The sequence below is a fragment of the Saimiri boliviensis genome, chromosome X (genome assembly GCF_048565385.1).
Source record: "Saimiri boliviensis isolate mSaiBol1 chromosome X, mSaiBol1.pri, whole genome shotgun sequence".
Lineage (NCBI taxonomy): Eukaryota > Metazoa > Chordata > Mammalia > Primates > Cebidae > Saimiri > Saimiri boliviensis.
The window spans coordinates 43445183-43669006 of NC_133470.1; the positions used below are offsets into that span (position 1 = coordinate 43445183).

Below are 223824 nucleotides of genomic sequence, written 5' to 3' on the forward strand. Positions count from 1 at the left end.
CTGAATAGGAAAAAACAAGTGCAAGATGCTGTTAAGATTTACTGCAGTTTTCCTATTGATTGATGTGCTTTCATTTGTCAGATGTATGTTGGTCTGTTAGGTGAATCTTACTTTTTTTTCTTTTTTTTTGAGATGGAGTCTTGCTCTGTCACCCAGGCTGGAGTACAGTGGCACAATCTTGGCTCACTGCAACCTCTGCCTTCCAGGTTCAAGCAGTTCTTCTGCCTTAGCCTCCCAAGTAGCTGGGACTACAGGCGCGAACCACCATGCCCAGCTGATTTTTGTATTTATAGTAGAGATGGGGTTTCATTATGTTGGCCAGGCTGGTCTCGAACTCCTGACCTTGTGATCTGCCTGCCTTGGTCTCCCAAAATGCTGGTATTACAGGTGTGAGCCACCACGCCCGGCCTTATTTTATTTTATTTTTGAGATTAAGTTTTTGCTCTGTTGCCCAGGCTGGAGTGCGATGGCACAATCTTGGCTCACTGCAACCTCCGCTTCCTGGGTTCAAGCAATTCTCCTGCTTCAGCCTTCCAAGTAGCTGAGATTACAGGCACTCACCACCAAACCCAACTAATTTTTGTAATTTTTGTAGACATGAGGCTTCCCCATGTTGGCCAGGCTGGCCCCGAACTCTTGCTCTCAGGTGATCCACCTGCCTGGGCCTCCCAAAGTGCTAGGATTACAGGCGGGAGCCACTGCACCAAGCCTAGAACCTTTTATACTATTTCACCCTAACTTCTAAACAGATCTTATATTAAATATTTTAACATTTGTCTCACAGTAATCTGGTTTTAGGATCATGTAGGATCTGGACATTTTTAATTCCTCATTTTACTGATGAGAAAGAAAATCAAGGCCAGGTGCAGTGGCTCACTCCTGTAATCCCAGCACTTTGGGAGACCAAGGTGGGTGGATCACCTGAGGAGTTCAAGACCAGCCTGGCCAACATGGTGAAACCTCGTCTCTAACAAAAATACAAAAGATGGCCAGGTGTGGTGGCGCGTGCCTGTAATCCCAGCTACTTGGGAGGCTGAGGCAGGAGAATCGCTTGAACCTGGAAGGTGGAAGTTGCAGTGAGCTGAGATAGCACCATTGCACTCCAGCCTGGGCGACAGAGCAAGACCATCTCAAAAATAAAATAAAATAGGCCGGGCGCGGTGGCTCAAGCCTGTAATCCCAGCACTTTGGGAGGCCGAGGTGGGTGGATCACGAGGTCGAGAGATCGAGACCATCCTGGTCAACATGGTGAAACCCCGTCTCTACTAAAAATACAAAAAACTAGCTGGGCGTGGTGGCGCGTGCCTGTAATCCCAGCTACTCAGGAGGCTGAGGCAGGAGAATCACTTGACCTTGGGAGGCAGAGGTAGTGCTGAGCTGAGATCGTGCCACTGCACTCCAGCCTGGGCAATAGAGTGAGACTCCATCTCAAAAAAAAAAAAAGAAAGAAAGAAAGAAAAGAGAAAATTGAGGGCTAGAAAGTTTAGATGGCCTGTCCAACTCACACCACAGTCACTGAATTATAATGTAGACCTCTTGACTTTCCTCCCATGATTACCAGAAGACTCAGCTCATCCTTCCCCTCCTGTATGAAGCCTTTTCTAACACTTTCAGGTAGAAAGGCCCACCATGGTGCTCACATAGTACTCTGTATAACAGATTTCCAAGTACCTGCAACACTTCACTCTATTTCTTTATCCATGTGTCTCTTGCTCCTCGAAGTGTAGTCTGTGGGCCAGCAGCATCAGTATCACCTAGGAATTTGTTAGAATTTCAGGCCCCACTCCAGATCTCTTGAATAAGACTCTTTTTTTTTTTTTTTTTTTTTTTCTGACACTCTGTCACCCAGGCTGGAGTGCAGTGATGTGATCTCAGTTCACTGCAACCTCCACCTCCTGGGGTCAAGCAATTCTGGTGCCTCAGCCTCCAGAGTAGCTGGGGTTACTGGTGTATGCCACTACACTCAGCTAATTTTTTTTTTTTTTTTTTTTTTTTTTTTTGCAATTTTTGTAGAGACAGGGTTTCGCTATGTTGGCCAGACTGGTCTTGAACTCCTCAGGTGATCCATCCACCTTGGTCTCCCAAAGTGCTGGGATTACAGGAGTGAGCCACCGCACCTGGCCTCGATTTTCTTTCTCACTTGGCCTCCAGCAATCTGCCCACCTCAGCCTTCCAAAGTGCTGGAATTACAGGCGTGAGCCATTGCGCCCAGCCAAGCCTCTACTTTTTAACAAGATTTTCAGGGGATTCATATGCACATTTAAGTTTAAGAAGACTTGGCCTAGACTGTTGGCTCTAGAATCAAGGCTTAGAAATCTTTGTGTTCCTAGAGAGTAGCTTAGAGTCCAGTAATGTGATCTATGTTTAACCTTTTTTTTACCGAATATTCACAATCCAGTGCTTCATTCTGCTCTATCAGACTTTAGTCTCTTCTGTAATTCCTCTTTTCAGGTACTCTCCTTGATTGGCTTTGGAGTAAAAATCCTTCTACAGTCTCTACTTTTTCTGTTTTGTACTGAAATAGTAACTATGGTTTCTGCCCATTGAGGCTCCTAGGAAGCTTTAAGAACATCAGTGGTATTCATTGGAAACAGGTAAGAGCACAGCAGTGTCTGACTTAAATTTCTCTGACTTAAATTTTCTTTGGATATGTTTTCATATTCAGGCTTATTTTATTCAGTTAGGAAACAAGTTACATAAAGCCAGAGTGGTGATTTGTTGATGCTGGGGCAGAGGTAAAATGAAAAAGCAGTCAACTACTTGCTTTGAGCTTGCAGAGGAAAGTTAGTCACTTGGTCCCTCTCAGATCTGTCATCCTCTGTCTTTATCTCTTGATGTCTTCCCACTTCCCCCAGTGTTCAGGGATAAGCTTGGGCATCATCAATAAAACATGTGGAAGACTATTGAGGAAAGTGTTCAGTGTTGCTCTAACTTTTGTGGGGGAATATGGTGGTAACAGTGGCTTTTCTTTCTTTCCTAGAATAAAGGCTTAGTTGTAAATCTAAATTTTGGAAGAAAAGTAAAATTCTAAATGCACATCCTACCTTTATTTACTTTGATTTTTTTTCTGTTTCTTTAATATAAATACATTGATGCCTTCATATGAGTCTTAATTGTAATTTCTTATTTAGAAAGTATTTTTTTGTGGCCAGGCACAGGGCTCATGTCTGTAATCCCAGCACTTTTAGAGGCTGAGATGGGAAGATAGCTTGAGGCCAGGAATTTGAAACTAGCCTGGGTGACATAGCGAGATCCCATCTCTACTAAAATGTTTTTGAAACGAAAGTATTGTTTTGCATTTATTTAAAGGTAGCAGTAGACCAGGATTCAGGTGGCAGATGATTATCCTCTTCTAATTACTGTTTTAAAGGTAGCATAACACACAAAAAATGGAAAACAGGGGCATACATGTGGTGCTTAGACTTGAAGAGTCAGATGTTTCTGATTTGAGCCAGGGCTCAGCTGCTTGAAATGAAAACAAATGCTGATCATGGGCAACATGGTGAAACCCTGTCTCTACTAAAAATACAAAAATTAGCTGGGCATGGTGGTGGGCGCCTGTAATCCCAGCTACTCAGGAAGCTGAGGCAGGAGACTCGCTTGAACCTGGGAGGCAGAGGTTGCAGTGAGCCGAGATAGTGCCACTGCACTCCAGCCTGGGTGACAGAGCAAGACTTGGTCTCAAAAAACAAACAAAAAAACCCAAGAAAGAACCACTGAAAGGATAAATAAGAAACAAATACAAGTTACCTCTAGAAGGTAAGGGGGAACAAGGACAATGAGGTCAGAAGTGAGAATTAGACTCTTTTTGTTGTAGAGACAGGGTCTCACTATGTTGCCTAGGCTGGTCATGAACTCCCGGGCTCAAGCAGGAGGCTCTGCCTCCTGCCTCGGCCTCACAAAATGCTGAGATTATAGGTGTGAGCCAATGTGCCTAGCCAAATAAATGAGACTTTTAAATGTATACCTTTTACAGTTTTGATTTTTGAACTTCATAAATATGTTATCTGTTTTAAAATAATAGTTGAGGGTAAAAAAAAAACACATAAAGAAGGTGGTAGAGAGTAAAGGAGAAAATAATAAGTAGAAAAAAATCACAAGAATACCTTTCCAAAGATTATTTGGGTGGTCTTTTTTTTTTTTTTTTTACTTCCGATGGAATGCAGGGAAAGCAAAAAAATTAGTGCTCAGAGATGGCTGGAAAGAGAGAGCTTTTGGTTATCATAGACTGGACCTGGAGCCCAGAATAAAAGATGATTCCTCAGTGACTAGAGGAGCTGATGAAGAACTCCAACTTGATTAAAGGAGAGGAGCCAGGCAGCCATCAAGTCAGTTGGCACAACATTTATTGCTGTTCATGTGTATTACTCCTTTTTACCCCCTAAGAATGCTATCAGGCCAGATGCAGTGGCTCATGCCTGTAATCCCAGCACTTTGGGAGGCTGAGGCAGGAAGATCACTTGAGCCCAGAAGTTCTAGATCAGCCTGCATAACATAGTAGGGCCTTGTCTCTGGAAAAAAAAAATAAAATCTTGTCTTGGCATGTGGCTATAATCCCAGCTACTTGGGAGGCCAACGTAAGAGGATTGCTTGAGCCCAGAAGTTCAAGACCAGCCTGGTCAACATGGCAAGAGCCTATCTCTACAAAAAAATTAAGCTGGGCATGGTGGTGTGTGTCTGTAGTCCCAGCTACTCGGGATGCTGAGGCGGGAGGATCGCTTGAGCCCAGGAGGTCAAGGCTGTAGTGAGCCATGATCGTGCCATTGCAATCCAGCCTGGGTAACAGAGCAAGACCTTGTCTCAAAAAAAAAAAAAAAAAAAAAAAAAAATTGCTATCAGTGTCAATACCACTTACACTCCAGAAGAGTGCCTCTAAATCTTGTCAGGACCCATAGGTGTGTTTTTAAAATCACACTTTGTTCCCTATAGCTTTTTTTTTTCTTTGAGATGGAGTCTCACTCTGTCACCCAGGCTGGAGTGCAGCAGCGAGACCTTGGCTCACTCCACCTCCTGGGTTCAAGCGATTCTCCTGCCTTAGCCTCCCAAGTAGCTGGGACTACCAGCACCCGCCACCATGCCTGGCTAATTTATGTATTTTTAGTAGAGACGGGGTTTCAACATGATGGCCAGGATGGTTTCAAACTCCTGACCTCTAGTAATCCACCTGCCTTGGCCTCCCAAGATGCTGGGATTACATGAGTGAGCTATCGCACCCGGTCCCTGTAGCATTTTTTACATCAGTGAAAATCACTCCCTTTTTCTTCAAAATTTCCTCCTGTTTTGGTTCCTGGGATATTGAATGCAGTTGTCCCCCATCTATGAATTCACTGAGCACTGCTTCTTGGGCCAGGAACTGTGCCAGACTCAGTGTTTTCTACTTCTCTGAGACTTAGTCTTTTTGGCTAGCTCCTCATTTCTTTTTTTCCTCTACCCTCCTCCACCTCAGCTGTCATCACAGTACAAGACTCAGTCTTGATTCCTCTGCTTTTATCCTTATGTTCTTTTTTTGCTTCTAAATATTAATTTTAATTACTTTGAAGCAACCTAACTTAGTAGCAAATGTTTAACTATTATAATTGTTAAACTGGAAAATCAGCATTATTTGTATCTGACCTATTATATAAAACTCATCAATTTTTCTTTTGATGAAAAATACAGGTTGAGTATCCTTTATCTGAAATGCTTAGAACCATAAGTGTTTTGGATTTTTTATTTTTTCAGACTGGAATATTTGTATTATACTTCCCAGCTGGGCATCCCTAATCCAAAAAGCTGAAATCCAAAATACTTCAATGAGCATTTCCTTTAAGCATGAACTTTGAGTGTCACATCAGCACTCAAGTTTCAGATCTTGGAAGATTTTAGATTTTAGATTTTTGGAGCAGGGATATTTAACCTATAGTAGAAATCCTGAAGAGTAAGGGAGAGCCTACTAATTAAAGGTCATGTTTACTAATCTAGCACCATAATTCCAGTCTTAGAACCTCCCAAGCAGCTGAAAGGAGGATGGGAAGAGGCAAAGATGTTGGAAAGTAAGGATAGTTCTTAGCTCCATTTTTGTTCTAAGGCAATGCAGGGTCTAGCAAAGAAGAAAAATCATTAGGATGAAGACAAAGCAAAAGCTTTTGGTTCAGACAGTAAAGAAGGCCTGAAGAGCAGTGGAATCATTGTATCCAGAAGGCAGTGCTGGAGTCGACCTCATGAACCAGTGGATATCTTCTTGGCATCTGATTCCTTTTTAATTTCTTCAATTGTTTTAGCTAGATTTGGTATGTCATAGTTTTGAGCCACATACATTCCAACCACATTGCCAAAAGTAAATGCAAGCAGGAACTGGAATGTGATGTCGACAACGAGGGCACGGAGGACAAAGGATTCAATGGGCCGCTGCAGCCCTATATTCTTTCCTTTAGGTACATGAACGTTCACACCACAGCTTCAACTGTCACTACTGAGCACAGCCATTCATCTGACTGCCATTCCTCAAGCTGCCAACTCTCTGCCAAATATGTTCACTTGAATAGTTAAATAATTGTTTTCCTTGTCTCACCATGTACTAAACTCAACTCATCATATTTCTCTTTCCCAGATGGTCTCCCTGTCCTGGCATCTCCATTTCCATTGATGACATACAGTTATCTTAGTTATACCACTGACATTTTGGGGTCATTTTAGCTTGTTCTTTTTTCCACTCTGCTAGGCAGCTGTTAACTAGCCCTGTTGTTGAAATGTTTTTCTTCTCCATCCTCTCCTTTTCACACCCATCATCATCAACCTACTGACCCCATGGTGACTTACAGAGCCTCCTGATTAGGGTCCTCACTTGGGATCGTTTCATCCTGTACATCCTATACACTGCAGGGTAAAAGAGCATGGTAGTTAAGAGCATAGCCTCTGGGGCTGTTATCACCAGTCTTATATCATCTTGTGACACTTTCTATTTTGGAACTCTTAAATAATTTAAAAATCTCCCTAGCTAGATTGTCAGCTTTCTGAGTAATCCAAATGATGAGTACCTTCACTTTGAGAAAGGAGAGCACTTTTTTTTTTTTTTTTTTTTGAGACGGAGTTTGACTCTTGTTGCCCAGGCTAGAGTTCATTGGCACGATCTCGGCTCACTGCAACCGCCATATCCCACCCCAGCCCCCCCAGGTCAAGTGATTCTCTTGTCTCAGCCTCCCAAATAGCTGGGATTACCGGCACCCACCTCCATGCCTGGCTAATTTTTTGTATCTTTAATAGAGATGGGGTTTCATTATGTTGGCCAGGCTGGTCTCGAACTCCAGACCTCAGGTGATCCACCCGCTTCAGCCTCCCAAGGTGCTGGGATTACAGGCATGAGCCACCACACCCGGCCAGCACTTGTTTAAAGTACAAAAAAAGTGATCAGGTACAGTGGTTCACAGCTGTACTTGTAATCCCAGCACTTTGGGAGGCCAAGGTGAGAGGATCGCTTGAGCCCAGGAGTTCGAGACCAGCCTGAGCAACATGGCAAGATCCTGTCTCTGCATCATGGTACTGCAATCCAGCCTCGGTGACAGAGTGAGGCTCTGTCTCAAAAACAAACAAACAAAAAAACTAAGCAGCACCTACATGCCAGGTACTTCACAAAATTAACCTTGGCGTATCCCACAGTGGCTATCACAGGATATCACAGAAGATAAGTCAACAGATACTACGTGGTTAAAGAACCAACTCCTCTGCTTTACTCATTTCATCTCCAGCTGGTCTTTGCTTATGTTCCTTTCCATCTCTGTAATCCCTTTTTCTACTCCCACCTCAAAGCTTCAAATTTTGCCCATCCTTCAGGACTGGCCCAAGTTCTATGTCCTCCAGGAAGCCACGGACCCCTGATCATTTGGGCTAGTTGTGTCAGAGTTGCAAAGAACAAGTGTGGATTTGAGAACTATCAGACCTGAGTTTGACTTATATTCTGCTACATAACTTTCTGTTTAGATCTTCATCAGCTATGTAATGTCTTTAGTTTCCTCCTCTGCAAAATGAGAATGATGCATGCTTTGCAATTATTTTGAGCATTCTATAAATTAAGTACAAGTACCAGTCCTAGTGTTAGTTCCCCTTCCCCTTAATCCTATAAAACACTGAATTATTATTTCTGTTACGTCTTATTTTTTCCAAATGACAGAAAACCCTCTGTGGACAACACCAAGACTTCTATATCTGCTCCATCTTGGCCTTAGGCAGCCAAATACTGCCTGAGGCAGAAGCTGGTTGGATAAATGCAAATATGAACCTGTTTGAGGGGGTTCTAGTACATTAATGCCATTAAATCAGTAACTCTTACTGAAATGAGCCGAATACTGTAGGATGAGGGTAGGAGGGTGAAAAGAACTGTTAGTGGTTACCAAAAAAAGAGTAACATGCTGGTTCTCATGCAACAAACTCTTGAGGGAGACAACCCACAGTGGGTTAGAAAGTGGGTTAGTGGGATAGAAAGGTCTTGGGCTCTTTTTTCTTGGCCATCCTAACCGTCTAGTTTTTTCTATATTCTGGTAAGATAGTTCTCATACCTCATAAGTACTGTGACTGCATTCTAGGCAGAAGAATGGAGAAAGTGAGTGGCAAAAGGGCAGCTAAGTCTGTCCCCTTTCATCGGGAAAACAACTTTTCCAGAAGCCTCATGCAGTAGACTTCTGCTAGATCCCATTTGCCACAGTTGGGGGATTCTCTATGTTCTCCCTAGTAAGCCTGTCCCTCAAGTCTTATAAGGCTGGCAGCCACACTAATAGAATCCCATATGTCCATCCTGGCTTCAAGGGAGTCTGAGGAAGTATTTTTATTAGGCACATTGTCTCGCTGAAAAATTGGGGTTCTGACAGCAAAGGTGAAAAGAGTGGATACTGGGAAAGCAACTATCAGTATTTGCCACGCGAAGCTTGCAATCTGTTTAGTTTAAAATACACCATAGGGTCCTTTCTGCTCTCTATAGAGAAAGCTGTTTCTCTTTCTCTTTTCTGCCTATTAAACCTCCACTCCTAAACACCTCGTGTGTGTCCATGTCCTGAATTTTCCTGGTTCATGACAATGAACCCCAGGGCATATACCCCAGACAATATAGTCGCTTCATAGTCATAATGGGGACCTTGTCCGAGATACCAAGGCACAACATTCATTGAAACAATGAATAGAGAAGTGGACTCCAACTCTGTCCTTTCATTTCAAGGCTCTTGGCTTCCATTTTAGAACCAAATCAAACCAAATACTGGGCCCCTTTCAGCCATTTAAAAACAATTAGTGTGGCTGCCAGCCTTACAAGACTTGAGGGACAGGCTTACTAGGGAGAACATAGAGAATCCCCTAGCACCCACAGGTTGCTGGGCATATTGACCATGTTTGAACCAGCTTCCTTCCACGGAGGACTTAGCGGTCAGGTGGGGCTGGAAGAAGTCCTGAGGCAACTGAGGATTTCTGACCAGGGCTAGCTCCCAGTGCTATCCAGAGGCTTCTGGACTGACCCCAGCCTCTGGCTGCCCTGATGAGGGGTCGGCAACAGAATCTCCAACCTTCCTATTGTAATTTCCTCCTTTCCTGTCTGTGACCACCATATCTTTTATCCTCTCTGTATGCATTGTGCAGGAAGCCTTACAGTTCAGGGAAGCAATCTTGTTTGATAAGATCAGGGAATGTCATAGTCTATGTAAACATCTTACCTGATCAAACAAATCTGTGAGCCCTATGTAAATCAGACACCGCCTCCTCAAACCTGACTATAAAATCCGGTGCATCGCTGGTTTTTTCTGCTCAGAGACCACTCTCTGTATATAGAGAGAGCTGTTTGTCTTCTCTCTGCTCAAAAAAAATAAAATAAAATACACCATAGATAGGTGGGAGGAACTCTTCACCTGGCTCAGACTCCAATGTCCCAGGCTGGGGAGCATCCTCCTCCACCACCACCACTTGTGGATACTACTTTAACCTGTTTGAGCTTTGATGCCCATACAAGGTGACTTCAGGAGGATTCGCTCTAAACATTCTTTGGTCTCTGACACCCCATACCTGGCTATCTCCACTGGACAAAATAGGTTCTTGAGTTAAGCACTAAGTAAGGAATATGAAGATTTCATAATTTGTGTACAGTTTCAGATAAATTCTTTCCAAAGTTAGGAGAGAAAATAAAATATGGAATTAGAATCAGTTGCTACCTAAAAATGTCTTTTTTTAAACCTCACCATGGTACCTGGGGTTAGAAGCATTGCTTTGTTTACTGTTTTAAAAAAGCAATAGAATGGGAATATTGCAGCAAATCTCTGGGGGAATTCCTGTCTTCACACCAAAAATAGTTGTTATTCTCTTGGTTTGTTTTTATCTCATAAACATTTTGAAGTGTATAATTTTCTTTTTTTTTCCTTCTAATTGCTAAATAACTTTTGGCCATATAAATTTTACGGACAACTATTCATTTTTAATCTCTGTTTCCTTTTTTCTTTTTACTTTCTCCTTTTGTCTCCTACTACTCTTTTTTTCTTTCCCTTCTTTACTTTCTCTTTCTCCCTACCAACTTTAGTTTTGATCTTTCTGCTGTATTTAATTGCACCATCATAGGCCACATTAAATCATTTCTGAAAGATCAGTTTTAAATCAATAAATGAATTAAAAAATAACAGTTTAAAAAGGGAGAGAAAAGATTTAAGAACATTTCTAAAAGTAACCCCCAAATTTCTTCAGAGGGATAAAGAGTGGAATGATTCGAGAGGTCAAGGTGAGAGAATTAGCTGAGACAAGGAGTTTGAGACCAGCTTGGACAAGACAGCGAAATCCTGTCTCTACAAAAAAATATTTTTTTTAATTAGCTGGGCGTGGTGGCATGTGCCTATAGTCCTAGCAACTTGGGAGGCTGAGGCAGGAAGGTCACTTGAGCCCAGGGGTTCAAGGTTACAGTTAACTATGATCACACCACTGCACTCTAGCCTGGGCCACCCTGTCTCAAAAACAAAAACAAAATAAAACAGTAGAATGAAATCATCTGGGTAATGTCTCCCAGAGAAGTAAAGTATTCCCAAGAAATTTCTGAAGGATTTAAAGAAAAATATTATTGACGCTGTGATTTTTAAAAAAACAAAACTGGTTCTAGTACAGAATAATAGACATTGGCAATTCAGAAGGGTGGGAGGATGGTGAGGGATGAGGAATTACTTAATGGATAGAACGTATATTATTCAGGCGATGGTTATGCTAAAAGCCTGGATATTACAACTATGCAACTTATCCACGTAACAAAACTGCACTTTTGCCCCTTAAATGTGTACAGTTTTTTTTAAACTGGTTCTTGCATCTCAACAGACACGTAGGATTTATTAATGGACTTGGATAGAGCACTAAAGAAGGCCCGGAGCAGTTTTCATGGGCTTTTGTTTCCTATGGCCCTGGTGCTTCTATCTTCAGGAAGCTAAATACAGAGACTTCTGAGAACTATAATCCCAGCACTTTGTGAGGCTGAGGTGGGCGGATCACTTGAGGCCAGGAGTTGGAGACCAGCCTGGCCTCAAGGCTGGTGAAACCCTGTCTCTACTAATAATACAAAAATTAGCCAGATGTGGTATTGGTTCCCTGTAATCTCAGCTACTCGGAAGGCTGAGGCAGGAGGATCACTTGTACCCAGGAGGTGGAGGTTGCAGTAAGCCAAGATCATGCTACTATACTCTAGCCTAGGTGAAAACATAAGACTCTGTCTCAAAAAACAAACAAACAAACCCAAAAAACAAACAAAAACAAACAAACAAACAAAACAAAACTGACCATTACCATGATGTTTGGTGTTTCATTTTGTTTTTAACTTCCATCAGTGAACATTTCATTCTTTGTGAAAATAAATCACAAGCTAAGACAGGCTTCTATGGAGAAAGTGTCAATATTACTGATCCATGGCATCAGTTTTGACACATACTTGGTCTATGAAGGTCATTAACCATCTGGTGAAAGGAAGCTTTCACCTGATTATAACTCATACTGATTATAACTCACCCATTGGGTATATGCTATTGCCTAATTCCACTAAACTGTTTTCAGTTCATTAATAAAAAAAAGTAGTTATTCAACTCAATTGAAATTAATACCTAAGAAGGAAGGATTTCAAAGAACAGGTGTGTATTTCATTTGTAGAAATCATTTTCTCATGCCACAAATGTTTAATGAATCCACTCACCCTTGGGTTAGAAATGGTAGGTGCTTTGGAATACTTGAACCTGCATAAGAGCAGAAAGCATTTTATTTTGAAGTGTACTACTGTCCACTAATGATGTTGGACAACTTATTTTCTCTTGAGCCTTAGTTTGCTTATCTGTAAAATGGGAATAATGATTACTATCTTGAGAACTTGGGAAGGATTAGATGAGCAAATACAAGTTAGACACTTGAAACACAGTAAACACTCCACAAATGCTGATTTTTTTGCTGCCTTCTATGAACACAGCCTTCATAAATGAAGTCCTGTGAGTTAAAAGTCCTCTTCAATTTTTTTCCAGATTCTATCTAGTAGCACTGTTTTGGATTTCACTGTATAGCAAAGAATCAAGTGAGCTTTCCAGTGCTCATTAATTTATCAAATTGATTATAAAGACTCTCACTGTAGGTGGCTTTGTATTTATGTGCATAGGAAGACCATTTTTACATGTTACCACTTCAACAATGAGTGCAGATAAAGTTGTTGGAGTTTACAATTGCTTTTTATTTGAAAAATCAGCAATTTTCCTAATTTTATCTGAAAATGTTCTTGAGAGTCATCGTGGTAAAATTTTCAACAAATGTTAGGTGTCACCAGGTTTCAAGAGTATGAAATAATTTTTGACTGAGAAAATAGATAGTATATCTTAAATTCCGTTCAATATCAGACTCACGTGGCTTGGCAGATGCATACATTGTTTTTGTTTCATTATTGTTAATTATACAAATAATGCAGGGTTTTTTTCACATGAAAAAAATTGGAGATAAATCTAAAATCTCCAGTCTCCACTCCCATTGGGAACTACCATTATCAGTTTGGTCTGTATCCTTCCAGAGCATTTGTGTATGAATTTGCATAGGTATTACTATGCACAGACAAAGCGACTCATGTGGAAAGTAGGTATTTTACCTGTCTAAGGAAAATTAGGCTAGTTATTGATTTTTATTATCTGAAATTTGGTGTGATAGGCAAGAAAGAAATTGGAGAGAAAGGAGAAAAAGGTAGGGAGGTCTTGCAAGAATGATGATTTACTTTTTTTTTTTTTTTTTTTTTTTTTTTTTGAGATGGAGTCTTGCTCTGTCGCCCAGGCTGCAGTGCAGTGGCGTTAACTTGGCTTACTGCAACCTCCTGCCTCAGCCTCCTGAGTAGCTGGGACTACAGGCACCTGCTACCACGCCTGGCTAGTGTGTGTGCGTGTGTGTGTGTGTGTGCACGCGCGTGTGTGTGTGTAGCCTCGGCCTCCCAAAGTGCTGGGATTACAGGCATGAGCCACCATGCCCAGCCAATCATTTACTTCTTTATATTTCTCTGGCCTTTTCTCTTTTGGTTCCTTGAGCCCATTTTAAATGAGTTACACTACCAGAGTGTTTTCACAATAGCACAGTAGTTTAAAGCTCTTCCATCCAGGTTCATCAACCAGTAGCTCAACAAATACAGATAAACAATCCCCTAAACTTTCTGAAAGTATCTTTCCACCAAAGTCCAAGCATTATCAGTTTCATTTTATGAATGAAAAAAAAAAGAGGTCAGGTGCAGTGGCTCATGCCCATAATCTCAGCAATTTGGGAGGCCGAGGCAGGTGGATCACTTGAGCTCAAAAGTTTGAGAGCAGCCTGATCAACATGGTGAAACTCCATCTCTACTAAAAATACAAAAATTAGCCAGGCATCATGATGCACATCTGTAATTCCAGCTACTCAGGAGGCTGAGGTATGAGAATTGCTTGAGCCTAGGAGGTGGAGGCTGCAGTGAGCCAAGATCACACCGCTGCACTCCAGCCTGGGGGACAGAGAAAAGCCCTGTCTCAAAAGAAAAGAAAAGAGAAGGGAATGGAAGGGAGGGTAGGGTAGGGTAGGGTAGGGTATGGAAGGGAGAGAGGAAGAGGGAGAGGGAGAGGGAGAGGAGAGAAAAGGCAACAAATAGTTTTGGCTTTAAAGCACAAACTAAAGTCATGACCCTCAATGTCAAATTCTTTGTGTTTTCCAACTGAAACTGAAAAATTTGTTAATAATTTCATTAATTTCTCTCTTTCCCCGTCTCTCTCTCTCTCTCTCTCTCTCTCTCTCTCTCTCTCTCTCTTTCAGACAGAGGTTTGCTCTGTCGCCTAGGCTGGAGTGCAATGGCATGATCTTGGCTCACTGCAATCTCTGCCTCCTGGGTTCAAGTGATTCTTTTACCTCAGTCTCCTGAGTAGCTGGGAATACAGATGTGCACAACCACACCTGGCTAATTTTTGTATTTTTAGTATAGATGGGGTTTTGCCATGTTGGCCAGGCTTGTCTCGAACTCCTGACCTCAAGTGATCCGCCTGCCTCAGCCTCCCAAAGTGCTGGGATTACAGGCGTGAGCCACCGTGCCCAGCCATCATTAATTTATTTTAAAATGTAAGGTAACCAAGTTTCAAACAAGATGGCATAGACCCATTTATCCTTGCTTTTCCATGCTAAGTACAATTAAAATTCCTAAAAGTAATATAAAAGTCCATCATAAGGGGACTCCGGCATGTGGAAAGAGGAAAGTGGACTGGCTAGAGACTTCAGGACTTGAGGAATGACACTGGGATGGGCTCCCTGGCTTTTCTTTTTATCTCGTGTATGTTCCAGACTGGGTGCTAGAGAAGCCTGCAACCTAGAATCTCCAATCACAGCAGACAAACAAAACAAAACAAAACAAAACAAAACAAAACAAAACAAAAACCTGTTCTTTGTGGCCAAAGGACTGGGAAAGGAGAAAAACTCAGCTCAGTGTAAGTAAAACCTTTTGGACAGCACCAGCTCTACCCAAGCTGAACCTGTGGTGTCAGTTGAGTGAGACTGAGTAGGGACTAGAAGAGGTTCATCCCCCATTCAGTAGCCTCAGGTGGCTGGGGGAAAAGCCACCTTCTTCCCTCAGGGGAGCACCAGGCAGGATTGAGTGGGAGTCCCAGCATTACCGGGGAAGCACTTTCCTCCCATGCTGGGCAACAGCCAAGAGCTAGGGGGAGCCCCAGTCACACCAGGCACCAGGAGGAGGCGCGTTGAGCCCTGCTGGCAGCATCCGTGTATATCCAGCACGGAGTCCAGACGGCTGTTCCCTACCCAGCACCCGCAGATAGGCAGGATTAGCACTTTCAACCCCCACAGGCCTGGCATCTCCCAACCCCTCACCCAGTGGCACCAGACAGCCCAGGGAGGCACTTTCCATCACTGGCACCATGACGGGGACCAAGTGTGGAGTCTCCGGAGCCCCAACGAGTGGCAGGCAGCTGGGAAGTCACTTTCCTTTCTTGCCAGTGGCGTCAGCAGAGAACTAGTGGGGAATCTGGACATCTGCTGCCTGACTCCCAGCAGGCATCAGCAGAGGATGCAGACAGGTGCTCCCCTCCCCACTGTTGCCATAACAGTGGAGACTGAGTAAGGAGTCTGGACTTTCACCCTTGTCTGCCAGTAGCAGCTGGTGTCCCTCACCCTTCCAATTAAAGAAAGGGATCTCAGAGAGGAAGGAGCGCTGTGGAAAGGACTTCTTTACATCTGGATAGGAAGTCCTGGAAAGACACCTGTCTGACCCAAGCGTGAAACTAACTAAATCACCAGGCCTGCAGGTCTGACAACTGAGCTACCATGTGGCATACCACTCAGGTTTTCAAGGTGGCTTGGGAGTAGCACACAAACGAAGCAGACCAGAATAGTGCTGCAAGGGTTCTAAAAACTAAACTGTCATTGGAACCACACAGTCCACAAAAGTAGGCCAGGGAAACCCAAAAATATCCACACCAAGACACATCATAAGTAACTTTTGAAAACTAAAGATAGAGAAAAAAATCTTGAAAGCAGCTAGAGAGAAAAACACACATTACCTATAGGGGAACACTGATTTAAATGATAGTGGATTTCTCATCTGAAACCATAAAGCTCGGAAGGAAGTGGTACATTTTTCAAGTGATGAAAGAAAAGAACTGTCAACTTGGAATTTCATGTTCAGTGAAAATATCCTTCAGGAATAAAGGGGAAATAAAGACATTCTCAGATGACAGAAAATTCATAAAATTTTCACTAGCAGACTTACTATTAACAAATAGCAAAAGGAAGTTCTCCAAATGAAAAGGAAATGATAGCAGGAGGAGGCCTGAAACTTCAGAAAAGAAGGAAAACATGAAATGTGTAAAAAAATAAGGATGAATTAAAAAATAAGGATAAATATAAATAGACTATCATTTTCCTAATGAATTTCTTTCAATTATGTTGAATTGTTGAAGCAAAAATTATAACACTATCTGATGTTGGGTTCAATGTATGTACAAGAAATAGAAATTATATTTTTAAAGTGGGAGGGTAGACTGGGCATGGTGGCTCATGCCTATAATCTCAGCACTTTGGGAGGCTAAGGTGGGCAGATCACTTGAGGTCAGGAGTTTAAGAGCAGCCTGGCCAACATAGAGAAACCTCAACTCTATTAAAAATACAAAAATTAGCCAGGTGTGGTGGTGCATGTCTGTAATCCCAGCTACTTGGGAGGCTGAGGCATGAGAATCATTTGAACCCGGGAGGCAGAGGTTGCAGTGAGCTGAGATTGCACCACTGCACTCCAGCCTGGGTGAAAGAGTGAGACTCCATCTGAAAAACAACAAACAAAAAAACCACAAAAAAAGGGAAGGCAAAGGATAAAAAGGATAAAGGAACCTAAATGAAAATAAAGTTTCTACCCTTTACTAAAAGTGGTAAAATGTTGATACTGATACTCTATGATAAAGTATATGTGTATATTTTAACACCTAAAAAACAATAAGAAAACTATACACATTGATATACTAAAAAACATTGTAATTAAGTCAAATGGAGTTCTAAAACATATTCAAGTAACCCACAGTAAGGCCAGAAAAAGCACACTGAGAAATGAGAAACAGAGGGAACAGACAAAAAGCAAATAATAAAACATTAGACTCAAGCCCTAAGATACCAATAATTATGTTCTATTTAAATGGTCTAAATACATGAATTAAAAGGCAGAGAATCACAAAATGGATTTTGAAAAAATAACCCTCTATATGCTGTCTATATGAAACTACTCCAAATATGATAACATAGGTAGGTAGAAAGTAAAGAGATAGAAAACGATACACTGCACAGACATTAATTTGTAAAAGCAGATGTGGCTATATATTAATATCAGAAAAGTAGACTTTGGAGCAAATAAAATTACCAAGGACAAAGAGATATTACATAATGATAAATTAGTCAATCCACCAAGAAGACAAAGAAATCCTAAACATGTATACACCAATAAATAGGGAATCAAAATACATGAAGTAAAATCTGATAAAACTGAAAGAGAAACACGTTAATCCATGATTATAGTTGGAGACTTCAAGAGGACTACCCTCCTCTCAGCAATAGAAATACTAGACGGAAAATCAGCAGGATTATAGAACTCAACAATACCATAAAGCAACAGGACCTAAATTATAGGACATTCTACCCAATAGCATAACTCACATTCTTTTCAAATACCCATGAAACATTCACTAAGATAACCCGTATTCTGCGTCACAGAAAATTTTAACAAATATAAAAGAATTGAAACCATGCAGAGTATGTTCTCTTGAACTCCTTGCTTCAAGCAATCCTCCTGCCTCAGCCTCCCAAACTGCTGAGATTACAGGCACAAACTGCTGTGTCATGTTCTCTGATCATAATGGAGTCAAACCAGAAATCAATAACAAAGTCAACAGGGAAGTCTCCAAATATTTGAAAACTAGACAACACACTTCTCATGAATACGTAGGTCAAAAAGGAAGTCTCGAGGGAAATTTTTAAAAAATACAATGAAGTGAATGAAAATTAAAATATATCAAAATTTGTGGAATGGAACTAAAGCAGTGCTGACAAGAGAATTTATAGCACTAAATCCTTACTTTAGAAAAGAGGCTGCCTGTCACTTGCCACTAAAAGAAAAATTTGTAATATATTTTTTTAATTTTTTTTTAAAAAGAAGAGAAAAATGTCTTAATCAGGTAAGTTCCCACCTCAAGAGACTATAAAAAGAAGAGCAAAATTAAAAATTCAAAGCAAGCAGAAGGAAAGAGACAACAGCAGAAATCAATGAAATTGAAAATAGGAACACAATAGATAAAATCAATGAAGCAAAAAGCTGTTCTGCTGAAAAGATCGGTACAGTTGATAAACCCATAGCAAGACTGACTAAGATAAAAAGAGAGAAGGCATAAGTCACTATAATAACAAATGAGACAGGGGATCTTACTACTAATCCTGCAGCTATTGAAAGGAAAATAAAGAAATTCTATCAAGAACCCTACATACATACAATCAACAATTTAGATGAAACGGACCAATTCCTTGAAAACTACAAACTACCAAAATTCAACCAATCTGAAATTTATCATCTGAATAGTCTAATAACGATTTAAAAGTTGGATTTATAATGTAAAAGTTATTGAAAAAAGAAGGCTCCAGGTCCACATGGTTTCACTGGGAATTTTTAGCCAACATTTAAAGAACTAACACCAATTTTACACAATAGATTCTAGAATAGCAAAGAAGAGAGAACACTTCTGTACTAGGGGCCCCGAAACCATTCCCAGGCTTGACGATTCACTATGAGGATTCAGAATGCAGCAGATAGTCACATTCTTGGCGAGAGCACACAGAACAAAATCTTCAAAGGCAAAAGGCACAAGGAATTACAGAAGAAACTGGGTACGAGCTTCTAAGAATCCTCTCCCAGTGGAGTTAACAGCAGGAAGTACTAATTCCTTCAGCAACAAGTTGTGACAACACGTGTGAAATGTTGTCTATCAGGGAAGTTCATCGGAAACTCAGCTCCCAGGACATTTATTGGGGGCTCACCATGTAGGCACCCTCCGCCTACCACTTACCAAAATTCCAGACTCCTAGAAGGAAAGTGAATGTTCAACATAAACCATATTGTTTATACAAACAGTTTAGGCACAGTGAACAGTCTCATCAGTCCTGGGAATGGTGAGAGCCCTCTTCAAGTTCCAACTGCCAAGGGCCAACATTGCATGCAGGCCTTTCATGTTAACTCTTTTCTTCACAGCTTGAGAATTAGGAGACTTGAGTTCTGGTCCCAGCACAAACAACATTTGTACAAACAGCTTAGATATAGTTAGCCATTCTTATCAGTTCTGGGAACTATGAGAGCTCTCCTGAAGTTCACAGATGCCTGCCAAGGGCATGTTATGTTAACTTTTCTGTACAACTTCCCTAACTCATTTTATAAGGCCAGTGTTATCCTAATACCAAAAAGAGACAAAGACTGTAGCAAAAATCTCCCCCAAACTACAGACTTTTTCTCTCTTATGGGCTTTAACACAAAAATCTGCAATAAAACATTAGCAATATAGAATCCAGCAAGGTATAAAAATAATTATATTATGGCCAAATGGGGTTTATTCCAGCTATGCAAGGTTGGTTCAAAAATCGATATTCAATCAATGTAATCTACCATATCCACAGGCTAAAGAAGAAAAATCACATGATCGTATCACTTGATGCAGAAAAGGCATTTGACAAAATTCAGCATTCATGCATAATAAAAACTCTCAGCAAACTGTGAATAGAGGGATACTTTCTCAACCCCATAAAGAGCATCTACGAAAAACCTGCAACTAACATCATATTTAATGATGAAAGACAGAATGTTTCCCCTTAAGATAAGGAACCAGGGAAGTCTATCCACTCTCTCCACTCTTTCTTAACATAGTACTGAATGTTCTAACTAGAACAAGACGGCAAGAAAAGCAAATAAAAGGCACACAGATTGGAAAGGAAGAAATAAAACTGTCCCTATTCACAGATAATATGATTGTCTACATAGAAAATCCCAAAGAATTCTGCTGAAAAATTCCTAGGACTAGTAAGTGAGTTTAGTAAGGTCAGAAGAAACAAGATCAACACATAAAAATTAATTGCATTTCTATAGACTGACAATGACCAATGAATGTGAAGACAAAAACATAATACCACTTACAATCATGACAAATAAAATGAAATATTTAGGTACCTATTTAACAAAACAGCATAGGTTCTGCGTGCTGGAAATTCAAAAGTGCTAATGAAAGAAGTCAAGGAAGATCTAAATAAATGGAGAGATGGGCATATCGTGTTCATGGATTGGAAGACTCAATACACAGTAGTAAATAGGTCAATTCTCCCTAAACTGATCTACAGGCTTAACACAATTCCTTTCAAAATCCCAGCAAGGTTTTTGTAGATACAGAATACTCATGCTGTATCACATTCCAAAATTTATACGGAAAGGCAAATAACCTCGAATGGCTAAAACAATTCTGAAAAAGAACGATAAAGTAGGAGGAAGTGCTCTACCCAATGTTAAGCCTTATTACATAGCTATAGTAACCAAGACTGGTATTCACAGAGGTATAGGCACATAGATCAATAGAACAGAATAGAGAAGCCAGAAATAGCCCCACACAAATATGCCCAACCGATTTTTTAAAAGGGGCAAAAGCAATTCATGGAGGAAAAATAGTCCTTTCATTTGAGCCACCAGACAACCATAGGCAAAAATATGAACCTCAACCTTAGGTTCAGAGCCTATATAAAAGTAAGTGAACCATGGACTTAAATTTAAAATATAAAACTATAACACTTATAGAAGGAAAGGTAAGAGAAAATCTTCAGGATCTGGAGCTAGATGAAGATTTCTTAGACATGAAACAAAAAACATGATACATACATGCAAAAATTGAGAAATTGGACATCATCAAAATTTAAAATTTGATCTGAAAAATCTCTTAATTAAGAGGATGAAAAGACCAGCTACAGACAGGGAAAAATATTTGCAGATCACATATCTGGCAGAGGAACTGTATCTAGAATATAGTATACAGAAAAAGATCGTGATAATACCAAATGCTGACAAAGATGTGGGGAAACTAGATCTCTCATACATTGCTGGTGGTAATATAAAATGCTATAGTCTAGAAAAGTTTGGCATTTTCTTATAACACTAAATATACACTTATCATCTGACCCAGCAATTGCACTCCTGGGCATTTGTCACAGAGAAATGAAAACTTATGTTTACCCAAAAACTTCTACATTAATGCTCATAGCAGTTCTATTCTTAATAGGCAAACATTGGAAACAACTCAAATGACTTTCAATGCATGAATAAACAAACTGTGGTACATCCATACTATAGAATACTACTCAGTAATAAAAAGCAATGAATTATTGAGACATGCAACAAACGGATACATCTCAAAAAAATTATGCTGAGTGAAGAAAAGCTGATTTCAAAAGGTATGATTTCATTTATGTAATATTCTTGAAATGACAAAACTATAGAGATGGAGAACATGTTAGGGGTTGCCAGAAGTTATAGTAGGAGAAGCGGTGACTGTGACAACAAAGTGTAGCCGGAGGAATCTTTGTGGTGGAGAAAAAGTAGATTGTGGTGATTACACAAATTTAAATGTGTTAAAATTGCACAGAACTATATATACAGACTCAGAAATCAGTGCATGTAAAACTGATGAAATCTGGATAAGGTCTGTGGATTGTATTAGTGTCAATATCTTGGTTTTGATATTATATTCTAGTTATCTATTACCATTGGGAAAAATTGGGTGAAGCGTATATGGAACCACTCTGTAAATTTATTTTTTTTACAACTTCTGGTGAATCTGTAATTATTTTTAAATGAGTATAATACAATGAGATAAGCCTGAACGACTACGAATATTTTAGAACTCGCACATTTCCATATTACAGAATATAACTACATCTTTAATATGGAAAACAGACAAAATACACAAGAGCCTACATTATTGTTCATCATAGAAATGTAAATAAAAATAGGCCAGCACGGTAGCTCACGCCTGTAATCCCAGCATTTTGGGAGGCCCAGGTAGGCAGATAGCTTGAGCTTAAGAGTTCAAGACCAGCCTGAGCAAGATGGTGAAGCCCTGTCTCTACCATAAATAAATAAATAAATAAGCCGGGCCATAGTGGCATGTGCCTGTAGTCTCAGCTACTTGGGAGGCAGAGGTGGGAGAATCACTTAAGCCCAGAATGCAGAAGTTGCCAGGGAGCTAAGAGGTTGCAATGAGCGGAGATCGAGCCACTGCATTCAGACCTGGCAATAGAAGGAGACCTTGACAAGAAAGAAAGAAAAGAAAAGAAAAGAAAGAAAGAAAGAAAGAAAACAGAAAAAGAAAAAAAGAGAATGACTATGAGTTCATCATAGCTGCAGATAGTACATTTCCAAACGCAGAGAGGTAAACCAAAAAGGTTTGTTGCTTAAGCATCTATATTAGGATTCAACCAAAGGGTCAGAACCAGTAGGAAATTATAAACATACACACACACACACATACACACACACACACACACACACACACACACACACACACACATTCTCTGTTCATTCATTCCTTCGAAGCTATTGTCTTAGACGATTGTGGTGGTGGCTAAGTAAATCCAAAAACTGTAGGGCAGGCAGTCAGGAAGGGAAGATCAGGAGCAGGCTGGAACCAATGCACATAGGCCAAAGGTGTCATCCATCCATAGGGGAAATTCTCTTTCTCTGAGGTACTCAGCGCCCTCAGTCCTGATTGAAAGGCTTTCCAACTGATTCCATCAGGCCCACGTAGATTATCCAGGATTATCTCAATAACTTTAAGTCAACTGATTAGGAGCTTTAATTACACCAGCAAAATACCTCTAGAGCAACACCTAGATTGGCATTCGATTGAATAACTGTGGGCTATAGCCTAACCAGTGGACAACATTACAAACCACCTATGATGGCAAGTGAATAAATGAATTCTGTTAATAGCCACCTTGGCTTTTTATTATTACAGGTAATTTAAGCACAAGCGACATAAATCAATAGCGGCCGCGAGTTGATGTATGAGAGTCCCACTTTGGAACTTCAGAGTTGGAAGGGGCCATGAAAAGCTTAATCTGTATTTCAGTACAGCCGAGGCATCTGCATCTCGTCCACTCTAGCGCTCGGCGGGGCTGGGGCGTTTCGGCAGTGGCGCGCCCAGCTGGACGGGAGGGGAGCCCACCTGGAACGCTGCGCCGCGAGTGCGGGAGCGGCGAGTGGGCGGGGCATCGAGGCGGCGGGTGGCGACGGCGCTCAGCCCGCCAGAAGAACGCGCGGCGGGCAGACGGCTGGAAGCCGCTCCGGTAGGGCGAGCGCGGCCGGCGGTGGGTGGGAGGAGAGGTTGGGGGAGGAAGGAAAGGGAAGAGGCGGAGCGTGGGAGCGCACAGTGTCAGGAATACAATAGTGCTCCGCGCCGCCTCAGCCGCCGCCGCCGCCCAACCGCCTGCCCGGCGCTGAGGCCTGACGGGCCGGGCGGACCAGGGCCGAGGGCGGGAGCTGAGGCGTGGGGGGCGGCCCCGGCGGGGGGCGGGGGCGAGGAGGGGATTAAGGGGCAGGTGCGAGGGAGGGAAGAGAAGAAAGCGAGCGGTTAGGGGGGCGGTTACCACTCTGACTGGACTCGCCCGGCACGTTGCCGGGCCGCGGCGTGGAGCCGTGCAGGAGCCGCGAGCCAGCTGCACTGAGGTAGGCGCCGCGGAGGCCGGACGCGGCGCGGGCGAGGTTGGGGGCGTCGCGCCGGGTGGGCGGCGGGAGCGGCGGCCTCCAGGAGTGGAAGCGGGCGGCGCGGAGCGCACAGTCCCGGCCCGGCCTCGCCGCGCTCCGGGTCGCTCTGGTTCCACATCGTGGTCGCCTCCGGCGTCCCCGGCGCCTTGGGACCGAGAGCGTGTGTGGGCTGAGGTAAAGTGCTTGGTGGCCCCTCTGCTGGCCCGGGCAGTGCCTGGTGGCCCGGGCGGGGGGCGGGGGCGGACGCTCGAGCTCGGCTGCAGCTCCCGGCTACACCGGGCAGGAATTGAGCGCCATAACTGTTGCGGCTCTTTCCTCCGGTGCCCCCTCCTGGCGCCCCCTCCTCGGTCCCTGCCCTTTGCCTGGGTTCGGGGCTGACGGGGCCAGACCCGAGGCGGGAGGACCTGCTCTGTCTGCCGCCAGGGGTCGGATGCTCCAGGGAGCGAGGGCGCGCCCTGGCTGTTTCAGATGTTGGGGGGCGGAAAGAACCGAATGCCTGGAAGGGGAGGACGAACGGTGCTGGGAGCGGCGAGGTAACCCGGGGAGCCCGGGGTGCTCACCCGGCAGGAGCGGGAGCGCGGGCGCCCCGCGGGTCGGCGAACTTTCCCTCCCGCTGGCGTCATTGTTCTAACTGCAGGTCCGTGGCCGCGGAGCGCCGGGCGGTCCCGGGGTGGGAAAAACGTGAGGGCTTTGCTAGTTTTTCGGGAAATTTTCCCACTGTTGGGCACGGCGAAGTTAACTTTTCTCCAGCTCTCGAGTTCGTTTTATTCCCTCTGCCCCGGGGGCCGTAGTTTTTTTTTTTTTCTTTTTTTTTTTTCTTTTCTTTCTTTTTTTTTTTTTTTTTTTTTTTTTTTTTTGATAGCCTTCAGTCTTTTCTCCCGCTTTTCAGAGCAGAGCCAGTGGTTCGGTGGAGTCTGGCTTTAAATTGCACAGGGCAGCTTGAGTTTATTATTTGTGGGGAGGGAGTGGCGGGATCTCGAGTGAGTGGCCACAATGGTGGTATGTGGAGGCATGTTTCAAAGTTTTTATCGCTGTGCAGCCCTGGGACATATGTAGCTACTAGGGGATTTGGCAAGAAAGTTGTTTGGCCGCTTCTCCGACTTTGAGTTGCAAGGAAATCCTTGGCCTCAGATGTGCGCGAGTTGTTTGTGTGTGTGTGCGTGCGCGCGCCGTGAGATGCGTTTATCTATGAAGCTTGAGGATGAGATTCCCCCCTCCCGCCGTCTGATTGTGTAAGAAGTCAAAACCGTGTGGAAGGTGATTCCAGTGGTAGCCTGGAGGGAAAGGCGACCTCATTCCCTGTGTTCAGTCTGATAAAGTGAACTGCCGCTCTCTAAACTTAGGAAGTAATGAAAAGTAATTTAGGTAAAAACTGGTTGCACAACATCTTTGCTTAGTTTAAGCAACCCAGAATCCACTTTCCCAGACCAGTTCGCCTCTTTAATACTTTACCTGCAGCCACTTCTTGTCAGTCTAGGCTGGGAGGGGGTAAGAGTAGGGCTGAGAGAGGAGTCGGCCTGAACAAAGCATTGTGCTTTTATTTAGTTTAATACTTCCAAAACATCTGTAGACAATGGGAATGTGGATTCCGGCTTCTGTACCCTCTGAGTGATGTGGTTCTCATGCTTTTGTAGCATCATGTGATTACTCTTCGGATAAGTGAAAATCGTTTTTTTTTTTTCTTTTTCGTTTAACCTAGGAGTATTCTACCTTCATAACATCATTTTCTCTTTCATTTAAAGTGAGCTCTGAGCTTAAATACTTAAACTGTAAAAGGATAATACCCTCTCTTCAAGGATTACCTGAGATCTCTGAGAAGTGCTTCAGTGCCCAGCAGGTATTCAACTCTCAATCGATGTTAGCCACCATCATTGCCACCTTTTCTCCAGTTGTGCTTTTCTTTCCGCTTTTGCTTGCTAGAGAATAGCTTTTAACCCAATATTGTTGCCTTGCATTTTCTGTTCAGTCAATTCTGGAATACTCAGGGGGTACAAGTCTGGCTCTAGAATTCACACTTTCTCTCTCTCCTCTGAGTCATATTGCTTGCCCTCGGCAATGTGATGTGAATCTGGTCACAGGTAGAAAAAAGTAGAAAAAGGCCTCCCACTCCTCCCTGAAGTGTTTGTGACCCACCTTTAGGTCCATAGGAGAGATTCCCAGGAGCAAGACAGGTGATGGTGCAGGGCTGGCATCATAGCTGAGAAGTGTGGGTTGGTGAAAGTTAAAATAAAGAAGAAAGGGTGTTGAATTGTAGGTTTAGTATGGTCTTCTCCTTTAATAATGCTTGTCTTTTCCCTCTCTTGTGTTCCACCAACTATAGCAACTATTTTTTCCCCTAACCTACACAAAGCATCTTCTTTCTGCCCACAACTTTGAGGTCTGGCTGGAACTAGGCAAGTATTTTGGAGGAGGTGGGGGAGGTAGGAGGCATCAGGTGTTGGTAAAGACATGGCATTATGGAAGGCTCTTACAAACCTTGATCAGAGACAGAGACAGTCCAAAAATGAAGTTGAACAGTATCATGGGACATAATGCACCAACCTCCTCATGGAGCTTACACAAAAGGAGCCGAGAAGATAGAGGTAATATGCTGTCTCACATTAAGAATATCTCTCATTGAGGTATAAATTACTATGATCTTGACTTGCTCCACAATATAGGTGAGGAGTGTTGGGTGACACCCATCTGGCACTATCCTAACATGGGGACACTTAAATGGCTCACACGTTTCTGTTGTTCCAGTTATAGTGGCTGGGAAAGCTGAAGCATTCTGGTCTGCGTGGTGGGGAGGATCTAGGATGAATGCGTAGAAGTGATGAAAGAATAAACGGGTACTAGCAAGTAAGTGGTCATTACAGGCCAAATAACTACCACTTTGAGTTTTCTGTTTTCTGGAATCTTTGTGACTCCCCCATGGTTATTTTTGCCTTCTTCCTGTAGGTCTTTCCATTGACAATAGCAGCAAAGCTCTTACCATCAGAACTGCCTCTTGTGCTTTTCTTGGGAGAAAGTAAGAAAAAAAAGGTCCCAGGAAAAACTTGCCTGATTTCATAGCGAGGCTTGGGAAAAGGAAGGTAAGAACTTAGAAGGCAGCTGACTGAAGAAAGTAAAGGTCCTGGTGTGGGGAAATAGTACTGGGGCTTTGACCAATAGGAGACACCTCTGAGCTCATCAGTACTTTACAAGCAGCAAGTATTTAATCTTTGCCACAACCCAGGAACCATGGCTGTTCCTTGCTACCCAAGGAGTTACTTTTCCCTTGGCATTGGCTGATGGTCAAGGAAACCCGAGCCTAGAATGTGTTTTTTTTTGAGACAGCTGACAAGAAAATATGATACCAGCATGGCCAATACACTAGACTTTGTGTGTTGGAATCTTCTGAGACACATTCTTTTCTAGATTTTAAAAACTTATTTTGATAATTATGAAATGTTGCAAGAATAGTACAAAGAACTCACTATATTCCCAATTGTTAATAGTTTGCTCTCATTTGCTTTATCACTTGTTCTTTTTCTTTTTCCAAACCATTTGTTAGTAATCACTGAGATGTATTATTTGTTCATTCTTTCAAAGCATTTGTTAGTAATCACTGAGAGATTGCTACTTATCAAGGGCATTCTGTCCAGAACAGTGGCTCGGGTGCAGCCACTGGGTATAGCAGAACAGTGGTGGTGAGACAGGGCCCCAGAGGTAGAGCAAAGTATACCTATAGCTGTGAAGCACACATTTGTAAACTGTTTAAAATCTCTAGTACTAGATTTAGAAATCATTGTCAATTGTAAAAGTGGTTAAGATAAACCCCACTATTCTCACGATTCTTGTAAAGTTTGTTCTTGCTATGCCAAACTTTAATATTGTTAATGAAAATTCACTCCACTCACCAACATTGCAGCAATAATATATTCTCCAACATTTTCATTTAATTCATTCAGCAAACACGCATTGAACACCTTCTGTTTGCTAGGGGTATAAGAGGTGAAAGATAATCATCCCCTTTACAGCTCAACTTCTGTAAAGGAATTAAGTCATCTTCTCACAGTCAGGGGGAAGAGGACTCTGCTGAAGGCATTCACAGGGAGTGAGGGGAGCACCATCCTGGTTAAGGGTCTGAGGAGTAGATCTCTGGGAGTCATTTGGGATGGATGTAACTATGAAGATCTATCTTCTCTGAGGCCTACTCTTAAATGACAAGGTTCATGAGTTAGGGAAGCCTTTGGTATTATATGAGGTCAGGCCAACTTGGATTCAGTCCTAGCTCTACTACTTGCTCTTGGCCAGTTACTTCTCTGTGCCTCAATTTCTTTGACAAACCATATCTCTGAGGTTAGTAGTGAGAATTAATTGATGCTCTGTAAACATTCATTTCATCGTACTCTACAAAAATGCAATATATGGGGAAATTGTATGAAAAGTAATCGGTATTAAGGTGGGATCCAAGAGAGGGTGTTTCTGTTTTTTCAACAAATAAATATCTAATTGCAGTAAGAGCTATGATGGAGATTACCATATAGGATAATAACAATAGCAGCAATGATTTCTTAAACATTTCCTGTGTGCCAAGTACAGTGCTAAGTGCTTAACTGAGGATCTCTCTCTCCGAGGTGTGAAGGTGAAGCACAGGTAACTTGCCCAAGCTCACACAGCAAGTATGAGGTAGAATGCCCCTGTGAGGGAGACCAGCATGGTGCCCTGAGCCTTGAGAATGAGCAGGAATAAGCAAAGTATAGGTTAGAGAGAAGGGATTGCCGGGCAAGGGTAGCAGCAGGTGGTGTTAGGGCACTGGATGGGAGAGAGATGTGGAAAGGATCCACAGAGGTTCGGCTAGGACCTGGGGAAAGAGAGAAGAGGTAGGCAGGGGAAGATTGACAGGGCCTTACGGGACCTCATTAAGGAGCTTGTGTTTTATTCCAAGTACAATAGGAGGTTACTGGAAGGTGTTCTCTCTCTCTCTCTCTCTCTCTCTCTCTCTCTCTCTCTCTCTCTCTCTCTGTCTGTCTTTCTCTGTCTCTGTTTCTGTCTCTGTCTCTCTCTCTCTGTCTTTCTCTCTCTCTCTCTGTGTGTGTGTGTGTGTATGTGTGTGTGTGTGTGTTTAATTCAGAAAAGCATATAGTGAGTCCTAAACAAAAATGGTTTAAGAAAGTCATTTCCCCTTTAGTGTCCCACCTTGCGATCCAATAGAGGCAATATCTCTGGACCAAATGTGTAGGTCTTAAACAGTTTTTATTGACTACCATTAACATGGCTAAAAAGAGTTGCTATGATGCTGGAAGAAGCTGTTCCTTCAGAATGCTTCTAGAAGGAGGTTTAATTAGGCTCTTATAGCTGATGCTTTTTAGGCTGCATTAAGGGAGCTCTTTCAGCTTTCACTGATCCCTGTCACATGAGGAAAAAGTAGAATTGAGAGAAAATGTAATTCCTGGAAACCTGAGTTGTTGTTCAGTGTTAGAAATGGAACTGTCGAGTATAAGACTTTGGTTTAAATATATCATGATAAAGATACTTCAGTGACTAAATGGAAATTTTTTATGTTTTTTGTTTTTTGCATGTGTGTGCCATCTGTGATGGCAGACAGCACATTTGTTAGAATCTGGGAAGACTTAAGTATTTTTTCAATACTTATATATTTATTTATTCTCATACAGGTACTGGAAGTTTTTCTGTTTGAAACTATTTCTTATCTACAGAGTAAACTTCACAGGAGGAAAACCAGTGTTCTATTCCCCTTCCCATAAGTACTAGGCCACAAACGTATTTACTTTTAAGTAGCCTGTGTCAATTAGCTTTTTGGGGGAGGGTGGTTAGCTGGTGGCTAGATGATCTGGGATAGCCTTGCTTACACATCTGGTGGTTGGCAGGCTGGTTGGTCTAGGAGCCCCTAAGCTGGGATGGTTTCTCTCCACTCCATGTGGTCTGCCCTCCAGCTGGCTAGCCTGGACTTATTAACATGGTGGTCTCAAAGTCATGAAGAGTAGCAAGTGAGAGCAAGCACCAGTGCACAAGCACTTTTCAAATGTTTGCTGTGTCACATTTGTTACTGTCCCATAAGCTAAAGCAGGCATACCCAAACTACGGCCCCGCAGGCCGCATGCGGCCCCCTGCGGCCATTTATCCGGCCCCCCGCCGCACTTCAGGAAGGGGCACCTCTTTCATTGGTGGTCAGTGAGAGGAGCACAGTATGTGGTGGCCCTCCAGCGGTCTGAGGGACAGTGAACTGGCCCCCTGTGTAAAAAGTTTGGGGATGCCTGAGCTAACGTGTGGAAGTGCTTCTGTGACCAAGTCCAGGGTCATTGTGGGAAGTGACCATTCAAAGGTGTAGATACAGAGAGATGTTTAAAAATTTGGGGCCATTACTGCAATAACTCATAATAATTAGTAATGAATGTAAGCTCTTAACTTTTGGTAAATCTTTGTTAAACACCCATTTCTGAATGTAGTGTATTCTAGAGACTAAGTAATGTGATCATGCCATTAGTAACACCTCTTCCACCAACTGTGGAATGGAATGATGGTTCTTCTAGGAAGAAGCCAAAGGGAGACTGTGTGGTTTTGGACATAGATATTCTTGTGAGTGGCTTAACTGCTTTCTGATCTTGTGTGGCTATTATCAAAGTAGTCCCTAGATTTCCTCAACCTTCCAGGCAAGCATTATCACGAAAACCCTAGCATATTAGACTGTACTGTGTTTTGTGGTCAAGCAAAAAGACTGTTATTTGGGAACCACTACCATCTAAGAGATGAAAGAAACATTTGCGGTCTTTCCTTGGAACCTTTATGTGATTTATAATTTGTACCTAGGAGAGGAAATCCTTACTTGAGCATTGGTAATAAGGACAAGGGATTCTCTATAGATATGTTTTATTTGGTCAAGATTTAAAAATCTTCCTGTGGTTGCAGTGAAAAATCCAGCATTGTATTGTGAAGTGAGTGGCCGGGAATTACCAATCTGGGGCATCAGCCTTTGACCTTTGCTTGTGAAGATCTCAGAAGTAACGCTTTCCACGTAACTGAAATAGGCTTTACAACAGCTTGTGGCCTGAAATATGTTACATGAAAATGCAACTGGACCCTAGGAAGTATGTGTGGGAAACTATACAAGGCTCATTTTGTATGTCTTAGAGATGTACATTCCTCCAGAAAATTGCCTGGTGATAGAATCTTAGCTTTTCTTCTTTTCTCCTAGGATAAAAATTGAAAATCTCTGACATTTTAAAAGTCAATGACTTGAAAGAGCAATCAAAATTTATAAACACACACATCATTAGACCCCAAAAACACTTCCAGGAATTTATTCAACAAATATTTGCATATTAATTGGAGTATTGCTTTTAGTAACAAAAGATTGGTAATATCCTAAGGGTCAGTCAAGGATATTGAAGACACTGATAGTTTGGAGCATGCATGACCAAGCAGGTAGAGGATGAGAGGGAGACTTTTCACTACATAAATTCTTATATATGCCTTTTGAATTTTAAGCAATGTTAATAGATTTTCTTAGTTTAAAAGTTAAATACATTTTTTAAAGAGGTGATATATAGTAATGTGAATCCTATCCAAGTTGACCTGATGAGAGCTATCCCCTGTTAAAAAAGAAAAATCTATCCAATTTCCCCCCCCCAGAAATGCCTTACAATAGTGTACTTCTGAATTTTTAACTATAGTTCTGCCTTTTCCAGAATGTCACATGAGTGGAATCATACAATATGTAGCCTTTTTTGGTCTGTCTTTTAGTGGATTCATCCATATTATGTGAACTAATAGTCTGTTCCTTTTCATTAAATGAATATCCATTGTATGGATGTACCACAGTTTGTTCATTCACCTGTTGAAGGGTGACTTAGTTGTTACCAGTTTTTTGGTGGTTATGAATAGAGCTGTGGTAAACATTAGTGTACAGATCTCTGTGTGGACATTAGTTTGCACTTTATTTGGGTAAATACATAGGAATGGGATTAGTGGATTTTTCTCTGACAGAAATTACCAAACTATCTTCCAAAGTGGTTCCACCACTTTATATTCTCTCCTTCCATGAATGTGAAATATGTATTGAGGTTCATCTTCCGTGTATGGATGTCTAGTTGTCCCAGTGCCACTTGTTGAAAAGACTGTCCTTTCTCCATTGAATTGCCTTTGCATATGTGTCAAAAATCAGTTGACTATGCTTCTGTGGATCTATTTCTGGGCTCTCTGTTGCATTGGTGTATGTATCTATCATTTCTCCATTAACACACAGTCTTGATTACTATAACTTTATAAGTAGTCTTGAAACCAGGTAATATGAGTACTCTGGCTTTTTTAAAAGTTTTCTCTCAGGGTATCCTTAATTAAAAATGATTTTTTAAATAGAAATGGGATCTCACTGTATTGGCCAGGCTGGTCTCAAACTCCTGGCCTTAAGCAGTCCTCCCACCTTGGCCTCCCAAAGTGCTGGGGTTACAGGCATGAGCCACTACCTCTGGCCTTTTTTGCTTTTTAAGAAACAGGGTCTTGCTCTGTCACTTAGGCTACAGTGCAGTGGCCCCATCATAGCTCAATGCAGCCTTGAACTCCCAGGCTCAAGTGATCCTACTGTCTCAATCTCCTGAATACTGGGGCTATGGGCACATGCCACCATGCCCAGCTATTTAAAAATATTTTTTTGTGTGGAAATAAGGTCTCACTATGTTCCCCAGGCTGGTCTCGAACTCCTGCCTCAAGTGATCCTCCTGCTTTGGCCTCCCAAAGAGTTGGAATTATAGGCGTGAGCCACTGCACCTGACCTGGCTCTTTTCTACTTTTTCAGAATTGTAGTGATAAGAGAGGACATTCTTAACTTGTTCCAATCTTGGAAAGCATTCCATCTCTCACCATCAAGTATGATGTTAGTTGTGGGACATTTTTTCTATATATATACTCTGTTGTGCAGAAAAGAGTTAACATAGCAGGCCTGAGGCTGCTCTCTTTAGAAGGCCAACATGCACAATTGGCCCTTAGCTGGTGTTTGGGAAACTGGCTTTTCAAGTGTTTAAACAGAAAAGATTATATTCTACCTTCATTTATTTCTTTTCCAATGTTCTTCATTTCTTTATAGTAATCCAGTTTCCTACCTTGATCAGTTTTCTGCCTGAAGAATTCCCTTTAGCCTGTCTTTTGAGGGCAGATATGCTGGCAGTAAATTCTCTGTTTTTGGTTGTCTTAGAATGTTTTTATTTTCCTTCACTTTTGAAAGGACACTTCTGTGAGTTGACAGTTTTTTTCCCTCTTTCAACATAGTACTCCACCATTGCCTTGCTTACATGGTTTCTGACGAGAAGGCTGCTGTAATTCTTTTTTTTTGTTTGTTTGTTTTTTGTTTTTTGTTTTTAATGCCTTAAGTTCTGGGATACATGTGCAGAACGTGCAGGTCTGCCACATAGGTATACATTGCCATGGTGGCCCGCTGTACCCATCAACCCATCACCCACATTAGGGACCTCTTCCAATGCTATCCCTCTCCCTGTCCCCCATGCCCTGACAGGCCCTGGTGTGTGATGTTCCTCTCCCTGCATCCATGTGTTCCCAGTGTTCAACTCCCACCTGTGAGTGAGAACATGCGGTGTTTGGCTCTCTGTTCCCACATTAGTTTGAGGCTGCTGTAATTCTTATCCTTGTTCCTCCATAGTTAATGTCTTTTTTCCTCTGACTACTTTGAAGATATTCTTTTTGTCTTTGGTTTTCCACAGCTTGAATATGATATGCCTAAATGTGGCTTTTAAAATCTTTTCATATTTAAACTGCTTTGTGTTCTCTAATTTATGGTTTGTTGTCTGTCACTAATTTTGGAAAGTTCTCAGCCATTATTTCTTCAGATTATTCTTCTATCCTGTTCTTGTTTTTCTCTTTCTGGGATTCCAGTTATAAGTGTGTTATACTGTGTGTTATTGCCCCACAGTTCTTGAATACTCTTCAGTATTTTCCCTCATTTGTCTCTTTTTAATTTTTGTTGACTGACCAATAAGCTTGATCTTCAGGCTCACTGATTCTTCCCTTCACTGTGTCAAGTCTACTATTGAGCCCACTGTTTTACTGTGTGTGTTTAATTTCTAGCATTTCTCTTAGATTCATTCTTTTTTGTTTGTTTAATTGACATATCCATCACCTTCAACATTTATAATTTCTTTGTAGTGCTAACATTTCCAATCATCTTTTCTAAGCAAACTTGAAATATACAATACATTGTTATTAGCTATAATCATACTACTGTGTAGTAGAGCACTAGAACTTATTGTTCCTATCTAACTGACCAACCTCTTCCCATCTTCCCTCTGCCCTCCCCATCTTCTGATAGCCACTATTTTATTCTCTACTTCTATGAGATTGGCGTTTTTGTATTCTACATAAAAGTAAGATCATGTGGTATTTGTCTTCCTGCACCTAGCTTATTTCACTTATCACAGTGTCTTCCAGATTCATCCATGCTACTGCAAATGACAGGATTTTATTCTCTTTTTATAGTTTCTGTCTCTTTGCTGAAATTATCTGTCTGGTCTTGCATATTGTCTACTTTTTACATTAGAGTCTTTAAGATATTAATCATAGTTCTTTTAAATTTTGTTTCTGATAGTCTCAACATCTGCATTTATTGAGTCTGGATTAATGATTCTTTTGTCACTTGGAGTGTTTTCTTACCTTTTGTTATGCCTCCTAACTCTGCTGAAAGCTGAACGTGGGCAGGAGACACTTAGGTAAATATTTGATATGTTTGGAGAAGAACATGTTTATGGGGATTTGTGTTAATCTGGTCAGGAGTTGGCTTGTGTTTTCTTGTTTTTGTGTTTTTGTTTTTGAGACAGGGTCTCGCTCTGTCACCCAGGCTGGAGTGCAGTGGTATGATCACGGCTCACTGCAGCCTCAAACTCCTGGGCTCAAGTGATCCTCCCATCTCAGCCTCCCAAGTAGCTGGGACTGTAAGTGTGCTTCACCATGTCCAGCTGATTTTTAATACCTTTTGTAGAGATGGGGTTTCACCATGTTGCCCAGACTAGGTTTCAAACTCCTGGGTTCAAGTGATCAGTCTGCCCTGACCTCCCAGAGTGATGGGATTACGGGTGTGAGCCAGCATGCCCAGCAAGAGTTGACCTGTTTGATGTTGGTTTTGTTTTGTTTTGCTATGGTTATAGAGATTGACTGACTTTCTTTCTTTTTCCTTCCTTCCTTCCTTCCTTCCTTCCTTCCTTCCTTCCTTCCTTCCTTCCCTCCCTCCCTCCCTCCCTTCCTTTCCTTTCCTTCCTTTCCTTTCTTTCCTTCCTTTCCTTTTTTTTGAGACAGGGTCTTGCTCTGTCACCCAAGCTGGAGTACAGTGACACAATCATGGCTCACTGCAGCCTCAACCTCTCAACCTTCTGGGCTCAAGCAATCCTCCAACCTCAGCCTCCTGAGTATCTGGGACCACAGGTGCATGCTGCCATGCCCAGCCAATTTTTAAAAGTTTTTTGTAGAGATGAGGTTTCCCTATGTTGCCTAGTCTGGTCTTGAATTTCTAGGTTCAAGCAATCCTCCTGTCTTGGCCTCCCAAAGTGCTGAGATTACAAGCATGAGCTACTGTGCTCAACCAGGCACCAGAGATTTCTGAATTCTCTAGTGATACATTCATTTAAACTCTTGTTTCACTTTGGGTTTTTACTTTGTGCTGCTTCCCAAGAGCTATCTTTAACAGCTCTCCCAGTTGTATTCTATTTTTATTAACCATGGAGCTGGTTTGCCAAGTGGTAGTTGGTGGCGGAGGAGTGAGTTCTCTGATGATCTGATTAAACCTTACTTAGACAGGTAGGTACTGGAACGTGGGTCTTGAGTGTGACCTTGGCAAGATTTCCTTTTCCTCCTCCTGGACTGGAGCTTTTATTTTTCTCATGTTCCTTTACCCTAGCTACAGTGGGTATCCACCAGTGTTCTCCAACCATGGGTTTCAAGTCCTTCCCCCTAAGACTAAGAGTTTTTGTTCTGTGTTGCAGTTTGATACAAGGTTGCTAGCTGTGCAACCTTGAGTGATAAAGGGTACTGTTTTCTTCAGCCAGCCAGCCAGCACTATGGTGGGAGCTTTCTCTGAGATTTTTCCCTTATCTTCCCTGTAAGAGCCTGGTGGAATTCCTGTAGGAGAAGCTTGCAAGAGTGTAGGAACCTCTTACAGGCTTCACACTCTCATGTCTGCTCATACTTGAGTAATTTGTCGGAACTTCTAGTTCGGTCTTCCTACAAGTTTGTATGCTCGGATCCTGTATCTTCCTGTGGGTATATGTCTTTCCATATATTGGGATTGTGGGAGAGTGGTTTGTCCTAGGACCTCAATTCTGTCATATGTTGAAGAAAAGTAGTTGCTTTTCAGTTTATCTAGCATTTTTCTTGTTGTGAGAGTGGAGATGATAACTTACCAGTGCTTTGTATGCCCAAGCTGAAACCTGAAAGTTTTAATCTATATAAATGTCTAATGCAGTGCAAGGCACATAGAAACTTAGTACAGGTTAGTTTTCCTTTATTTTTATTTTTCTTACTGTCTTGAATTGTATGGTTTTATGGCTAGGGAGCCAGAATAATTGATTCTACTTTGGTTTCTGTTTTAAGCTTAAAATACCTCTACACAACTTACGTTATATGTTTGTCTTGCTCACTTAATTCAGTGTATACCTTTGTAGTTTTTGAATATGTCATTAGCACTCAGTAATTTGCATCACTCAAAATTAGAGCATAATTTTATCTATTTAGATTATAGATTATAGATTTTGTTAGTGACCATGTTTTTGTCATTTTTGTTCTCCATATTGCCAGGTGCCGTTCGCTTCAGCAGACATTTGTTGAGTGCTCACTGTGCTATGAGTGAGGCACTAGGTATTGAGTAGAATACAAACCTGACTTGGTAAGTGGAATAACCAAGGGGTCCCCAAGGGCAGTGGAAACCCCATGGAGGGAAGGATATTACAACTTGCAAAATATCTCCATTTCAATCTAGAAGGATTATTTATTCTTTCAAGAATTTTATTTTTATACTAATGATACATGAGTACATCCTAGCAAAAACTGAAAAATCATAGAAAAAGCCATGGTTGTTCTTGATATTCTCATCCTATCAGTGTTCTTGACATTCTCCTTCCCAGGGTTAATTTTGATTACTGTTTCTGTTTGTAAAAATTGTGATGTGAAATGTTATGCCATCTAATAATTTAGTAAAATACTTTTATTTTTAAGGGAATAAGCTCTCAGATTTAACTTTTAAGGAATGCTTAAAGAGATGACTGTTATTCAGTGGGGATGTATGGCCTGATAATGGTTCTTTGTTTCACCTTATAGTATAGCTATCTTAATTTTTAAATCCTATTATTAGTGGTTAGTGGAAATGTTGTAGTAAATGGGAAACACAGAAATTAGTACTGACCAAAAAAATGACCTATTGACTTTTTTTTTTTTTTTTTTTTGAGAGTCAGGGTCTCACTCCCATCACCCAGGCTGGAGTACACTGGCACTATCATAGCTAACTGCGGCCTCAAACTCCTGGGCTCAAGTGTTCCTCCCACCTCAGCCTACTGAGTAGCTAGGACTACAGGTGTGAACCATTATGCCAAGCTAATTTTTAAAGGTTTTTTTAAAGAGATAGGACCTTACTGTGTTTCCCAGGCTGGTTTTGGACTCCTGGGCTCAAGCAGTCCTCCTGCCTCAGCCTCCCAAAGTGCTTGGATTATAGGCCTGAGCCACTGCACCTGGCCTATTGACTTAAAAAAAGTGGTACAGTAGGGTGGACCCTTTTGGGGTTATGTATGGTTCTGTGGATTTTTTTTTAAGACAAGGTGTCACTTTGTTGTCCAAGGTGGAGTGTGACAGTTGTGGCACACTGTAGCCTTGAACTCCTGGGCTCAAGAAATCCGCCCACCTCAGCCTCCTGAATAGCTAGGTCTACAGGCATACATCACCACACCCAGCTAATTTTTTAGTTTTTTTGTAGAGATGAGGTCTCACTGTGTTGCCTAGGCTGGTCTCAAACTCCTGGGCTCTAGTGATCCTCCCACGTTGGCCTCCCAAAGTGCTGGGATTACAAGCATGAGCCACCATGCCTGACCCGGTTCTGTGGATTTTTAATACATATATAGATCAGTTCAACCACCACCACAATCCACCACAGTCAAGGTGCAGAACAGCCATTGCCCCAAAAAATTCCTTTGCGCTGACTCTTTAATCATACTCTCATTCCACCCTAACCTCTGGTAGCTACTAATCTGTGTTCTATCACTACAGTTTTGTCATTTTGAGAATATCACATAAATGGAGTCAAACCGTATGTAATCTTTTCAGTCTTGTTTTTTCTTTCAGGATAATGCTTTTGAGATTCATTCAAGTTGTGTATATCAATGGTTTGTTCCTTTTTATTGCTGAGTAGTATTCCATTGTCCAAATATACAGCTTGTTTAATCATTCACCAATGGAGGGCATTTGAGTTGTTTCCAGTTTTTGGTGATTGAGTATAGCTGTTATAAAAATTCATATACATGTGTTTGTGTGCATATAAGGTTGCATTTCTCTAGGGTAAATACCTGGGAGTAAGATTGTGAGAATTATACTACCATTCATGGTAAAAACTAGTTAGCTAGAGTTTGAATGCTAGAATGGATAGAGTAGCAGAGACCCAAGTTTGAATCCCGCTTTTTCTTTTTACTAGCCGTACAACTTTGAGTGAGTTTAATTCTTTGTGTCTCAGTTTCCTCATTTGTAAAATGAAGTTAACCACTGGTACTGTTGTGTGGAATAAATGACATATTAAGGACAAAATGCTGAGCAATATATGACATATTAAATATTATCTCATGTTTAATAGAACCTTTTTTTGTGAGAAACATTCATCTTTGATGAATTAACGTGGAGAAATTAATCTATAAGTGTGGTGTGTGTGGTAGGCAAGCCTTCAAAATGTGCTGTCTGTGGGGAAAATTTTAGAAGTCCTCAGTGGTGAAAAGGTTTAGGAACATAGATGGATGAGAGTCTTGTATGATGTCCAAAGGTTGGACCGGATGCCCAATTTTGGTGATTTGACTTGCCCTCTCAACATAGAAGAATCATATTCACCAAAAATTGAGTGCATTGCTATATTGCATGTAAGAAGCTGCAAAAAGTAGCTCAGAAACAGTGAACACTTATTGAATGCTTGCTATATTATATAATAAGTCTTAACCTAGGCACTCTTCAATTGTGTAAACCTGAGTACCTCCCCACAAAACAGATACTTCGTATAATCACCAAACTTTATTTTTATACTTTTTTTTTTTTAAAGCTAACTGTTGAGGATGCTGATAAGGCCTGGTTTCTTGGAGTTTCCATGATATTAGCCATCTGTGATTTCTCAAATTTTATCTTAAAATACATCTTTTTACAGGAAATCCCTCTTTTTTTTTTTCTTTTCTTTGAGACAGGGTCTCACTCTGTTGCCCATGCTGGAGTGCAGTGGCATGATCTTGGCTCGCCTCCGCCTCCCAGGCTCAAGCCATTCTCCTACCTCAGTCTCCCAAGTAGTAGAGACTACAGGCATGCACCACTACACCCAGCTTATTTTTGTATTTTTGTATTTTTTTTTTGTAAAGATGGGGTTTCACCATATTACCCAGGCTGGTCTCAAACTCCTGAGCTCAGGAGATCCACCTGCCTTAGCCTCCCAAAGTGCTGGGATTACAGGTGGAAGCCACCGCACCTGGCTGAATTTCCCCAATTTTGAGGAACCCATTGAGGTCAGAATTACAGAAAAACTCAGCATGCTCTCACTCAAGTCTTGCCCTAGAGCACTATATCATTAGAAAATGCAATGAAGACCCTTTCTTGCATTAACTGCCACATGGTATGGTCTGGCTCAGTCTGAGTGGGCACCAAGGGCAGAGAGGTTACGTTTTCCTCTGGAAAATTTTCCCCTATCCTATGATGTATGCACAGAAAACTACCCATTCACTCACCAGGCAGTAGATGAAATTCAGTATGTGCAATAAGGAGCCTAAATGTTCTTTTATTTTCTGTTCATCATTTTGTAATGTTTTCACATGGCACAGTACATCAACTATGGCATTTCTTTACCTGGGATTTCAGGAGAACTGAGTGGAATAAGAAGTCTCGAGCACATAATCTTAGAGATGTCATCTCTGGACTGTTTCTGCACTGCCTGCCTTCCCTGGCACCATCAGCAATCCAACACTCATATTTACCTGGAACCTTTCCTCACAGCAGGAACATCCTTCCCTCTTTGCCCTGCCAATCCTGCCTGGGCCAGTTCTTCCAAATTCCTGTAAATTCTGTCTCAGCGAGAGATTTCCCACTACCCTCAACTCTACTCTTTTGGATGCCATCCTTTTCTACATATTTCCTCATTAAGTCCTGTCTTTTCTATTCACTTTGGCACCTAATGCCATACTTCCTACTCTGTGACCTATTTGTATACACATGACTTGCAGGTATACAGCTAGACAGTGATAGAAAACCCTCAAGTTCTCTGCATCTTATCTCCCACAAATACCTGAAGGAGACTTGCTGCCTACTATTCAATTAACAAACCAAATGTTGATTATCATTTTGTGTAAAAAAATTATATATAGCATGTTCTTATTTGTGTTTTTGGTTTTTTTCTTTAAAGACAGGATTTCACTCTGTCACCCAGGCGGGGGTACAGTGGTGCTCTCATAGCTTGCTGTAACCTCGAACTTCTGGGCTCAAGCAATCGTTATACCTCAGCCTCCTGAGTAGCTAGGACTACAGATGCACACCACCCTGCCTAGCTAATTAAATGTTTTTGTTTTGTTTTGTTTTGTTTTTGTTTTTGTAGAGTGAGGGTCTCACTCCCATCACGCAGGCTGGAGTACACTGGCACTATCATAGCTAACTGCGGCCTCAAACTCCTGGGCTCAAGTGTTCCTTTTGCCTCAGCCTCCCAAAGTGCTGAGATTACAAGTGTGAGCCACTGTGCCCAGCTGCATGTATCATGGTCTAATGGCCATATACTTCCTGTGGAAAACGATAGTTTAGAAAAGAAATATACATTTTTCAGATTGTCAAAAGAAAACTGCTGCTTTGCCATGCTACCATTGTGAAAAATGTGGCTATACATTCTGCCTGGGTAAAGTGTGGCCTCAGTGTATAGATTGCAGACAGCTTTTCCCTGGCTCCATTTTGGTTTCTAGCCTTGCCCATGATTCCTTGCCCACTTACAGTGTTAACACCAGCAATTTTGTCTTTTCAAATGTAGACAAAACTTTTGACTATAAACAGCTGTATCCTATTTGTTTCACATGAAACTTAATGCAGGAGAGAGGTGTTTGTGTATGTGTGTGTTGAGCTTAAATTGAGCTCTCTCTAGGATAACTAATATAAATCTAGAAGAAACTGTTTTTCTTTCTTTATGGATTGGAAAAGTTAAGATGCAAGAAGAAACTTTTTAAGACTTCTAAATAAACTTACTTGAAAGAGTTCCAATTATGCCCTTTAGCCTCTTAAGGAGACTCCATGTAGACAGTTGCCTTTAGGGTAACAGTCTCTAGGCTGCTTTCTTCCCATAATCTCTGTGCCACCATATTCCAAGTCCAACTCAACTTCTGGACTGCTGTCCATAAAGATGCAGACTTGAAAGGCTTCTTCACTCTACCCTTGTTCCCCACCCTTACCACTAGGCTACCATTGACCTCTGGCTCTGCACTGCACTCCACAGTAAGTAGTGTATGTACTCCCTAGAACCTGACATTCAAAGTACCCCACACCCAATCATAATCTTTCCCACTATCCTTGACTCCTCTCAAATACTTTTCTCTAGCCACTCTATCCAAGCACGTATTCACTAGGGTCTAAACATACCATGAGTCATTCTGACTGCCTCTGCCTCAGTGTTCTCCACATTGCCCTGGGTTTGTTTCATCCTGTGTGTTCTTCAGGACCCAGGGAAAAGCTCGTCTTTTCACCACAGTGATTTCTTCCACCTCTGAAGCCCTATAGGACTAAATGTGCTCAACACTCATTTACCAAGATGGGATGGTGTGGTAGAGTACTTAATGGCTACAATGTCCTTTCATCTCTGGATATACACTTAGATGTGACTTTGCAGATCCTCCGAACAAGAGGCGGAGTGTGTTTCTCTACTTCTTGAATCTGGGCTATCCTTGTGACTTGCTTTGGCCAGTAAAATATGGCACAAGTAACTCCAGATGACTTCTGAGCCTAGGTCTTAAGAAGTCTTGTAGCTTCCTTCTTGTTCTCTGTTCTGAGGCAGCCACATGAGGAAACCCCAGCTAACCTCCTGGAGGAAGAGAGATGGTGTGGAGAGGGAGAGATCTATCCAGTCATCACTCGGCCATCAGATATGTGAGTGAAGCTGTCTTAGAACATTCAGCCCTAGTCACATTGCCAGATGACTGTAACCATATGAGGGACCCCAGAAAAGACCAGCAGAACAATGATCTAACTGATCCTAGCCCAAATTGCTAACCCACAGTATTGTGAGCTAATAACATTTTATTATTTTGAGATGGAGCCTCACTCTGTCACCCCGGCTAGAGCACAGTGGCGCAATCTTGGCTCATTGCAACCTCTGCCTCCCAGGTTCAAGCAGTTCTCTGCCTCAGCCTCCTGAGTAGCTGGGATTACAGGCGTCTGCCACCATGCCCGGCTAGTTTGTGTGTGTGTGTGTGTGTGTGTGTGTGTGTGTGTGTGTGTGTGTAGTAGAGACAGGGTTTCACCATCTTGGCCAGGCTGATCTTGAACTCCTGACCTCGTGATCCACCTGCCTCGGCCTCCCAAAGTGCTGGGATTACAGCATGAGCCACCACACCCAGCCAAATGGTTATTATTTTAAGCTACTAAATTTTGGGGTGAATTACATAGCAATAAATAACTGGACCAGGCACAGTGGCTCACATCTGCAATTCCAGCACTTTGGGAGGCTGAGGCGGGAGGATCACAAGTTCAGGAGTTTGAGACCAGCCTGGCCAAGATGGTGAAACCCCATCTCTGCTAAAAATACAAAAATTAGCCTGGTGGTGCGCACCTGTAGTCCCAGCTACTCGGGAGGCTAAGGCAGGAGAATTGCTTGAACCCAGGAGGTGGATGTTGCAGTGAGCCAAGATTGCACCATTGCACTCCAGTCTGGGCAATAGAGCAAGACTCTGTCAAAAAAAAAAAAAAAAAAAAAACACACCAGAAAGAGCAGGGTTTGTACTGCTATATACCCAGGGCCTAGAGGGCATGACCATGGCAGGTTTTCAGTAAAAGACTGTTGTGGATTACTGTCATTGTGGTGTCACTCCTCTCTTTGCTTAATAAACAAGTGAACTTCCCAGTCCTCTTGGCTCTCACAAAAGTTCAAAGCTTGACCTCAACACATTCTTCCAGAATAAGACTGCAGTTATTCTTTGCTCCACTAGACCAGCATCCATTCATTTGCTCCCATCACAGCCCTATGACAGACAGTTCATTACACCCCACCTCAGCTCCATGTTGGATGCCTCCTACTTACCCTCATTCTGTAACCCTGTGGGGTCAACCCACTGACCACCTCAGTGCCATAAAGCTCTTCCCAACTTCCCAGCCTTCTAGCCATACTCTGAACCCTCACTATCTGAATCATACGTGCTTATAATTAGGAGGAACCTTAGAGATTGAGACACCCCTTCTAGTCATGAATGAGGAAAGGAAGGCCCAAATGAATAAATAATAAATGGTGTATTCAAAGTCACATGTAGCAGTGTCAAGACTATAGCCCACATCTCATACAGATGGTTACCTAGTGGATTGCCTGTGTTTTCTTACATCTTGTGCTTGGTTCATGTATGTGAAACCATGCCTTTACTGATTAAACTATGGGAATTCTTTGGAAGCAGGCATAATACCTTTTACTTCTGCCGTTTCTCACTCCCTGGCATATCTCCACTTAAAGACTAGCCAGTGACTACCAGACACATCAGTCAATAAATACCTGTAGTTTAATTGACATTTTAAAAACAGTTATGCATGGAACTTTTAAATATATTGTTTGTGGTAGTAATTACAATAGTATACAATATTTGTCAAAACTTTAACTGTACATTAAAAAGGATAAATTACATATACATTTTAAAAAGTGTAATCAAAGCAGTTATGCTAAAGAAATTCACTTACTTGATAAATGTGGCTAAATATATAGGTTACATGTTACTATGTGAAAATAAATTTGGCCCTTTGAAAATAAACTTGCACGTAATAGGCACTCAGTGTTAGTTTCCTTCTTCCTTGTATACAATTGCTTCGTGATAACCAGTCAGGGCTGCTAAAGAAAGCATTCTTGTACTAGGAGAGCTGGATCTGAGCTGACTTCTAAGATTCTATGATTGGTCTAAAAGGTAAATGAATGACTGTCTTGGAATCCCTATGTAAAGTAAAAATACATAAGCACTACCACACTGTTCTAAAAGATGGCTCCCTAGGACCTTAACTTTACTTTTAAAGACTTAGATACAAAATAAACCATTAGCCTCCTGTTAATAGAAATTACTTAAAACTTAAAGCAAAGGGATGTCTGAATATCCTTTCAGTGTCATACTGGAGCATTGGCTGACAGGCCCACCCAAGAATTATTTAGTTCTCTAGGGGATTGCATCTTTCTTTGGCTCACTGTTCACTAGTGGTTAGTCAAGACCTTTTCAAGCAACATGTTAACTTACAGATTTTTGTCTGGTAGAGATGTAAAGTTTTCTGTTTGATAGAAGAAAGTATACTAAAGGCTACAGATTAACTTGCCTATAGGGCATAACCACTTTTCTACCTAATTTAGCAATTTTATTCGAGCATTCTTTCAGTGCCTGTAGATACCAAGTCTCTCAAATATTCTTTGAATAAGCTTTAAATCCTGTTAGTTCCCTAATAAGTTAAATGTCTTTGACATATGTTCAGTCTGTATTTGTATGAGTCATGTTTTTAATTTTGAAAATTATATTTTGACACCCAAACATTCTATAACATTGCCTGTGGGTCATGACCCATCCTGTACACAGTGCCTGAAATCCATTACTGACTGATGGTTTTGATGCTGTACCAGCACGTTGAAATAACTTTGTGATCATGCTAGTACCTGAAGAGGTCTTCATAGGAATAATTTTGGATACCTCTGCAGGTACTCAAGAATACTAGAGAAAGACTTTCTGGGACTTCTGTCACAAAGTGAGAAACTGATGTTCCTTCCTATCATGTTACTGTGCTGTGTCTGTAAGCTGAGAGGATGACATTGTTTTAGGAGGTCCACAGCAAACAGACTGACACAGGTCTTTTCTTGTTAAACACTATTTCTATTATCTGCCTTTTTTAATAATGGCCATAAAATACATTGTAGCAATAAAAATTGATAAACTATCAGCTGCCTCAAGAATCTAATAGCTTTGGCAAAATATACTGTAGCTCATGTATAGCCTTTTTTTCTCTAACAGATTTTAATACTTTTCATACTACTGAACATCATAATCAAATCAACAAATACAGCTAATGGCCATTGTGTTGTGGGTACTGTGCTTGGCCCTGCGCATCCCCATGTTCCTCCTCTCCTTTATAAAAACTGGCTCCACTGGTTCTTAATGTCAATCACTTACTTGCAGTTGTCCAGAATAAAAATTGAGAGCAGAGCCCAAATGAAGGGTTGCAGTCTGCCTTGTCAGTACCCAAAGAACTAAAAATGGAGTCATGCAAAAGAGTGGAACTCTTTCACATTAACAAAAGCTTAGTTATATACGGTATATGACCACTGAATATTAAATATACACAAATTTGAAATATGCAGAGAAACAAGAACAAGTTAAAACATGGTTCACAAATTCTGGTATTTATTCTGAGTCAGCTTGACAGATTTATTGAAAGAAGCATGAAACATCTTACAATAAAAATTCAAACTCAGAAATAATCCAGGTATGATTCCCATTCATACAAAAGGATCAAAATACCAACTTCCTGTTCAGTATAGGGAATCCCCTGCAGAGGAAGTCTGAACCACAGTTTTAAAATACCAGGGAGGTTGGGGTGGAGTGGGTTGAGAACATGGAACAGGAGTGGAAGAAAAAATTTCAACCCACTTTTCCTGGTGATTATTTAAAAACAAAAAACCCACTCTTTAATGTTTCACAATAAAATGTTTTAGAAAAATAATTAGCTTGGCCAGCTTCTTCCCCAGGATGTAGAAAGCTGGAAGCAGTGTTGTTCCCATCCTTAAAATTAAAAAAAAAAAAATGCTGGACTAATTACAAATTTGTGACTTTTATCAAACCCATCAGGGAGAAAAGTATTTTGCTCCAGTTTTTGTTCAGAGAAGTGTTTGTTCAAGTATTCTGCTTATTTAAGTTGGGTTCTTACTGTTGTTTTTGAGGTTTTTTTCCCTAATAGTCTGGGTAAAAATCCTTTGGTTATTAGATGTATCAGCAAATATGTTCTGTATGTAGCTTGGCTTTTCATTGTCTTAATGGTGTCATTCACTAAGCAAGATTTTAATTTTTTTTTTTTTTTTTTTGAGACGGAGTCTCGCTCTGTCGCCCAGGCTGGAGTGCAGTGGTGCAATCTTGGCTTACTGCAACCTCTGCCTCCCAGATTAAAGCGATTCTCATGCCTCAGCCTCCCAAGTAGCTGGGACTACAGGTGCACACCACCACGCCTGGCTAACCTCAAGCGATCCACTCACCTTGGCTTCCCAAAGTCCTGGGATTACAGGCATGATCCACCGTGCCCGGCCTCCTTCTATGTTTTATTATAAAAACTTGCTTATAAAAGTTTTATAACTTTATATTTACATTTATGTCTATTTTGAGTTAATCTTTGTAAATGGAGTGAGGTTCAGTTGAAGGTCTATTTTTGTGTATATGGATGTCTTTAATTTACTTTTTCATCTTTGTTGAAAATCAGTTGCCTATATTTATGTGGGTCAGTTTCTGGACTCTCTTTTGTTCTGTGTATTGTTTGTTTTTTTTTTTTAGACAGAGTCTCACTCTGGCGCCCAGGCTGGAGTGTGCAGTGGTGCAATTTCATCTCACTGCAGCCTCTACCTCCCAGGTTCAAATGATTCTCGTGCCTCAGCCTCCTGAGTAGCTGGGATTACAGTAGCCTGCCACCATGCCCAGCTATGTTGTATTTTTAGTAGAGAAGGATTTTGCCATGTTGGCCAGGCTGGTCTCGAACTCCTGACCTGAAGTCCGCCTCGACCTCCCAAAGTGCTGGGATTACAGGCATGAGCCACCATGCCCAGCTTGTTGGTCTGTTTTTAAGCACTTTGCCAATACCACTATCTTGATCACTATAGCTTTATAGTAAGTCTTAAATTCAATTAGTATGATTCCTCCAATATTATTATTCTTTTTTTTTTTTTTTTTTTTTTTGAGATGGAGTTTCGCTCTTGTTACCCAGGCTGGAGTGCAATGGCGCAATCTCGGCTCACTGCAACCTCCGCCTCCTGGGTTCAGGCAATTCTCCTGCCTCAGCCTCCTGAGTAGCTGGGATTATAGGCATGCGCCACCATGCCCAGCTAATTTTTTGTATTTTTAGTAGAGACGGGGTTTCACCATGTTGACCAGGTTGGTCTCGATCTCTCGACCTTGTGATCCACTTGCCTCGGCCTCCCAAAGTGCTGGGATTACAGGCTTGAGCCACCGTGCCCGGCTATTCTTCTTTTTAAAAAGTGTTTTTAGCTACTCTAGTTCTTTTGCTGTTCTTTATAAATTTTAGAATCTGCTTGTCTCTATCTACAAAAAATGGTCTGTGGACTCTTACCGGTCTGTGGCCTGTTAGGAACCAGGCCACACAGGAAGAGGTGAACAGTGGGCAAGCAAGCATTGCTGCCTGAGCTCCACCTCCTATCAGATCAGCGGTTGCATTAGATTCTCATAGGAGCACAAACCCTGTTATGAACTGCTCATGTGAAGGATCTAGGTTGCACATTCCTTATGAGAATCTAATGCCTAATGATCTGAGGTGGAATTAACAGTTTCATCTGGAAACCATCCTCCCTTCCCCCATCCGTGAAAAATTGAAACCTGTCCCTGGTGCCAAAAAGATTGGGGACCACTGCCTTGTTATACAGGCTGATACTTCCAGTATGATGTTGAATAGGAGTCATGAGAAGGGAGCATCTTTTTCTTGTTCTCCTTTAAGTCTTTTGCCTTTTTTGTTTTTTTTGTTTGTTTGTTTTTGAGACAGGGTTTCCCTCCATCACCCAGTGCAGTGGCATGAACACGGCTCACTGCAGCCTTGACTTCCTGGGCTAAAGCCTTGACCTCCTGACATTACAGATGTGAGCCACCATGCCTGGCTGTTTTTCTTTTGTTAGACTTAATGTGGTTGAAAACATTTTTGGGGGGGTGGGGTGGAGATGGAGTCTCACTCTGTTGCCCAGGCTGGAGTGCAGTGGCATGATCTTGGCTCACTGCAACCTCCACTTCCTAGGTTCAAGCAATTCTCCTGCCTCAGCCTCCTGAGTAGCTGAGATTACAGGTGTGTGCCACCATGCCTGGCTAATTTTTGTATTTTTAATAGAGATGGGTTTTACCATGTTGGCCAGGCTGGTCTTGAACTCCTGACCTCAGGTGATCTGCCCACCTTGGCCTCCCAAGAATACATTGGGTTTTGGACACTGAACCCAACGTGCCTTACATTTTTAGGATAAATCCCAGTTAATTGAAGGATGTTATTTTTACATATTGCTGTTAGATTTGCTAATATTTTGTTGGAGGTGTTTGTTTCTGTGTTATGAGGGATATTGGTCTGTAGTTTTCTCTTTTTGTACTCTATCGTCTGTGTTTAGGATCAAGGCTTCATAAGATGAGTTGGGAAAGCTTCCCTCCTTCCTTTCCCATATTCTGGAAGAATCCTGTAGAATTTTTTTTTTGTAATGTTTGTTGGAATTTGCCAGTAAAATAATCTGGGTCTGGGCATTTCTTTTTTAAAAGGTTTTAAACTTTGAATTCAGTTTTCTTAGTAGTTAGGGAGTATTCAGGTTATTTATTTCATTTTCAATGAGTTTTAGTAGTTTGTGGTTTTCAGGGGATTGCTCCATTTTATTTAAGTTGTCTAATTTATGTGTGTAGAGTTGTTCATAGTATCCATTTATTATTTTAATATCTGCACAATCTGTAGTGATATCCCCTCTTTCATTCTTGATATTAGTAATTTGAGTGTTCTTTTTTTCTTTTCAGTTGTTCTAGAGGTTTGTCAATTTTGTTGATCTTTTCAAAGAACCAGCTGTTGGCTTCATTGATTTTTCTGTTGTTTTTCTATTTAGTCCTTTATCTTGACTATTTCCTAATCATCTTGCTTTGGATTTATTTTGCTCTTCTTTTTATAGTTCCCTGAGGTAGAAGTGTAGATTGTTTTTTGAGACCCTTTTTCCTCCTAAAGGAGAATTTAATCCTATAAATTTCCCTCTAAGCACTGTTACAGCTGTAGTCCACAAAATGGGTTATGTTATATTTTTGGTTTTCTTGAATTCAAAATATTTTCTAATTTCTCTTGAAAGTTTCTGTTTGATTCATGGATTATTTAATATATGCTGTCTAACATCCAAGTGTTTGGAGATCTTCCTCTTATGTCTCTGTTGTTGATTCTTACTTTAATTCTTTTATGATCAGGGAACATGCTTTTTACAATTTCAATTATTTTGTATTTTGGAAGGTTTGTTTTATGACCTGGGATATGGTCTATCTTGTTGAAAGAACATGTATTCTGCTATTTTGGAGTGAATTGTTCTGTATATGTCAGGTAACAACACTTGGTTTATGATGGTGTTCAGTTTTTGTATATTTTTGCTGATTTTCTGTCTACTAGTTCTATATATTAATTAGTGTTGAAACATCCAAGTGTCATTGGATTTTTTAATTATTATTTTAGATCTTACAGTTTTTGCTTCACATATTTTGAAACAGTAAGTGTTTACACATTTAGGATTGTTAAGTCTTTTGGATGTGTTAATCCTTTTAACATTATGTCATGTCCCTCTGCATCCATCTTTATCTTTGTAATTTTCTTTGTTCTAAATTGTTCCTTTTGGCCAGGCGTGGTGGCTCAATTCCAGCACTTTGGGAGGCCAAGGTGGGCGGATCACGTGAGGTCAGGAGTTCGAGACCAGTCTGGCCAACATGGTAACACCACATCTCTATTAAAAAATACAAAAAGTAGCTGAGTGTGGTAGTGGACTCCTGTAATTCCAGCTACTTGGGAGCTGAGACAGGAGAATCATTTAAACCCGGGAGGCAGAGGTTGCAGAGAGCTGAGATCACACCACTGCACTCCAGCCTGGGTGATGAGCAAAACTGCATCTCAAATAAATAAATAAATAATAAAAAGAAATTGTTCCTTTTGATCAGTGTTTGTATCACATATCTTTTTCTATTCTTTTGCTTTTCACCTACTTATATCATTATATTTGAAGTGATTTTCTTACAGATTGTGCATAGTTGAGTCATGTTTTAAAACTCTGACAATTTGTCTTTAAATTGTAATGTTTAGACCATTACATTTAATGTAATTTTTGATATGGTTGTTTTATGTCTATCAGTTTATCTTTTATTTTTGATATCTCTGTTTTGATTTCCTCTTTTTTTCCCATTTTCCTGCCTTCTTTTAGTTATATGAACATTTTTAGTGTTACTACATTTTTATGTACTGTGATTTTTTTTTTAGTTATCTCTTTTTTTGTGTGTGTGGTTATTCTAGGCATTATAATATACATAGTTTTACACAGTCTACTTAGAGTCAATACTACTTCAAGAGGAATTAAGAAGCCTTACCACCCTATAGGTCCCTTTACCCTCCTTTCTTTATGTCATAGTTATCTTATATACAACCATACCTATTGAAAATTCCTTCACACATTGTTATTATTTTTGCTGTCAGCCACCAAACATTTTAAAGAACTCAAAAGGAGGATAGTCTATTGCATTTATCCAGATAGTCACCATTTATGTTGTTTTTCTTTCATTCCTAATGTTCTAAGTTTCATTCTGGTATCATTTACCAATTACCTGAAGAACATCCCCTAGCAGTTCGTTTAGAGCAGGTCTGCTGGCTATAAATTCTCATTTCTGAAGGACATTTTTTGCTGAGTATAGAATTCTGTGTTGACATTTTTTCCCCAGCACTTCAAACGTGTTGTGCCACTTCCTTCTGACCTCCATGGTTTCTTTTTTGAGATGTAATCTTGCTCTGTCACCCAGGCCAGAGTGCAGTGGCACCATCTCAGCTCACCGAAACCTCTGCCTCCCAGGTTCAAGTGATTCCCCTGCCTCAGCCTCCTAACTGGGACTACAGGTGTGTGCCACCATGCCGAGCTAATTTTTTGTGTTTTTGGTAGAGATGAGGTTTCACCGTGTTTGCCAGGCTGCTCTCAAACTCCTGACCTCAAGTGATCCACTCACCTTGGCCTCCCAAAGTACTGGGGTTACAGGTGTGAGCCACTGCACCCAGCCTGACCTCCATGGTTTCTAATTAAAAATACACTGTCATTCTACATATTGTACCCTCATAAGGTAAGTCCTAGCTGCTGCTTTCAAGATTTTTTTTCTTTGTATTTTCAGCAGTTTGATTTAAGTATGCCTGGACATGGGTTAATTTGTTTTGTTTTGTTTTTTCTGTTGGGATTTTTCACTGTTCAGGCTATTGAAAGTGTAAGTCAGCTCTAGATTCTATAACAGACTGGAATAATAGTGATAAAAGACTTCTTTTGAAAGTGGCTTTGCATCATAGGGAATTGCACAGTAAAATACATAAGTATTTGCTATACATCCTAGACAGAATTTAACATTAGTACATTCTAGTTGTAACTCTTGCTCCTTTTCAATGATGTGGAAGATAGTTAGAAATGGACTAGAATGGAAGGAATTGAGCCCCAGAAAGAATAAGTGAGTTTTGTAGCTTTACATACCAAGTAAGTTGCAGGTCTTATTTTCAGGTACTGTTTCCACTATAATGTATTGCTGTGTACTTACAGAACTTCCACCTACCTCAAGCTGAAACTTTAATGTAAGTTTAAGGTGAGATACTGGTTGGAAATATCTACTTTTTATCAGGGAAAGTCTGAAATTTTCAATTTCTTCAGCAAGGCATCAAATCTTAGGTAAGAGCACGATTAGGACCCAGTGGCTTGCCAGCCAAATCTGGTCTGTTACCTGTTTCTGTACAGTCTGTAATTTAAGAATGAGTTTTTCCTTTTTAAATGGTTGGGGAAAATCAAAAGAATATTTCATGACATGTAAAAATTATATGAAATTCAAATTTCAGTGTCCGTAAGTGAAATTTTGTTGGAACCCAACCACACCTGTTGGTTTACATATTGCCCATGGTTTCTTTTACACTACAATGGCAGAATCGATTAGGACACAGACCAAATAGCCTGCAAAGCAAAAAGTATTTACTGTTTAGCCCTTTACAGAAAAAGTTTGCTAACTCCTCGTTTATAATAATTTTGAGTGAATTGGGTTAGAGTGTCAGTGATCTGAACTGTTTGAAAAGGATAGCTAGGATTCAAACTTTACTCTTTGAATAAGTATCTTAGATGTGAGAAAATTAGAAGATAAGAGTTAATTGATTATAATCCTAGTCTATTAACATGTATTAAACATTCTCAGTCCTACAGCAATATTTCACGTTAAAATTAGCCCATTAAATCAGGAGAGATTGATAGGCAGTAAAGTCAGAGCTGTTTCTACCTAGGTATTTGAAGATTGTTGGAGGCATTGAGGCCCATGCCTGAGATACTTAGGAAGGCTTTATTGACTGGAGAAAAGAAAGGCTCTTGTTTAAAATTCTATGTTTTCCTGGTTATATTTCTATGTTTTCCTAGGGTTGTGCTTTTTATGGGTCTAGTTACCTAGTTGCCTTCTGTAGGCTTCTTTTGTTAGGGTGTTTCTCTGTGGCTAGTGGGAGGAAATGGCTGGTCATTTTCAAATGAAGAGGACAGCCCAACTCTTACCAGGATCCCAGCCTGACATTGTCCCTTACCCCTACAGAAGCCTTTCTTCTAAACCTGTAGACCCACCACCTTGCCAGTTGACATCAGAAGTCTATTGAGATGTCCATAGCCTGCTGTTACCAGCTGCTTCCCTTCTTTCCCCCTTTATCTCAAAGACCAAATGAACTACATCTATACTGTATATACATTTAAGGATTTTTTTTAGGCACAAATCATCTTGTTATCCACTGAAATTTAAGCTTAGGTGAGTCACCTAAGAAAAAACCTAGAAACTACCAATTTTATTTTTTCATTTTAAAAATATAATTTCAGCTTTTATTTTAGATTGAGAGGGTATATGAACAGGTTTGTCACATGGGCATGTTGCATGACATCAAAGTTTAGGGAACAAATGGGCCTGTTACCCAGGCAGTGAACATAATACCTGATAGGTAGTGTTTCAGCCCTTCCCCTTCCCTCTCCCCATCTAGTAGTTCTCAGTGTTTAGTGTTCCTGTCTTTATGTCTGTGTGTACCCAGTGTTTAGCTCCTGCTTATAGATGAGAACATGCAGTATTTGGCTTTCTGTTTCTGCATTAATTTGCTTAGGATAATTGCCTCCAGCTTTATCCATGTTGCTGCAAAGAACATGATTTCATTCTTTGTCATGGCTACATAGTATTCCATGGTATATATGTACCATATTTTCTTCAGTCCACCTAGGTTGATACCATGTCTTTGCTATTGTGACTAGTGCTGTGATGAACATATGAGTGCACTTGTCTTTATGGTAGAATGATTTATTTCCCTTTGGGTGTATACCCAGTAGTGGAATTGCTGGGTGGAATAGTAGTTTGGTTTCACATTCTTTAAGAACTCTCCAAACCACTTTCCACAGTTGCGGAACTAATTTACATTGCCACCAATGGTATATAAGTTCCTTTTTCTCTGCAGCTTCGCCAGCATCTGTTATTTATTTATTTATTTATTTTTACTTAATAGCCATTCTGACTGGAGTGAGATGATAACTCATTGTGGTTTTGGTTTGCATTTCCCTGATTTGATTTGATTTGTTGAACATTTTTTTATATGTCTGTTGGCCACTTGTTTATGACTTCTTTAAAGAAGTGTCCATGTCCTTTGTCCGCTTTTTTTTTTTTTTTCGGTACTGCATCTCACTCTGTTGCCCAGGCTTGAGTGCAGTTGCACAGTCTCAGCTCACTGCAGCCTCAAGCTCCGAGGCTGCCTCAGCCCCTCGAGTAGCTGGGATTACAGGCAGGTGCCACCATGCCTGGCTAATTTTTGTTTTTGTTTTTGTTTTTTGTAGAGGTAGGGTTTCACCATGTTACCCAGGCTAGTCTTGAACTGGTCTCAAGCAATCTGCCCACTTCAACCTCCCAAAAGTGCTGGGATTACAAGCGTGAGCCATTATGCCTGGCCTTTTGCCCACCTTTTAATGGTTTTTTTTTTGTTTGTTTGTTTGTTTGTTTTTTTGGCTTGTTGAATTAAGTTCCTTATAGATTCTAGATATTAGACCTTTGTTGGATGCACAGTTTATGAATATTTTGTCCAATTCTTTAGGGTGTCTGTTTACCCTGTTGATGGTTTCTTTTGCCGTGCAGAAGCTCTATTAGGTCCCACTTGTCAATTTTTAGTTTTGTTGCAGTTGCTTTTGAGAACTTAGTCATAAATTCTTTGCCAAGGCTGATGTCCAGAAGGTATTTCCTAGATTTTCTTCTAGTATATTTATACTTTGAGGTCTTATATTTAAATCTTTAATCCAGCTTAATTTTTGTATATGGTGAAAGGTAAGGGTCCACTTTCTTCAGCATATGACTAGCTCATTATCTCAGCATCATTTATTGAATATGGAGTCCTTACCCTATTGCTTATTTTTGTCAACTTTGTCAAAGATCAGACAGTTGTGGGTGTGTGTCTTTATTTCTGGGTTCTCTGTTTTATTCCATTGGTCTGTTTGTCTTTTCGTACCAATACCATGCTGTTTTGGTTATTGTAGCCTTATAGTTCGAAGTTGGGTAATGTGATGTCTCCAGCTTTGTTCTTTTTGATTAGGATTGCTTTGGTTATTTGGGCCCCTTTTTCTGTTCCCTATGAATTTTATAACATTTTTTTCTAATTCTGTGAAAAGTGATGTTGGCAGTTTGATAGCAACAGTGTTGAATCTATAAATTGCTTTGGGCAGTATGGCCATTTTAACAATACTGATTCTTCCAATCCATGAGCATGGTGTGTTTTTCCATTTGTTTATGTAATCTGTGATTTCTTTCAGCAGTGTTTTCTAGGTTTCCTTGTAAAGATCTTTAACCTCCTTGGTGAGATGTGTTCCTAGGTATTTAATTTTTGTATGTGTGGCTATTGTAAATGGAATTGCATTCTTGATTTGTTTCTCAGTTTGAACGTTATTGATGTTACTGATTTCATATATTGAAATGATGAAATGCTACTGATTTTCATACGTTGATTATCCTGAAACTTTACTGAATTCATTTATAGAATCTAGGAGTCTTTTGGAAAATTCTTTAGGGTTTTCTAGGCATAAGCTCATATCATCAGAAAACAGATAATTTGGCTGCTTCTTTTTCAATTTGGATGCCTTTTATTTTTTTCTCTTGCCCAATTGCTCTGGCTAAGACTCCTAGTACTATGTTGAATAAGAGTGGTGAGAATGGGCATCCTTGTCTTGTTCGTGTTCTTAAGGGGAATGCTTCCGGCTTTTGCCAATTGAGTATGATGTTGGCTGTGGGTTTGTCATGGATGGCTCTTATTATTTTGAGGTATGTTCCTTTGATCCCTAGTTTATTGAGAGTTTTATCATGAAGAGATGTTGGATTTTATCAAAAGCATTTGCTCCATCTATTTAGATGATCATATGGTTTTTGTTTTTAATTGTTTTTGTGGTGAATCACATTTATTGAGTCACATATGTTGAACTAACCTTGCATCCAAGGAATAAAGCCTACTTAATGGTGGTGAATTAACTTTTTGATGTCTTGCTGGATTTGGTTTGCTAGTATTTTGTTGAGGCCTATGGTTTTCTTTTGTTTCACCTTTGCCTGATTTGTTTATCAGGATGATGTTGGCTTCATAAGAATGCATTAGGGAGGAGTCCCTCCTCCTCGATTTTTTTGGAATAGTTCCGGTAGGATTGGTACTAGTTCTTCTTTGTACATCTGGTGGAATTGGGCTATGAATCCATCTGTTCCAGAGCTTTTTTTGGTTGTTAGATTTTTTTAAATTATTGATTAAGTTTTAGAACTTGATACTGATTTGTTTGGGATTTAAATTTCTTCCTGATTAATCCTGGGAGGTTGTGTTTTTCCAGGAATTCATTCATTTCCTGTAGATTTTCTAGTTTGTGTGCATAGAGGTGTTTGTAATAGTCTCTGAGGATCTTTTGTATTTCTGTGGGGTCAGTGTAATGTTGCCCCTGTCATTTCTGATTGTGCTTATTTGGATCTTCTCTTTTTTGTTAATCTGGTAGACAGTCTATGAATCTTATTTATCCTTTCAAATAACCAACTTTTTGTTAATCCTGTGTATGGATTTCAGGCCTCAGTTTCGTTTTGTTCTGCTCTGATTTTAGTTATTTTCTTCTGCTATCTTTGGGGTTAGTTCTTATTCTAGTTCCTCTAGGTGGGCTCTTAGATCATTGAATTGAGATCTTTCTCACTTCTTGATATAGGCATTTAGTACTGTAAACTTTCCTGTTTACACTGCCTTTGTTGCATCCCAGAGATTTTGGTATATTGTGTCTCTGGAAACCACCAATTTTAAATGTTCTATATACCTTAACTTTTAGGGTAATAAAAATGTTACTCTCTTGATTTGGAAAGTTATCCTTTAGGTGACAGAAAAACAAATGTACTCTGCATGCATATGTATTTTCAATACATATGTATGTTCTTTTTGTTTAAGATAGGGTCTCACTCTGTCAGCCAGGCTGGAGTGCGGTGGCAAAATTACGGCTCAGTGCAGCCTTGACTTCCTAGGCTCAAGCAGTCCTCCCACTTCAGCCTCCCAAGTAGCTGAGATTATGCCTGGCTAATTTTTTTTTTGTAATTTTTGTAGAGATGAGGTTTCACCATGTTGCCCAGGGTAGTCTCAAACTCCTAGGCTCAAGCAATCCTCCTGCCTTGGCCTCCCAAAGTGCTGGGAGGTGCCCAGCCCATATGTGTATTATGTAACTATTCATTCTTGAATCTGTTACTACCATGAAATACAGCTGTCCTAAATGCCTCAGGCCACATCATCCCGGAGGGTGAAACCAGAGTCTGGATGATAGTCACTCATAGACTTTAACTAGCTATTCTAGTTCTCCGGCTTCCAGAGCAGTCTATAGCTATACCCATTTTGCCCTGGAGGTATCTGCTGTGTTTTCCTGAATAGGTACTTTATAGCACCTAATCTCCTTTCTCTCTTCTTTGCTCTTAGGGACTGCTATTGATTTCAACCTCTGGAAGCTTCTCTTCTATTAATATGTTTGCACAGCCCCCAGTGCTGCTGCTATCACTGACTTGTCTGACTGCCCATTTGGCTGACCCACTCATGCAGTACTCAACTAAGGGTACTAGTGTCTGTGCTAAGGCTCTTGGCTCACTCATCTTTCTTCTGTAGCTGGGACTCCTAGAGCTATGGGAGTGGCATGTCACCTTGTTTAGGTTTCTGTGAAGAGCCTCTCTCTTACTAGGATTCTGAACTGAATCCTTGCAAGCTAGCTGAGCTAAAGAATGAACCTGAGTAACACACTCACACAATTTTATGAATTACTATTCCCTCACACCTTGGAATATTGCCACTGGATTCAGTTGGTGAGCTATCGTTTTCTCTTGGGGCCCCTTCTTTAACAGGAGATTCCTATTCCCTCAAAAATACATACTTCTGGTAGGATAGTCCATTCCTAGGCACAGCCTAACAAGTGAGAATCCCTTGGTGTGTTCATCTCCTTATGCTCAAGTGGGTCATATGTAAGGGTTTTTGTATGTATTGATAGTATATTCCTTATAGTACATATATTCCTGTTGGGAAGCAAGACTTCAAAGTAGCAGGTAAAGAATTATGATTACTAACCTTGCAAAAGAGAAGATCAAGAGGGTGCCCTTTCGGTATTTGGAACATTTTATATGAAAATAGGTAGTAGCTAGTTATAATTATGGGTATTGAGAACAATATAAAGACTTTCTTGCTATGATGGGTTTAAGAAAAGTAGGAAATATTTCTGACAACTGTTGAAATATTGAAATGGGTCCCAAAGGAATATAGTAGAATTTCCTGGCTAGGCCTGAGGAAAAAAAAATTCTCATATCCTCCCTTTTGGAGGTTAAGGTAAATGTAGAGGACTTAAGAGGCAGTGGGCAGGATGGGAGTGGGGATGTGTTCTTACATCATCACCCAGCCCTGCTGTGGAGGTAGCGTAATGTAGTATCAAGATCTGTCTTTGGGAACCAGTCCATGGGTTCAGATCTCAGCTCCCTGAAGCTGTTCTGTATAAGTAGATACTATCATGTGGCATGTATGATTAAATGAGTTAAAATAGTGGCTCCATGAATATATCTTCCTGTACTTGAGGTTACCCAGCTCTTGAGATAGACTTGAGGTCACCTAGCTCTTGAGATCTGATCTGTATAAGCCAATATGGCAGTTTACTTATGTATAGTGAAGATTCAACTGTGATTGCATTTTCGTATGAAGGTACTACCTCACACCAGATAGCAAGAGCCAATTTGTGTGTATGGCTTTCAAGCTCCATGATGAGTGACATCATCTTAGTAGCTTGAAATTGACCATCGTGGGAGTATCTATATCACAGGAATCAGTAAACTAAAAATCAGGGCTTTTCTCTCTCTTGAAGAGCCTGATGGTAAACATCAGCATATCACTGATATCTCTCTCTCTTTGAGTTGTGTGGTAGGCCAAGCCATCTTCACAAGAATACATCACAAGTATGGACTTGGACCAGGGACTTTAGTGATGTGAGTCTCACATCTGATGCCATCCTCATGAGAGTTGCTTTTGGTCCTTTCCTTTCCTCTTTCTTTTCCTCTTTCCTCTTTTCTTTTTCCTCTTTCCTCTTCCCTCTTCTCTTTCCTCTTCCCTCTTCTCTTCCCTCTTCTCTTCCTTCTTCTCTCTCTCTCTCTTCTGTCTTCCCTTCTCACAGAGTCTTGCTCTGTCACCAAGGCTGGAGGGCAGTGGCATGATCTCAGTTCACTGCAACCTCCCCCTCCCTGGTTCAAGTGATAGTCATGTCTCAGCCTCCTGAGGAGCTGGGATTACAGGTGCATGCCACCATGCCCTGCTAATTTTTGTGTTTTTTTTGTAGAGATGGGGTTTCACCATGTTGGCCAGGCTAGTCTTGAACTCCTGGCCTCAACTGGTTCACCCACCATGGCCTCCTAAAGTGCTGGGATTACAGGCATGAGCCACCGTGCCTGGCCTTTTGGTCTGTTTCTGAAACTACAGTGTTCTTGCCCTTGAGCCCAGAGCGGGTAGGTACTTGAAAATGGACTGTATCTCTGGATCATGCTTAGATAGGAACTTCCAGCTGTGTAACTTTCATTTTTGTATTCCTTCAGACTGATCCCCCTTTTATTTTTAGTCTTTTTCCATCCTAAGTGGGTTTTCAATTTTAAAAATAGTTCTTGTTTAGGTTTTGTATATTCTGTATATTCTGTATTTTTTCCTAGTTCTATTTATTATCAAGAGTGGAACACTAAACTCTGTTCCTGTCGAATTGTCTGTGTCTTCAGTTCTTTGTCTTTTCAGTTTTCTGCAGTTCGATCATGATGTGCCTAGGCATAGATTTCTTTGTATTATTTTGTTTGGTGTTCTTAGTGTCTTGACAGTTAAACTATTTTTAATTTAATTTTTTTATTTTTATTTTTGATACAGAATCTCTCTCTGTTGCCCAGGCTGGAGTGCAGTGGCACAATTTCGGCTCACTGCAACCTCTGCCTCCCAGGTTCAAGTGATTTCCGACTAACTTTTGTGTTTTTAGTAGAGACAGAGTTTCACCATGTTGGCCAGGCTGGTCTCGAACTCCTGACCTCACCGCTCCCCTCAGCCTTCAAAAATGCTAGGATTATAGGCATGAGCCACTGCACCTGGTCAAACTATTTTTTAAAAATATTTTTCATCGGCCGGGCGCGGTGGCTCAGCCTGTAATCCCAGCACTTTGGGAGGCCGAGGCGGGTGGATCACAAGGTCGAGAGATCGAGACCATCCTGGTCAACATAGTGAAACCCTGTCTCTACTAAAAATACAAAAAACTAGCTGGGCGTGGTGGCGCGTGCCTGTAATCCCAGCTACTCAGGAGGCTGAGGCAGGAGAATTGCCTGAACCCAGGAGGCGGAGGTTGCGGTGAGCCGAGATTGCGCCATTGCACTCCAGTCTGGGTAACGAGAGCGAAACTCCGTCTCAAAAAAAAAAAAAAAAAAAAAAAAATATTTTTCATCTTCACACTTTTCTTCTCTGTGTTAGATTCTAATTATGTAAATGTTAGATCCTTTATTGTTATCCCACAGGTCTCTGGGGCTTTGTTATTTCTTTTTCTAATCTTTTTTCTGTTTAGATTGGCCAATTTATCTGTCTTCAGATTGTCTGCCTCCTCCATTCTGCTGTTGTGTTCTTAACAGTTAATTTTTATTTTGGTTGTTTTTCAGTTCTAGAGTTTCCATTTGGTTATCATTATATCTTCTCTTTACTGATACTTTATGTTTTAACATTCTTTCAAGAGTGTTCAGGTTTGGTGATTGCTTGTTTGAATGTGTGATTGTGGTTGTTGTTTTAGAAGCAAGGTCTTGTTAAATTGCCCAGGCCGGACCCAAACTTCTGGGCTCATGTGATATGCCCACCTCAGCCTCCTTAGTAGCTGAAACTATAGGTGTGGGCCACCATGCCTGGCAATCTGAGCATTTTTAGAATAGCTGCTTTAAAGTCCTCATTAGATAATTTCAACACTTGTGTCATCCCATTGTTGACATCTGTTGTCTTTTCTCATATGAGCTGGCATTTTCATGGTCCTTTGTATATCGCATAAATTTGGATTTTATCCTGCACATTTTGAATATTATGTTATGAGGCTCTGGATCTTAACATAATACTGAACCAACTCAATGGAGAATGTCGATGTATTTGTTTTAGCAGCAGTTGGCCTGGTTAGGTTCAAACTGCAAGTTTCAACTCACTTTCTGTGGGATGTAGTTCAAATATCAGTTCAGTATTTAATGGCTTTGCAGTGCTTTTCACCTCTGTCGTATGTGTGCCATCCACTGGTCAGTCAGAGACCTAAGTGTATGTGAATTCATTTCTCAAAGTCTTTGATATGCTAAGTAAAATCAAATCCACCTGTGAGGAAGTAGAGGCAATCCCAGTAGTTCCTAAGCAGCTTTTTGTGAGTTTGTTTTCCTGAGCTCTTCCTTCCTTGTTATTTCTCTGGTACTTTCTAGTTTTCCAGGGCTTTCCTTTTTAATCCGCCAGTGAGAAACTATACTCTTTCACAACACACTGCCTCTAGGGCACAAGGAGCAGACACACAGAAAGTACGAAAAAGCAATGGGAGGCCCGGTGTGGTGGCTCATGCCTGTAATCCCAGCATTTTGAGAGGCCAACGTGGGCGGATCACTTGAGGTCAGGAGTTTGAAACCAGCCTGATCAACATGGTGAAACCCTGTCTCTACTAAAAATACAAAAATTAGCCAGGCGTGGTAGGGCATGCCTGTAATCCCAACTACTCGGGAGGCTGAGGTAGGAGAATCTCTTGAGCCCAGGAGGCAGAGGTTGCAGTGAGCTGAGATCACGCCACTGCACTCCAGCCTGGGTGAAGGATCAAAACTCTGTCTCAAAAAAAAAAAAGCAATGGGTTTTGGCTTTGCCCTTTTGGAGCCATAGTTCCACCAGATGGACAGAAGCTTCCTTTCTCTCCTTCAGAGTTTTAGCTCCTGTAGTCTCCCTATGCCAGTTACTTTTTGTTGCTGCTGCCACAGCGTCTACCATGGGATTTTCTAGATGTTAAGAGAGGGGAGAAAAGGGAGAGAAAAACCCAGGGGATTTCCCTCCCCTGCCCCCCCCACCACCTCACCACTCCAGTTTCTCTGAGCATTATTAGTTCCCTTTTCCAAAAAAGCACCTTGAACCAGAACATGTGCTCTAACCACAGTGCTCACTTTCAGATTTCATTGTGTTGAGTTCAGGCCAGTGAATACTTGAAGAAAAAAAGTGGTAAAGTTACTGCCAGTTCAATTGTACTCTGCATTCTGGCATCTTTCCTGATTGCCTGCTGTTATAGACTTTTAAGAGTTCTCTAATAGTTGCCCATATTTTCTTTACAGATTTTATAGTTGCATTTGGTGAACAGAAAGGTTAGGTGTGTGTTTATACCATCTTACTTGGAACCAGAAGTCTTCACTGATATTTTAATGGATGTTTGGGGTTGCTTTCCCTTCCCACTAAAGTATTTATATCTCTGAAATAATAGTTTCAGATACATAGTGTTTGGTGCAGTTAGGTGGACAAAAGTTGCTAAGAGTAAGCAGAGGAGTTGCACTATTGGCTGAATACATAATGACCCCCTGAAAAACAGAGCCACTTCTCTAAAAGTATATGTGGTAATCTCATCTGGAAGCACAGTTCTTTCTCTTTGTGTATCATATCATTGACCTTGTTGTTTTCCTTGGCCCTGCCTCTCTGTCGTAGTCTCTTGCTTCTGTCCTGCTGTTTTCCAATAACCTTTGCCCCCTAGAACCTCATCCCTCAACTCCTTTCTCCTCCTCCCTCTCCTGTTTGTCTCTGGCTTTCCCCACACTCTGTCCTTCCTAACATTACAGTCTTGCATTTTATCACCAAACTCTATCTCCCAAGGATAAATACACTGCTTCGTGACATTTTAGGATGGTAAGTGCTTGCATTTGAAGGATGGGGAAACCTGGAAGGGGGTGGGAATCAGGTTTTACTCATAGATTAGGGCCAGAACATTTTCTCTATAAGGGATTGTAGTGGTCTAGGCAGCTGCTTTTCCAGCATATTGGTGCTTTTTGCCTCACATGGTATTTCTGGTGGGTAATGGAGGACAGGCCACATGAGGCTCCAGCGCAGTCAGGAATGTGGGTCTAGAAAGAAGGTATATTTAAGCCATACTAACCTCATTAACTTGGGAATATTTAAGAGTTTTGTGGGCTGTTTTGGAGATTTGTTTGGTTTGGTTTTAGTTTTAAAAGTTAGTAGAAGAAACTACTAAATAACAGTATTTCCTATTGTTAGTTATGTGTACAGAATCACTGAAGAAAGGAAATCCTAAATAGGCAAAAACACATGGGCAGAGCACATGTTTTTATGTTGCAGCATGCTTTCAGTATTTTTGTGGTAGAAACATGCATTCTTTATTTATTTTTATTTTTATTTTTTGAGATGGAGTCTCACTTTGTTGTCCAGGCTGCAGCGCAGTGGTGCAATCTTGACTCACTGCAGCCTCTGCCTCCCAGGTTCAAGCTATTCTCCTGCCTCAGTCTCCTCAGTAGCTGGAATTACAGGTGCACGCCACCACACCCTGCTAATTTTTGTATTTTTAGTAGAGATAAAATTTCACATGTTGGCCAGGCTGGTCTCGAACTCCTGACCTCAAGTGATCTGCCCGCCTTGGCCTCTCAAAGTGCTAGGATTACAGGTGTGAGCCACTGTGCCCAGCGAGAAATATGCATTCTTTAAAAGCCACAGTGGGCTTCCCAGGTGTCTGTTGAGATCTATCAGGTTCCAGGCATACAAAGGCTGCTCAACTTACAGCCTTCTAGGCATATATTAACTATGTACAGAAAAGAACCTTACTGGTTTAAAAGGTATAGTACCTTTTGGAAAGAAAATCTTCAGGTATAGCATGTTGTTTCATTTACTCCTATTGAAACCCATTATCTTCTTGGCTGGGAGCAGGGTAGCAGTAGAGAGCTGCTTGAGTTCTTACCTGACTATCTTTATGCCAGACTGGCCCTCCTCATAGGACAGGTCAGTGATACTTGTTTTCCATTGCTAAGACTTTTTTCTTTTGTTGGCAGCTAGAGCCACTAGTTTAAAAGAAAATACGTTCATTATTCTTACTCTTCCATTTTATAAAGGAATGTTCATTTCAGCGGGATGTTTCTGTGGAGATCTTGTTAGCTGTGGGAGCAATTTGACTTTGGTACTTGGAGAACAAAAACAAGTCACAGAAACAGTAATTAAACAGGCAATAGTTCTCCAAATAATACTGATTTAATTATGTACATAAGGTTGATCAGGGTGTGAGAATTAAAGCTAGCTTTATTCAAGGCCAGTATAATTCTTGTGACTCCCTGACTATAGTAATTTTTAGGCCCAATTAAGTGATTTATTTCTTATTGATTGTGAAATATTCCCAGGTAACACAGTTCAGATCTATACTGAGTTCAGATTGTTATATTATCTTTTAAAATTTTCCCTGGGATAACCATGGGACATTTCCCAAAGCCTGTGAACTAGAATTTAGAAGATGAGAGGTTCTAGTCCAAGGTTGATGGAAACTGAGAATTGGAGGGACCTTGGAGATTACCAAATCCAAATTCCTTCCCAATGCAGGAATCCTTGCCACATTGTCTGTCAGACAGGTGGTTGTCTGACTCTTGACCATTTTTTTAAACCTCAAAAAATACATATTTTTCCTCCATACAGTTTTGAGACTACTAGGAGACCAAAAACCTTATTAGGTTGGTGGTTCTTTGTTCCCAAGCCAAAATCTGCCTTTCAGGAACTCTCACCATCACTCCTGGCTCTCCCCTCCATAGTCACACAGAGCAAATTTCCTTTGTCCAAAATATTTAAAACTATATATCTTCCTACTTGCCATTCCTCTTTCTCCCACCCGTGGCCTTGTTTGTTTTGTTTTGTTTGAAACAGACAAGAGTTTGCTCTGTCGCCCAGGCTGGAGTACAGTGGTGCAGTCTTGGCTCACTGAAACCTCCGCCTCACGGGTTCAAGTGATTCTCCTGCCTCAGCCTCCCAAGTACCTGGGATTACAGGTGCACACCACTACACCCAGCTAATTTTTGTATTTTTAGTAGAGACAGGGTTTCACCATGTTGACCAGGCTGGCTTCAAACTCCTGACCTCAAGTGATTTACCTGCCTTGGCCTCCCAAAGCACTGGGATTACAAGCTGAGCCACCATGCCTGGCCCCTGTGGCCTTTTAAGCTAAAACATTCCTGATTCATTTAACCACTTCTTATTTCAAGGATTTTAATATAATGGAAAAAATTCAAAGAATAATATAATAAACACTCATATTCACCAACCAGAATTATCAACAATTAATATTTTGTCAGATCTTTTCTCTTTTTTTCCTGCTTATTTATTTTGGAGACAGGATTTTGCTCTGTTGCCCAGGATGGAGTGCAGTGGCACAGTCATGACTCAGTGCAGCCTTGAACTCCTGGGCCCAAGCAATCCTCCCACATCAGACTCCCAAGTAACTGGTAATGCGCTTGTGTGTCACTATGCCCAGCTACTTTCTTTCTTTCTTTCTTTCTTTTTTTTAAGACACGGTCTTACTCTGTTGGCCCAGGCTGGAGTGCAGCAGCATGATCTGGGTTCACTGAAACCTCCGCCTCCCAGGCTCAAGTCAGCCTCCTACCTCAGCCTCCTGAGTAGCTGCGATCACAGACGCATGCCACCACATCCAGCTAATTTTTTTGTGTTTTTAGTAGAGATGATGTGTCTCTATGTTGCCCAGCCTGGTCTCAAACCCCTGCACTCAAGCAGTCCACCTGCCTCAACCTCCCAAAGCACTGGGATTATAGGCGTGAGCCACCGTGCATAGCCTTAATTTCTTTTTTGGAGACAAGGTCTTGCTATGTGCCCAAGCTGATCTCGAACTCCTGGGCTCAAGTGATCCTCCGGCCTTGGCATCCCAAAATGTTGGGATTACAGGCATGAGCCACCATGCCCAGCCTTTTTTTTTTTTTTTTTTCTTTTCTTAAATGAACTAAAACGTTACAGAAATGCTTATTTCTCCTTTGGTCGCCTCTTTTTTTTTTGAGATGGAGTTTTGCTCTTGTTGCCCAGGCTGGAGTGCAATGGCATGATCTTGGCTCACCACAACCTCTGCCTTCCAGGTTCAAGCAATTCTGCCTCAGCCTCCCAAGTAGTTAGGATTACAGGCATACGCTACCATGCCCAGCTAATTTTCTATTTTTAGTAGAGACAGGGTTTCTCCATGTTGGTCAGGCTGGTCTCGAACTCCCGACCTCAGGTGATCTTCCTGCCTCAGCCTCCCAAATGGTTGCCTCTTCTAATGTCATCCTCCTCCTTCCTCAGTTTTAGATAGATAGATGTAAACACTATATAGATTTGTTGTGGATCTATGTTTTAATTTACATAGTGGTATTGTGAATGTGTCTGTGTTTTTTCCACACAGCAAAATGTCTTAGATCTTTTCATATGTTTTCTATTAATCTTTCCATAGTATATATTATATTATTATATGTCACATAATGTTTTTGGCTGTCTGCCATTTGGGCATATGGTTGGATTGTAGTTTCTATCCCTTCTGAGGTTAGGTGTGGCCCCATGACTTGCTTTGGTCATTGAAATGTCAGTAAAAATAATGAGTGCACTTCCAAATGGAAATTTCAAGAGCTAATATGAGATTTGCTACATTCCATTCCCCTGGCAGGTAGAGATGGAGCTTCTGACAGCTTGGGTCAAGAATAACTACAATAAGCTCTCTTACCAACTCACTTTAAACATGTAACATAAGGAATAAACAGACTTTGGTTGTGTTAAGCCACTCAGATTTTAGGTTCCTTTTGTTACCTTGGCAAACTTAGTCCATCCTGATTGATTATAGACCTACTTCATTGTTTTTAACTGCTGCAAAGTATTCCAGAGTATGAACGAACCTTATTCTGCCTAGCCATTCTCCTATTGATGGAAGCCTAAGTACTTTCTGAATTTTGGTTTTATAAACACTTCTGTATTGATCATTGTGCAAATTTATGAGAGTTTCTCCAGATATGTGTCTAGAAATAGGATTGCTGGGTTACAGGGTATGGTTATTTTCAGTTTTACAGGATTCTGTCTTTGCTTTCCCAGGTGGCTATACCAACTCTCATCCCTTCAGTGGTCATTTATGTGACATGATCCCCAAACTTTTTCTAGTCTTGATTCCCCTCTCTGGATGCACTTTTGTTGGTCACCGTTTATGGTACTCAGATTGGAACATGGTTGTCCAGTTGTCCAACTGAGGTAGACTACGTTTCTGAATTCAGCCCAAGTTTAGTAGCTGCATCACTAAACTGTGGTATCTACTGACATCAAAAACTGAACTGCTATCATCCTATATTTGGGAAACAATTTTTTAATTGCAGTGACTTTACATACGTTCTAGTTAAATTTCATCCTGTTTCTGCTTATAATATTAGCTTTTGAATTCTTTCTTTTAACGAGTGTTATCCCTCTTAGGTTCAATGACCTTAGATTAATCTATGTTGCTGATCAAAGTTTTGATCAAGATAGGGCCAAGGACATAGCTCTGTGTCCCACCAGAAGACACCTACCTTCAGGATTACCTGCCTGCAGCCTCCGTTCTTTACCTTAGCAACAGAAAAATCCTGCCAGCTACTTCCACATATTACTGTGCCTATAAATAATTTTCTCAATAAATAAGTGACTGGGATAGAAAGGAGTCTGGAGTAAGTTGGGTATGTCATGTTCTTAGAGAGCCTGTGCTGGCTGCTAGTGACTATTTTCTTTTTCAAGTGCTTATCCAGCCAATGCTTTATTAATGTGGTTTAGAATTTAGTTCGAAGTGATATTCAGGCTTTTCATTTGCAATAATTATATCTACCCCCTTTGAAAATAAGGGAGATTTTCCTCTCTCTCTAGCCTATTGGGAGATCTGGTTTCTTTGAGTTTCCACGAATAAAGTAGTTTTGTAGATAATGACCAGCCAGGATGCTTGTGCTCTACTTCCCAGCCAGGGCATCTTTTCTCCCTGTATGGTAACCAACCCTTTTCATAATTTAAGGAATTGTGACTCGCTAGGCCAGTAGGTTGGGGCATCACAAGTTAGGCTTACTGGTAGTCTTTCTCTTGTTCTCTAGGAGAAATAACCACATGCCTAATTTCAGTTACTATTTTTCTATAAGGATTCTTAATTATACATCTCAGAATCTCAACTTAAATTAGCCTAAGTAACAGAAAGAGGGTTCACTGGTAAATGAAGTCCACAGGCTGCTGCCTTAGGAATGGCAACATCCACGCTGTTATTGCAGCCCCACGTCTGCTTTTCTCACCTGTGCGTTCCTGTGATTTAGTTTCACTCTAAGGCAAACTGCACCTGTAGAGATGCAGTGCCTCTTTCCCAATAACTTCTGTCAAAATACTTGGCTGACTTGTTGAGCTAGTCTAGGTCATGTGCCTTAGACACAGGAGGTGTGTAGTGTTGGGGAAGGGGAGTTGAGCCCTCATTCATTCCTCATTCATATGTTTGATGAGTGCCCAGTATGTACCAGGCACTGTGTTAGGCTCTGAGGCTATCACAGTGAACAACACAGGCATGGTCTCTGCCCTCTTGAAGTGTAGATGTGTAAGGAAATGTACTTTAATGTGTTCATAGTGATAAAGGAGAAGTTACTTGGTGCTGGAAAGCAAATGACATGGGTCCTGACATACTCTGGGGTAGGGGAGAGCAGGCTATCCTGAGGAAACGTTTGGATTGAAATCTGACATCATTCAATAGCCATGTGAAGTAGGATAGGGTGATGATGAGCAGTCTAGAGTAGTGGGTAGGTTAGTATTGAAGGTAGAAAGGAACATACTCCAGGCACTGAAAAGAATACAGGATGTTGGAACCACAGAGACTGAAGGAGCATAGTATCACAGGTAGGACTGGAAAAGTAGGTTGGCACCACCTCTGACAGAGCTGCATGGTTTGCAGGAGATTTAGAAGCCATACAAAGTTTAAAGCAGGGAATCAAAGTGATTTATAGCCCTGGTCCATATGGGTAACCCACTTCCTGAGATACAGCTTACCCAACTGGTTGGGATTTAAATCTGTGCACACTACAATATCTATCGTGTTCAAACTGGGCTCAGGCATTGCCTCTCCCAGGAAGCAGTCCTCATTGCCCCTTCCTTCTTGTTGTTACTGGAAAAGGATGGATGTTCCTCTATTCCTGTTCCGTTAGTCCCCTGCTCAGATTACTGTCACAGTTTTGTTTACCTATCCAGGTCTGGGCAGAATATGTAGGTGCCCAGCCAAGTTAATGATTTGGCATCTATACTAAAAAAAAAAAAAAAAAAGTGTTATCATGGCAGACCTGACTTTGAAAAGGCCTTCTTACAAGGTTGACTCTGGGCTGGCAAATGGGAATTTTATTTTTGGGAGGGTTCTTGACCTTCCCAGAACTGATATGGGTGGCTCATTGTGCCAGAACTGTTTATACAAGCAATATGGTTTATGCTGAATACCTGCTTGCTTTATTGAAGTCTGAAATTTTGGTCTGTACCAGTCAGAGGGTGCCTATGTGACCAGTCCCCAATAAAAGCCCTGGGCACTAAGTCTCTAGTGGGCTTCCCTAGTAGACAACATTTCACATGTATTGTCACAGCTTGTTGCTAGGGAAGTTCTGTTCTGTGTATACACTGGGAGAGGACTCTTAGAAGCTTGTGTCTTGTCTCCCCTACACTGCATCCCATGAGCCTTTTCCCTTTGCTAATTTTGCTTTGTATCCTTTCAGTGTAATAAACCATAGCCATGAGAGTATGATTGTATGCTGAATCCTGTGAGTCTTCCTTGTGAATTACTGAACCTAGGGGTGATCTTGGGGACCCCTTACACAGCACCCTTGCAAAAACCATTATTTGTTCAATGTATATTTAAAGGAGAGAGTGAGCCTGGTAAGGAACCAGGGCAGAGAGAGAGGTTCTCTGATGATGGAAGTGACTCTCCTGTTGAGCAGTCAGATTTCATCTTAAAGTTGCACTCTCCACTCTACTAAACCACAATCCTGCAGGGGCCTAAAAGATGGAGTCTGTGAGCACTGAGAAGCAATGGAAGGGTTTTACACCAAGTATCATGATCAGGTTTGCATTTTGGGAAGAATAAATGCCCCAGAGGCAGGAAAATTTGTGAGGGGAGTTTGCTTTGTGAAATTAAAGCTTATTACAAAGCCATTATAATAAAAATAATATGGTAATGGACTAGAAATTTGGTGTATTATCCACATTTTCCAAATTGCAGACTAAGTTCCTTCATCAAATCTTTATTGAGTTATTTGATGGGCCCTGTGAGAGTGAACAGGTGAGACTCAGTTCCTCCTTGGCTGTACTTCTGAGACAGGTCATGCAAAAACAAGCATCATTTATGCGGTCCACAATGGAACTCTCTGAACTTGTTTTTAAGTGGTTGTGATACTATCAGTTGTTAAAGTATGGAGTGTGGGGTTCTGAATTCAGAACTTGATAAAAACAGTAAATGAACAAAGAACTTTTTACCAGTCTCCTGTGAATTGCTGATATTTTAGATCATTGCATATTAATAGCTTAGGGGTAGTTTTAAGTTTTATAGTTTTTCAGTTGGTAAAAATGAAATATTCTTGTTTGCACAATCTGCCACCATTGTTTTGTCTTCCTTTCTGTGTCAGGAGTGGTGTTTCCTAAGGGAAAACTTAATTAGACTGTGCAATAATTTTCTTTGGGAAATAGAGAAAGCTGGTTATGTAAAAGACACTGGACGAAAGATCTTATTAAAAAAACCTTTGAAGGAGGAAAACATCCTGTACTGAGGGAACTGAGGTGGGATGATGGAGTTTTGCTGTCCCTGTTTTGCATTTCTAACAGTAAGCTTGAAAGCACAGGATCTTCTGACCATTGAAGCTGAAATTATGTATGCAGTGTTTCTCATGAAATAACATTTACCATAAAAAAGACTGCATTTATACTTGGGTAATTCTAAAAATTTCTAGGCAGAAAATTCTAAAACTGTTAATGCAAAAAATTCACGAGCTCAAGACCCACATGAGCACACAAAAGCATTACATTGATTACATGTCTGTATATTGGCCAATCTCTGAGATGGTGTCTCAGAAGGATTAAAATTGAGCCTCTGTTCTGAGCATGTGGTGTCGGCTGTGGCCTGGGAGAGTGCCAGTTATTCGAAGCACCTGCGCCTCCTCACAGGGTCTTGTTGTGGCTGCCCAGGAAGATAGAGGAAAACTGCCTCACCACTCCAGTCACACATGCAGGGGTAGGAATCCTGCTTCTTAGGCTTCTCCTGCTCTGACTGACAACAGATCCAGAGATGATAGTCTAGCCATCTGGTTGCAACTCTGGGGCAGAAAAAGCAGAAGAAACTAGAATAAAACCAAATATATCCTCCCTCACCATCACCAAGCCCACACTGATAGTAATGATCAGCATACTTTTTTGTCAACAACCTCCTCTTGCATTAAATAAAGTTCTGGAATCCTGGTTTGCAGTGTACAAATGGCACTTGAAAAGAGGGTGCTCATATCTGATCTAGAAATTTGAGATGTAGGTAGAGAGACCTAATACCCTTCTGGGGACCCACAGGCCAATTACCGTAAGTCTGGTAAGTGGAATACAACTCCTAAAGGAAACTAGATGTTTTGAATTTTAAAAAGATGTATTTATAAGCAAGGCTTTACATATTTCTTCATATATGTCCTTAAAAGTTCATAGGAATTAAACTTCTCTAGAGTATGTGAAGGCTTTGGAGACTAAGAGAAGCAAAGGAAGGAAGCTTTTCTTTTTGCTTATTTTTGTTCATGAGCCAAATCCTGCAGTGTTAGATTGAACCATATGAAATTGCTGATATGCAAACATTTTGACTTGCAACAATGGCAATTTCATATGGTTCAACCTAATATAAACTTTATTTATTTATTTAGAGACGGAGTCTTGGTATCACCCAGCTGGAGTGCAGTGGCGTGATCCTGGCTCACTGCAACCTCCGCCTCCTGGGTTCAAACGATTCTCCTGCCTCAGCCTCCTGAGTACCTGGGATTATAGGAGCCCCACTGTCCCAGCTAATTTTTGTATTTTTAGTAGAGACGGGGTTTCACCATTTTGGTCAGGCTGGTCTCAAACTCCTGACCTTGTGATCCGCCTGCCTTGGCCTCCCAAAGTACTGGGATTACAGGAGTGCTCTGATGTGTTACTCTGACATTCCAGTTATATAGTTAACTGCTGATTGCAGGTGCCACACTTATCTGTGGACAGGGGAGGTACCTTATGGCTGCCTTGGCATCAGACAGGATTAGAAACTTCCAGGTAGAGTGACATTTGCTACTTGTATAGACGTCTTTTGGATCAAGTGCTTGACCCATCTGTGATCTTGGCATTAGCTATAGTGCCTTCTTCTGTGGATCCCAGCAGTAGTGCCTCCTTTGGAAAATTAGTACCCAGAGTGATTTAGTGCAGTAGTACTGAGGTATGTGATGAAATTTCCACTCTACAGTTAATCATTAAAAACTGTTTCAAATTCTGTCAGTTAACTGTTGCTATATAACTACCACTTCAAAAGTTAGTGGCTTAAAAAAGTAATTACTTAGTTCATTCTGTGGGTCAGTCATTTGGGCTGTGTTCAGCTGGGCAGTTCTCCTGTTCTCAGCTGGTCTCCGTTTATGCCTATGGTCAACTACAGGTCAGCAGGCAGCTCTGCTTCTGAAGTCCAGTCGATGGCTGTCAACTGGGGCAGTGGTAGGAGGTAGGAGCACAGAGCTATGCATCTCATCCTGCAGCAGGCTAGCCCGGGCTTGTTCCCATGGTAGTTGGTCAGGTTTCTAAGAATGAATAGAAGCGGCAAGGCTGCTTGAGGCCTAGACTCTGAACTGGCACACCATCACCTCTTACTGTACTCTGTTGCCTTAAGCAAGCCACAAAGCCAGTCCAGATTCAAGGGGCATCCATAAGGAAAGGGCATGGATAAAGAATTGGGGCCATTTTTGCTATCACACAGATACAAATTACTCCTTGTTAAGGCACCAGTTTACTCTTATAACATTTAAAAACGCATGTGTCCTATGTGTTTGGAGTTAAAGACTGACCAGAAACAAATAGGGAAGTATTAAAATTGTTCACATGTTAGGACCCTGATGACGGTCCTCTTGTGAAGGTAAATTGTTTTGAAGCTTGGATGCTCTCAGGCTTGGATGTGTATCACATTTTAAATCAGTCATTAATCCTGGATCCTTGCTACAAAATGATATGAAACCCATAAATGGAGGTTTAAAACACAGCTGCAATTTTTCTTTATATTCTTCGCGTCAGGAGATGAGATCTGTGTCTCCCTCCACTTAAATCTGAGTGAGCTTGTGACTACTTCAGTACAACAGAGTATGAGACTTCTGAGGCTAAATCATAAAAGGCAATTCAGATTTTGCTTTATTCATTGGAACACTCATACTAGGACTCCTGAGCTGCCGTGTAAGAAGTGTGATTATTGAGAAGCCACCTATGCCAGAGGCCTTATGTAGGCACTCTGGAGACAGTCTTTGCTAAGCCCAGCCATCCCAGTCAAAGATGCCAGATGAGTGAAGATGCTGCCAGATGATCCAGCTGTTTGAATCTTCCCAACTGAGGTCCCAACGGTGGCTCAAGCCTGTAATCCCAGCACTTTGGGAGGCCGAGGCAGGCGGATCACGAGGTCAAGAGATCGAGACCATCCCGGCCAACATGGTGAAACCCCGTCTCTACTAAAAATACAAAAAAATTAGCTGGGCGTGGTGGCGTGTGCCTGTAGTCCGAGCTACTCGGGAGGCTGAGGCAGGAGAATTGCCTGAACCCGGGAGGCGGAGGTTGCGGTGAGCCGAGATTGTGCCACTGCACTCCAGCCTGGCGCCTGGTGACAGAGTGAGACTCTGTCTCAAAAAAAAAAAAGAGGATAAAATTAAAAATTAGACATATCTATGGTCCAGAAAGTATAAATCTCTGGACCAGAAACAGATCAGACAATAAGTGGGGATTATCAGTTATGGGCCTATAGTTATGTACATTCCAGACTCCTAGGTCCAGAAAAAGGTAGAGATGATTGGGAATTGTATTTCTGTATATAATGGGATTAAAACATTCAGTGAATGGAGGAAATGATCCCTGACTGTGAAATCAGGAATTGCCCATGAACAGAGACAGTAAAAAGCTATTGCTTCTGTTCAAAGTAGTAGACAGGAGAACAGAGAGAGACTTAGACCAGGGACAAATGTATTATTGACTCACTATCTAAATCTGGAAGATTTTCAGAGAGATAAAGGAAGAATAACATCCATTAGAAAATTTTTAAAAATCCAGTCCATACCTGGTAGGGACTCATTCTCATTGGAGATTTGATAATATTAGTGGTTAAAAATACTTTAAGTTAGTGATGGTACTGTACACAGGCCACTTTGACAGCATACTGTTGTTGGGATTGTCAAAGTGTGGGTGAGTCAAACAAGGGGAGGCATCCTAGAAGAGATTTACTGCACCTTATAAGGATAAGGCTCATGTTTGCTGAGCCTTATAAGAATTAGTTGATATGTTTTAAAAGTGAGGAAGCAAGAAGAGGGTCCTACTGGGAGAAGGGATGGTATGAATATATAAAGCCTAAAGGTAGGAACTACAGAGGTTCCACATTGTTTGAGCATAAAACTGGGGCAGAGTATGATGAGTGATAAAGCTGCAGAAGTAGAGATGGCTTGATTGTGGAGGGCTGTGTTGGCCTTGATGAGGACCTTAATAAAGATCCCAGGCAGCCATTGAAATCTCTCAACAGTGGAGGGACATGATCCAATTTGTGTTTTAGATAGGTCTCTGGCAGTTGGAGGGCAAGTTTGGGAACAACATGATCAAGACTTAAGGCCAGTAAGGAAACTGCTCTTTCATTCTAGATTTGAGGAAATCAGTAGGTTCTAAACTAAGAAAATGACAGCTAAGATGGGAAAGGAACATTGATTTATAAGATTATTTTAGAGGTTAACTGACAGGGTTTAATAATTGATTAGATGTTTCAGGGTGAGATATAGGAAAGAGTTTAGGGATTTTTTTCTAGATTTTGTGATGGCATAGAGGAAGGTGCCAACTGAGACCAGTTAGAACGGAGGAAGAACTAATGGAAAAGAGAACATAGTCTCCTCAGTGTTGATCATCTTCCAGGTTGATGTGTCTGGTTGGCAGGACTTTTTTCTTTTTGTTGCTGTATCTTATCTATTCTTTCTTCCTTCCTTCTTTGCTTTGCTTTTCCCTCCTGCCTTCTTGTCTCCTTTGTCTTTTCTTTTTTTTCTCCAGCTCTGGACTGGAGGACCTTGTTTTGGGAGCTGTAAGCATGTGGGCAGGGCACTTGAGGGAACCACCATCACCTACAAGATGATTAGAGGAAGAAAAAAAATATGTTAGAGAGCAACACAGGGAACTTGAAAAAAGCTTCTGGAAGCCAAAGGAGTAGTTTCAAGAAGGACAGAGTGATCGGTGTATCAAATACAGCATACAGATACTTAAAGATGAGGGTTGGGAAGTATGCACTTTTCCAAGAATCCTGTGTGATAGAAGCCAATTAAGGAGAGATTGAGAGTAAGGAAAGGGTTACAGACTGTAGACTACTTTTTGAAGAGTTTGCAAGAGAAAAGGAAGAAGGAAGGAAGGAAGGAAGGAGAGAGGGGAAAGAAGGAAAGGAAGGAAGGAAGGAAAGAAAAGGATATTAGCTAGAGAAAAATGAAGTGTAGGGTCAAGAGACGGTTTGGGAATAAAGGTAGAAATATTGGAACCTGTTAAAGAAATTCAGTATAAAGGCAGAATTTGGAAGTTACAAGGCAGATTTTTTTCTGTTCGTAGAAAATCATCCATATGTTTAGAGCTGTCTAGACATTAGAATGAATTGCTTTGTTAGATAGTGAGCTCCTGGTCACTGGAGTAGTCAAACAGAGCTTAGCTGTTTTCTGGTCAACTGTGTAGAAAGATACATTGGTGAGTATCTTCAGGAGTTTTAGCCTGTGTTCAATTCCTAACAGTTTTCCTAAAGTTGCTTTAAGCATTATAAGTTAATGAGTTATTCTGTGGATCTGCCTTGCCTGCAGCTCTCCAGAGATTTGTAGAATCACTGGACCAAGTAAATTTATTTGCCTTTGATCTTAAAGGATGAAATTAAACTGCAGATTCTCAGATAACAAAATATTAAGGCTTAGGAAAATTTTATCACATTAAACAGTCATGCCATAGGCTCACAGGTATTTTTTTGACAAGGTAGTCACTTTCCACACACAACAAAGAGTCTTTGTTTCAAATTTTTGAGTTTAATTTTTTTATTTGTCCATTTTTGTAAAACAGTGTTAACTCAGAATAATTAAAATAGGGCTAAGATGATAGGAGAAATGAGTAGAAAGGAAAAACCTGCTTTCTTCTGTATTTCATATTCCTATTTGGATGTTTTTGGTTTTCTAGGGCCAAGGGGAGGTATTCTATCCATGACTTAGATCTTATAGTGATCTCTTTCATTAGCATTTAAAACAATTCAGGGGTAACTTGTTGATTTATCTCAAATGACTCAGGTACTATCTGTATCCAAATCTGGCTTCCTGGGGCAGTTACTGGAGCATGAACAGCATAAATGACTAAACTCAACTAATTCTCAGAAAGCCACATTTTAGTCAGTACTTTCCAGATTTCTCACTCATCATTGCTTTTACAGAACTAACAAGTGTTGTAACTAATTGATTAGCGTTTTATTTCTTCTTAAGGTACACATTTTAAATTCTGTTAACCTTTCGGAATGCTAACAAGTAGCGAAATGACTAAAATCCCGGCAGGGAGAATACAAAATGCAAGGACTGGGAAAACAGCTCCCCTTTCCCAAAGCAAAATCAGGAACACCAGGTGCGGTGAATATTTATCTTTTGAGGAAAAATAGATACATCCTTATTACAAAGTGATTTGCTTTCTTCTGGGCCCACAGATAGGGGGTCAGTCTCCCAATTACCCCCAGGCTTGTACATTTTACCTGTTTCTTAAGCCTGTTTGTTTCCTTGCTCTGGAAGAGTATAGTAAGTGAAAATCTCACAAGATGATAGGTTGATTCTCTCTGTTTCTCAAATTAATACTTTCCGGATACGTTAGGAACATTAATAAATTGCCCTTTTTATCATATACTTGCTTTCTTAATAGTTAATTTTTTAAATTTTAAGTTAAGTTTTTATTTCGAGTTAAGAGATTTTGAGATAATTTAGACAGGGTTGGAAAAACAGTGCAGAGAGTAAACTTCCCATTCCAGAGAGGATGGAGTAGACACATTATACTCTCTTCCAATTAAAAGTGATGATAGTGAGTTTAAAGGTAAATGGAAAATTAACCAGGCATGATAGTGCACACCTATAGTTCTAGCTACCTGGGTGGCTGAGGCAGGAGGATTGCTTGAGCCTAGGAATTGGAGGTTATGGTGAGCTATGACTGTGCCGCTGCACTCCAGCCTGGGTGACAGAGCGAGACCATATCTAAAAAAAAAGTAAATGGATGGAAAAAATTATCATGCAGACACCAATCAAAAGAAAACTGGAGTGGCTATACTAATATCAGATAATTAGATATCACAGCAAAGAAAATTACCAGGGACCAAAAGAAACATTACAGAATGATACAAAGGGTCAATCCACCAAGAAGGCATAGCAATTTTAAATGTGTATGCACCAAATAACAGAGCTTTGGAGAACACACAGCAAAACCCAACACAACTGAATTGAGAAATAGACAAACCCAAACCCCCAATTACAACTGAGAATGTCAGTACTACCCCCCTTCAGTAATCGATAGAACCAGTAGACAGAAAATCAGCAAAGATATAGAAGAAGTAACACCACACCACCGATCAACCAGATTTAATTGACATTTACAGAATGCTCCACCCAACAACAGTGTAACATACTTTCTTTTCAAGTGCACATGTAACAGTCAGCAAGATTGACTACATCCCAGGTCATAAAACGAACCTCAACAAATGTAAAAGAATTGAAATCATATAGAGTATATTCTTAGAATAGAATCAAAGTAGAAATCAAAAACAGAAAGACAGCTGGATGTGGTAATTCATGCCTGTAATCCTAGCACTTTGGGAGGCCAAAGTGTATGGATCACTTGAGGTCAGGAGTTCGAGACCAGCCTGGCCAATATGGTGAAACCCCATCTCTACTAAAAATACAAAAATCGGCTGGGCATGATGGCACATACCTGTAATCCCAGCTGTTCGGGAGGCCGAGGCACGAGAATCACTTGAACCCGGAAGGCAGAGGTTGCAGTGAGCTTGAGATCATGCCACTGCACTCCAGCCTGGGTGACAGATAGAGACTCTGTCAAAAAAAAAAAAAAAAAAAAACCCACAAAGACTACAAGAAGTTCGCTAAACACTTGGAAACTAAGCATTACACTTCCCATCAATACAGTGACTTGAGTGCCTGAATGTAGATGAAAATATAACATATCAAAACTTGTGGCCAGCCACAGTGGCTCACACCTGTAGTCCCAGCACTTTGGGAGGCCAAGATGGGCAGATCACCTGAGGTCAGGAGTTCGAGACCAGCCTGGCCAACGTAGTGAAACCCCGTCTCTACTTAAAATACAAAAATTCGGCAGGTGTGGTGGCAGGCACCTGTAATTCCAACTACTTGGGAGGCTAAGGGACAAGAATTGCTTGAACCCGGGAGGTGGAGGTTGCAGTGAGCTGAGGTCACGCCATTGTGCTCCAGCCTGTCACACTCTGGTGACAAGAGTGAAACTCTGTTTCAAAAAAAAAAGAAAAACTTGTGGAGTGTAACTTAAATTGGTGCTAAGAAGGAAATTTAGAGCACTGAATGCTTACATGAGAAAAAGATGAAAGGCTTCAAATGAATAAGCTCCCACTTTAAGTAACTAGAAAAGGACAAGCAAAATAAACCTAAAGTAAGTGAAGGAAGGAAATAATAAAAGAGCAAAAGTCACTATAATCAAAAACAGAAAAACAGGAAAAGCAATCATCTAAAAACTGGTTCTTCCAGGAGAGATTCTGACTTAATTGGTAATGGGTGCAGTTTGGACATTGGGATTTTTGTGAGTTCCCCATATGATTCCCATGTGTAATGGTGGTTGAGAAACCTCTGCTGGGGTGGCCGAATACCTTTTCTTGGGATTTAACATGTATTGCCATTTATCTACCAGACCCTTTGATTTCTCCCCAGAGAAATTTGTTGCCATTTCATTTTCCCTCATTTTTTGTTGCCTTCAAAGTCAGTACTGACTTACATGTTAACTTCCTTGTCTGACTGCTCTTTTGCTATGGGCATTGATCTGATCAGAGGTGAGGGTTTAACAACAACCTTCTTTCACTTCATACCCACACCCTATTTGATTAATATTGGTTACCAGTTTTAGGCTGTGATCACCCAAGCCGTAGTGACTGTGTGTTTGGTGCACCTCGTCCTGTGACCCTGGCTCTGTAGGAGCCAAAGGACTTGGTTTCTCAGTTTTTTCCTTGTCTGTCCTCTTTCTGGTGGCCAGTGCAGTGCCGGCCCTCTCTTAGCACAGTACTAACAGTTGGTGTGCAGTGGATTTGAGCTTGCTTAGTAAGTTTGGGGTCATTTCTGTGTGTTTAACCTTATATGTCAGGGTTACATGCCTGTCATTGTTACAAAAACCTGGGATAAAGGTTGTTTTTCCTTCTAATAAATTGGGATGGTTACTTTATATCACACAGATGTTATTGTAAATGTATTATGGGTACATGTGGGTAAAAATTTCAGTCTGGAAACAACACACAGCAGCAGGTAAAACAATGGAAATCATTGTTTTTTAAAAATTGTTTGCGTTTCTATCTGGAGAAAGAATCACATATTTCATAGTAAAAGCATCTCTTATTGATTTACTTTACTCTTAAGAGGTCTTATCTGCAAATGGTATTTTATCTTAAAGGAACTTATGTTTTATATGTGTATGTATCTTTTTATTCTTAAGATAGCAAATTGACTTATCTGGGTAACTGAATTTTTTTTTCTTTTGTTTTGTTTTTTTGTTTTTTGTTTTTCTTGAGACAGAGTTTCACTATCGTCACCCAGGCTGGAGTACAATGGCTTGATCTTGGCTAACTGCAACCTCCACCTCCTGGGTTCAAACGATTCTCCAGCCTCAGCCTCCCGAGTAGCTGGGATTACAGGCAGCCACCACCATACCCAGCTAATTTTTATATTTTTAGTAGAGACAGGGTTTCACCATGTTGGCCAGGCTGATCTGAAACTTCTGACCTCAAGTGATCTGCCCTCCTCAACCTCCCAAAGTACTGGGATTACAGGTGTGAGCTGCCATGCCTGGTAGAAATTTTTAAATATATGTACATAAATTAAGAAAATGTACTGCTAACTTTTTAAAAGTTATTAGAACTGGGGGCTTTTTCCTTAAAAGGCATAAAGTAGATTTTAGTTTAGAAAGGGCTAACACTATTAAAATCTGTCAAGATAACATTATAGAATTGACCACCCATTGAGGTCTATATCAGCCAAACAGTGAGCTGAGAAATTAGGAGTTGGGATGGGGAGTGTTAGGAGAGTGATAATCGAATTGTATTCTTCAAATTTTCTATATTATTTATTTCAGTAAAGCTTTCTTGTAGTTTAGACCAGAGGTTGACAAATCAGCCTGTGAACTAAATCTAGCTTGTCACTTGTTTTGATATGGCCTACCAGCCATACAGAATGGTTTTTACATTTTTAAATGGTTGAAAAATAATGTAAGGAAGAATGATATTTCATAACACATGAAAATTGTATGAAATTCAAATGGTATAATGAAGTTTTTTGTTTTGAGATGGAATCTCACTCTGTCACCCAGGCTGAAGTGCAGTGGCACAATCTTGGCTCACTGCAGCCTCCACCTCCCGGGTTCAAGCAATTCTCATTCCTCAGCCTCCTGAGTAGCTGGGATTACAGGCATGCGCCACCATGCCTGGCTAATTTTTGTAGTTTAAGTAGAGGCGTGGTTTTGCCATGTTGTCCATGCTGGTCCCAAACTCCTGACCTCAGGTGATCTGCCTGCCTCAGCCTCCCAAAGTGCTGGGATTACAGGCGTGAACTACTGCTCCCCGCCACAAGTTTTGATATGCTATATTTTCATCTACATTCAGCCATTCAAGTCACTGTATTCATGAGAAGTGTGATGTTTAGTTTCTAAGTGTTTGGAGAACTTGTTGTAGTCTTTCTGGTTTTTTTTTTTTATTTTTTATTTATTTTTTTTTTTTTTTGAGACATCGTCTCCTTCTGTCACCCAGGCTAGAGTGCAGTGGCACAATCTCAGCTCACTGCAACCTCTGCCTCCCAGGTTCAAGCAGTTCTCACATCTTAGCCTACCAAGTAGCTGGAATTACAGGCATACAACACCAAGCCCAGCTACTTTTTGTATTTTTTAGTAGAGACAGGGGTTTCACCATATTGGCCAGGCTGGTCTCGAACCCCTGATCTCAGGTAATCTGCCTGCCTCAGCTTCCCAAAGTGCTAGGATTATAGGCGTGAGCCCCCACACCCAGCCGGAATAAAGTTTTATTGGAAGAGAGTTGTGTTCATTTGTTTATGTACTGTCTATGGCTGCTTTCATGCTACAATAGCAGATTTGAGAAGTTGTGATGGAGACCATGTGGCCCTCAAAGTCAAAAATACTTCCTATCTGGTCCTTTATAGAAAAAGTTGGCTGACCCCAGTTTAGACACACTTCCCAACCTGACCTTCTACTCACAGAGTTTGAAATTCCCAAATAATTTGCTAACAAGTCTGTCTGTATATTAAAGAGGGTAAGCCTGCTTCCTGGTGACAGAGATAACTGTGGTTGACAAGGAAATATTTGTATGTGGCAGGAATCTGCCTAGGTAAATCTGTATGTTCTTTTATTTTTCCTTGGATGTTTTTTGAGGGCTTTGGAAGAGTTGACCTCCAGACTCCTCATCTGGTCACGGGATTCATGAGTCATATGATACATCTGAATTTTTAAAAATAAGCTTTGAAATGCTGATATAAAGGCTTCATTTAGAAAAGTTCATTATCCCAACTTCTGCTGTCTCTTTCAAAGATTTGTTAGGGGTGAGGAGAAGTAGTGACATATGTAGAATGTGTTACTTTTTTATTTTTTGTTTACCCAATCTCAAGATAGATGTTTATGGCTTTAATTACTAGACTACTGAGAAGTGGTAGAAATGAAAGATATGCAGGATGAACAGAATTGAAGGATAGAGTTTTGTTTCCATGACATTGAAGCAGGGATAGAATTGTTTTGTAGAGAAGGGTGAATTCTGAATTAAAGCACAGGCACTTAAACTGTCTCACTGTAGAGGAGGTTAGTATTGTTTGCCCCAAAGCAGAGGATAATCAGCTCAGGAAACACATTTATAGCATTCATGACTTCTATTTAAGAAATAGTTTGGGCTGGGTGCAGTGGTTCATGCCTATAATCCTAACACTTTGGGAGGCTGAGGCGGGTGGATCATTTGAGGTCAGGAGTTTGAGACCAGCCTGACCAACATGGTGAAACCCCGTCTCTACTAAAAATACAAAAAAATTAGCCGGGCATGGTGGTGCATGCCTGTAGTCCCATTCCTTGGGAGGCGGAGACAGGAGAATCTCCTGAACCTGGGAGGCGGAGGTTGCAGTGAGCTGAAATCGTGCCGCTGCACTCCAGCTTGTGCAACAGAGTGAGACACCATCTCAAAAAAAAAAAAAGTAAGAAATAGTTTGGGAGATTCTTTGCCCACATGGGCAGGAATTCACCCTTCGGGATACATAAGAAACATGCTTCTCTGGTCTGACCAGTGGCTTAACTCAAATGTCTGTCTCTGATAATGGCTCTGAATGATATTTTCCTTGAAAGCCTAAGGGAGCTAGACTTTCAGATGTTTCTTTCCTTAAGGATTACTTCCAAATACCATCATGGCTTTATTCTCTCTGATTTTTATCTCAGTCCTTCTTGAACTTGTTTACATTTCCATTTTGTTCCACTTCTTGAACTGATGAGTTCTCTTAAGTTAGTTCCCTAAGCATGGCTGAAAGTCCTGTTTTCCTTTTGATAAAATTGCCTTTAGGTTTCAGGGAATACCCTTTTGTTACTTAATTCTATAATTGGATGAATAAAATCAAGTTGATCATTTCTCCCCTCTTCTTAATAGCTCATTGATTTCTGTTTCATCCCTTTAGAGCAAGATTGCTCAACCTTGGCACTGTTGACATTTTGAGCCAAATACATCCATACATTGTAAGAACTATTCCTGTGCCTTGTAGGATGTTTAATGGCATCCCTCCTGATCTCTATCCCTAGAAGCCAGTAACTTCAATTATTGTGATAACCGATAAATGTCTCCAGATATTGCCAAATGTCCCCTGGGGAGGCAAAATTACCTTCAGTTGAGAATCACTGCATAGATCTTTGGCTTTTCCAAAATGCAAAGTTTGTGCGACTGTCTTTATGACACAGATGTCTTGATCCAATTGATTATATTGCACTTTTCTGGATTTCTTTCAGCTCCGGTTAATGTCTATCTTGAATAACAGTGATGGCCACTTTTATCGTTTCAGTGTTTCAGGTCAACTGAATCATTTGAGAATGGCATGGGAACAGATATCTTGAAATCTTAGAAGAATATTTTTTCCGATTGTAAACATCTTATATGTTTACTGTAAAAATGTGGAGAATGGAAACATTTGGAAAGAATGTTTTCATCAACCAGAAATCTGTCACTTCAGTGCAACTAATGTTAGTAAATTTATTTATGGCCATTATTTTCTATATATTATATTTCATATATGTATAGTAATTTCACTATAAAACTGATTTTTATACATTTTAAAACATCTTAGCATAAATGTTTCCCTGCATACCATGTTTATATGATTGGATGAAATACCATAATATTAATGTACCTTAATTATTCCTCTTTCGTGTGATAGATAGGTTTTATTATTTTTATTATGAAGTTTTAATGGACATTTTGCTTTATAAATCATTTTCTGTGTTTTGGACTTTGTTTCTCTCTCTCTTTCTCTCCTTTCTCTCTTTCTCTTTCTCTCTTTTTCCGTCTCTTTCTCTCTTTCTCTCTCCTTCTCTTTTATTTTGTTTTGTTTTGTTTTCTTTCTTCCAAGATAGAGTCTCACTCTGTCACCCAGGCTGGCATGCAGTGGCATGATTTCAGCTCACTGCAGCCTCTGCCTCCCAGGTTCAAGCAATTCTCATGCCTCAGCCTCCTGAGTGGCTGGAATTACAGGCCCCTGCTACCACACCCAGCTAATTTTTGTATTTTTAGTAGAGATGGGGTTTCACCATGTTGGCCAGGCTGGTCTCGATCTCCTGACCTCAAGTGATCCACCTGCCTTGGCCTTCCAAAGTGCTGAGATTACAGGTGTGAGCCACTGCACCTAGCCTGTATTATTTTTCAAGGACAAATGTTAGAAGTAGAATTCCTAGGTCAAAAGGTGTGAATTTGTTTAAAGTAGAGCATTAAATTATTTTTTAAACTGCTACATGTCCCTGCAGAGGGCAGTGAATAGGGACCCCTTGCACTGACAATGCATTTCAGAAGTATGTCTCATGGGTATATAGTAGGAAAGGAAAGGGCTGTGTTTGAGCTAATCCCTTTTTCTTTCCTTTGCCTGCATGTTCTTCCATGGGAATATTAATGGGGAGTCAAGTAGCCACCAAACCACAGGCTTAGGTTCTAGTCCCAAATAATCCCAGTTGGGTTGACTTCCAGACAGTGCTCCTTTAAAAGAGTATTTTACCCAAGGAAGATGTTTACTCCAGACGTTTGTATTTTGCCTGGTTTTCAGTCACTTTTAAAATAAATCACTGAGGCCGGGTGGGGTGGCTCATGCCTGTAATCCCAGCACTTTGGGAGGCCGAGGCAGGTGGATCACGAGGTCAAGAGATCGAGACCATCCCGGTCAACATGGTGAAACCCCATCTCTACTAAAAATACAAAAAATTAGCTGGGCATGGTGGCGCATGCCTGTAATCCCAGCTACTCAGAAGGCTGAGGCAGGAGAATTGCCTGAACCCAGGAGGCAGAGGTTGCGGTGAGCCGAGATCATGCCATTGCACTCCAGCCTGGGTAACAAGAACGAAACTCCTTCTCAAAACAAAACAAAACAAAAATAATAAAAATTTTAAAAAAATAAAATAAATCACTGTAATGTTAATCATTGTACTTGAGATCATAGTAGGAACAAGATCTGAAAACTGCCATCAAATTACTGTTCCCAATGGTGCAAGGTGAGGTCTGTAATACATTTCATTTCTGCCAAAACGAAGGTAAGGAAGAAAAGAATGCCTTTATAAAGTTGTGCTCTGATCAGAGGACTAGAAAATAAACAGCTGAGTAATATACCCAAGTGTAAGATATTGAGACACATTGCACAGTTACTCCAGGATTACACTATACTGATTTATGGTTTCGCTTAACAAAACATTTTATTCTAAGGTAATTTTTTTTCATGGTACAAATAAATTTACTTAACCTGTTTCCTTCTATGTTCCTTATTCCTCTTTTCTTCCAAGAAGTTACTTTGACAATCACAGATTTTATTGGGCCTCTTTCCCTTCCAATTCTTAAATGAATATTTGTGACAGGGACATGACAGAAAACAATTGTGTTTGCCAGCGGCAAAATATGCTTTCGGGTGTTATCAAGCGTGATGCTCAGCCACTGGGCTGCTGTGACTTTGATGTCTGCCTAGTCAACTAGAGAGAGCTAGTCCTTCTATGGGGCTTTTCTTTCTTAAATTTTTTTTTTGACATACAAATAGCTGTACATAGTTAATATATACAACTAGATGAGTTTGGCTGAGTGCGGTGGCTCAGACCTGTACTTCCAGCACTTTGGGAGGCCAAGGCTGGTGAATCACTTGAGATCAGGAGTTTGAGACCAGCCTGGCCAACATGGTGAAACCCCGTCTCTACTAAAAATACAAAAACTAGCCAGATGTGGTAGAGCATGCCTGTAATTCCAGCTACTCAAGGGCTGAGGCATGAGAATTGCTTGAATCTCAGAGGCAGAGGTTACAGTGAGCTGAGATTGCACCACTACACTCTAGCCTGGGTGACTCTGTCTCAAAAACAACAACTAAATGAGTTTGGAGATAAGTATATACCTGTGAAACTATGATCACAATCTATGCCATAAACCTATCCATCACCTTCAAAAGTTTCCCTTTTCTCTGTTACTCTCTCAAGGTCAGAACACAACATAAAGGCCGATCCTCTTAGCAAACTTTTAAGTATACAATCAATGTAGTATTGTTAATTATATGCTGTACAATAGATGTCTAGGACTTAAGTGGTACATTCTTAAAATTACCACTTAATAAGGATTCACATGTTAAGTAGGGGTGCCTAGAAGCAGAACCTGAGGTGGTATTCAGATGTACATTATTTATTGAGGAGTGTTCTCAGGAAAAACCTGTAAGGGGAAGAGGGTAACCAGGTAAGGAAGAAGGAGCCAGTTAGGGTCTTAAGAAAATCTAGCCATAGCCTATTCGAGGTGGTAGCAGAACAATTATTGACTGGAAGAGTGTAATCCCCAGTTCTTGGGAAGAGAGGGGTCACTGTGAGCCATTAGCAGCCAACAGGAAGTAGCTGAAAAATGGGTACAGTATACTAGCTAAGTAAACAGGATTGGGTGGGGGCAGCACAGTGTATTATTCCTTTGCCTGTTTACTTTGTGCAGGATACTGTGCTAAGAACTAGGGGTAAAAAATGAATGTGACACAGTCCCTGCTTTCAAGATGTTTATGGTCTAGTAACAACAGCTGGCCATGTTAAGCAGCAGTGTCCGATCTTTTGGCTTCCCTGGGCCACATTAGAAGAATAGTTCTCTTGGGCCACACATTAAATACACTAACAATAGCTGATGAGCTTTAAAGAATCACAAACAAATCTCATAATGTTTTAAGAAAGTTTACGAATTTCTGTTGGGCAGCATTCACAGCCATCCTGTGCCGCATGCAGGCCACCAGTTGGACAAGCTTGATGTAAAGAATACTGACGGTATAAGGAAAGAGGTTTTTGCATGTACTTGGATAGAAAGCAAAGGAGTGAATAATTATAGGGGAGGGACATCTGGGGAGTTTCATTGAATAGATCCAATGAATGAATAGAACCAGGGTTGGGGAAAATGGGCTGGTCAAGGAAAACATGGGGAGGAATTGTAGGCAGAAGGAAGAGCCCTGTGCAGAGGCTAGCAAGCAAGTATGAAACAAGATGAATGTGTTCATGGAATCACATAGGGCATAGTATATGCAGAACAAATGGAGTACGATTGGGGGAACAGCAACTGATGAGGCCTGAGGCAGTGCCAGAACACTGGGCCTCACAAAACATGCTGAGGAGGTTGGTCTTAAAAAGGAAAGCATTCCCGCTGTCAGCCCTCCAGCCTGTCCTTTGGCTTCTGGATCAACTTGGAGTGCCCATTGTCAATGTACCTGACAGCTCTGCCCCCTGGTGGCCATTGTTGCTCCAAGCATGTTGCTTTAATGCTTCTGAGCCCCAATTTCCTCATCTGTAAAATGGCTGCTGATATGTGTAGTATTGTTGTGCTTAGAAATAATAAATAAAGACAGATATAAAGATTTACCGTCATGGAATCATTCTGATGATATTGATTGCTTTTTGTTATTTTCCTACAATAATTAAAACAGGCAGTACATCACAGAAATTGACAAATCACTGGACTTTAAACAGCCCAGACCCAGAAATTAGCTTGCTTTGTTTTCTTTTCTAAAAGTCATTGATGACTAATTTTCTTATTTCCCAGGACTGAAGTTACTCGTATTAGATAAACTGTTTCCTAGGCTTTTTACTGATAATACAAGATTTTTTGTTTCCATCTATAATAAAAAATAGTTGTTACGGTAATTGTTTTACAGATGCCAGATTTTGCCTATTCTTTAAAATCTCCCTCTGTCATGAACAGTTTGATAACTCTTTCACTTAAAGAACAGAGTATTGTGGAAAATAAAGAAACTGTTTTATCCAAAGTACATATACCTAGAACTTCAGATGAGAGGAGTATCCATCTCACAAGAAGTCTTAGGTCTTATCAAAACTCTCAGGGAGGTGAGGAGAGAGGCTCCATGGTCAGTTGGCTTTCTTCACTGAGATTTTTAGAGAATAAAAATATTTCTTTTATGATATTTGTTGCCCTTGATCCCATCACAAGTCATCCATATGAAGGTTATATTCAGTATATTCATTGGGAACATAAACTTTCATTTCTCTGGGATAAATGCATAGGAGTGCAATTGCTGAGTCATAGTTGCATATTTAATTTTAAAGAAATGACCAAAATATTTTCTAGAAGAGTTTTACTATTTTACATTCCCACAAGCAATGTATGAATGATAGTTTCTCTATACTTTCTCTAGCATTTGATATTTTCACTATTTTTTTATTTTAGCTATTGTAGTAATAAGTATGTAATAATATCTTGTTGTGGTTTTAATTTACATTTCCCCAATGGCTGGTAATATTGAATATCTTTTCACAGGCTTATTTGCCATTTGCGTTCCTCTTTGTTAAAATATCTGTTGATTTTTTTTTCTTTGAGACAGAGTATTGCTCTATCACCCAGGCTGGAGTACAGTGGTCTAGGCTCACTGCAACCTCCGCCTCCCAGGTTCAAGCAACTCTCGTGCCTCAACCTCCCAAGTAGCTCAGATTACAGATGCGTGCCACCATACCCAGCTAATTTTTGTATTTTTAGTAAAGACAGGGTTTCACCATGTTGGCCAGGCTGGTCTCGAACTCCTGACCTCAAATGATCCACCCACCTTAGCCTCCCAAAGTGCTGGGATTACAGGTACAAGCCACCATGTCCAGCTCATCTGTTGATTTTTAATTGGGTCATTTATTTCCTTATTGTTGAGTTTTGAGAGTTCCTTACATGCTTTGGGTATCAAGTCTAAGAACTCTTTGCTTAGCCCTAGATCCTGAAGACTTTCTCTTATGCTTTTTGTAAATATTTTATAGTTTTACATTTTTCATTTAAGTCTGTGATCCATTTTAAGTTACATTTTGTGTATTAGGTTGTGGTAGGCAGAGATGTCCATGTCCTAATCTCTACGACCTATGAATATGTTAAGGTTGCTATTTAGCTGACTATAAAATGGGGACATTATCCTGGATTATCTGAGTGGGTCCAGTGTAATTACATGGGTCCTTAAAAGTGGAAGAAGGAAGCAGAACAGAAGGGTCAGAGAATGAGATGTGATGACAGAAGCAGGATTAGAGAGATGCAGCGTTGCTTGCCTTGAAGATGGGAGAAGACAGCCAAGATCAAGGGAGTATGATTATCCTCTAAGTAGATCTGTGTATTCAGTGGGTAATAGAAAATATTACTTTTATTTCTGCTTAAATTTGTACATTCATTGTGACTTTAAATTCCCCACTACTTTTTAATAGGAAGTGTTTTGTTGTTACTGTTGGTTTTGTTTGCATTTCAGAAGAGTGTTTGAATGAAATTTTGACAGAGAGTCAAATGTAGCCCCAAAAATTTATGTGATGGGAGGCTAACATCATTCTCTTTTTTAAAAAATATTCAGTTGACTTTGACTGTAGGATGAACAGAACCTTTGTGAATGGTCTTGATACTTGTACTAATTTTATTAGTTTTTAAAATGACAGCTTTGAGATATAATTCATATACCATAGAGCTTACCCACTTAAAGTATGCAATTCTGTTATTTTAATATATTCACAGATATGTGCAGCCAATCAGCAAAAGACAATATGTTTTCACACTGTCTTCTTATTTTCATTGTTTCTGAGAAGTTAGCTGTTAATCTTATTGGGGTTCTCTTGTAAAGTGATGAGTTGTCTTTTCTCGGTGCTTTCAAGATTTTCTCCTTGTCTTTTTGGCTTTTAGCAATTTTTCTATGAGAAATCTATTTCTGGATCTCTTTGCATTTATCCTACTTGGAGTTCATTGAGTTTCCTGAATATGTAAATTAATGTTTTTCAGTAAATTTGGGAAGTTTTTCTAATATTTGTTATGCTCCTTTCTTGTTCACTTTTCCTTCTGGTACTCCCATTATGTGTATGTTGGTGAACTTAATGATATCCTACATTTCTCTGAGACTGTTTATTCTTCTTTTTTCCATCTGTTCTTCAACTTGCCTAATCTCTGTTGACCTACTTCACATTCATTAATTCTTTTTTCTGCTTGTTCAAATCTACTGTTGAGGCCCTTCAGTGAATTTGTCATTTCAGTTGTACTTTCAACACCAGAATTTCCATTTGGTTATTTTTTATACTTTCTATTTTTTTATTGATAATCTCTGTTTTATAAAATACTGTCGTGATTTACTTCCTTTACTTCTTTAATCATGGTTTTCTTTAGTTCTTTGAACATTTTTTTTGTGCCAAGCTCACTTTACTTTTTTTTTTAATACTTAAAAATCAAATTATATTACTCCCTTTCTTTGAACAATTTGAAGGCTTTGCCTATTAAATTTGACATGTGGTTGTATGGGTCATACTGTCCTGTTTCTTTGCATATCTCATAAGTTTTTGTTGGAAACTGGGCATTTTAGGTAACATATTGTAGCAATTGTGGGTACTACTCCCTCCACCAGGGTTCTTTATTATTATTTGCTTGTTTACTTTTTTGGTAACTGGCTGGATTATTTTATTGAAGTCCATTTCCTCAACCCCCATTCTCACCTTACAGTATGAATCCTCTGATGTTGCTCTTCAGGGTTACAAGCTTGGATATCCCCACAGTCACCCTGGGATGACAATGGTTTTGAGACTCTCCTTGGCTGTCTCTTTCCTTGACCACATCAAGCTGTTATGGTCTACTAATTGTTGACTGGTTGCTCTGTTGTTTTAATCATGTCCTGGAACATAAGTTGCTCCACAAACTGATCCAATCAAATTAGGGCTCCTTTGAAGATAGTTCCTGAGATTTCTTCTGACCCCAAGAGGCCATCTCTTTCCCTGCTGTCTCTTTCCCCGGTTCTCTCTGGCATATTAGGCAGCCTAGGCTTGAACTGCTGTACACTCAGTTGCAAATGAAGTCAGTTTCATTGCAGGAGAATTGAAGCCCCCTATTCTATGCCATGCCTCCCTCCCTGGGAAAAATCTTTGAGCCACAGCTCTGGTGCAGGGGATGGAGACAAATGGTGAGCTTCCCTCTGAGTTTCAGCCCCAGGTCTCCCAGGTTTACTTTTTCTGGTATAGAATCCCACCCACAAGGTAGTACCAGGGCAGTCAAGGCCCTGGTATTCTTGGTGGCACAACACCCAAGGAATAGCCTCCATCACATGAGTTGGGGGCTAGGTGGAAGAAGGGAGCCCTTACCTCTCAGCCACATTCTTCTGGAATGTAGCCTCAGCAAAAGTGGCTGGGAACAGGATAAATGATGGTGACATCCTGTTCTTCCCAGGAAGAAAGGAGCTGAGAGCTGGGGGAGAAGGAACACTTGGCTACTCTACTCTGGCATGAGATCTGTGCTAGGAGGGAAGATGCAGGAAGTGGTTCTAGATCCAAATACTGCAGACTTTGACTCTACATTCTGAATTTTAGTAGATTTTCTTGAATAAGTACTTATCATTTGCTGTATGCCCTTAGGACCATTTCCAGAGACTTTAAATGGTTTTTTTTTAATTAATTGAAATAACTTTCACCAGTTTCACTGGGAGAGGGTCGTCCATGGAGCTGCTCACACTGTTATGCCAGAAATGGAACTCTATAAGCTTTTTAACATACAATTTTGTTGCTGCTACTCATAATCACTCAAAGTGACCTTGTACATGGATTTCTACTTCCTCAGTAGATTGTAAATAGCTTGAAGGCAGTAGCCCTGACCTTTATTCATTATGGAATCATGATAGCCCCTGGTAGCACTTTGTATGTTGTGGCACATAAAAGAATGTTGGTCACTGACTGTATCGCTCTTTTCAAGTTTACATTTTCAGCACTTCCTTTGTGACTTAAAGTGCTTAACTGTGCCTTAACTTTTTTTTTCCACTCCAGTGCTAGTGTGTTCCCAGAGGGTGATGCTTCTTTTTAATCTGTCATTGGCCACACTCAGGGAAGTACACTTGAACCATTAGGCGTTTTAGTACAAAGCATTTTGATTTACTCTTCGCAACATAGGAGCTTTCTTTAACATTCTTTGTAGTGTATGTATAATTATGACTTTAGATTAGGCTACTTATGTGGGATATAAGTACAGAAAGAGAGGGATAAAGGGCAGGCAGAAAATCAGTGTGGTCATGTTCTTAAAGGTGGATGTGCCTCATTTGTTCTTTCTTCAGCCAACTATGTCCATGCTGTTCAACCTTGGCTCTTGATGGCCCTGCCCTCATGACTGATTTTTCCTTTTCTGTTCCTCTCTTATTGGGGATCACTGGCTAATTATGGCCCCATGGCTGCCCCACCCTTTGTTTTGGTGGACAGTGGCCATGTGGGCCACATCTGAGGCTCCAGTTAGTGCTGTACCACTCATCTTCTGTGGCTTGGGCTTCCTCCTAAGGCTAACGTGTAGCCTTTCTTAGTCTTTGAGATGCTTTGTATTAAAAGATTTGGTAGTACTTTTCTTCCAGTATTCAAAGTCATTTGAGAGTATTCTTGACAAAAATCATTCAATTTGTGTGATTTGCTTGCTGCTACTTCGGGGAGCTGTGGGACAGTGTTGACTGCCCTCTGGGATGGGTGTGTGTGAACTGTTTTATTCAGTGTTGTTCTTTTTCCCAGGATGCTCCAGGATGAAACGCCATAGGCCTCTCAGCAGCAGTGACAGTTCAGACGAAAGTGAGGAGAACCGGCTGGCAGCTGGTAACCTTTCTGTCTATATCCCTTGGGGATTTTTCCTTTGACTTGAAATCTACTGAGGATAAGCCATTTCATGCTTTTTTTCAATGGTTAAATGTTTCTGAGAAGGAAAATTCAGGGCACCATTTTCTTACTGAAATTTCATTAGAGATAGATAAATTAGAATAATTGGTTGTGTGTGGCATGTAACTGTTTTCACTTTTCATTTACCTAAACAACAAAAGCCAAATCTAGTAATGCGTTAACACAGCTTCTCTAGAAAGGAAGAAAAGTACAAGAGCATAAATTGTAGTTTAGGTACCAAGTGTTTGACTGTGAGTCAGTCATCATTTGTAAAAGGCAATAACATTATTAGCAATAGCCTTTGGGGAAGTGCTGAAGGATACAGATTACTTGCTCTACATTTTTAGTTCTTCCAGTTGTTTTTGGAGATACTTTTCCTCCAAGTGGAACACAAATTGTGTTATTCCAAAACATTATGAGGTGTGATTATACCAAATCAGATAATCTCATCCTTAGCATTGTTGAAGCTTTTGCAGTGTAGCAGATCATCCATAAATGTCACTAAACTCCATCATGAGGCAATCTTCAGTGCAGTTTGACTGTTTTCTTCGGTGGTATGAGCTCTCTAGTTTCTCCATCATATCTTTCATATTCTCTTGGATGACATTTAGTTTTACGACATTTAGTTATTTTAGTAGGTAATGCATCTCAGTATTTTTTTCTAATTATCTTTTCCAGGTCCTTCCACTTCCTTTACTTCTGGCTCAATGTATAGGATCAAGTCAAAAATTCCAAATGAACACAAGAAGCCTGCTGAGGTGAGATCATATTTTCAATTTTTAGACTTAAGTTATGGTTCGGATGCTTGTCCCCCAAAACCTCATGTTGAAATTATATCCCAATGTCAGAGGTCCAGGCCTAATGGGAGATGTTTGGATCATGGGAATGTATCCCTTATAAATAGATTAATGCTTTCCCAGTGCAGGGGGATAAGTGAGTTCTCACTCTGTTAGTTCCCTTGAGGGCTGATTATTAAGGAGTCTGGCACCTCCTCCCATTCTCTCTTGCTGCTTCTCTCGCCATGTGATCTCCACATATGTTAGCTCCCCTTTGCCTTCCACCATGAGTGGAAGCACCCTGAGGCCCTTACCAGCTGCCCAATCTTGAATCTTCCAGCCAGCAGAACCGTGAGCTAAATAAACTTCTATTCTTTATAAATACTCAGCCTCAGGTATTCCTTTATAGCAATACTAAATAAACTAAGACAACTTTTAAAAAGATAGATGGCTGCCTCCTGCCTATATATATATCAACAATACCCAAAATCTGAAGATGTGAGGAATAAAGAATGTGTCAGTGGGTAGGCTTGTTTTCTGATGAACTTATTTTTTCCCAAGAAATATTCCATTTTCTATCTCCTTTAGGAGAACAATAATCTTCACACTGTGATTTCATTTTGGTGATGACACATAGTGCCTGGCTTTAGAATATTCCTCCCCTAACCAGGAAGTCAAAGAGAGCCAGACTAGGGGAATTGGGAAGAATCTAGAGATCTCCTGCCCTATGATTGGAAAAAGCTAAGTTAGCAGGTGAGGAGAGATAGTACAGAAAGGGACAGGTGAGTAGGTTGTGGGTGGACTACATTAAAAATCATCTGGGCCATGGGCTGTGATGGGTCCTTACAGCCTTTCTGGTGGGCCAGAAAGAATAGGTCAGTTCTTAGGAGGCTAGTTATCTTCTGCACAAAGGGCAGCAAAGTGCTAGGGTTCCCCTTAGACTTGATAATGGTTTAGTGGATCCTACAGACTTTCCCTCTGTGATAATTAAATGGTGATAAAATGGCCTTGTATATCTTCATTTCTGCTATGAATAGACTTCCTTAGCTGTAAAGGAACATTGAATATATTAGTTATGTATTGCTACATTACAAATTATCACAAAATTTGTGTTTTAAAGCAGCACACACTTATATCTCTGTTTCTGTGGGTCAGTAATCTGGGCATGATGTGACTAGATTCTCTGTTCAGAGTCTTTAAATGCTGAAATGACTGTAGAAAATGGGATGTGTTCTCATCTGGAGGCTTGCCTAGGGAAGAATTTGTCACCAAGTTCATTCATGTTGTAGGCAGAATTTGTCTCCTTGGAGCTGAAGGACTGAGATTTCTGTTTTCTTGCTTGCTTTTGATAGAGAGAGCTCTCAGTTTCTAAAGGCCACTTACAGTTCCTTGCCACATGGCTTTTTCCATAGATCCTCTCACAACATGGCAGCATACTTTTTCAGAGCCAGCAAGGAGAGTCTTTCCTTCCAGTCAACTAAGATGGAATGTTATATAACATAATATAATCGTGAGAGTGGCATCCCCATCACATTTGCTTTATAATGTTACTTAAAGGAACAACATCCCATCATGTTTGCCATATTCTGTTGTTTAAAAGCAAGTCACAGGTCCCACCACCTTCATGGAAAGGGAGTGACTCTTTGTGGGGATACTTTCGGGTGTGCACCAGAGGGCATTTCTCTTTTCCTTGGAGGTCACTTTTCATTTCTTTCTTTTGCCAGGGATTTTTCTGGGCACAATAGAATGTCAGAGTTTATATATGTCCATGTCATACAGAAAAACTTAGGGAATATAACATACATAAACAGGAGTGGAAGAAATGTCCCATCTGTCCAGAGGATACTTTGTCTACAGGATGGTGAGAAAGAAACTTTGCTACCTACCCCTTTAGGAGGACAGGAAAGCTGGTCTTAGGACATAAGGCAATTCAAGGTCTTTGGGTTTTGAGGCCTACTGCCTCCCAGTCAGTGGTAATAGTAGTCTTTTTGTTGCAAGGGATAGGGGACCTGGGCTGCCGAAAGCAAATTGTTTTCATTTATAATTTCATATTCTGTTATAAAAAGGAAAACCTGGTAATGTTATAGGACAAAACTAGCCTTTGCATTAGAAGAGCTTGATCCTGTGTGCTGCTTTGCTGGCTTATTTCATCTCTCTGAAATAATTTGTCAACATAACATGGACATTATCATACCTACCTCTCATAGCTGCCATTTATTGAAATTTTATGTGCCAAAAGCTTTACATTAATTTGTTTCCCAAATTTAAACAATTATGAGACTCTCCTTGGATGCCTTTTTAAAATAATGATTCTAGACTCACCCTACCCTGTGATACTACTGAATTAGTATTTCCAAGAAAAGTGCCTGGAATCTGGATTTTAAAAAGTGACTCAGGTGATTTTTATAATCAAGCACATCAGGGAAGTAATATCCTCTTGTTCTATTCCTCTAATAACACCATAAAGTAGGTACTTTCCAGTTTTTTGTTTGTTTGTTTTGCAGGTGATGAGGCTCAGAGAAGTTAAATTACTTGCCCAGGGTCATTAAAAAAAAGCAGAACTGAAATTCAGGTTTTTATTCATACTGAATCCTGTTTTCTTAACCAGTATGCATTGGGCATATTATGTAGGGTACAATAATTAATAATTGTATAGTAAACATTTGTTGAAACTTTGGCAGCTAAGAAATATGGGACACCACCAGTGTTTTCTCATAAGTAGTTATAATCAAAGTTTCCATAATGAAGTGAGAGCAAAACTCAAGAATAGAGAGAACAAACCTGGAATTGAACAGGGGCTGGGAACTCAGGCAGCAAGGAGAATATGGGAGGAACCTGTAAAAGAAGAGAAGTAAAAGTAAGTGGGACTTGGCAGAGGTGACAAGCACACACTACTCACAGGTGAGTTTGAAGGTGGCCTTTGAGGAATCAGATGGAACCACTGTGAATTCTTTTTTCCTATTTAGCTCCTGAAACTGAAGCAATATTGCCATTGGCTCTTTTTTTTTTTGAGACAGAGTTTTGCTCTGTTGCCCAGGCTAGCGTGCAGTGGCACAATCTCGGCCCACTGCAGTCTCTGCCTCCCAGGTTCAAGCGATTCTCCTGCCTCAGTCTTCCAAGTAGCTGGGATTATAGGCACCCAGCCAATTTTTGCATTTTTAGTAGAAATGGGGTTTCACCACCTTGGCCAGGCTGGTCTCGAACTCCTGACCTTGTGATCCACCTACCTCGGCCTCCCAAAGTGCTGGGATTACAGGCATGAGCCACTGCACCCGGCCACCATTGGCTGCTTTTTTCAAAGTGTCATTTTTATATCCTATTTCTAATAACAGAGTATCACTTTTCTCTCAGTTTCCGATTTTCCTGGCCTTACTTGCTGCCCCTGTTTGCTTCAAACAATTGTTTTAAGGTTCACTTAAGAAATATGACATATTTATACTCTTCTTTATTTCTGATGTTCCCATTTTTCTTTCTTGTTCATTTGTTTCTGTTTGAAGAACTTCCTTTAGCTATTCTTTTAGGATAGGTCTGCTGGTGATAAATCTGCTTAGTTTTCCTTCATCTGAGAATGTCTTGATTTTGCCTTCATTCCTGAAGGATATTTTTACTTGATACAGAATTCTGGTTTGACAGTACTTTTCTTTCAGCACTTGAAAAATGTGCTCCTTCCCTTGGTTTCTGATGAGAAATCTGCCTGCATTCAAGTAGGTTGTTCTTGAAGTAGTCATTTCTTTCCCAGTTGTTTTTGAGATTTTTTCCTTGTCTTTAATTTTTAAAAGTTAGATTACAATGTACCTGGGCATGGATTTCTTTTTGCTTATCCTCTTTGGGCTTTAGTCAGCTTCTTGAATCTGTAGATTTATATCTTCCACTAAGTTTAGGAAATTTTCAGCCCTCTACCTTCTTTTTCCCCTCCTTTTGAGACTTCAATTGCATGAATGTTAGATCTTTTGTTATTTTCCCAAAGATACCTCAGGCTCTTCTCATTTTTTTTCAGTGTATATTCTGTTGATCAGATTGAATTATTTCTGTTGTTCATTGGTTCTGTCTTCTGTTCCTTAATTCCATTCATTTGTTGAGCTTCTTATGAGTTTGTTATTTCAGTAATTGTATTATTCTATCTTAAAATTTCCATTTGGTTATTCTTTATATATTCCATTTCTTCACTGAGACTTTCTGTTTTTTGTTTCAAAAGTGTTTGCAATTTCTTGTTGAAACATTTTTATCCTGGATGTCTTAAAATCCTTATTAGATAATTCTAACATTTGTGTGATCTCAGTGTTGATGCCTGTTGACTGTCTCTTCTCGTTCCCAGATCTAGTATGATGAGTGATTTTCTGTTGTAGCCTATTTTTTAGTATTATGTCATTAGACACTGAGTCATATTTAAATTTTCTGTTTTAGCAGTCCTCTGCTATAACCATGTCAGTGGGGAAGATGGGTGCTGATTCTTTACTACCTGTTATAGAATTCCTAAGCTCCCCATCCTAGCTCTTTCTCTGGGGAGCAGGGCTGAGGAATCTTTAATACTTCATAGAGGTAGAAATTTCTACCACCTTGTTGCCCCCACTGATGATGGGGGCTGTGGTAGTAGTGAAGGTACCACCTTACTGATGGGTGGTGGTAATAGCCCAGGCTCCCTACCCAGTCTGCCAACATCATATTGAGGAGAGGTGCCTCATTATTGCTGGGAGGGAGTAAACGTCAAGACCTCTCAGGTGCTATACATTGACACTCCAATAATCACCCTTTTTAAAAAGGCGTTTTTTGACATCTTTTCTTGAAATATAATTCTCATAGCATACAATTCACCTTTTTTTTTTTTTTGAGTTGGAGGCTGGCATGCAGTGGCATGATCTTGGCTCACTGCAACCTCCACCTCCCAGGTTCAAGTGATTCTCCTGCCTCAGCCTCCCGAGTAGCTGGGACTACAGGCATGCACCACCAGGCCCAGCAAATTTTTGTGTTTTTAGTAGAGGGAATTTCACCAGGATGTTGGCCAGGATGGTCTCGATCTCCTGACCTTGTGATCCTCCCACCTCGACCTCCTAAAGTGCTGGGATTACAGACGTGAGCCACTGTGCCCAGCCTACAATTCACCCATTTTAAGTGTATAATTCAGTTGGTTTAGTGTGTTCAGAGTTGTGTAACCATTACTGCAATCATAATTTAGAACATTTTCATCACTCCAGAAAGAAACCCCTTACCCCTTAGCGGTTACTCTCTAATCTCCCTACCTGTAACCCCCTGGCAACCACTAATTTACCTTCCTTCTCGATGGGTTTGCCTATTCTAGACAGTTCATATAAATGAAATCATACAATATGCACCCTTTGTGTCTGGCTTCTTTCACTGAACATAATGTTTTCACCTTTCATGTTGTAGCATGTATCACTATTTCATTTCTTTTTATGACTGAATGATACTACATTTTATCAGTATATCACATTTTGTTTATCTGTTCGTCATTTGATTGACATTTGAGTTGTTTCCACTTTTGGAGTATTATGAGTAATTCTGCTATGAACGTTCAGGTACAAGTTTTTATGTTGATGTATGTTTTCAGTTGTCTAGACTATACACATAGGAGTGGAATTGTTGGGTCATATAGTAACTCTGCTTAACCATTAACTATTTAAAGAACTACGAGGCTGTTTTCCAAAGAGGCTCATCATTTTTCAGTCACACCAGCAATATATGAGAGTGTTTGAAATTTGTTATTGCTGTGAGCACCAGAGACTTCATATTCTTCTAGTGACCTTGTTTTTGTCCCTCCTCTTGGCTTAAGGTCTCTTTGTGCTTGTCCTCATAGGAATTTTGTCTCTTGCAGCTCTCTCAAGCTGTTAGCCAATTAGTTATTATCCCTGAAGTCTTTTTTTTTTTTTTTTTTTTTTTTGAGACGGGGTTTCGCTCTTGTTACCCAGGCTGGAGTGCAAAGGCGCAATCTCAGCTCACCGCAACCTCCGCCTCCTGGGTTCAAGCAATTCTCCTGCCTCAGCCTCCCTAGTAGCTGGGACTACAGGCATGCACCACCATGCCCAGCTAATTTTTGTATTTTTAGTAGAGACGGGGTTTCACCATGTTGACCAGGATGGTCTCGATCTCTTGACCTCGTGATCCACCCACCTCGGCCTCCCAAAGTGCTGGGATTACAGGCTTGAGCCACCGCACCCGGCCATCCCTGAAGTCTTTAGAGGGCATGGGGGAGGAGCAGCATTCTCTAATCTTCTCATTAATTCTTAGCCTTTAGGGTCCATAGTGGTCCGGTTTCTGGGGGTGGAGGTGGTGGTGGGGAACATAGTCTTCACAGGTAGAGCTTTTTTGCTCCTGCCCCCATTCCCTTATTGGCGTGTAGTAGGTATTTTCTGATGTTCTCAGCCTTTGTCCTTGAGGTTCTCTCTCCTGTAGATTAAGGCTTTTTGCCCCTTAGGTAACACAGGGAGGCTGAGGCTGGATGCTTTTCCTTTTCCCAGCAGTAGTGAAATTATAACATGACCCTCACTTGATACCTTTCTCCTGTAGATGAAGCATTTTTTTGGTAAGGGAACAAGGACACTAAGCACCGAGTACCCAGGCAGCACTACTCTGGTGCTTTCTCCAGGTACCGCCCTCCTGGTCCCACCCCATCTTCCCTGTGTGAGCCTAATTGAGTTCCTGAAGAAAAAGCTTGCAAGCAGCTGGGGCCCCCCAGTAACTACAGCCCCCCGGAACTTCGTATTCTTGTATCAGTCCCCATGCAGCATCCAGCGAATCAAAATTTCTAGTTTAATGTTCCTGCTGTGGCTTCTGCCACAGGTAAGCAAATGCTCTGCCCTGTGTCTCCCTGCAGGCACTTGTCTCTCTGAATTGGCTATTTATGCTATGATTCATTTCTCTGATGGATTCATGAAAATTTGTTAATTTGCTGCCCATCCTGCCATTTGCTTATTAAAAGATGGGAGGCTTTTTGTTTTGTTTTCCGACTCCAGGTCTGAGATAAAACCAGAATTCTTGAGCCTTATGATTTTACTAGGAATTAGTCACTGAAGTACAATATAAATTATCCTTTTTGCAGGAGATTAATTGGCTGCATTAAAATATACATATTTTCTTTACTATTTAGTGTATCAGTGAGATTCTTATGCATGCCTCCCTCTGATTTAACTTGTAGAGAAGAGTATCTAAGGATATGTGAATCCCCTGTATGGTTCAGGGGCTTTGTGTACCTTCCAGAAATTGTATACAGATTTTTAAGGCTATGTTTTTGTTCATTTTTTTTCTGAGATAGTAGCCTTCATCTGATTCTTAAAAGGGCCCATACTCATAAAGGTTTTTGTTTTGTTTTGTTTTGTTTTTTTAATCCCTAGAAAAAGTACATAGTAATTGGCTGGGCGCTGTGGCTCATGCCTATAATCCCAGCACATTGGGAGGCTATTAAAAAGTCTTCCATTCTTTATCAAAAGCCAGTATATTTTCGCCTACTAGTCTGGCGTGTAAAACATATCAAACTTCCTTAAAACATTGACTCCGGCTGGGTGCGGTGGCTTATGCCTGTAATCCTAGCACTTTGGGAGGCCAAGGTGGGCAGATCACGAGGTCAGGAGTTCGAGACCAGCCTGACCAACATGGTAAAACCCCGTCTCTAATGAAAATACAAAAATTAGCTGGGTGTGGTGGCATGTACCTGTAATCCCAGCTACTCAGGAAGCTAAGGGAGGAGAATTGCTTGAACCTGGGAGGCGGTGGTTGCAGTGAGCAGAGATTGCGCCATTGCACTCCAGCCTGGGTAACAGAGCAAGACTCCATCTCAAAAAAAAAAAAAAAAAAAAAAAAAAACAAAAAAACCACACATTGACTGCATATCATCTGTAGGCCTGGAGTCTGATTATGCAAGACTTTCATAGCAACAGAATGAAAGCTCGTATATTTTAATTCAATGGAGAGCACTACATACTCTCTAGTAAGTTCTGTTTACATCATTGTACCTATATTTCTAACAAGCTTAAATATTTGGTTTTCTGACCTACAGAAGATAAAAAGCATTAAACTGCAATCACATACTTGTTACACAAAAAGGAACACTGAGGAAAGGGAGACTAATTTGTAAAGCAGCCTTCAAATGTCATTTCTTGTGCAAAAATTGCTCAGATCTCTAAATCAGACTTTGTTGCTCCCTTCTCCGTTACACCTCTGTTTGATATGGGGGAAAGGGAATAATCCAACTTAAGCAACCCAAAGGTACATTGCTTTATAGTAATTGATATTGCAGTTGGTGTTAGCCCATAGCCATCAAAATGTTCTATTTATTCTTTATAAGAAACCTGAGAATTATTTTAAATTATTTGAAAAATATTTCCATGTGCTTTAAAGTTTTAAATTTAGAAGTTGAATAAGCTTTTTGATGCATTGAAAAAAATCAACGTGGGATGCAGCATCTTGACAATACTATGTACCTTTGGTAATAAGAATAGTTTTTTTTTAATTGCATTTTAGGTTTTGGGGTATATTTGAAGAACATGCAAGATAGTTGCATGGGTACACACATGGCAGTGTGATTTGCTGCCTTCTTCCCATCACCTATATCTGGCATTTCTCCCCATGCTATCTCTCCCCAACTCCCCACCCTCCACTGTCTCTCCCCTATTTCCCCCCAACAGACCCCAGTGTGTAGTGCTCCCCTCCCTGTGTGCATGTGTTCTCACTGTTCAATACCCGCCTATGAGTGAGAACATGCGGTGTTTGATACTCTGAACAACAGAGTTTTTAAGGCTTTAGGCACAGTGTTCTTTGCTAAGTTTTCTCTGTCATTCTTCTGGATAATCTGACAACTTCTTTGCCTACGATTGTATAATTATAATTAATTCCTTTTGCTTAAATATAATTACCAGTTGGTGGCTGTTTTATGCTTTTGGGGTGACATGTCAGTTTGTGGTCAGTTATATATAGTTTTAGATTTCAGTGACTGAATCAAAATCGATCAATCTCTCTGCTTTATTCACGTGGGCCAGACAGCGTTTCTCTTTGTGTCATACAGGAAGTTAATGTTTTGACTTTTCCTATGAAAAATGTCGCACAAATGTTCAGACTAGCTGTGCTTTTAAAAACTGCCAACTGAGAGTTGTTAATGAGAGCAATAAAAGCCAGAGTTGTCTGCAAAGGGCATTTTCATTTTGTGGTTCTGGCAGGTTAAGCATTGATGTTCTAATTGAATTCATAGTGAGGCCTCCTTTGTTTCTGCAAGCATCTGACAGGCCAGATGTGCACACAGTGTTGGGCTTGGCATAGCTTCTGGACTGTATGTTAGCCAGTGAATCCCCTCTTTGACCATAAATGAACAGTTATCTGAAAAGTACAAAGCCTTTTTGTTTCAGGAACTTTTGGGAAAACTACCAGTGCATGTAAAATAGACACACTATTAAGAACTTGTAAAACTTCTCAACTTCATTACCTAGAAAGGTCAGGGTCAGCATCTAGATCCCTTCTTCATTATCTTTAATTTAGCAACAAATGGCTGTGTTTTATTTTGTGAAGTTTCTATATTACCCTGTGGCCTTTGGAATGTTAGTTAAAGTTCCTGATGGAGCTCTTGCTTGGGAACCCTGTCTTTGGGAGCCAAACCATGCACATTTTAACTGGGCTATGAACTCATATCTCTCTTACTCCATCAACAATTACTTTATGGACTACACAGAAGAACTCAGTTATATACTTCTTTCCAATTTTAGAAGGAATGCTACGATGATGATAGTAAAATAGCAGGATCTAGCATTTATTTAGAAATTACTATGAGTTCCATACCATGCTTAGTTCTTAATGCAACTTCAACCATTTAATCTTTGCAACAACCCCTATGAGGTGAGTGTTATTATCCCCATTTTATAGACAAGTTGAGATGTAGAATTTGGACAACTTGCTGAAAGCTCCTCAGTAGTGAAACCAGTATACCAATCCAGGTGTCCTGTCCCAGACTCATATTCCTTTAAGATTTTTTAATTATATAAATTATTTCCCTGCTTCAAACTTCAAACTGTAAAACAAAATATATGGAGAGATCCAGCTAGATTCAGCTCAACTATTTTTGGTAACTTTTCTATAAGTCTCTCTCCCTTCCCTGTTTTCTTCTCACTCTGCAGTTAACCCTTTTTGTTGTTTTTGGTTTATTCTTTTATTGTTTCATTATGAAAATATATACAAATATGTATGCCTGTGCCACTATCTGTATATAAAACTCTCCTCACTAATCAGGATATACTATAGTTATTTTGTTTTCAGTTTATAAACTTTAAAAATGCGTTTTCTTATCAGAAGCAAGTTAATGAGACCAGTCTGATAAATATATTTTATATCACTTTGCAGATATCTTCTACCTGAGTACTGAACTGACATTCCCATCCACTCAACATTTTATGTTCTGCCTCATGCTTGAGATGTTTGAGTTCTATAGCAAGATAAAGCAGCCTCTCACACTCTGCCTTAAGTAAAAATGCTTCTCTAGAAAACTTAGATCTCATGCTCTTTAATCTGGCTAGCTTGTAAATTTGAAATTGGGCTTATCATATGCCTGCTGTTTTTCTCTAAAGGGGAAGGGAAAATTATAATAGTCATTGGATTTAATTTTTATTTGCTTAAGAAAAACAGGTGTGTATTGGTTGGTGTTTCCCAGACTTTACCTTCATGGAGGTTTGGGTATTTCTGAAGCCATAGACAAAGACCAGATTTCATTGACCTCTGCTTTTGTATATCTTTGTCTAGAGTCTTCAAGTTACTCTTCTGTTTGGTAAGCGTGTGTATAGTTTTATAGGGCTATAATAGCAAATTAACACAAACAACGTAGCTTAAAACAACAGGAATTTATTATTTCACAGTATGAAGGCCAAAAGTAAATCAGCCAGTCATGCTCCCTCCGTAGGTTTTAAGAGAGATTCATTCTTTGCTTCTTCAAGCTTTTGGTGGATATCAGTATTCATTGATTTGTGGATCAATGAATCACTCTAATCTCTGCCTCCATGATCACACTGTCTCCTCCTCTTCCATTTCAAATCTCCCTCCACCTTTCTTTTATAAGGACTAAGAGCCCACTTGGATATTCTAGAATGGTATCTTCATCTGAAGATTCTTAACTTAATTATATCTGGAAAGACCCTTTTCCCAAATAAGGTAATATCCATAGTTTCTGGGAACTGGGATGTGGACATATCTTTTTGGAGACCACCATTCAGTCCACTGCAGTATGTTTTTAGGCTAGGAAACTATATAGAGCAGATTTCATAAGCAGTTGTGTCAAGTTTGAAGATATGCCTTATGCTTTGTAATTAGATCATTTGGCATTATTCATTATTAATCAAGCCCAAAGCTTAATTGTGTAATCAATTGATGTATTTTGTAAAGACCATCACTTGGAAAATGATGAAATATTTTAGGATATTGACAATCACTTTCCAGATCTAAGGAAGGACTTTCCACAACACCATCTTTCCGAAAGATAGTAGTTTAGCAAATTGGAAATTTACCACCACTACTTAACCACTGACTCATTAAAGGCACTCTAAGGCCAGGCACTGTGCCTCACGCCTATAATCCTAGCACTTTGGGAGGCCAAGGCAGGCAGATTGCTTGAGCTCAGGAGTTTGAGACTAGCCTGGGCAACCTGTTGAAACCCTGTCTCTACAAAAATTACAAAAAAATTTTGCAAAAATCAGCTGGGCGTGGTGGTAAGTGCCTGTATTCCCAGCTACTCAGGAGGCTGAAGTGGGAGGATCGCTTGAGCCTAGGAGGCGGAGGGTGCAGTGAGCCAAAATCATGCCGTGTACTTCAGCCTGGGTAACATAGTGAGACTCTGTCTCAAAAACAAAAAAAATGAAATTCTGGAACAGAAAGATATTAGGTAGAAAACTAGTGAAAATCTGAATGAAGTCTATAGTTAATATTATTATAGCAGTGCTACTTTCTTGGTTTAGGTAATTGAACTCTGGTTATATAAAGTGTAAACAGGGAGGCTGAGGCAGGCAGATCACAAGGTCAGAAGTTCGAGACCAGTCTGACCAACATGGTGAAACCCTGTCTCTACTAAAAATACAAAACTTAGCTGGGCGTGGTGGCGTGCACCTGTAATCCCAGCTACCCAGGAGGCTGAGACAAGAGAATCGCTTGAATCCAGGAAGCAGAGGTGGCGGTGAGCCAAGATTGGGTCACTGCACTCCAGCCTGGGTGACAGAGTAAGACTCTGTCTCAAAAAAAAAAAAAAAAAAAAAAAAAAAAAAAAAAAAAAAAAAAAAAAAAAAAAAAGTATAAACAATTAGAGGAAACTAAGTGAAGGATATATGGAAACTCTGTACTATTTTCGTAACTTTTCTCTAGATCTAAAATTCGGTGGATACTTGTTGCTTAATTTAAGAGAGTTGAGGATTGTTTGCACAAACTGTTTTGAGTAACCTGTATTGTTGGTTTAAATTTAGAGAGCCGAAGAAAATAATTCAGGAAGGACTCCATTACCCTTTCTTAAATACCAAATAAGCTGGCTTCCTTGTCAGTACTTCACACCTTTCCAAACAGAAGTTGATCTGGCCATTTAGGAAGTTAGAGATGTTTCTCTTGTTGGAAGTAGAGTGGATGGGGATGGCCTTTTTAAAAGAACATTGAATAGTATCAGTTACATAGTGATGGTCTTCTCAAGATATGCCTAATATCTTTCCAGGTGTTCCGGAAGGACCTCATCAGTGCCATGAAAATTCCAGATTCTCACCACATTAATCCTGATAGCTATTACCTCTTTGCTGATACATGGAAGGAAGAATGGGAAAAGGGAGTCCAGGTACCAGCCAGTCCAGACACTGTTCCACAGCCTTCTCTCAGGTATTTGCATGCATGCACCTTTGACTTAGGGAATGAATGCTCTCATGGTTATCTGTGTGCTGTGTGGAGAGAAACTTAGAGTTGCTGATCATACATTTAGAGTACAAAGTCATACCATGTTCACCAAAGTCATACCATGTTCAGACCAGTGGCATATTTTACCAGGCTGTAATATGTCAATAGTTAAAGTCAGACTTATGTATTTAGGGACATAGTATGTGCCCATTCATAGGATAAAACCATTTGAAGTCCAATCTGAAATTATGATAAACTTTTGAAGACAAGGATTTCCAACCAAGTCAGACTCAACAGTCAGTAGCACTTACTAGTCTTCTCAGAGAAACAGAATTAATTACATAATGACTGTCTTAGTCTGTTTACCATTGTTATAACAATACCTGAGACTGTATAGTTTATAAAGAAATATTTGGCTAACAGTTCTAGAGACTGGGAAGTCTAAGGACATGACAGCAGCTTCTGACAGGGACTTTTATACTGTGTCATAATGTGTCAGAAAAGAGGAAGGACAAGTGAATATGTGTTTAAGAGCTCACAAGAGTGAGCCAAGCTCACTTTTATGACCCAATCTTGTGAGAGTTAATTCACTCCTGTAGGATCTCATTCCCACAAGAACTAACTGCTGCTATAACAGCATTAGTCAATTCATGAGAGCTCCACCCTCAGTACCCAATTATCTCTTAAAGACCCTACCTCCTAACACCGCCATGTTGGGAATTAAGGTTCCAATTCACAGACTTTTGGGGACACATTCGAACTATAAAAACACCTGTGGGAAGTTACAATATAATAGGGCCGTAAAGTAATGGTATGTATAAATAGAGGGCCAAAAACAGAGTTTGTAAAATGCATGAACCCAAATAAAAGGGGATAACTAAAATAATTGAGTTGACTATAAGCACATGGCCTTCATTTACATTAGACCTGAGAAGAAAATTGAAGTAGGAGAGGGTTTTGGTTTTGTAGAAAGAGGAGAGAAGGACTTTTCTGCCAGAAGAAGTAATAAGTTCGGCTCAAGTGTAGTGACTGGTTATGGAAGCCATTTTGTCTTTCTGGTCTTTGTGTTTCCAGTACTTTACACAAAGGTTGGCATTAAATAAAATGTTCAGTAAAAGTTTGAGTGAATGAATAGAATAGAATGTAGAATGCCAAATGAAGGGGCTAGTGGGACCTGCTGGTTACTGTAAGAAATTGTAGCTCTCATTGTACATCCATCTATTTCTATTACATGTTAGATTTTTTTTTTAAGAGCAGAGATAACATCCTTGAATTCTCTGCTCCTAGTATTAGGTTCTTAATACCTAGTCATGCTCCAGAAATGCTTGTTGGAATCATTTTGAGAAGCCCAAGCTGTCCTACCCACAGAGAGGCTGTCCATACTCTGTTAAGGAAAGCTCCACAGCCTTGCTCAGCAAATGTCCCAAAACTCACTAGCTCATCTTCAGTACCATCTCCTGCCTCCTAAAAATCAGAATATCATCATGAATTAACATAGGAGTTGAGCATTTTCATGTCCTTGTTGTCAGTATTTTTATACAACAATAGCAGCTTTAGTGCTAAGTTGACCATCACCATTCATTGATACTCCAAGCATTATGGAGAGTGACTAACATCTTGACTTTGGTCTTGTTCATAAGTCAGTATCAATTGTCTACTCATTGGAGGTGATTTTAATCTTTTAGGCTAAGTGGAAAATGTCCAGCGTACCACTTTAAAAATGTTATCTGATGAGTGAGCCGTGGATAAATAGGGTAGAGGGTAGTAAGAATGAAGCAACAGTTTAAGAACAGTAATTTAATTTTTAAAAAATTTTTTGAGACAGGAGTCTCGCTCTGTCACTCAGGCTGGTGTGCAGTGGTGTGATGTCGGCTCACTGCAACCTCCGCCTCCTGAGTTCAAGTGATTCTCATGCATCAGTCCCTGAATAGCTGGGATTACAGCCACATGCCATCATGCCCAGCTAATTTTTGTATTTTTAGTAGTGACGGTGTTTCACCATGTTGGCCAGGCTGGTCTCAAACTCCTAGCCTCAAGTAATTCACCCACTTTGGCCTCCCAAGTGCCAGAATTAAATATGTGAGCCACCACACCCAGCCTAAGAAGAGTAATTTTAGGGACTAAAAAAGTTTAACTTGTACTCAAATCTAGGGATATGCACTCCTAATTCATGTGTGGCTTCAGTGCTCTAATACTTGTTCCATGGGCTTCAAATATTTACCATTATAACTGCTGTGAATTTTTGTTGAATCTCTTCTGTTTCCCATAATTCTTTGCCTGTCATATGAAACTCTTAATTTTAATGGAACAACAAGGCGGGCTATTAAATTATTGATCATATTGAATTCCTTAATGTAATTCTGAACTGGTTGCTGTTGGTAGGTATATCAGTTTTTATTTTTTAGAAACTATCAGCTGGGCACAGTGGCTCACACCTGTAATCCCAGCACTTTGGGAGGCCAAGGTGGGCAGATCATGAAGTCAGGAGTTTGAGACGAGCCTGGCCAACATAGTAAAACCATGTCTCTACTAAAAATACACACACAAAAAACCAGTTAAGCCAGGCATGGTGGCGGGTGCCTCTAATCCCAGCTACTCGGGAGGCTAAGGCAGGAGAATCGCTTGAACCCATGAGGCGGACATTGCAGTGAGCCGAGATTGCACCACTGCGCATTCTAGCCCAGGCGACAAAATGTTATGATGAGGGAAAAAAAAGAAAATATCAATAGGACTTGTACTGTAGTATATAGCCTTTCCTATGGAACAGTAATTCTCAAATTTTAGGGTGCATCAGAATTATTGGAGGGCTTGTTAGAACAGATTTCTAAACCTCACCCCCAGTTTTTTATTCAGTAGATCTGAGGTATGAGGTCTGAGAATTTGCATTTCAAACAACTCCCAACACAATGCTGATGCCACTAGTCTGGGGATGACACTTTGAGAACAATTTTGTTATGGAATATGTTTATCTTATTTCCTGAATTTAATGGAGATACCTATACTTTTATCATCTTCCTTGGATTTCCCTTTTGGCTTTCAATGAGCCAGCCATTTTGGAGGTTTCACCTATTTGGGATTTGGCTGGAGTACCTGAACTTTGGAGTACCTAATTTCCTTAACTACAGCTGCTTATTACAGCGACCCTTAACTAACATCATTTTGCATGGGTAAAACAATGTCTTGTGATTTTTTTACTTTCTAGATTTTGTAAGTCACCTTAAAAATTAAATCTTTGTGATATGAAATTATATGGGAACATTAATAAAGAATTTATTTTCATATCCTTCAACAGATTTTCGAAATCAAATGACTTCAATTAAAATTTTTAAGTACTACATAAATTCAGGCCTATTGAGCCCCATGGTATGAAGTCATACATACACTCTTTTCAGTGACATGTATCTTTGTCTTTTGCCTTTTTTCTAATCAGATTCTTTGTTTTTTTTTTTTACTATTGTATGTTGAGAATTACTTATAAATTTGAGATACGAATCCATTGTCAAATATGTGGCTTGCAAATATTTTCTCCCAGTCTGTTTATAGATTGACTTTTCATCCTGTTAACATTGTTGCTCACAAAGTAAAAGTTTGTGATTTTGATGAAGTTCAGTTTACTGATTTTTTTTTTCTTTTGGAGCATGGTTTTAATGGCGTGCTATGAACTTTTCACCTAGCTCTATGTCTTAAAGATATTCTCTATGTTTTCTTTTAAGAGTTTTATAGTTTTACATTTAAATGCATGAACCATTTTGAATTAAATTTTTTTTTTGAAACAGAGTCTCGCTCTGTTGCCAGGCTGGAGGGCAGTGGTGGGATCTCTGCTCACTGCAACCTCCGCCTCCCGGGTTCAAGTGATTCTTCTGCCTCAGCCTACCTAGTAGCTGGGACTATAGGTGGGCACCACCATACCCAGCTAATTTTTTTTTTTTTTTTTTTTTTGAGACGGAGTTTCGCTCTTGTTACCCAGGCTGGAGTGCAATGACGCGATCTCGGCTCACCGCAACCTCCGCCTCCTGGGTTCAGGCAATTCTCCTGCCTCAGCCTCCCGAGTAGCTGGGATTACAGGCACGCGCCACCATGCCCAGCTAATTTTTTTGTATTTTTAGTAGAGACGGGGTTTCACCACGTTGACCAGGATGGTCTCGATCTCTCAACCTCGTGATCCACCCGCCTCGGCCTCCCAAAGTGCTGGGATTACAGGCGTGAGCCACCGCGCCCGGCCTTAATTTTTGTATTTTTAGTAGAGACGAGGTTTTATCATGTTGACCAGGATGGTCTCAATCTCTTGACCTTGTCATCTGCCCACCTTGGCCTCCCAAAGTGCCGGGATTACAGGTGTGAGCCACCACACCCAGCCCATTTTGAATTAATTTTGTAGAAGATGTGAGGCATAGGCCAAAGTTTAAAATCAGGTAAATTGTTTCTTCCCACTTTATTCATTTTTCAAAAGTGCTGTCTGTGGCTATTCCACTTTCTCTGTCTTTCCATTCAAATTTTATAATAAGCTTGTCCATATATACAAAAAATCTTGCTGAATTTTCATAAGGATTGCATTAAACCTATATCACTTGGGGAAATTTGACATCTTTGCTATGCTGAACCTTCCAATTTTACATTTATTTAGATCTTTGATTTCTTTCATCAATATGATGTAGTTTTTAGCAAACGAGCCCTATACACATTTTGCTAGATTTATACTTGTGTTTTCTGAGCAGTTGTTAATGGTATTTTATTTATAATTTTATTTATAAATTTTATTTATAATTAATAACAATTGCTTAACAAGCAATTGTTAATGGTATTTTATTTATAATTTATATATATAATTATATATAATTATAATTTATAATTATAAATCAAATATAATGGTATTTTATTTATAATTTTCACATGGTCATTGCTAGTATACAAATACAATCAATTTTTGTGTGTTGATCTTGTATTCCTGTAATCTTGCTGAATTACTTAGTTCTGGCAGTTTTATTTTTAAAAAAAAAGATATTCCTTAGGATTTTCTGTGTAGACCATCATGTCATCTACAAATAAAGATCATTTTATCCTTGCCTTGTTCCCAATCTTAGGCAGAAGGCATTTGTTCTTTCAATATATTAAGTATGATGTTAACTATAGGGTTTTTGGTCGATGTTCTTTGTCAAGTTGAGGAAGTTCACCTCTACTCCTAGTGTGTTATAGTTTTTTCATGAATGGGTTTGAATTTTGTCAAATAAAATGATCTGTATCAAATGATATCATGTGATTTTTTTCTTCAGCCTGTTAATATTATAGATTACATTGATTTTTTTGAATATTGAACCAGCCTTGCATTGCTGAAACAAATCTGAGTGTTAGCTTGGGCTGCCATAACAAAATATCACAGGCTGGATGGCTTAAACAACAGAGATTTATTTATCAAAGTTCTGGGGGCTGGAAGTTCTCGATCAAGATCTTACAGAGTTCAGTTTCTGGTGAGGGCTGTCTTCCTTGCTTGCTGCCTTCTCACTGTGTGCTCACGTGGCCTTTCCCTTATGATCTTATTTAAGCCTAATTTCCTCCTGTAGGCCTTGTCTCAAAATACAGTCACATTGGGGGTTAAAGCTTCAACATACAGATTTTAGGGGTAACACAATTCTGTTCATAACACCAAGTTGATTAGGGATCATGTATTTTTTTATACTGCTTGATTTAATTTGCAAATATCTTGTTGGAAATTTTTATGTCTATATTCCTAAGGACTATTGACCTGTAGTTTTCTCATTATATATATATATATATATATATATATACACATACATATATATATATATATATGTATGTATATATACACACACACACACGTATGTTTGAGACAGGGTCTCACTCTGTTGCCTAGCCTTGAATGTAGTAGCACCATCTCGAGCTCAGCACCTCCTAGGCTCAAGTGATCCTCCCACCTCAGACTCCTGAGTAGCTAGGATTATAGGTGTGGACCACTACGCCCAGCTGATTTTTGTATTTTTTATAGAGACAGTGTTTTACCATGTTGCCCAGGCTGGTCTCGCTCCTGACCTCAAGTAGCCCTCCAGCATTGGCCCCCCAAAGTGCTGGGATTACAGGCATGAGCCAGTGCACTCACCTCTCATGATATTTATATCTGTATTGTTTCAGGGTAATACTGGCCTTATAAAATTTGTTGGGAAATAGTCCTTGGTCTTCTAGTTTTTGGAAGAAGTGGTGTACAACTGGGGTTAATTCTTATTAAAATGTTTGACAGAATTCTCCAATGAAACACTCTAGACCTAGAGACTTCTCTTTTGGGGATTTGCTTAACTATAAATTTGAGTTCTTTTTGTTTTTGTTTGAGGGCTTGCTCTATCACTCAGGCTGTAGCAAAATGGCACGATCATGGCTCACTGCAGCTTGAACCTCCTAGTAAGCCCAAACAATCCTCCCACCTTAGCCTCCCAAGAGCTAGGACCATAGGTGTGTGCCACCATACCCGGTGAATATTTTAAGAATTTTTTGTAGAGATGGAATCTTCCTATGTTGGTCAGTCTGGTCTGAAACTCCTGAGTTCAAGCAATCTTCCCACTTCAGGCTACCAGATTACCAGGATTATAGGCATAAACCACTGCACATGGCAAATTTGAATTCTTTAATAGATAATCTGAATAGCCCTGTAACTATTTCATATTGGGTGAATTTTGGTAGTTTGTACTTCAGGGTACTGGTTTAAGTTGTCGAATTTACATGTATAGAATTGTTCATAGTATTGCCTGTGTTGCTTTCATTTTAAAATTCAATCTTGGCCAGATTTTCACTTCCAGAAAGATGGAATAGGTGTGCTTTTCCCTATGCCTCCCACTAAGTACAGTTAAAAACCCTGAGCATTTTATATAATGCAAACATAAAACTTTGAAAGATCAGGAGAAGAAAGCAGAACAGCTAGAGTCCTTGAGACCTGAGGAACAACCCAGTTTTATGTTCCCTGGGATTTCTTTTTGCTCCCAGAGTTGATGCTGGAGAAGCTAGCAACCCAGAAGTACATAACCAGCAAAAACAAAAAATGAAAAAAAGAAACTAAGAAAAGCCTCTCCTCTCCAGCCAAATGACAAGGAAAGGGACAGCCTATCAAAACAGAAAACTTTTATTATTTTATTTTATTATTATTTTTTGAGACTGAGTCTCTGTTGCCCAGGCTGGAGTGCAGTGGTGCCATCTCCACTCACTGCAACCTTCGCCTCCTGGGTTCGGGTGATTCTCCTGCCTCAGCCTCCCAAGTAGCTGAGATTGCAGGCGCACACCACCACACCTGGATAATTTTTGTATTTTTAGTAGAGATGGGGTTTTACCATGTTGGCCAGGCTGGTCTCAAACTCCTGACCTCAGGTGATCCACCCACTTCTGTCTCCCAAAGTGCTGGGATTACAGGAGTGAATCACCATGCCCAGCCAACACAGCAAACTTTGAGACAGAAAACTCTTCACCATACACCACAGAAAAATACTTTGGACCACTCCAACCTTCTCCAGCAAAGATGGAGTAGGGCCTAGACAGCAATGGTGTACCCTATCTAGGGTTGTGTTAGGAGACAAGTGGACAGTTAGGATTTTCACCTCTGCTCCACAGTGTCAGTGGAGGCCATGCAGGAAACAGTAGCAAGGCATTCTTACCAATCTCAGTGATGGAGGTATCAGTGGAGTCCTAGTCGGGAGCCGAAACTCTCAGCCCCACCCAACAGTAACAGGGAGTCCCTGGTCTCAGATATGGACACAGGCCAAATGGTGAACTAGGTCTTCTACAACCACCTGGTGGAAACAAGGCAGTGCCCCCACCCTGATCTCCAGCCAGATGGTGTCATAGGAAGCCAGCCAAAATAGAAGGTTTGCGTAAGATCCAGAGTCTCATAATATAATACCCCAAATGTCTAGGTTTCAATAAAAAATTACTCATCGAGAATCAGGAAGATCTCAACTTGGTCAAAGACAAACAGATGCCAATACCAAGATGACAGATATTAAAATGGTTTAACAAAGATTTTAAACAGCTAACATAAAAATGCATCAGTGAACAATTGTGAACATACTTGAAACTAGTAAAAAATATCCCTCTTTCATTCCTAATATTGGCAATTTTTGTCTTCTCTTTTTTTCCTTGCTATAGGTTGGTCTGTTATCTTGATCATTTCACAGAACATTCTTTTTATTTTTCTGTTTTGTTTTTAGAGACAGGGTCTTACTCTGTCACTCAGGCTGGAGTACAGTGGTGTGATTACAGCTCACTACATCCTGGACCTCTTGGGCTCAGGTGATCCTCCTGCCTCAGCCTCCTGAGTAGCTGGGGCTACAGGTGCATGCCCCACTGGGCTAATTTTTTTTAATTTTTTTTTTTTTTTTTTTTTTTTTTTTTTTGGTAGAGACAGGGTTTTGCCATGTTGCCCAGGTTAGTCTTGAACTTCTGGGCTCAAGCAATCCACCTACCTCAGTCTCCCAAAGTACTGGGATTATAGGTGTGAGCCAGTGTGCCTGGCCCATTACTTTTTTTTTTTTTTTTTAATCTCATTGATTCCTGGTCTTTATTATTTTTATTCTTCTTACTTTTGGTTTATTTTGTTCCTTTTTTCTCATTTCCTGTATTGAGGGCTTAACTTATTGATTTGAAGCTTTTTCTCTTGTATAATGTAAGCATGTGGTACTATAAATTTTCCTCTCAGCACCTGCTTTAACTGTGCCTCATAAATTTTGATATGTTGAATTTTCATTTTCATTCTCTTACATGTATTTTTTTAACTTCTCTTGAAATTTCTTCTTTCACCCATGGATTATTTCAAAGTGTGATTTTTGGTTTCCAAGTGTTTGGAGATTTTTTTAAACTTTTTGTTACTGATTTCTAGTTTTCTTTCTTTCTTCTTTTTTTTTTTCTTAAAGAGATGAGATCTCACTATATTGCCCAGGCTGGTCTCCAACTCCTGGGCTCAAGTGATCCTCCCAAGTTGACCTCCCAAAGTGCTGGGATTATGGGTGTGAGCCACTGCATGTGGCCAGTTTCTAGTTTTGATTCCACTGTGATCAGAAAACACACTCTATATAATTTCAGTTATTTAAATTTGTTTAGGTTTATTTTGTGGCCCAGAATATGGTCTGTCATGGGACATGTTCCATGGGTGCTTAAAAATAAATGTCAGTTCAAGCAATTCTGTTAGTTGGTGGTGGTGTTGAGTTCTTTGGTACCCTTGATGATTTTCTGTTTATTGATTCTGTCAATTACTGAGAGATGTTGAAGTCTATAACTGTAATCGTGGATTTGTCCGTTTCTCCTTTGAGTTCAGTTCATTTTTGCTTCACATGTTTTGGAGCACTGTTGTTTGATGCACACACATTTATGATTGCTATGTCTTCTTGATGGAAGGACACTTGTATCATTATATAATATTCCTTTTCATCTCTGGTAATTTTCTTTACTATGAAGTCACTTTATCTGATGTTAGTATAGTCACTTCTTTCTTTTGAGTTATGTTTGCATCATATGTCTTTCTCCATTATTTTCAACCTACTTAGGTCCTTATATTTTAAGTGTGTTTTATTTAGACAACATATATTTGGATCATATTTTTTAATTCACTGTGCCAATCTGTCTTTTAGTTGGTTTAGACCACTTATGTTTTATGTAATTATTAATATGTTAGTGCTTCAGTGTGCCCGTGTGTGTGTGTGTGTGTGTGTATTCTGTTTTTCATTTCTCTATTTTTCCTACCTTCCTTGGAGGTTCCCTGAACAAACTACCAAACTCACCCCATGTGAAATAGATCATTTGAATAGCCCCAAAACTATTAGTAAAATTGAATTTGTAATTAAAAACCTCCCCTAAAAATATCTCCAGGCCCAGATGGTTTCACTGGAGAATTCTACCAAGCATTAAAAGAAATAAAAAGTGACAACAGTAGAAGAGAAATTTGAATCAAAGATGAATGGAGTTATAAAAGAAATAGCCAACTATGGGAATATGAGGATATGCTGCTGTTTTAGAAGCTCTAGAATTAGAGCCAAAAAAAAAACTTAGTGAAGACAAACTTATGGACATAAATGAAGAAAATGGTTATGGTGAAAAGAATGAAGATGTCCCAGAGGAAGTGATACTAGTGAAAAAGTGCACATTAAAGGAATTCTTGGAAGTATTTTACAACATTGAAAGCACTAAGGACAAAATGTTGGAAACTAATTCAAACTTTGAAGGGAACATGACAGTTTGCCAAGAGATAGAAAAGGTACTTGCTCCATGTTGTAAGTTATACAGTGAAAAGGAGTTAAGCAGTACTCTTGATAAGTTTTTACAAAGAAATAAAAGTATAATTCTCATTGTTTCTAGTGTTTCAAATTACAGTATACTAAATACATACTGGTTTTATTATTTTTTATTTTCCTATATGTTTATAGTCAATGGAAAAACAGCTTTTAATATTTTGACAAAATCTTTAAAGGTCATTAAACAATGATAGCTTTCCCCATTGTTTATTAAGATTGCTTTTCACAGTTTCAGCTTGCACAGTCATTTTTACAATACCATACCAGCATACAAAGCAAGGACTGTCTGTAATCTTTAGTGACAGAAAGCAGATCACTAGATTTCTGGGAGGAGACACAAAAGCAGGAGGGTACAAGGAAACTTTTGGGGGTGATGCACACATTATCTTGGTTGTACTGCAAGTTGCACAAATGTATATAGATGTGTGTGTGTGTGTGTCAAAATTTAATTTATACATTTAAAACCTATACAGTTTAGTGTATGTCAGTTATACCCCAGTCATGTTATGATGAATATAATACTTTTATATTCATATATACACATAAATACATCATAAATATTTATATGAACAGTCATCACAAGTAGAGGTATGTATATGTATAGATGGGTAAGAAAACGTGATAGTGGGGGTTCATTGTGGTGGCTCACACTTATAATCCCAGCACTTTTGGAAGCAAAAGTGGGAGGATCACTTGAGCCCAGGAGTTCAAGACCAGCCTGGGCAACATAGACCTTGTCTGTACAAAAAGTTAAAAAAGTAGCTGAGCATGGTGGCATGCACCTGTAGTCGAGCTCCTCGGGAGGTTGAGGCTACAGTGAGCCATGATCATAGCACTACACTCCAGCCTGAACAGAGCAAAACGTTGTCTCAGAAGGAAATGTGATAGTGGCTACACAAAGACACAGTCATGGGTGGTTAGAAAAGGAGAAAGACAAGATGTGACTATAAACTACCTAAGGGCCAAACCCCTACTGATCAGATAAACAGATTTTCAATAAATATGTGTTGTTGTAAGGAGAATAAGACAGAAGGAAACAGAGGAAAATGGCGATGGTTAATTAAGAAAATTTGTGAAGAACCAAAATATAAGTAAGAAAAACAAAGATGAGAATAGGAGGGAATTAAGCCTTCCATTTTCACCGTTTGCATTTCTTTCTTTCTTTTTTTATTTTTGAGACAGGTTCTTACTCTGTTGCCCAGGCTGCAATGTGATGGCACAATCACAGCTCACTGCATCCTTGACCTCCCAGGCTCAAGGGCTCCTCCCACCTCAGCCTTCCAAGTAGCTAGGACTACAGGCACATACCACCATGCCTGGCTAATTTTCGTATCATACAGAGATGGGGTCTCCCTATGTTGCCCAGGCTGGTCTCAAACTCCTGGGCTCAAACAGTTCTCCCACCTTAGCCTCTCAAAGTACAGGGATTACAGGTGTGAGCCACTATACCCAGCCTACTTGCCTTTCTTATACTAAAATAAAAAGATTTTTTCACTTTCTCAAGTACTTGATTGGAAGAGTTTAATGTAAATAGACATACATTATAACTAATAAGTGATGTTTTAAATCAAAATAGGAGAATGGGAGGTAGGGAAATTTTACTAAGTTTCTCAGTCAGATCAAGTTCTAAGTCATGACCACTGTGGTTTGCATAAATGTGAAGCTTGCTCTTCTTAGATTTTTTAAAATGAGATAATTCACCTATCGTAAAGTTTTTAATCAAGACAGAATTCACATACCATAAAATTCACCCTTTTAAATTGTGTGGTGGTTTTTAGTATATTCACAGAGTTATACAATCATCATCCCTATGTAATTCCAAGGCATTTTTTATCACCCTAGAAAGAAATTCCACATCTGTTAGCAGTTACTAGTCATTCTTCCCCTTCCCCAGCCCCTGGCAACCACTGTATTAGTCTGCTAGGGTTCCCATAACAAAATACTACAGACTGGGTGATTTAAAAAACAAAAAATTATTTTTTCATAGTTCTAAACTAGAAGTCCAAGATCAAGTTGTCTTCAGGGTTGATGTCTGATGAGGCCTCTCTTTCTAGTGTATAAACAGCCACCTTCTCACTGTGTCCTCACTTGGCCTTTCCTCTTCTGTACATGTACACCGTTTGTGGGGGTGGAGCTCTGGGGTGTCTTCTTATAAGGACACAAGCCCTATCAGACTAAGTCCCCATCCTTATGACCTCTCTTAACCTTTATTACCTACTTATAGGCCCTGTCTCCAAATATAGTCACATCACAGGTTAGATCTTTAACATACGAATTTGAGAAGGGCCTATTCATTTCAGAACAACCACTAGTCTGCTTTCTGTTCTTATTGGGTCTGCCCATTCTGGACATTTCATATTATTGGAATCATACAATGTATGGTGTTCTGAGCCTGACTTTTTCATTTAACTAGCATTTTGGAAGTTCATTCATGTTATATGTATCAGTATTTTGTTACTTTTATGACCACATAACATTCTACTATATGGATATACCACATTTTGTTAATCTATTCAGCAGTTGATGGATATTTGGGTTTTTTCCACATATGGGCTGTTAACAAATAATGTTGCTATGAACATCCTCTTAAAATGAAGTTTTTAAAAAAGTTTTAATCAGGTCTTCTAGAAGAGAATTCATACAGGGTTTTCAGTACACATATGTTTTCATTTCTCTTGAGTACATACCTAGGAATAAAATCATTGAGTCATATGGTAACTCTAACATTTTGAGGAATTGTCAAACTATTTTTATAGCATCTGCAACATACATTCCTGTCAGTAATGCGTGAAGGTTACATTTTTCTCCACATCCTCACCAATACTTGTTATTGTATCTTTTTGTTATAGCCTGTATAGTGTGTATAAAGTATACGTAACTGTGATTATGATTTGCATTTGTCTAATGGCTAATGATGTTGAACAACTTTTCTTGATGTCCTTCTTAGCCATTTATATATCTTTTGAAGAGACCTTTTCTACTTTATCACAAAAAAAGCCTTTATGAGGTCAGAAAACACAAGATTTATCTTTTCTTGTCTTCTATGAAATGCTGCTGTTCACACAGCCAGAATGAATCGTCTTAGTTCCTTTAAGTCCCATCACATTCATTTGCGTGTGTATATCCTTGGCTGCTGAAAATCTGACCCTTTAATTAGTAGGGCAACAAAGTTCCCTGACCAGCAATGTTCTAGAATGTCCCTTTTTAAAATTTTTATTTTATTTTTATTTATTTATTTTTGAGACGAGGTCTCACTCTTGTTGCCCAGGCTGGAGTACAATGGTGCGACCTTGGCTCACCGCAACCTCCACCTCCAGGGTTCAAGAAGTTCTCCTGCCTCAGCATCCCGAGTAGCTGGGATTACAGGGATGCACCACCATGCCTGGCTAATTTTGTATTTTTAGTAGAGACAGAGTTTCTCCATGTTGGTCAGTCTGGTTTCGAACTCCCAACCTCAGGTGATCTGCCCACCTCGGCCTCCCGGAGTGCTGGGATTACAAGTGTGCACCATCACACCTGGCCTGTCCCATTTTTCAATACTGCATCCATGCACACCTCCTACATTATCTTTGGAGAAATTATTGAGATCCTTAACTCAATTTTTTTAAATGGGCAGTCTTTTTGTTGTTGAGTCATAAGAGTTCTCTACATATTCTGGATAAAGTCTTTTATTAGAAATATGATTTGCAAATATTTTCTCCCATTCTATTGATTATCTTTTTACTTTCCTTATAGTGTCCTTTGAGGAACAACAGTTTTTAATTTTGGGCCAGGTGCAGTGGCTCAGACCTGTAATCCCAACACTTTGGGAGCCTAAGGTGGGAGGATGGCTTGAGACCAGGATCTCAAGGCCATCCTAGGCAACATAGCAAGACCCCATCTCTACAAAAAATAAAAAATTGGCTGGATGCAGTGGCTCATGCCTGTAATCCCAGCACTTTGGGAGGCCAAGGCGGGAGGATCACCTGAGGTTGGGAGTTCGAGACCAACCTGACCAACATGGAGAAACCCCATCTCTACTAAAAAAATAAATAAGTAGCAGTGGCACATGCCTTAATCCCAGCTACTCGGGAGGCTGAGACAGGAGAATCGCTTGAATCTGGGAGGCAGAGGTTGTGGTGAGCCAAGATCGAGCCATTGCACTCCAGGCAACAAGAGCAAAACTCCCATCTCAAAAACTAAATAAATAAATAGCCAGACATGGTGGTGCATACCTATAGTCCCAGCTGTTCAAGAGACTTAGGTGGAAGGATTGTTTGAGCCCAGGAGTTTAAAGCTGCAGTGACCTATGATCACACCACTGCACTCCAGCCTGGGTAACAGAGTAAGAAAGACCCTGACTTAAAAAAAAAAAAAAAAGTTTTTAATTTTGATGAAGTCCACTGTATCTATTTTTTGGGGGCAGGGGGAGGGTTGCCTGTCCTTTTGATGTTATATCCAAGAAATATCAAATACTGCCTAAACCAAGGTCATGAAGTTTTACACCTATATTTTCTTCTAAGGATTTTATAGTTTGGCTATTACATTTAGGTCTTTGATCCATTTCAGTTCATTTTTGTATCTGGCTTGAGGTATTAGGGGCTCAAGTTCATTTTTTTATGTGTGGATACCTGGTTGTCACAACATCATTTGTTGGATAGCTTCCTTTTTGAAAATGATGAACACTGTACCCCAAACTGACCTACCTTGGTTCCATGTATTCCTTATAAGTCAGGCTACTATGGACGAAAGCACAGTTATTGAATTAGCAAGAAATCCTAGTTTTATATTTTGAAATCTTAGTTCTTTTTTCAGAGACAGAGTCTCTGTTGCCCAGCCTGGAATGCAATGGCACAAGCATAGCTCACTGTTTCCCAAAAGCTTTCTCTGTTGCCCAGCCTGGAATGCAGTAACACAAGCAAAGCTCACTGTAATCTTGAACTCCTGGGCTCAAGTGATCCACTCTGCTTTACCCTCCCCAATTAGCTGGGACTACAGGCACATGCCACTGTACCCAGTTTTTTTTAATTTTTTTAGAGATAGGATCTCACCATGTTGCCAGGCTGGTCTCAAACTCCTGGCCTCAAGCAGTCAAACCGTCTTGGCCTCCCAAAGTGCTGAGATTACAAACATGAGCCACTGCACCCAGCCAGTTTTGTTTTTTTTTTAATATCCTCTTTCACAAATCTACCAAAATGACTTAAAATTTTTTTATCTAGTTTGAGATGTTAATTTCTGTACTTTATGCTTCATTCTGTCCAGATACAAGGGGAACTTTTTAAAGTTCCTGGAATAATGGAATTAAGAGACGAAAACTAAAAATATAAACTTCATTTCTCAACATAAACTCCAGCAAGTTTAAGATATTTTTGTAAGCAACAGTACCAGCCGTTTAGTTTATCACTAGAGCACTGAGGGTCCTGGGAATTTAACCGTGTCAAGGTAGTCTTTTCTGCATTATTAACTGAAGAAGAATGGGTACCTCTTAAAGATTTTTTAAGATTAGAACAAAAAGAAGTCAGAAGGAGATAAAACAGGACTGTAAGGTGGATGCTTAATGAGTTCCCTTTGAAACTCTCACAAAATTATCCTTGCTTGATGAGAAGATTTAACAGGAGCATTGTTGTGATCACAAAGGACTTTCTGGTAAAGCTTTCTTGAGCAGTGTTCTGTAAGGCTTTGGCTAACTCTCTCAAAACACTCATAATAAGCAGATGTTATCACTCTTTGGCCCTCCAAAAAATCAACAAACAAAATGCCGTGAACATCCCCAAAAACTGTTGCAATGACCTTTACTCTTGACTGATCGATCCACTGTTGCTTTGACTGGACCACTGCCACCTTTTGGTAGCCGTTGTTTTGAATGTGCTTTGTCTTCAGGATCTACTAGTAAAGCCATGTTTCGTCTCCTGTTATAATTCTTCAAAGAAATGATTCAGGATCTTGATCCCACTTGCTTAAAATTTCCATTGAAAGCTCCGCACTGGTCTGTAGCTGATCTGGCCATAGCCAGTTTCAGCACCCATTGAGTGGAAGGTTTGCTTAACTTTAGTTTTTCAGTCAGAATTGTGTAAGCTGAAACAGTTGAGACGTCTGTGTGGTGTTGGCTGTTTGTGCTGTTAATCATCAGTCTTCTTTAATTAGGGCATGAACAAGATGAATTTTTTCCTCAAAAATTAATGTGATGTGAAATTGATATGAATGTGGGCTTTATCTTCGTCTCTTCCCTTAAAACAAGCTATCCATTTGTAAACTGCAAAACAGCAATTTCTACATTCTTCTACCCAGATTTCACCATAAATTTGCTGTTTGTTCTTGCTTCAATTTTAGCAGACTTCATATTGCTCTAATAGGGGCCCTTTTTCAAACTGATATCTTATCCTTAGTGCCTGTAACAAGTTAGTAGGAATTAATTTTTATGTAAATTTTTGAAATCAGCATATAGATTTTTATTTTCCTCAAACTTTTTGAAGTCCTCTTATATGTTACTGTTTTTCCACACTACATGACAAAACAGCATTATGTTAATTTTTATTGGTTAATTTTATAACTTTTATGTTTTCCTTTTGTGTGTGCTTTGGTTGTTGTTGCTTTTATAGATATACAAAACTCCTGGAAGTTAAGGAAGTGCCTCATAACAATATGGTTATTTACACTAATTGAGAAGGTGTTTAAACAGATTTTGAAATTAAAAGATAGCTTTATTCTCAAAAACCTTAAATAAAAATTCTCTCTTCTAATGTAATTGCTAAGTTTAAGCAAATGTAAGTGTTCTGTAACAAACCCTTGCAATAATTACTTTTAGATTTAAAACTCTTATCTTCAGTGATTATGTATTATGTTAATAATAATTGAATTGTAAAAATTATTTCTACCTTCCAAATTTTAAAAATTGTAAGTCAGAATGCATTGAAAGCATGATGACATTCCTTAATTCTGTGCTAAAGGTTTTTAATAAAGAATGTTACAACAGTTCACAATAATATATGGAAAGTATCAGAATGTGAAAACAAAAATGTTGAATATATTATTTTGGGCTTGCTACTTCATATTAGTTTTGGTAAAATTAAAACCCAATTGGTTAGTGACTTTATTTTCTGCTGATGGAAATCTCACTTCTATAGAGAAAATATTACAAAATATATATCTGTTAGAGAAATTGAAGAATGAATCTGGCCAGGTACAGTGGCTCACGCCTGTAATCTCAGCACTTTGGGAGGCCAAGGTGGGTGGATCACTTGAGATCAGGAGTTCAAGACCAGCCTGGCCAACATGGTGAAACCCCATCTCTACTACAAATACAAAAATATTAGCCAGGCACGATGGCTCATGCCTGTAATCCCAGCTACTCAGGAGGCTGAGGCATGAGAATTGCTTGACCCCAGGAGACAGAGGTTGCAGTGAGCCAAGATCATGCCACTGTACTCCAGCCTGGGCAACAGAGCAAGACTGTCTCAAAAAAAAAAAGGAATTAATCTAATGTAATACAATAATAAATTAAGTTAAAACATACTCAAAAATATTAGGAAATAATTCTTATGTATTGGGATAGGCCAGTTGTTATAGCAAACATCCTGAAAATTTGCAGCATCTTTTTTTTTTTTTTTTTTTTTTTGAGACATGGATCTCTGTTACTTGGGCTGGAGTACAGTGGCATGATCATAGCTCACTGCAGCCTCGACCTCCTGGACTCAAGAAATCCTCCTTCCTCAGCCTCCTGAGTAGCTGGGACAATAGGTGTGAGCCACTGTGCCTGACCAGTCTCAGCATCTTAATACAATGAAGTCTTTATTTTTCCCATGTGTCTCCATCCAGTGTGGGTTTGAATGTGGATCCCCTCTGTCACACACAATTATTTAGGGGCACAAGCTTTTCTTATGAGTGGTGCCTTTATCTACCACCCATTCTCTTTTCTACTCTCAAACTTCTGAATCCAGTCAGCAAGAAAAGAGTGTGGAGGGTTATACAGTTGGGATTTTTTGTGGGGAGAGGTATAGGTTTTGTAGTGACTTACCCACCTAGTATCATTAGCCAGAACTCACTCCTATGGCCCACCTAACAGCAAAGGGGGCTGGAGAAGGCAGTCTTGCTATGTACTCAGGTGGAAATGGAAATAGGGTTTGATGAACACCTAGTACTTTGCTGCTCTGTAATAGTGGCATTACAAAATCAAAGCTACGCGAGCACAGGAACCTTATTGGTTTTATTCACCACTGTAACCCTGTAGTTGATGCTATGATCTACGCTGCACAGATTTTTCATATAGTCTTAGGCTCTTTCCACTTGGTGTCTCAGCAGGATAGTCTGACTTCTTACAGGAAGTTCAGTACTCTAAGAGTGAGTGTTTTAAGAGGTAAGAAGTGGAAGGTGCTCATTTCAAAGCCTAGGCTCAGAAACTGACAAAGTATTACTTCCACTATATTTTATTAGAGCAGTTGCAGAGGGCTCCCAAATTGAAGGAGAGGAAAATAGACCCCATTTCTCAACAAAAGGCATATCAAAGGATCTGTGGCCATCTTTGATCTACCACAGTGGTAATATTTTTAATGTTTGTCTTTTTGTATATATATACTTTAAGTTCTGGGGTACATGTGCAGATTGTGCAGGATTGTTACATGGGTATACACATGCCATGGTGGTTTGCTGCATCCATTCCTCCTTCATCTACATTAGATATTTCTCTTAATGTTATCCCTCCGCAATCCCCCAACCCCCTGCTATCCCTCCTCTAGCTCCCCACCCCCTAATAGGCCCTGGTGTATGATGTTCCCCTCCCTGTATCCATGTGTTCTCATTGTTCAACACCCACTTATGAGTCAGAACATGTGGTGTTTGGTTTTCAGTCCTTGTGTCAGTTTGCTGAGAATGATGGCTTCCAGCTTCATCCATGTCCCTGCAAAGGACATGAACTCATCCCTTTTTATGGCTGCATAGTATTCCATGGTGTGTATGTGCCCCATTTTCTTTATCCAGTCTGTCATTGGTGGGCATTTGGGTTGGTTCCAAGTCTTTGCTATTGTAAACAGAGACAGGTCTCACTATGTTGCCCAGGCTAGATTCAAACTCCTAGGCTCAAGCTATCCTCCGACCTCAACCTCCTGATGAGCTGGAACTACAGGAAGGAGCAAGCTACCATGCCTGTCTTAAGATATTTGTTTTGCTGCCTATAGACAGATTAGTCAGCTAAAGAAACTTTACTAATAAGACTAAAGTACACACTTGCTTTTTATTTATTACCTAATTTATAAGGTTATCAAAATGCTTTAGCACTTTATTTCCTAATGAACTTAGAGCAGTAATTTTACACACACACACACACACACACACACACACACACACACACACACATTAATTGATTTGATCCTTGAGTGCTAGAATTATTCTACTGATGCTATAGTAACTGAAAAGGGATGAGGGAGATAGAAGAGTAGACAGAGCACATCCTTTCAGAATCTTTGTTCTGGCTTTCAGATGAGGTTTTGCCATCTGTTTCACTGTCCTTTCTGCAGTTTTCCTGTTAATTCAGTATAGTGTATATATGTGGTGAATGAGGGGAGAGGTACAGAGATTACAGAGCCAACTTGCACTGTAAATTATAGCTGTTTAGGTAAGTATTGGCTACCAAAAGAAATTTTTTGAAAGTGAGTTCAACAAATAAAGATGATATTAACCCTATTACATGTCTCTAGGTAGACTGAATGATTTTGAGTCATTAACAGCAAGCTTCAGATATTTCTTTTTGAGTATTCATTTATATATTTTTAATCAGTTTCGATTGCAGTAAGATTCCAGTGGAAGGAAAACAATGCTTCATTTTTTTGTTGAAAGCAAACATACATTATAAGTTGTATAATACACAGTGATTAATGATGTTTTACTGTGTGTGTGTGTGTGCGCATGTGTGTATGTTTTTAAATTACGGATGAACTATTGACTTACACAAATGAAAACAATCAGAATACAAAACATTAACTGTGTATTGTATGCTTATACATACACATGTATGTACATATAAATAAATGGGATTATTCTATAACTTGCTTTTTTCACTTAACAATATGTACTTCTGCATTGTTAATAAAACTGAAAGAAGAAATGATTGGTTATAGATAAGCCCTTATTTCCCCTTGCAGTGTAAATTCTGGACTTATTGGGCTATGGAGATTAGTACTTTCTTTACTAAACTCTAGACTGAAATATACAACTGCCAGTTCAGCAGTTCCACTTGGATGTCCAGTAGACATCTCAGACTAAAAGTGTCCCAAACTGAACTACTGAGCTTCCCAAACCAGTTCTATTTGTAGTTCTCTAGGTTTAGCTGATAGAAAAATCTGTCCTCCTAGTTGTAACTGTCTTTTTAGTTTAAGCCAAAATTCTTAGTCATCTTTGATTCTTCATTGACTATTATCCCATATTCAATATAACATGAGATCCTGTTAACTCTACTTTCAGAATGCATCCATATTTCATATAAGAAGTCAAAAGAACAGTCCCTAATGATAAATTAGAACACATGCCTGCCTCCTACTCCACTGCTGTGTTTGGTCATCTAGGCCTGTCCCACCTCCCTTTGCTCTCCTTATCCCATCTCCTTCTTCCCATACCTCGTTTTTCATCCCATTTTAGGCAGTAGCATTCTACCGCTTTTCCTTTGAATTATGAAAATTCAGTAAAGAGCACAATGTACAGAGCATTTTCACACACGTTTATCTTATTTAAAGTTTAAAACAGCCCTTTTGCAGTTGTTCCAGTTACTATTGCTGATGATAAATTGCCCCCAAACTTAGCAGCTTAAAGCAACTATGTTATCATACTGATTGATTCTGTGGGTCAGGAAATCAGATAGGGTACAGTGGGGATGGTTTCTCTTTGCTCCATGATGTGTCTAGGGCCTCATCAAGGAAGACAAAGTTGGAGAGTGATCCAATAGCTGGATACTGGAATCAACTGAAGGCTTATTCACTGAATATCTGTTTAACAGCCCATCCCTGGGCTTAGATAACATGGACTACACATGGCCTTTCCATTAGTTTGGCTTCCTCATAACCTAACAACCTCAGCATAGTCAGATTTCTTACGGGCTTCAGGCACAGGGCTCCAAGTTCATGTCCTGCAAACCAGGAGGGAGCTACATTCCATTTTATGACCCAGCCTTGCAGTTCTCATGACATCACTTCTGTTGATCAAAACCATCACAAGCCCTCCCCTATTTAAGGGGAAAGGAGATAGACTTCATTACTTGATGAAGGTGACAAAGTAACATTATGGAATAATGTGGGATTTGGAAAATACCATCTGTCCCAAGGGTTATAATTGTCCTTTGTTTTATAGATTGAGTCATGGAGGCTTGAAGAAAAGTGGTTATCCCAGAGTGGCAGGATGAACAGGGTCATCTTGGGAAACTATTCCTAGAATTGTTATTACAGTAACTATTATCTAGTTAGTTTTATTTGTGTGTTTAGAGATAGAGTCGTACTCTGTCACCCAGGCTGGAGTGCAGTGTTATAATCATAGCTCACTACAGCCTCAAATTCCTGAGCTCAAGTGATCTTCCTGTCTCAGCCTCTTGAGTAGCTGGGACTACAGAAGCATAGCACCACACCCAGATCTATCTAGTTCATTTGTAAGGCATTTATTTCAAACCTTTATAAAACCTATGGTTTTGGTTTTATGCAGTTTCTGTAGTGTTCACAAATGATTCTAATCCACTTATTAGGAAATGCAGCATAGTCTCTACCTGCCAAATATTTAGATTAACTGAGGGGTCTCTATACATAAGACACTGGAGGAGGCTATATATCAGGTTAGAGCAGGCGTCCCCAAACTACGGCCCGCGGGTCGCATGCGGCCCCCTGAGGCCATTTATCCGGCCCCCCGCCACACTTCAGGAAGGGGCACCTCTTTCATTGGTGGTCAGTGAGAGGAGCACAGTATGTGGCGGCCCTCCAACGATCTGAGGGACAGTGAACTGGCCCCCTGTGTAAAAAGTTTGGGGATGCCTGGGTTAGAGTGATGGCAGTTACCTTTATATTGGCTCCTTAGTTGGTACAGCAGTATCCACAAGGGTTGGAGGTAGTAGTGTTCGAGCCACTGGCCTTCCCTGGAGAGCAGGTGTGATTGTGGGTCCTTTCACCAAAGGCTAGTCATCTGGAAAGTTATTACAACATTCAGTTACACGCAAGCATCCAAATTGAAAGTTGAGGTTACCTCATCCTAACAAAATTGCTCATACCTCTAGACTTGTGAGCTTTTCCTGATTTGGTCAATAGTCTAGTGACCATTTAAAGAGTATCAGGCTGGGCACGGTGGCTCACACCTGTAATCCCGGCACTTTGGAAGGCCGAGGCAGGTGGATCACCTGAGGTCAGGAGTTTGAGACCAGCCTGGCCGACATGGCAAAACCCCATCTCTACTAAAAATACAGAAATTAGTGGGGCATGGTGACAGGCACCTGTAATCCCAGCTACTCGGGAGGCTGAGGCAGGAGAACACTTCAATCCAGGAGGCCAAGGCTGCAGTAAGCTGAGATCACACCACTGCACTCCAGCCTGGGAAACAAGAGTGAGACTCGGTCTTTAAAAAAAAAAAAAAAAAAAAAAAAAAAGTGTGTCTATCCATAGTACATACCCAAGAAAGAAAATCATCCAGGGGGATAATCCTGGGATTTCCTCCAGCTTTAGCAATATTACATATACTCGAAAATATTGAAGCTGCATTTTTTAAACCCAAACATATTTTTGTACTAATTCTCACAGCCCTTCCCCTCTATCATTATAAATATAGTAATTTCTCCTTGTGAGTTTACATTAACTTCATCTTTTACCCGCATATTTCCTTGCATTTGGTGTTACTGTTTTAGTATATAATTTATTGTCATGGACTTAGTCCTTAGATGCAGACCTTTAGTTCAAGATGCATGAGGAAAGATGAGTGAGATGACGTCGCTGTCATTATCATTATTGTAAATTTTGCATTGAAGTATAATATCCACACAGAAGAGTCCAAAAAGCTGTACAGCTCAGTGAATTTTCAAAAATTAAATGCACTCACCAGGCGCGGTGGCTCAAGCCTGTAATCCCAGCACTTTGGGAGGCTAAGGCAGGTGGATCATGAGGTCAAGAGATCGAGACCATCCTGGTCAACATGGTGAAACCCCATCTCTACTAAAAATACAAAAAAAAAAAAAAAATTAGCTGGGCATGGTGGTGTGTGCCTGTAATCCCAGCTACTTAGGAGGCTGAGGCAGGAGAATTGCCTGAACCCAGGAGGCAGAGGTTGCAGTGAGCCAAGATCGCGCCATTGCACTCCAGCCTGGGTAACAAGAGCGAAACTCCATCTCAAAAAAAAAAAAAAAAAAAAAAAAAAAAAAAAAAAAATTAAATGCACTCATTTATCTTCCACCAAGATCAGGAAATAAAACATGGCTGGTCACAGTGGCTCATACCTGTAATACCAGCACTTTGTGAGGCCAAGACGACAGGGTCACTTGAGCCCAGGAGTTTAGGACTAGCCTGGGCAACACAGTGAGCCCCCATCTCTACAGAAGATTTTAAAACTAGCCATCGTGGTGTGCACCTATAGTTCAGCTACTCAGGAGACTGAGGTGGCAGGATCACTTGAGCGCAGGAGGTTGAGGCTGCAAGTGAGCCGTGGTCATGCCACTGAGAAATGCCTCAAAAAAAGAAAAGAAAATATATTACTGACACCCCAGAATCCCTTCTTCTCCCCGCTAGTAACTGACCTCCCTCACTCTAGGTAACAGTTTTGCCAGTTTTTGAACTTCCTATGAATAGACTCCTACAGTATATAATTATTTGAGACTGGATTGTTTTGCTCATCATTACAATTGTGCAATCCATCCATGCTGTTGCATGGAGTAATTCATTAATTTTCACTTCTGTGTCATGCATTGTGTGATATGCCACATTTTTAATTCTGCTCTTGATACATATTTGGGTTGTTTCCAGTTTTTACCTACTGTAAAAATGCTGATATGAGCCCTTTTATTCATCATTTGGTATACATGTATGTACACTTTTGCTAAGTATGTACCTAGTGTGGATTTGCTAGATCATGGGTATGTATATGTTCAGCTATAATATCTGCTGCCAAAATGGTTGTGGGAATTCACACTCCCACCAGCAGCATAAGAGAGATCTGTTTGCTCCATGTCCTTACTAACATTTAGTATTTTCAATTTCTGGACAATCTTTTTAAGTTTATTGTGGTAGATAATAGTGATTATAATTTCAGTTTGCATTTTCGTGATAACTAATGAGGTTGAGAAACTTTTAAAAGTTTATTTGCCACCTGGATAGCCTTATTTGTGAAGTATTTATTTAAGTTTTTTGCCCAGCTTTTAATTGGGTTGTCTTTTTCTAATTAATTTGTAAGAGTTTATTATATATTGTAGATGTAAGTCCTTTGTTGTCTATGTGTAATTGCAAATATCTTCTCCTGTCCCATGGATTGCCTTTTTATTCTCTTAATTGTATCTTTTGATAACAAGAAGTTCTAGTTTCATTTTTCAGTCTCTTCCTTTGTTAATGGCTTTTGTGTCTTATTTAAAATATCTTTGCCTGCCCCAGGGTCATAAATATATTCGCCTCTGTTTTCTTCCAGAAGCTTAATGAGCATATTAGTATAGAAAAACATTTATAGTCTACCTTGTTTTATGTAGAATTTGAGGCAGTTGAGATGAATAGTTAGCAAAATGGTCTTCCTTAGAAAAAGATGACTCTTGACAAAAAATTGGATATTCTGCAATTACCTTCTAGGCCATGCACCAAAGAAACATGACATATTTAATCTCATAGTCTCTGAAGAATTCATATGTCTGTCCTGCCCTTTTTAGCTGAGTATGTTTCAGTTGGAAGCAGGCCTCTAACAGCAATTCCCAAAATTTTAGTTTCAATTAATATTTGAGGTTTCTGCATTTTTCCTCAAATATTTGTTGCCTTTGGCTTTAAAAACTTCGTATGGTAGAAAAATTAAAATGTGCAAATGTGTGTAGTTGTTATTAGCTTTATTCAGGTTCATTATTTGGAATCATAGGCCTTTGGAATAATTCTTAGGAGGCAATATTCTCTACATTTTTAGGGTAGACTATGCCTGTATATATTTTATGTGTATTCATAGGAATATGTTTATGTTTATAAATCCTTCCGTGTATATATGATAACTCTAGAGTAAAGAAACTGGCTCCAGAAGCCTTCCAGAGAAATGATTTTCATTATTTTATGATGATATATGTGTGTTTATTTCTTTTTTTAGATGGCCACAGAATAATAATACAGATTTTTCTCTTGGTTAAATTTTCTGAGGCCTCATGGAGTATTTAAACCACCAATAATAAGTTGTTGGCATGAAAAACTTTTATTTTTTCTCTTGCTTGGTTTCCTTGCCTTGAGTTCTTGGATGTCAGGAAGGGTGAGGGGAAATATCAAGTCTGCTTGGGCTTAGATTTATGGTTGCTATGGTTTTTGGTTGAGAAATTGATTGAGTGTGTATAGCTTCATGGCCTCTTGGCTTTAACTCATTTGCATAAGTAGTGAAAATAACAAGGAATATAAAAACAATAACAATGATGTTATTGAGCATCTATTTTTACTATATACTAGGCCAAACACTTTTATCTGTTTTTTTCTGTGTAATTGTTATAATAGTCCTACAAATTTGACATTTTTTCCTTTCAACTTTTATTTTAAGTTCAAGGGTACATGAGCAGGATGTACAGGTTTGTTACATAGGTAAACATGTGCCATGGTGGTTTGCTACACAGATCATCCCATCACCTAGGTATTAAGCCCAGCATCCATTAGCTATTCTTCCTGATGCTCTCCCTCCCCTCGCTAACAGGCTGCAGTGTGTGTTGTTCCCCTCACCATGTGTTCATGTATTTTCACCATTCAGTTTCCGCTTAAAAGCGACAACATGCAGGTTTTAGTTTTCTGTTCCTCCGTTAGTTTCCTGAAGATAATGGCTTCCAACTCCATCCATGTCCCTACAAAGGACATGATCTCATTTCTTTTTATGGCTGCATAGTATTCCATGGTGTATATGTACCACATTTTATTTATCCAGTCTGTTATTGATGTGCATTTAGGTTGATTCCATGTCTTTGCTAGATATTATTTTTATCATATTTAATTATCGTTATCCTTACTTTTTAGCTAAGAAAACGGAACATTATGTAAAGTAAGTGGCTGGGCGTGGTTGCTCACACCTGTAATCCCAGCACTTTGGGAGGCCGAGGCAGACGGATCACAAGGTCAGGAGTTCTAGACCAGCCTTGGCCAACATGATGAAACCCTGTCTCTACTAAAAATACAAAACATTAGCCAGGCTTGGTAGCAGGCACCCGTAATCCCAGCTACTCAGGAGGGTGAGGCAGGAGAACCTGGGAGGCGGAGAGTACAGTGAGCCAAGACCATACCACTGCACTCCAGCCTGGGCAATAGAGTGAGACTCCATCTCTAAATCAATAAATTAATTAAAGTAAGTAATACACCATGTGAGTGAGTGACAGAAAAAAAACAAGCCTATGTGAGACTAAAGCCTGTGTTCTGTACCTCCATCCAGTATTCCATGGCAGAAAATCATTAATTTGCCTGAAATATATCTTTGGTATGAGATCTTGCTGTGCCTTTGTGTAGATATTGCCCCCTCCCAAGTTTCCTCTTCTAAATAAATTTGGTGGCCATTGTACCAAGAACACACTAACATGACAACATTTTATTAGAATGAATGGGCCGGGCGTGGTGGCTCACACCAGTAATCCCAACATTTTAGGAAGCCAAGTCAAAAGGATTGCTTAAGGCCAAGAATTCAAGACCAGCCTGGGCAATGTAGTGAGATCCCATCTCTTACCCAAAAATATATATATTTTTGGACCATTAGCCTGGCATGATGGCATGTGCTGTAGTCTCAGCTACTTGAGAAGCTGAGGCAGGAGGATCACTGGAGCCCAGGAGTTCAAGGCTGTGGTAAGCTATTATCTTGCCACTGCATTCCAGCCTGGGTGGTTAAGCAAGACATTGTCTATAAAAATTTTTTTTTAATTAGGATGATGGGAACCAGGATCCATGAGGGTGAATAAAGAATATTGTTAGCAGTCAGTGAGTTAACAGCAGATGACAAAACTAAATTTGTAGAACCATTTGCCTTTTAGAAAGGAATCCTCCATACCTCCCAGAGGGCATTTAGCCATCCATTCAGTACATGGAATCTGTCATTTGTTGATCGTTATCATTGTCTTTCTCTTGCTTTTCTAGGATTATAGCTGACAAGGTAAAGGACGTTCTGTTTGTCCGACCCCGGAAGTATATTCACTGCTCCAGCCCAGACACCACAGAGCCTGGCTACATCAACATCATGGAGTTGGCAGCATCTGTTTGCCGTTATGACCTTGATGACATGGACATTTTCTGGCTTAAGGAGCTCAATGAAGACCTTGCAGAAATGGGTAAGTTCTTTTCTCACAAGTAAGTTGTGACTTAACTCACTTTTTTTTTTTTTTTTTAGGTTATCAGAACCCTTTAATTTGTTTTGATCTTGTTGCCTTCTTTTCTGGCCTTTTAATTTATTTTTCTCTTTTATTTTATCTTGACTTAATGAGATATTTCTTCAAATGCATACATAGAAATAGAGCAATAACACTTAAATACGACCATTTCTTTCCTTATTAATAGTGAAAGGCACAGATCAAGGATGGCATGTAGGTTTCATGAAGTTATTTCCCAATTCAGGAAGTGTGAAAGTGGCCATGGCTGACTGGACTTCTGGTTGAGAATTCTGAGGCAGGTTCCTGGCCTGAAAAGCAGTCTGATCAGTGAGCAGGGGCAGAGGTAGAGGCCTCTCTGCCAGGGGGTTGGAGAGAATCTCCAACTTCAGCATTGAATAGCACCACTGCAACTGACAGATTGCTATGACAGTACCCGTTAATGTAGGACTTGTAATTTTGCTGCCCAGAAGAAAAGTGACAGGCCTAGGGCAAAACATTCACAAAGCAGTCCTTAGCTACTTCCACTGAGTTCTAGAGTTGTCACACAATATTCAAAAAATAAAATGAAATAAAAACAAACTTCTGTTTACATATGGAAGTAAACATAAGTAATAATTTTAAAGTAAATGTGTGCCATACAGTACCATACCAGCAGTACTGAGAAATGCTAGGCTGAAAGATAACTCATTTTATACTTACACACAGTTCTCATTCATCTGTTTTCAGTCTAAGAAGCAGTATTCACGTCCAAGTTTTCCTGTAGAACTGTGGGTGGCTTTTAAGTCTCCATATAAGATATGGTGAAGGATACATTTGATCTCATTTTTGTTTGAATCACATTTTTTCATTGTTAGTATAAGGATCAGTGGTTTTTCTTTTATCCCCGCCCTCCCTTTTTCCTTTCTTTCTTTTGAAGCTAGTATCTGAATGCACATGAATAAAAAATTAAAATTATATTAAAGCAGTTTGGCATGGGGATGATAGTTACTCTGCCAATAACCAATCCTTATGCCTTGGTTGTTTGGTTGTTGTTGTTTTTTTTTTTTTTTTTTTTTTTTTTTTTTTTTTTTTTGGCGGAGTTTCACTCTTGTTACCCAGGCTGGAGTGCAATGCACGATCTCTGCTCACTGCAACCTCCGTCTCCCAGGTTCAAGCGATTCTCCTGCATCAGCCTCCCAAGTAACTGGGATTATAGGCATTCACCACCATGCCCAGCTAATTTTGTATTTTTAGTAGACACAGGGTTTATCCATCTTGGTCAGACTGATCTCAAACTCCTGACCTCATGATCCACCCGCCTCAGCCTCCCAAAGTGCTGGGATTACAGGCATGAGCCACCATGCCCAGCTTATTCCTTGATTTTTAAAGCTTTTTATTTTATGTCTTTTCTTGCTTTGCCCTCTAAGAGGAGAAGGGAGTGGTAAATTTAGGGTGGCAACCACAAAGAGAAGTGAATAAAAGACTGACAGAGAAGTAAAATCAGAGTATGAGCACATAATCAAGTGGATCCGTGGCTCAGTGTGTGCCTGTGTTCATGGTGCATAAAATATCCATAGATGTCACAATCATTACAAGGCTGCCCTTGACATGAAACTACCTTATAATGAGGTTCCTTTGGTATTTTGTAATTAATTCTCTTTGGATGAGTTTTTAAAGTAAACTTTTTATTTTGGAATAGTTAGATTTATAGAAAAGTTGCACTGTTAGTACAGGGAGTTCTCTTATACACCTCATGGTTTCAGTTCCCCTATGTTAACATCTTACTTTACCATGGTACATATGTCAAAACTACGAAACCAACACAGGTACATTACTATTAACTTCAGACTTTATTGAGATTTCCTAGGTTTTTCCACTTAACAACCTTTTTCTGTTCCAGGATCCCAAAGAGGATTGCAGTATCTCTGCAATTTTTTTAGGGTGAATATTACAGTGAGGTGTCTAAGAGCTTAAAGTAAACTTTTTAAAAACAATATTAAGCATGTTATGAATTAAGGATATTGCTTAGTATGGTGCTTAACATGTAGCCAGCACTCAACCTAACCTAAAAAGTCCTTAATATGAACATTACTTTATCTCAGCTTCACAACAAATCAGTGGGTTTCTTATCATATTTATTTCATAGATAAGAACACTAAGCCCTAAAGAGGGTAAATAACCTGTCAAAGCTTACATAGCTAATATGAGGTGAAGTTGGAATTTTAATCCAAGTTTTCTTATAACCAGATACTATATTCCTTTACTCAAAAAAAATATATAATTTGTCTTGACTGGAAAAATGAAACATAAGGCCTGGGTAGTTTTTGGTTTCATAAGTAGCCACAACCTTAAAATGGTAGTTTATGTGTATTCTAAAGCTTCTTAGGATATCTTATATTACAAATGAAATGGAATACTTGGGTAAATTTGTTTTGGATCATTTTGAGGATTATTCCTGAGTTTACGAGCTGTTAGAATAAATACATATGTGCTCCCACAAAATTGGATTAATAAATGTGGAAGGCTAAGATAAAAATGAAGGTGTAGTTGGAAAAGGGAATCAGGAAACAAGGTAATTTCAAAATTGAAGTTAGACCTTTATGAATGTTAATAGGTTTATATGTTATTATAGTTTGCCATTGAAAAATACTATTGGATTTTTTTAAAAGTCAGATTTGAAAAACAAAATATATTATATGTGTAATCACCTACACATAGGACCTAGAACTTTCTTTTATGGCTTTATACATTTGCATATGAAAATTTCCTTGTATAATCATTAGATGTACTCATTGAAGCTAACTTGCTACGAATTATTATTTATGTCCAAATAATTATATGACTTTAATTGCTATGCTACAAATTATCGTGTTCAGAATTACAAAGTTTGGTGAAAGTCCTCCTATAGTGAGAATAAGAGAAAATGGAGATTTAAGAAGAGACTGGCTGGGATTTGGACAAGAAATCGAAAGGGTCAGTAACATATCTCTAAGGAACATGGTGAAATGTATATCTCCTTTCATGTATCAAACACTAATATATGATTATAGGTAAATGTTAGAGTAGCACTAGCAAAATATTTTTTGAAATCTGGTTGTTTTAGAGCAGGAAAGATATGTTTTTATCCTTTAGAATCCTACCCACTCCTGCACTGGGCTCACAGTAGGTGATTTGCGAATGACAGCTGACTGATGGGTTGATTGATTGTTTGTATTTCTGTGCAGGTTGTGGGCCAGTTGATGAGAATCTTATGGAAAAGACAATAGAAGTCCTGGAACGCCATTGCCATGAAAATATGAACCATGCTATTGAGACAGAGGAAGGGCTAGGCATAGAGTATGATGAAGATGTGATCTGTGATGTGTGCCGGTCTCCAGACAGTGAAGAAGGGAATGATATGGTGTTCTGTGATAAGTGTAACGTCTGCGTGCATCAGGTTAGTGAGAGTGGAGACCGTCACCTCCCTACGGTCAGCCTTTCCGAAGTTCAGTGATGATCTCCAGCACCCATATCTGGGGCAGCTCGCATTCAAGGGTGAAAATAAAGATTTGACCTGGTTGTTCTTCGGTATTTCCTCTAGCAATAATACTTCTTATGACCCCCAAGATGACTTGCTGACTAACTTTACCCCTTGGGGCTAAACCCAGGTCTTTATTGTGTCGCTTTATGCCAAGACCATTGGGATTGCCTTGTTCAGTTTGTCCCCACACCCCCCGTACCCTCTGCAAGGGGGATCTCATTGCTGCCTGTCTGGGGTCTCTCCTCTGCCTTCAAATCTCCATAGCCTCATGAGGCTACACCCACAGTCAGTAACCTTGGTGAGTTTACACTTCCTACAAATAGAAGTCTGGACTCCTTATCCTGGCACTCAAGACCCTCCCCCATCCGATATACATTTCACTCCCAAGAAGGTCCACCCCACTTTCAAGGGTCACAGAATTTTAGGACTGCAAAAGACTGTGTAACTCCTCAATTTTACACAAATACCAGGAGAGGTGATGTGACTTTACCCAAGCTGATTATTTGTCATTCTTTCTACTACATTGGCTTTTTAATTAATGATGATGATTTATGTCAACCCTCTTTTCAGCTCTTTCCATTTTTTCCCCCACAAACACTATGCTACAACAAAATAAGGTTACTCAAGGTACAGTGATTAATATTCCTGACACAGTCCTATCTCCCCTGTTTCTGCCACATCCCAATTTGTAAATGTGTCCTCTTACCTCCCTGCTATCAAAAATCTACATATTTTTCAAGGTCTAGTTCAAATCCTTTCTTGAACTCCCTTACCCTAAGTGATTTTTCATTCTTGTGAACCTGTTGTATATTTCATTCATTTTGTTAATTTATCTAGCAAATAGGTACAGTACTCCATGGGCCAGGATTGTGCTGCATGCTGAGGACACAGTCAGTGATGAAGAGGCAGACATGGTCTCTGCCCTCAGGGAGATCATAATCTGGTGTAAAAAATAAAAGGAAACTGCCAATTTAGCATCATATGCTAAGTGTTTTTATAGATATAAGTCCAAGCTGCTATGGAAATGCATTTGTGAGAAATGAGGGTCAGGGACAACTTCCAGGAGGTCACATCCAAGCTGAATCTTAATGTCCAAAGGAGATGTCAAGTAAACCAGCAACATGTGTTCAGACAGAGAGGAGAATATGTTGAGACAGCATAGTGAAAGCAGGCAAAGTATATTAGAGGCAACTGAAGGCTTCAGAACTGTAAAGTGGCAGAGTAGAGTAGGGAAGGCATGGAGAGTGAGGGTAGAGAGGGATACAAGAGACGTGTGTAAAGGACCTTCTGACAAACTAAGGAGCTTCAGTTCTGTCCTGTCAACCCTGAAGGATACGATTTGTATTTTAGAAAGATCATCCTGGTTACAAAATGACTAAAATAATTAGAATAGATAACATAGCAGGTAGAAACCAGGACTTAGGATTATTATAATTCCCTGGGCCACCTAACCTAACCCCCTGTATGTAAAAGGTATTCAGAATTATTCTGTGACCAATTGGGTATTTTTCTTCATTTACCTGTGTCCTTTAACAAAGTGAATTTTGAAAATTTGTCTTCACTTTACCAATTATTGGCATTTATATCACATTTTGAGAGCAGAAAATCTTTACTGTTTAACTATCAATTTAAGTATTATATCTCACAATAGAAGCCCACAGTCCCTTCTCCACAATTCCAAAACTATAAAGTTCTGAAAAATGCACATTATTGCTGAAGTTTCACACCAGAACTGATTTGAAGACAATAGCAGAACTCACCCAGTATGAGGCCATTTATAGTCCTTATCCATTTAGTGTAAATACTCATATATTTTGTTAGAGAACTATTAATGTATTTGGTTATATGGTGTTGCCCCTGGTCCCACTGAGGGCTTAGGTCATATACTGTATATACACTTTCCTAAGATCTGAGCAATTCTGGATTTCCTAATTTTTCTTACCCTAGAGGTTTCAGATAAATGATTGTGGATTTGTAGTAGGCTTAAAAGGAATAGCATAAAGGTCATCTGTATGTATTTCCTATATTTGTCCTTTATAGTTGGGACAAAATATTAAGTAAGCTCAAGTTCTTTAACGATATTAAATGTAGCATAATCTCCAAGGCTATTTATTAGGCTTGAAAATGATACTGGTAATGACTATAAATGATGCCCCTTTCTCACATAGAAAGAGATGAGATGACAGTAACTGACCAGACCTTGCAGAATGTAAACTGGTATGTATTAAAGCTGGGACATTGGTACCATATAAAGTTTCACATAAAAGAGATTCTTCCAAAGTGAGTATATTTACTTGGATTCTAAAGAGATACTTAGCTTAGAGCTCCCTCTGTTGACTGAAAAGTGACTTAAAATGACTTGGAAGATTTGGTTTATGCCCTAACAGAATGGGGACATGGTGATATCTGAATTTATTAAACATGATTTTTCTTCTTTACTGACACCATATTATATTCAGTGTTTGTTCCTCAGTGACAAAAGTACACTTATGGTCAGTACTTTGGAAGAGATGTGTACATAAGTAGCCTTTAGATTTTAAAAATGAATTTAACATTTTTTCTTTAAAAAATGTGAAAGTTAGGACCATTGCAAATCCTTTTACATGAATCTATGATCTTATGACCATGAGTAAGTCCACAGAAGGTCTCAGTAAATGATGTTCTGCCCAGTAGACTGGACAGGAGGTTAAGGATATTCCAAGAGCTGGCCACTGACATCTCTTCTGCTAGTCTGAAAGGGACTCTATTTTAGGGAGGAAACTTGCTTTTGTTTCCTAGCAAACATTCTGGGCCTGCAGAGAAAGAGCTTTGAAGGTTAGAAACCTTGTAAAATGATGCCTTGCTGTTGTGAGAGCAGCCTACTTAGAGTCCAGCTTTGGTTCTTGAGCTAAATAAATTTGTTCTATCTAATCACCTACTCAAGTTCAGCATAGGGGGCATTCCAGATAAATTGATGATAACAGCTCTACCTCTAGTAACCTTAAAGTTTCACTGAGTTCTGTAGGCCAGGGTTGATTAAAAGAAAATACTAAAATCTCACTGAGGAGAGGAAACACAACAGCAAACATAGAGAAAAAGAACACATGATGCCCATATGCTGTGGCTCACACCTGTAACAAATTAGCTGGGCAGGGTGGCACATGCCTGTGGTCCTAGCTACTCAGGAGGCTAAGGTGGGACGATTGCTTGAGCTCAGGAAGTCGAGGCTACAGTGAGCCGAGATCATGCCATGGCATCCAGCCTGGGTGACAGAGCAAGATCCTGCTTCAAAAGAAATAAATAAGAATACATAATGCTGACTATGTACTTGGTGAGGGAAATTGCATGGAGTGGAAGACAGGAGTCAGGCAGTGGGGTAAACACAAGGGGCTGCAGTGCCTGAGCAGGGTTTTTGAAGGGGCCTGGAGTTTGAACCAGGTCTGGAAGGGTGAGAAAGGTCCAGCTGTGCTAAGAACAGTTGACCATGTAGAGCAGGGAAACTGCTTAGACACATGGACATAATGAGAATGACCAGTTATGGAGAAAACCAGGAAGCCTGCCTGTCCAAATCAGAAGCCATGTGTTTGGGCATAGTACAGCGTGAGATCAGATAGAGAGGTGCAAGAAGCAGCAGGCTTTAGACAAGGAACCAGCAAACTTTTTCTTTAAGGGGCTGAGATAAATATTTCAGACTTCGTAGGCCACATGCAGTCTCTGTTACATATTCTACTCTTTACAACCCTTTAAAAATGTGAAAACCATTCTTCGCTTGTTGGCTTTCTAAAACAGACCTTGGAAAACAGCCAACCCCTAGTTTGGGTGGTAGGGGGCAGGTAAAGGTAGAAAGAATATCTAAAAGGTTTGCCACTATGCAATGGTATGGATTATTTTAGTGAGGAGAATCTGCCAGCCAAGTAGAGGAAGGTTTGGAGGTGTGAAGGGGGAAAAAGAAAATGTAGAAATTAATCTGGGCATGGTATAATGAGAACTTGAATAGAGCAAGTGGTGGGGATGGAGAGGAAGGTCAGAGTCTTGGGGCCACTGTAGGGAGGATAGTAAGCACCAGGTCAGCAAATGAAAGAAAGTAAATAATACAAGTCCAGGAATTTGGATCTAGAAGATAGGAAGCATGGTGATAACATGTAAAGAAGGAGTTTGGAAAAGGAGCAGGTTGTGGGAGGCAGATATTGTAACTGTTATAACTTGAATCCGAACTGAGGGTAAATCTCCTGAGGTAGACAGAAATTTCAAAGCTGCCATATTGAATCATTTAGTCTCTAAAGGGGTAGAGCAGTAAGGAGGAAATGATGGGGAAAATTGGGGATAGCGAAAAGGGAGTCTAGAATGTTTCCCAAACTAATCTCCAGTCTCTCACAGTAATTCATTTATTTTTCCAACTTCATTCCATAAAGGATTTGAAGCACCTTCCAGAACTCATTATAAATTATTGTGATTAGTGTAATATTCTATTCAAGATAAATTCACGAGTCCCTGTTTCTTCAACCCAAGCAAACAATTGCTACAATTTACTGAGTACTTTTTTTTTTTTTTTTTTTTTTTTTTTTGAGACAGAGTCTTGCTCTGTCACCCAGGCTGGAGTGCAGTGGCAAAATCTTGGCTCAGACTGCGACCTCTGCCTCCCAGGTTCAAGCAGTTCTCCTGTCTCAGCCTCCTCAGTAGCTGGGACTACAGGCACACACTGCCACACCCAGCTAATTTTTATATTTTTAATAGAGACGGGGTTTTACCATTTTGGTCAGGTTGGTCTCAAACTCCTGACCTCAGGTAATCTACCCGCCTCAGCCTCCCTAAGTGCTGGATTACAGGCATGAGCCATCATGCCCACCTACTGAGTACTTTTTATGGATTAGGCGCTTAATAGGCTTTTTATAAACGTTAGTTCATTTGCTCCTCAGAAGGTTCATTCTCTTTATTTTATAACACTTTTTTCTTGATCACAACAGTGTATGACTTTTAGGAAATGTTCAATAAGTGTTTGACTAATTATAATACATAATCATTGAAAAAGCTTTAGAACACAGACCAAAAAAATGCTGTAATCACAACACTCAGATAACAGTTGGGCTTAGCATTGGCTTTCTCTCCTAGTCTTGTTTTATCATCTTTAAAGTCAGTTCTCAGGGACAGATATGTTGATCTTAGGACAGATGCTGGAAGTTGCGTTTTTGAGTATTTTTTAATTAATACTGGATGTAAGCTTGTTCAGCTTTATTTGCCTTTCTCTCAAAAGCAGAGGATACTCTTTGACTGTGTATCAGAACAGATATCAACTCTAGTGAGATGCTGACCATTCTCCCCTCTCCTCCTCATACCTCCAGGCCTGCTATGGCATCCTCAAGGTCCCAGAAGGCAGCTGGCTTTGTCGCTCCTGTGTCCTGGGCATTTATCCGCAGTGTGTGTTATGTCCAAAGAAAGGTGGAGCCATGAAGACCACCAGGACAGGGACTAAATGGGCTCATGTCAGCTGTGCCCTGTGGATCCCAGAGGTAAGAATTCATCCAGGCCCATGAGGCCATTTCCTCCACGGTGTCCCTGTTCCCCACAACATTCAGACTGATTCAGTCTTAGTATGGAGATGCTTCATGCTTGTGCATGTTTCTAAAGTAATAGTGCTTCCACTTGAGCTACCTCAGAGCCTACTTGGATGCACAGGTGTATATAAGCCCATGCTGATTAGTGTATATAGGTGGTATTCCCAGTGGTATTTGGGATAATACTCAAATATATATGTGATATTTGGGTATATCATGTATAAATTGATAAATGTGTACGAGAGGAGAGATCAGGGTGTGAGCTGCAAAAATTTTTAAGTTAAAACTTAAGATACCAAATTTTAAGTGTGGAGTTTTGTGATCTTTCACACATGTATGTATCTGTAACCACAACTCAGACCAAGACATGTAATATCCTAGAAATAGACATAAAGCACCCCAGAAAGATCCTCTATAGCCACTTTCCAGTCTCTGTCCCCAAGAACAACCACCATTTTTATCTGTATCACAATAGATTAGCTTTGTCTGGTTTTAAACTTCATACAATATATACTCTTTTCAGTCTGGCTAACATTCTATGTTGTGGTGTATATCAATAGTTCTTTCCTTTCTGTTGCTAGTATTCTGTCATATGGATATACTCTGATTTATTCATTTTCCTTTGATGAGCATTTGGGTTGTTCCAGGTTTAGGCTATTACAAATAAAGTGAGCAATAGCTCTTTATCTACTGTGATAGATGCCCTTTACTTTTGAAGCTCTTTTCAGGGCTTAGACTCAATATCTGCCTAAGACCTTCTTTATGCAAAATTCGATTTCTCATTATCTAGCCTGGTCCTTCAGTTGCTGGTATTTCCTGAGTGCTGCGTGTACACTAACTTAATTAAAACAGGGCTTCCAGACATTTCTTCTTATGGCTGCCTTTTTTTTTTCTTCAGCTGTACCCACTCGTACCCCCTCTCCCCAACCACTATCTAAGCCAGCAAATTTGTTAGACAGTTTAACTACATGACAAGAGAGACTGCAGAATCTAGTTAATGGGGAGCTGATGTTGTATCAGTAACTCATTCTCCTTTAAGATTTTCCTGTCTTTAATCTTGTTAATATTGGTTCCAGGGGAGTTACTATCTAATAAAGAAACTCACAGAGTTACACTAAAAGTCCCATATATACTTTTGTATTCTTATGGCTATAGACATCAGTATTTTAAAGAAATTTTAGATAAGTTTTTTTCTCACTAAGAACATCTAGACATAAAATAAACTCAAGTTTCTGACTTGAGAATGACTGTTTTCCAGCAGCAAATCCCCTCACTACTAGAGTAGGCTCTCTCAGCTTATAAAAGTCCAGAACATGACTCAGGAAGAGCTCTTTAAAAATAAAATAAGCTTTCTCAGTTACTGACACTGTCTTGTGGTTTCTAGTTTTTGGTTTCCAGTGTCTTCTGGACTATTCAAGATCTCTCTGTTAGTTTCCTGATGTGGGCAGAACCGGTACTAGTTTGGCATTGGCATCCTTATTTGAGAGTTCTTCACCTTCTAAAGCTGTATCTCTCTTAGAAACTCATGTATATATTTGGGAGGGGAGAATGAAAATACTTTTAACCAGCAGTCGCTTGACCCCTTATTTTCACGTGAAAAAGAATGTTTCCATCTTTTTTTACAAACATCCTTTTCTGCTGGGTGTGGCGGCTCACACCTGTAATTCCAGCACTTTGGTAGGTCGAAGCGGGCAGATCACTTGAGTCCAAGAGTTTGAGACCAGCCTGGGCAACATGGCAATAACCCATCTCTACTACAAATACAAAAAATTAGCCAGGTGTGGTGGTGCATGCCTGTAGTCCCAGATACCTTGGGGGGCTGAGGCAGGAGGATTGCTTAGCCTGGGAGGTTGAGGCTGCAGTGAGCCCTGATCATGCCACTGCACTCTAGCCTAGGTGACAGAGTGAGACCCTGTTTCAAAAAGGAAAACAAAAAGAAGCATCCCTTTCTTTTCAGCACTCTCCCAAGGACTAATTTCACTTTGAAGCTACTTTGGCTGAGGGAATAGGGTAAGCTCATGATAGTTATGTGGTTTTAAAGACTTTGGTTTTAAAATGTCATTCTCATCCTTTCTATTTACATTCTGCAGTCTCTTCATTACATAAATGTGCTGTTTTCCAACAATATCATGCTTCTTTAGTAAACCAAATGGAAAGACTAGTCACTGCCTCTGTTTTTCATCCTTAGTTGATTAAATGAAACAAGGCATGTAGCACCATCTCTTAACATGACAGATGCTAGATTTTGTGAATTTTAGTTACTTCTTTTAGTAGCTTTCTTTCGTTCCTAAGTAAAAGTGTAGCTATCTTTGATTCATTAAGGTAACCTTGGCTGGTCGCAGTGGCTCATGCCTGTAATCCCAGTACTTTGGGAGGCCAAGGCAGGAGAATCACTTGAGGCCAGGAATTCAAGACCAGCCTGGGGTAACATAGCAAGACCTGGTCTCTACAAAAAAAATTAATTTTTAATTTTTGTGGGTACATATTAGATACATATATTTATGGAATGCATGAGATTTTGATACAGGCATGTAATGAGTAATAATGATGTTGTGGAACATGGGGTATCCATCCCCTCAAGCATTTATCCTTTTTGTGTTACAAACAATCCAGTTACACTCTTGTAGTTATTTTCATATGTACAATTAAGTTATTTTGGGCCAGGCATGGTGGCTCACGCTTGTAATCCCAGCACTTTGGGAGACCGAGGCGGGTGGATCACAAGGTCAAAAGATCGAGACCATCCGGGTCAACATGGTGAAACCCCATCTCTACTAAAAATACAAAAATTAGCTGGGTGTGGTGGTGTGCACCTATAGTCCCAGCTACTTGGGAGGCTGAGACAGGAGAATCACTGGAACCCGGGAGGCAGAGGTTGCAGTGAGCTAAGATCGCACCATTGCACTCCAGTCTGGGCAATAAGAGCGAAACTCTGTCTCAAAAAAAAAAAAAAAAAAAAAAAAAAAGTTATTTTGACTGTAGTCACTCTGTTGTGCTATCAAATAGTAAGTCTTATTCATTCATTCCGGCTATCCTTTTTGTACCCATTAATCATCACCACCTCCCTCCCATGTCCCCTACTACCCTTCCCACCCTCTTCTAACCATCTTCCTACTATCTATCTCCATGAGTTCAGTTGTTTTTATTTTCAGATCCCACAAATAAATGACAATATGCAATGTATATCTTTCTGTTACTGGCTTATTTCACTTGATATAATGACCTCTAGTTCTATCCATGTTGTTGGAAACGACAGGATTTCATTCTTTTTTATGGCTGAATGTACTCCATGGTATATATGTACCATATTTCTTTGTCCATTCTTCTGTTGGTGGACACTATTTCCAAATCTTGACTATTGTGAACATTGCTGCAGAAAATATGGGAGTACAGATATCTCTTCGATATACCGATTTCCTTTCTTTTGGGTACATACCCAGCAGTGGGATTGCTAGGTAATATGGTAGCTCTGTTTTTTGTTTTTTTGCGGAACCTCCAAACTGTTCTGCATAGTGGTTGTACTAATTTACATTCCCACCAACAGTGTATGAGTGTCTCCTTTTCTTCACAGTGTATGAGAGTTCTCTTTCTGCACTCCTTATCAGCATTCGTTATTGCCTGTTATTTGAATAAAAGCCAAAAAGAATTTTTTTTTTTTTAATTAGCCAAGTGTGGTAGAAGCTGTGCTGGGAAGATCACTTGAACCCAGGAGTTCAAGGCTGTAGGAAGCCATGATTGCACCACTGAACTCTAGCCTGAGTGACAAAGGGAGACCTTGTCTCTTTAAAAAAAAAAAAAAAAGAAAAGGAAAAGGTAACCATGCCTAGTCTATACTCCTGCTTGCTCATCCCAAGTCTATACTCCTGCTCTCTCATCCCATATGTGAATTATTTATATTACTGGAAATGAGTGAAGGACTGAGCAGTGGAAATGAGTTTTGTTTATTCTTGATTCCATATTAATCTTAAGATATGTGACTTACCTCATTGTTTGATGTTCTTGGCTTTATGTAATATCATTTATGGTTTGTGAAAGGTACTTCTGGGATGCCTCGGTACTTTTGCCTTATGGTGGTATTTTATTTATAGGTCAGCATTGCTTGTCCTGAGAGGATGGAACCAATCACAAAGATCTCCCACATCCCACCCAGTCGGTGGGCCTTAGTTTGCAACTTGTGCAAGTTGAAGACAGGGGCTTGTATTCAGGTAAGTCCCCATGAGAAGTGGTAGAGTGAACTAACACCAAATTGGCTGGACTCACCCTCCCAGTGAGAGTGTTTTGTTAACTGAAAGGTCACTCAGAAGATTGCCCACTCACTCTTAGGGCTCTACCATTGTACAGACTATTTCTGGAAATCCCTTTTTTGGATGTTGCCTCTGGACCATTCAGCTTATTCTTTTCAGTATTCGTAGTAATAGTTTATCTTCATCCTTTGCTGTAAGAGCTGATGAATTGAGTTCCGAAGCTAGATGATACCATCCTGGGAGAAAATCGGCTATAATTCTCAAACAACCAGGCCCATGTTCTTTTTTTTGTTTGTTTGTTTGTTTGTTTTTTCAAATTTTATTTTCAATTTGGGGGGTACATGTACAGATTTATTACATGGGTATATTGCATGATGCTGAGGTTTGAAGTACATTTGGTCTCATCACTCATATAATGAGCATAGTAAGTACCCAATAGGTAGTTTTTTAGCCCTTGTACCCACCCTCCCTCATCTAGTAGTCCCCACTGTCTATTTTTCCTATCATTATGTCTGTGTATACCCACTTTTAGCTCCCATTTGTAAGTGAGAACATGTGGTATTTGGTTTTCTGTTTCTGAATTAATTTGCTTAGAATAATGGCCTCCAGCTACACCCATGTTGCTGCAGAAGACATGATTTCTTTTTTGTTTTTTTTCCTTTTCTTTCCAACTTTTATTTTCTGTTCAAGGGTACATGCGCAGGTTTGTTACATGGGTAGATTGTGTGTTGCAGAGGTTTGGTGTACAGATAATTTTCTCATCCAGGTAATCAGCATCACACCCAACTGGTAGTTTTTCAGTTCTTGCCCTCAAGTAGGTCCCAGTGTCTGTTGTTCCCTTCTTTGTGTCCATGTCTACTCAATGCTTACTTCACTTATAAGTGAGAACATGTGGTATTTGGTTTTCTGCAATTAGGAGAAACGTGGATGGGATTGGGAATGGCCAGTTACCTCCAGCAAAGGCACAAAGGTTGCATTCTCGTTCCATGTTATTTCTCCTTTTATCCCAAATGTAGTAAGATGGCTCTGCAGGCAAGAGGGATGGAAAGGCTGACCTTTCACCTCTGAGACCTCCTGCATGTAAACTGCAAGCTGGTTGGAGTTAGATTTGCCTGCCGACCTTCTTCGGCGAAGAGGGGACATATAATATCATTACATAGTGCAGGGGTCCCCACTCCCAGGCCACAGGCAGGTACTGGTCCGTGGCCTGTTAGGAACCAGACTGCACAGCAGGAGGTAAGTGGCAAGCAAGTGAGCATTACCTCCTGAGCTCTGCCTCCTGTCAGATTATCGGTGGCATTAGATTCTCATAGGAGCATGAACCCTGTTATGAACTGTGCATGTGAGGGATCTAGGTTGAGCACTCCTTATGAGAATTTAATGCCTGATGATCTGTCACTGTCTCCCATCACCCCCAGATCTAGTTGCAGGAAAACAATCTCAGGGCTCCCACTGATTCTACATTATGGTGAGTTGTATAATTATTTAATTATATATTACAGTGTAATAATAGAAATAAAGTGTACAATAAATGTAATGTGCTTGAATCATCCCAAAACCATCTCTTCCCCAGTCCATGGAAAAATTGTCTTTCACAACACTGGTCCCTGGTGCCAAAAAGGTTGGGGACCAATGGCTAAGAACCAGTGACTCTAGGCGCTTCGTGAAATTTCTTGTTGTCTGGCATGACAATATTTTCGAGGCTTATCATGTGGATTTCTTGCTCCAGACCTGGGATTAGCTATTCCTTCAAGGAATCCAGGGTCTTTAACTGGGAAGTTGTAATTGAAGAACACAATCTGGACCCCCAGTGGCTCTTTTAATTTTTTGAATTCTTTTTTTTTTTTTTTTTTTTTTTTTTTTTGAGATGGAGTCTTGCTCTGTCTCCGGGCTGGAGTGCAGTGGTGTGACCTCGGCTCACTGCAACCTCCGCCTCCCGGGTTCAAGCAATTCTCCTGCCTCAGCCTCCCAAGTAGCTGGAACTACAGGTGCGCACCACCATGCCCAGCTAATTTTTTGTATTTTTAGTAGAGACAGGGTTTCACCATGTTGGCCAGGATGGTCTCAATCTCTTGACCTCGTGATCCGCCCACCTCAGCTTCCCAAAGTGCTGGGATTACAGGTGTGAGCCACTGCGCCTGGCCTAAATTCAGTCTTATATCTGACAGAATTTGATATTTCCCCCCCTTTTTTTTTTAACTTTTTTTGGATGATTTTATTTAACTATGGCACTTCAACAATCATAGAGGAAAAATATTTAAAGGAAAACTCTTTCCATGGGGACTACTACCCTAGGACATTGCCCTGTGTTTTTATCTAAGCTCTCTCCTGGTTGCTGCCCATTTGTGAGTCCCTTGAGGGCCAAGATTGTGCCTCATTCTTCTGTGAATGTCCCTGGCACAAAGTAGAGTGCCTGCCCATTCTTAGTGCTTAATTAGGGTTTATTAAATAAATACATTAATATTTTACAGTACTATGGATTCATTTGTGATATGCATTTCCCCCTCTAAAAATAAGATACTTTTCATTTTTCAGAGTTATTATTTGGTCATTTTATAGTAGCACATTGGATTTATATCCAGTAACTTACTTATTTTCTTTATTGTGGTCCCTGCAGTTTCCCCCTATTTTTGCTTTTGTTTTGTTTTTGTTTTAGGACAGGGTCTCACTCTGTCACCTAGGCTGGAGTGCAGTGGCACAGTCATAGCTCATTGCAGCCTTGAACTCCTGGGTTCAAACGATCCTCCCAAGTAGCTGAGACCACAGGTGCATACCACTACACCTGGCTAATTTTTTAAATTTTTTTGTAGAGACAGGATTTCACTGTGTTGCCCAGGCTAGTCTCAAACTCCTGGCCTCAAATGATCCTCCTGCCTTGGCCTTCCAATTCAAAGTGCTGGGATTACAGGCATGAGCCACTGTGCTTTTTTTTTTTTTTTTTTTTTTTTTTTTTTTTTTGTCACTCATGCTAGAGTGCAGTGGTGTGAAATCAGAGCTCACTATAACCTTGAACTTCTGAGCTCTAAGCTCAAGCAGTCCTTCCACCTCAGTCTCCCAAATAGCTAGGTCTATAGGCACATGCCACCATGCCTGGCTAATTTTTTTGTTTTGTAGAGATAGGGTCTTGCTATGTTGCCCGGGCTTATTTTTTTCTACATTAGTTAGTAATTGGCAATAAGACTTTGGTGAGAGAAAATATTGGTCTTGACCTTAACAGACCTGGATTTGCATTACAGCCCTGAATTACCACATTCTGCCTCTATTATGGTTATTTATCTGTGAGTTTTATCTGCCCTAGTAGACTGCAAGCTTAGACTTTCATCCTCAGATCCTCCACACCTGGGCATGGTAGACAAATAATTATTAAATTGATAAATGGATGATGGATAAACAGATTGAGAAATGAAACATTCTGGTGTAAGTTTCTCATTTGCAGAGCAATGGTTCTTATTTTCATTACTTGAGTTCAGGTTCTTTATTTTATAAAGCTTTTACCAAATTAATATTTTACATTTTCATTATAAGGAATTTCATTACAGAGACTCCTCTGCTTGAGGAAAGGGGAGGGAAAAGTAAAAAGGACTTTGTTGTGTGGCTTGGGTGCCAGTTCAGCCACAGTAGAAGAAAGTATCAGATAGATTCCTAGGGTTCTTGACTCCAGGTCTTGGCTCCCAGGTAGTATCTCTGGACCCATCCAGGGCCAGGAGGAATTTGCCACCCTGAAAGGAAGGACACAAGCCTTGCTGGATTTGCCACCTACTGATTATAGAGCCCTTGGGACTTGAATGAACGTAAGTAGTAGCCAGGCAGTGATCACTGCAGGCCTTGGGTAAGACCCAATGATTTGCTGGCTTTAGGTCTGACTAGGTGCAGTCCCAGTGGTAAGGGCCATAGGGGTGCTTGTATTAGCCCTCCTCCATCTCCAGGCAACTCAGTACAGAGAAAGAGACTTCATTTGTTTAGAGGGAAGTAAGGGAAAAGAACAAGGGTCTCTGTTTGTTAATCCAGGGAGTTCTTCCAGATCTTACCCAGTAACACCAGGGCAGTGCATCTACAAGTCAGCAAAAGCCATGGCATTACCAGGCTTGGGGTACCTTCTAAAGCAAATATGGTCGTAGTGATCAAAGACTTAGATCACAATTCAAGTCCCTCTGAATATCTGGAAAGTCTTCTGAAGAAGGATGGATACAAACAAGCCCAGACTGCAAAGACAACAATAAATGCCTAACTCTTCAATGCCCAGACACTGTCACATGCATCAAGACTATCCAGGAAAACATGACCTCACAAAATGAACTAAATAAGGCAACAGTAATTAATCCTGGGGAGACTTTTCAGATGGAAAATTCAAAGTAGCTATTTTAAGGAAGTTCAGCAAAATCCAAGATAGCACAGAGAAGGAATTCAGAATCCCATCAGATAAATTTAACAAAGGCATTGAAATAATGGGAAAGAATCAAGCAGAAATTCTGGAGCTGAAAAATGCAATTGACAGACCAAAGAATACATCAGAGTCTCTTAACAGCAGACTTAAGCTGAAGAATTAGTGAGCCTCAAGACGAGCTATTTGAAAATGCACAGTGAGCGGAGACAAAAGGAAAAAGAATGAGGCATGCCTACAAGATGTAGAAAATAGCCTCAGAAGGGCAAATCTAAGAATTATTGGCCTTAAAGAGGAGGTAGAGAGATCAGGGTAGAAAGTTTATTCAAAGGGATAGTAACAGAGAACTTCCCAAATATAGAGAAACATATATCAATATTCAAGTACAAGAAGTTTATAAAATATCAACCATGTTTAGCTGAAATAAGACTACCTCAAGACATTTAATAATCAAACTCCCAAAGCTCAAGGTTAAAGAAAGGACCCTAGGCCAGGCATGGTGAAATCTCAGCATTTTAGCAGGTGGAAGTGGGCAGATCACTTGAGGTCAGAAGTTTGAGACCAGCCTGACCAATATTGATGAAACTCTGTTTCTACTAAAAATATAAAAATTAGCCAAGCATGGTGGCATGCGCCTATAATCCCAACTACTTGGGCGGCTGAGGCAGGAGAATCACTTGAACACAGGAGGCGGAGGTTGCAGTGAGCCAAGATCATGCCATTGCACTCCAGCCTAGGTAACAAGAGCAAAACTTGGTTTAAAGGGACCCTAAAAACAGCAAGAGAAAAAGAAACAAACAACATACAATGGATCTCCAATATATCTGGCAGCAGGCTTTTCAGTGGAAACCTTACAGGCCAGGAGAGAGTGGCATGGCATGTTAAAAGTGTTGAAGGAGAAAAGCTTTTTTCCTAGAATAGTATATGCAGTGAAAATATCGTTCAAATATGAAAGAGAAAAATAAACAAAAGCTGAGGGATTTTATCAACACCAGGTATGTCCTACAAAAAATGTTAAAGGGAGTTCTTCAGTCTTGAAAAAAAAGGACGTGGCCGGGCGCGGTGGCTCAAGCCTGTAATCCCAGCACTTTGGGAGGCCGAGGCGGGTGGATCACGAGGTCGAGAGATCGAGACCATCCTGGTCAACATGGTGAAACCCCGTCTCTACTAAAAGTACTAAAAATTAGCTGGGCATGGTGGTGCGTGCCTGTAATCCCAGCTACTCAGGAGGCTGAGGCAGGAGAATTGCTTGAACCCAGGAGGCGGAGGTTGCGGTGAGCCGAGATCGCGCCATTGCACTCCAGCCTGGGTAACAAGAGCGAAACTCCGTCTCAAAAAAAAAAAAAAAAAAAAAGGACGTTAATGGCAATAAGAAATCATCCGAAGGTACAAAACTCACTGGTAATAGTACACAGGAAAAACATAGAATATTCTTATTGTGGTATGAAAACTACTCCCACCTTGAATAGAAAGACGAAAAGATGAGCCAATCAAAAATAATAACTACAACAACTTTTGAAGACATGGACAGTATAATAAGATATAACTAGAAACAACAAAAAGTTAAGCAAGGGAATGAATTTGAAGTGTAGAGTTTTTGTTTTCTCCTTGCTTCTTTGTTGATTTGTTTATGTAATCAGTATTAAGTTGTCATCAGTTTAAAATAATGGGTTATATTATTTGCAAGGCCCATGGTACACCTCAAATCAAAAACATACAACAGATACACACAAAAATAAAAAGCAAGAAGTTAAGACATACCACCTGAGAAAATCACCTTCACTAAAAGCAAGAAAAGAACAAAAGACGGAAGGAAGAAAAGACCACAAGACAACCAGAAAACAAATAAAATGGCAGGAATAAGTCCTTACTTTATCAATAATAACATTGACTGCAAATGGATAAAACTCTCCAATCAAAAGATACAGAGTGAAAAAAATAAAAAAAATAATAATAAACAAAATTGTGTAATGAGAAGACTGAAAAAAAAAAAGACAGAGTGGCTGAATCAATACAAAAACAAGGCCCAGATATCTGTTGCTTGTAGGAAACACGCTTCACTATAAAGACACATATAGGCTGAAAATAAAGCGATGGAAAAAGGTATTCCATGCAAATAGGAATCAGAAAGCAGAAGTAGCTATACTTACATCAGACAAAATAGATTTGAAAAAAACTATAAAAAGAGACAAAAAGATCATTATATATTGATAAAGCGTTCAGTTCAGCAAGAGGATACAACAGTTGGTAAATAGATATACACCCAATTCTGGAGCACCCAGAATTATAAAGCAAATATTATTAGAGAGAGAGAGAGAGAACCCAATAAAATAATAGAGGCTTTAATACCTTGCTTTCAGCATTGGACAAATCATCCAGATAAAAAATGAAGTATCAGATTTAATCTGTACTACAGACCAACTCAATGTAATAGATATTTATAGAACATTTTATCTAACAGCTGCAGAATATACATTCGTCTCCTCAGCACATGGAGTATTCTCAAGGATAGATCATATGTCAGGTGCCAAAACAAGTCTTAAAATAATTCAGAAAAATTGAAATTATCAGTTATCTTCTCTGGCCACAGTGGAATAAAACTAGAAATCAATAACAAGAAGAATTTTGGGGACTATACAAACACTTGGAAATTAAACAGTATGCTCCTGAACAACCAGTAGGTCAGTAAAGGAATTAAGAAGAAAATTTTAAAATGTCTTGAAACAAAAAAAAGGGGAGGGGGGAACACAACATACCAAAACCTATGGGATATAGCAAAAGGAATACTAAGAGGAAAGTTTATAACAATAAGCATGTATATCAAAAAAGTAGAAAATCTTCAAACCTAATGATGCACCTTAAATAACTAGAAAAACAAGTAAACTTAACCCTAGATTAGTAGAAGAAAAGAAATATAAAGTTCAGAGCAGAAATAAGTGTAGTTGAAATGGAAAAAGACAAAGATCAACAAAACAAAACGTTGGTTCTTTCAAAAGATAAAATCACCAAACCTTTAGCCCAACTCACTGAGAAAAAAGAGAGAAAACCCAAATAAATAAAATCAGAGATGAAAGAGGAGACATTACTACTTATACTGCAGAAATTCAAAGGATCATCAGAGGCTACTATGAACAACTATATGCCAACAAATTGGAAAACCTCGAAGAAACAAACAAGTCCCTGGATACATACAACCCACCAAGATTCAACCATGATGAAACTTAAAATCTGAATGGGCCGGTAACAGTGAAATGGAAGCCATTATAAATAAAGTCTACCTGCAAAGAAAATCCTGGGACCCATTGGCTTTACTGCTGAATTTTATAAAACGTTTAAAGAACTAGTACCAATCTTACTCAAACTATTCCAAAAAAATAGAAGAGAAGGGAATACTTTTAAACTCACTCTGCAAAGCCAGTATTGCCCTGATACCAAAACCAGACAAAGACACATCAAAAAAGAAAACTACAGGCCAGTGTAATGGATGAACATTGATGCAGAAATCCTCAACAAAGTACTAACACACCAAATTCAACAGTATTTTAAAAATATCATTCACTGTGACCACTTTTTTGAGGGTTTTTATCAGGGAAGGATGTTGAATTTTATCAAATGCTTTTTCAATATTAATTGAAACAATCATACGGTTTTTGTCCTTCATCCTGAAGATACAATTTTTCACACTGATTGATTTGTGTATGTTGAGCCATCCTTGCATCCCTAGGATAAATCCCACTTGGTCATGATGAATGATTATTTTAAAATAACTAAAAGGGTATAATGGGATTGTTTGTAACATAAGGAAAGGATAAATGCTTGAGGGCTTGAGGTGTGGGATGGAAATTGAATAAGATAGAATGGCTGGAATAAAAATCTTGAAAAAGAACACCAGAGACTTTAGGAATTAAGGCATATCATTCCTTTTTGAAAAAAGTTTGGGTTGGATGCAGTGGCTCATGCATAAAATCCCAGTGCTTTGGGAGGCCAAGGCAAGAGGATTGTTTAAAGCCAGAAGTTCAATATCAGCCTGGGCACAGAAACTCTTCTTATGTATGCGGATTTGTAAAAGGTAGCATTTTCCCTCTAGTGAAAGAATTTGAAATATTATTTTTCTTCTACAATTCCTGAAGAATACGTAGAAAATTATTTTCCCCCCTTTAAAAGTAAATAAGCCACAGTGTGATACCATTTCATACCTGCTAGGGTGACAGTAATAAGAAAGGCAAACAATCAAGGATGTGGAAAAATTGGAACCCTCATGCATTGCTAGTGGGAGTAAAAATGATGCAGCTGCTGTGAAAAAAGTTTGTCAGTTTCTCAAAATGTTAAACATAGAGTTGCCTTATAAACCAGTAATTCTACTCCTAAGTGTATACCTGCAGTTTAAGAGATCACTAAGACCATTCTCAGGTTCAGTAATTCACTAGAAGGACTCACAGAACTCAGATGAACAGTTATACTCACAGTTGTAGTTTATTACAGTGAAAAGATACAGATTTAAAATTAGCCAAGGAAAGAGGTGCATAAGGCCTGGTCCAGGAGAGATCTAGAATGCAGCTTCCAGTTACCCCTGCCAATGGAGTTGTGCAGACAGTGCTTATTTCTCCCAGCAACAATGTGTAATACACACGGAGTATTGCCAGCCAGGAAAGCTCACCTTTGGTGTTCAGCGATTTTATTGAGAGTTGGCCATGTAGGCATTGCTCACCATCCACATGGCTGACCTTACTCTCCAGTCCCTCCAGAGGTGAAAGTCTCTACCATAAATCACATCATTAGCATAGACTATCTCACTTGGCCCAAGGACCCAAGGTAAACAAGGACACTCTTATCAGGCAGGACATTCCAGGGGCTTAAGGTTCCTTCTGAGGCACTGCAAACAAACAGCCAGACCTTTCTTTAGACAAGGTTATCCTTTACTGCACAATACCAGAGAGAAATAAAAACATATATCCACACAAAAACTGCTGCATGAATTTTCATAGCAGCATTATTTCATAACAGGCAAAAAGTTAAAACAACCCAAATGTTCATCAACTTGATGAAATGGGGTATATCCATACGATTATTTTTTGGCCATAAAAAGGAATGAAGTTCTAATACATGCCACAACATAAATGAACCTGAAGAACATGCTAAGTGAAAGAAGCTAGACTCACACAGCCACATACTGTTATGATTCCACTTATATGAAATGTCCAGAATGGGCACATTGATAGAGACAGAAAGTAGATTATTGATAGAGACAGAAAGTAGATTACCAACTCCACATTGATAGAGACAGAAAGTAGATTACCAACTCCAGCTTGGGGCTGGAGTTGGTAACAGGGAGTAACTATAAATGGACACAAGATTTGGGGTGAGGGGTGATGAAAATGTCCTGAAATTAGGTAGTGGCAGTGGTTGCATGGCTGTAAATATATTGAAAACCATTGAAATGTACACATTAAACTGGTGAACTTTATGGTATATAAAATATATCTTAATAAAGCTATTTGTCATTTCAGTGAATGAATATAATGACCATGCTGTAATGCATGTAATAAAGTGTTTAAAGACACATGTATAAAAGATGCATTGTACAAGTGCTATTTGCTTGCCATAGTGAGAAAAGTGCTATCTCAATTTTTTATTTTAAATTTGTAAATGTAAAAATACATTTTTAGGCCGGGCACAGTGGCTCAACCTGTAATCCCAGCACTTTGGGAGGCCGAGGCGGGTGGATCACGAGGTCGAGAGATCGAGACCATCCTGGTCAACAGGGTGAAACCCCGTCTCTACTAAAAATACAAAAAACTAGCTGGGCGTGGTGGCGCGTGCCTGTAATCCCAGCTACTCAGGAGGCTGAGGCAGGAGAATTGCCTGAACCCAGGAGGCGGAGGTTGCGGTGAGCCGAGATCGCGCCATTGCATTCCAGCCTGGGTAACGAGAGCGAAACTCCGTCTCAAAAAAAAAAAAAAAAAAAAAAATACATTTTTAAATGGGCATAATAAAACCTCTCCATCACCTTCTGTGGTTACAGTGGAAATAAGTGAGATATATGTAGAGGCATTTTGTTTAATAGAATGTGCCAGACATGTGTTTTAGAAAAAAAGCAAATAGTATCTGACTGGCTCCTTTCTTCTCCTTTCCTTTCCTTTTTCCTTTTTTTTTTTTTTTTTTCCTTTCCTACTCCTGTTGCCCAGCCTTGAATGCTGGAGTGCAGTGGCACGATCAGGGCTCACTGCAGCTTCAACTTCCTGGGCTCCCACCTCAGCATCCCTAGTAGCCAGCACTACAGGTGTGTGCCACCACACCCAGCTAATTTTTGTGTTTTTTGTAGAGACAGCATTTTGTCATGTTGCCCAGGCTGGGCTTGAGCTCCTGGACTCAAGCGATCCTTGTGCCTTGGCCTTCCAAATGCTGGGATTATAGGCATGAGCCACTGCACCTTGTGCTTCTTCTTTTTTTTTTTTTCCCCTTTGAGACAAAGTCTCCAACTGTCGCCCAGGCTGGAGTGCAATGGTGTGATCTCAGCTCATTACAACCTCCACCTCCCAGGTTCATGCAATTCTCCTGCCTCAGCTTCCCAAGTAGCTGGGATTACAGGCACACAACATCACACCCAGTTAATTTTTTGTATTTTTAGTAGAGACGGGGTTTCACCATGTTGGCCAAGCTGGTCTCAAACTCCTAACCTCGTGATCCACCTGCCTCCCCTTCCCAAAGCGCTGGGATTATAGGCATGAGCCACCTCACCTCTCCCAGCCTTTTTTGTTTGTTTGTTTGAGAGGGAGTCTTGCCCTGTCACTCAGACTGGAGTGCAGTGGTGCAATCTCAACTCACTGCAACCTCCACCTCCCAGGTTCAAGCAATTCTCCTGCCTCAGCCTCCTGAGTAGCTGGGATTACAGGTTTGCGTCACCATGCCTGGCTAATTTTCTGTATCTTTAGAAGAGACGGGGTCTCACCATGTTGGCCAGGCTGGTCTCAAACTCCTGACCTCATGATCCACCTGCCTCCACCTCCCAGTGTACTGGGATTACAGGTGTGAGCCACTGCACCCAGTCCTCTTCTTCTTTTCTTTAGTGGTAATATTACCTTATGGTTTTTGTTGTTTTGCAGTCTAGGTGATCTTCAGTAAAACTGTATCTTTTTTTTTTTTTTTTGGAGACAGGGTCTCTTTGTCACCCAAGCTGGAGTGCAGTGGCACAATCGTGGTTCCCTATAGCCTCGACCTCCTGAGCTCAAGCGATCCTTCCACCTCAGCCACCGGAGTACTACAGGCTTGTGCCACCATACTTTGCTAATTTTTTTATTTTTAGTAGAGACAAGGTCTCACTATGTTACTCAGGCTGGTCTCCAACTTCTGAGCTCAAGTGATCTTCTCACCTCAGCCTCCCAAAGTGCTGGGATTGCAGGTGTGAGCCACCATGCCCAGCCCAAGTTTTATCTTTTCAATTGCCGTTTTTATTAACACATTGTAATTGTACATATTTGTGGGGGCAGAATTTGATGTCTTTATGTTATATAGTCAAATCAGGATATTTAGCATATTCATCATCTCATGCATTTATCATTTCTTTATGGTGAGAACAATCAAAAGCCCCTCTTCTAGTTATTTTGTAAAATATAATACGCTTCTGTTAACTATCATCACCCTGTGCAATAGAACACTAGAACTTATTCCTCCCAGTTATAACTTGGTAGCCATTGATCAACATTTTTTCACCACCAAAATATATACATCTTCAGCGATAAATACCACAGAATCTGGATTTTATGGCAGTTTCTTAAGTGGTATTATATTTTTCTTATAACTACCCAGTTCTTGTCTGTGCATTATCTTTTGAGTAATTTATGTTTATATTTATGTCTCTACATTCTATAAACATTCTATAAATTTGACCTGAGATCTATTTTTAGCTTCCTAATAATAGTAGTTTAATGTCACTTATTCATTCCCTTGAATAGAAAATCATTTGCTTTTTCTTCCCATATCTTTAACAGTTATTAAACAGCAAAAGAGTACTCTGCCCATCACTTTAAATCTTTTGCTAAAGAATACCTTTTACTTTTGTTTTTCAAATGTCTGACTAGTTTCTTAGCCAGCTGGTAACAAAAGGTACCCAGATAAAAGTACATCTTGAACTTTCATCATCCTCATTTTCATGAGGCTTCAGTGTAATATAACAAACTTTTCTGATAGTGGTGTTGAAAGCCAGGATGGACCATCTTAGGAGTTTCTTATCAGTGGGAGAATTAATAGGGAAGTGGAGGGGGTGGTGTAGAGAGTCTGGGATGGAGGTAGAAAATCAATTATTCTGGAGGAAATTCAAACAATAATAAATGTGAGGCTGGATTAGATGATCTTAGAATTATATTCCATCCCTGGTATTCTTTATCATATGAAATTAGTTTAAATGGAATATAGAATATGCCCCATTAAAACTTTGACAGTTGCCAGTATTCTCTTAGGTGTTGAATTTCTCAATCTAAGATGATCTATCAGTCCTTTGCATTCTTTTTCTTTATTCATATATGAGAGTTAACACTCAGCTTTAATGATGAGTTCCATTATTTCCTTAGAAACAAATCTTTCCTTACTTTCCCTACTTCCTCTACATAAACATATAGATGCACTCGTGCATTTTAAATATTTGGAAGCGGGGCGCAGTGGCTCATGTGTGTAATCCCAGCACTTTGGGAGGCCGAGGTGGGTGAATCACTTGAGGCCAGGAGTTAAAGACCAGACCGGCCTGGCCAACATGGTGAAACCCCATCTCTACTAAAAATACAAACATTAGCCAGGCATGGTGGTGCATGCCTGTAGTCCCAGCTACTTGGAAGGCTGAGGCAAGAGAACTGATTGAACCCAGGAGGCAGAGGTTACAGAGAGCTGAGCTTGCACCACTGCACTCCAGCCTGGGCAACAAAGTGAGACCGTCTCTAAAAAAAAAAAAAAAAAAAAGGACCCGATGCAGTGACTCACGCCTGTAATCACTTTGGGAGGCTGAGGTGGGTGGATCACCTGAGGTCAGGAGGTGGTGGGCGCCTGTAATCCCGGCTACTTGGGAGGCTGAGGCAGGAGAATCACTTGAACCGGAGAGGCGGAGATTTCAGTGAGCCGAGAGCATGCCATTGCACTCCAGCGTGGGCAACAAGAGCCAAACTCCATCTCAAAAAAACAAAAACAAAAATTAGCCAGGCAAGGTGGCACATGCCTGTAGTCACAGCTACTTGGGAGCCTGAGGCAACAGAATTGCTTGAACCTGGGAGGCAAAGGTTGCAGTGAGCCGAGATTGCACCACCGTGCTCTAGCCTGGACAACAGAGGGAGACGCCATCTCAAAAGAAATATATATACATACGTACGTGTGTGTGTGTGTGTGTATTTAAATAGCTACTTGGCTACCAAGTTGGACAACTCAATTCTATAAGAGCAGTTTCACCAGGCGCGGTGGCTCACACCTGTAATCCCAACACTTTGGGGGGCTGAGGTGGGTGGATCACTTGAGCCCAGGAGTTCAAGACCAGCGTGGGCAACATAGATTCCGTCTCTATTTTAAAATATTTTTATTCAAAAAAATTCTTTTTGAAACAGGATCTTGCTCTGTTGCCCAGGCTGGAGTACAGTGATGTGATCTTGGCTCACTGCAGCCTGGACCTCCCGGGTTCAAGCAGTTCTCATGCCTCAGCCTCCCAAGTAGCTGGGACTATAGGCCTGTGCCACCATGCCCAGATAGCTTTTGTATCTTTAGTAGAGACAGGGTTTCGCCATGTTGCCTAGGCTGGTCTCGAACTCCTGGCCTCGAGTGATCCACCTGCCTCAGCCTCCCAAAGTGCTGGGATTACAAGCGTGAGCCACTGTGCCCCGGCATAAAATTTTTATGTTTAAAACAAAAATTCAAGAAGTTAGGTTACTTAGATATTGGAATTCCTGTGACCTTTTTAGAACCAATGGATGTTCTAGCAATAATACTGACTTCGTGTGTTTTCTTTTGTTTGTTTAGAAGCATTTTCTGAGCAACTGCTTGTTCAGTATTTAATAACAATGCAAAATGAAAGACACAGCTTCTGTTTTTAAGATCTATGCCCAAGTACTTGACAATTGTTGTATTATAGATACAGTGTGAAAAGTACCATTATAAAAGCGTTTATAGGGTGATGTGGGAGACACAGAGAAGAGACTACATGACTGTTTACAGGAGCCAAAGAAAGGATCTCAGAAAAACTTGATACTTGAATGCTTGAGCTGAAACCTCAAAAGCGGTGTTTGAATTTTTTTGGCCTCTGTGTTTGCTGTTTTCTGTAAGAACAGTTTTCTTGGGTTACTTGTAAAGCCTCTGTTACAGTCAATTTAGAACTAACTTTCTCCTGATCTTTCCTTTGCTTCCTACAAGCTGTCAGTTTAGGTCCAGAAACACAGGGCTCTGCCTTTTCCTCAAACCCTGCCACCTTGACACGTATTTTCTTCCTATAGTGCTCTGTAAAAAGCTGCATCACTGCCTTCCACGTCACCTGTGCCTTTGAGCACGGCCTAGAGATGAAGACCATCCTAGATGAGGGAGACGAAGTAAAATTCAAATCATACTGCCTCAAGCATAGCCAAAACAAGCAGAAAGTTGGAGAAGCTGAGCACCCCCACCACAGGGCTACAGAGCAGAGCCAGGCCAAAAGTGAGAAAACCAGCCTGCGGGCACAGAAGCTTCGGGAGCTGGAGGAGGAGTTCTATTCCTTGGTACGAGTGGAAGATGTGGCCGCAGAGCTGGGGATGCCTACACTAGCTGTGGACTTTATCTATAACTACTGGAAACTGAAGCGGAAAAGTAACTTCAATAAGCCATTATTTCCTCCAAAGGAGGATGAAGAAAATGGTCTAGTGCAGCCAAAAGAGGAAAGCATTCATACTCGAATGAGAATGTTTATGCACCTACGCCAGGACCTGGAAAGGGTAAGATGACCAGCTGTGACTAAGTATATAGGTCTCGGTCTGTGTAGAAATGGAGGTCGCACTTCTGGTTTAAAAATGGTCAGTCAGCTCTAATAGTGTGGGCTTCTGTGTCCTTGCTTATCTTCTGATCTCTTTGTGGCCCCAGACATTGGGCTCTGTGTAAATTTTGACAGGCACATCCAGGGGATTTGAGAGGCCTCACTTGTATGCTCTATGAACTTTACATTTGAAATAAATTCTCATTTGGTTTACCTTTTATTCACTGTTGAGCCTAAATTGGCCCATTCATATTTTACTGACATATTTATGAGACTGCAGGCTGAAGAAAGAGTGAATTTTGTTCAGAAAAGCACCAAATTAGAGTTTCACAAACTTGGCACTGTTGACATTTTGGACTGGATAGCTGTTTGCTGTTGGGGGGCTGTCCTTTGTTGTAAAGGGAATTTAAGATATTTACCAGATTGCCTGGCTTCTGTCACCCCCAGCGTGACAACCAAAAATGTCTGCAAATTACCAAATGATTTTGACCCTTTGGGTCAAAATCACCCCCCAGTTGAGAGCCACTCCAATTATTGAGTGATAATTCAATATAACTTGTGGTATATTTATCAAGTATCTACTAAATGAGATGCTACAGGGCTTCAGAAGTAAGCCTGTGTTTATCCTAGAGAATTTTCTAGTTAAATGTAATTCTGTAAATGGCTTGTGCTTTTTTTTTCTGCTGCCAGAATTTGAAAGAGAACTAATAGATTTGGCTCACTTCTAAAAATGTAAGACACACACATATAGCACCTACTATTGCTACTATTATTGCCAACACTGTTCTAAGCATTCTGTGAATATTAATTCATTTAATTCTAACATGCCCATGAAAAACTACTATTATCATCATTGCTATTTACAGATGAACAAATGGGGCAAAGAAAGGTTGTGTAACTTGCCTAGGTAGGGAGTATGAGAGAATGAGTATTTTACCTTTGTGACTGTGGAGACTTGGTTGAGCTGAAAGTGTAAGCAAGAAAACCACTTCTAGTCCTCCCAGTGGACCTGTATCCTGTTCGTCCGGCATTTATTAGAAAATTGTACTGGTTACAGCCAGCATTGCCATCCCTTGTACTCAGGGATCTAAAGGGAAGGCTGAATTGTTAAACCATCATTCGGTCTTCGCAACCTGGCTCTGCAAATAAATATCAAGCCCATAACACTGCAGGGAGAGTAAGTTTCAGAAGGCAGATTTGGAGCATTTTGCTCTTACTATTGATTGATAAAGGAACCATGATCCAACAATTGACCATGCTGTATGAATTCCTGTGGAGTGGCTCTCATTCTGCAGGTCTTGGATTCTGCCTCCTCTCCTTACCCTCATCTGACTTTAATGTCTTTATTTTAGCCAAACAATTTCAGTTATCAGGAATTTACGTAACATGACAAACATCTCTATTTGTTGGGGATTGGGCTTTCAGGTCCGAAATCTGTGCTACATGATAAGCAGGCGAGAGAAGCTGAAACTGTCACACAACAAAGTACAGGAACAGATCTTTGGTTTGCAAGTCCAGCTTCTTAATCAAGAAACTGATGCAGGTAACCTATATTTTTTAAATGTCCTAACAAATATGTAGACTCTGGTTATATTCTGTCCTAACAATTTAAATTTCGTGTCAGTAATTCCACTTAAAAATCTTTTAAAATTCTTGACAAATATCTCATTTGCTTCAGTCCAATCTTGATATAACCTGGCCCATTTCACTGTCAGTTCATAAGGCAAGAAATCCCAGGGTGGAGTAGGAGGAGTGGCAGGTCCTGGACAGGTAATCTAGGTCCCAAACAGATATTCGAGGCCATTAGTTGAAGCCATGAAATTATTCTGTAATTATCAAACTCATTTAGAGATCAGTGGGATATAGGATCTAACCTGTTTCCAGAAAACATTTAATTCCAGGGTTACTCATCTTTATTTTTTTATTTTTATTTTTTTCCTCCAGAACGTTTGTGAACTTGGTCTTTACTCATCTTAATAATAGTCTATTAAAGCAAATCTTTAGCCAGAAGTAAGCTTGGAGATCTGAGTTATCTTTTCATTTATTCACTAATATTTGTTGAGCACCTACAATGGACTGGGAACTGAGCTACAAGATAGAGCAGAAAGCAAGACAAAAATCCCTACCTATAGGGTACACTGCCTACTTGGTGAGCAAGACAGGTGAGCATAATTATAGTGCCCTAAGCATAGGGAGCTTGGCCGGAATGATGACAGTCATATTCAGTGACACCTGTAACCTCCTTGTGCCTCATTTAACATAGAGATCAATGGCAGAGCCTGGGCAACTAGGGGTCACTGGACAGGGTCTACAGAATCAGCCCCTGCCAAGGGTCAGCCATGGAGCAAGAGAGAGACTCAAAAATGAGGTGACAGGTGCGTGTCAGAGGCTCTGGAGTATCTGAGTGTCATGGGTCTCAACAGAGTGGTATAGCAGGAGGCAGCAGGACTGCTCAGCCACAAAGGGCAACATGACAGGCAAAACAAGGAGAAGCCGAGGACAGCAGAGAGAGTCCCTGCATGCTGAGGAAATTGGCTTCTACCCACATGCCTTCTGATGGGTAGGAGGCAGCCTCATTGTGACCTGCAGCATCAGCAGGTGGCAGCTGCTGACAGAGATGGGTACTGTGGGATGTTCAAGATGGGCCCTTGGGAAACAAATGCTGCCCACTGGGGCACCTAAGAGCTGTCCTCTTGATACTCATTTTTGTGAGGATACAGTATAATGGGCAAAGGTCAAGTCCATATATAAGGAGGAGTTGTTTGATAGTGCTTTTTAAATTTCAAAGCACTTGAAATAATAGAAGAAGACCTGTTCTAACTATGATTGTAGGGTGACAAACTGAGAAACTAATTGCCAACACTCCCCAGCCAATCCTATAGCCAGCTGATTGGCAGAGATGTTATGATTCTTTTCTGCTGGCCTTACGACTACAAAACCTCCCACCTACATAATGTTCATTTATAGTTAGGAAATTATTCTAGGTTAGGGATATAAAATTTATGGGAATCACCCAACTATCACCTCTAATGCCAAGTTCAAACACATACATACTCTTCACCCACCAAAACCCATGCTACGTTTCTGAGGGTTGGTGTTTGACTTGCTTCAGGAAGGCTAGAAGAGATTAGAGGATGGGTCCTGAAATGTGTTTGTTTAAGGCATATGCTAAGTGCTGTGCCATACCAACACATACATACACAGACACACAGATAGGGAGACCCTGTTCTAAACCATTGCTAGTGACATTCTTCCAGAAATGGAAGGGCAGAGATGGGACACAGAAGGCAACACAGTAGTTTATGATCATTTTATAGACTGAAGGAGCAGAGGTGAAGAGATATGGAGCCATGCAGCAAACAGTGGCATTGCTGAGTTTTTCATCCATAGCATTCTTGACCCAAACTTCTAGTTCATTTCACTCCAGCTGCTACGCCATGATGTACATACATAGCAGAGCCAGGTGCTTATTAAACATTTGGAAGAGTAGATATGTGAACTCACTCTGACATAAGCACAAAAGCCATTATTTAAATCAGTTGTTAAAATGAATCTTTCTTTTTTATCTCAGGACTTCCTTTGACAAATGCACTCGAAAATTCACTGTTTTACCCACCACCAAGAATTACCTTGAAGTTAAAAATGCCCAGATCAACCCCGGAAGACCACAGAAACAGCTCCACAGAAACCGATCAGCAACCCCACTCTCCTGACAGCAGCTCCTCTGTTCACAGTATCAGGAGCATGCAGGTGCCCCAGGAGTCACTAGAAATGAGAACAAAATCATATCCGAGATACCCACTAGAGAGCAAAAATAACCGTTTGCTGGCCAGTCTCAGCCATTCTAGGAGTGAAGCAAAGGAGTCCAGTCCTGCTTGGAGAACCCCATCTTCAGAGTGCTATCATGGGCAGTCACTGGGAAAGCCTATGGTCCTTCAGGCTGCCCTCCATGGACAGTCTTCCGTTGGGAATGGGAAAAGTCAGCCTAACTCCAAGTTTGCCAAATCCAATGGCCTGGAGGGTAGCTGGTCTGGGAATGTCACCCAAAAAGACAGCTCAAGTGAGATGTTCTGTGACCAGGAGCCTGTGCTCAGCTCCCACTTGGCCAGTCAGGGCAGCTTTAGAAAATCCACTGTAGAACACTTTAGTAGGTCCTTTAAAGAGACCACAAATAGGTGGGTGAAGACCACAGAGGACCTCCAGTGCCATGTGAAACCAACCAAGAGTATGAACCCCAAGGACCAGTTCTGGGGTAGGCAGCTTCTCAGGCGGTCTGCAGGGAGAGCTCCATATCAGGAAAATGATGGCTATTGCCCAGATTTGGAGCTGAGTGATTCAGAAGCAGAAGGTGATGGGAATAAAGAAAAAGTCAGGGTAAGGAAAGATAGCTCAGACAGGGAAAATCCTCCGCATGACTCTAGACGGGATTGTCATGGTAAAAGCAAGACACATTCCCTTTCCCACAGTTCAATGCAAAGGTGATTAGAAACTTCCAAGGATGGCCCAACCTTTGCCTTTGCCCCATATATTGGGGGAAACCCATACACCAAAAGGATTTTAGCATATGTTAAAAGGAATTGCAGTGAAAAGGGTAAAATTTTTCCATAGTAAATTGTCTTGCAGTTTTTGAAAATGTTTCAAGTCTAGTTTTTACAAGCACATTACAGTAATTGCAGGTTGTCCAGAGGTTGGTTTGTCAGAGGCTATTGGGAAGAGCTGGGCCCAGAGTATTTGCTCAGTAAATATTTCGGGACAGCTTTCCAGTTACATAACACGTTGACAAGTATATGTATTAAGAGTCTGCATTATTAACTGATTTGCGACAGACCATGATTATCAGACACTAAAACTACTTCTCTTTTGAAGCTACAGCATGTGACTCACAGAGCTCCTGTCTGTAGGAAGTTTCTAATTCCACTGGTTATCTATAAACCCTTTTCAGGGGAGAGACCAGGAGACCACCATCTTAGATACTGTTAAACTCACTACTGTCTTCCTTTGTTCTGCACAAGGTTGAGTTGCTTTCACAGTATCTTAACTTACTGAGTCAATACTACTCATGCTTATCAGTGTCCAGTGCCTGTTCCTAAACTTGCTTATTGGGGACACACTCATAATTATTTCACCTGACTGACAAGCATAAAAGGCTAACTTGTGGATAGTGTTTACAAAAGTACTACTTCCAAGGAAAATGCTCTGATTCTCTCTGTTTAGGCATTTGTGAAGGATTCCAGAGCCTTTCCCAAAGTGAGACCATTTCTGGGGTATTTGTACCAGGTCAGGGTTTTTGTGTTGTTGTTTTCAAATAAGTTTGACTAAAATAAGTTTGGCTGACAGTTTTTGTATACCTGCTTTAATGTTTATAAAGTTTTTATTGAGGTATAATTAAAATATAGTAAAATGCACAGAGGTTAAGTATTCTTACCTGCTTTAATTTTGAAACAGATTTTTATTGTCAAACAGAATTTGAAAGCATGTGTTTATCACATGGCTATAATTTAGCTTTGTAGCAACTTTGAATCTGAGGCAGTTTCCCAAACAAAAAGGCTGGAGCCATTTTTCAGAAGTTGTTTATACCCTGTTCCCAAACTATCAGCCTTGATTAATTTCTAGTAGGAAGAGAATAATTACATTTGCTGGGTGGGGGGGATAAAAACATGTCTGCTTCCCATTTAAATAAGAGGGAAATGATGCCATTTTTTAAATGTGAAGCAGACTATAATTCTCAGCTCTCTTTTCTTCTTAGCCTTAAATTAATATTCTCTTTCTTCTAGTTTGGAAAAGTATAGTGGGAATATTCAGACAAAAGAGGCCATTTTCCATTTTTAAAACTTCTTACTGGTGAAACAGCCCAGCTATAGTAGGTGCCAGTCAGTCAAGGCAGGGGCCCTCTCTCCGTCAATATGGAAAACTCAACAGTTTTCCTCTCCCCCAGTTGTGTTCTTGTAATATTGTTAATGGGTTCCATTGCTTTTTGCTGTCTCCTTTTCTGAAAATGTATGTGTTTTGCCTCTCTTTTGGCTACATCTTCAAAATATTTCTTTTGTGCCTATGCACATGTGTAAACATGCCATAGCATGTGTGGTAGGTGTCCTGTATTTTATTTGGGAAAAAAATATCAAAATGAGGAAGAGAATTTCCCCTATTTACACACTAGGTTTCTGTGCTTTTTCTTTGAGTTCTCTGGAGTAGATGTTAATTTTAAGCCTTCGTGGTCGTGAAATTACGATGGAGCTGTGTTGTGAATTCCTTATGTCAAAGGCCAGTGCGGGAGCCTATGTCCTTTCATGCCTTTCAATTCTGAGTGGGAGGAAAAGCAAACATCAAAACAGTGCTTCAGCCAAATTCCATATGTTATGCCATTGGGAGAGTATTGACTAAAATGTCATTCATCAGGGAAATATAGTTGTAATATTTTTACAGTATATTCCTAGGTAAATGAAGGAGCCTTCTGTTGTAAATTTCAATTGCCCCAAAATGTATTTGCTACATTTTGTTCTTTGAAGTATTACCTCTTAACCTTCTTTGTTAATTTTTTTTCATTTTGTCTTATATAGTCCAGTTTTCCAAGATAAACTCAGTCTTTTTTCAAATGTCACCTTTTTACCAATACTTTTTCATTAAATTATGAAAACTGCTAACTACTGTCAGTGTGTTTTTTATTTTGGCATATTGGTTACGTATGTTCCTTTTATATTTAAAAAATTATATTCACTGAACAAAACAGTGTGGGGAGAGAGAGGAGGAAGAGGAAGAATTGAATGTTTAGAAGCACACATTCAACATTCAAGTCAATACCAGGGACCAAAGAAAACTCTGGATACTTGAACTCTACCTAGAAATCATGATGTTATCAGACTGGTGAGATAAAGGCCTTAGGATCATCATAAAACATCACCAGGGAGATAGATCCTGTCTAAAGTGACAAGATTCAAAAGGCTTCAATCAGGCATCTCTTAAATATATACTCTTTACAATATTCATTCTATTTGGAGTCTTGTGAGTATGCTGATGTCATGATTTTATGTGGTCAAGGGATGACTTTTAGGCATTATAAAAATGTTCATGATGTTTGAGAAATGTACTTGCCAAAGGTCATTGGGTAGATCAGTAGTGAAGACAGGTAAAAGGTGACATTGGTTCATATTCATTCTCTCTCTCTCTCTCTCTCTCTCTCTCTCTCTCTCTCTCTCTCTGCCTCTCTCTGCTAGAGAACTGAAACTACAGGTATACCCTGTTATACTCAACAAAAGCTATTGAGTTTATACTAATGTGTACATTTCCAATGGGAGATGAATCTTTGTCCTTCTGTTGAAGCAACTTTTAACTCAAAGGATGCACATTCCTGGGTTATTTTCCTTCTAGGACTTTAAAATCCTCAGCATGCTTGTTGACCCTTCAGAATTGGGGGAAAGTACATGATAGAAGTAAAAACGTATTTACCACTGAATAGCTTTCATGTGACATTTTCCAAAAAATCTATCTTATTTATAAATTTTATTAGATTTTCACAACCTTAATTCAGCTATTTTCAAGTTTTATATTAATAGAAAGCAGGAATTGTGTGGGTTTTTTTTCCTTCATTCTTTTAGCAACCATTCAAGCTTGGATTTTTTAAGTAATTTTTAGTTAATAAAGACCCACCCTGAGGCTATCACTTCTGTGTGGGACCTTTATAACAATCTAGCACTGTATAAGAAGTTTCTTTGAATACAGTTAATTTTACTATACAGAGTAGAACAAATTGCATGACCTGAAGAGGTGAGGATAGTTGTTCTTCAAATGAATCAAGGTTAAGGAGGATCAAGTCCCAGACTGGTGTCCCTTACTGTATGCAGTCACTGATCATCTTTTTTTTTTTTTTTTTTTTTTTTTTTTCTTGATTTGGGGTCTTGTTCTATCGCCCAGGCTAGAGTGCAGTGGCATGATCAGAGTTCACTACAACCTCCAACTCCTGGGCTCAAACAATCCTCCTGCTTCAAATCCAGAGTGGCTGGGACTACAGGTGGATGCCACCATACCTGGCTACATTTTTCTATTTTTTTGTAGAAACAAAGTCTCACTGTTTTGCCCAGGCTGGTCTCAAACTCCTGGGCTCAAGCACTCCTCCTGCCTTGGCCTCCCAAAGTGCTGGCATTACAGGCATGTGAGCCACCATGCCTGGCCACTGATCTTTGTTGTTGTTGTTGTTTTAAGGGTTTCAAAGCATCTATTCTCATTTTGTTAAGATGGATTTGGATGTGAGCATTCCAGCCTCAAGGCTTGAATGCGCCAAGCTTTAAATATCTTTCCCCTCCTCTTACTACTTCTCATCTTCTGAATTTCATTTATTGTAACTGAATATCAGGTAATAAACAAGGTGAAAAGATGGAATTGGTCTGTTCAAGCTGTACTGATTACAGTGAGTTACCTGAATTGGGAGACCATTTGCAGAACCACCTTTTGTTCAACGTTGCTTTCTAAAGTATTGCCATGATGTAAGGATGCTGCTTTCATAGACCACAGGTGGAAATGGAACTCTTTATTTTATAGTCATTTCTCACATGAGAAAATTTCATTCGAAAACTTGCTGAAATTTTGAATATTATAATCACTTCACCCTCACAACAGAAAGACACTTCAGGTCGGACCAATACCATTTTAGATCTTTCAGCTACTTAGGGAAAAAAAAAAAAAAAAAACAAACATCAAATACGTATTCCTGCCTTAGATAATAAGTCTGGCATATGTGCCAGGGTTCTGGTAAGAGACTTTTTCCTCTTTTCACCTTAACTTTTCTACTTTCCAAAACAGGATCTCTGGTTAATTCTTTCCACTCCCGCTAGCTCTGCAAACAAAGGTGACTGTAGGAGTTAAACAACAACAGTGTTCACAGGTCGTGGTTAGCTGTGTGCGGTACTGTTGCCACTCAGTCTTTTCAGTCATATTTGACAACGATGAACAAGATCAGACAGGGAAGTGTGCATCTTTGGGGCAGAACTTGTGCCCATGTCTTGTCCCCCAGTCCTTAAAGATAGACTGAGAACTATATGAGCAGTTTCAAGCTAAAGGTCAGTTTCAAGACAGCTACTTAGGGCCATGCATGGTAGCTCATGCCTGTAATCCCAGCACTTTGGCAAGCTGAGGTGAGGAGGACTGCCTGAGCCCAGGAGTTCGAGAGCAGCCTAGGCAACACAATGAAACTTCATCTCTATTGAAAAAAAAAAAAAAAAAAAAAAAAAAAAAACCCTTGGTTGGACAAGGAAACTTGTTTGGGACCAGTCAAGCCTTTAAATAATAAAAGTTACAATATTCATCAAGCCCTTAACCTATGGCAGGCCTTTTGCTAAGCCTTTTTTTATATGGAGCTACCTTCTATTTAGTTCTCAAAACAACCATATGAAGATGATACTATCAGCAGCACTTGATATGTGAAAACTGGGACCAAATGTTTAAAACAGCTGTTCAAAGCTAGAACCCATGAGATTGCCTCTACAACTCATACCTTTAGTCGCTTTGCTTGACTCCTGTGCCCAAAGCCCCTGTCTCTAAACACTCTTACTCAGTTTCTTCCTGAAGAAAGCAACCTGAGTTGGGGTTTGGTCTTAAGGATTCTATACCAGTTGATCCCTGACACCTGGACAGAGCTGATTGGACCAAAATTAGTCATCTAACACAAAGTTAGTTTAGAGGTTCACATCCAGAACACAAAATAATTCACACAAATCTGAACAGTACATACCTCACAGATCTAGGACCTGGTGGATATGCCTTCTCTGTAGCTAGTCTGACTCATTACTGGGCATAGTAAGGATATATTTATCCTTGGCTCCCCAAAGATGTCCATATTCTAATCCCTGGAACCTGTGAATACGATACCTTGCATGGTAAGAGGAGTTTAGCAAATGTAAAGTTAAGGGCTTTCGACCCCCCCACACACACACACACATTATACATGTAACAAGCACATGTACCCCCAACTCTAAAAATTTAAGAGCCTTAAGATAGAGAAGTTATCCTGGATTATCTAGGTGAGCCCAACCAATATAGTCACAAGGGGGCTTATAAGAGGGAGGCAGGAGGATCCGAGTCAGTAATAAAGATGTGACAACGGAAGCAAGAGGATGGAATGATGCAAAGAAGAGCCATGAGCCAAGGAATGCAGGCAGCCTCTAGAAATGGAAAAAGACAAGAAACAGAAACAGATTCCCCCCAGCCAAGATTTTCAGAAACAACTCAGCCCTGCCTATGCTGTGATTTTAGACGTTTGACCTCCTGAACTCAAAGAGAATACATTTGTGTTGTTTTAAGCCACTAAATTTGTGGTAATTTTTACAGTAGAAATAGAAAACTAATACGCTAGGCATACTGCAAGTGCTCCTTACCCTTTCAGGGGAGTGTTCCTTTCCTAGTGTACCCATCTCTGCTGTGACACTCTATGTTGGTCCTGTACTTTCCTTAGTTGAAACTTCCCATGAAATGGAAAACCAGTGTTTTTTCAATCAATAGAATCCTCCCCTAGAGAAATTAGTTTTCTCTTTCCCACTACCCACCCCCAACACTTTTTCCAACGTAGCCTTTGGTACTTCTTGGGTAGCCTTGGCTAATCCTCCATGGGCCTGCTGGATCCACCGTGGCTGAATCTGGCACTGCCTGAGGAGTTGCCCAGAGATTTGTATCATCCTGTGGTCTGAAAAACAGTCCTGGGGAAGTAGAAATAATTCCTTGACTGTTATTCCACAGGGGACATTAAAGAAGGCACATGTGGCTCATTACGAAAAATGCTTTAGTTATCAGAGCCTCCTAAAAGGAAGTGAATGGCCTGAGAGTTGAGTTCTTAAACACCCCGGATACCTGAATGGAGCTTGGAGATTAAAAAATGCAACTCTATGCTGCCTACAAGAAGCCCACTTTAAATATAAACATACAGTCCGAGCACGGTGGCTCATGCCTATAATCCCAGCACTTTGAGAAGCCACGGTGAATGGATCACCCGAGGTCAGAAGTTCAAGACCAGCCTGGCCAACATGGTGAAACCCCATATCTAGTAAAAGTACAGATCTCTACTAAAAGTATGGGCGTGGTGATGCACGTGTGTAGTCCCAGCTACTTGGGAGGCTGAGGCACGAGAATCACTTGATCCCAGAAGGCAGAGGTTGCAGTGAACTCAGATTATGCCACTGCACTCCACCGTGGATGATAGAATGAGACTCTGTCTCAAAAAAAGAAAAAAAAAAAAAAAGCACTAGATAACCTGAATAGCTCTTTATTATTAAATAAATTGAATTTGCCATCAAACTTCCTTTTGAAGAAACTCTGCCCAGATGACTTCACTGGTAAATTCTAACAAGCTCTTAAGAAATAGATAATACTAATTATGCAAAAACTTTTCCCAAAAGTTGGACGGGAGAGACTACTTCTCAACTCATTCCATGAAGCCAGCATTACCCTGATCCCAAAACCAGACAAATACATAAGAAAACTAGAGACCAATACCCTTCACAAAAATTAATGCAAAAGTGGCTGGATGCAGTGGCTCACTCCTGTAATCGCAGCATTTTGGGAGGCTGAGGTGGGAGGATCACTTGAGGCTGAGAGTTTGAGACCAACCTGGCCAAGATGGTAAAGCCCTTGTCTCTACTAAAAATACAAAAAGTAGCCAGGCATGGTGGCACGCGCCTGTAACCCCAGCTACTTGGGAAGCTGAGGCAGGAGAATCCCTTGAACCCAGGAGACAGAGATTGCAGTGAGCTGAGATCACAGCACTCCAGCCTGGGTGACAGAGGGAGACTCCCTCTCAAAAAATAAATAAATAGGCCAGGTGCTATGGCTCCTGTTTGTAATCCCAGCACTTTGGGAGGCCGAGGCAGGCAAATCGCCAGAGGTCAGGGGTTCAAGACCAGTCTGACCAACATGGAGAAACCCCATCGCTACTAAAAAATACAAAATTAGCTAGGCATGGTGGTGCATGCCTGTAATCCCAGTTACTCAGGAGGCTGAGGCAGGAGAATCGAACCCAGGAGGTGAAGGTTGCGGTGAGCCGAGATTGAGCTATTGCACTCCAGCCTGGGCAACAAGAGTGAAAGTCCATCTCAAAAAAATAAATAAAAATAAAATTAGTGCAAATGTTTTTAACAAAATGTTAGCAAATTGAATCGAAGAATATATCAAAAATAGGATTTATCCCAGACATGCAAGGTTGATTTTACATTTGAAAATCAATCAGTGTAATTTACCATATCTCAATAGATACATAAAAAGCATTTGAGGCCAGGTGCTGTGGCTCATGCCTGTGATCCTAGTGCTTTGGGAGGCCGAGGTGGGCAGATCACTTAAGGCCAGGAGTTTGAGGCCAGACTGGCCAACACTGAAAAACCCCGTCTCTACTAAAAATATAAAAATCAGCCAGGCATGGTGGTAGGTGCCTGAAATCCCAGCTACTCGGAAGGCTGAGGCACGAGAATCTCTTGAACCGTGAAGGTAGAGGTTGCAGTGAGCTGAGATTGCATCACTGAACTCCAGCCTGGGCACAGAGCGAGACTCTGACTCAAAAAAAAATTAAATAAAGAAATAAAAAGCATTTGACAGTATCCACTGCTGATAATAGTATCCAGAAAACTGTGAATAGAAGCTGAATAAAGGATATCTACCCAGAACATTACAAAGGACACCTAGAAAAAGCCCTACAGTTGGCTGCAATCCCAGCACTTCGGGAGGCAGAAGTGAGAGGATCTCTTGAACCCAGCAGTTCCAGACCAGCCTGGTTAACATAGTGAGACCCCATCTACAAAAAATTAAAAATTAGGATGTGGGGGTATGCCCATTTTTTTAATCAGATCATTCGATTTTTTCCTATAATGTGAACTCCTTATATATTCTGGTTATTAATCCCTTGTCGGGTGGATAGTTTGCAAATATTTTCTCCCATTCTGTGGGTTATCTCTTCATTTTGTTCCCTTTGCTGTGCAGAAGCCTTTTAACTTGATGTGATCCCATTTGTCCATTTTTCTTTGGTTGCCTGTGCTTGTGGGGTATTACTCAAGAAATCTTTGCTCAGACCAATGTCCTGGAGAGTTTCCCCAATTTTTTTTCTTGTAGTGATTTCATAGTTTGAAGTCCATTTTTATTTGATTTTTGTATATGGTGAGAGATAGGGGTCTTTTTTTTTTTTTTTTTTTTAAATAGAGACAGAGTCTCGTCATATTGCCCAGGCTGGTCTTGAACTCCTGGCCTCAAGCAGTCCTCCCATCTTGGCCTCCCAAAGTGCTGGGATCATGGGCATGAGCCACCATGCCCAGCCAAAACCACTACTTTTTGAAAGATGCTGAAATAGGCTGAAAAGAGAAATCAGAGACTGGGAGAGAAGAATTTCAAAGTAATTATGCTGAGCCAGACAAAACCAAATACATATGATATAAATACAATCTCAGATACCAAAAAACACACAAAATAGGAATAAATCTAGAGTGACAGAGAGCAAATCAGTGGTTGCCTAGGGGTTAGGAGCAGGGAAAGGTGGGAGGGAGGGATAATAAAACGGCAGGAGGAAACTTTTGGGTTTCTTGGTGGTGAAGATAGCTCTAGACACATGTATGTATGTCAAAACTAATCAAATTATACTCTGGCTAGGCATTGGTGGCTCATCCCTGGGATCCCAGCATTTCAGGAGGCCGAGGCAGGAGGATCGCTTGAGCCCAGGAGTTCAAGACCAGTCTGGGCAACATAGCAAGACTGTCTCTACCAAAATTTTAAAAATTAGCTGGGTGTGGTGGCATGCATCTGTGGTCTCAGCTACTTGGGAAACTGAGTCAGGAGAATCCCCTAAGCCCAGGCGATCATGATCACACCACTGCACTCTAGCCTAGACAACAGAGGTGAGACCCTGTCTCAAAGTTAAAAACAAACTAATCGCCGGGCGCGGTGGCTCAAGCCTGTAATCCCAGCACTTTGGGAGGCCGAGGCGGGTGAATCACGAGGTCAAGAGATCGAGACCATCCTGGTCAACATGGTGAAACCCCGTCTCTACTAAAAATACAAAAAATTGGCTGGGCATGGTGGCGTGTGCCTGTTATCCCAGCTACTCAGGAGGCTGAGGCAGGAGAATTGCCTGAACCCAGGAGGCAGAGGTTGCGGTGAGCCGAGATCGTGCCATTGCACCCCAGCCTGGGTAACAAAAGCAAAACTCCGTCTCAAAAAAAAAAAAAAAACCTAATCAGCCTGGAATCGGGAAGTTTTACATAGCCTCTGATGGGTAATGATTGGCCTTCAGCCAGGTTCCTTAGACACAAAGTTGCTCAGGCACCACCATTACAGCCCATGGACATTCTCATGGGGTCTTCCAGGTCTAAAACTGCAAGTCTTTGATACTAAATACCTGCTTCCTTCATGTTTTCCTATTATAATGTTCTCCACATGGCAAAATTTCTCTAGGGTCAGTTTGAAATTACTGTGGCCACACTGGGGAACTTTTGAGATGAACAAGATTGTTCATTTAAGAAGCATCTTAGAACAAAGAGTGAAGAAAACCTTATTAGGAGATTATTTGGTTTTGTCTAAAAGAAAAACTATTTTAAGGGTTAGGTGATCCCCCCGCCCTTCGTTTCCACATTTCAAGGATTAATGAGTGGTAACTTTTAAATTATTTACATGGATAAAACTGTCAAAGGCCCAAGTTATTGTCTAAACCAGGTGTCCCCAAACTACGGCCCGCAGGCCACATGCAGCCCCCTGAGGCCATTTATCCGGCCCCCCGCCGCACTTCAGGAAGGGGCACCTCTTTCATTGGTGGTCAGTGAGAGGAGCACAGTATGTGGCGGCCCTCCAGCGGTCTGAGGGACAGTGAACTGGCCCCCTGTGTAAAAAGTTTGGGGACGCCTGGTCTAAACCAACTGTACTCTGTCTCTCCCTCCCCACCCCGCAGTGTGTTTGTCAAAATAGTCTTTCTATATCTATATATTCTTCCCTGTTAGCCTCTTATTATGTTGATGCCAAAGTAACTGCAGCTTTTGCCATTGAAGGTAACGGCACTAATAAACGATAATTTCATATTTGTCTGAAGCTGGCTTTTTGTTGTTGTTGTCCTGCACCCTCTCTTTTCCTTCCTTGGAAAACTTTAACAATTAACTGATTAAAAAAAAAATTCAGGGCCTGGCGCAGTGGCTCATGCCTGTAATTCCAACGCTTTGGGAGGCCAAGGAGGGCGGATCATTTGCAGTCAGGAGTTCAAGACCACCCTGCCCAACATGTTGAAACCCCGTCTCTACTAAAAATACAAAAATTAGCCAGGCATGGTGGCCGGCATCCAGCTACCTGGGAGGCTGAGGCAAAAGGATCCCTTAAATCCAGGAGGCAGAGGTTGATGTGAATCAAGATCACACCACGGCACTCCATCCTGTGCAACAGAGCAAGACTTTGTCTCAAAAAATATACATTTAGTTGTTTTGTGTACACTTTAGGAATATCTAGTCCACAGAAATGGTCAAAAGTGTCTAAAAGAAGAAAAGAAAAAGTTATTGAATATGTTTCTCTTGAGAGACACTAGAAAGTATATTTAACATAATAAATAGTCTTTGCTATTATGAGAAAATAAGAGAATTTAATTTCAAGATAAAGAAGAGCTTTCAATTATAACTGAAAGTCTTTTTAAAAATAGTTTTTGCCATTTTAAAGTAATGTCAGAACAATATTTTTGCTTGTACAAAAATCAGTATTAAATTACTTCAGCTTTCTAAATTTCTTATACTGGTTTTATGGGTTACGTAAGTTACCATTGTTTCTATAACTTCATACATATATGAATGACTGAAAGGAATAATAATAACAGGTGCCTTTTAAAATAGTTTAATTTTATGAAAAATTCTTTTTTTTTTTTTTGAGACAGAGTCTCACTCTGTCACCCAAGCTGGAGTACAGTGGTGCAATCATAGCTCACTCCAGCCTCAACCTCCTGGGCTCAAGCAATCCTTTCACCTCAGCCTCCTGCGTAGCTGGGACTACAGTCATGAGCCACCAGGCCTGGCTAATTTTTTGTTTGTTTGTTTTATTCTATTTTGTCACTCTGCACTTTCATGAAATAATTTTTGTTGTTGTTTTTGTTTGTAGATACGATGTCTCCCTATGTTGCCCAAGCTGGTCTCAAACTCCTGGGCTCAAGCAATCCTTCAGCCTCAGCCTCCCAAAGTGCTGAGATTACAGGTGTGAGCCATTGCACCAAGCCTGAAAAATTCTTAAATTTCTACAAACCATAAGGATTTAATGTATTAGCTAAAATTGAAATTTCTAGATACTAACTTTAAGACTCAAAATAAAATATCAAGTTCATTAATAAATAATCTCGGGACATGAAACTGACAGTTTCTGAGTAAGGAATAGATAGAAAACACTAGTCACTGAAGATGATTTTTTATTTTCATTTCCTATAGTGGCATGGCCCTTGTCAACTGTCAATTCAGAAAAAGTCCAGAGAACTGGCCAGGCATGGTGGCTCATGCCTGTAATCCCAGCACTTTGAGAGGCAAAAGTGGGTGGATCACCTGCCGTCAGGAGTCCAAGACCAGCCTGGCCAACATAGTGAAACCGTCTCTACTAAAATACAAAATTAGCCGGGTGTGGTGGCACGTGCCTGTAATCCCGGCTACTTGGGAGGCTGAGGCAGGAGAACCACTTGGACCTAGGAGGCAGAGGTTGAAGTAAGCCAAGATCACCCCATTGCGCTCCAGTGCGGGTGACAGAGCGAGTCTCTCTCTCTCTCTCTCTCTCTCTCACACACACACACACACACACACACACACAACTAATAGAATTATAAAACCACAATAATCAAAGCTCTCAGAAACCCCTTGAATTTCCATAGCCTTAAGTACTGCCATTATTTTTCATGGCAATAAGATCTGCAGCACCCTCCCCAAAGGATTCACAAGTTATCTGCTTCTGAGATAATAACAAGTTTCCCTAAGAATTTGGAAAGTATTTTCAATCCTAGACTCCACCCTATTACAGGCTGATATAACTCATTATTGCAGGGGACTCCTACAATACCTCCAGCTTTCTCACCAACAGGTATAAACTGCATTTTCTTTTTTGTTTGTTTTGAGACGGAGTTTGGCTCTGTCTGTCACCCAAGCTGGAGTGCAGTGGCGCGATCTCAGCTAACTGCAACCTCTGCCTCCCCTTCAAGTGATTCTCCTGCCTCAGCCTCCTGAGTAGCTGGGATTACAAGCTCACACCACCATGGCCCACCTATTAAATTGTGTTTTCAAAATCCCCATGTCAGCAACTTCTGCAGGATCTCAAACCTTCAGGTTTGGTTTTCTGAAAATACATCAGAGAAAAACTACTCAAGCCTCCATGGAAAAGACCTTATCAGAGACTGTTAGTAACTGACACAGCAATCAAACTCCAATGGGATACTTAAGTTCCAGTTTCCCAACTTTAAAGATACACATCACTTTATCCTGACTCCTGGATGTCCATTCCATTTGGGACAGTTTAAACTAAGATGTTCTTAGGAGCCCTCCAGAAACTGCTGACTGCAGCAGTGACCATCTTCAACCCAAGGTTAATTTTCTGATTCTTCAGCAGCCCTTTCCTTTCCCTTCACTCTCCCACTCATCTTGCCTATTGTACTTTACACACTCTATGATACTAACAGACAGAAGGCTTCTCAGTGTGTTCTCCCTTATCCTCATCCTGTGACTTCTGACCTCTTACAGTCCCCTCTTGCTTAAGAAGAAACACTGCCTGGGCAACATGGTGAAACCCCATCTCTACAAAAAAAATATAAAAATCAGCCAGGCATGGTGGTGTGTGCCTGTAGTCCCAGCTACTCAGGAGGCTGAGGTGGGAGGATCACTGAAGGCCAGGAGGTTGAGGCTACAGTGAGCCAAGATCACGCCACTGCACTTCAGCCTGGGCAACAGAGCAAAACTCTATCTCAAAGAAAAAAACAAACAAACAACAACAGCAACAACAAAAATTAGCCAGGTGTGGTGGCACATACCCATAGTCCCAGCTACTCAGGAGGCTGAGGCAGAATTGCTAGAGCTCAGGAGGCAGAAGTTGCCGTGAGCCAAGATCGTGCCACTGCACTCCAGCCTAGGCGACAGACCGAGATTCTGTCTCAAAAAAGAAAAAGAAAAAAAAAAATCACAAAAACGACTAAACCTCTCCCCATCCTGGCTCATCTGAGTGAAGGCTGCTTGTTCTTCATCCAGCCCATTCTCCTTGCCTTCTAGATGAGAATTACAATACCCAAACATGGAGTCACCCCTACTCCCTGACAGCATTCAGTCCTTGGACTCGCCCCAAAAGCACATCACCTAATCACCTAATACAAGGTCAAATTCTATAGTAGATTCTTTTTCTTTTTCTTTTTACTTTTTTTTTTTTTTTTTTTTTTAGATGAATCTCACTCTGTTGCCCAGGCTGGAGTGCAGAGGCATGATCTCTGATCACTGCAACCCCTGCCCACCAGGTTCAAGCGATTCTCCTGCCCCAGCCCCCCCACCCCACCCCAAGTAGCTGGGATTACAGTCATGCGCCACCACACACACTAATTTTTGTATATTTTGTAGAGACAGTATTCCATGATGGCCAGGCTAGTCTCGAACTCCTGACCTCAAGTGATCTGCCCACCTCTGCCTCCCAAAGTGCTGGGATTACAGGTGTAAGTCACTGTGCCCAGCCTATAGTGGGTTCTTTTTTTTTTTATTATTTCATTTTAGGTTTTGGGGTACATGTGAAGAACATGCAAGATTGTTGCATAGGTACACACATGGCAGTGTGGTTTGCTGCCTTCCTTCCCCTCACCTGTATCTGGCATTTCTCCCCATGCTATCTCTTCCCACCTCCCCACCCCCCGTCCCTCCCCCATTTCCCCCCAACAGACCCCAGTGTGTAGTGCTCCCCTCCCTGTGTCCATGTGTTCTCATTGTTCAACACCCGCCTATGAGTGAGAACATGCGGTGTTTGGTTTTCTGCTCTTGTGTCAGTTTGCTGAGAATGATGGTTTCCAGGTTCATCCATGTCCCTACAAAGGACACGAACTCATCGTTTTTGATGGCTGCGTAATATTCCATGGTGTATATGTACCACATTTTCCCTGTCCAGTCTATCATCGATGGGCATTTGGGTTGGTTCCAGGTCTTTGCTATTGTAAACAGTGCTGCAATGAACATTCGTGTGCACGTGTCCTTATAGTAGAATGATTTATAATCCTTTGGATATATACCCAGTAATGGGACTGCTGGGTCAAATGGGATTTCTATTTTTAGGTCATTGAGAAATCGCCAAACTGTCTTCCACAATGGTTGAATTAGTTTACACTGCCACCAACAGTGTAGGAGTGTTCCTATAGTGGGTTCTTTCTAACGGCCTGTTACTGAGACATCCCAGAGTACCCCGTGGCGTGTGTTCTCCCTCCTCGCTATAAGGAGTCAATGAACCCAGATTTGTTTAACTGCAGGTGGTCTTCGAATAAAGAGCACTTATATTGTAATCCTAGATCCTGATGTACCCTGAGAGAGCTCCTGATGAAGCAGGAGAGACAGATAAACCAATGTATCTCAGTGTGATGAGTAATGTAATAAAACATAAAGAGACACTCCTGGGAGAGCAATAGGTCAGAGAGCCAGGAGGGTCAGCGAAGTCTTCCTGGTGGAGGGGACATTCAACTGACTCTTAGGACTTAGTCCAGTGCAGAGGGGAGCATTGGATTAGTGGTCAGAGAAAAGCGTTCCAGGAAAAAGGAATAGCAAGTTCAAAGTCAAGAAGCAGAGAACATGGCCAGAAAATGACAGAGGTCAAGAAAGGACTCCCCACAAGTTTGAAGGGCCTGTGTGCTCAGGGTCCATTGCAGGGTACTGTGACTACACTTTATTTTTACATTTTATTTATTATTTTTTGAAACAGTGTCTCACTCTGTCACCCAGGCTGGAGTGCAGTGGCATAATCTCGGCTCACTGCAACCTCTGCCTCCTGGGTTCAAGCAATTCTCCTGCTTCAGCCTCCCTAGTAGCTGGGATTACAGGCACGTGCCACCACACCCAGCTAGTAGAAATGGGGTTTCACAGGCCAGGCACAGTGGCTCACGGCTGTAATCCCACCACTTTTGGAGGCTGAGGCGGGCGGATCACGAAGTTAGGAGTTCGAGACCAGCATGACCAACATGGTGAAACCCCATCTCTACTACAAATACAAAAATTAACCAGGTGTGGTGGTGCGGGTTCACTTGAACCTGGGAGGTGGAGGTTGCAGTGAGCCGAGATCACACCACTGCACTCCAGCGTGGGCCACAGAGTGAGACTCCGTCTCTTGAAAAAAAAGAAAAGAAAAGAAAAGGGGTTCCACCATGTTGGCCAGGCTGGTCTTGAACTCCTGACCTCAAGTGATCCACCCACCTCGGCCTCCCAAAGTGCCAGGATTACAGACATGAGCCACCATGCCCAGCCAATTTTAAAAGATTCATAACCAAATATTATTAAAGTTAACAAATCAACATTGTTTGCCTGCAGATGCTAAGGATACAGCATCACTTTTGTAGCATTGCCAAAAAGGCATAACCTGAATTAACCATGAGGAAAAATCAAGGAATCCCAAATTAAAGGACATTCTACATTTTGAGTCAACGTCAGGGGAAAAAAAAAAAAAAAAGGCTGAGGAGCTGTTCCAGGTGAAAAGGGACTAAATGCAGCTAAATGCAATGCCTTACCTTGGATTGGATTTAGGCATGAAACTTCTTTCTTCTTTTTGTTATAAAGGACATTAGTTGGACTTTTGGTGAGACTTCAATAGATAATCCTGTATCAATGATAATTTACCTGATTTTGACCATTGTGCTGTGTGTTTATGCAAGAGAATGCCCTTGCTTTCAGGAAACACACTCTGAAGTACAGTATTTTTTTTTTTTTTTTTTTTTGACATAGTGTTTCACTTTTGTTGCCCAGGCTGGAGTGCAATGGTGCAATCTCAACTTACTCCAACCTCCGCCTCCCAGGTTCAAGCAATTCACCTGCCTCAGCCTCCAGAATAGCTGGGATTATAGGCACGCGCCACAACGCCTGGCTAATTCTGTATTTTAGGTAGAGATGGGGTTTCTCCATGTTGGTCAGGCTGGTCTTGAACTCCTGACCTTGTGATCCACCCGCCTCGGCCTCCCAAAGTGCTGGGATTATAGGCGTGAGCCACCGCGCCAAGACTGAAGTACAGTATTTAAAGGTAAAGGAGCATCAGGTCTGCAACTTGCTCCCAAACTAGCAGAAAAAAATTCTACCTAGATGTATATGTAAGTAAGAGAGAGAAGGATAAAGCAGATGTGGTAAACTTAACATTTGGGGAATCTGGGTGAAGGGTAATCATGAATTTTTTTCTATTATTCTTGCAACTTTTCTGTAAGACTAAATTTTTTTAAAATAAAGGTACCCCTCTCAGCAAAAAAAAAAAGAAAGAAAAAGGAAAAAGCATATAGTTTTTGTTGTTGTTGTTTTGGTTTTAGAGACAGGATCCCACTCTGTCACCCAGGCTGAAGTACAGTGTCGTGATCATGGCTCACTGCAGGCTTGAACTCCCCGACTCAAGCGATCCTCTCACCTCAGCCTCCCCAGTAACTTGGGACCACAGGCTCTTGCCACCACACTTGGCTAACTTTTTTTTTTTTTTTTTTTTTTTTTTTTAGATGGATTATCGCTCTGTAGCCCAGGCTGGAGTGCAGTGGCGCGATCTCGGCTCAGCAACCTCTGCCTCCCGGGTCCTGGTTCAAGCAATTCTCCTGCCTCAGCCTCCTGAGTAACTGGGATTACAGGCACATGCCACCATACCCAGCTATTTTTTTATTTTTTTACTTTTTTTTTTTTATTAGAGACGGGGTTTCACCATGTTGGTCAGGCTAGTTTTGAATTCCTGACCTCGTGATCCACCCATGTCAGCCTCCCAAAGTGCTGGGATTACAGGCATGAGCCACTGTGCCCTGATCTAATTTTTTTTTTTTAAATAGAGACGAGATCTTGCTGTATTGCCCAGGCTGATGTCAAACTCCTGGCCTCAAGTGGTCCTCCTGCCTCAGCCTCCCAAAGTACTGGGATTACAGGGGTGAGCCACAGTGCACGGTCTAAAAAGCATAGAGTTGAAAAACATCTATGTATCTGCATTGCGGTGGCACCCGGGGAGGCGAGAGTGAGTAACATACATCTCCTCCCCTACAAGACTCACTGTCTAGGAAGTCGTTTTGGCAGCAGATCCACAGGGATGAGATGAGGCCTCCAGGAAGATGACAACAATGTGGGCAAGAAATGGGGAAGGCCTGGCCAGGCGCGGTGGCTCACACCTGTAATCCCAGCACTTTGGGAGGCCAAGGCTGGCAGATCACCTGAGGTCAGGAGTTCAAGACCAGCCTGATCAACATGGAAAAGCCCTGTCTCTACTAAAAATACAAAATTAGCCAGGCATGGTGGCAGATGCCTGTAAACCCAGCTACTCAGGAGGCTAAGGCAGGAGAATCATTTGAACCCGGGAGGCGGAGGTTGCGGTGAGCCAAGATCACACTGTTGCATTCCAGCCTGGGCAACAAGAGCGAAACTCCGTCTCAAAAAAAAAAAAAAAAAAAAAAAAAGACAGAAACAGGGAAGGCCTGAATGAATTACTGCAGTGTCAACACAGGACATTAAAGGGACAATTCTATGACCTGGTGACTAACTGGACTTGAGTTAGGGACGAAGAGGAGGCTCATGAGATGTCAGGGCTTCTTGCACAGCTCATTGGCTGAAACACAGCCCGTTTCCCAAGGCAGAGTGCTCAGGAGGTTAGTGGGAAATGATGTGATTGGTTTGGGACAGCTCAGTTGAGCTACTGGCCTGTATCCTGAGGGCAACATCTGGGCCGAGATAAGGTCAGGGAGACATCAGCACTGAGGAAGTAGATGAAGAGAGGGAAGGGAGTTCTTTTTGTTTGTTTTTGAGACAGAGTTCCGCTCGGTCACCAAAGCTGGAGTGCAGTGGCAGAAATACAGCTCACTGCAGCTTTGATGTCATGGACTCAAGTGATCCTCCGGCCTCAGCCTCCTGAGTAGCTGGGACTACAGGCACGCACCACCACACCCAGATAATTTTTTTTTTTTTTTTTTTTTTTTTTGAGAAGGGGTTTCGCCCTTGTTGCGCAGGTGGAATGTAATGGCGCAATTTCAGCTCACTGTAACCTCCGCCTTCCGGATTTAAGTGATTCTCCTGCCTCAGCCTCCTGAGTAGCTGGGATTACAGGCATGCAGCACCACACCCAGCTAATTTTGTATTTTTAGTAGAGACGGGGTTTCACCATGTTGGTCAGACTGGTCTTGAACTCCTGACCTCAGGTGATCTGCCCTCGTCAGCCTCCCAAAGTTCTGGGACTACGGTTTTTTTGTTTTGTTTTGTTTTTGTTTTCAGTAGAGACGAAGTCTTCCTTTGTTACCAGGCTCATCTCAAACTCCTGGGCTCAAGCGATCCACCCACCTCAGCCTCCCAAAGTGCTGGGATTATGGGCTTGAGCGACTGCACTGGCCCTGACTTTTTTTTTTTTTTTTTTAATGTGGCTTAGTTAGAGAAAGCCTGGACGGACAGATTGCAGGACCAGGAATACATTTAGGCTGAGAATGGGGATGAGGAGCTGAGTGCTGTTGAGGAAAGTGTTTTCCTTATAATTTGAAACTGAAATGGAGTCTTTCCTCTTCCCCCACCAAAAATGTTTCTGCAAGAGTTGGCCTTCAGCCACCAGGGTCTGCTCCATTAGGATGGGGCGAGGGGAAGCTTTGTTCTTTCCTTTTTAACCTGTTTGGGTTTAACCATCCCAGTCTGTCTCTGTTCGGTATTTAACAACTTTTTTGTTGTTGAAATAAGAGGTAAGTTAGCTATTCGTCCAAACTCCAAAGTTTAGGTTCACTGGGCCATAAGCCTGTACTCATCATCCCCGCGCCTGCTGAGGGCAGCTCTGCAGGATTCTTCCAGCCGCGGGGGACTGGACGGGGAGGGGGACGAGGCCGGGTCCCAGTGCCGCGCGATCCACCTGCCAAGCCTCCCGTCCGGGTCGGCGTTTCCCTTCCCTTCGCCCGCTGCCTGACCTTCAAGCTGCCTGAGAAGTCTCCAGCCTGGTGAGTGCCTGGGCCAGGCTGGCCTCCCCGCCCCCTCCCTGGAAAGGAAAGGCCCTGGCGACAACAGAGCCAGACCCGCTAGTCCCGATCTCCCGATCAGGGGCAGTCAGGAGACCGACTGTCCTGTGCCCACCCGGGGACCCGGGCCCGCCAGGCTGGTTGGTATGCCCTTTGCAAAGCCTGCGCCAGGGACGAGACAGGCTCAACCTTCAGATTCCCAGGGTCTCTCCGTCGCCATTGCTGTCGCCCGAGGCCCCAACGGCTCTACCAGATTGTTGTGGAGGCCTCTCACCGGCACAGGTAACTGGGGCAGCACGGGCACCTGACGCCCCGTCCCCACTCCCTGCTGCCCAGCTGCCCCCGGGCCGGCCCTAAATGAAACATTTGGCACCCCCATCTTCTCCCCACCGGCTTCCCCCGAGTGAGCATGTGGTTAAAAGTCGCTATTTCAAAAGTCGTGCCTCTGATCTTGGGCCTTATCTAAGACTGATAGGATGAAGGCCTTTGGAATCTGAACCACCGCTTCCCCACCTCCCGCTCCCCGCCCCCGCTTTTTTTTTTTTTTTCTTTTTTTTTTTTTTAGACCAGGTCTCAGTCTGTCCCCAGGCTGGAGTGCCATGACCCAATGTCGGCTCACTGCAACCTCTGCTTCCCAGGTTCAAGCGATTTTCCTGCCTCAGCCTCCGGAGTACCTGGGACCACAGGCTCGAACCACTAAGCCCGATTAATTTTTTTGTATTTTGTGTAGAAATGGGATTTCACAATGTTGCCCAGGCTTGTCTGGAACTGCTGACCTCAATGATCCTCTCACCTGAGCCTCCAAAGTGCTGGAATTACAGACATGAGCCACGCCAGCCTCAGGCCATTTTTCATAGCCAGAAAACATTCCAAATGCTGCTGCAAGATGCAGGCAGTTCGTATTTGGGACTGGTTTGGGTTTTCTTTTTTAAAATGTAGTTTATTGAAGGAAATATTAGATCAAATATTATTTTTCTTTTTTCTTTCTCTTTTATTTATTTATTTATTTATTTTTGGAGACAGAGTCTGGCTTTGTCGCCCAGGCTGGAGTGCAATGGCGTGATCGCGACTCACTGCAACCTCCATCTCCGGGGTTCAAGGGATTCCCCTGCCTCAGCCTCCTGAGTAGCTGGGATTAAGGCACCTGCCACCACACTCAGCTAATTTTTCTGTATTTTTAGTAGAGATGGGTTTTCTCCATGTTGATCAGACTGGTCTCTGACTCCTGACCTCACATGAGCCTCCCGCCTCAGCCTCCCAAAGTGCTGGGATTACACGTGTGAGCCGCTGCACCCAGCTGTGTTTCCTTTTTGCCTCCTGGATTCATTTGCCCATCCATGTGTAGGACCACTTACTTCAAAGCAGATAGCTACCCTAGGAGAACGATGAAGATGCAAGCAATTTTTATTTATTTATTTAGAGACAGGGTCTTGCTCTGTTGCCCAGGCTGGAGTGTAGTGGCACAGCCACAGCTCACTGCAGCCTCCAACTCCCCGACTCCAACTATCTATCCACCTCAGCCTCCCAAGGAGCTAGGACCACAGGCACGTGCCACTACCCCCAGCTAATTTTTGGTCATTTTGTAGAGTCGGGGTCTCACTATGTTGCCCACACCAGTCCCAGACTCCTGGGCCCAAGCAATCTTCCTGCCTCAGCCACCTAAAGAGCTGCGATTATAGGCCTGAGCCACTGTGCCTGACAGATGCAGGCAGTGTCCTGGAAACCACCTACTCAGGGCAGAGGTGCAGAAAGAAAGACTGCTCTTGAAAATTGCCTGTCTTTCCTCTCCCACATGGGATTCTTATCTGATTTTTTCTTCTTTTCCGATAATTTTTCTCTGTCTTCTCCCAGTTCATCGGTCACGGTCTCTGGCCTAAAGTCCCAGCATAGAATGTTCCTCTCCTGTGGAGGCCAACACTCCTTGCCAAACTGGCCCCGTGTCTTCCTAGGAAGCAAGAAATCACGGAGGGGCGGTCAGTTTCTGCCAGGGTGGTTAGATGCTGTTCTTTTCTCCTCTCCTTCCATGATCTGTGTTGGAAAACACGTGTTAGATCAAATTCAGCATGTTCTCATTGGTGAACATAGTCCTAAAAATGGAGTTTATAAAAATCAACCGCACAGAGAAGAAAAATACATACATACATACGTACATACATACATACGTACATACATACATACATAATACATACATACGGCAGCTCCAAAAATGTAAGTGTGGAGGGCCCTGGCCTCTGTACCCTCAGAGAAGGGGCCCAACAGCATCAACAGACGGCAAGGAGCAGAAGGCGCCCTGCAGACACCCAGGGGGGCCACCAATGAGCAAACTGCCCAGCTCCCTGACCCGCCCTGGGGCCCAGGATACTGACATACAGGGCGGCCTTGCACTATTTCAACAGCCAGTTCTCTGAGGGTCACAAACGCCAAGGAGTGGAGGTCAGAGTGTTGCTTTTTTGTTTTCTTTTTAAAAGATCATTTGAGAAACACGTCACTGTAAGTTGGTTGAAGATGTGTCACGGTCTCTCTTATCAGCTCTTTTCTTTTGCCTACGTGTGTCTCTCCCAGTCACATTTCATATCTTGGTCTGATTTGGGGGAGGTGTATCCGGCCTTGCCCGTTCTTAGCCAGGTGTTTTACTCTATTTGTTCTGTGCGATGACCTCTCAATCACCTCTGTTACCTTCCATAGATCTCCTCCGTGACCATGTCTTCCATTAAGATCGAGTGTATTTTGCCGGAGAACTGCCGGTGTGGTGAGTCTCCAGTGTGGGTGGAAGCGTCCAACTCTCTGCTCTTCGTAGACATTCCTGCAAAAAAGATTTGCCAGTGGGATTCGCTCACCAAGCAAGTACAGCGAGTGACCGTGGGTAAGGATGAAGGCTGGGCTGAGATCAGTCAGCTATGTTTTCCCAGGGGAGGGGCAGTCACCATGATGCCCTTCTTGTTCAAGCACACTAAATACACTCGTCATGCTGCCTGTGTCCCCAGTCCATATCCTCCCACTTGGACCCAGAGATTAATTATGGATGGTCGATACTTTCCTCTTCCTCTTCGAATGAGGGGCAACATTCCCAGTTTTTGCTTTTGTTTTGTTTTATTTTATTTTGAGACAGGGTCTCACTGTGTTTTCCAGGCTGGAGTGCCATGGTGTGATCATGGCTCACTGCAGCCTTGATCTCCTGGGGCTCAAGGGATCCTCCTGCCTCAGCCTCCCTAGTAACTATGACCACAGGTGTGTGCCACTATGTCCAACTAGTTTGTATTTTTTGTGCAGATGAGGTTTCACCATGTTGCCCACACACCTCGACTCCCAAAGAAAGTGTTGGGATTACAGGCGTGAGCCACCATGCCCAGCCCATTCCCAGTTTAGTCTGGATGCAGGGATCCTGTCTTTCCTTAATACCATCATATAGCCACAGAAAGTTAAAGACCCAGTTATCTGCCTTGGGTGAGGCTAAGACCTTAATTTAAACAAGAAAACAAAACAAAACAGGTGTTTCCCTTCTTTGAATGTGAAAACTAGCTTTTGGATATATAAACCAGGGCTATCTTTGATCACTGCACAAAATAGGATTCACAACGGATTTTGAATGTGATGCATTTATGGCCCTGTGAATTCTGAAGAAGGGATTTATCTCTTTCTATGGCCCAAGGGAACAGGCTTGATGTGATTACCAACAGAGAAGGAAGTTTCTTGTTTACACTAAGCCCATGGGAAAAAAACATCAGGAATTCCTATAACCTTAGGACACTCTTTGTCAACCCAGAACTGGGAACCTCAATTTTTTTCTTTTTCTTTCCTTTTTTTTTTTTTTTTTTTTTTTTTTTTTTTTTGTGAGACAGGGTCTGGCTCTGTCACCCAGGCTGGAGTGCAATAATGCAAACATGGCTCACTGTAGCCTCAATCTCCCAGGCTCAAGCGATCCTCCCACCTTAGCCTCCTGAGTAGCTGGAACCACAGGTACATAACCACCACACCTAGCTATTATTATGATGATTTTGTAGAGACGGGGTCTCCCTATATTTCCCAGGCTGGTCTTAAACTCCCGGGGTCAAGCTGTCTTCCTGCCTTGGCCTCCCAAAGTGTTGTGATTACAGGCATGAGCCACCACGCCCAGCCTCAAACTTCCTTTTTTTTTTTTTTTTTTAAATGAAAGGGAGCGGCCGGGCGCGGTGGCTCAAGCCTATAATCCCAACACTTTGGGAGGCCAAGACTGGTGGATCACTTGAGGTCAAGAGTTTGAAACCAGCCTGGCCAACATGGTGAAACCCCATTTCTACTGGAAAAAAAAAAAAAAATTTAGCCAGGCATGGTGGTGCGTGCCTGTAATCCCAGCTACTCAGAAGGCTGAGGCAGGAGAATTGCTTGAACCCAGGAGGCAGAGGTTGCAGTGAGCCGAGATTGCACCACTGCACTCCAGCCTGCGCAACAAGAGCCAAACTCTGTCTCAAAAATAAAGAAGAAAGAAAAAAAGAGAGAGTGTGTGAGAGAGATAGAAAGAAAGAAAGAAAGAAAGAGAAAGGAAGGAAGGAAGGAAGGATCCTGGATTGGAGAGGGAGAGAGGTATCACAAAACCTGCCTCATGTAACTAAACTCAGTTTGTGTCTCTGAATTTTCTGGAGCATTTTCTGGCAAAATAGAGCATCACTCACTCTGTGATGACTGTCCTGGTGCCTGTAGATTAGAAACTCCTCCTCTGAACTGGATGTGGCACCTGCCCCATATCATGGCCACTGTGCTTTCACTTCTCTGCTTCTCCCACTAGACTGGGAGCTTCCAGAGGAGTTGGGTTTTACTCACATTTCTGTCTATTGCTACCCAGATCAGCAAACAGAATTCATACTCAACAAATATACTAGGTTACGTAGCCTTCCCTACTCAACAGAAGGAAGAGAGCGCTCCCATTGTCACGAGAGCTGGGCTGCCACTCCAAGAGATGCCAGGTAGCACAGTGACCTCAGTGGCCTCAGCCACTAAACTGGTGCTGCCTTTTAACTGCTGCTTTGCCGCTGCAGATGCCCCAGTCAGCTCTGTGGCTCTTCGCCAGTCGGGAGGTTATGTTGCCACCATTGGAACAAAGTTCTGTGCTTTGAACTGGGAAGAACAATCAGTAATTGTCCTGGCCACAGTGGATAACGACAAGAAAAACAATCGCTTCAATGATGGGAAGGTGGATCCTGCCGGGAGGTACTTTGCTGGTGAGATTTCTCTTAACAACTACTTACTGAGCCTTGGAGGAAATACTTTGACATACAAAGTTCTCACTACTGGCAGGGGTGGTGGCTCACGCCAGTAATCCCAGCACTTTGGGAGGCCAAGGCCGGCAGGTTGCCTGAGCCCAGGAGTTGGAGACCAGCCTGGGCAACATGATGAAACCCCGTGTCTACCAAAAATACAAAAATTTAGCGGGGTGTGGTGGCGGGCACCTGTAGTCCCAGCTACTCAGGAGGCTGAGTTGGGAGGATCATCTGAGCCCAGGAGGTCGAGGCTGCAGTGAGCCAAGATCATGCCACTGCACTCCAACCTGGATGACAGAGTGAGACCCTAAAATGAATGAACTTAATAAATAAATTTCTCACTACCTCAAAAATGTTCTTTATAATGAATCTTGGATTCTTCTTTTATTATTGCCTGAGTAACTTGTAGCACTAAAAAAATACAAAGGTTTTGTTGTGAATGTTTAAATCAGAGATATTTTTAAATTTACAGGAAAAAGTAAGAACAGTACAAACCACACTTGTATACTTTTTACCCAGTTTCACCTATTGCTAACGTTTTGTTCCGTTTGCTTTAGCATTTGCTGTCTGTATATATCTAAACACATTTATGTCCAGAGTCTTTTTTAAAAAACTAAATCAATAAATAGAGATGAGATCTCACTATGTTGCCCAGGCTGGTCTTGAACTCCTGAGCTCAAGTGATCCTCATGCCTTGGCCTCCCAAAGTACTATGATTGCAGGTGTCAGCCACTGCGCCCAGTCTATCTCCAGAATCATTTGAGAGTAGGTCTCATATATATTCTATGTGCCTTTACTCCTAAAATGCTACAGTATGAATTTCCCAAGAAAGATGACGTATTCTTACATGACCACAGTTAGTTAGAGTGATCAACTTAAAGAAGTTTAGGCTGGGCGCGATGGCTCATGCCTGTAATCCCAGCACTTTGGAGGCCGAAGCAGGCGGACCACCTGAGGTCAGGAGTTCGAGACCAGCCTGGCCAATATGGTGAAACTCCGTCTCTACTAAAAATACAAAAAAATTTAGCTGGGTGTGGTGGTGGGCACCTGTAATCCCAACTGCTTGGGACGCTGAGGTAGGAGAATCACTTGAACCCAGGAGTCAGAGGTTGCTGCGAGCTGAGATTGTACCACTCACTCCAGCCTGACTGACAGAGTGGGACTCTGTCTCAAAAAAAAAGAAGTTTAACATTGATACAATCACCTTATCTGATATACTATCTATATCCCAATTTTGTCAATTGTGCAAAAATGTCCTTTCTTGCATTTTCCCCTCTAGCACAGGATCCAGTCTAGGGTTGTGGATTGCATTTCATTTTCATATCTCTTTGATCTTTTTTAAAACTGGAACATTTTCATAGCCTTTCTTTGTTTTTTATAATGTTGCCATTTTTTAAGAATACAGCCAGTCCTACCCAACTCCCCTGTTTTTTAATAGGGCATTCCTTATTTAGTATTTGTCTGGTGTTTGCTTGTGATCAAGTTGATGTTATACATTCCTGACTGGAAGACCGCACAGATAATGTTCTGTTCTCAGGGTAACCCATCTGGAGGAACACGATGTGCATGTGTCCCCTCATTGGTGATTTTGATCACCAGCTTAAGGCCTTGTCAGATTTCTCTACTAGATAACTATTTTTAAATGCAATTTATAAGCAATTTGTGGGGGTTCTTAGTTATCTATTGCTATATGACAAATTACCCTGAAACTTAGAGGCTTAAAATAAGAAATATTTATTATCTCACATGGTTTTTGAAGGTCAAGGATCTGGGTGCAGCTTAGCTGGATGGACTCAGTTAAGGCTATCTCATAAGACTGTAGTCAAGCGTTCTGCATGGGCTGCAGCCTCAGAAAAGGCTGGATTCCCTGAATGGGTCTGGAGGGTCTACTTCCAAGCTCACTCACATAGGGATTGGCAGGAGGCTTCAGTTCCTTAGCCGGTGGGTCTCTCCATAGGGCTGCTCAGGACGTGGCTGCCCCTAGAACCAGTGGTAAAAGGAGAGAGAGAGAGAGAAAGAAAGAGAGAGAGAAAAACACACATGCACCCAAGATTCAAGATGGAAGCTACAGTCTTTAACCAATCTCGGAAGTGACATACTATCACTTCTGCCATATGCTGGGTCACAAAGTGACAGAGGGAACTATCTAAGGGTGAGAATACCGAAAGGTAGGAATCATTAGGAGGTATCTTGGAGTCCGGCTACAACATGAGGAGATATTTTAAGTCCATGCAAATACCCTGGTCCTCATCCAAATTTCTCCCTTAGGTTTTACATTCATTGATGATTCTTTCTTGAACCAATCTTTATTAAGATGGTTGCAGAATGACTTATATGCAGTTTTAAAAGAATTTTATCAGCTGGGCGCAGTGGCTCATACTTGTAATCCCAGCACTTTGGGAGGCTGAGGCGGGTGGATCACGAGGTCAGGAGAGCAAGACCATCCTGGCCAGCATGGTGAAACCTCGTCTCTACTAAAAAAAAAAAAAAAAATTGCCAGGTGTGGTGGTGCACACCTATAGTCCCAGCTACTTGGGAGACTGAGGCAGTAGTATCGCTTGAACCCTGGAGGCAGAGGTTTCAGTGAGCTGAGATCACACCACTGCACTCCAGCCTGGGCAACAGAGAGAAACTCCATCTCAAAAATAATAATTGTATCTGTAGTTTTTAATTAGATAATGAATTTTACATATATTTCTCATCATGATAACCCTCTAAGTTAGCCAAAGCTGATTCTCCATCTCTGCTATTCCCACCTCTCCACACTGCTGCCTCACATTGTTGGCCCTGCTGTCCTGGTCCTATGCACGTTCAGCGTGGAACGCCGCAGAGCTCAGAGCAACTGACTGTAGACTGCTTCCCATCTTCCTGGAGTTTATACAGCCACAGATATGGTCCCAGACAGGTTGAAAGATTAAAGACGACAATCTGTTGAAAGCCCTTCTGCTAGTGATTTTTTTTTTTTTTTTTTTTTTTGAGACCAAGTCTCACTCTGTCACCCAGGCTGGCACGTAGTGACACGATCTCGGCTCACTGCAAACTCCGCCTCCTGGGTTCAAGCAATTCTCCTGCCTCAGCCTCCTGAGTAGCTGGAACTACAGGCACATGCCACCACACCCGGCTAATTTTTGTATTTTTAGTAGAGACAGGTTTTCACCATGTTGGCCAGGCTGGTCTCGAACTCCTGACCTCAGGTGATCTGCCCACCCCAGCCTCCCAAAGTGCTGGGATTATAGGTGTGAGCCGCTGTGCCTGGCCTGCCAGTAATTTCTACAGGATAAAGATTCATGATTGGATAATTCACCTCCTAATGAAATTGATTTTCTCTCTCCCTTTTGAATAGAACTTGACAGTTTTGTACTCACTTCAGCAGCATATCTACTAAAACTGGAACACTACAGAGATTAGCATGGGCTCCGCACAAGGATCACACGCAAATGCATGAAGCACTCCATATTTTTTTTTAAAGTTTACAGTTCTGAGGCACTTTGTGAGACAAAAATAAAGATGCATTCTTAGTATGGAGTCTCTGGGGTCATCAGGAGACCACTTAAAATTGTAGATGTCGGCCGGGCGCGGTGGCTCAAGCCTGTAATCCCAGTACTTTGGGAGGCCGAGGCGGATGGATCACGAGGTCAAGAGATCGAGACCATCCTGGTCAACAAGGTGAAACCCCGTCCCTACTAAAAATACAAAAAACTAGCTGGGCATGGTGGCGCGTGCCTGTGATCCCAGCTACTCAGGAGGCTGAGGCAGAATTGCCTGAACCCGGGAGGCGGAGGTTGCGGTGAGCCGAGATCGTGCCATTGCACTCCAGCCTGGGTAACAAGAGCGAAACTCCGCCTCAAAAAAAAAAAAATTGTAGATGTCATTGTGAGTTGACCTATTAGGAATTACTATAGTATTCTATAGTAATAATACTAATATATATAATATACATTAGTATTCTATAGCAATAATACTAATATATATAATATACGTTAGTATTCTATAGCAATAATACTAATATATATAATATACGTTAGTATTCTATAGCAATAATACTAATATATATAATATACATTAGTATTCTATAGTAATAATACTAATATATATAATATACATTAGTATTCTATAGTAATAATACCAATATGTATAATTATATACTAATATATATTATATATATTAGTATTTTATAGTAATAATACTTATATATAGTAACATATTAAATATTTAAATATATATATTATTATAGATAATATTTATATATTATAATATAGTATTATAGTATATTATAATATACTATAATATATATTATATAATATGTTATATACTATATAGCATATATTATATAACCTAAGTATATACAATATAACATATACTTAGCTAGAGTGCTTGAGTCCGGGAGGTTGAGCCTGCAATGAGCTGTGATCACGCCACTGCACTCCAGCCTGGGCAACAGAGCAAGACTCTGCTAAAAAAAGAAGGAGAAGGAGAAAGAGAAGGAGGAGGAGGAGGCTTGGCATGCCTGTGACCCCAGCACTTTGAAGGCCGAAGCAGGTGGATTGCTTGAGTGCTTGAGCTACTCAAGAGGCTGAGGTAGGAGAATCACCTGAGCCTGGGAGGTGGAGACTGCAGTGAGCCAAGATCACATCACTGCACTCCAGCCTAGGCAACCAGAGCGAGTCTAGGAGCCCAAGACCAGCCTGGCCAACATGGCAAAACCCCATCTCTACTAAAAATACAAGAACTAGCCTGGTGTGGTGGCGTGTACCTGTAGTCCCAGCTACTTGGGAGGCTGAGGCCGGAGAATTGCTTGAACCTGGATGGTGGAGGTTGCAGTGAGCCAAGATCACTGTGCTCCAGCCTGGGCAGTAGATGGAGACCCTGTCTAAAAAAAAAAAAAAAAAAAAAAAAGGCAACAGTATTTGGCGTTGCCCTTTGGGGACTGCAGCTTCACCCAATGGAGAGGAATGTCTCCTTCCCTTGGAGTTTGCATTCCTACAGTTTCCTGCTGCTGGCCATGCTCTCTGCCGTTGCTATCCCTGCTGCAGAATTGTCTGGGGACTGGGTGCGTGAGAAAATGGAGAAAAGGGAGTGGGAAATAACCTAGGGATTTTCTCAACTCTCTCTGAGCTTCAGGAGTTTCCTTTCCTGCTCCTCCAGCCAGATCTGGAGGGTTTCTCTTGGATCTCTGTCCACACCACAGTGCACACTTCCAGATTGCAGGCTGCATTCAGTTCAGGCTGGGAGATAGCAGAGAAGAAAATGAAGAGCTCACCATCTGTTCGGTGCTACTTCCAATTCTGTTGTTCTTCCCTGAGCTGCCTGCTAATATTTGCTTTTCGGAGTTCTAAGATGGCTGTGCCATGCATTTCGTCCAGGTTTTTTGTTTGTTTTGAGGCAGAGTCTCACTCTGTGGCCCAAGCTGGAGTGCAGTGGCACGATCTGGGCTCACTGCAACCTCCAACTCCCAGGTTCAAGTGATTCTACTGCCTCAGCCTCCCGAGTAGCTGGGACTACAGGTGCATGCCACTAGTCCGGCTAACTTTTTGTATTTTTAGCAGAGACGGGGTTTCACCATGTTGGCTAGGATGGTCTAGATCTCCTGACCTCGTGATCTGCCAGCCTCGGCCTCCCATAGTGCCGGGATTACGGGCATGAACCACCGCGCCAGGCCTTATCCAGGTTTTACAAATGTGCCCGGTGGGAGAAAATGAGGTTCGTGCATGTTTACTCCTTGTTATCTTGAACCAGAACCTCTCAGCACAGTTTTAATTTGCATTATATGCAAGGTAATTGTCATTTAAAAATGTATATATAGGGCTCAGATTGAAATTGTGTAGTGATTTCCTTTTTTTCTTTTCTTTTCTTTTTCTTTTTCTTTTTTTCTTTTTGAGATGGAGGCTTACTGTGTCTCCCAGGCTGGAGTGCAGTGGCACGATCTCGGCTCACCACAACCTCTGCCTCACAGGTTCAAGCAATTCTCCTGCCTCAGCCTCCCGAGTAGCTGGGACTACAGGCGCGAACCACCATGTCCAGCTGATTTTTGTATTTTTAGTAGAGACGGGGTTTTGCCATGTTGGCCAGGCTAGTCTCGAACTCCTGACCTCATGATCCGCCCACCTTGGCCTCCTTAAGTGCTGGGATTACAGGCGTGAGCCACCGTGCCCGACTGTATAGTGATTCCCTTTGATTTAATCACCGGAAAGGGTCCCTAGTGAGAAAGGATGGTGTCGTGCATGGGCGAGATGCTGTGGGCAGAGCTCAGAGTTCTTTGGGTTTTGTAGGCACCATGGCTGAGGAAACAGCTCCAGCAGTTCTTGAGCGACACCAAGGGGCCCTGTACTCCCTCTTTCCTGACCACCACGTGAAAAAGTACTTTGACCAGGTGGACATCTCCAACGGTTTGGATTGGTCGCTAGATCACAAAACCTTCTATTACATCGACAGCCTGTCCTACTCCGTGGATGCCTTTGACTATGACCTGCAGACAGGACAGATCTGTACGTATTTTTCACTGTTTGTCTGAGTGCTGCTGCTATTGTATTCATCTGTTTTGTGACTAGTAAGGCGCCTCTCCCTTGCCCCATCTGAAGAGGTCCTTACTTAAATGGAGAGTTTTCTGATGCTATTATTCCAATATAGTAATGATAGCACAGACTTGACTGTGCCGCCAGTCAAATCATGGCCCTCAACATATTGAAATATGGCAGGAGTTTGGTATAACATGAATAGATCCAGGGGAGCTAATAAAAGATAATTAAGAAAAATATGGATAGAGTCTCAATCCTCTTCCTTGCCATCATCATCAGAAACAGGCTTAGTTCAAAAGGGATCCTGTTCTCCCAGGAGGTGCCTAAAGGCAGATAATAGGTAACAGAATATTGGGGCAAAAGAACAGAAAACTTGGGGTTTTTGATTGCTGTTTCTTGTTTGTACTTAAGTTAACCATAGGCAAGTACTCAGAAGCTAATTACCAACCTTTCAAAATGGAGATCAAGACAGAAAGTCTTTGCACGTTGTCCAACTCCATCAATACGCTTGAAAGGAGCCGTAATTGGAAACTTGGAGGAAAGGAATTATTTAGAAGCTAGAAGAGGGTCCTTGAAACTGTTTCATGAAAGGTGCCGAACCTTTTATGAAACAAAAGAGCAAAACTAATAATAAAAATGACTTGGGAAAAACATCCCCAGAACTCTGCATGCAGATTTAATCAGAGGCAAACTATTCCGGTGCAGATGTTTTCCTTTGAAATATGTAGTGCTGGGGAGGCTGAGGCAGGAGAATCACTTGCACCTGGGAGGCGGAGGTTGCAGGGAGCCAAGATCACGCCACTGCCCTCCAGCCTGGCTACAGAGCAAGACTCCATCTCAAAAAAAGTCAAAAGAAAGAGACACGTAGTGCTCTCTTTTTATGACTGTTTTTACCCATTTTCATTATATGTGATTTTAACATTTTTCCATTCTGCCTTAATCTGATGACTGCAGTGACCTGGACTTTGTAGCATAAAGTTCTTCTTAATGTTTATATTTGTGTTTTGTGTACTGTGGTTATCCCCCTTAAGGCCACCTAGTTGGTTTCTGAGTGCCCCTCCTGCCAGAAACCGGCTCTTCTAATATTTGGTCTTGATTTTGAAGCACTCAGTGAGGCAAAAAAAGAACTCATATATCTTGCTAGTTTCTGTTTCATGAACTGTTCACGTGGTACCATTAAGTTGCCTTGCGGATCTCAGAGCTGATCAAAGTAGGCATTTTTGTCACTGAAACAGCAAAGGTCTAACCACAAGCTGACATGAACTTGACAGAGATATGCAGGGCCCCAGTTCAGGTCAGCTTCAAAAAGAACTATTATTGGTAGTTTTGTAAGAATTCTACTTTCTTTTTTCTCTCTCCCTCTGAAAGCTTAAACAGATATGCCTATCCCCAAACAGAAGACAATGAATCCATCCCAACCATGTGGTAAAAATCCTTTGTTCACATGCCAGACACTGGATAAGCCAAAGTGATCAGTATTTATAACCAGCTTGAGAGCTGCCTGTTTGATTCTCAGTATTTAGTGGCCTCTTGTTTGTTGTGGTTCTGTTTTTGTTTTTGTCTTTTAACCATAGCCAACCGCAGAAGTGTTTACAAGCTGGAAAAAGAAGAACAAATTCCAGATGGAATGTGTATTGATGCTGAGGGGAAGCTCTGGGTGGCCTGTTACAATGGAGGAAGAGTGATTCGTTTAGATCCTGTGACAGGTAGGCCTGCAGCAAAATGAAAAATCCTTGTCATGGCTAGGCAGAGATATAGCCCAAAAGCTACAATCAGAATTTCTTGTCCTGTCGAGGTGCATCTTTTTGCTCAAAATAAATCGTCAGGGCAAGTAGATTAAATATTAAATGCATGGAAGAATCCTGACCTCTACAGTCTTCTTAGATCTTGCCTATTACTCTGCAAAGGGCCCAGAAATGATACACGGATTGGAAATTGCTACAACTTAAACTTTAAATAAAATATTTGGTGGTCTAGGGAAAAGACTTCAAACTGTGAAGTTGCCTGTTGATAAAACAACTTCATGCTGCTTTGGAGGGAAGGATTACTCTGAAATGTATGTGACCTGCGCCCGGGATGGAATGGACCCCGAGGGTCTTTTGAGGCAACCTGAAGCTGGTGGAATTTTCAAGGTGATATGGCTATTTCTTTTATTTTGGGGGTGGGGTGGGGGGGTCCCCCGTAAGTAACTGTTTGGTACTTTTGCATACTTCCAAAGCATTATCCTATTTAGCAAGGTAAGCTCATCATGCTAGACTGAAAAACATTTTATTTCTCTTTTTTTTTTTTTTTTTTTTTTTTTTTTTTGAGATGGAATCTTGCTCTGTCGCCCAGGCTGGAATGCAATGGTGCAATCTTGGCTCACCGCAACCTCTGCCTCCCGGGTTCAAGCGATTCTCCTACCTCAGCCTCCCGAGTAGCTGAAACTACAGGTGCATGCCATCATGCCGAGCTCATTTTTTGTAGACGAGGTTTCACCATGTTGCCCAAGCTGCTCTCAGTCTCCTGAGTTCAGGCAATCTGCCTGCCTCGACCTCCCAAAGTGCTAGGATTACAGGCATGAGCCACCGTGCCCTGCCTTATTTTGATTTTCCAGAAAGTAACTTATCTGAAGTCCAAGATGATGTGTTTACCCTACTTTGTACATTACTTTGATTTTTTTCATGTTTATTGAAATTTTTCAAATCAGTAGAATGTTTCAAACCAATATTTGAAATCCTTCAAACCAGTGTTTGCAGCATGCCTAGAAGGTCGATTGTTTTGCTGTCTTAAGGATTTTTCCGATTTTTAACATCTTTTGGCAGCAGGATAAAAACTGATAAAGATCATAGAGCTTCTGAGCTGAAAATAAATACATAATGTTGAAACCTCTTTCTTAGCGGGTGTCAGATGATAAAACTAATTCCGGGTGGCAGATGATAAAACTAATTCAGTTTTAAATCCAAGTTAGTCATAAATGATTGCTAGTTGAATTGTAAACTGTATGAATAATTGAGTTAGACCATAAATACCCAGTCAGGTAGTTCCTTTTTATGATAGGAAATAAAACAAGGACAATAGGTGGCTAAGTATATTATTACAAATCATAAAAATGCTTTTGAAGAATACTTGTGAATTACCTTTTGTCTGAGTTTTCCTCTTTTCTTTTTCAACAGATAACTGGTTTGGGGGTCAAAGGAATTGCTCCCTACTCCTATGCAGGATGAGGACAGGTCTTTCCTGCCAGAGGGAGCTCTGAAGACAACTAGAGAATTCTGGGGCTAAAATTTCAATCTAGTTAGAAAAATGAGGCAAGGATCTTATTAACAGGGCTAAATTTTAATTTACAACTTTTAAAAGGTAGCGCATTTTTTAACAAGGAGCGACAGGTGGTTCTGATAACACACTGTAAGGCTTTCCGTAAAAGGTACTATAGAATGACATAGAATCGTTCAACTGTCAGTCAGTCTCTTGATTCTTTGTAAATTGCCGGGGTGGGTGGGTACGTATCTCTTCTTGATTCTGCATTTCATACCTAACTATATTAAAGCTTCAAGGAACAATAAATAGTAACCTGGTAATGACTTATTATGTTCCTTTTTATTTTCATCGTAATCTTATAAAATATGCCACAGTGCTAACTAACCTACTTAGATATTACACTTCCTCTATGTTACTTTACAAACTAAAATGCAGCTGGAGGATAAGACTCAAACATGCTGTCAAAATCCTTGGTTCCAGCTGCCACCTACTGGATGTAAAAGTAATATGTCTCTTTGGAAAGAATGCTTATTTTAAAAATAGCTTTATTGAGTTATAATTGGCCTGTACATATTTAAAGTGTACAATTTGACAAATTTGTCACATATATACATTCATGAAACCAACACCACAAATAAGATAATGAATCTATCCACTACCCCAAAACTTTTCTTGGCCCGTCATAATCCTTGCCTTTAGCCCCTCTGCCTGCCTGTCCCCTGTCCCAAGGAAACCACTGATGTGCTGTCACTATACATTAGCCTTACATTTGGGTAGTGTGATTTCTCTAACTTTGCTCTTTTTCAAAATTGTTTTGGCTATTTTAATTCATTTGACCCTCCATATAAATTTTCAAATCAGCTTGACAATATCTACAAAAGAAATGCAGGTACAATTTTTTAGCTGGAATCGCTTTTTTTGTTTTTGTTTGTTTGTTTTTGAGACAGGATCTGCTCTGTCGCCCAGATCGGAGTGCAGTGGCGTGATCATGGCTCATTGCTGCCTCTACCTCCCAGGCTCAAGCAACCCTCCTGCTTCAGTCTCCCAAGTAGCTGGGCTGAAAATGCAGACGTGTGCCACCATGCTCTTTTTGTCTGGTTGGTTGGTTGGTTGGTTGGTTGGTTTTTGGGGTTTTTTTTGCTTTTCAGAGACGAAGTCTTGTTATGTTGCCCAGGCTGTTCTCAAACTCCTGGTGGTACTCCTGCCTCGACTTCTCAAAGCTCTGGGATTACATTAATGAGCCACCATGCTTCAGCCTGAAATTGCTTTAAATCTGTAAAACAATTTGAAGATAACTGACATCTTTACTATTCTGAGTCTTATCCATGAACAGGGCATGTCTCTCCCGTTATTTAGGTCTTCAATTTTTTTAGTAGGGTTTTATAGGTTTCAGCATACTGATCTTGTCCATGTTTTGTTAGATTTATATCCAAGTATTTCACTATTTGGAGCTATTGTAAATATCATTATTATTAGAGACAAGGTCTTGCTCTATGGGCCAGGCTAGAGTGAAGTGGCATGATCAGAACTCACTGCAATGTTGAACTCCTGTGCTCAAGCGATCCACACACCTCAGCTTCCCAAAGTGTTGGGATTACAGGCGTGAGCCACCACACCCAGCCTTATTATTATTTTTTGGATTTGTTTCAGTTGATCATTGCTTGTTTATAGCAGTGTGATTGTCATTTATAGGTTGATTTTGTATCTGATGAGTTTGCTAACCTCACTAATTGGTTCTAAGAGTATTTCCGTAGCTTCTCTGAGATTCTTTGGGTATATAATCATGTCTTCTGTGAATAGAGACAATTTTCTTTCTTTCTTTCCAATCCGTATTGTTTTTATTTTTCTTGCATTATAACACTGGCTAAGATTGCCAGTATTATGTTGAATGGAAATACTAAGAGTAGACAGCCTTGTCTTGCTCCTGATCTCAAGAGAAAAGCATGAAGTCTTTTATTATTAAATATGATATGAGTTGTATATATTTTTGTAGATGGCCTTTCTCAAATTGAGGAAGTTCTCTTCTCATTTACTTTTCTGCATTTATTAATATGATTACATGGTTTTCCTTCTTTAGATTGTTAATATGATCAATTCTTGCATTCCTGAGATAAACCTCCCTTGGTCATGGTATATTATCACTTTTGTATGTTGCTGAATTTCGTTTTCTAATATTCTGTTGAGGATTTTTGCACCTACTCTCTTTTGTCTGTGGTCATCATCAGGGTAATTCTGGCCTTATAAAATGAATTGGAAAGTATTCCCTCTTCTACTACCTGGAAAGATAGTGGATAATTATTGTTATTCTTTTAATATTTGGCAAAATCCATCAGTGAAACCATTTGGACCCAGAGATTTCTTTTTCAGAAGGTTTTTGACATTCCTTAATAATTATAAGGCCACTTGGGTCCCTTATTTAATTTTGGTGAGGTCTATTAGTTTGTGGCTTCCAAGGAATTGATCCTTTTCATCTAAGTTGTCAGATTTATATGTGTAGTTATTCATAGCATTTCCTTATTATCCTTTTAATAATGCCTGAGAGGTTTGTAGTGATATCCTCTTTTATCCCTGATACTGGTTATTTGTGCCTTTTTTCTTAGAGGTTTATTAGTTGCATTGATCTTTCAAAGAACTACCTTTTGATTTCATTTTTTTGGTTGTCAATTTCATTGATTTATCTTTCTTATTTCTTCCTTCTGCCTTATTTTGATTTATTGTGCTCTTTTTCTAGTTTCTTAAATTGGAATCTCCAATTACGGATTTGAGACATTTCTTTTCTAAAATAACATTTAATGCTATACATTTCCCTCTCAGTACTGCTTTTTCTGCAGCCCACAAACTCTAATATATTGCATTTTCATTTTTGTTAACTTCAAAATATTTTCTAATTTCCTTGGAGACATTTTCTTTGACCCATGGATTATTTAGAAATGTGTCTAATTTCTAAATGATTGGAGATTTTATTATTATATTTTTGGGTATTGATTTCAGTTTTAATTCCATTATGGTCAGAGAGCATTTTTTTTTTTTTTTTTTTTGAGATGCAGTCTTGCTCTGTCTTCACCCAGGCTGAAGTGCAGTGATGCCATCTCTGCTCACTGCAACCTCCACCTCCCAAGTTTAAGCAATTGTCCTACATCAGCCTCCCCAGTAGCTGAGACTACAGGTGTGTGCCACCACGCCTGGCTAATTTTTTGTATTTTTAGTGGAGATGGGGTTTCACCGTGTTAGCAAGAATGATCTCGATCTCCTGAAATTGTGATCCACCTGTCTCAGCCTCCCAAAGTGCTGGGATTACAGGCATGAGCCATTGTGCTCGGCTAAAAGCATATTTTTTATTTCAATTCTTTGAAATTCAGGTTTGATTTGTTTTTTGTTTTTGCTTTGAGACAGAGTCTCTCACTTTGTTTCCTAGGCTGGAGTGAAGTGGTGTGATTTCGGCTCACTTCAACCTCCACCTCCCGGGTTCAAGCGATTATCCCACCTCAGCCTCCTGAGTAGCTGGGATTACAGGTGCCCGCCACCACGGCTCATTTTTGTATTTTTGGTAGAGACGGGGTTTCACCATGTTGGCCAGGCTGGTCTCAAACTCCTGACCTCGGCCTCCCAAAGTGTTGGGATCACAGGCATGAGCCTTTCTCCTTCATGTTACAAGTGTATTATATATTCTGTATATATTGAAAACTCATCAGTGTTATTTTTTTTTTGCTTTGAACTGTCAAGCACGTTTTAAAGAACTCAAAAGGAGAATAGTCGATTATATTTACCAAGATGTTTACCATTCCTGTTCTTCTTCCTTCATTCCTGATGTTCCAAGTTTCCTTTTTGTATCCTTTGTATAGTTTAAAGTACTTCCCAGCTGGGCACAGTGGCTGATGCCTGTAATCCCTCAGTTTGGGAGGCCAAGGCAGGCAGATCACTTGAGGTCAGGAGTTCAAGACCAGCCTGGCCAACATGGTGAAACCCTGTCTCTACTGAAAACACAAAAATTATCTGGGCAACATGGCAGGCACCTGTAATCCCAGCTACTCAGGAGGCTGAGGCAGGAGAATGGCCTGAACCTGGGAAGTGGAGGTTGTGGTGAGCCGAGATTGCACCATTGCATTCCAGTCTGGGCAACAGAGTGAGACTCAATCTCAAAAAATGAGGAACTTCCTTTTAGAACAGGTATCATGGCTATGAATTCCCTTGGTTTTCTTTCATATGAGAATTCTTTATTTCACCTTCATTCCTGAAGGCTATTTTCACTGGATATGCAATTCAGGGTCAATTTTCTTTCAGCCTTTTGGCATTTCAAAAATATTGTGTTGGCCAGTGCGGTGACTCACGCCTATAATCCCAACACTTTGGGAGGCTGAAGCAGGTGGATCACAAGGTCAGGGGTTCGAGACCAACCTGGCCAATATGGTGAAACCTCCCCCCACCCGGTCTCTACTAAAAATACAAAAAAATTAGCTGGACGTGGTGGCACATGCCTGTAATCCCAGCTACTCTGGAGGCTGAGGCAAGAAAATTGCTTGAACCCGGGAGGCAGAGGTTGCAGTGAGCTGAGATCGTGCCACTGCACTCCAGCCTGGGTGACAAAGCAAGACTCCATCTCAAAAAAACAATGTTGTGTCATTTTCTTCTGTCTGTCTTAGTCTGTTTTGTATTGCTATCGTAGAATACTTGGGGCTGGGTAACTTACGAAGGAAGAGGTTTATTTGGGTCACAACTCTGGTGGCTGGAAAGGTTAACAGCATGGTGCTGGCATCTGCTCAGCTGCTGGTGAGGGCCTCGTGCTGCATCACAACATGGCAGAGAAGCCAAAGGGGCAGCAGATGCATGCAGAGAAACCAAACACAAGAGACAGCCTCACTTTATAACAACCCACTCTCATAGGAACTAATCCATTTCAGAGAGAAATAATCCATGAGAACTAATCTAGTCTCACAAGAAAGACATTAATGTGTCTTAACAACCTAATAATCTCTTAAAGGCACCATCTGCCAACATTGCTGCCCTGGAAACTAAGGTTTCAACGTGAGTTTTGGTGGGAATGCTCAAACCATAGTACTGACCTTCACAGATTGGGATGAGAAATCCACAGTCATTGAAATCACTGTTCTCCTACAGGTAATGAGTCATTTTTCTCTCACTGCTTTCAAGATGTTTTATTTTGCCTTTAGTTTTCAGCAATTTAATTATGTGTCTGCATGTAGGATTTCTTTGGCTTTATCCTGTTGGGGATTTGCCCACCTTCTTGACTTTATGTCCTTACCCAACTTGGAAAGTTTGGGGCCATTATTGCTTCAAGTATATATATTTTTTGAAACAGGGTCTTGCTCTATCACCTGGGCTGGAGTGCAGTGGCACAATCACAGCTCACTGTAGCCTTGACCTCCTGAGCTCAAGCAGTCCTCCCACCTCAACCTCCCAAGTAGCTGGGACCACAGGCAAATGCCATCACCCCTGGCTTGTTTTTGTTTTTTTGGAGAGACAGAGTCTCCTTATGTTGCCCAGGCTGGTCTCAAACCCACAGGCTCAAATGATCCTCCCGTCTTGGCCCCTTCCACCCCCCCCCCAGTGCTTAAATGACAGGCTTGAGCCACTGCCTTCACCTGATCTCAAATATTTTTTCTGCCCCACACTCCTCTCTTTCTGAGACTCCAATAACTTAAATATTAGGCTTTTTGCTGTTGTCCCACAGGTTCCTGAGACTGTTGTTGTTTTTCAATCTTTTTTTTCTCTATGTTGTTCTGGTTTAATATTTTTTATTGATCTATCTTCAAGTTCACTGGCTCTTCACTCTGTCGTCTGTATTCTGCTGTCGTACCTATCCAGCGATATGTTTAAATGTTATCTTTCAGTTCCAAAATTTCCATTTGGTTAGCCTTTGTGTCTTCTCTTTTCTATTCCAATACTTTCCATTTTGATATTTGTTTCAAGCATGATTGCTCATTCGATCATTTTTATAAAGCTGCTTTAAAGTGCTTGTCAGATAATTCCAACATCTGCATCATCTAATTCTTGGCATCTACTGGCTGTCAGTCCCCATTTGAATTGAGCATTTCATTATTCTTTGCATGCTGAGTAATTTTGGATTGTATCCTGGCCATTTTGAATATTACATATTCATAATACATAATATGGGTCTTGTTTACATCATATGAAGAACGTTGATACATTTGTTTTAGCAGGCAATCTATACGGTTAGGTTCAGGCCACAAGTTCCATCCTGTCTCTTGTTGATGTGGGTTGTTTTTTTTTTTTTCCATTCAGTTTTCAGAGATTTTACAGCATTATTTAGGTCCATCCCATTGTGTATCACCCAGTAGTGAGTCTAGGACTTGGACAGAAGTCCAGCATTAGCTCAGCTCACAGACTTTGGTATATAATCAGGATCCAATCCATGCACATGCAGGTCAGGGGCTGGGGAAAGCAATGCCATAAAGTTGTTTATGAGTTCCTGGGCACAAACCTAACCTGCAAAGGCCGTTTCATTGGAGCTCTCCAAGGTACCAGGTGGATATGAAGGCCCAGGCTAGCCTCCTCCTTCCCATCCCCAACCCTCACTATGGCCCACTAGTTGTCACTGATTCTTTTTCATCCCCACTTCTCAAAAAAGGGTGTTGAGACAGAAACAGGGCTGGCACAGGGAGGCTCCCAAGGCTCCAAAGAGTGTATAGAGGCCTTTATTGTGGACCCTCAGAAAACCAGGGATGATCTGAAGCCTAAAATAGGGAACCTTCCCCCACCTCAACAGAACTGGCTAGCCTCCTAACCCGGTCACTTCCAGCCCATTTCTCAATCAAGGTAGAGGAGAGAGGAGTGGAAGGGCTCCAGGGAGCTCCAGGGGCCACAGTGATGTGTTCTGAGAAGTCTGAGGAGGGAACCACCAGGAATTACAGGTGATCTGAGGCCCCTAGTGTAGCTCTCTTGCCCTCTCTGGAACTCCTGGACCGGGACCTCAATGTAGTGGGGCACAGGCTCCAGCTCCACTCCCCAGTGGTGGAAGCCTCTGCCCTGACAAACATTAAAGCCCAGCACTATCTGAGTCTTTTCTGGCCAGTTGACTAAATGGCCATCTAGTCAACCGAACTTCTAAAAGGAACAGTTGGTTGAATCAAGACATCTGGTCAACCTGTGCACCCAAATTTATGGTCAATCCCCAAATCTGAACATCGTATCAAACCACAAAGTGGGCCATCCAGTCAGTCTGATCTACAAAAAGACAATGTGTCATGGTCCCTGAGGGTCCCTGCACATTTGTGCTAGGCATGCCAAGAATGCGAGGTCCTGAGCACTCTTTACAGAGGCAATGGCTCAGTGAGCTCCCTTGAGAAATGAGGTACTATCTCCTTCCAGACAAAAGCAAGACTTGTCACTGCTCAATATAAAAGCAACAAATCCACCACATTCAGTGTATCTCTCCTATAACACAACCCCCTGCATGCGCACACGTGCATCTAGGCCCGCCTGCATACCCCTCTGAGACCTGGGGTCATGGCCAACTAGCCCAAACATCATGCTGATACTCTGGCTACTGCTTTTGCTGTAAATAGTAAAGTCCTTTATCCTGACCAAGGAGTCTCATGTCTTCTGCTTGCCTCCGTAATCCAAGACATCTTGTTGGCTGGAAATAGGGTAAAACCTCAGACCCTTTACAGTTCTAGACATTGATTCTCTCCCATCAGACACTGAGTTTAAGGTCCTCAGGCAGGCACTAACACCAGACTCCTCACACCAGACACTAAGTGCCTTCCCCCTGCCAGATACCGGGTCCCCAATTCCCCCTACAGAAGCTAACTCCCCACTAATAGCTCCAGGACCTAAGTCCTACTTTAAGCTTCAAGGCTGAGTCTTGACCTGTCTTGCTAAAAAGCAAGTGGGGATCTCTGCCTCCAGAGGGCAAGCCCCAATTTATGTCACCAGTACCAGGTTCCCCAAATCCCCCTCCAGGGACTAACTCTCCTCCACTCCCCCTACAGACGCTAAGTTCTGATTTCGGCTCCCAAGTCTAAGTCCCCACTTCATAGTCCTCATAGGAGTCTAATTTTCTCTGCAGAGGCTAAGTCGCAACTGTCACAAGCAGTCGCTGAAGCTGTCTTACCACCCGACCTCAGCCTGAGGATTTTGTGACCCCATTTCTCATGCAGGGGAGAAAGGAGAAGAGAGGGATTGGCAGAGGTAGCCCTGGAGACTTCCACAGAGGATACAGAGTCATTTTAGAACAGACCTAAGGGAGGCCAGGCACGGGGGCTCATGCCTGTAATCCCATCACTTTGGGAGGCCGATGCAGGCTGATCACTTCAGGTCAGGAGTTCGAGACCAGCCTGGCCAACATGGTGAAACCCCATCCCTACTAAAAATTTCTGTAAAAAGCTGGGCATGGTGGTGGGCACCTGTAATCCTGGCTACTTGGCAGGCTGAGGCAGGAGAGTCACTTGAACCCTGGAGGGAGAGGTTGCAGTGAGCTGAGATGGCATCGTTGACCTCCAGCCTGGGCAACAAGAACAAAACTTCATCTCAAAAAAAGAGAGAGAGATCAGACCTAAGGGGAAGCAGGAACAATAAGAAGCTCTAAGTAGGGACTGCCGACCATCTGTGTCTGCCTGGTCTTTAGATAATAACCCAGGCATCTAGTGGCCCCATTTCTTGGGTAAAGGAATTTGGAGGGCAGCAAGACTGACATGGGAAAAAAAAAACCAGGGGCTAACACTAAGGGTGTCCAGTCCCTTTAGGGAGGACCCACTGGGGAACAGAAGCAAAGCCAAACACCAGTACATGCTTCCCCAACAGAGGTAGCTAGACATACAACCTGACCCTGGGCACCTAGTGAGCCGGGAAGACAAGAGTTGGGGGGAATGGCACAGATCAGCCCTGGGGTTCTCCGTGGTGAGTGCAGTGGCCTTTCAGGAGAAGCGCTACAGGAACTGGGGACATCCTATGTCCCAAGAAGCCTCCCTACACACTCCATGCAGCCAGACAGCTTTCCAATAACCACCAGGGACTTACGGCCCAGTTTATCACATGGAGGAGGTTGAAGAGTAATGGAACCCCATGGGATGACCCCTGGGGCCAAAGTAAAGGGTGAACATTCTGTGGAACAAGGGCTCTTTGAAACCCCATCTGGGCTCCATCCTCTCCAGCCATTTGGCCACCTGGCATTGTCCTGGTCACTCTCTGACACCATAGTCTGGAAGCCAGATTGACTTGCTCAGACCCCAGGGCCTTCTATATAGAGCGCAAAGTTCCTTTCTGGAAGTCTCTTTCAGATACCTATCTCTAGGTGTACAAAAGCCCCAGGTTAAGCTCCTCACACCTCCAGAGGCTGTTTTGGGGTTTTTTGTTTGTTTTAATACAGGGTCTTGCTCTGTTGCCCAGGCTGGATACAGTAGTGCTATCTCGGCTCACTGCAGCCCCGAATTCCTGGCCTTAAGCAATCCTCACAAGTAGCTGAGACTACAAGCATGCACCACTATGCCCAGCTAATTTTTGTATTTTTTGTAGAGATGTGGTCTGATCAAGTTGCCCAGGCTGGTCTTAAACTCCTGGCCTCAAGTAATCCTCCTCTCTCAGCCTCCCAAAGTGCTGGGATTACAGGTATGAGCCAATACACCTGTCCAAGACTAACTGTGTGACCCCTCCATCCCATGGGTTTCCAGCCCCAGCTCTCAGCAGGTGAGGTCAGAGTGAAGTAGGACAGGCTTGCTGGTCCTTTCGAGGCTCCATGGAGAACAGATTTGCTGGGCTCCCAGGCTCCTTCCTCTGCAATCAGTAGGACCAGCACCAGCAACCTCTGGAGGTTATAGAGGCTTTAGAGGCTTTTTCTCTTTTCTTTTCTTTTCTATTCTCTTCTCTTTTCTTTTTCTTTTCTTTTTTTTTTTTTTTTTTTTTTTTTGAGACAGGATCTCTGTCGCCCAGGCTGGAGTGCAGTGGTGCAATCTCAGCTCACTGCAACCTCTGCCTCCCAGGTTCAGGCAATTCTTGTGCCTCAGTCTCATGAGTAGCTGGGATTACAGATGCCTGCCACCACTCCCGGATAATTTTTGTTGTTTGAGATGATGTCTCACTGTGTTGCCCATCCTGGAGTGCAGTGGTGCGATTTTAGCTCACCACAACCTCCACCTCCCAGGTTCAAGCTATTCTTCTGCTTCAGCCTCCCCAGTAGCTGGGATTACAGGTGTCTGCCAACATGCCCAGCTAATTTTTGTATTTTTAGTAGAGACGGGATTTGGCCATGTTGGCCAGCCTGGTCTCAAACTCCTGACCTCAGGTGATCCGCCTGCCTCGGCCTCCCAAACTGTTGGGATTATAGACATCAGCCACCATGCCCAGCCAAATTTTTGTATTTTTAGTAGAGATGGAGTTTCACCATGTTGGCCAGGCTGGTCTTGAACTCTCGATATCAGGTGATTCACCCGCCTTGGCCTCCCAAAGTGCTGGGATTACAAGTGAGAGCCACCACGCCAGGCGGAGGGGCATTTTTGAGGAATGACCCAACATCCAGGGCTGGTCCCTACCTCTAGACCAAGCTCCTCCAACTGCAGCATGTTAAGCATGCTATTTCAACCCAGCCTTGACTCAGCTGGGAGAAATCAGATAGCACCTAGAATGACTTCATGAACACCTGAGGCCTCTGCAGTGAAGAAAGCAGCTTTTTAGGAGGGAATACAGTAGACCAGGTTGGGGGTGGGGGCATCTGTCACTGCATACTGTACTTCCCTGTCTGCAGATAGCTTGCTACAGGCGTGCAGCACTACATGCAACCCATTTTTTTTTTTTTCAATTTTTAGTAGAGACAGGGTCTCCCTATATTGCTCAGGCTGGTCTCAAACTCCTGGGCTCAAGCCATCCTCCCGCCTTTGTCTCCCAAAGTGCTACCATTAGAGGTGTGAGCCACCACATCCAGCAGACCAGTTTACCCCCTTGAGAAAGTGTTCAGGCATAGCACAAGGTGGGAGAACTGAGTTAGAGCCCACATGACTTCCTGAGTAGAGGATTTGAGGCTAAGACTTCCAGGAGATCAAAATAGCTAGAGTTGATAGAACAGAGTACCAGAAAGCAAAAAGCTAACTTTTGCTTTCTGGTTAATTTTATGTCAACTTGGCTAGGCCTCGGTACGCAGATATTTGGTGAAACATTATTCTAGATGTTTCTGTGAAGGTAGTTTTTAAATGAGGTAGACATTTAATCGGTAGACTCTGAGTAAAGCAGATCATGCTCCATAATGCACATGGGCCTCATCCCATCAGTTGAAGGCCTGAATAGAAAATGACTGATCTCTCCAGAAAAGGGAATTCCGCCAGAAGACTGCTTTCAGACTCACACTAAAGCATCAACGCTTCCCTGGGTGTCCAGCCTTCTGGTCTACCTTGAAGATTTTGGACTTTAAGCTAGGCATGGTGGCTCACGCCTGTAATCCCAGCACTTTGGGAGGCCGAGGTGGGTGAATCACCTGAGGTCAGGAGTTTGAGAGCAGCCTGACCAACATGGCAAAACCCCATCTCTACTAAAATTACAAAAATTAGCTTGGCATGGTAGTGGATAACTGTAATCCCAGCTACTCAGGAGGCTGAGGCAGGAGAATCGCTTGAACCCAGGAGGCAGAGGTTGCAGTGACCCAAGATAGCACCACTGCACTCCAGCCTGGGCAACAGAGAGAGACTCCATCTCAAAAAACAAAAAAACACATTGCATTGAATATTCTAGCCAGTTCACTAGACTATAAAAAGGAAAAACAAAACTGTAAGAATAAGTGGTCCATGGAGGTCAGTGACTGTGGAGGGCAGGAGGCATCTGTGAGGCTCAGGTCAAGAGCTCAAGCTGTAGGATGACAATGTAATGGTTACTTAAAATAAAAGCTCCTAAAAATAAAAGAATTTAAAAAATAAAGCTCCTGAATATTTCAGTGCACATCCTGGGCAACCTACATTGCCTACCCTCTGCTGACAAGATTACAAACTTCCCAGATACCTACCTAGGCTGAAAACCAGGAGATCTGTCCCAGGACTGTCTCCATCACTGGCCTTTCTCTGACTCAAACTGTGAACCTGATGGGACACGTGGAGGTCAGATTTGTCCGAAGGAGTGGAGATACCTCACAGGACACATGGAGATAGATAGGATTTATCACAGAGAGGTGCAGGGGGCAGTTGCCCTACAGCAAAGCCACTCCCCATCCACACTCTTCCCCACCCATCCTCCAAGTCCTGAATCCATAGGGGTGCATCCCAGTGTGTTACTGTCCCTATTCCCGCAAATATTCTATGGTTTTGCACTATGGACATGCTGAAGATCTTCCACAACAATACTAGGACATTATACATATTATATACTATACATGTATTATGGTATTATATAATATATGCATTATACATTATCTCCATTTTCTAGATAAGGAAACTGAGGCTTAGAAGGAATCAGAAACTTGACTAAGGTCATACTATGTTAGTAAGTAGTAACAAAGTACCATGTTAGTAGTAAGGAAGTAGTAAGTAGTAGAGCTATATACCAAATACATGTAGGTCTGAATCTAAAGGGAGATTATTACCTAAAAAACCCAACTCCATGCCTTCCTAAAGATGAATTCCCACCTGTCTGGGGCAGCTGTTTCCCACAGGGTCCTCCAAAGTCTCCAAACAGCAATCACACATAGGCCCAATCCCTGACCCTCCAAGAATCCAATTAAGGAACCAAAGAAACCACAATCAAGGCTGGGCACTGTGGCTCATGCCTATGATCCCAGTGCTTTGGGAAGCCAAGGTAGGAGGACCTCTTGAAGCCAAGAGTTTGAGGCTGCAGTGAGCTATGATTGCACCACTGCACTCCAGCCTGGTTGACAGAGAAAGAAATAAAGAAGAAAGAGAAAGAGGCCAGGTACAGTGGCTCACGCCTGTAATCCCAGCACTTTGGGAGGCCGAGGCAGGTGGATCATGAGGTCAAGAGATCGAGACCATCCTGGTCAACATGGTGAAACCCCATCTCTACTAAAAATACAAAAATTAGCTGGGCATGGTGGCACGTGCCTGTAATCCCAGCTACTCAGGAGGTTGAGGCGGGAGAATTGCCTGAACCCATGAGGTGGAGGTTGCAGTGAGCTGAGATCATGCCACTATACTCTAGCCTGGCAACAAAGTGAGACTCCATCTCAAAAAAAAAAAAAAAAGTGACAAGGGAGCACTCTGGGACCCCGTTTATAAGGTCACTAATTCTTTTCATGAGGGCTCTGCCCTCAAGACCTAACCACCTCCCCAAAACCCTACCTCCTAATACCTTAGGGGTTAGGATTTTAACATATGAATTTTGAGGGGACATAAACACACATTCCACCGATAGCAAGTAGCATCTTAGTACTTGTAGCTGGGTTGCTAAACACGGCCTAATCCAAGGCTACTCGGGTGTCAGAAGAAGCAGATGAATTTGGATCAGTCAGATCTAAACAAGATTGTGCTGGCCCATATATGTCTACAGGTATGAGGGAAGCCTGTGTTCAGGAGCTATTGTTGATGGCATCAGGCACAGCAGAGTAATTCAGGACCAGCCATGCTCACGTTTTTTGTTGTTTTTTTGTTTGTTTGTTTGTTTCTGTCACCCGAGGACAGTGATGGCGAAGCTGGCAGCAGGTCAGATTGCCAGCTGCACCTGCTGCTTGACTCCAGCAGAGCAAATGATTGTTTTGTTGGGCTGCAGTGCTCCATCTAGGAGACAAAGAGAGCATTCATTGTCTTCCTCATCTCACACGTCTCAGGGTCTAAGAGATTCCCTCCCTGTATTAGTCAATTTTCACACTGCTGTTAAGAGCTACCCGAGACTGGGTAACTTATGAAAAAAAGAGGTTTTGCCGGGCGTGGTGGCTCACACCTGTAATCCTAGCACTTTGAGAGGCTGAGGTGGGTGGATCACCTGAGGTCAGGAGTTCAAAACCAGCTTGTGTTTTGTATTTTTAGTAGAGACGGGGTTTCACTATGTTGACCAGGATGGTCTCGATCTCTTGACCTTGTGATCCACCTGCCTCGGCCTCCCAAAGTGCTGGGATTACAGGCTTGAGCCACCGCGCCCGGCCAGAATTAAATTTAAGTCCCAGCTGGGCACAGTGCTTCACGCTTGTAATCCCAGCACTTTGGGAGGCCGAGGTGGGAAGATCACCTGAGACCAGGGGTTCAAGACCAGCCTGGTCAACATGGTGAAACCCTATCTCTACTGAAAATACAAAAATTCGCCAGGCATGTTGGTAGGTGCCTGTAATCCCAGATACTTGGGAGACTGAGGCACGAGAATCGCTTGAACCCAGGAGGCAGAGATTGCAGTGAGCTGAGATTGTGCCACTGCACTCCAGCCTAAGCAACAGAGCAAGACTCAGTCTCAAATAAAAAAAAAAAGTTTAAGTCCCCTAGGCGTCTTTCGGGCTGGGCTGCTGCCTGAAGGGTTACCAACTAGGCTAGCCTGGGACCTGGGATTACTGTTAAAGGAAAGAAAAATACATCAGGTCCAGGAATGGCCAGGGCAGAATCCCAAATGCCTCTATAACCCACCCCTTTTGTCCTGACCATTATCAGAGGTACCCAATGGGAGATGATCCCATCCTTGGGACAGCCACATTTAGTGACCAAACTGTCTTACTAAGGTAAGTGGACCAGGAGAAGGAGAGAGGGGTAGGTGCTGAAATCTTTTTGAGTTCATTTTTTGAGGAGGCCATTTCAATGTTGAACATTATCAGATACCTGCCCATGGTAGGGCGCATAGAACATCTATGGAAGGCTTTGACTACAGGCCCACAGTTGGGTGGCCTTTGCAACAAAAGGCACACCACCATCAGACTGAAAATGGTCTGTATCAGGAACATAGAGTACTTTACTCTGTGCCCAGTCTATGATGGTGGCTGCATTGCCATGTTCAGGGTACAGTGGCAGTGACCTGGAAGTGCATCAGCTGTTTGATTCCAGTTGGTCTCAGAGAACAGGCTTTTACTATGGGCGTCTACATGAGTGACCCAGACTGACTAATTCCACCAGTAGCTCCCTACCTGCTTAGCTGAGTTGTTGTTGTTGTTGTTGTTTTTGAGACAGAGTCTCACTCTGTTGCCCAGGCTAGAGTGCAGTGGTGTGATCTCAGCTCACTGCAACCACTGCCTCCAAGGTTCAAGCAATTCTCCTGCCTCAGCCTCCTGAGTAGCTGGGACTACAGGCGCGTGCCACCATGCCCTGCTAATTTTTTGTATTTTTAGTGAGACAGGGTTTCACCATATTAGCCAGGATGGTCTCGATCTCCTGACCTCGTGATCCTCCCGCCTCGGCCTCCCAAAGTGCTGGGATTACAGGCATGAGCCACCGCACCTGGCCACTTAACTGTTTTTAAAAAGGCATGTGATGCTTTAAAACGTTTGAAAGTCACAGCTTTAGAACAGTTCAGCTTTTCCACTAACCATCTATTACTGGTCTCCACAGACCCCAATATTGTCCCTAGAACCCTGCCATTGCTCACCCCAGAAATCTTCTACTGGAAACACCCGCCCTCCATCGTAGCCTCTCAGGCCCTAAAACCTCAAATCTAATTCCAATCCTAGGCCAGTTCTCCAACCCTGACTGCCTTTTCTGGGCCGGCTCTTTTTTCACAAGTGCGGTGAGGCCATCGTTTCTGTACAGCGCGGAAAAGCTAAACTGTTCTAAATTTGTGACTTTCAGACTTGTTAAAGCATCATATGCCTTTTAGAAAACAGAAACGGCCGGGCACAGTGGCTGACGCCTGTAATCCCAGCACTTTGGGAGGCCGAGACGGGCAGATCACCTGAGGTGAAGAGTTCGAGACCAATCTGGCCAACATGGTGAAATTCTGTCTCTATTAAAAATACAAAAATTAGCCGGGCGTGATGGCAGAGCCTGTTATCCCACCTACTTGGGAGGCTGAGGCAGGAGAATTGCTGGAACTCGGGAGGTGAAGGTTGCAGTGAGCCGAGATTGTGCCACTGAACTATTGCCTGGGCGACAGAGCGAGACTCCGACTCAAAAATAAATAAATAAATAAATAACAGATAAGCGGGTAGGGAACTACTGGTGGAATTGGGTTTCCTCTTTAAGGGAAACGAGGACAAGGACAAGACCCTTGTCTTTTCTGCACTCAGTCGCCCCGCCCCCAACTGAAGCGGACATGTTTACTGGATAATAAGAGGATCAGTCAAAGCGAGGACCAACCCTCTACTGCCAAAAGCCACGTATTACTCAAGGGCCCCTGCCCTAGACATTCTCACTGGTCGAAAAGGCCATCAATCAAGTTCCAATCCCCACCCGCTTCTCGTGGAAGAACTGTGAGTCCTAACTTCTCTCTTACTGTCAGGCCCGCTGTCAAATCGGCTCCGCAACGTCTAGTGCTGCACCTCCCGGGCCATCAGAGCCGGAACTTCTGACTGGTCCGCTTGTTGTTCTTTCAGCTATACAGCCCACCCTCTAAAGGTGTCAAGCTGTTCCAAAGAACAACTGATTAACCCAATGTCTGTCTTTGGCCCTCAGAACTGTCACACCTGGCTCCGCCCCGTCCCGGACATCTGTTGGCACAGAGAACCGCTGGGTTGGAAAGAGGCTCTGACCCATCCGGGCTTCTCTGTTGGACCTTGTCTGGTCTCTTGTTCCGTGCCCAATGTCACCTGGGTTGGAAGGCAGTGGGGCAGTGTTGGTTCTCATTTCACCCCGGAGTCTCTGCGCAGACGCAGTTCGAGAAAACAAAAATCTGGAGGCGGGTGCAAAACACTAAGATTGATTGAACGCGCTGCTGGTTTGGTTTTCTCTTATAGAGCTTAGGTAGTGGCTTTTATCCAGACTCCCCCGTCCCCCTTCCTCCGGAATGAATCCTGGTACGAGAAATGTCACCTGTATGTGCGCGCGTGGTTGTTTTTAATATATTTAAATTTGATGAATCAAAATCCTTTTTCAAGGTCAGATCCCAGACCGACCCCTCTGGCCCCCACCCGCCCCCCCCTTTTTTTTTTTTTTTTTTTTTTTCAAAATGAAAACTTTCCCAAAGAGGCCACGTTTGTTGGGCTAGTGGAATTTTTTGGAAAAGGAGAAAGCGGATTCTGGATGAGGACAATGGTGGCCCAGAGGTCGCTATGACTTAAGAGTCTTGGCGGAAGCAGAGGCTGGGGAAAGCGAGCAGAGAGTGTTTTACATTTAGGTGGCATCTGTACGAATCCTAGTTTGGAAATATGCGAAGGTTTTGCGCCTTTGTTTTTAACATTTTGGCTTTTAATTTTTGGTTTCTTTTTTTCACTTAGTTTTTATCTTCGAAGTTTAATTTTGCTGTTTTGCTATTTTATATTTTTTTAGTTGTATAAATTTCAGGTATAACCTTAAGACTAAAAAAAAGAAAAAAGTTAAAAATTGTATAATTAAACAAATATTGCTGCTAGCTTTTTATTTATTTTTAAAGCAGATTCTTCCAGATCCTGCGTTTCTGGCTTTTTAAATTAAAATTACAAGAAAATTCATTCATTCCTCTGGTGTTAACAGGTCTGGGGACATACATTTATGATACTTTGGACCTACTGATAATCTATAGAGTACTTTATTTTTTTATTAATCATTTCATTCTAAAAACCCTGCTATATATATCCCCAAAATAGTAAGGCCTGGTGGGGAATATCTTATAAATAATTAATGGTTATTACTAATTATTAATAACCATTAAAGAAAATAAGAAACCGTTAAGAGATTCAATTAAGTGCTGTGTAATTTTGTGTTGATTATGTCTACCAGTAATATTCATCATGCATTGCATAGAAGTGGGATTGTCTCTTACTTTTTCTCCTAGCAATTTTGTAGGAAAATTGTGAGCAATTTTGCACAGGGAGGCTTCAATGTCTAATGTTTATTGACTGCTTGTATGGACTAGGAATAATTCTAAATGCCCTTCGTGTGTTTTGATTTTTCTTCTTTTCCTCTTTTTTTTTTTTTTGTTTTCTTTTTTCTTTTTGTCATTGTAAATGCGCTTCATGTGTTATCTCATTTAATCCTCACAAATAGGCAACTTTATTCTCCCCATACTACAAATAGGGAAATATCCTTAAGTGACAGAGACGGGATTTGAACCCAAGCTGTCTTAAGGACTGCACCGGAACAGTGTTTTTTGTTCTCTAAAATGGGGGTAATAACACATGTAAAGTAATTAGGACATATAGTTAGCTCTGAATACATAGCAGAACTTACTGCTTTTTTTTTTTTTTTTTTTTTTAAGAGACGGGGTCGGCCGGGTGCGGTGGCTCAAGCCTGTAATCCCAGCACTTTGGGAGGCCGAGGCGGGTGGATCACGAGGTCAAGAGATCGAGACCATCCTGGTCAACACGGTGAAACCCCGTCTCTACTAAAAATACAAAAAATTAGCAGGGCATGGTGGCACGTGCCTGTAATCCCAGCTACTCAGGAGGCTGAGGCAGGAGAATTCCTTGAACCCAGGAGGCGGAGGTTGCGGTGAGCCGAGATCGCGCCATTGCACTCCAGCCTGGGTAACAAGAGCGAAACTCTGTCTCAAAAAAAAAAAAAAAAAAAAAAAGAGACAGGGTCTGGTTATGTTGCCCAGGCTGGGGTGCAGTGGCTATTCACAGGCGCGATCCCACTACCGATCAGCACGGGAGTTTTGACCTGCTCCATTTCCGACCTGGGCCGATTCACCCTCCTTAGGCAACCTGGTGATCCCCCGCTCCCGGGAGGTCACCATATTGATGCCGAACTTAGTGCAGACACCCGATCAGTATAGCGCACTGCAGCCCAGAACTCCTGGCCTCAAGCGATCCTCCCACTTCAGCCTCCCGAGTAGCTGGGACTACAGGCATGCGCCACCGCGCCCAGCAGAACTTACTGCTAAGGCTCTCAGCCACCCTGTTACCTAGGGACCACCATGATCCCCCTTTTCTACAAGAAGAAACAGGTTCTGAGAGAATAAATGACTTCCCCAGGCTACTGGGTGCATGGTCTAGCTGGGCTCTTTCCTGCTGTGGTCACTTTCCTGCTATAAACCCTTCCCAAATTCCACATCCCACTCTGGATAAACTTTTGGTGCATCAAGGCTTTTGATTAATAAAATTTAAATCTATTGGGGCCGGGGGCAGTGGCTCATACCTGTAATCCCAGCACTTTGGGAGGCTGAGGCAGGTGGATCAGGAGGTCAGGATATGGAGACCATCCTGGCTAACATGGTGAAACCCCGTCTCTACTAAAAATACAAAAAATTAGCTCGGCATGATGGCACGCGCCTGTAGTTCCAGCTACTTGGGAGGCTGAAGCAGGAGAATCGCTTGAACACAGGAGGCAGGGGTTGCAGTGAGCCAAGATCGTGCCACTGTACTCCAGCCTGGGCGACAGAGCAAGACTCCGTCTCAAGAAAAAAAATCAATGTATTTCTAAGCTGGATATGATAGCATGCACCCATAGTCTCAGCTTCTCCATGGGCCTAGGTGGGAGGATCGCTTGAGCCCAGGAATTCGAGTCCAGCCTGGGCAATATAGCAAGAACCTGTATCTAAAAATAAATAAATAAATTTCTAAACACACACACGTCGAACTCCTGCATGATCCGGCCCCAATCCATCAGTCCTGCCTTATCTTAATGGGTTTAGAGTTTTTGTTTTTTTACTTTTTTTTTGAGACAGAGTTTCGATCTTGTTACCCAGGCTGGAGTGCAATGGTGCGATCTCTCACGGCAACCTCCGCCTCCTGGGTTCAGGCAATTCTCCTGCCTCAGCCTCCTGAGTAGCTGGGTCTACAGGCACACACCACCATGCCCAGCTAATTTTTGTATTTTTAGCAGAGACAGGGTTTCGCCGTGTTGACCAGGATGGTCTCGATCTCTTGACCTCGTGATCCACCTGCCTGAGCCTCCCAAAGTGTTGGGATTACAGGCATGAGCCACCGCGCCCGGCCTACTTTATTTTATTTTATTATTATTTCAGTAGTTTTGGGGAATAGTTTTGGGGAACAAGTGGTGTTTCGTTACATGGAAAAGTCCTTTAGTGGCAATTTCTGAGATTTTGGTGCATCCATCACCCGAGCAGTGTACACTGTACCCAATGTGTAGTCTTTTACCCCTCACCCCCTCCCACCCTTCCCACCCCAGACCCCAGAGCCCATTGTGTCATTCTTATGCCTTTGGGTCCTCATAGCTTAGCTCCCACTTGTAAGTGAGAACAGGGTGGACGCAGTGACTCACACCTATAACCCCAACACTTTGGGAGGCGGAGGCAGGTGGATCACCTGAGGTCAGGAGTTCCAGACCAGCCTGACCAACATGGTGAAACCCGGTCTGTACTAAAAATACAAAAATTAGCCAGGCCTAGTAGTACACACCTGTAATCCCAGCTGCTTGGGGGGCTGAGGCATGAGAGTCACTTGAACCCGGGAGGCAGAGGTTGCAGTGAGCTGAGATCATGCCACTGCATTCCAGCCTGGGTGACAGAGCGAGACCCTGTCTCAAAAATTAAAAAATTTAAAAAAATTCCCAGTACCATGACCGTAACTAAAAGGACACCAAGCCTAATTCAGTTTGTGTGCGATATGGAGGGGAAAAACGTGGAGAGTGAATAATAAAGGGGGATTGGCATTTTAAATAAGGAGAGTCCACTTTGAGAAGCTGTTTACCAACGACTTGGAGAAGGTGACGGAATTGGAAAGAAAATAAAAAGACAAGGTTGGCTGGTCATAGTGGCTCTCACCCATAATTCCAGCACTTTGGGAGGCCAAGGCAGGAGAACTCCTTGAGCCCAGGAGTTCCAGTTTTGGGTAATGATAATAGCTAAATAATTAAGTAAAATACATACTACCTTGTTTTTGTTTTTTGAGATAGGATCTCATTCTGTTGCTCAGGCTGGAGTACAGTGGCATAATCTCAGCTCACTGAAGCCTCAAACTTCCAGGCCCAAGCAATCCTTCCACCTCAGCCTTTCCAAGTAGCTGGAACCACAGGTGTGCACTACCACCTGGCTAATTTTTACTTTTCAGATATGAAGTTTTGCCATGTTGCCCAGGCTGGTCTCGAACTCCTGAGCTCAATCAATCTACCCGCCTTGGCCTACCAAAGTGCTAGGATTATAACCATGAGCCACCACATCCCGCCCCACCACTTTCAATAACAGAGCCAAAACCTCGAAGCAGTGACTGCCAGGGTTCCAAAACCACCTTCCATCTTGGGGTCCACAAGCTGAACATTCCCAAAACCATGGTCCCACAATCTCATTTTTTAAATGTTTTTTTTTTTAATTTAAAAACTTCCATGATTATTAAAATGAAGATTAAGGACAGGTGCGGTGGCTCACGCCTGTAATCCTAGCACTTTGGGAGGCTAAGGCATGCAGATCACAAGGCCAGGAGATTGAGACCATCCTGGCCAACATGGTGAAACACCATCTCTAAAAAAAAAAAAAAAGAAGTTAGCCGGGCGCGGTGGCTCAAGCCTGTAATCCCAGCACTTTGGGAGGCTGAGGCGGGTGGATCATGAGGTCGAGAGATCGAGACCATCCTGGTCAACATGGTGAAACCCCGTCTCTACTAAAAATACAAAAAATTAGCTGGGCATGGTGGCTCGTGCCTGTAATCCCAGCTACTCAGGAGGCTGAGGCAGGAGAATTGCCTGAACCCAGGAGGCGGAGGTTGCGGTGAGCCGAGATCGCGCCATTGCACTCCAGCCTGGGCAACAAGAGCGAAACTCCGTCTCAAAAAAAAAAAAAAAAAAAAGTTAAAATAAATAAATAAAATAAATCAATAAATAAAAAAAGATTAATTCAGTCAGCGAATATTTACAAACAGCTAATCTGTGTCAAACAACGTTGTAAGCACTCAGATTAATCTTCTTGATATCCTTATGAGGTAGGTAACATCATTAGCCGCAGTTTACAAAAAGGGAAGAGAGGCGTATGAGGTCACACATTTAGTATGGAAGAAGCTTGGATTTGAACCAAGGCAGTATGGCTCCAGGGAATGTTCCCCTAACCCCCGTGTTAGACTGTCTTGAGAGTTTTATTCTTCTTTCAAAGTTCTCTCTTCAATTAGACACTTTCCTCAGGTCTTTCTCAAATGTCATTTTTTAATTTAATTTTTTTTTTTTAGAGATGGGGTCTTGCTCTGTTGCCCAGGGTGGAATACAGTGGCAGGGATCATAGCTGACTGCAGCCTTGACATTCTGGGCTCAAGGGATCCTCCTG

General features: G+C 41.2%; 2 protein-coding genes and 1 non-coding gene across 18 annotated transcripts; all 3 read left to right on the forward strand.

Annotated features, from left to right (window-relative positions):
* The first annotated feature begins 23318 nt into the window (after positions 1-23318).
* On the forward strand, positions 23319-169205 carry JADE3 (jade family PHD finger 3). 12 transcript variants are annotated; one of them, XM_074392096.1, is made up of 13 exons: positions 24790-26617; positions 26717-26850; positions 36554-36641; positions 92420-92500; positions 93239-93318; positions 106010-106167; positions 133712-133902; positions 137145-137356; positions 142759-142926; positions 147060-147176; positions 162057-162527; positions 163991-164108; positions 166137-169193. In XM_074392096.1, exons 4-13 carry the CDS (start codon positions 92431-92433, stop codon positions 167045-167047), a joined length of 2496 nt encoding a protein of 831 aa, XP_074248197.1. In that variant the 5' UTR covers positions 24790-26617; positions 26717-26850; positions 36554-36641; positions 92420-92430; the 3' UTR covers positions 167048-169193. The 12 variants fall into 12 exon arrangements, with proteins under 12 accessions (XP_074248202.1, XP_074248205.1, XP_074248204.1 ...); XM_074392097.1 differs by having other exon boundaries at positions 24790-25613; positions 26519-26850; XM_074392098.1 differs by lacking the exons at positions 24790-26617; positions 26717-26850 and adding an exon at positions 23648-23737.
* Positions 169206-186427: 17222 nt separating this feature from the next.
* Positions 186428-201983, forward strand: RGN (regucalcin). Of its 5 annotated transcripts, none has more exons than XM_074391654.1 (8): positions 186430-186656; positions 189360-189537; positions 191687-191869; positions 198178-198393; positions 199998-200129; positions 200401-200555; positions 200734-200855; positions 201579-201983. In XM_074391654.1, the coding sequence occupies exons 2-7, from the start codon at positions 189375-189377 to the stop codon at positions 200845-200847; spliced, it is 963 nt and encodes a 320-aa protein (XP_074247755.1). In that variant the 5' UTR covers positions 186430-186656; positions 189360-189374; the 3' UTR covers positions 200848-200855; positions 201579-201983. The 5 variants fall into 5 exon arrangements, with proteins under 5 accessions (XP_074247758.1, XP_074247755.1, XP_074247757.1 ...); XM_074391656.1 differs by having other exon boundaries at positions 200758-200855; XM_074391655.1 differs by lacking the exon at positions 186430-186656 and adding an exon at positions 186685-186956.
* On the forward strand, positions 195266-195369 carry LOC120366669 (U6 spliceosomal RNA). Its single transcript, XR_005581253.1, has one exon. It is a non-coding gene; the product is annotated as a U6 spliceosomal RNA (small nuclear RNA).
* Positions 201984-223824: the final 21841 nt, after the last annotated feature.

Excerpts from the sequence above, each read along its gene's own strand:
- JADE3 (XM_074392094.1), top strand. The coding sequence starts at position 92,374 with ATGGGTGTGTGTGAACTGTTTTATTCAGTGTTGTTCTTTTTCCCAGGA. Across the intron at positions 133,903-137,144 it reads TGAAGACCTTGCAGAAATGG|GTTGTGGGCCAGTTGATGAG; the intron begins GTAAGTTCTTTT and ends ATTTCTGTGCAG. Across the intron at positions 137,357-142,758 it reads GTAACGTCTGCGTGCATCAG|GCCTGCTATGGCATCCTCAA; the intron begins GTTAGTGAGAGT and ends TCATACCTCCAG.
- RGN (XM_074391654.1), top strand. The coding sequence starts at position 189,375 with ATGTCTTCCATTAAGATCGAGTGTATTTTGCCGGAGAACTGCCGGTGT. Across the intron at positions 189,538-191,686 it reads AGTACAGCGAGTGACCGTGG|ATGCCCCAGTCAGCTCTGTG; the intron begins GTAAGGATGAAG and ends TTGCCGCTGCAG. Across the intron at positions 191,870-198,177 it reads TGCCGGGAGGTACTTTGCTG|GCACCATGGCTGAGGAAACA; the intron begins GTGAGATTTCTC and ends TGGGTTTTGTAG.